This window comes from Oncorhynchus clarkii, chromosome 6, assembly GCF_045791955.1.
Source record: "Oncorhynchus clarkii lewisi isolate Uvic-CL-2024 chromosome 6, UVic_Ocla_1.0, whole genome shotgun sequence".
Taxonomy (NCBI): Eukaryota; Metazoa; Chordata; class Actinopteri; order Salmoniformes; family Salmonidae; genus Oncorhynchus; species Oncorhynchus clarkii.
The window spans coordinates 20,863,027-21,109,405 of record NC_092152.1 but is presented as its reverse complement, the minus strand read 5'-3'; the positions used below and the strand labels follow the sequence as shown (position 1 = coordinate 21,109,405).

At 42.1% G+C, this 246,379-nt stretch overlaps 13 protein-coding genes and 1 pseudogene across 22 annotated transcripts; 9 read left to right on the top strand and 5 right to left on the bottom strand.

Annotated features, from left to right (window-relative positions):
- The first annotated feature begins 9,219 nt into the window (after window positions 1-9,219).
- LOC139411955 (protein FAM163B-like) lies at window positions 9,220-9,866 on the top strand. Its single transcript, XM_071158721.1, has 2 exons — window positions 9,220-9,312; window positions 9,453-9,866. The coding sequence occupies exons 1-2, from the start codon at window positions 9,220-9,222 to the stop codon at window positions 9,864-9,866; spliced, it is 507 nt and encodes a 168-aa protein (XP_071014822.1).
- Window positions 9,867-16,284: 6,418 nt separating this feature from the next.
- On the bottom strand, window positions 16,285-37,625 carry LOC139411954 (ADAMTS-like 2). Its single transcript, XM_071158720.1, has 18 exons — window positions 37,524-37,625; window positions 36,917-37,059; window positions 36,748-36,823; window positions 35,575-35,677; window positions 35,313-35,458; window positions 35,004-35,127; window positions 34,620-34,700; window positions 33,994-34,169; window positions 33,366-33,684; window positions 26,155-26,473; window positions 19,506-19,609; window positions 19,296-19,422; window positions 18,762-18,975; window positions 18,271-18,426; window positions 17,958-18,128; window positions 17,569-17,745; window positions 16,859-17,003; window positions 16,285-16,406 (listed from the first exon to the last, which is right to left on the bottom strand). The coding sequence occupies exons 1-18, from the start codon at window positions 37,623-37,625 to the stop codon at window positions 16,285-16,287; spliced, it is 2,805 nt and encodes a 934-aa protein (XP_071014821.1).
- Window positions 37,626-41,797: 4,172 nt separating this feature from the next.
- On the top strand, window positions 41,798-48,090 carry LOC139412323 (protein myomaker-like; annotated as a pseudogene).
- A 5,102-nt stretch (window positions 48,091-53,192) lies between these two features.
- LOC139412322 (tetratricopeptide repeat protein 16-like) lies at window positions 53,193-59,220 on the bottom strand. Its single transcript, XM_071159159.1, has 11 exons — window positions 59,213-59,220; window positions 57,937-58,127; window positions 57,721-57,811; window positions 57,410-57,553; window positions 57,148-57,248; window positions 56,443-56,572; window positions 55,997-56,211; window positions 55,474-55,766; window positions 54,750-54,891; window positions 53,695-53,860; window positions 53,193-53,339 (listed from the first exon to the last, which is right to left on the bottom strand). The coding sequence occupies exons 2-11, from the start codon at window positions 58,125-58,127 to the stop codon at window positions 53,193-53,195; spliced, it is 1,620 nt and encodes a 539-aa protein (XP_071015260.1). The 5' UTR covers window positions 59,213-59,220.
- A 240-nt stretch (window positions 59,221-59,460) lies between these two features.
- Window positions 59,461-72,258, top strand: LOC139411953 (solute carrier family 2 member 8). 2 transcript variants are annotated; one of them, XM_071158718.1, is made up of 10 exons: window positions 59,461-59,821; window positions 60,017-60,179; window positions 60,397-60,603; window positions 60,836-60,935; window positions 61,698-61,909; window positions 62,320-62,469; window positions 66,216-66,324; window positions 66,814-66,981; window positions 70,825-70,970; window positions 71,294-72,258. In XM_071158718.1, the coding sequence occupies exons 1-10, from the start codon at window positions 59,730-59,732 to the stop codon at window positions 71,435-71,437; spliced, it is 1,491 nt and encodes a 496-aa protein (XP_071014819.1). In that variant the 5' UTR covers window positions 59,461-59,729; the 3' UTR covers window positions 71,438-72,258. The 2 variants fall into 2 exon arrangements, with proteins under 2 accessions (XP_071014819.1, XP_071014820.1); XM_071158719.1 differs by having other exon boundaries at window positions 59,471-59,821; window positions 60,532-60,603; window positions 71,294-72,256.
- Window positions 72,259-73,143: 885 nt separating this feature from the next.
- LOC139411952 (lipocalin 15) lies at window positions 73,144-75,854 on the top strand. Its single transcript, XM_071158717.1, has 7 exons — window positions 73,144-73,304; window positions 73,886-74,025; window positions 74,326-74,402; window positions 74,748-74,858; window positions 74,978-75,079; window positions 75,257-75,282; window positions 75,390-75,854. Exons 1-6 carry the CDS (start codon window positions 73,212-73,214, stop codon window positions 75,280-75,282), a joined length of 549 nt encoding a protein of 182 aa, XP_071014818.1. The 5' UTR covers window positions 73,144-73,211; the 3' UTR covers window positions 75,390-75,854.
- Window positions 75,855-76,868: 1,014 nt separating this feature from the next.
- Window positions 76,869-125,312, top strand: LOC139410764 (Janus kinase 2b). The gene is made up of 24 exons (XM_071156242.1): window positions 76,869-77,567; window positions 79,775-80,020; window positions 86,747-86,870; window positions 86,991-87,108; window positions 107,861-108,006; window positions 108,284-108,575; window positions 109,284-109,403; window positions 109,560-109,717; window positions 111,458-111,569; window positions 111,746-111,932; window positions 112,592-112,716; window positions 112,906-113,040; window positions 113,269-113,356; window positions 113,845-113,972; window positions 114,214-114,352; window positions 114,655-114,806; window positions 114,934-115,084; window positions 115,435-115,571; window positions 115,798-115,987; window positions 118,742-118,866; window positions 119,073-119,245; window positions 120,484-120,601; window positions 123,184-123,297; window positions 123,568-125,312. The coding sequence occupies exons 2-24, from the start codon at window positions 79,789-79,791 to the stop codon at window positions 123,673-123,675; spliced, it is 3,372 nt and encodes a 1,123-aa protein (XP_071012343.1). The 5' UTR covers window positions 76,869-77,567; window positions 79,775-79,788; the 3' UTR covers window positions 123,676-125,312.
- An 8,255-nt stretch (window positions 125,313-133,567) lies between these two features.
- Window positions 133,568-137,476, top strand: LOC139410763 (monocarboxylate transporter 13). Its single transcript, XM_071156241.1, has 5 exons — window positions 133,568-133,658; window positions 134,713-134,937; window positions 135,147-135,290; window positions 135,726-136,514; window positions 136,665-137,476. Exons 2-5 carry the CDS (start codon window positions 134,727-134,729, stop codon window positions 136,871-136,873), a joined length of 1,353 nt encoding a protein of 450 aa, XP_071012342.1. The 5' UTR covers window positions 133,568-133,658; window positions 134,713-134,726; the 3' UTR covers window positions 136,874-137,476.
- A 280-nt stretch (window positions 137,477-137,756) lies between these two features.
- On the bottom strand, window positions 137,757-154,387 carry LOC139410762 (glycine dehydrogenase (decarboxylating), mitochondrial-like). 3 transcript variants are annotated; one of them, XR_011634536.1, is made up of 26 exons: window positions 153,976-154,387; window positions 153,721-153,799; window positions 151,154-151,289; window positions 150,438-150,602; window positions 149,988-150,065; window positions 149,744-149,891; window positions 149,342-149,538; window positions 149,039-149,135; window positions 148,787-148,892; window positions 148,456-148,595; window positions 147,923-148,003; window positions 147,701-147,798; window positions 145,826-145,910; window positions 145,632-145,673; window positions 145,148-145,290; window positions 144,652-144,727; window positions 143,592-143,717; window positions 143,218-143,367; window positions 141,623-141,735; window positions 141,257-141,398; window positions 140,692-140,803; window positions 139,960-140,055; window positions 139,630-139,802; window positions 139,160-139,240; window positions 138,060-139,000; window positions 137,757-137,951 (listed from the first exon to the last, which is right to left on the bottom strand). XR_011634536.1 is itself a non-coding variant. In XM_071156239.1 (25 exons), exons 1-25 carry the CDS (start codon window positions 154,255-154,257, stop codon window positions 138,860-138,862), a joined length of 3,087 nt encoding a protein of 1,028 aa, XP_071012340.1. In that variant the 5' UTR covers window positions 154,258-154,387; the 3' UTR covers window positions 137,757-138,859. The 3 variants fall into 3 exon arrangements, 2 of the variants coding, with proteins under 2 accessions (XP_071012340.1, XP_071012341.1); XM_071156239.1 differs by having other exon boundaries at window positions 137,757-139,000; XM_071156240.1 differs by lacking the exons at window positions 153,721-153,799; window positions 153,976-154,387 and adding an exon at window positions 153,681-153,710 and having other exon boundaries at window positions 137,757-139,000.
- Window positions 154,388-164,100: 9,713 nt separating this feature from the next.
- On the bottom strand, window positions 164,101-169,466 carry LOC139412321 (4-hydroxybenzoate polyprenyltransferase, mitochondrial-like). Its single transcript, XM_071159158.1, has 6 exons — window positions 169,224-169,466; window positions 165,490-165,611; window positions 165,224-165,309; window positions 164,772-164,912; window positions 164,426-164,600; window positions 164,101-164,248 (listed from the first exon to the last, which is right to left on the bottom strand). Exons 1-6 carry the CDS (start codon window positions 169,464-169,466, stop codon window positions 164,101-164,103), a joined length of 915 nt encoding a protein of 304 aa, XP_071015259.1.
- A 7,580-nt stretch (window positions 169,467-177,046) lies between these two features.
- LOC139410761 (zinc finger protein 462-like) lies at window positions 177,047-193,913 on the top strand. 3 transcript variants are annotated; one of them, XM_071156238.1, is made up of 12 exons: window positions 177,072-177,382; window positions 183,571-183,619; window positions 183,873-188,424; window positions 188,563-189,901; window positions 190,001-190,281; window positions 190,700-190,818; window positions 191,050-191,202; window positions 191,481-191,730; window positions 191,994-192,130; window positions 192,294-192,517; window positions 192,729-193,332; window positions 193,439-193,913. In XM_071156238.1, exons 2-12 carry the CDS (start codon window positions 183,610-183,612, stop codon window positions 193,564-193,566), a joined length of 7,797 nt encoding a protein of 2,598 aa, XP_071012339.1. In that variant the 5' UTR covers window positions 177,072-177,382; window positions 183,571-183,609; the 3' UTR covers window positions 193,567-193,913. The 3 variants fall into 3 exon arrangements, with proteins under 3 accessions (XP_071012338.1, XP_071012339.1, XP_071012337.1); XM_071156237.1 differs by having other exon boundaries at window positions 177,047-177,382; window positions 183,873-189,901; window positions 190,004-190,281; XM_071156236.1 differs by having other exon boundaries at window positions 177,283-177,380; window positions 183,873-189,901.
- A 575-nt stretch (window positions 193,914-194,488) lies between these two features.
- LOC139411951 (major facilitator superfamily domain containing 10) lies at window positions 194,489-203,952 on the top strand. Of its 2 annotated transcripts, none has more exons than XM_071158714.1 (13): window positions 194,489-194,576; window positions 198,114-198,285; window positions 198,803-198,899; window positions 199,151-199,254; window positions 199,459-199,617; window positions 199,845-200,033; window positions 200,240-200,354; window positions 201,793-201,904; window positions 202,042-202,150; window positions 202,271-202,361; window positions 202,455-202,502; window positions 202,615-202,704; window positions 202,839-203,952. In XM_071158714.1, exons 1-13 carry the CDS (start codon window positions 194,560-194,562, stop codon window positions 202,940-202,942), a joined length of 1,407 nt encoding a protein of 468 aa, XP_071014815.1. In that variant the 5' UTR covers window positions 194,489-194,559; the 3' UTR covers window positions 202,943-203,952. The 2 variants fall into 2 exon arrangements, with proteins under 2 accessions (XP_071014815.1, XP_071014817.1); XM_071158716.1 differs by having other exon boundaries at window positions 194,525-194,576; window positions 198,118-198,285; window positions 202,839-203,181.
- Window positions 203,953-206,977: 3,025 nt separating this feature from the next.
- Window positions 206,978-216,502, top strand: LOC139410758 (SECIS binding protein 2). Of its 4 annotated transcripts, none has more exons than XM_071156230.1 (18): window positions 206,978-207,194; window positions 207,786-207,925; window positions 208,154-208,346; window positions 208,462-208,537; window positions 210,501-210,724; window positions 210,810-210,900; window positions 210,989-211,113; window positions 211,285-211,434; window positions 212,661-212,768; window positions 212,878-212,976; window positions 213,158-213,290; window positions 213,454-213,617; window positions 213,908-214,061; window positions 214,162-214,342; window positions 214,451-214,671; window positions 214,935-215,089; window positions 215,271-215,445; window positions 215,762-216,502. In XM_071156230.1, exons 1-18 carry the CDS (start codon window positions 207,186-207,188, stop codon window positions 215,881-215,883), a joined length of 2,520 nt encoding a protein of 839 aa, XP_071012331.1. In that variant the 5' UTR covers window positions 206,978-207,185; the 3' UTR covers window positions 215,884-216,502. The 4 variants fall into 4 exon arrangements, with proteins under 4 accessions (XP_071012331.1, XP_071012333.1, XP_071012334.1 ...); XM_071156232.1 differs by having other exon boundaries at window positions 206,982-207,194; window positions 208,495-208,537; XM_071156233.1 differs by having other exon boundaries at window positions 206,993-207,194; window positions 208,495-208,537; window positions 211,288-211,434.
- A 434-nt stretch (window positions 216,503-216,936) lies between these two features.
- Window positions 216,937-242,072, bottom strand: LOC139410760 (prolactin receptor b). The gene is made up of 8 exons (XM_071156234.1): window positions 241,980-242,072; window positions 237,027-237,159; window positions 236,409-236,578; window positions 234,897-235,069; window positions 234,496-234,637; window positions 218,270-218,366; window positions 218,095-218,164; window positions 216,937-217,923 (listed from the first exon to the last, which is right to left on the bottom strand). The coding sequence occupies exons 1-8, from the start codon at window positions 242,041-242,043 to the stop codon at window positions 217,078-217,080; spliced, it is 1,695 nt and encodes a 564-aa protein (XP_071012335.1). The 5' UTR covers window positions 242,044-242,072; the 3' UTR covers window positions 216,937-217,077.
- Between the last annotated feature and the right edge of the window lie 4,307 nt (window positions 242,073-246,379).

Here is a 246,379-nt window from a genome sequence, read left to right as displayed (position 1 = left end):
CAATTGGTCTGGTTGTCCATGCAATGTGACCTCTCTCTTCAAAGACATACAGTTCCTTCAGAAAGTATTCACACCCCTTTACTTTTTCAAAAAAATGTTGTGTTACAAAGTGGGATTCAAATGGATTTAATTGTCAAATTTTGTCAACGATCTACACAAAATACTCTGTAATGTCAAAGTGGAAGAAGAATTCTCACATTTGTAGCAAATGTAATATATCTTCATTAGATAAGTAATCAACCCTCTGAGTTAGGATCACCTTTGGCAGCGATTACAGCTTTGAGTGCTTCAGGGTAAATCTCTAAGAGCTTTGCACACCTAGATTGCACAATATTTGCAAATTATTATTTTAAAAATTCTTCAAGCTCTGTCAAGTTTTTCGTAGATCCTTGCTAGACAGACATTTTCAAATCTTGACATAGATGTTCAAGCCGACTTAACTCAAAACTGTAACTAGGCCACTCATCTTGGTAAGCAACTCCAGTGTATATTTGACCTTGTGTTTTAGGTTATTGTCCTGCTGAAAGGTGAATTTGTCTCCCAGTGTCTGGTGGAAAACAGACTGAACCAGGTTTGTATGTTCTACTTTCAAGTTTCTTTTCGAAATAAACACCTCATTTATTTTGACTATTTTTCATAATATAAGTGGAAGGTAGGCAATACCTCAATAGCAGCAGATACATTTTCAACAACTCAATGATTCAACTTTTACATGTAAAATGGTACTGTACTGCTACAATACCAGAAGTCAATAGAGTCTCAACATTATCAACGGAGTAGAGAAGGTTGTGAGGTGTGAGTGTGTATTTAAATTATTTATTTGGTTGATAAATGTATTTATATTTTATTGAAATATATTCCAATATGCCATTTTTCCATATGCCTCATGCATTGGTTATCTGGATGTTAATCTGTCACAAAGCTGCAGTTTGTAGAGGCTGCCTTGGGCTTCTTAGTCAACATCTACCAGTCCCAGGAGCTCCTCTCATTCAGTCATTCAGTATGAGTGATCAGGTGGGAGGGGCAGTCATTACCCAGAGGAAAGTTTTATGAGCCCCCGGTGTCCATAGACTCAGCACCGCAGCTCCGCAAATCAAAAGCTGCCACAGGGAGAGGGTTCAGTGTAGGGTTCTGTCAAGCCCATATTGAGCACCCACTATCTATTATGATAGATTATGCATAAGTGTTTATTGCTATAATTATGGAAAATAACCCTCAAGTGCAGCAGCACAGATGCACAGGGAGGCGATGGATTGAAGCATCCTGCTTTCAGCTGTGTTTGTAGGCTACTCTACTGTAGCAAGCCTGCTGTAGCTCTTGTCTCTTGTATGAGAATTCAGAGATGCTTTGGGTTTAAAATCCTGTTGTACATGTCACTCTTAATGAGCCCATGCTTGTACAACCACAGCAGTGCTGTGGAACAAGGAACTTGTCAGAATGAGAGATGCAGGAAGCACAATAACAGTTGGTGGGTATCATCATACCAAGCCACACTCAGCATTCACCAGCTTGTTCATGCCTTTCTATCTTTCTTCTCCATTTTAGTAAGTTAGGTAAGTCACGCATAAATATGAGCTTTGGAATGACACAAACCCAGATGGAGGGAGCTCTTTTGAACCTCACATTTTCATAGGCAGCGGAGAAAGGAAATCATAAGGAAACAATGTAGTTTGAGAAAGAGTAATGTAAAAAATAGTGACACTGATAGTTTGCATTGAACAATTTAACAGTTTTACAAACCTTCGAAAAAAGGCTTAAGTCAAAATGGTCAAACTGGCTCTCTATAGAAGTAACATTCCACAAGCAACTCCAGCCTCCTATTTCAGATTGAGTGAACAGCCATTGATACTGTGTATCTATTAAATTCAGAGGAGACGGTTAGATAGTGAACCACATAGTAGACAGGGTTGCTATCTGTCAACTGAACTTGTTAGGTAAACTTGACAACAAGTGTCCCAATGTACGACATTACCGATTGAATCAGTGCTAAGTAGATGACAACACTGGAGCCATGTTTGGGGTATTGAACTGTTAACAGCACAGCCAACAGTATCAGACATGCAATCAAATAAAAGGGAAGGGGAAGAGAGGGGGTGGGGGAGAGAGGGAGAGGTATGGGGTGGATAGATGCCCGAACATGGAGGGCTATTCGCAAGTACAGACAGATGAGGAGGAGAGGAAAAAAGGAGGGAAAGGAAGTCAAGTGAACAGTAAGAGACTAGTTTCTGCATTTAATGTTAGGGTTGAATTCATTAGGGCAGGAGTAGAAAAGCGTTCCTTGACTGGAAATGGCTGACAACTTCTGAACACAGACCCCTTGATTGGTTGCCTGCTTGCCCTGACCCCTGACCCTCAAAGCAGTGTATTTATTGTATTTGTTTATTTGACAGGGACCATGTTCATCAGATTTTAGTATCGGCAGTCTCTGCATGCCTACACTGTTCTAACATGTCAAATCATATTGCTGAAACCAAGGCCTAAGACACTATACAGTTATACATCTCCAACACACCTGAATGGAAGACAAATCAGAACAGAAAAAGAAGGAAAATAACCCAACCATCATCGCACCACATCTCCACTAATAAATATTACACAACCTTGTCTGTATAATACAGTGGAATCTCAGCCTCCTTCAACATCTGAATAATTAATGCAATAAAATCTGTTTTTTCGCTACCCTCATTTTCTTGGCTGTACTGGTAGCAGTGGGGAACAGGATTTCAGAGCCAGGCAAAGAGCTGGAAGATAGTGGAGGAGAAAGGGACTGAAGGATGTGTGTGTGTGTGTGTGTGTGTGTGGGGGGGGGGGGGGGGGGTCATTATAGAAACAGGTTAGATAATACTTGTGGAAAATAAGTCCATGACTCAGTGCTTGTCAAGGCTGACAATTTGATGAATTGCATAGTCAATATCAGACTCCATGATGGCAGTGTTTGCTGCTTTCTCTGCTACTGAGATCATTGCAAAGTTCAAATCAAGTTCAAATCATTACAGATATTGAAGGGTTTCTATGATTAATAATCATAAGGGATTTGGTATTTATATATTTTTTGTAAATGTTTCACTACTGTACTAAGGTGAACTTTCCTATTTTTGTAGCCCACAACTCTTCCAGTGGCTCTAATAACTGTTCAACTCATGGCAATTTTTTTCTGGGAAACCGACCAAGGATGCTTTAATCAATTACATGCTACTCCATATCGTTGTCTGGCAAGAACGATGACAGTAGATATACGGTTATTCTATCGTGAAAGTCAACTGTATGCCCTTCAGTAAAATCGCGACGACTCACCGCTGCTTTGCCACATGGCCACATTTCGTCAGATCAGCAGAGACAATTAATGCGTGGAGGTCCGCTGTCATGCTCAGGTGCAATACAGAGGGGACCGGACAGGACAACGGGCTCGGAAAATATAATAAAAACGTTGTATCCACTGTACCAATCACCAATCTTTTTTTATAATTTTGGGGAGACATTTTTCTTATTATTTTTTTGCCAGGATAAGGCCACACATTACATTAGGAATGTAACGAGGGTTTTTTTCTTTGCATATAGATATTTGGAGTAATGTGTTTTGCATCATTAGTGCCAGTCTTCAGCGTCCCCCTATCAAATGTTGACTACATGATAGAATTGAGCGAGAAGGAGAAAGGTAATTTGGGAGCGCGGGAAACAATTCAGCTGGCAATGCCATCGTATAAGCGTCCAAATAAACAGAGCAACTTGTAGGACTACTTCAGTAATCTTCAAATTGTGCTTGCAAGGACCCATCTTTTTTTAAACTCCTTTTAACGCCGTTTCGAAGTGAAGACAGATGGAGATAAACTTGGGAAATTGTGATGGGAATTTAATTGAAGTGTTTGGTTTCTTTTAGATTCGACACGTTTTTTCCAAGGAAATACGTGCTTTACCACAGAATAGCTACAGGGATAGTCACTTTTGTCGTTTTCGGTATTAAAGGTACAAAACAAATGTTTCCTTTTAAGAGTAGCGAACCTGATGATAATCCCATTAGTCTACAATGAAAGCCTATTAATCACCTTCAGGCGCGGCTGCCTTTGAGCGTCACGTGGCTGCAACACTGATGCCCAGAACCGGGGCTGCGCGAGCCGGAGGCACCCGGGACGCGACATGGGACGATTCAAATACTTATAGAGGTAAGATTATAACCTGCGTGCGAGTCGTTTATTGTTTAGTAGTTTTGTGTTTTTGCTTTCACACACATTTCACACAAGTCATTTAGAGTATTGCTCGTACTCCTGAATGTAGGCTAGGCTTGGTTAATGTAGGCCTATTATAAAACCCCATATGCTTAATTTAGTTTATTAGATATTGATAAAAGTTTTTATTTCATGTATCTCTCATATTTTGCTGACTATGAGCGTTTTTTAAATCGATAGACGTGGTCTAAGGGGAGCAAAGACTGAAGACAGAAATGTTCGATTATGAAACTGGATAGATAAAGAGATCCGATGAGACAGTTACAGGAAGTTAAATGTGTCATGAGATTGAAAGTGAGACAATCTGCATGAATACCTATGACATGTTTTTATAAATTCAGTACACTTGTCGCATGCTCTTGGCACTGAGCGGCTGTCCATGGTGCTGATATGCTCTCCATGCGGCGGGGTGGTTGAAACCTGAGACAATTGTAGCCTGTGTGATTTGTGCAAATGGGTAGATTGGCTAAAGTACATAGCCTATGTTTTTTGGTCGTTCGTGAGGGGGATAGGCATCTCTGTCTTGGACCCAGCGATTATATGATGTGATGTATGATGTGATGTGTAATGTGCTGTGGAGGTTTTTGCAATTTTGTTATCAATGGGTCAAAACAGCAATTATTTAGTATGGTTAGATGCCTTGTAAAAATGTGTTAAACGAAAAAATATTTGAACTCTCTCCAAACAAATAGCATTCTGTAAGTCTAGGGAAACTTTCATGGTTTGTTGATGATAGAATACCACGTCTAATGGCCTGTCCATTGACTTTGAGAGTTGGCCCAATGCCTTTAGAGCCTCAAGAGGTTATGTCAGACATTGTTCTCTGAGAGATAGATTTTAACCTGAGAGCCAGTACTCTAATGCTATAGTCTAACGATAGTCAATAGAATATCCTTTGCACTTCTTGTTTAGGATGCATCATGGTCTGTCTGTCTGTCTGTCTGTCTGTCTGTCTGTCTGTCTGTCTGTCTGTCTGTCTGTCTGTCTGTCTGTCTGTCTGTCTGCCTGTGCCTGTGTGTAATGTAACCAAAGTGATAATCAATTTATTTTTTAATAGATACAAAATAAACTAGTAAGGTGGAAGGTACACCAATGTGAGAATGCTATTCATTGACTACAGCTCAGCGTTCAACACCATAGTGTCCTCAAAGCTCATCAATAAGCTAAGGACCCTGGGACTAAACACCTCCCTCTGCAACTGGATCCTGGACTTCCTAACGGGCCACCCCCAGATGGTAAGGGTAGGTAACAACACATCTGCCATGCTGGGGTGCGTGCTCATCCCCCTCCAGTACTCCCTGTTCACTAATGACTGCACGGCCAGGCACGACTCCAACACCATCATTAAATTTGCCGATGACACAACAGCCTGATCACTGACAACAACAAGACACCCTATAGGGAGGAGGTCAGAGACCTGGCCATGTGGTGCCAAGACAACAACCTTTCCCTCAACATGATCAAGACAAAGGAAGTGATTGTGGACTACAGGAAAAGGAGGACTGAGCACACCCCCATTCTCATCGACGGGGCTGCAGTGGAGCAGATTGAGAGCTTGAAGTTCCTTGGTGTTCACATCACCAACAAACTAACATGGTCCAAGCACACCATGACAGTCGTGAAGCGGACACGAAAATACCTATTCTCCCTCAGGAGACTGAAAAGATTTGGCATGGGTCCTCAGATCCTTAAAAGGTTCTACAGCTACACCATCAAGAGCATACTGGTTGCATCACTGCCTGGTATGGCAACAAATCAGCCTCCGACTGCAAGGCACTACAGAGGGTAGTGTGAACGGCCCAGTACATCACTGGGGCCAAGCTTCCTGCCATCCAGGACCTCTATACAAGGTGGTGTCAGAGGAAGGCCCTGAAAATTGCCAAAGACTCCAGCCACTCTAGTCATAGACTGTTCTCTCTGCTACCACATGGCAAGCGGTACCGGAGTGCCAAGTCTAGGTCCAAGAGGCTTCTAAACAGCTTCTACCCCCAAGCCATAAGACTACTGAACATCTAGTCAAATGGCTACCCAGACTATTCACATCCCCCCCCCCCCCCCCCCCCCCCCCTCTCCACACCACTGCCACTCTCTGTTGTTATCTATGCATAGTCACTTTAATTAACTCTACCTACATGTACATACTACCTCAACTAACCGGTGCCCCTGCACATTGACTCTGTACCGGCACCCCCCTGTATATATTGTTATTTTCTACTGCTCCTCTTTAATTACTTGTTACTTTTATCTCTTATTCTTATCCATATTTTTATAAACTGCACTCTCGGTTAGGGGCTCGTAAGTAAGCATTTCACTGTAAGGTCTACACCTGTTGTATTCGGCGCATGTGACTAATAAAATGTGATTTGATTTGATCATTATGTAGATCTAGAGGACAGCCTGCCATGGAGAGTTGTAACCCCAGCTGAAAGTAGTTGTGTGTGTACTGCAATATGGATCATGATGAACTTTTAAATCCTGGCTGCATGTGGATGGCCAGTGATTTGTGTACTATGGTGAATCACAGCAGTCGGTGTAAATGACTCCCTTCCTGCAGGGACACTGATACCAGACCAGGTCGTCATGGGAACAGAATGCAATATGTTGAGCTGAAGCTATCTTGTGGCAGAAAAGGAAAATGGAGGCCACCACAAACACTCCGACCATTACTTCTCCTGTCCTCCCTGTGCGTGGCAGCTACAGGATAAGGATAAGAACAGGATAAGTAATGGTCTGAGTGTTTGTGGTGACCTCCATTTTCCCTTTCTGCCACAAGATAGCTTCAGCTCAGTTAGACATTTTGCTGTTACAGAATACCGTATCTGGGGGGTCATTGTGAGAAATTGCGCAGCTCTTCATGCAAGCTAGTCTTTCATAGCCATTCAGATGTGACTATCAAACCTATCACACATCACTTCTAACTGCTTTGGAATGGACAATTCCATTAGCCTTTGCGGGAGCATGGGACTTTTAATAGAACATTCCAGACACCTGGTTACTTCCTGCCTTATTTAGTGGACGTCTACAGCATCAATAATATGTATCTACTTTGGTCTGATGATATATTCTGCAATATTATTCACAGTGTGCTTCAACTAATAACACACACAATTATATTTTTTATATTGAATATATCATTTAAACATTCAGTGTAGGTTGGAAAAAGTATGTGAACCCCTAGGCTAATGACTTCTCCAAAAGCTAATTGGAGTCAGGAGTCAGCCAACGTGGAGTCCAATCAATGAGACGAGATTGGAGATGTCGGTTTTAGCTGCCCTGCCCTCTAAAAAACACTCACAAAATGTTTGTTTGCTATTTACTAGAAGCATTACCTGATGTGAACCATGCCTCGAACAAAAGAGATTTCAGAAGACCTAAGGTTATGTCACGTTCGTTAGAATGAGTGGACCAAGATGCAGCGTGGTATGGTTCCATCCTCTTTATTATGAAGTGAAACTCAAAGAAAGCAATAAATGCACAAACCGAAGCATGAAACCCTACAAAGTCAAGATACCACAAAACACACAGGGGAAATGGCTGCCTAAATATGATCCCCAATCAGAGACAACGACAAACAGCGGCCTCTGATAGGAACCATACCTGGCCAACATAGAAATATAATTACCTAGATGACCCACCCTAGTCATACCCGACCTAACCAACATAGAGAATAAAAAGCTCTCTATGGTCAGGACGTGACAGCATCACGGTTTGGGGCTGTTTTGCTGCCTCAGGGCCTGCACAGCTTGCTATCAGTGATGGAAAACTGAAATCCCAAGTTTATCAAGACTTTTGCTGGAGAATGTTAGGCTATCTATCTGCCAATTGAAGCTCAACAGAAGCTGTGTGATGCAACAGGACAACGACCCAAAACACAGAAGTAAATCAACAACACAATGGCTTCAACAGAAGAAAATACACCTTCTGGAGTGGCCCAGTCAGAGTCCTGACCTCAACCCGATTGAGAAGCTGTGGCATGACCTCAAGAGAGTTGTTCACACCAGACATCCCAACAATATTGCTGAACTGAAACAGTTTTGTAAAGAGGAATGGTCCAAAATTCCTCCAGACCGTTGTGTACTGTAGGCCTGATCCGCAACTACAGAAAACGTTTGTTTGAGGTTATTGCTGCCAGAGGGTCAACCAGTTATTAAATCCAAGGGTTCACATACTTTTTTCCACCCTGCACTGTGAATGTTTACATGGTGTGTTCAATAAAGACATGAAAATGAATGTTTTGTGTGTGTTATTATTTTAAGCAGACTGTTTGTCTATTGTTGTGACCTAGATGAAGTTCAGATCAAATTTTATGACCAATTTATGCAGAAATCCAGGTATTTCATAAGGGTTCACATACTTTTACTTTCCACTGTATCTACTTGAAATTCACTGGAAGTCTGTCTCTGCCTTAGTGTTGAGACTATTTCTGGGTTTGATGTCATGTCTGCTGTGTAACTCCCATGCATTATTCCAGTATGGTCCTACACTGAATGACACGTTCCTGGGACCTTTCCTACAGTACCAAACAGTCTCAACAAGAAGGAAAGCAAACTAAGATGGACTCAACCTATTAGGAAGCTTTTGATTTAAAAACCATACAATGTGTCCATGTCCTCTGCAGTTCATTTGTCTCTTTTACCATGTCACTGCATAGACCAGTAGATTCTTTTGAAATTCATTTTACTTGAGCTTGAATTTTCTCTCCAAAACAAGTAAATCGATGGCTTTTCAATTTCCCTCTAATGTACATATTTTCGTGAAATAACCTGATGATTTGAAGGAATTTGCAATTACTGCACTATGCCTTTGTTTCAAAGAGTGGAAGTGATCACTAAAAGCAGCAACATTAAATTCCCTATGAGGGCTGTTGTCAAGGATACAAATCTATATAACAGAGAGAGATTATCTAAGTTTAAGCACTACTCCCCCCTTCAATCTGTCCCCCTTTTTCTCCTTCTATTCTTTTCTCTCTGTAGAGTGTTGATGGAGAGGACTTCGAATGTCAGCCGGGACAGTGGTTATCTGTGGTGGAATTCTAGCTACAGTCATCTTACTGACTATCGTTGCAGTACTGTGCTACTGTAGGTTGCAGGTAGGCTAAAGTCTTGCCTTGAAGAATTCGATTTTGTGAAGTAGCCATGTTTTTTCTACCTTAGCTGTGATGAGTGCATAAGGTTTTACGGTGACCAGCTTGATCACTCTGTCACATGTTTCTCTCTGCTCCATTGGCAGTATTATTGCTGTAAGAGGGAGGAGCCAGAGATGGAGGAGGAGCAACCGGACCTCACCATCATGTCCTCTCTCCCCACACCAGTGCACACGGCTGATGACCAGGACATGATGACCACGCCCCCCTCTGAGCCCAACGGGCCCGCCTTTGTCTACACTCCTTCCCTGATCCGCAAACCAATGACACACTCCCATAGGTTTTGCCCATCCTGCACTCGCTACTCCTTGCCCTTCTACCTGCAGCACTCCTCTGAGAGACTGCATAACGGTGGCGGCCGCATCAGCTACAGGACTGTGCAGCAGCAGGAGCTGGACCTGCCAATGGACCTGGCCAGCTTCAACCACAAGCTCAACCTCCGCTCTGTCACCATGAGGGAGGTGGTCACTCACAGCCACGGTGTCAGCACTGATGTGTAGCCCCATGGTGGCTGGGAGGACTAATGTTAGGGACCTGACCTGGCTGAAGGGAATTTTATTGCACTCTTACTTACTGTAGATATTTTCCACCTCACCAAACCGATGGATACGTTCACTCGCTCACATGATGTAGAGAGGTTTTTTGGTGTCACATGCAGATATATGGACACCTACTCCTGAATTCACATGAATTTTTTTTTTTTAAATGGCTTAATATCATAGGCATATAGGATCTGTGATTATGAGGGAGACATTTTTTCTCAAGAGAAGCTTAAGCAGGCAGATTAATAACTTTGGTACTCTGTATGTTGTGTGATACCTGTACTGTACATTCTCTTTGGGTTTATGCAGGTGATGACACATAAGCTACTGTAAGCTGCTAAAATAAGTCCAGAACCCTAAGTAATATTTTAGAGTAGACAGAAAATGACCTGATTCACCAATATTCTGAAGTGTTTTGGTTAAAGTTCTGAGTGTCCTCATAACAGCTTCTTAGAGTGTGAAAACTGAACTATTTTAAGAGCTAATTTGGTGACAATTTAATGGGAAAATATGCTTAAATATGTATTTGAAGGGATTTTCATGTCGTTCATTGTCAAGTCATATACTTCAAGTTCCACAATACATTTGACATACGTCAATTGAGTTGGTTTCTCCAGTAATGTGTGTAATGTTCACTTGGCAAGTATGGGTGGCACACCCCTTTTTGTTTTGTGAAGAAACGTAACATGTCTTGTTGGCTTTAACAGGGTTTTGTCTTCTTAGTGTATAGGATATTTGTTTGTTATTTCAGCAGTAAATGTGAGAAGGAAAACGACACACAGAAACCAGCAGGTGGCATCAGGTCCTAATACATGCTTTTCCCATCATCGATACTACTACTTTGGATGAACCATATGTGAAATAGTGTCAACAATAAACTGTTGGAAAAATAAGTGTATGTTTTTTTGTGTGCCTGATATTCTGAACCCAACATAGCAATCAAAGAAACAGCTATAATTTAGACCTTTTAATGGAAATACAGGTAGATACATAAAGCATTTCAGTTCAACTTTTTTGGACAAAGAGGCATCAGTTAACAAAACCAGTAAACTAGATAACGATATTGCCAATATGAGACACACACTCTTGAATGTATTTCAACCTTCTCAAGTGTCAGAAATCTTTCAGTTCATAAATGGGATAACTGTATGGTCATACTGTATGTCTTCAGTCTTACCCTCTCAATTCACTCTCTCATTCACATTTAGCTAACTGGCATTTAGTAACTTCAAGAATTATATGCCATGACTGATAAAATCATGTGTGATGAGAAATAAATAAATTGTATGTCCTGCAAAAATAACTAATAACATAGAAATAGCAGTATGGGCATAATAACAATAGAATGAGCAGAATAAAATGGGACACTTACAAGAGATGAAGCAGAAATGAGTCTTGAGACATTTTTTAAAACCTTTCTTTGACATATTGTACTATTTCTTATAGCATAGCCAAGGATAACACCTTCCTTGTGCCAGACACTAATTACAAATATAGTTAAATAATATAATCAATATTAATAATCAATATTTACCTTAAATACAGTCTAGACATGCAGTATAGTCAACCAGGAAATAATTTGATGCATCTTTCCACATACAGTGCCTTGCGAAAGTATTCGGCCCCCTTGAACTTTGCGACCTTTTGCCACATTTCAGGCTTCAAACATAAAGATATAAAACTGTATTTTTTTGTGAAGAATCAACAACAAGTGGGACACAATCATGAAGTGGAACGACATTTATTGGATATTTCAAACTTTTTTAACAAATCAAAAACGGAAAAATTGGGCGTGCAAAATTATTCAGCCCCTTTACTTTCAGTGCAGCAAACTCTCTCCAGAAGTTCAGTGAGGATCTCTGAATGATCCAATGTTGACCTAAATGACTAATGATGATAAATACAATCCACCTGTGTGTAATCAAGTCTCCGTATAAATGCACCTGCACTGTGATAGTCTCAGAGGTCCGTTAAAAGCGCAGAGAGCATCATGAAGAACAAGGAACACACCAGGCAGGTCTGAGATACTGTTGTGAAGAAGTTTAAAGCCAGATTTGGATACAAAAAGATTTCCCAAGCTTTAAACATCCCAAGGAGCACTGTGCAAGCGATAATATTGAAATGGAAGGAGTATCAGACCACTGCAAATCTACCAAGACCTGGCCGTCCCTCTAAACTTTCAGCTCATACAAGGAGAAGACTGATCAGAGATGCAGCCAAGAGGCCCATGATCACTCTGGATGAACTGCAGAGATCTACAGCTGAGGTGGGAGACTCTGTCCATAGGACAACAATCAGTCGTATATTGCACAAATCTGGCCTTTATGGAAGAGTGGCAAGAAGAAAGCCATTTCTTAAAGATATCCATAAAAAGTGTCGTTTAAAGTTTGCCACAAGCCACCTGGTAGACACACCAAACATGTGGAAGAAGGTGCTCTGGTCAGATGAAACCAAAATTGAACTTTTTGGCAACAATGCAAAAGGTTATGTTTGGCGTAAAAGCAACACAGCTGAACACACCATCCCCACTGTCAAACATGGTGGTGGCAGCATCATGGTTTGGGCCTGCTTTTCTTCAGCAGGGACAGGGAAGATGGTTCAAATTGATGGGAAGATGGATGGAGCCAAATACAGGACCATTCTGGAAGAAAACCTGATGGAGTCTGCAAAAGACCTGAGACTGGGACGGAGATTTGTCTTCCAACAAGACAATGATCCAAAACATAAAGCAAAATCTACAATGGAATGGTTCAAAAATAAACATATCCAGGTGTTAGAATGGCCAAGTCAAAGTCCAGACCTGAATCCAATCGAGAATCTGTGGAAAGAACTAAAAACTGCTGTTCACAAATGCTCTCCATCCAACCTCACTGAGCTCGAGCTGTTTTGCAAGGAGGAATGGGAAAACATTTCAGTCTCTCGATGTGCAAAACTGATAGACATACCCCAAGCGACTTACAGCTGTAATCGCAGCAAAAGGTGGCGCTACAAAGTATTAACTTAAGGGGGCTGAATAATTTTGCACGCCCAATTTTTCAGTTTTTGATTTGTTAAAAAAGTTTGAAATATCCAATAAATGTCGTTCCACTTCATGATTGTGTCCCACTTGTTGTTGATTCTTCACAAAAAAATACAGTTTTATATCTTTATGTTTGAAGCCTGAAATGTGGCAAAAGGTCGCAAAGTTCAAGGGGGCCGAATACTTTCGCAAGGCACTGTAAGTATGGCCCTGTGTGGTTTAAGAGATTTCTGATGTAGGATTCTCTCTTCAAAATACAAAAATAGATGCACCAGTTCACTCTTTGCTCTCTCGTCTCCCCGCTTGACTCTTAATACTTCAGGGTTTCAGTCTTTGCATGTGCCCAATTGACAACCTCTGAAAGAAAGGTATGTGGTTGTGGTTCATACTGAAGCCTTTATCATATTCTACTGTTTTTTCCTTATTTAGATCATATCACTTTGGATATACCGTAGCCTAGTGTGGTGTAATAGAGTAGCCTAGTGTGGTGTAGTAGAGTAGCCTACTGTGGTGTAGTAGAGTAGCCTAGTGTGGTGTAGTAGAGTAGCCTAGTGTGGTGTAGTAGAGTAGCCTAGTGTGAGTAGCCTACTGTGGTGTAGTAGAGTAGCCTAGTGTGGTGTAATAGAGTAGCCTACTGTGGTGTAGTAGAGTAGCCTACTGTGGTGTAGTAGAGTAGCCTACTGTGGTGTAGTAGAGTAGCCTACTGTGGTGTAGTAGAGTAGCCTAGTGTGGTGTAGTAGAGTAGCCTAGTGTGGTGTAGTAGAGTAGCCTAGTGTGGTGTAGTAGAGTAGCCTAGTGTGGTGTAGTAGAGTAGCCTACTGTGGTGTAGTAGAGTAGCCTAGTGTGGTGTAATAGAGTAGCCTAGTGTGGTGTAATAGAGTAGCCTAGTGTGGTGTAATAGAGTAGCCTAGTGTGGTGTAATAGAGTAGCCTAGTGTGGTGTAATAGAGTAGCCTAGTGTGGTGTAATAGAGTAGCCTAGTGTGGTGTAGTAGAGTAGCCTAGTGTGGTGCAGTAGAGTAGCCTACTGTGGTGTAGTAGAGTAGCCTAGCGTGGTGTAATAGAGTAGCCTAGTGTGGTGCAGTAGAGTAGCCTACTGGGGTGTAGTAGAGTAGCCTAGTGTGATGTAATAGAGTAGCCTACTAGGGTTCAGTAGAGTAGCCTACTGTGGTGTAGTAGAGTAGCCTAGTGTGGTGTAGTAGAGTAGCCTAGTGTGGTGTAGTAGAGTAGCCTAGTGTGGTGTAGTAGAGTAGCCTAGTGTGGTGTAGTAGAGTAGCCTAGTGTGGTGTAGCAGAGTAGTCTAGTGTGGTAGAGTAGAGTAGCCTACTGGGGTGCAGTAGAGTAGCCTAGTGTGGTGTAGTAGAGTAACCTACTGTGGTGTAGTAGAGTAGCCTACTGTGGTGTAGTAGAGTAGCCCTACTGTGGTGTAGTAGAGTAGCCTAGTGTGGTGTAGTAGAGTAGCCTAGTGTGGTGTAGTAGAGTAGCCTAGTGTAGTGTAATAGAGTAGCCTACTGTGGTGTAGTAGAGTAGCCTAGTGTGGTGTAGTAGAGTAGCCTAGTGTGGTGTAGTAGAGTAGCCTAGTGTGGTGTAGTAGAGTAGCCTAGTGTGGTGTAGTAGCCTAGTAGCCTAGTGTGGTGTAGTAGAGTAGCCTAGTGTGGTGTAGTAGAGTAGCCTACTGTGGTAGTAGTAGAGTAGCCTACTGTGGTGTAGTAGAGTAGCCTAGTGTGGTGTAGTAGAGTAGTCTACTGTAGTGTAGTAGAGTAGCCTAGTGTAGTGTAATAGAGTAGCCTACTGTGGTGTAGTAGAGTAGCCTAGTGTGGTGTAGTAGAGTAGCCTAGTGTGGTGTAGTAGAGTAGCCTAGTGTGGTGTAGTAGAGTAGCCTAGTGTGGTGTAGTAGAGTAGCCTAGTGTGGTGTAGTAGAGTAGCCTAGTGTGGTGTAGTAGAGTAGCCTACTGTGGTGTAGTAGAGTAGCCTAGTGTGGTGTAATAGAGTAGCCTAGTGTGGTGTAATAGAGTAGCATAGTGTGGTGTAGTAGAGTAGCCTAGTGTGGTGCAGTAGAGTAGCCTACTGTGGTGTAGTAGAGTAGCCTAGCATGGTGTAATAGAGTAGCCTAGTGTGGTGTAGTAGAGTAGCCTAGTGTGGTGTAGCAGAGTAGTCTAGTGTGGTGTAGTAGAGTAGCCTACTGTGGTAGAGTAGAGTAGCCTACTGGGGTGCAGTAGAGTAGCCTAGTGTGGTGTAGTAGAGTAACCTACTGTGGTGTAGTAGAGTAGCCTACTGTGGTGTAGTAGAGTAGCCCTACTGTGGTGTAGTAAAATAGCCTAGTGTGGTGTAGTAGAGTAGCCTAGTGTGGTGTAGTAGAGTAGCCTAGTGTAGTGTAATAGAGTAGCCTACTGTGGTGTAGTAGAGTAGCCTAGTGTGGTGTAGTAGAGTAGCCTAGTGTGGTGTAGTAGAGTAGCCTAGTGTGGTGTAGTAGAGTAGCCTAGTGTGGTGTAGTAGAGTAGCCTAGTGTGGTGTAGTAGAGTAGCCTACTGTGGTGTAGTAGAGTAGCCTAGTGTGGTGTAATAGAGTAGCCTAGTGTGGTGTAATAGAGTAGCCTAGTGTGGTGTAATAGAGTAGCCTAGTGTGGTGTAATAGAGTAGCCTAGTGTGGTGTAGTAGAGTAGCCTAGTGTGGTGCAGTAGAGTAGCCTACTGTGGTGTAGTAGAGTAGCCTAGCATGGTGTAATAGAGTAGCCTAGTGTGGTGTAGTAGAGTAGCCTAGTGTGGTGTAGCAGAGTAGTCTAGTGTGGTGTAGTAGAGTAGCCTACTGTGGTGTAGTAGAGTAGCCTACTGGGGTGCAGTAGAGTAGCCTAGTGTGGTGTAGTAGAGTAACCTACTGTGGTGTAGTAGAGTAGCCTACTGTGGTGTAGTAGAGTAGCCCTACTGTGGTGTAGTAAAATAGCCTAGTGTGGTGTAGTAGAGTAGCCTACTGTGGTGTAGTAGAGTAACTTACTGTGGTAAAGTAGGGTAGCCTACTGTGGTGTAGTAGAGTAACTTACTGTGGGGTACGTACTGTGGTGAAGTAGAGTAACCTACTGTGGTGTAGTAGAGTAATTTACTGTAGAGTAGTCTACTGTAGTGTAGTAGAGTAGCCTAGTGTGGTGTAGTAGAGTAACTTACTGTATAGTAGTCTACTGTAGTGTAGTAGAGTAGCCTAGTGTGGTGTAGTAGAGTAGCCTAGTGTGGTGTAGTAGAGTAACTTACTGTAGAGTAGTCTACTGTAGTGTAGTAGAGTAGCCTAGTGTGGTGTAGTAGAGTAACTTACTGTGGTGAAGTAGAGTAGCCTACTATGGGGGAAAGGCTTTGGGGGTGTCAGGCAATACTAAGAGGTGTGCTGGGCCCTGCAGGAATGGCAGCAGGCCTTGCTGTAGTACCAGTGACTGCACAGGTTCACCTTCAGAGCTAGAGAGCAGTTGGTGGTGGGTCGGTCCTGACAGCTCTCATCTGCATGACAGAGACATTTATGATATGTTCAGTCATATGGAAAAAGTAGCCTCATCACAATCAGAAAATACTGTAATGACAAATCTATCAATTAATCAATCAATCTGCCTTGTTACCTCCATAATCTAAACGCTCAAGACTTTGGGCTGTTATGAAAGAAAGAGGTGCTTGCCCACACTAATAATTATCTCAGTTGTGAAAAGCAAAAAAGTACTGCAAATAATAGAATTAAAAACAAGTGCTTTGACGATGCCATGTTCTCCGGTCTACTTTTGCCTGTGACTAGACATAAGCTACTGTAACTCTCCTAAAGTTGCCAGAGGCTGGGGTTATGTGCTGCTTGTATAGCCTGATCTCAGATCTGTTTGTGCTGTCTTGCCAACTCCTATGGTCATTGGTGTTGGAAGACAGCACAAACATATCTATTTGGGACCATGCCATTGCTTACATACCTGGGGGTTCAGTGGGACAGGGTTGCAGGGCGCAGGTCTGCTTGGCCACAGGCTTGGTCAGGGAGTCACACCCTCTCACGATCTCCCTAGCCTGGTAGCACTTTACATCTCTCATCCTAACACCCACACCACACATCTTAGTGCACTGAGGAATGAACACACCACACATCTTAGTGCACTGAGGAATGAACACACCACACATCTAAGTGCACTGAGGAATGAACACACCACACATCTTAGTGCACTGAGGAATGAACACACCACACATCTTAGTGCACTGAGGAATGAACACACCACACATCTTAGTGCACTGAGGAATGAACACACCACACATCTTAGTGCACTGAGGAATGAACACACCACACATCTTAGTGCACTGAGGAATGAACACACCACACATCTTAGTGCACTGAGGAATGAACACACCACACATCTTAGTGCACTGAGGAATGAACACACCACACATCTTAGTGCACTGAGGAATGAACACACCACACATCTTAGTGCACTGAGGAATGAACACACCACACATCTTAGTGCACTGAGGAATGAACACACCACATATCGTAGTGCACTGAGGATTGAACACAGCAGCACTGCTCACGGTTGTGATTTGATAGGACACTGTATATGTGAGGTGTGTAAATACAATGTATTGCTCATGTCATTATGTTTTCAGATACAATGTCATGGTTGAAATGGTATCTCACCTCAGACCAGGGTGTGGTGTACCACTTGAAACAGGGCCTCTCAAAGCAGGTGTTCTCGTCCTCTGGCCTCTCACTGGCACCACAGTCCTCGTTGTCATGGGTCTGAAACTTCCCAGCGGTGATGCCGGCGCATTGCACGATCCTCCGCTTCACACCGCGGCCACATGTCGTGTTACACTGAGAGGAAAATAAGACTGCTTTCAGCTAAGGAATCTCTAACCAAGAGAACATAAACAAAACATCAAGAGAACATACATGAAACATCAAGAGAACATCAGGTAAACATTGTCAAAATGCTCATCATAATATCAACAGACCATCAATAAAACATAAATAGAACACCAACAGAGCATTAATAGAACATCAACAGAAGGACCCAGTTGCCTTACCCTCTCCCAGTCCTGAGTGAGCCAGTGTGGGGCACAGTCCTTCTCCCCACAGGGATGGATGGCCAGGGGCTTATTCTCCGGAGAGCACTGAGATTCAGGCACCACACGGCCCTCTGGTGTCTTACAGTACACGTGGCGTACCATCTTCCCCTGGCCGCACAACCCCGAGCACTGCAGAGGTCAAAGGTTAACAGGAATGACACAGCAAAAGCATTAGTGATCAAGAGCAACTTACAGTCAGTGCAATCACTATTCCTATCCGTAATCAATGTACCAACGAGATAGAGTAGTGTAGTGAAAGTAGTGTACTCACTGGCCCCCACTCTGACACAGTCCACTGGCGTTCGCAGGGCGAGCCTGTGCAGTTCTTAATGTTAGGGGGGCGGGTCGGGGGATCACATAACTTGGTTTCGTCTGAACACCTGACCTCCCGGGTCACCTGGGCCCTGTGGCCACACTTGGCTGGACACTGGACAGGAGAGAGGAGAGGGCACAGGACAGACTCACTTTTAATATCATCTACAGCTGCCCAAACAGTTGTAAGTAGGATGCAACAATGTACTTACTATAGTGTTCCCACGCAGTAATTCCTGTAATGTAAACCACACACACACACACACACACACACACACACACACACACACACACACACACACACACACACACACACACACACACACACACACACACACACACACACACACACACACACACACACACACACACACACACACACACACACACACACACACACACACACAACCCCTGTCCCACCGTTAACTTCCACAGTATAGCTCCACCCACCTCAGTCCACTCGGCCACCTCCCATTGGGGGCCACAGGTGGGGCTCTTACAGGCACGGCGCTCCAGGGGCCTCTCCAGTTCTGCCACGGTGCAGAGATCACTGTACACAGAGCTGTCCAGCCCGGGGGACAGCATCTTCCAGCAGCGCACCAGACGGAACTGGAAGCCCTCACCACAAGTACGAGAACATTCACTCCAACTGCTGGCCTCCCACCTGAGGGTGAGGGAATGCACACAGAGTAGAGTTCAGGTATAGTTAGTGATCTTCTGAAGTCAATTAAATCAAATATTATAACTGTAAATGGTATGGTAGTGGCCAACACCAGTTTATAGTTCCTGGTTAAGTGTGGAAAAGAGACAAACATTGTTCTCAATGAACTTTGATTGCCACATCGTCCAACTGGTAAACAGTCCTTATATACTGAGTATATAAAACATTAAGAACAGCTGCTCTTTCCATGACATAGACTGACCAAATGAATCAAGCTGAAAGTGTGTTATTTTCTGGTAAGTGTGTTATTTTCTGGTGCATACCTGGGCTGGCACTCCCTCCCAATGCAGAAGTCATGAACAGGCTCAGGTCGGGTCATATTGTCACACTGCATGTCATCTACCTCAGCTCCATCGTAGCGCACACACATGGCAAAGGACTTTGACACTCCTGCAGCGGAAATTATTACAGGCAAACTAAGGAATAACTGAAAATGTCATAAGTTATCCATATACGTGTGTGTGTGTGTCTACCTATAGAGCAGGTGGAGGTGCAGGGTTCCTGAGAAGACAGTTTCCAGCGGTACATGTCTGCAGGGCTCAGCTTGAAGTTCTTCTGCAGGAACCTCTGAATGGTCCTGTCAAACACAACATGACAACAAGGTCTCACACGAATGGTTATGTCAAACACAACATGACAACAAGGTCTCACATGAATGGTTATGTCAAACACAACATGACAACAAGGTCTCAGGTGATTGGTCCTGTCAAACACAGCATTACAGCAACGTCCCAGGCGATTAGTCCTGTCAAACACGACATTACAACAAGGTCTCAGACGATTAGTCCTGTCAAACACAACATTACAGCAACCTCTCAGGCGATTAGTCCTGTCAAACACGACATTACAACAAGGTCTCAGACGATTAGTCCTGTCAAACACAACATTACAGCAACCTCTCAGGCGATTAGTCCTGTCAAACACGACAAGACAACAAGGTCTCAGATGATTTGTCCTGTCAAACATGACATGACAACAAGGTCTCAAACAATTAGTCCTGTAAAACACGACATAACCATGCCTTCACAGTGAACCCACTGAACCCCAGCTCTCTCTTCCACACACACATTGCTGCATCAGTGCTACGGCTGATTAACCTCAACATCAAAATCATAACAACCAGCGACATTCTGTTTTTTATACATTCACATAAAAGTGACATTCTTGTCATACGTGTACTGGAACTGCTGTGTCCAATCCAGAGAGCTCGGTTTGTTGTTTTGAAAGTTTCTTAGTAGCTAGGTAACTTTTTAGTTGGATCCGCGACGCATTTGGCATCAGTTGCTGGAACTGCTTCTCTTTGTCCAGTGATCCTGCTCAACAAGGCCGGGTCTGAGGAGCTATTTGGCGTAGCAGTTAGCCTAGCTGCTAGTTAGCTGCCTATCAAGCTATGGGAGTTTCTTGAGGGCTTGAACGCAGCCTGCGACGCGGTTAGCCATTGTGGCTGGGACTGCGGGTTGTGCCGGGTTTGTGGCTGTCTAGATCCTTGCTGTTTGTTGTGTTCAATCTTCCCTGTGACCTGCCCTGTCTGGAACTGTGAAAAGTAACAGCGTAACCTACGTTGCTAGCTACTATGACAAAGACCAAAGCCGGAGGGAATACCATTGAGGACAGTGGTGTCTATCACAGGTGAAGGATCTTTTAAACAAACAAAAATAGTTTTACAAGCAGTTGTTAAAACAACTAGAAAATAGCTTTGTGTTTTGTCCAAATACTGGTCGATTCAACTAATAAAAGAATGGACGACCTGACCAGAGAGGTCAAGGACCTGAAGAACAGTTTGCAGTTCTCCCAGGATCAGCTCAATGAGTTGAAACAGGAGAAGAGCAGTGGTTAAGGGCGCTGTACTGCAGCGCCAGCTGTGTCATCAGAGTCCCTGGGTTCGCGCCCAGGCTCTGTCGTAACCGGCCGCGACCGGGAGGTCCGTGGGGCGACGCACAATTGGCCTAGCGTCGTCTGGGTTAGGGAGGGATTGGTCGGTAGGGATCTTCTTGTCTCATCGCGCACCAGCGACTCTTGTGGCGGGCCGGGCGCAGTGCGCGCTAGCCAAGGTTGCACGGTGTAGCCTCCGACACATTGGTGCGGCTGGCTTCCGGGTTGGATGCGTGCTGTGTTAAGAAGCAGTACGGCTGGTTGGGTTGTGTATCGGAGGACGCATGACATTCAGCCTTCGTCTCTCCCGAGCCCGTACGGGAGTTGTAGCAATGAGACAAGATAGTAGCTACTACAACAATTGGCTACCACGAAATTGGGGAGAAAAAAGGGGTACAATTTTTTTTTTAAAGCAAGGACAAGGTATCTGTTCTGGAAAGAGCCAAGAACTTGAGAGGAACGTATATCTTCCTCAACGAGGACTATCCTGAAGCTGTGCGCCAGAAGAGGAAAGAACTTATCCCAGCCATGAAAGCTGCCAGAGCACGTAGGGACATTGCTTACATCCGCTTTGACAGTCCACCCTCCTTCCCAGAAGCCTGGAAGGGATGAGAGCCAAGCCTATGGGTTCCTAGCTTCAACCCCGCAGCACACACACACACACACACACACACACACACACACACACACACACACACACACACACACACACACACACACACACACACACACACACACACACACACACACACACACACACACACACACACACACACACATGTCAATTGATTAATGGGCTGCTGAATGTATATATTTTTTGCTATTGCTTTATATGCTCTTTTCCATATTATGTCTATCTCTGATAAGCTACCCAGGAAAGTGCTGAAAAATAGCCCATATTAATTTATGTAGCCTTAGAAATAGTGTTAATGAAATCAATAACTTGTTAACATCAGATAACATTAAGACATATTTCTGAGACTCACTTAGATTAATCATTTGTTGATACAGCAGTAGCAATACAAGGATACAACATCTATAGAAGAGACAGAAAAGCTATTGAGGGGGCGTGTTGCTGTATATATTCAGAGCCATATCCCCTGTAAAGTTTTGGAGAAGATCTTATGTCAAGTGTTGTGGTTGCAGGTTCACTTGGCACATCTAAAGCCTTTTCTTTTGGGGTGTTGCTATAGGCGACCAAGTGGTAACAGTCAGTATCTTAATAATATGTGTGAAATGCTTGATAGTGTATGTGATGTAAACTACTTTCTTGGGGATCTGAATATTGACTGGTTTTCATCAAGCTGTCTGCTCAAGAGGAAGCTTCTCACCAGTGCCTGTAATCTGGTTCAGGTTATTAATCAACCTACCAGGGTGTTTACGTACACTACAGAGACAAGATTATCCACATGTATCCATCACATTTCTACTAATACTGTAGAACTTTGTTCTAAAGCTGTATCCTTACCCATTGGATGCAGTGAGCACAATATTGTGGCTATATCCAGGAAGGCCAAAGTTCCAAAGCTGGGCCTAAAATAGTGTATAAGAGATCATACAAAAGATTTTATGTGGATGATGTTAAGAATATTTGTTGGTCTGATGTGATTAATAAGGAGCATCCAGATGCGGCACTTGATGAATTTATGAAATTGCTTCTTCCAATTATTGATAAACATGCACCTGTTAAGAAACTGACTGTTTGAACTGTTAAGGCTCCATGGATTGATGAGGAATTGAAAAACTGAATGGTTGAAAGAGATGAGGCAAAAGGAGTGGCTAATAAGTCTGGCTGCACATCTGACTTGCTGCAAATTGATAAATGATGTGACTAAACTCAACAAAAGAAAAAAGAAACTGTATTATAAAGCCAAGATCAATGATACAAAGAATGATGGAAAACATCTGGTGTACTTTAAATGAAATGATGGGCAGAAAGACAAATTCAACTCCATCTTTTATCAAATCAGATGGCTTATTCATCACAAAACCATTTGATGTTGCCAATTATTTTAATGATTACTTCATTGGCAAAGTGGGAAAACTTAGGCAGGTAATGCCAACAGCGAACAGTGAGCCATCATATTCATTCATAAAAAAACAAATAATGAAAGAAAAGCATTGCAAGTTTGAATTTTGTAAAGTTAGTGTGGGAGAGGTGGGAAAATGATTGTTAACGATCAATAATGACAAACGTCCTGGCATTGACAACTTAGATGGAAAACTACAGAGGATGGTAGCTGACTCTATAGCCACTGCTATCAGTCATATCTTTAATCTGAGCCTCGAGGAATATATTTGTCCTCAGGCCTGGAGGGAATCCAAAGTAATTCCGCTACCCAAGAGTAGTAAAGCAGAATTTACTGGTTTAAACAGCAGACCTACCAGCTTGCTGACAGCTCTTAACAAATTGTTGGAAAGAATTGTGTATGACCAAATACAATGCTATTTCTTTGTAAACAAATCAACCACAGACTTATAGAGATGGGCACTCAACATGTACTGCACTGACACAAATGACTGATGATTGGTTGAAAGAAATTGATAATAAGAAAATTGTGGGAGCTGTACTGTTAGATTTCAGTGCAGCCTTTAATATTATTGACCATAACCTGTTGTTGAAAAAACGTATGTTTTATGGGTTTTCAACCTCTGCCATATCATGGATTCAGAGCTATCTATCTAATAGAACTCAACAGGTTTTCTTTAATGGAAGCTTCTCTATTGTCAAACATGTAAAGTGTGGTGTAACGCAGGGCAGCTCTCTAGGCACGCTACTCTTTTCTATTTTTACAAACGACCTGCCACTGGCATTAAACAAAGCATGTGTGTCCATGTATGCTGATGATTCAACCATATAAGCATCAGCAACCACAGCTAATGAAGTCTCTGAAACCCTTAACAAAGAGTTGCAGTCTGTTTTGTAATGGGTGGCCAGTAATGAAATGGTCCTAAACATCTCTAAAACTAAGAGCATTGTATTTGGTACAAATAATTCCCTATGTTCTAGACCTCAGCTGAATCTAGTAATGAATGGTGTGGCTGTTGAACAAGTACAAGAGACTAAATTACTTGACGTTACCTTAGAATGTAAACTGTCATGGTCAAAACATTTAGATTCAATGGTTGTAAAGATGGGGAGAGGTCTGTCCGTAATATAGAGATGATCTGCTTTTTTGACCCCGCATTCCAAAAAGCAAGTCCTGTAGGCTCTAGTTTAGTCATATCTTGATTATTGTCCAGTCGTGTGGTCAAGTGCTGCAAGGAAAGACCTAGTTAAGCTGCAGCTGGCCAAGAACAGAGCGGTACGTCTTGCTCTTCATTGTTGTCACGCCCTGACCTTAGAGAGCTTTTTATGTCTCTATTTTGGTTTGGTCAGGGTGTGATTTGGGTGGGCATTCTATGTTCATTTTTCTATGTTTTGTATTTCTTTGTTTTGGCTGGGTATGGTTCTCAATCAGGGACAGCTGTCTATCATTGTCTCTGATTGGGAACCATACTTAGGTAGCTGTTTCCCACATGGTTTTTGTGGGTAGTTATTTTCTGTTTAGTGTTCTGCAACACGTAACACGCTCTGATCCTTCCTCATGCAACGATGACCATTACAATTGTAATAAGAGGGCTGATATAAATACTATGCATGCCAGTCCCTCTTGGCTAAGAGTTGAGGAGAGACTGATTGCATCACTTCTTCTATTTATAAGAAATATTCATGTGTTGAAAATCCCAAATTGTTGCATAGTCAACTTACACAAAGGTCTGACACACACACTTACACCACCAGACATGTCACCAGGGGTCTTTTCACAGTCCCCAAATCCAGAACAAATTCAAGAAAGTGTACAGTATTTTATAGAGTTATTGCATGGAACTCCATTCCATCTCATTTCTCAAATGAACAGCAAATCTGGTTTCAACAAACAGATAAAGCAACACCTCAGGGCACAATGCCTCTTCCCTATTTGACCTCGATAGTTTGTGTGTATGTATTGGTATTGTAGGCTACCTGTGCGTTTTACAATTTTTTTACTGATGTAATTCTGTCCATGTCTACTAATGTTCTGTATTATCTCATGTTTCATGTTTTGTGTGGATCCCAGGAAGAGTAGCTGTTGCTTTTGCAACAGCTAATGGAGATCCTAATAAAATAAATTTAAAAAAATATCACTGGCTGTTTTTTATAACCAGAGCTGAGATGTTTAGAGGAAAAGTGGGACCAGGAGAGGGAGGTAGGAGGAGAATGAGAAGGTGTAGGTGGAGAGGAGGAAGAGCATGAAGAAGAGGATGAGGAAAAGGAGGAAGTGTTTGGTTGTGGAAAAGAAAGAGGAGGAGGCAGGGAAGAAGAGAAAAATGGATACAGTCTTTCATTTAAACAAATAATTCTAGGTATTTGCAGCGAAGTGAAAAATATGACTGGGAAGAAACATACTGTCAGACTGTATTCACCTCTGGGAGAAATGTGCAGAAATTAGTCACAGTTACACTGAGATATGCCGGTGAAGTATGATTCAAAGTTTCTGTGTATGTTCAAATAATCTGTCCCCCTCCTCTCCTACTTGTCCTTCACTTCCTCTACTCCCTTCCTCCTCCTCCTCCACCTCCTATCCTTGTCCTCGTCCAATCCGTTCTTCTCCCCAGTGCAGGGGAAGACAGGGCGGGTCATGTGATGTGTTTTATGGGGCACTGGCAGAAGAACTGGCAAAGCGGTGTTTGGACACAGCGCAGGGAAGCCAACATGAATTATAAATATGATGGAATGCAATCCCGGCCAGCTCTGAGCTTTAGCTGTCTCCTCTCCATGCGATTCTTGGGATGTCTCAGAAGGAAAAAAGAAGCTAGCATTGGATCGGTCCAGAAGCCAGCATGGAGCACATTCCATTCCACTAGCCAGCCCAGCCAGTAGCACAGTCCCTTGTCCCTGGCAAGACTATACATCACTTTTAAATGCCCCTCTGCTCAGGACCTTGAAATGACTCACTCTGGTCCTCACTTAGAGAGAGTAGTGTTCACTCTAACTCCTCAGGAGCAGCATCCCTTAGTGAAGAGAGGTAGTGTATGGTAGATGGAAGAGGAAGATCAGATGGGATTCTGAAGTGCTTTTTTTGGATGGGTTCCTATACCTGATAACAAGCTGATGTTGGGCCAACATTGGCTCAGCGTTGGGTTTTCCTTTTCAACTATATCTGCTATAACTATAACGATATGTGCCTATTTACTTCTGCTCATTGTGTGGATCTCTCCGTACTCTACCTGGTTCTGTTGGTACGGTTGTTGCTCCTCATCCCTGTCAGCAACGTCCTGTTGGGGAACAGCAGGTCTCCAGAATCATTCCTCCGCCGGGCCAGACTGAACTCCCCCAGTGAGCTTTTGAGGGGGAACTTCACACTGCTATGGTCTACCTCCAATGGCCCCACCTCTGACGAGAACAGTCCCTCTCCCACATCTGGACCAATCCGCTCGCCCAGCAAGACTCTCCAGATGAGGTTCTCTGGGTCTGGCACCTCCTCTAAAGGCCTGCTGGCTGCCGGGGCAGGGACTGCTACACTGCTTGTGTGACTGCTGTTGCCATCTGTTGGGGTGGCAGGAAAGGAGAGGAAAGTTAGAGAAATTATTAAAGTGGGAGAAAGCCTTATATACTCAGCAAAAAAAGAAACGTTCCTTTTTCAGGACACTGTCTTTCAAAGATAATTAGTAAAAATTGAAATAACTTCACAGATCTTCATTGTAAAGGGTTTAAACAGTGTTTCCCATGCTTGTTCAATGAACCATAAACAATTAATGAACATGCCACTGTGGAACGGTCGTTGAGACACTAACAGCTTACAGACGGTTGGCAATTAAGGTCACAGTTATGAAAACTTATGACACTAAAGAGTCCTTTCTACTGACTCTGAAAAACACCAAAAAAAGATGCCCAGGGTCCCTGCTCATCTGTGTGAATGTACCTTAGGCATGCTGCAAGGAGGCATGAGGACTGCAGATGTGGCCAGGGCAATAAATTACAATTTCTGTACTGTAAGACACCTAAGACAGTGCTACAGGGAGACAGGGCGGACTGCTGATCATTCACACAGTGGCAGACCACGTGTCTGCTTGCTCTGTGCGTTATTTCCTGCAAGTCAGGAATGTCAGTGTTCTGCCATGGCCAGCGAAGAGCCATGATCTCAATCCCATTGAGCACGTCTGGGACCTGTTGGATCGGCGAGAGCGCCTAAGACAGAGCTACAGGGAAACAGGACGGACAGCTGATCGTCCTCGCAGTGGCAGACCACGTGTAACAACACCTGCACAGGATCGGTACATCCGAACATCACACCTGCGGGACAGGTACAGGATGGCAACAACAAGTGCCTGAGTTACACCAGGAATGCACAATCCCTCCATCAGTGCTCAGACTGTCCGCAATAGGCTGAGAGAGGCTGGACTGAGAGCTTGTAGGCCTGTTGTAAGGGTGGTCCTCACCAGACATCACCGGCAACAACGTCACCTATGGGCACAAACCCACCATCGCTGGACCAGACAGGACTGGCAAAAAGTGCTCTTCACTGACGAGTTGCGGTTTTGTTTCACCAGGGGTCATGGTCGGATTCGCGTTTATCGTCGAAGGAATGAGCGTTACACCGAGGCCTGTACTCTGGAGTGGGATCGATTTTTGAGGTGGAGGCTCCGTCATGGTTTGGGGCAGTGTGTCACAGCATTATCGGACTGAGCTTGTTGTCATTTCATGCAATCTCAACGCTGTGCGTTACAGGGAAAACATCCTCCTCCCTCATGTGGTACACTTCCTGCAGGCTCATCCTGACATGACCCTCCAGCATGACAATGCCACCAGCCATACTCATTTTTCTGTGTGTGACAGGAATGTCAGTGTTCTGCCATGGCCAGCAAAGAGCCCGGATCTCAATCCCCATTGAGCACGTCTGGGACCTGTTGGATCGGAGGGATGAGGGCTAGGGCCATTCCCCCCAGAAATGACAGGGAACTTGCAGGTTTCTTGGTGGAAGAGTGGGGTAACATCTCACAGCAAGAACTGGCAAATCTGGTGCAGTCCATGAGGAGGAGATGCACTGCAGTACTTAATGCAGCTGGTGGCCACACCAGATACTGGCTGTTACTTTTGATTTTGCCCCCCTTGTTCAGGGACACATTATTCCATTTCTGTTAGTCACATGTCTGTGGAACTTGTTCAGTTTATGTCTCAGATATTGAATCTTGTTATGTTCATACAAATATTTCCACATGTTAAGTTTACTGAATATAAACGCAGTTGACAGTGAGAGGACGTTTCTTTTTATGCTGAGTTTACTAAGATGAACAAGAGGTGTTTCCTGGTCAGGTGGTCAAGAAGAACTCCTGGTGCTTTTTATAGAGTATGTAAAGAGACATTTTATGTGCAGTTTGTACACAACAACAAAACAACACACAAAGCCTTTCTGCACATTCCTAACGGTAGTAGAGAGGGCCTCATACCCTGACTACACCACTCGCGGTATTCAATTATTGCACCCACACTGCTCGCGCGCGTCAACGTGCGTCTGCGTTGCCAAGGGCTAAAATAGAAGTCTATTTCTGACGCAGATCGCGCTGCAAGTCCTGCCTCTCCCATCTCCTCATTGGTTTAAAGAAGCAGGTACCCACGTGTCATCTCCTCATTGGTTATACCCACGTGGGTGATTGAAAGATGAACTATTGCCGGTTGTCGTGGTAATACTATGAAAGTTTAGATGCCAATCACCATATAAGTTAAACGATGAAAAAGCCTGGAAGGAGGAGAGATGACTAGAAACGATGGATTGTATGTATGGATTAATTGTCGGAGTAGAGGACCTTGTGCATTTCAGGTAAAATAAAAACCTAATGTTTATATCCCAGGACAAATTAGCTAGCAACAGCAAGCCTGCGTGTCGTGATCGTGTTTGGTGTAGGGGGACAAAATAAATGTATGCATGACCACGCGCAGACGGTTTGGGTTCCGTGTCAGTCTCACCCAGTGGCCAAACTCCCTGCAGAACTGTCACACAGTCCGAGTAGAGGGGCTGTCTGAGACCTTGCTGCAGGCAGGTAGCAGGCAGGCCTGCACCTATTACCACTCATGTTTGTGATGCAGCCATTTTTAAAAAGGAGAAAATTCCAGGGCTCCCTGAAGTTTCCATCGATCCTAGCTCATCTTTGTATGTACGTCTGTGAATAATAATTTTGGGTCACTATAACTATATCTATTTGCCAATTGGATTGATCCCCTCTACCACACGAAACCCCACTAATCTCCCGACGGAAACGCATGAGGTGGCTAAAAACAGACCTCCATTCTATGCTAGCTTGCTACCGATGGCCCGGCTAGCTGTCTGAATCGCCGTTACCCCAACCAACCTCATTACTAACTGGAACCTTATGATCACTCTACTAAGCATGCCTCTCCTTAATGTAAATATGCCTTGTCCATTGCTGTTCTGGTTAGTGTTTATTGGTTTATTTCACTGTAGAGCCTCTAGCCCTGCTCATTATACCTTACCCAACCTTTCAGTTCCACCACCCACACATGCGATGACATCACCTGGTTTCAATTATGTTTCTAGAGACAATATCTCTCTCATCATCACTCAATACCTAGGTTTACCTCCACTGTATTCACATCCTACCATACCTTTGTCTGTGCATTATACCTTGAAGCTATTTTATCACCCCCAGAAACCTCCTTTTACTCTCTCTTCCAGACGTTCTAGACGACCAATTCTCATAGCTTTTAGCCGTACCCTTATCCTACTCCTCCTCTGTTCCTCTGGTGATGTAGAGGTGAATCCATGCCCTGCAGTGCCTATTCCCCAGGCGCTCTCTTTTGATGACATCTGTAACCGTAATAGCCTTGGTTTCATGCATGTTAACATTATAAGCCTCCTCCCTAAGTTTGTTTTATTCACTGCTTTAGCACACTCTGCCAACCCGGATGTTCTAGCCGTGTCAGAATCCTGGTTTAGGAAGACCACCAAAAATTCTGAAATCTTCCTCCCTAACTACAACATTTTCAAACAACATAGAACGGCCAAAGGAGGCGGTGTTGCAATCTACTGCAGAGATAGCCTGTAGAGTTCTGTCCTACTATCCAGGTCTGTACCCAAACAATTTTAACTTCTACTTTTAAAAATCCACCACTCTAAAAACAAGTCTCTCACCGTTGCCGCCTGCTATAGACCACCCTCTGCCCCCAGCTCTGGACACCATATGTGAACTGATTGCCTCCCATCTATCTTCAGAGCTCGTGCTGCTAGGTGACCTAAACTGGAACATGCTTAACACCCCAGCCATCCTACAATCTAAGCTTGATGCCCTCAATCTCACACAAATTATCAATGAACCTACCAGGTACCTACCACCCCAAAGCCATAAACACTGGCACCCTCATAGATATCATCCTAACCAACTTGCCCTCTAAATACACCTCTGCTGTTTTCAACCAAGATCTCAGCAATCCCTGCCTCATTGCCTGCATCCGTCATGGGTCAGCGGTCAAACGACCTCCACTCATCACTATCAAACGCTCCCTGAAGCACTTCAGCGAGCAGGCCTTTCTAATCGACCTGGCCCAGGTATCCTGGAAGGATATTGACCTCATCCCGTCAGTAGAGGATACCTGGTTATTTAAAAAAATGCCTTCCTCACCATCTTAAATAAGCATGCCCCATTCAAGAAATTTAGAACCAGGAACAGATATAGCCCTTGGTTCTCTCCAGACCTGATTGCCCTTAACCAACACAAAAACATCCTATGGCGTTCTGCATTAGCATCAAACAGCCCCCGTCATATGCAACTTTTCAGGGAAGCTAGAAACCAATATACACAGGCAGTTAGAAAAACCAAGGCTAGCCTTTTCAAGCAGAAATTTGCTTCCTGCAACACAAACTCAAAAAAGTTCTGGGACACTGTAAAGTCCATGGAGAATAAGAACACCTCCTCCCAGCTGCCCACTGCACTGAGGATAGGAAACACTGTCACCACCGATAAATCCACTATAATTGAGAATTTCAATAAGCATTTTTCTACGGCTGGCCATGCTTTCCACCTGGCTACCCCTACCTCAGTCAACAGCACTGCATCCCCCACAGCAACTCGCCCAAGCCTCCCCCATTTCTCCTTCTCCCAAATCCAGTCAGCTGATGTTCTGAAAGAGCTGCAAAATCTGGACCCCTACAAAGCATCCTTCACTCATGCTGCCAAACATACCCTTGTAAAACTGACCATCCTACCGATCCTCAACTTCGGCAATGTCATTTACAAAATAACCTCCAATACCCTACTCAATAAATTGGATGAAGTCTATCACAGTGCCATCCGTTTTGTCACCAAAGCCCCATGTACTACCCACCACTGCGACCTGTACACTCTCGTTGGCTGGCCCTCGCTTCATACTCGTCGCCAAACCCACTGGCCCCAGGTCATCTACAAGACCCTGCTAGGTAAAGTCCCCCCTTATCTCCGCTTGCTGGTCACCATAGCAGCACCCACCTGTAGCACGTGCTCCAGCAGGTATATCTCTCTGGTCACCCCCAAAACCAATTCTTCCTTTGGCCGTCTCTCCTTCCAGTTCTCTCTCTCCTTCCAGTTCTCTGCTGCCAATGGCTGGAACGAACTACAAAAATCTCTGAAACTGGAAACACTTATCTCCCTCACTAGCTTTAAGCACCAGCTGTCAGAGCAGTTCACATATTACTGCACCTGATTAAAGAATAAAGTTTCCCTAAGTTTCTTAGGGGCATAATTCCTTCAGCCGCCCATCTATAACTTAGCCCAAACAACTACCTCTCCCCCTACTGTATTTATTTATTTTGCTCCTTTGCACCCCATTATTTCTATCTCTACCTTGCACATTCTTCCATTGCAAATCTACCATTCCAGTGTTTTACTTGCTATATTGTATTTACTTCACCACCATGGCCTTTTTTTGCCTTTACCTCCCTTATCTCACCTCATTTGCTCACATTGTATATAGACTTATTTTTCTACTGTATTATTGACTGTATGTTTGTTTTACTCCATGTGTAACTCTGTGTTGTTGTATGTGTTGAACTGCTTTGCTTTATCTTGACCAGGTCGCAGTTGTAAATGAGAACTTGTTCTCAACTAGCCTACCTGGTTAAATAAAGGTGAAATAAAATAAAAATGTTTAAAAAATGTTGTAAAGGATTATTGTAGCTGGAAACGGCAGATTTTTTATGGAATATCTTTAAAAGGCTAATTGATCATTAGAAAACGCTTTTGCAATTATGTTAGCACAGCTGAAAATGGTTGTGCTGATTAAAGAATAAAGTTTCCCTAAGTTTCTTAGGGGCATAATTCCTTCAGCCTCCTGGGCTTGAGAGGCGCTGTTGCACCTGTTTGTGTGAATGGACCATTTCAGGTTGTCAGTGATGTGCATGCCAAGGAACTTGAAGCTTTTGACCCTCTCCGATGAGGCCCCGTCGATGTGAATGGGGTCGTGCTCTCTCTGCTGTCTCCTGTAGTTCACGATCAGCTCCTTTGTTTTGTTGGCGTTGAGGGAGTGGTTATTTTCCTGGTACCACTCCGACAGGGCTCTTACTTCCTCCCTGTGGACTGTCTCGTCGTTGTTGGTAATCAGACCTACCACTGTTGTGTCGTCAGGAAACTTGATGATTGAGTTGGAGATGTGCGAGGCCACGCGGTCATGGGTGAACAGGGAGTACAGGAGGGGGCTGAGCATGCACCCCTGCGGGGCCCACATGTTGAGGATCAGCGTGTCAGAGTTGTTGTTGCCTACCTTCACCACTTGGGGTCAGCTTGTCAGGAAGTCCAGGACCCAGTTGCACAGGGAGGCGTTCAGACCCATGGCCCTGAGCTTAGTGATGAGCTTGGAGGGCACTATGGTGTTGAAAACTGAGCTGTAATCGATGAACAGCATTCTTCCATAGGTATTTATCTTGTTCAGGTGGGATGGGGCAGTGTGTAGTGCAATGGCAATTGCGTAGTCCATGGATGAGTTGCTGCGATATGCAAATTGCAATGGGTCTAGGGTGTGGGGTAAGGTGGAAGTGATATGACTAGCCTCTCCTTAACTAGCCTCTCAAAGCATTTCATGATGAAAGAAGTGAGCACTACGGGGCGATAGTCATTCAGCTCAGTTACCATCACTTTCTTGTTACAGGAACAATGGTGGACATCTTGAAGCAAGTGGGGACAACAGGCTGGGTTATGGAGAGATTGAATATGTCCGTAAACAGTCAGCTGGTCTGCACTTGCTCTGAGGACACGGATTGGGATGCCGTATGGCCCGGCAGCCTTGCGAGGGTTAAAATGCTTAAATAACTTACTCACATCAGCTACAGATAGCGATAGCACATAGTCCTGAGCGTTGGGGGCCCGCATCAGCAGCACAGTGTTGTTTTCTCTCTTCTCTCTCTCTCTCTCTAAGTTATTGTATTGGTATATTGGTTTCTAGTTATTGCTGTTACCTGTGTATTGTGGAAGGGTTGGGCTGTCCTGGTCACAGTCAATGGCTGCTGTCTCCTCATACACCTCATTGGTCTCCTGGCCCTCGGCCCCTGCCATCTCGGCCCCCTTCTTCAACAAACGGTTCTGCTGAGGCTCAGGTATCGCCTTGTCATACATGCTCTCGTTGGGGGCCACCATACTGCCCATCTCCACGGAAACCCCAGGGGTGGTGCTGTTGGGGCCGGTGTAGACAGGGGGTTGAGGGATGGGGGACAGGGACTCCCGTAGGACGGTGTACTCGTACGTAATGTAAGGGATACGACCATTCTGGTTCCACACCTATGAGGAGACAAAATAGCACCAGAGAGCTAACCATTCCCTCCTGCTCTCTCCTACCAAACTCAGTCAATTGCACATATAAAGGAAGCAATTCCCTGACGTTGATGACTTTTTGCAAATCCAATCAGTCTTCCACGTTGATTAAACGTCATCACATATTATTTTTCCGTTGAAATTACGTGGGATTTTGTACCCTGCACCTACAAGTTACTGGATACGTGTTCACTATTTCTAAATTAGAGATTACCCAGAGGCACTGGCTGCTCGGCGAGGGGAGGGAGCAGAGCAGACCTCAGCAGGATACAATACCAGAACATTGATGGCCTGGTTGATGGGCCCTTTGGCTACGATGTACTCGATTCCCGTCTCATACACATCCATGGGCCGCCGGTACTTGAAGACGGTACCCGCTGCATGGAAGTTCTGGGGGCTGTCCACCTTGTAGTTTCCATTGAAAAAGAAGTTCCCCGCCTGATCAGTCACAGCTGTGTGGGAGATAGGATAGAACATAGTCTCATTGAGGGGATGGAGAACCATTGGAGGAGGACCGGTTGGTTGACTCTATGGAAAGGTCAAATCTTTGATGTTCACTGTAAACTGGAATTTCTACTCCCCATACATGACCATAAATTAATACAATAAAGTCATTTCAAGAGATCACAAAGGAAATTAAAGTATATAGATGATCTGATTAATTTCAGTTGATTAATGTACTTTAGTAACTTCCCACTGTCCCACTATCAATATTAATGGTTATCCCATTGCGGGAGAGAAAATATCCTTTGTATTTGCTGAAAATCTTGAATAAAATGTTTTACACCTTCTTCTTGTCATTAAATTATATGGATCCTAATGACATCACACCGTACCAACAGGAGACATTAGAAATGTTTGTATACATGGCATAGGGAGCAGGATAAAAAGGAAGTACCCACCCAAAACATCAGCTGACTTCTTCCTCTCAATGATCTGGATGTCCCAGGAACCCTCAGGGATTGTTGTGATAAAGGAGTAACCTTGGAGACAGGAAACAGGAAACATTATGATGACTACATTTTACCTGCAACTAAATAGCCTGGATATCAGAGGAGTCAGCTTAAGAATCACATAGACCTTGTTGTCAGATTCAGCTCTGAACTGTCTGTAGTTATCTTTCAGTGACATATTTGGGGGGCTTGTCCCTGATAGGTGTGTTCAAGATTTGGAATAGATGTAGAGCCATATCTCCTCCATCAGTACCCTCTATCCTTGCCCACACATCCACCCACCCACACACCCAATCTATCTGAGTCTGTGGTTGAGGTTGAACACACTCGTACCCAAACTGGTGGCCTCGCGGCGGAAGTTTCCATTGACCCTGCTGCAGCTGCTGCCATCCCCCTGACACACTCCACACGTATCCAGTGTATTGGGCGAGAAGAGCACTCCATCACACCCGATTGGCTGCAGAAATGATGTTAACACAAACAGGATCATTATCTTCTTGAATCATTTCAGCACATGCAAAGCCAGTTGAAGAAGTATTGATACACTTTTATCATGTGACCAGAAAAATAAGCCTTTCGGCCATTCTCACAGAATATGCAAAGCCATTTCCTCGGCAGATGAAGAAACAAGCGCTCCCTAACCTCACATCTGCCGTCCACACAGACCCCTCTGTAGTTGCTGTACTTGCAGGATGTTCCGTCTCGGGCAGGAACCATCAGCTGTCTCTGGCCGTCGGCTGTGGTGCAGTGCAGGTCACATGGGTTACTGGAGATATGGACATAGTCATCTGTGGATGGATGGATGGACACAAAGGTCAGCGTTAACAGTGTAATAACGAGCCTCGAGGACAGGTCACACAGGAGGGAATGACAGAGTTGAGTGGGTTTAATATGGTTGTTTTACCCGGATACAGGGGTTTCCAGTGGTAGTTCCTGCCATTGTAGACCTGTGAGTTGAACGACCAGCACTGCTCTTCCCTGAAGCTTCTCCCAGAGGAAGGGCAGTCCTGCACAAGACAGAAAATATAGACACACTTTTCTGTCTGTTCCATGTGTTTTCTATTTTATAATGGTTTTACAATATGTAATAAAAGGGTGTGACAGGGTGTGGCAACTCTGGAACAAAAGCCTGTTCACCCTTTTGCTCTTCAGGACCAGGGTTTATGGCCACAGCACTAAACCGTAAAGGGGCAATCTGCTGTTGAAACAATAACAAAGGGGGTTCCCCTCCACTGTTTCAGTAAAAGGCTGAGGGATGGGTCTGGAAAAATGTAACCACTCAAATTCATAGACTATATTCATAGATTATAGTTTTAATCATGTTTTGAGGCTATAGGCTGACAGTGTTTGTTTACATTTACTTTGTTTACAAACATTGGAGTTAAACAATGTTATATTTGGGGTTCTGATTGGTACTGCAGTTGAACAAAGCTCCTGAAGCATTTCTAAGTGTCACGCCCTGATCTGTTCCACCTGTCCCTGTGATTGTCTCCACCCCCTCCAGGTGTCGCTTATTTTCCCCAGTGTATTTATCCCTGTGTTTCCTGTCTCTCTGTGCCAGGTCGTCTTGTATGTTTAGTCAAGTTAACCAGTGTGTTTTTCCCCGTACTCCTTTTCTATTGTCTTTTGCTTGTCTTCCCGGTTTTGACCACTGCCTGACTCTGGACTACTTTCCCACCTTCCTGATCATCCTGCCTGCCCTGACCTTCAATCTACCTGCCCTTCAGTACCTATTGGACACTGAGCTGGTTTTGACCTTTTGCCTGTACACAACCATTCTCTTGCCTACCCCTTTTTGGATTAATAAACATTGTAAGACTCCAACCATCTGCCTCCTGTGTCTGTATCTAGGTCTCACCTTATTCTTCAAAAATCAGTGGGTACATATCATTACTTAATAAGTCCAGAAATGTATGTAATACCTGCAGATTCCCCCATTAAGCTATTTGTATCTCATTTGATAAGAAAAAGAGCTGTGCTAACTACTGCATCATATACTTTGGGTTGTGGGGTATTGTGTCAACATACATTTTGCTAATGACAGGAAAAGGGGTGGCAGTACTAGATGCATGCTAACCTTGGTGTTACAGAGGAGGTATTTTTTCGAAGTGCCAGTGCAGGTCATGTTGTCTCTACCAGCGACTGCTTTCTTTCTTTGGATAGAAAATACATACATTTAATACATGTGCTAAATGAATGTGCTAAAATAACAGGTTAGAATATAATATTTATTTCAGTGGACAGACCTCTGTTTGAGACAGTGCCTCTCCTGGGACATGACCCCACCTCCACAGGTACGCGTGCAGGCGGTCCACTTGGCCCACTCCCCCCACCAGTATGTGGTGGACTCCAGCTCATCCTCCAGACTGTTGGAGGCTGCCCCATCCTCCTAGACACAACACAGCACCCTTAGAGAACAACAGCAGAACAGGGCCCTGTACACACAGTGTAACTAATTATAAGCATGTTTAGCCACTCTGACAATCTGAGTGAAGTGGAGACAAATGATATCTACTGTGCTCTCCTTGGAAAAGGAGTGAGAGAAAACAGCTGTGGGTTTTTATAGGAGAACACAGCACCCAAGAGTGTGTGCGTGAGCAACTGGCAAATAGAGAAAAACAGAGTGAAAGAAAGACAAACAAACATTGTGACTGACGGACTGATATTAGGTCAGTGATAGAGGTGTGTGTGTGTGTGTGTGTGTGTGTGTGTGTGTGTGTGTGTGTGTGTGTGTGTGTGTGTGTGTGTGTGTGTGTGTGTGTGTGTGTGTGTGTGTGTGTGTGTGTGCGCGCGAGAGGCCAGAGATGGGTCCTCATATGCATAGACAAAGTAAGAGAGAGATGGAGAGCGTACCTGTCCCCTGGTTGAGAGGTCCCCTACAGACAATCCCAGGGTGAGGAACCCCAGTAGCACCAGGCTAGTCTCCCCACATTGTTCCCACGACCAGATCCGCATCCTGACAAGAGAAAATATACAGATGGGACAGAAGAGTAAGAGCTGAAGACTCACACCCATAAACATTAACTACAGATATAAGATCTTAATTTGATCACCCTGTTGCAGGAGAACATTTAACATGCATGTGAGTTTTAAAAAGGCTTCTAAAGTTATAAGACTGGCTCAAATTAAGATCCTACATCAGGTACTGACAAACAGAGTGGGAAAACACTTTGATTTCGAAAGACATCCTCAATAAACACTTGGTATATCTGATACAGTCGACTCTTAACAAGGGCACAATCAATTCAAATCGTTATTTGTCACATGCACCGAATACAATGGGTGTAGACCTTACCGTGAAATGCTTTCTTACAAGCCCTTAACCAACAATGCAGTTTTAAGAAAATAGAGTTAAGAAAATATTTACTAAATAAACTCAAGTAAAAAAATATATTTTAAAAGTGACACAATAAAATAACAATAACGAGGCTATATACAGGGGGTGTACCGATACAGAGTCAATGTGCGGGGACACAGGTTAGTCAGTGTAATTTGTACATGTAGGTAGGGGTAAAGTGACTTTGCATCGATAATAAACAGCGAGTAGCAGCAGTGTAAAAACAAAGGTGGGTGTCAATGTAAATGTAGTCTGGGTGGCCATTTGATGAATTGTTCAGCAGTTTTATGGCTTGGGGGTAGAAGCTGTTAAGGAGCCTTTTGGACCTAGACTTGGTGCTCCGGTACCACTTGCCGTGTGGTAGCAGAGAGAACAGTCTATGACTTGGGTGACTGGAGTCTTTGACACCTCCTAGTATATTGGTCCTGGATGGCAGGAAGCTTGCCACCGTGATGTACTGATGCACTATAAGATAAGAGCAAACTCTGTTCACAGAAGTTCACCAGTCCCAATTCAAACACAACATTTTTACTTACTCCAGATATCCGTATGCTGCGGTATAAAACACGCTTTTATAACAGTCTTTAGCTGTCACATATATCAGGGGTCGACTATCCATGCAAATGTGTTAAACAGACCAAATTAGAGCACTTACAGGTGTTTCAGAGGAAACATATTCATGTCAGACCCATGTGGGCTTCAACGTAAATGTCTTGAAACATTTTAGTGCACTGGCAATCACTGTATACTTGGATAAAACCTTGAGATAGTCAGGTGGTGACACAGGCAGGCTGTTGAGTGAGCACAGGTATTGGAGACAGGATTGGACCATGAAAGCAGCATGTAAAAATTAAACAAGTCTCAGTGCTGGATTGACTAAGGTAAGTTTCCTGACTCAAGGCCTAGGCTTCCACACAGGTAGGCCTTTGTTTCCTCCACCTCAGTGTAAATGCACCGGCTAGCCCAGGTGCTTACTGTAAGGTAACACAAACACACACACATTCAAACACACACTCACATACATTCATGCAAGCACACACACACCAGTGACATAAACATCCAGTCACGCTCCGATTCTAGGAAAGGCCCCCTTGCACATCCCCCTGTCCCGTCTCTCCTCCTCATCAGGCCCACAGCTCCACTTAGGTAGGCTTCTTAAAATAAGCAAACAGATCGTCTAGCCCTGTTTGCAGTCTGGCTTTTTCTGGCACTATGTATTGGTGACAGGTGTCTTAAACTACCCACTGGAACACCTGGAGTTCATTATCCTCCCAGACACAGCTGGAGTACATCCAGCTGCCAAACACACACTCACTCTCTCTCTCCCCACACAGACAACGCAGTCTCTCACAGACCCCTCAGTCTGTCGCCCGTGAAACAGGCCTTCCTCCTCACAAGGCGTCCCAGGGCCACAGAGAAGAGTAAACACAGCCCTGTGTGTCTCCCCATTGCCACACCCCCAGCATCCCCTGAGCAGTGGGCCTCAGGGGGACAGAGGGGAGGAGGGGTGTTTTTCCTTCATTGGCAGCAGACAGATAGCGGACAGTCCCTGGGGAGGCTGTGGGGAGCTGGGGCTACTCCGACCAGGGCTGTCTTGTCTGGATGGAAGGCCCAGGCAGACTCATCCTTTTTGATCCTTTCTTTAGCAAGCCTTCTCACGTTCATATGTGAAGTGGAAAAGGTATGTTGATCCAACTCAATTGTCCGCTGCTCTCCACGAGTCCTCAACCTCGCTCTGCTTACACCAAGTGCAGAGAGAGGAGCGCAGGCAGACAGACACATAGAGGCTGAGAGAAGTTAAGTAGAGGTCACTCATGTTTTGGAGTGGAGAGAGAGTGCATGTGGTCTGTCTTTGTGGAATGAGTGACACTTTAGACATTGTTTCTAATAACCACGTTGGGGACTCCGCCACCTTTGTGCCAGAGTGCCTTCAAGTAGTTTGTTCCATGCCTCATTCTGTGTGCATTGTTTTTCCTCAGTGACCATAACCATAATTGATGTGTTCTTTGTGAGTAATGGTCTAGCTACCAAATCCTTCTCCTTCACACTGAGGCACTTTCAAACAGCTGAGCCTACCATCCTCAGAGCAGCTGGTGGGGATTTCTCCTTTACCAGGTAAACTTTGTGTCACTAGCTAGCTTAAGATGAATGCACTAACTGTAAGTCGCTCTGGACAAGAGCGTCTGCTAAATGACTAACATTTTTAATGTAAGAAAGTGCAAAATTCTTAACTCCAAGCAATTTACTTAATTTCACTATTGTTTAAGAAATAATCATTACAGAATGTACACTGACTATCTTAGACTGGTGCTTTTCACAATATTGATCCACAATCATTGAGTAATAATTTGTGTAGTTTTCTACTAAAGATCCTAATTCTTCTGCAGTTGATGAGAACTAGATTTGATCATCTTCACACGCTTAACAGAATACCTAAGACATCATCAAAACTAATGCATTTAGTATGCAATAACACATTATATAGTTTATTGTTCAAATCACTTTTTCATTGGGCAGTTTCAGAACTTGAATTAGCATGAAAAAGAGCCTCCCCCTCATCAGTCTCTCCCACAGCAGTAGAGAGCTCTCCATCAATACACACACATTCACAACCACACATGCATTAACAACCACACATGCATTCACAACCATACACACACACACACACACACACATTTGTTTAGGCCAGGAACAGGAGACAAGTCTCATTGGCTCGACTACCACATCACAAAACATACTTCACGGTAGACACACACACATTAATATACACACACTTTTACACACAGACAGGCTGGAGGAGTGCAAATATTTACCCACTCACCTAGCTGCAGTCCAGGGGCCGCCGAGTTGTGTGATGCCGGGTCAGAGTGGGTGGTGTGGTGGTGGTGCTGCTGTGGAGATGTGTGCGCAGAGGGAGAGAGAGGGAGAGAGGTAAGGTGTGTGCTTTGCATCCCTCTTCCCCTCCCTCCCTCACCCCTTCCACCCCCTTCTCCTCCCAGCAGCAGGAAGAGAGTGGCAGTAGGGAGTGAGGAACGCCTACAAACAGGAGGCTCCCAAACGGTGCCAAGCACTGGGGTCTGCCTCTGCTGCTGCTGTATGTGATGGGGACTCTGTCCTATTGACAGGCCAGCGCAAGCCTGGCAGCTCAACTCTCTCTCTGCTCTCGCCCTCTACTCCACTTCGCTCCACTCCACTCGCAGGTCAGACAGAGGAGGATGTTGCTGTTTCCAACAGTGGGACACCCCCCCCCCCCTACCCCCTCCCCTACCCCCTCCCCTAAACCCCCAACCTACCCTACCATCACCCCTTCCCCTCATCTTCTCAGTTCCCTGAACATCCTTTCTCCCATTTCCTCTTCAGGCGCTGATATCTTGCCCTGTGTGCTTGTTTCAATGTCGAGAGAACACACCAGGAAGTAGTTCGTGATGAGTTTCAGAGCAGGACCCTACCTATCACTGAGGTGGATCCAGAATATCTAAGGCCCTATACATAAACAAACATTTCAATTAGAAAGCATTATACATATCAAAGTTACAGATACGAAGAGAGTGAACGAAAAAGAGAAAGACGATGGAGAAAGTAAGAGAGGTTGAGTCTAGAATGTCTTGAGCAGCACAGAGAGAGAGTGAGAGACTGGGACTGGGAGGACCACCATGCCTGCCCACATGTTCTCTTTGCTACGCTGCCTCTGTGTCTGCTATGTGCATTAGGATTCCTCTACTAAGCTACACTGCTAGGCTTCAATCACATGCTCCATACAATCACACAGATAATCTATATATACAAAAGTATGTGGACAACCCTTCATATTAGTGGATTTGGCTATTTCAGCCACACCCGTTGCTGACAGGTGTAAAAAAATCGAGCACACAGACATGCAATCTCCATAGACAATCATTGGCAGTAGAATGGCCTTACTAAAGAGCTCTGTGACTTTCAATGTGGCATCATTCCCAACAAGTCAGTTCGTCAAACTTCTGCACTGCTAGAGCTGCCCCGATCAACTGTAAGTGCTGTTATTGTGAAGTGGAAACGTCTAAGAGCAACAACGGCTCAGCCGCAAAGTGGTAGGCCACACAAGCTCACAGAAGGGGACCACCGAGTGCTGAAGCGCGTAGTGTGTAAAAATTGTCTGTCCTCATTTGCTACACTCACTACCGAGTTTCAAACTGCCTCTGGAAGCAACGTTAGCACAATAACTGTTCGTCGGGGGCTTCATGAAATGGGTTTCCTTGGCCGAGCAGCTGCACACAAGCCTAAGTTCACCATACGCAATGCCAAGCGTCGGCTGGAGTGCTTGCCACCATTGGACTCGAGAGCAGTGGAAACGCGTTCTGTGGAGGGATGAATCACGCATCACCATTTGGCAGTCTGACGGACAAATCTGGGTTTGGCGGATGCCAGGACAACACTACTTACCCCAATGCATAGTGCCAAATGTAAAGTTTGGTGGAGGAGGAATTATGGTCTGGGGCTTTTTTTCATGGTTCGGGCTAGGCCCTTTAGTTCCAGTGAAGGAAAATCTTAATGCTACAGCATGCAATGACATTCTAGATGATTCTGTGCTTCAACTTTGTGGCAACATTTTGGGGAAGGCCTTTTCCTGTTTCAGCATGACAATGCCCCCATGCACAAAGTAACGTCCATACAGAAATGGTTTGTTGAGATCGGTCAGGGCTCTGGCCTGCACAGAGCCCTGACCTCAACCCCATCGAACACCTTTGGGATGAAATGGAAAGTCGACTGCGAGCCAGGCCTAATTACCCAACATCAGTGCCTGACCTCACTAATGCTCTTGTGGCTGAATGGAAGCAAGTCCCTGCAGCAATGGTCGAACATCTAGTGGAAAGCCTTCCCAGAAGAGTGGAGGCTGTTGTGGCAGTGAAGGGAGACCAACTCCATATTAATGTCCATGATTTTGGAATGAGATGTTCAACAAGAAGGTGTCCATTTACTCATGGTCATGTAGTGTATATATGGTGATAGACATGGTGATAGAGAGAGAACTGCATATACTGCAAGTTGAGTGACATTCTCTCTCTCTCTCTTTCTCTCTCTCTCCTTCCTATAAAAGTGTAAAGTACCAGGCGTCAAACAGAGGAAATGTTGTAGAGGTCTAACAATACTCCTGAGGTTTGGTGTTGTGTGGAGAAACGGTCTGGAGACAGTATGGTTAGTACACACAGACAAGAGGAAACATTAGAGTTTTTTTTCCCTCCACAGATGTTGGAAAATAAATATATACTGTTTCAGTCAATGACGCTCTTTCAGTGAGAGAGAGATTCTAGAATAAAAATGTGTATTCCCAAACTGAGATATTAACAATACTGGCATTTTTTAGGTTTTATTTACATTCATTTTAGTCATAATTTATATGTCTGAAATCAAATCTGAATTATAACACATTTTATCTGAATTGTTAAGCTCTATTTATTTCTGAGGTGTCTTTAACAGTTTATTTTAAACTGCCTCACTTCTCTTAAAATTATGTAAGCTATTGAGGTACCTGATAAATTCATTTCAGTCCATTTCAATGGTTATAGTTTTATCTTTTTAAACTCTCACCTACTTCCTCTGAGCTCAGAAGCACAGTGACTGCTCCTCTTCAGCAGGAGAGGAGCTGTCATAACATTCTCTGATGTCCTCTTGGCTCACAGCCCAAGTTTATTCAAGATGGTACTGCTCTTTAGACAGACACGTTCATGCTCACAGACAGACAGCCAGACAGATTGGCAGACCTACACATCATCAAGCACATAGACAGACAAGCACATAGACAGACAGGCACACACACACACACTACATACCTACATACCAATACACACACACAAAGCATGCATGTGCCCTGGATATATTCTCTACATGGGAGTTTAACAGCTATTCTATACTCATACAGTATGTACACTGAGTGTACAAAATATTAGGAACACCTGCTCTTTCCATGAGATAGACTGACCAGGTGAATCCAGGTGAAAGCCATGATCCCTTATTGATGTAACCTGTTAAATCCACTTCAATCCGTGGGGAGGAGACAGGTTATAGACAGGTTATAGAAGGATTTTTAAGCTTTGAGACAATTTAGACAGAGGTTGAACGGTCAAGACAAAAGATTTAAGTGCCTTTGAACGGGGTATGGTAGTAAGTGCCAGGTCCACCGGTTTGAGTGTGTCAAGAACTGCAACGCTGCTGGGTTTTTCACACAGCAGTTTCCTGTGTGTATCAAGAATGGTCCACCACCCAAAGGACATCCAGCCAACTTGACAAAACTGTGGAAAGCATTGGAGTCAACATGGGCCATCATCCCTGTGGAACGCTTTCGACACCTTGTAGAGTCCATGCCCCAACACATTGAGGCTGTTCTGAGGGCAAAAGGGGGTTCAACTCAATGTTTTGTATACTCAATGTATCTCCAAGTCACTTTCCAAATATACTTTGGATATATTCCCACAGCTTTAAAACATTTTTTTAGTATTATGCGTTCACAGAGTTGACCAACTAAAACATCTTCTTTATTATTTGTAAAAGAACTGGAGGGCAGAAGGCAGAACTATTTATGAGCTAATCAAAAGGAAGCCCAGTGTTTTCTCAGATGCTTACAGGAAGTCCCTGGCAGACACATTCCCACACTACTGTCCATGACTATGTTTAGATAGGGACAGAGCAGGGGTATGGGCCTGTTGAGGTGAAAGTAAGCATGATACACTTTCATTTTGTTTGCTTTCCCCCTCCTCTCACATTGCCCTCTCAACAGGCTCAATCCATGACCTTTAACCTCAGAATTCTGGGGTCAGCCCCTTTCCAGGGGCCATTACAAATTCCAAAGGCTGTACAATGGGCTGGTATGGGGAGGCCAGAGACCAGATACCAGTGGCATTGAACACCCACTGGGGTCCCCAAGCTAAGCCTGAGTGGCGTTCTGGTCGTGTGCCGAGTGCTAATGTTACATCCCCTCCTGGAATCTGAGGCATGAGGGTGTGTTCCCAACTACACTACACCCCTTTGGATTCTCTCATCAGCCCCACAGGGCAAGTGCAACCATTGAGGAGAGATGAGGACCACCACCAGCTAGTTCTACGGGCGTAGCCCTTTTCTGCAATCAAATGACCAAATTGTCCTCGAGTGGCCTCATGGGGGAGAGTGTTTAATATTTTTCATCATTTCATAATTAATAAACATTACTTAAAAAAACAGACAAAAATCTGGTGTTTCTATGTCAAACGTTTTGGTTATATCTCAGTGTTCTGTGATATATTTAAAGTGTAATATTCGGATGTAAACTCAAAATTGAATACGTTTAAACTCTATATCTGACATGGTACAGGTGTCTTATTATTTTAAGCCCATAATCATGTGTGTGAGGGGTGTACTTTTGTTTGAAAGTAGATTTGTATAAGACTACCAAGAAACACTCTGTGACCCTGATTTAGCACCCTGCCGTAATTAAAGGGCTCACCCTCTCTACCACTCTCTCTATTAACTCAATTAGATTCATGCACTATTTATATTCACTACTTCACAACTGCCTCTGGAAAAACATTGATCCATACAATACATACTAAGAAAAAGTTATGATTATCATTTTAATACTGAAGAAAATGCATTGTACAGTCATATGTACAGTGATATGTGTCATTTATTAGGGGCACATATGTTTACAACTTGAAGTGTGGGTCTACCTTTATGTTGCATTTCTATCACTGCTAACCTACCAGAGACAGTATTTGTTGATGGCACTGTGTCCTGTCAGAATTGAAATGGACAGAAATTAAGTTACTATGTAATACAATGGTACTTAAAATGTATGGGAATTGTTTAATCCTAAACTTACCATGACCTACCTTGACCTACCTAGATTTACCATGACCTACCTAGATTTACCATGACCTACCTAGATTTACCATGACCTACCTAGATTTACCATGACCTACCTAGATTTACCATGACCTACCTAGATTTACCATGACTTACCTAGATTTACCTAGATTCACCATGACATACCTAGATTCACCATGCATGTGATGGGCCAGGCCTCTCCATCATATGCTTCATTAAGTGTCCTGGAGTACTTCATCATGTACGGAACAGCCATCTCTATCTGGGTCACACTGATAGGTGAATGTAAACAGCACTGTAATGGCCCATTATAGTTGTTAAGTGACATAAAACTATGTTCAGAGGGCAAGTGAGCTCTGCATGCAATCTCACTGAACAATTGTTTGGAAGAATGTGCTGTGTCTGTCTCTCATTCTCTGCTACACACATAAAACACACACACACACTATATATTTTTATATTAGCTTCCATGTTTGGGGTGTTGACCTGTGCTGTGGGATCTACCAGGACCATGGGATCTACTCTGGACCAATAGGATCAGCAGTATTCATAATCACTGTCAGGGTTGTTTGAAGACAACTTATAATATGACTATGACAAACACTGATAACAATATGCCCTAAAATTTGTCATATTTACAGTAATTTAATAGATAATCTTGTCAATGCGAAATGTATACCAAAGTTCATATCTGTTTTTTTAGATACTGCCTAGCAACATTGCATTGATTATGTCTTCAACTGAACCTGTTATTCTAAACTGATCCTGTGTACTGTATCATATTTCAGTTACAGAAAATGAAAGAGGTAAAGGACCTCTACCAGAGACATGTATATACCCAACTGGTGGGACCAGGATGCTGCTTCGGTGCCCTGACTCTGATGCTCCGGCTCTGATGCTCCGCTTCTACTTTCAGGTATCATCACAACGCAATCTCCCTCCTTCCCCTTTCCATTCACAATGAAGGCAAGAGTAAATGTCAAACCTAGTTGAGATGTGTTCGGCTTTGCACAAGTGTGAACACATTGACATCAAAAAGTTTTTTTTTTTAAATGATTGATTTGAATTAGTTTTACACGAGTGGGAATATGCCTATGTCCACAGTTTCTATCACCTGTCTATGGCTGTGTCCTTCGTGTTGCTGCTACCCAAGATGAACCGCTATGCAGGGACAGATCACCCTGCCAAGCTCAGCTGCTACATCCTTTTTACCTCAACAATGCACATGGTTTCAGTGCTGGAAACATATTGCAGGAAGCACAGAACAAGTTCATTTCAGCTTGTTCAATGAGTAGCTGAATTGTGCCTATACTTCACTTAGATCAGTTCTCTCCAACCCTGTTCCTGGAGAGCTACCGTCCAGTTGGTTTTCACTCCAACCCTAATCTAAATCAGATCAAATATTATTAGTCACATACACATGGTTAGCAGATGTAATTGTGAGTGTAGCGAAATGCTTGTGTTTCTAGATTCAACAGTGCAGCAATATCTAACATTTAATCTAACAATTCCACAACAACTACCTAATACACACAAATCTAATCTAGTGCACCTGATTCTAATAATTAGCTGGTTGATAAGCTGAATCAGGTGAGTTACAACTGGGGTTTAGCTCTCCAGGAACAGGGTTGGAGAGCCCTGACTTAGATAATAATTCAGTGACTTCAATGGTGCTTGTACCGGAGCTGCCATGTCTACAGTTGAACAAACATATTTGCTAAATTGCTAGTCAGATATAATGTGCTGTAAGCGCCAAGAGACACCTTTGTTTCTAAACTCAGCACTGAAAATATTACTTGTCTCTTATTCACTTCTCTCAGTGTTTCACAAACTTGGTCCCAGGGACCCCAAGAGGTGCACGTTTTGGTTTTTGCTCTAGCACTACACAGCAGATTCAAATAACACATCATTAAGCTTTGATTAATCTAATCAGCTGTGCAGTGCTAGGGCAAAAACAAAATGTTCACCCCTAGGGGTCACCAGGATCGAGTTTGGGAAACAATGCTCTAACTTTTCTCACTGTCATTTACTATCAGCCACCCTTTCCTGGGACAAGAAGACCCCGTCTCTAACCATTTGGACCATTCCCACTGAACGGCCTTGGACACGGGCCTGCAGCTCACCAACTCTCTCTCTCTGTACAACCCACCTAGTACACCCGTTAAGAAAGGACTGGACTTCAGCAGCACTAAACCTGTTCACAAAGGACTGAACATCAGCATGCTCAAAGAACAGAATGGCTGGAAGTGACCCCACAAGACAGATACACTTTTATAAGTCAATTGGTCTTGGTGATGTCCAGAGAGAGAGAGCAAATAGAGAAAGATGTCATACAATTAAGGGTTACAGGGAAAACAGATATCTGCAAAGGTCAAGCCCTGTACTGTGCCCTCAAGGACCTGAAGATAATGGCGGTGTCTTCCCCCTGTACAGAAAACAGGCGATCAGCCCTCTACTTCAAAACACGGGGAGACTGACAGGGAGAGTGTTCCTGAAGCAAGCCAGTAAAACTGACTGGAAAATTTGTGAGTAGCACAAACCGGCAGACATTTTATCTCTCCAAGATGAATAAATTGTCTTTCAAACGTTCCTAATGTCTGCTCCTTTCTCTGAGAAAGGAAATATGCAGTTAAATTTGGTTATGAAAATTACAAGATTGTGAAAGCACATTGTACTCGCTTCAATATATCGCCTAGGTGCCAAACATGTCATCTGGTGCATCAGACTTTTGAGTGTAGCGGAATCCGGTCCAGACGCTAGGCTGTAAACTAACTGCAAAACTTTAGAATGTTTTTGAGGCGGCAGGTATTTATTCCAGTAAAGTGAGTGACCAAGCAACTTTCACTTTATTTCCTTACTTTGCAGCCTCACTCTCTTTAACCATGATGAACTATACTTTATATAATGCTTATTTATTGTAATGGGAATTTGTAATTAACTGTTTCACTATCACGTACGTAAATATTTTTTGTAAGAAATATTTGAAAATAAAATGTTGATGCTTCATTTGATCTGATTCTGCATCCTTGAGCAAAGACCCCTCATGTGAATGGAAAATAACTACCTGTATCTGAGTCATTTTGTATCACCATTGATACACACCATGACTGGCAAATAAATGAAGTGGCACTAATCCACTTAAAGACCTACACATAATAAAACGGCAAGACTCCTACATTTCCCTTTCAGGACGACATAGTGGCGTGCGTTAGCTGCACGTCACCTGCTCCGAACACTACCCAAAGAGTTCAAACGTGTTCTGAATGTCTTAGACAAAACAGTTTCCAGCCAAACGTGAATGAAACTTCTCCGGTTCACCATTAATTATTTGACAGGGTGCCAAGCCACCAGCTCCGGTGCCCAGAGAAAGGTGTTTTTGTCTGGGGTAAAGACCTGACGGCCACTGGGATCTCCTGGACGCATTTCCCATTCCTGACAGGACAGTAACCTGAAACTTTTATTACGTGGGTGTGAAACACTTTTCAGCTCCTTTACGACCACTGTCTGTCCCAGACCACTTTGTTCAGGGGCTGCAGCCCACACACACACACACACACACACTGTCTGAGGGAGCTGAACCAGGCACCAAGCACCATCCCCACTGAGACACCACATTGTAAGGCGGCGGCCCGACCACGCTCTCCAAATGGAGCGGCTGAAAATCAACACCACATCTGAGGATTGACATCAGTCTGGGCATGGGCTCCGTGGTCGTCTGCACCAACATTGGACAGACACCATTGAGAAGATTTGGGTGGTATCTGGCGTACGGTGTATGAACATGTACTTTTATATTACTTTCTCCGCTGTTCCACTCCGCATGTGACTATGCCACTGCTTTCAAATTCTTATACCGGCAAGGGGAGCTTGAGGAGACTTTGTACTGTTCCTTCATTCTGGTCACAAATTAAGCCAAATGAAGTATTGTTTGTTCAGCAATTGAAATAGCTGGTATGGATGGATGGAGTGCATGTGATCAGCTACTGCTGGGGTGTTTTCTACAGGGTTGAGTGTCACAACTCCTTTCTCCTTCAATGTTACTACAGTGCAGAGAGGGGGCAGCTGCTTCGCTCTCAAAACAACAACTTCTCTCCAGTCTCCCATGTACAATATGCTACAATCCCCAACTATTACACACTGTAAACCACTTTATTGCCAAGTATAAAATATTTTAAACTCTAGATCTATTTACAGGACCAGTATGAATTCAATCTATACAATTGTCTATAATCTGGATAAATCTCTTTTAATTTGGCAAAACATACAGTGCCTTGCGAAAGTATTCGGCCCCCTTGAACTTTGCGACCTTTTGCCACATTTCAGGCTTCAAACATAAAGATATAAAACTGTATTTTTTTGTGAAGAATCAACAACAAGTGGGACACAATCATGAAGTGGAACGACATTTATTGGATATTTCAAACATTTTTAACAAATCAAAAACTGAAAAATTGGGCGTGCAAAATTATTCAGCCCCTTTACTTTCAGTGCAGCAAACTCTCTCCAGAAGTTCAGTGAGGATCTCTGAATGATCCAATGTTGACCTAAATGACTAATGATGATAAATACAATCCACCTGTGTGTAATCAAGTCTCCGTATAAATGCACCTGCACTGTGATAGTCTCAGAGGTCCGTTAAAAGCGCAGAGAGCATCATGAAGAACAAGGAACACACCAGGCAGGTCCGAGATACTGTTGTGAACAAGTTTAAAGCCGGATTTGGATACAAAAAGATTTCCCAAGCTTTAAACATCCCAAGGAGCACTGTGCAAGCGATAATATTGAAATGGAAGGAGTATCAGACCACTGCAAATCTACCAAGACCTGGCCGTCCCTCTAAACTTTCAGCTCATACAAGGAGAAGACTGATCAGAGATGTAGCCAAGAGGCCCATGATCACTCTGGATGAACTGCAGAGATCTACAGCTGAGGTGGGAGAATCTGTCCATAGGACAACAGTCGTATATTGCACAAATCTGGCCTTTATGGAAGAGTGGCAAGAAGAAAGCCATTTCTTAAAGATATCCATAAAAAGTGTTGTTTAAAGTTTGCCACAAGCCACCTGGGAGACACACCAAACATGTGGAAGAAGGTGCTCTGGTCAGATGAAACCAAAATTGAACTTTTTGGCAACAATGCAAAACGTTATGTTTGGCGTAAAAGCAACACAGCTGAACACACCATCCCCACTGTCAAACATGGTGGTGGCAGCATCATGGTTTGGGCCTGCTTTTCTTCAGCAGGGACAGGGAAGATGGTTAAAATTGATGGGAAGATGGATGGAGCCAAATACAGGACCATTTTGGAAGAAAACCTGATGGAGTCTGCAAAAGACCTGAGACTGGGACGGAGATTTGTCTTCCAACAAGACAATGATCCAAAACATAAAGCAAAATCTACAATGGAATGGTTCAAAAATAAACATATCCAGGTGTTAGAATGGCCAAGTCAAAGTCCAGACCTGAATCCAATCGAGAATCTGTGGAAAGAACTGAAAACTGCTGTTCACAAATGCTCTCCATCCAACCTCACTGAGCTCGAGCTGTTTTGCAAGGAGGAATGGGAAAAAATTTCAGTCTCTCGATGTGCAAAACTGATAGAGACATACCCCAAGCAACTTACAGCTGTAATCGCAGCAAAAGGTGGCGCTACAAAGTATTAACTTAAGGGGGCTGAATAATTTTGCACGCCCAATTTTTCAGTTTTTGATTTGTTAAAAAAGTTTGAAATATCCAATAAATGTTGTTCCACTTCATGATTGTGTCCCACTTGTTGTTGATTCTTCACAAAAAAATACAGTTTTATATCTTTATGTTTGAAGCCTGAAATGTGGCAAAAGGTCGCAAAGTTCAAGGGGGCCGAATACTTTCGCAAGGCACTGTACTTTTCAGACAAATTTCCAATGCAAAACAATCTGTTAAAAATAAAGATTTACTGTTAAAAAAAATTGCTAAACAGACAATGGTATTACCATTCAACTAAATTCTCAAGCTTATAGAACCGACACAATAGAGCTACAGTACAGTATCTCCATCCTTTATGTCTGTCATATCACTGAACTGCCCCACCTATTCCCTTTTGTCATACGCCCTTCACATGTCTCCATATGCCTGTTAATCTATGGACATAAACAATACAAAAACTTGAGGAAAATACCATAACAAAATCGTTGTGCCCTGACAATCTAGATTAATGGATCAATTAAATAAATCCAAACAGGTGAGGTGGAACTATGGAAAATTGTGCCTCTACTGACACCTATTGGATTAAGAACAATATGGTACCATCACAACCTCTACATTACTATGGCCACACTCAAGCTCAGAGGGCTGAAGAGCAACAGTGGACCAACAGTTCCACCATGTCAACCGAACAGTAGTAAATGCCATAGTGTTGCTGCTCATTTGGAATTCACTCCAAACCCCCCAAACTTCCTCCAGTGGTATGGCTTGTCCTTTGAGCCCAGTGCAGATTGCTCCTGTTCCACTGTGCAGCCGGGGGACAGACGGGGCCCGTCATAATGTAGAGGCTGCCGCCATTCGAGGGCCAATCGCACTGCTCGCTTCACCTGGCACAGCCAACACAGGAAGTGCACCTTTGGTCAGTATGAGAGATGCTCTCAACGGGTGGAAGATCCAACTAAAACAAATACTGATCAATGGTGAATGTGAGTGGAAAGCATGAGCGTTTTATGTGATTTGGTGAATAAGAGGTATGGAAAAGAGAGTTTGAATTGAAGGGCTTTATTGAGTGACCTCATTAGATGAGGTTAGATGAGTTTGTCTGTCCCAGTGTCTGGATGTCTTCCTGGTCTCGTACCTGCTGGTTGATCCTGACAATCTGCTGGTATACCTCCTGCGGGGCCACACAGGCTTTAAGAGGCTCCGCCCCCTGGTCGAACTGGTCCTCTGAGGATTGGCTGTCAGACTGGCTGTCTGCGTCATGCGACAGGGTTATCTTGTCAAGCTCACTGCACATTCTGGGGAAACAGATGAAGGAAATCTGTAATTAGCATCCACCACAGTTAGTTTGTACACTTTGGGACTGGTGAACACACCCATATTTAGCCTATGACTACAAATCACTTACAATTGAGACTCTCTGTTGAAAAAGCTTATTTGTAGTCCAGGATAAGGCTTCATCTGGACCTGTGCAACTTCCCTTTAAACAAAATATGTCAAAAACATTAAAGTACTTGAGGTGTGCTTAATTTAGCTTGGATTCTGCACTTTGGGAACTATTGCACTGGTTATATTGTACCTGGCAAACTAAACCAAGTGAAGATTAAGTATTGGACATATATCTTTCTGACCTGTTTAGCAGTAACAGGGAGGGGTTGCAGACAAACAGTGCTAGCCTAACCTTAGCACGGAGGATGCAGATTGTTTGCAGGCCTGGATGCTGTCCATCAGCTGGGCTTTGACCGTCCTGGCCGTTTCACTGGACAAAACATCTGACACGGAGCAGCCTGGGAATAGACTCAGCAGCAGAGGGACCACCTACACACAAACACACACACACACACACACAGATTTACTACAGCAGTCAGTTCTGCACCGTGGGAGTTCCGCACCCCTTTATAAAACATTTATTACATAAAATGAAACGTTGGTTAAAAGAAAGAATCAACCATTCATGTATTTAAAAAAAAGCATGTTTTGTTTCCCCCCAACTGCATAGGAAACAAGTAGTGAGAGCTTTGTACTTGCATAACTAGGGCCCTTCGTATTTCCTGACAAAGTCACGTTAAGCCCTTGCCATAAAAGCTCAGAATATCTGGTCCATAGTTTTTGTACAGGCCAAGGTTAGTTTATGGATAGAGTGGATGAGACATATAGGCGTTGAGGGTCTTGCCTGATCATTAGTGGGGTCCAGGATGAGGGTACTGATGGCATCCTGCTTGGCCCCCTCAACGTTGGGCAGTTTACTGTGGGCTTTGGCTCGGTTCTCATAGTACCGGCTAACTCCAGGGTTATAATTGATGGCCTCAGAGAACTTATCAGCTGCCTCCTGGTACTTCCTGCGGTGAAGACAAGAAACAGAGGTGTGGATGATAGACTCACCGGTCCTGGTAGCAGTGTGTTCCCAGGGTGTTGTGGATGAGACTCACCGGTCCTGGTAGCAGTGTGTTCCCAGGGTGTTGTTGATGAGACTCACCGGTCCTGGTAGCAGTGTGTTCCCAGGGTGTTGTGGATGAGATTCACCGGTCCTGGTAGTAGTGTGTTCCCAGGGTGTTGTGGACGAGACTCACCGGTCCTGGTAGCAGTGTGTTTCTAGGGTGTTGTGGATGAGACTCACCGGTCCTGGTCGCAGTGTGTTCCCAGGGTGTTGTGGATGAGACTCACCGGTCCTGGTAGCAGTGTGTTCCCAGGGTGTTGTTGATGAGACTCACCGGTCCTGGTAGCAGTGTGTTCCCAGGGTGTTGTGGATGAGATTCACCGGTCCTGGTAGTAGTGTGTTCCCAGGGTGTTGTGGACGAGACTCACCGGTCCTGGTAGCAGTGTGTTTCTAGGGTGTTGTGGATGAGACTCACCGGTCCTGGTCGCAGTGTATTCCCAGGGTGGTGTGGATGAGACTCACCGGTCCTGGTCGCAGTGTATTCCCAGGGTGTTGTGGATGAGACTCACCAGTCCTGGTCGCAGTGTATTCCCAGGGTGTTGTGGATGAGACTCACCGGTCCTGGTCGCAGTGTATTCCCAGGGTGTTGTGGATGAGACTCACCGGTCCTGGTAGCAGTGTGTTCCCAGGGTGTTGTGGACGAGACTCACCGGTCCTGGTAGCAGTGTGTTTCTAGGGTGTTGTGGATGAGACTCACCGGTCCTGGTCGCAGTGTATTCCCAGGGTGTTGTGGATGAGACTCACCGGTCCTGGTCGCAGTGTATTCCCAGGGTGTTGTGGATGAGACTCACCGGTCCTCGTAGCAGTGTGTTCCCAGGGTGTTGTGGATGACAGCGAGGCGGATCCTAATGACCTGGTCATCAGGAGAGATCTCCTTCGCCTGCTGGTAGTCAGCCAGGGCAAACTCCCACTCATCCTGCTTGAAGAAACAGTCTGCACAAACCACAACCACCTTTATAAATATCTGAAGTGATGTGTGCGGTCTACCCAGATGCACTCATTCCTGAAATTGGATGTTATGGATGTAGGCATAGCCACGGAAAGTAGGAGTGCTGAGGGTGCTGCAGCGCCCCCTGATAATCCGTTTAAAAAAAAAAAATAATAATTAAATACACAAAATTAGTGCCCTGGCCCTTTATTACTCCGGTATAAGCGAACAAAAATAGCCTTCAGCAGCGCAGGGAGAAAACAATTCTCAGCACCCCAACCTCTAAACATCTTCCCATGGCCATAGATATAGGTACTGACTTTATGCATTAACGTATTCAAATTGTATGAGGAGATATAAAATCACATCACCAGTCACTTCAAACACATTCTCTTTTGATCTCAGAGACTCCTGCCCACCATCTATAGTTACACAATATTGTTATTTCACTGGGCCAGACTTCAATTGCACCTTTTTCAAGAGGGAGCCCACAGCCTTCCTCACATAATTTCACCTCAGCCAAACCCCCCCCCCCCCCCCCCTGATCTTACCCTCCTCTATTATCCCCTCCGCTCATTTCTTCTCACCTCCTCTGTTGATATAGAGGCCACTCTCCTCCTTCTGCTCCTGGATGGCCTTGTTGAGCAGCAGAACTGCCTCTGTGTAGAAGCTACGGGAGAAGCACTGCACAGCAAAGTCGTTGTAGGTGAGCACCAGCTGGACCTGGGCCTCTCCCTGCACGGCCCTACAGTCTTCCTGGGTGTGTCCGCTCAGCTCCGACCCCTGGTCTCCCGCATCTCCAGCCTCACTCAGCTCCACAGCCAGGACCAAGTCCTCAATGGCAGCAGTAAACTCTTTCAGCCTGCGGTACAGAATACCCCTATGGTGCAAAATACTACATATTAGTGGATAATAGACAGTATGTATCCTCATTTACTATAGATTGGCAGAGAAGCTTCTCCTAACAGGTACATGTAGATGTATATCTCTTCAGTGGTAGCAGAGAACGGTATGGTAAAATGGGGTCAGGCATGTATCAGATAAACCACAGGCCTAATCAACCACCTTGCTTGGTGTATCAGAACCTGAAAAATACTCTGCCATCAACACCTGAAGAGGTAGTGCCGCCCAGTCTCAGGGCAATGCTCCAGGGCTGTGTTGATCTTGGACAGGGCCTCTGTGAGCTCCCCTGCCAGGGCCCTGCTGACGGCCTGCTGCCTGGCCCTTTCACTGGCCTCCTCTAGCTGGCCCAGCAGGGCACCTGCCTCTGGACACGACGGACTGAGAATCAAAGCGGACCTCAGATCATGGTAGCACATTTTTACCTGTATAGAGAATTGTGCTGTCATTACATTAGATTGCATGTAAATTAGACTTTTGATCATTTATATAGATAAAAGTGGCAATGACGTCACGTGTTGAGCTAGTACATAAGCTATTTATCCCTAGGGTTAAAACTAGAAATCGCCACACCTTTGTTCTTTCTAGCATGGTATTGTCAGATATTGCCCAGTGTTTAACACAGAGGTAATGGAGTGTGAGAGTGTACTACTGACCTGGTTGAGCTGTTTGTGGAGCCGTGCTCTGAGGGTGAACAGATCTGCGGTCTGAGAGTCTGCCTCCAGCCAGTTACTGACCAACCTCAGACAGTCAGTATAGCGGCCCAGGGCCGTCAGACATGCCAGGCTACAACAGCAACAAAGGGGGACACTTCAGTGGTTCACACTTTAAATCTTAGGTGAATAGCACCATCACATGGCTGTACAAGGTGTCTGTCTATCTGTAGAGACGGCTGAGGTCAAAGGATCTCGCATGACCTCCTAATGCCGCGTCCACACAGGTTATTGCCGTACGGTACATTTTACGTAGTCTTCACAATCCAAGTGCCGCATCACAGCAAAAAGATTCACACCACACATTAGCAACTTCTTCTGTGGTTTACTACTGACACCGCGCGGCAAAGCAACACACAAGTTTAAAAAAATCCAACGCATGCGACACACTGCACGCAGTGCCACAAACCGCAACCTAGTCCCGCAGATGAGTCGCAGCAGTGCAGATTGCCTCCCAATTATATGAATGGACGTCTGCCGGAATTTGACGGAATTTTACAGTTTGATGCAACCGGTATGCACGAGGCGTCAGGCAGATAACATATGGATAAAGCCAAAGAAAGTGTTAGTAAATAGAGGAAACAGTAATACATCTATTATTTGTATGCACATAGCTCTCCATGTGAATAACTCGTATTTCACACTGACCTCCTCATGTGATATGACCTGCAGCTAGGCTTGAGCTCGGCAGCCTTGGAAAACGACTCCAGAGCATCCAGGAACATGCCCTTATCATACAAACATTGGCCCTGTGGAGTGGACACGATTTTATATATTACAAACTGTTTTCAAGTGAAAGCAAGAAGTATTTCAATAGGGCTGGATGCTTGCTTGACTGTGTAGGAATGATCATCCTGTTTGCATCACACAGCAGGCCGCTTTGGGGGACATTCTCCCTCCTCACTCTCACCTGTAGGTAATAGATGAAGGCCAGACGTGTGTGTAAGGTCTTAGCCTGAGGCTTCAGGAGGCAGGCATGCCTGTAGCTGACGACTGCAGACTGGAAGTCACATAACTGTAAATAGGCCTCCGCCTGGCTCACATAGAGCTGGGTCTGGAAGTCAGGACACGTATGACAACTTCAGACAATTCTTTCAGACAAATCAAACTATATTTCAGTTAAACAATCAACCTCACTCCCATCTGTTCTCCTTCCAACAGCAGTTACTGTAGATATTCAGAATCATTTGGTACTTGATGTCAATTTATGTGGTTCTGTACCTGTTTCGGCTGAAGATGGATAGCTTTGGTGAAGAATGTCACAGCCTTTGAAAATTGGGACTCTGCCATTGCCTCTTCTCCATTCTCATAGCTGCAAATTGATAAATATAGGTGAGTGACCCTTGGCAAACTCATCTTCAGAGATCCTATTGACATGTGATCAAAGTAATACATTGTCAAAGAAGCTGCATCAACCTGTTGCCATGTCAAACTCACTGTTCAATGGCTTTGTTTGTTAAAATGTTAATGAGATCAGGCCGGTCCCCTATCCGGCTTTCAGATGATAGGAAAATGCTGCTGGACCCAAAGAGCCGGCAGATGGCATGTTTACGCCGCGCCTCCACGAGCACTTCCTCCGACACAGCAGTGGGGAACAAAACCCTGTCGTCGTCGACCTGTTGGTCCATCTTCAGAGCAGGAACAGACATGCCTTATATTATGCAGCTAACGTTAGCTAGCAATTTGTTGGCATTCATAGCTAATGTAGGGGATCGCAAAAGTGCCTACTTTATAATTCTAACGTACCAAAGTATTTGCATATAACAGGGTAGCTAGCTACTTAGCTATTAGTGCGAAAAGTTTCCGCAGTTGTTTTTCTCTCTTTGCTTTCAGTCACTGTTGAGAGCGCCATGTAACCAAGGGAACGAACAACATGTGCATGAGCGGCTAGTGGATTTACCACGCCCATTCTGTCTGATTGATCACAAGCTTTTATTACATAAATAATTACAATTGTAATGTTTTGAGAAGAATTTCGAACTTTAACCTGAAAGGCAAAGTAGAAGCAATTTATTTTACTCGGCCCAAAATCGGTCCATAAAAATAGGCACACGAAGTGAGGAATTTTTGTATGACAGTCAAGGAGAGAGTGGGCTGATTCGATTATGCTGAGCTCCGGGGACCCCTGTAATAGCGTGCAAAAGCGGGAGTCGCGCCCTTCTCAAATCGAACAGTAATCTGCTCCGCTCAGAAACACATAATATCTATTTTGTATTACATAAATGTTCGAATTAATTTTCAAACTAGTTTTCATTGAGAAGGCAGATGAAGTGTTTTTTCAAAGGCAATCAGGTGAAAATAGCATCCTTATCATTCCTCCTCGTGCTTTTTTACGTACATTTTGTTTTGAGGCAATTTTGCCGTGGTCATTGAACGGGGCTCCTGGCACACGCCCAGGTTCGAAGCGAATACAATCAACTTTCACCCGGGTCAGATTAATCGACATGAGGCGTATTTAATCGAATATACGTTTCGTAATAGTTAGGTTGTTACAAATACACTGGAGTGGACGCACGTGGCATTTAGGCAATAAAAAAACAATTACTTGAAATGAGAAGTGTGCCTGTTGTCAGAGCTAGATAGAGGATTTTTAAGCAATAAGGCACGAGTGTGGTATATTGGCCATATATCACAAACCCCTGAGGTTCCTTATCGCTATTATAAGCTGGTTACCAACGTAATTAGAGCAGTACAAATACATGTTTTGTCATACCCGTGGTATACGCCAAATAGTTCATCTGTGTCGTTTACAGTTTCAGAAAATTAAGCATGTGGGCAAAGCCATGTACGAGCTAGCGAGATCCTATTGGCGCGTTGTAGCAGATATTTGCATATTTCCGTTAGGGAACGCCTTCCCTGTGAAACGAACGAAACTACGTCCTGGGAACAGCTGCACTTTTATTTTGAAAAAAACAAACCGGAAATTGCAATTAATTGCTTGCGTGCGCGTCAACTGATTATATGAAAACACAAGACCAGATTTCACAATCCGCTGGTCGGTCGGTCGGTCAGTTGACAACATTGAAACGGATATATTGCTTTAAAAATTGTAATATAATTATGATTTTCGTTCTTTCCTGATCATTGTCGATTTGAATTAGGTGGTTATAGTCTCACGTGCGGTGGTAGTTTTCCCTTCGCTTATAATTTTTTGCACAGGTTTGCTAAATTATCTGTCGCTGGCTCTGCATGTCCAACATTCATGGTTGTCAATGTGAACAGGACAAACCATGATTGAAAGCCAAAATGAGTCAAGACGATTGCTTGATACAGAAGATGGAGAAGACACAAGAGTGAGGTCGGAACAGGACGCATATCTTGAGTAAGTTTGTTATTGATTGTTAGAAACTTTCCTTGCAGACATGTTTTCACCCAATATGGTTGGTGGCCCTATACCACAACATGTGGTTCTTTACTAAAAACATGGTCTCGTGTTGTTGCGATTAAGTCTTTATATGTAATGTTATTGTTACAATAGATACTGATTTGTAACCCCACCTGTTCTTTCTTTCAACAGCAAGGTTAAGAATGGAAAGCTGTTCCTGGCCACTCTCGCAGCTGTCCTTGGTCCCTTGAGTTTGGGGTTTGTATTGGGGTACAGTTCCCCTGCCATCCCTGAACTAAGCACAATCACTGACCCAAGATTACGACTAGACGATGACGAGGCTTCGTGGTTTGGGGTAAGATAAATTCTGGGCCCCACAACAAGAATGTTTTTTTCCCCCCTCTCATAACCCCACTAGGATATGCTTTGAATCCTTGTCATGCTATAGCAAGGACCCAGAGTTTTTCTTGGTCAGGCCATGCCACTCTTGGGGGGGGTGACTTAGGGCCCTAATCATTCCTGAGTGGATGAAAGTGGACATTAGCCACTATTTGACTGTTTTTCTTTTGTAGTCTATCGTGACGATAGGAGCTGCTATAGGAGGTCTACTCGGCGGTTGGATGGTGGACAAGATCGGGAGGAAGCTGAGTCTTATGTTCTGCTCTCTACCTTATATCTTTGGTTTTACTATCGTCATTGCTGCTCAGAATGTCTGGATGCTGTATCTTGGGAGGGTACTCACAGGACTGGCAAGTGGGGTGACGTCACTCGTGGTGCCAGTAAGTACTATGGAATGTCTACTCTTATGCTATCAGTTTAAGGTCAGGGGGAGTTACAATTGACCATGATAAGTGTACTATGTGAATGCCTGCATTCTAATGATCTTATTTCATCATACATTTCTATTTTACATAGCACCTCAAATGTTGACTTATTTATATTGATATGCCATGCTGCGTACTCTTCCTGTGTGAAAATTGTTTTTCACTTTTCTCTTCCTCTGTGCTCTAGCTGTACATCTCAGAGATTGCCCATGAGCGTGTCCGTGGGACAATGGGCTCCTGTGTTCAACTCATGGTGGTCACAGGAATCATGGGGGCATATATAGCAGGTATGCCACAGTAGGTGTCTGTCTGTCTGTCTGTCTGTTAGCAGTATTTGGATGTTATGACTTTATAGTTTTGAATCTCATGAGAAAGTCTTGAATTTTTTTTTTTATACCGTATCTGGTCAGCGGAGGGGATTTCTGACCATGTCACTAAGGATTTCTCTGTTTTGTACAACTTTGACAGAGGTTACAACAGTAGTCATATGGGTAGAGGTTAATGTTTTAATGATGTGGTGCAAGGTTTTCCAATCCCAATCAGTATTGGCAACCGAACCTTGATAAACACATGTCATGTGATCATCACCAGGAATGATCAAGATTCCACCCTGCTAACTGAGAGCTCTCATTTGTGCCAGCCTCCCAAGCCACCGCTATGCCTAATCAAGTTACTGACATGACATGCTTGTTTCTCAAGATACTTTCCTCAATAGACAGTACTATTGCAGGCGTGGTAGGCTGTTTTGTCTCGTTATTGTCTTATGTTTAGAAGGAATGGTCTTTGGCTGAGAAATGTTGTAAGGCAGAGGCTTTTCATTATCCCATTGTCTGTATATGCTCTTCTAATTATGCATATTTCAATTTAGTGGGGTGATGGATACTAATAATCGACACTATAGATTTTCATTGTTCATCTTCTGGAGTTACATAATATCAACACCACTATGTGGAATCCAGAATGTCAGTGGTTAATTTTCACTGGGAAGGATCCAACTAGGGTCATCCCACTACTGTCCTCTCACATTCCCTACTCTACTAACATCCCAGGGATGTTTCTGGACTGGCGCTGGCTGGCAATCTGCTGCTCCATCCCACCCACCATTATGATGGTGTTCATGTGTTTCATGCCCGAGACCCCCAGGTTCCTGTTGTCTCAGGGTAAACGGAGGGAAGCCGAGGAGGCGGTGCGCTTTCTCAGGGGGCCAGATGCCCCTGCAGAGTGGGAGTGTGCCCGCATTGAGGATGCTTCTGACGACCAGGTGAGTTTGTGTATTCCCTAATAATCATGAGGTATAAGACTTGCTTTGAAGAAGACATTGTGCAATGGCGTAATACAAGGGACAAAGGTATGGATTGTGAAATATTTAGTCACCTCTGTGTTGTACTTAACCAAATCAATAAGAACATGTGGGAAAAATCCAGAACTTTTAGCTGAAAGAACTCTGTCTTTACTTGCATGGTTTTGTCTCTGAGTGAGTATATTCTGGTCAGCCCCACTACTATAGGGAAGCAGAGCAGAGATAAACTTGGCAGAGCTGAGAAACGGTTGTTATCCATTCAGTGGATATAGTGTGAGGAGAATCAGGAACAAAGAAGCATGCTAACACATCTGACTCATGTTAATGGGAATAAGAGGGTGTGATGACTGTGTGCTTTGTGTTAAACCCAGGGAGGTAGTTTGGGGATGGCTGATCTTAAGGACCCTGGAGTATACAAGCCCCTTGGAGTGGGCATCATGTTGATGCTCTTCCAACAGCTCACCGGTATCAACGCCATCATGTTCTATGCTGAGACTATCTTTGAGGAAGCCCATTTTAAGGTAAGAATTGTTAAGTGTTATTTGAGGTATTTTGGCTGCTGGAATGAGCTATTTTATTTTTTAGGATTACAGTTTTAATACATTGATCAAAAATATAAATGCAACAATTTCAAAATTGACTGAGTTACAGTTCATATAAGGAAATCAGTCAATTTAAATGAATTAAAACTGACATTTTCAGCTTCCAGGAATTGTGTACATATTCTTGCGATGTGGGGCTGTGCATTATCATGCTGAAACTTGAGGTGATGGTGGCGGATGAATGGTACAACAATGGGCCTCAGGATCTCGTTATGTTATCTCTGCATTCAAATCTCCATTTGATAAAATGCAATTGTCTTCATTGTCCATAGCTTATGCCTGCCCATACCATAACCCCACCGCCACCATGGGGCATTCTGTTCACAATGTTGACTTCAGCAAACCCCTCACCCACATGATGCCATTTGCCCGGTACAATTGGAACCGGGATTCATCTGTGAAGAGCACACTTCTCCAGCTTGCCAGTGGCCATTGTGACTTTACTTTCATTAATTTGATGACTGATTTATTTAATACACTAACTATGTTTAATTGTTACCCGATTTTAAAATGATCATCTAACAATTAACTGAGAAGGAATTTGGGGCACCACGGAAGATATTAAGAGTTATCATCTCCTTAATTAGTCTATGGTATATCTATTACATCGATAAACAGTAATCTTATTAATTATTACCTCATCATTCTAAACAGTTGTAATCTCATGCATCAGCAAAAACCCCAGCCTATGGGCCTCCTGGGTAACGCAGTGGTTAAGGGCGCTGTACTGCAGTGCCAGCTGTGCTACGAGAGACTCTAGGTTCGCGCCCAGGCTCTGTCGTAACCGGCCGCGACCGGGAGGTCAGTTGGGCGACGCACAATTGGCATAGCGTCGTCTGGGTTAGGGAGGGTTTGGCCGGTAGGGATATCCTTGTCTCATCGCGCACCAGCGACTCCTGTGGCGGGCCGGGCGCAGTGCACGCTAACCAAGGTTGCCAGGTGCACGGTGTTTCCTCTGACACATTGGTGCGGCTGGCTTCCGGGTTGGATGTGCGCTGTGTTAAGAAGCAGTGCGGCTTGGTTGGGTTCACTCTGGAAGATGGCTAGCTAGCCAGCAGTGTCGATGGTTCCCACTGGGTGATGAGACAGTGATTGTCTGGAAGATGAGCTTCTCGCCAACACCTCGAGTCGATACTCAGGGTTCAGGATTCAGACCACTTTACACTCACAGCTGCAACCTGGCAATGTTCTGGTCTCGTCTGGGAGGTGAGGTATTTTAAAACATTTCAAACGTGTAACTCACAGCTCACATTTCCTGGTCTAATTTTAATTTCTGTTGGCATTCTGACCAAAGGGGAAGATTCCGTTAGTTTGATATGCTCTCTGGCTACTTACTTATGCAGTTTATAGGGATTCTCTTAGAAACTCAGCAAAAAAGGAAACGTCCTCGCTGTCAACTGCGTTTATTTTCAGCAAATTTAACATGTGTAAATAGTTGTATGAACATAACAAGATTCAACAACTGAGACATAAACTGAACAAGTTCCACAGACATGTGACTAACAGAAATGGAATTATGTGTCCCTGAACAAAGCGGGGGAGGGGGGGGTCAACCGTAACAGTCAGTTTCTGGTGTGGCCACCAGCGGCATTAAGCACTGCAGTGCCCCGTGTGGTTCTGGGATTTTTGCTCACCGTTCTTGTGATCATTTTGACCCCACGGGGTGAGATCTTGCGTGGAGCCCCAAATCGAGGGAGATTATCAGTGGTCTTGTATGTCTTCCATTTCCTAATAATTGCTCCCACAGTTGATTTCTTCAAACCAAGCTGCTTACCTATTGCAGATTCAGTCTTCCCAGCCTGGTGCAGGTCTACAATTTTGTTTCTGGTGTCCTTTGACAGCTCTTTGGTCTTGGCCATAGTGGAGTTTGGAGTGTGACTGTTTGAGGTTGTGGACAGGTGTCTTTTATACTGATAACAAGTTCAAACAGGTGCCATTTATACAGGTAGCGAGTGGAGGACAGAGGAGCCTCTTAAAGAAGGTCTGTGAGAGCCAGAAATCTTGCTTGTTTGTAGGTGACCAAATACTTATTTTCCACCATAATTTCCAAATAAATTCATAAAAAATCCTACAATGTGATTTTCTGGATTTTTTTTTCTCATTTTGTCTGTCATAGTTGAAGTGTACCTATGATAAATTACAGGCCTCATCTTTTTAAGTGGGAGAACTTGCACAATTGGTGGCTGACTAGATACTTTTTTGCCCCACTGTAGGTCTCTTTTAGTGTCCTATGTTTTCATAACTGTGACCTTAACACTAACAGTTTACAGACTGTAGGCAATTAACGACTGTTCCACAGGTGCATGTTCATTTATGGTTCACTGAACAAGCATGGGAAACGGTGTTTAACCTGTTGAGTGTAGGGGGCAGTATTTTGATGTTTGGATGAAAAACGTACCCAAATGAAACTGCCTATTTCTCAGGCCCAGAATCTAGAATATGCATATTATTGTCAGATTAGGATAGAAAACACTAAAGTTTCCAAAACTGTCAAAATATTGTCTGTGAGTATAACATAACTGATATTGCAGGTGAAAACATGAGGAAAATCCAACAAGGAAGTGCCTAAGAGAAACAAATCTCCCTGTTCCATTGTATGCCTTCGCTCCATTTAAAGGGATATAAACCAGATTCCTTTCCCTATGGTTTCCGCATGGTGTGAACTGTCTTTAGACGTAGTTTCAGGCTTCTATTCTGAGAAATTAGCGAGAAGGATCACATCGCGTCAGTGGATGGCTGGGTGCTAGCAGAGTTTTGCATGCGCAACAGCTTGGAGCAGACATTTTCTCTCTCTCCTATTGAAAAAGCTACGGTCTGGTTGAAATATTATCGATTATTGTAAAAACAACTTGAGGATTGAGTATAAAAAAAACTTGACATGTTTCTACCTACTTTACGGATACTATTTGGAATTTGTCTGCCCCGTCGTGACAGCTCGAGCCTGTGGATTTCTGAACAAAACGCACCAACCAAATGGAGGTATTTTGGATATAAAAATAATCTTTATGGAACAAAGAACATTTATTGTGTAACTGGGAGTCTCGTGAGTGCCAACATCAGAAGATCATCAAAGGTAAGTGATTAATTGTATTGCTTTTCTGACTTTCGTGACCAACTTTGCTGCTAGCTGTTTAATGTTTTGTCTGCTGAGAGAGATGTCCTAACATAAACGCTTGGATAGCTTTTGCTGTAAAGCTTTTTTTAAATCTGACACGCCAGGTGGATTAACATTCCTGCAGTCAGCATGCCAATGGCACGCTCCCTAAATTTGAGACATTTGTGGAATTGTGTTGTGAGAACTGCTAATTTAAGTGGCCTTTTATTGTCCCCACAAAGTGCACCTGTGTAATGGTCATGCAGTTTAATCAGCTTCTTGGTATGCCACACCTGTCAGGTGGATGGATTATTTTGGCAAATGTAGAAATGCTCACTAACAGGGATGTAAACAAATTTGTGCACAACTTGAGATCATCTTTTATTTCAGCTCATGGGACCAACATATGTTGCGTTTTTATATTTTTGTTCAGTGTCGATTTATTGGGTCAATTTGTTTGTTTTTACACATTACTATTCATAAGCTGTAATATGATCTAAATAATATCAATACTATGGATATTGACATGCCAGTTGGGTTAAATGTATTAAATGGTGATTTTGTTTTTCAGAACAGCAATGTTGCTACGGTGGTAGTAGCAGCAATCCAGGTAGTGTTCACTGCAGTAGCAGCATTGGTCATGGACCGCGCTGGAAGAAAACTTCTCCTCATCCTCTCAGGTGCATATGTCTCAAGCGTGTCTGTAATATCAGAACTTAACTTTCCTCCACCATTGACTATAATGCATCAATTGAGTCCTTTTGTGGCAATCCCGCTCAAAATGTAGGGGGCGGAAATAAGGCGCTGTCAAGCTTGACATCAGATTATCTCACCCAAACTGGGCCCCAACTCCCTAAAAATAATTGTTCAATGGCGGACATGCATAAATACGGAGGCCTCCATGCACTTACCACAAATGCCTCGTTTGCTGTATTGTAGATTGCTCTCCATTACACTTATTTTTTTGTATTTTTTTTTTGTATCGGCATTAGCACAGTATATGATCCAAATCTCCAAAGACACCAGCAATTCAAAAAGAAGAAAAAGATTGAGCCATGTCGCGTGCCATAGTTTTAGAACTATGACATCATGTCTGTACTCTGCCATCTTTGTGCTTGTTCACCAATGTGAAAAGAAATGTCAATTTCTCCCTCCCTTTATATATCAAGGAGTTTCTATGTGCCTAAGCACTGCTGCCTTTGGTGTCTACTTCAAGTTGTCCAGTGAAACCCATGGTAACTCCTCAGGACTTTGCCTAGTAGAGAGTCCCCTTGCAGAGAACCCTGCGGTTGGGCTGTCCTGGCTCGCACTGGCCAGCATGGGCTTCTTCATCACAGGTGAGCTCCACACTTAGATTGGGCTCTGTCTAGTCTAGAAAACAGTGACTATTGTTGCCCAGCAAACTATCCTGGCTAAATAAACACATATAAAACAAATTGTTGGCAATGTACAGTGCATTTGGAAAGAATTCGGACCCCTTCCCTTTATCCACATACAGCCTTATTCTAAAATGTATTACTTTTTTTTATACCTCATCAATGTACACAAACTATCCCATAATGACAAAGCGAAAACAGGTTTACATTTTTTTTTGTACATTTATGTAAAAAAAATATATATATTTACATAAGTATTCAGACCCTTTGCAGTGAGACTCGAAATTGAGCTCAGGTACATCCTGTTTCCATTGATTATCCTTCAGATGTTTCTACAACTTGATTTGGTGTCCACCTGTGGTGAATTCAATTGTTTGGATATGATTTGGAAAGGCATACAACTGTCTAAGGTCCCACCGTTGACATGCGTTGCATGTCGGAGCAAAATCCAAGCCATGAGGTTGAAGGAATTGCTGTAGGATTGTGTAGTGGCACAGATCTGGAGGAAGGGTACCAAAACATTTCTACAGAATTGAAGGTACCCAAGAAAACCGTGGCCTGAATCATTCTTAAATGGAAGAAGTTTGGAATCACCAAGACTCTTCTAGAGCGGTCCACCCGGCCAAAATGAGCAATCGGGGGAGAAGGGCCTTGGTCATGGAGGTGACCAAGAACCCGATGGTCAGTCTGACAGAGCTCCAGAGTTCCTCTGTGGAGATGGGAGAACCTTCCAGAAGGACAACCATTTCTGCAACACCTCACCAATCAGGCCTTTATGGTAGAGGTTTCACAGAAGCCGCTCGGGAAAAGGCACATGACGGCCTGCTTGGAGTTTGCCAAAAGGCACCTAAAGGACTCTGACCATGAGAAACAAGCTTCTCTGGTCTGATGAAACAAGCGAACACAGGAGTGGCTTTGGGACAGGTCTCAATGTTCTTGCGTGGCTCAGACTTGAACACGATCAAACATTTCTGGAGAGACCTGAAAATAGCTCTGCAGCTAATAAATAATTCGTTTTTGTATATTCTCATTTATACGTGATATAAATTAAAATCAAGCTCCTTGATTGGATAAAAATGAGCACTTTAACACTTCCCTGTGGTACTTTTATTTTATTTATCCCCATCCAACCTGACAGCGCTTGAGGATCTGCAGAGAAGAATGGGAGAAACTCACCAAATATAGGGGTGACACGCTTGTAGCGTCATACCCAAGAAGACTCGTTGACACTGACGTCTTGCTTCCGGACAAGCTAAACACCTTCTTCGGCCGCTTTGAGGATAACGCAGTGCCACCGACACGGCCTGCTACCAACGACAGTTGGCTCTCCTCTCCTCCTCAACCTCAGGAGGTTGAAATTTGGCTTGGCACCCTCAAACTTTTACAGATGCACAATTGAGAGCATCCTGTCGGGCTGTATCGCCGCCTGGTACGGGAACTGCACCGCCTGCAACCACAGGGCTCTCCAGAGGGTGGTGCGGTCTGCACAACGCATCACCAGGGGCAAACTACCTGCCCTCCAGGACACCTACAGCACCCGATGTCACAGGAGGGCCAAAAAGATCAACGACAACAACCTCCCAAGCCACTGCCTGTTCACCCCGCTATCATTCTGAAGGCGAGGTCACTACTGGTGCATCAATGCTGGGACCGACCAACAGAGAAGTTGTTTCAATCTCAAGGCCATCAGACTTTTAAATAGCCATCACTAGCACATTAGAGGCTAATGCCTTAGACTTAATCACTGGCCACTTTAGTAAACGGCACACCGGTCACTTTAATGTTTACATATTTTGCATTACTCTATGTATATACTGTACAGTCGTGGACCAAAAGTTGAGAGAATGACAAATATTAATTTTCACAAAGTTTGCTACTTCAGTGTCTTTAGATATTTTTGTCAATGTTACTATGGAATAAGTATAATTACAAGCATTTCATACGTGTCAAAGGCTTTTATTGATAATTACATGAAGTTGATGCAAAGTGTCAATATTTGCAGTGTTGACCCTTTTTCAAGACCTCTGCAATCCCTGGCATGCTGTCAATGAACTTCTGGGCTACATCCTGACTGATGGCAGCTCATTCTTGCATAATCAATGCTTGGAGTTTGTCTGAATTTGAGTTTTTGTATGTTCACCCGCCTCTTCAGGATTGACCACAAGTTCTCAATGGGATTAAGGTCTGGAGAGTTTCCTGGCCATGGACCCAAAATGTGGATGTTTTGTTCCCCGAGCCACTTAATTATCACTTTTGCCTCATGGCAAGGTGCTCCATCATGCTGGAAAAGGCATTGTTCATCACCAAGCTGTTCCTGGATGGTTGGGAGAAGTTGCTCTCGGAAGATGTGTTGGTACCATTCTTTATTCATGGCTGTATTCTTAGGCAAAATTGTGAGTGAGCCCACTCCCTTGGCTGAGAAGCAACCCCACACATGAATGGTCTCAGGATGTTTTACTGTTGGCATGACACAGGACTGATGGTAGTGCTCAACTTGTCGTCTTTTTTCCGGATTCCCCAAACAATCGGAAAGGGGATTTATCAGAGAAAATGACTTTACAGCAGTCCAATCCCTTTTGTAGAATATCAGTCTGTCTGTTTTTCCTCGAAGTGGCTTCTTTGCTGCCCTTCTTGACACCAGGCCAGCCTCAGTCTTTGCCTCGCTGTGCGTGCAGATGCACTCACACCTGCCTGCTGCCATTCCTGAGCAAGCTCTGTACTGGTGGTGCCCAGATCCTGCAGCTGAATCAACTTTAGGAGACGGTCCTGGCGCTTGCTGGACTTTCTTGGGCGCCCTGAAGCCTTCACAACAATTGAACCGCTCTCCTTGAAGTTCTTGATGATCCGATAAATGGTTGATTTAGGTGCAATCTTACTGGCAGCAATATCCTTGCCTGTAAAGCTTTTTTTTATGCAAAGCAATGATGACGGCACGTTTCCTTGCAGGTAACCATGATTGACAGAGGAAGAGCAATGATTCCAAGCACCACCCTCCTTTTGAAGCTTCCAGTCTGTTATTCGAACTCAATCAGCATGACAGAGTGATCTCTAGCCTTGTTCTCGTCAACACTCACTCCTGTGTTAATGAGAGAATCACAGACATGTCAGCTGGTCCTTTTGTGGCAGGGCTGAAATGCAGTGGAAATGTTTTTTTGGGATTCAGTTAATTTGCATGGCAAAGAGGGACTTTGCAATTCATCTGATCACTCCATAAAATTCAAGAGTATATGCAAATTGCCATCATACAAACTGAGGCAGCTGACTTTGAAAATTAATATTTGTGTCATTTTCAACTTTTGGCCACGATTCTATTCTACTGTATCTTAGTCTATGCTGCTCTGACATTGCTCGTCCATATATTTATATATTCTTAATTCCATTCCTTTACTTAGATTTGTGTGTATGTTGTGAAATTGTTAGATATTACTGCACTGTCGGCGCTAGAGAAACAAGCATTTCGCTCTGAATGCTTATGTAAATGTGTGATATTTCAGTTTTGCTAAAATGTATAACCTGTGTTTGCATTTATAATTATTGTGGGGTAAAACAATTTTAATACATTTTAGAAAGAGGCTGTAGAGTAACAATCTGGGAAAAGTTGAGGGTTTTGAATACTTTTCGAATGCACTGTAGGAGTGTTTAGTAATGTTTTTAGAGTATAGTGGGTTTAGTCACCTATAAGTTGTTCCATGTCTTTTGGCTATAATATTGAAATGACTATTAACCATAAAATATAAATTAGTATAAGTTCAGATCTGACATTTTGCCGTGATTTCTCATCGGCATAACCTGTTGTCCGTTCAGGTTTTTCTCTTGGTTGGGGTCCCATCCCCTGGCTGGTGATGTCTGAGATCTTTCCTTCACGAGTAAAGGGGTTTGCCAGCTCTGTTTGTGTCCTCACCAACTGGGGCTCTGCCTTCATCATTACCAAGACCTTCCAGGACCTGATGGTGAGCTGGTGCTGATTTGGGGCATCGTGTGTCAGACGGGGGGGATAAAGGGATGTTTTGCAGGCAGAGGGCTTGGCAGGAAGCCATTTTGCAGTTATGGTTTGCATGTTCTTAGCCTAATAGAGACAAATGTCTTACAGATACACACAAATTGCTATGTATATATTTAGATAGTAAACGTGTCGAGCAAGGTAGTTTAGAGCAGTGTCCAAGTCAAGACAAAACACAGTTTACAGGATCAGCTAAGATGTCCGAGGTAATACTGGTAACTGTAAGGATGAATTTGGGAATTGTAATAACAATCCATGATAAATTTATTTCAGGACCTTCTAACCAATGCTGGGACCTTCTGGCTGTTTTCTGGGTGTTGTGCGCTCAACATAGTCTTCACCATCCTCTTCGTCCCGGAGACCAAAGGCAAAACTCTGGAGCAGATCCAGACACAATTCAAAGGGACTCCAGAATAATCAAGCTACAATAGACAAACTTAATGCCAACCCCAAATATAACATCAACGACAGCGTCTCACGATACTTTGTGGTCAATAGTTTTCTGGGTAGTCCTATCCGGATGGTCCTTAGCGATAGATTATCTCATTCTGTGACTTGAAAAGGTATAAATGGTTGTGGCTGACTTGTGCCTATTTGATACGCTCAGACTTAGTGGGCCTTGCATTCTGAGCCATTGGCCTTTTGGGCATCCTGAATGAATGCTGGACCTCTTAAGCCCCCTTTTTAAGGGTACTTTTACCAACAACAAAAAATTGCTGGAGTAGTTTAGCTCATATATCACACTTGAAGATTTACAAAATATATGTGTGCTCCAGAAATATTTGTCAATTCAACTTACAATGCTTGCATTTCATTATGTTGTATGTATTTTTTGGGGTGAAAGTACAAGAACAGTTTACAACATTTTCAAATGTGAGAGAACAATTAAGGCTATGTGCATGTAAGTTAGAATTTGGCCCATATTGATAAGTTGAGACTTTACTGATTTAATGTTCTATTTGTACCATGGGGGTATACATTAAGTGTGCACAAATGTCCTGTTGGTATTATTTGTCATGTTTTTCTTCTGAAATAACTAAATGTTTTTACTGAAACATATTAGAAAGGTGGAGAAAAGTATGTCATTTTGGTAAGAATGGCTGTGACTACACATGAAGTATCAATGCACACTGTAATATAATGTGGGTTATTACCGGTGCCAAAACATTGAAATTAAATGTGCTACAGTAGTGAATGGTCATATCATGTTAATAAAAGACTTGTCTATTTCATCCATACTAGCACTGTACATTTTTTTTAACCATAGACATTCTATTTTCTTATTCTGAATAGTTCTAGGGGTTATGGGGTCTGTTCAGTGGGCACTCAACTGTATGGAAGCCTAGCGGTTAGAGGGTTTCCAGTTTGAAACCCAGGTCTGATGGGAAAATTCTGGCAGGAAGTGAGCTGGCAACCGGAGCTGGTATCAGATCCTTGAGCACAACAACTGCTCCATGGGCGCCCAGTGTGCATCCCCCTCCAACCTGTGTGTCTGTCGGAGGGGTTGGGATAAAAGCAGAAGTCGACTAAGTGTATAATTGAATAAAGTGATTTTAATAAGACTACATGAAATTGCTATTGCAATGACATGAGTGTGTGACTAACCCTTGAGAGACTTTTCTCAAACTTGTGGTGGGTCTTTTGATCACCTACACCTGCAATTATCTGCCTTATTTCCCATCTTACATTTGTATGAACTTGTAAGACCATTTGACTTCTACACTTTTAATGTCATTAACATTTTCTGAGATTATACAGTATGTCTCATGTTTTAAATCCTTTCAACTGAATGGAAATGTCAGCTTCTTTGTTTCCTGGCCTCACATTAGGAATGAGTCTCCATTATGTTAGGCATATTTTATCACCTCTGTTAAAAGACTGTAGATGCATCATTACAATGTGGAAGTTACATTCTGATAAACCTTATCTTTTTTTGTTGGACAATATGATATGTTTCAGTATTCCCATCACTACTTTATCCTTTGTTGAAAAGTGAATATGCATTACCCACAGGGTACAGGAATGTGCAATTACCTAATTGGTGGCAGGTGAATATGAAGGCGGCATTAGGAACATTTCCAAGTACTTAGAGGAAGATATAAAGGTCCACATCCAGGAGACCTCCCACTTATCTATTTGATTCTACCTGCTTGGTCTCACAACAGGGTCTGTATTTCTCTATTTGTTCATCATGTTTTTAGTGGTGACCGTCTTCAGCGTGATGCTATGGACTCAGTGTATCAATGCTGATATTCATCCACAACAGGACTTTGATCTACAAAGGGTGAGAACAATGGTATATTTGTCAATGTGCTGTGGTAGTCTGTTTTTTCTGATAAAAGCACTGTGGTTCTTTGATCTTTTTTTACAGGTTTTACTCTTTGTTAAATACCTGCTTTAGACCATTTTATTTATCCTCTGAAATCTGATTAACTAAATGTAATGTATCTATGGTAAATGTCTGTGTCTAACCATAGTATATGGAAATTCTTGTTTGAATCAGAAAAGTTACTGAATTGAAAAACAAACAGTAGTGAGGTCAAAGAACAGTGGAATTTCAACTTTGTTGTTGTTTGTTTAGACCATTACATAAGATTGGTCTTTTTGTGTGTTTTGAATCCTGTTTTGTGAACATTTATTGTAACGTGTACCCTGAAATATTATTTTAAAGCAATTATTAATTAGTGTTCTTCATTTTAAACAATGCTGTTCTCTCGTCACTATATATTTAAAAACACACAATTGTGTTATTGAATTGCGTTATTACTATACTTGATGGATTTTGATGGAAGGATTTTATTTCCCTATTTAATGTTGTAGGGAATAATGTATTGTCTTTATTAAAATTCTTAGTGATTTGCCCAGTTTTCAGGACAGTGGTATCGTGTTGGCCTGGCATATGACTCGCCAGAATTTGTGCCATGGAGAAGTTATGTGCAGGTCTCCAATGGGAATGTAACCTCTGATATGGATGGCAATGCCAACCTAACCATATGGGGGACAGGGTATTTACCCTATTTTGTCTTTTAAATGAGATCTACACTCCAACAAATAAAAACATTGTAGTTATTAGGAACATTACACATATTAGTCAATAAGTTAACACTGGGATAAACTTTATACTGACTTTATGACTTTCAGTAATAGGCCATTGTAAATGCTTATAGATGCTTATGTTTTATAAATGCTTAAATACTCAAGTAGTAAAAGTAAACACTATAATATGTGTATTCATACTTATTAATACATGTTATAAATACTTGCAGTACACAAACCCATAACCCAACTCAATTTCCTGTTGTCAGGTTAAAAGGTTGCATGTGTCGTGTGTACTACTACCAGAAGACTGACCTCCCAGGCCAGTTCAACTACTTTAGTGACCGTAAGTTGTGCTTCCTGTCTCAAGCTGGTTAGAGGAGATGGTATGAGGGAGGAGACACAGTACAGTATGGGGTAAATGTAGAAATAGACACGCCGATGTTGACACAGCAGTGGGAGGGGGAGTACAGACATCCGTTTCTTATGTATGTTAGATTCTAACCCTAACCCTTCCCATAATCCATTTGTGTTTCAATGTATGATGAAGTTTGCTGATCCACTATTATCTGTGCTATTTTTGTTGCTGTGCGGTTTCATTTGTTTCTTTATGGTATCATGTCCTGAGCCTGTAAAGATAAACCATTTCAAACCATAAAGTATTCTAACTAACAAATTACCTAATTGACAGGCCATCAGATATTGAAGGACATCACCGTGGTAGAGAGCAATTACACTGAATATGGTCTGGTGGTGAAATACAAGAAGATTGTGAAAGAATTCTCCCAGGTGTCTCTTTATGGTAAAGATTTTACATACAGAATTGCCTTTTTCATGTGGATCCCCTTACTCCTACAGTTATTCTAGTCATTATCAAAAAAGTATGTTTTAATCAATATTTCCCACTCTGTTTTTCTTAAGGTCGCTCTCCAACGCTGAGAAAAGAATTGGTGGAGAGATTTAGAAACTATTCTCTGTCTCTGGGCTTCTCTGCAGACTCCATTCTGACCCCATCGTTCGTAGGTAAATATGACTGATCAAACACAGCACAAACTGTGTTTGTAGTGTAGGACTTGGACTGGTGCCATTGAACTGTATATAATCATTGTCCCAGTTTTAAAAAATTACTAAATGTGTTATGTTATGCTTTAAAATTTCACCTTTTGTTATTTTCATTTTTTCATTTGACTACTTATACAGATCCCTGCTCTGATTGCGGGCATTAAGTGAGTAGAAATTACATTAAATGAGAATAACATTTCTATAGCAATGGGGTTTTCTGAGCGTTTCTGTGTGCTGCTTTTTATATAATACAATCTGCTCACTTTTTAAGGACCTAACAGCAAACATTGGTTAAAGAACTCCACACCATCATACTGGACCAAGATAGGAGCGCATCACCCTTACATATCCTGGGTCTTCTGTTTCGCTCTCTACTTTACCTACATGTATTGTACAATAACACTATTGAATACACAGAGAACTGTTGCCATACTCTATAAAAAGTCTGAGTCATATTACTCATATACGTCACTGCCTCACGTGTTGTACATTAAGAATCTGTTGTATTTAATATAGGATAGTGGGTTGAAATGTCTTGAAGGTTGACATTGGAAGCTATCAATATAACCCTATTACCTGAGGGAAAATAGAGGCTTGCTTAACATTATTGCTGAACCACTCAACATCGCTTTACATCATTAAACCTTTCTATTTAAATCTCAGGTTTTCTGTAAGCAATTTATACTGTATACACAGGTCCAGAAATCAACAATAAACAAGATTTTGAATAGAATAACTTTATTTTTCCCTTGCGGGAACTTCTTGCCTGGTGAAAACAAAAAAAGGAACTTGTGTATTTGTCTAATTGTACTTGAGCAGATCTGCCCCACATTTTACCAAACCATTTCAGCTCCCTCTAGTGGGTCTTAATAAAGCCATTTAAGAATTTTGTCAGTGTTCATTCAATTTCAGTATAGCCCATGATTTTAGTTTTTTAAGAAATGTCCTCCCATAATAGATCCATAGACACTGTGTGAAAAAGAGTGGACCTGTAGAAGGGAAACAACTTGGTTCTAGGGCTTGAACCAATAAATCCATAGGTATACCAAGTGCACTAATGGGCTAATACACTTATAATAACTATTTAACTTTTTAGGTGGTATGCTGAAAATGCAAACACAAAACGGCTTCCAACAAGGCCAGAGTGACTGTGATGACACTCCATGTTGCACTTTCCACCAAATTATGGGGAACAGCTGGGAATGGGATAAGGGTTTGAACAGTTCATTGGGGTTATAGAGCATGACTGAGTTTACACAATAAAGGTCTAGACTCCAGACACCTTGGTTGATGCTAGATGTCAGAGGCCAGTAACTGTACACTGTGAAACTCAATTAGGCCATTTAGCTATCCCTTTCTAACCTGAACTAAACAATTACAACGTTAGTCAGTGGATAACACATATAACACAGTAATATAGGGCACAGAACGCTAATGAAAACAAAACTGTTTTATAAAATATTTGTCCATTTACAAAAATTGTGGTTCCTTCCTATGGGTATCAGTTCCATTGAATGGACATTTTGGACTAAATGTGTTCCAACATTTGGCCAGCCTAAGAAAAAAACTACATTGAAATTGACATAGATATAGAAATTGAACGGCAAGGGTTTATCATCGAAACAAAGTAGAACTTACGAGATAGTCTTCAAAAGCAGGGCAAATAACTGACATAGATGGCCTTCACTCACAGCTCGTCAATTTCGTCCTCTCTGGCTAGTTTAGTTTAAAGCTACAATTGGCTGGTGTTACTGTTATGCAGATCTCCACAAGGGTGGTAGCTAGAACTGACATAATATTGCTAGCTGACTTGCTGGGATAGCTATTAACGTTACCTTATGCCGTATTCTTATTTTTCTGGTATTAACTAAATTGTAGTTTCGAAACTGTTTTCGACATAACGTTGTCTTTATAACGGGGTTGATAGCGCTGTGGGAGCTTGACAAGTTGTGCCTGCTTTTGAAAACTTAGCCTGTTAGCTAGTTTAGCTAGCCGGGGGTTGGCACTGGGGATCAGACTCGGAGAGCTGACCAGCTGGCTTGCTAGCCACTTACTACCAGTCAGCTAGCTAATGTTATTTGCCAAGCTAACTGTACTGAAACAATGCAAGTTAACTAGATAGCTATATTCGCTAGCTAACTGTTAAGGCTAGATAAATCGTTTCAGGTAAACTGTGGTGTAGCTACATGGATTCGATAGCTAGTTAGCCTGACGACAAGAACATAACATCTTAGCTTAACGTTAGTCCTCGCTACTGTACTTTTTTTGTTTCGTGAAGGGGAAGAATGGAGAGAGACACTATTTTGAGATACATTGATAAATGAATTTTCATCTGGCAAAGATTGATTTACAAGAATTGGATCGGACCTGGCGTTGACAAGCAAGCTGTAAACTCGCCCTGCTAGCTAGCTAAGTGGGCTAACGGTAGCTGACTGGCGTCAACAACCGAGTAAGTTCTATAACGCGTTACGCTAACGCAACACTTTTAACGCTAGTAGGTATACAAATGTCACGCACTGTACAGTAACTTTACATGGTATTGATTTGTATTTTCTGAAGTTGTAGGTGCAGCCCGTAAGATTGAGTTGACCCGAGCTAGAAAGCTACATTAAGCTAGCTGACTAACGTTGTTACGGTAAAGTCGAAGCGAATATTGTCACCATATTCAAGTTGAATTGCAAGACGACATTTGTTCCACTAAGAAAAGTAACTCATTTGTCATTACAATAGCATATACTTGCTAGTAGCTAGCAAACTGGGCCTTGATAACTAGCTGACGTCAACAGGTTACTTAGCTACTAGCTAACACTAGTTAACTAATTGTTTCGCTAACATTAGCCAACTAAAATAAGCTTAAAAGCAAGTTGTCAGGCACACATTTCTCATTTGTTTTTATGCATAATGTGTTTTCTGTTTGAATTGTATGGTGGTTAACAGTTTCTACACAAGTTTTCTGTGCTGATGTAGAGGTTATTGCTCCCATTTCTACCGGAAGTGGGGCGTAACTCTTGCGCGATAACTAGCTAGCTACGTATATACCCAGTAAAGTATGGACTGATTGTTTTTTTTTTTTTACATCTAGTAATGAATAGGTGTAACATTAGGTAATTAATATATATCTGGACACCTTGAGTCACTCACACATTATTTGCAGTGTCGGCCTGGGTGATGTCTCTTGGTCACCCTCACTGCCACAGCCTACAATTCACTCAAACATAATTTGCACTTCACTAAAACTGAATGCAATATTCATTCAATTCAGTTAAAAAAAATCGATGTATTGAATGAAGTGCAATATCTTATACACATTGAAAATATTTAATTCAAATACAGTTTCTGTTGGCACTGAAATCACTCAATACACCACCCTGTCACCATGAAGATCCAAGAGACCATGAGTCAATGACATGACCTATTCTGCATGTACTCATGCAACATAGGCACACAAGGATTTGGGTTTGCCCATGTTTTGAAACTCTAATTGACCGTTATTTCAAACCCCCGAGCTGACGAGGTTGAAATCTGTCGTTCTGCCCCTGAACAGGCAGTTATCCCACTGTTCCTAGGCCGTCATTGAAAATAAGAATTTGTTCTTAACTGACTTGCCTAGTTAAATAAAGGTACAAAAATAAAATAAAAATCAACCTCCCTTTAGCTCACATTACATGCACTCACTTTGCAGTGTGGTGAACATTTGCTCCTTGTGTCTGTGATGAGCTGTAGGCGGTAGCCAGTTCAGATTGCTTCCAAGCCAGCACAGATATACTGTGGAAAGTTGTAATATTATGTAAAGGAATGATAAGGCCTGCATCTTCACAACAGTTACTCCAAAGCTGCTAACAAAAGTTTTTCTTTGATGAGTTGATAAGTAATAGCCTTATACAAACTCTTGATGGTGTTATACACCAGTCTTCTGTGATTTTGATTCAGCCCCGTTATAAGGTCTTGTGCTCCTCTCTGTAATCATATTACAAGCTTTTGCCCAGAGGCAGCTTTTGTCATTTACTTCTTCCGATCAGAAGTTATTCATCTCAGCTCAAAACTTTGCCAAGGGCTTAACTCCTGCTTTGGTCGAAGTGTTTGTGTTAATTGAGTAGGGCAGTCTTATCATGAGCTGCTCATCTCCGGGCCCACAGGCAGTGTCAGGAGGTTGTGTGTGTACAGTGTGTGTGAACTCCGGTGGTACTGGTGGAGGATTTACAGTAGTCAATAGACCAAAACATCCAGTCATCAACAGAAGAAGGCGCTCCTCTGCTCTAAGGCATCTTTGTTTCAAGGTTATATGTTTGTTTGTTATGAAACCCCTCTATTGCCTGCCGGGCAGTTGAAAAGTTGTGTGCTAGCCTGTTGCGCTTCTATGCTCAATTTCTTTGACTGCCACTACTATCTGTCATTGAGATGAATTCGGAGATCTTGATTGCAGACAGTTGTAGCACGCGCTGACAATGGGCCCCTCTGTATTGTAGCTCTCTGCAGACATTTGTTTCACGGTTTCCCTGCTAAGCTAATCAAAACATGAGATGCTCCGCAGTATGGTGGAACAACACTGGCTGTACTGCTTTCAAAATGCTCTAACTAACCTGTCTTGTATTGTCTGACAAAATAACTCATCACCTTCCCTTTTCTTCTTCTTTCCCCGTCTGCTGTTCAATGCAGGCAGCTGATTGCGGATGGCCGGTGTCTCTGTATTGGACATGGAGACGCCTTCATGCCCTCCGGTCCCTGTGCACCAGAACGGGACTGCTCACCGGGAGCCTCGGGGGTCCAGGCCAGCCGCTGCTCCGGTGCTGCGGGTCCACCTCTACCACAGCAGCCTGGCTGGGCTAGACTCAACCCCCCTCAGCTACCCACCGGGGGACTACGTAGTCGAGCAACTGTGTGTCAATGCAGCGAAGGAGTGCAGTGAGTACCAGTCAAATTCTTTCAAAACAGCATGATAACGGTCATGAGTTTGTCCTCACTTAGTGACCTGGCCAAGAAGACCTCTGGACTCTAGTTGTAGACTTGTAACTTTAATAACTTAAAATCATAGTTTTTGGTTAGGTCCTGTGGGTTTGGCATGAGGTGTCCTTTCTGCACCAAAATGCATCGTTGCATTTGCACTGAAAAGGGATAGAGGGAATTGGGTTTGAATGGTATTTTGGTACAGTATTTTATTAGGATCCCCATGTAACTTACATGCTCATTGAGTTAATGCACTTTGTACTAGCTCAGACATAGAGGACTAGACACAGAGGTTATGGTCTTTGTTGATTGCAAAAATAAACTATATTATACACTTTGTTCCAGCCTGTCTACCTTTATGTGCTGTTGTCATGGACGCGTAAAATATAATAACTAAGGTTGAGTGAGTTCTGACATAAGCTGCACTCCCAATGGTCAATAAAAATGTGCGACAACAAAAAAATGTCAGCGAGGAGAAACTTAACCCGCATGTTTTTAAATGCCCACGAGATTTATTGAAAAGCAAAACATGAGGGACATTTTAAAGGACAATTCAACCACTTTTCAACCTCATTTTCATTATCTCCAGCACAATAACAGTTGCTGGAAATAAGTGTCTACATACAGTATGTGAAAACTGCACATTTCTACATTTAAAAAAAACTTTTAATCCTACCCTGAGATGTCACAGAGAAGCATATTTTTAAGACCTACCTATTCATATTTTTAATCACGGATCAGACAGACATGCTGTTTTAACATATGTAGACACTGGTTTGGTGCAGGAGATAATGAATATGTGGTTGAAACATTTCACAATTGCCCTTTAAGCAAACGGCAACAGGTACGTTTGTTGGAATATGTCCCAAGTTCCAACGGCTCAAATACAGGTCTTGTGTTTAATGACCTTTTGGTGACCCTGTAGGTAGAACATTTTATTATGGTAACATTCAAATCCTTTTCAAGCTTTTTAGTAAGACTCAAGGCACAGTGCATTATCTGGTCTCCTAAATGTTCTTGTGAAATGAATCATGTTTCCATCCACAGTTTTTATGCGAGTAAAGTCATACAGCTGTCGTGACTTTTTTTATATACTGTGATGTAAACCGGACGTTTCGGCACAATTTATATAAATGCTGAAAGATCATTTGTTCGTTCGACATGGTCGGATCTTTTTGTGTCGGTACATTTTTTTGTTGAGAAATGGTGGTGGAAACCATCGTATAATAACCATCAACTCATCACGTGACTCAAAGTTTACTTTGATATTTTATGAGGTTTAGAGGTCGACCGGCAATCAGCATTTTTGGACGCCGATTACATTGCACTCCACGAGGAGACTGCATGGCAGGCTGACCACCTGTTACGCGGGTGCAGCAAGTAGCCAAGGTAAGTAGCTAGCATTAAACTAACTTTATATTATAAAAAAACAATCAATCTTAACATAATCACTAGTTAACTACACATGGTTGATGATATTACTAGTTTAACTAGCTTGTCCTGTGTTGCAAATAATCAATGCGGTGCCTTATCATCGAATCTCAGCCTACTTCGCCAAACGGGTGATAATTTAACAAGCGCATTCTCGAAAAAAAGCACTGTCGTTGCACCAATGTACCTAACCATAAACATCAATGCCTTTCCTAAAATCAATACACAAGTATCTTTTTTTTTTAAACCTGCATATTTAGTTAAAAGAAATTCATGTTAACAGGCAATATTAACTAGGGAAATTGTGTCACTTCTCTTGCGTTCTGTGCAAGCAGATTCAGGGAATATGCAGCAGTTTGGGCCGCCTGGCTCGTTACAAACTGTGTGAAGACCATTTCTTTCCAACAAAGACCGTAATGAATTTGCCAGAATTTTACATAATTATGACATAACATTGAAGGTTGTGCAATGTAACAGCAATATTTAGACTTATGGATGCCACCCGTTCAATAAAATACGGAACGATTCTGTATTTCACTAAAATAATAAACGTTTTGTTTTCAAAATGATAGTTTCTGGATTTGACCATATTAATGACCAAGGCTCGTATTTCTGTGTGTTTTTTATAATTAAGTCTAGGATTTGACATTTGATAGAGCAGTCTGACTGAGCGGTGGTAGGCAGCAGCAGGCTCGTGAGCATTCATTCAAAAAACACTTTCTTGCATTTGCCTGCAGCTCTTCACAATGCTTGAAGCACAGCGCTGTTTATGACTTCAAGCCTATCAACTCCCGAGATTAGGCTGGCCTATAAGAACATCCAATAGTCAAAGGTATATGAAATACAAATGATATAGAGATAAATTGTCCTGTAATTCCTATAACTACAACTAAAACTTCTTACCTGGGAATATTGAAGACTCATGTTAAAAGGAACCACCAGCTTTCATATGTTCTGAGCAAGGAACCTAAACGTTAGCTTTTTTTACATGGCACATATTGCACTTTTACTTTCTTCTCCAACACTATGTTTTTGCATTATTTAAATCAAATTGAACATGTTTCATTATTTATTTGAGACTAAGTAGATTTTTAAAATAGATTTTTAAAATACTACGTCTCGAAATTGGAAACCATGCAGTTTATTAGGCACACATGCCAAGACCAGATTTGGCACATTTGCTATTTAACATAACTGTTTTTGTGACTAAACTATCAGTAGAGTTGAAAATGTAATGGAAACACTTAACTTTAGATTTTTAGCAAAAAAAATAACATTTTGTGTGCGCTACGTCATCACCAATGTTCCCTCTAAACTGCGCGCGTGCCCCGAGACTGCCCTTGCAGAAATATCAGCTCACAGAGAGAAGAAGCACTGAGATTGAATTTCTCTCAACTTTCTAGAGCAGTGGTCACCAACCGGTTGATTACGATCGCCTTGTTGATCCAATGCATTCCTAGTCAATCGCCAAACATTTCTGTAAAAAACCCAACGATAAAGACTTGTTTCTATTTTTTTGTATTAGTCTCGGGAAGTTGGCGGTATGTGCACCTGATTGAGCTGTGCTGCGTGCCGGTCAGGCAAACTGTTGCAATTTTAACCATTTCATGTATCTGAAGGTACAATCTCTTTTTTTCCCGGCGGGCCCAAAGAGCAAATCAAGTGCACTATAGGTTTACCGTTGGCCAATTGGATAGCTCAGATTACCGTGTCTACAGTAATGTTACAGGCTACAGCAAAATTGATACTGTGTAATTTCAAAACGTTTAAAACCATGACTAGAGAGAGACAGTCAACGAATACAGAAAAGTGTTGCTGTTTTTATGAATTAGTTCATGTTTAAGTTCTTACAACACTTTGTATTCAACATTTTTAGCGACTTGGGTATTTTTTAATATCGAGGAATATTTCACTTTCTCTGTTCATAGAAGTAACAACATGCAGTTGTGCATGAGGCAGAAATAATGCAGTAAAACTTGTGTTTCGCCATCAGCTGGAAGAAGTTGTTCCTTTTTAGTCCCTTTCAGTGGAGGAAAGGGGGAGTGGAGGGATGTTGAGAGGTGGACCCTCAGCCCAGTAAAATAAAAAGCAAATAATTTGAATGTATGCTCAATCAGCTGTGCCTCACAAGTAATACAACAACATGTCTAGTACCGGTGTGATCATATAGCCTACCTCAAATTTTGTAATATAATTTAAGAAAATGTCCCAAACAACAATGCATTGGCAGGGCAGTTCAAGCAAAGCTAATATGCAGTGTTAATGTGTTGGGCCTATAGCTTACTGCACAAACCTCATTGCTACAGTACTGTTTTTAATTGGTTAATGTTGCATAGGCTTATGTTTTTTAAGTCATGTTAAAAAAAAGATCTGAGAGGTACAGTGAGGGGGAAAAAGTATTTGATCCCCTGCTGATTTTGTACGTTTGCCCACTGACAAAGAATTTATCACTCTCTAATTTTAATGGTAGGTTTATTTGAACAGTGTGAGACAGAATAACAACAAAAAAATCCAGAAAAACACATGTCAAAAATGTTATAAATTGATTTGCATTTTAATGAGGGAAATAAATATTTGACCCCTCTGCAAAACATTACTTAATACTTGGTGGCAAAACCCGTGTTGGCAATCAGAGGTCAGACGTTTCTTGTAGTGGGCCACCAGCTCTGCACACATCTCAGGAGGGATTTTGTCCCACTCCTCTTTGCAGATCTTCTCCAAACAGTCAAGGTTTCGAGGCTGACGTTTGGCAACTCGAACCTTCAGCTCCTTCCACAGATTTTCTATGGGATTAAGGTCTGGAGACTGGCTAGGCCACTCCAGGACATTAATGTGCTTCTTCTTGAGCCACTCCTTTGTTGCCTTGTCCGTGTGTTTTGGGTCATTGTCATGCTGGAATACCCATCCACGACCCATTGTCAATGCCCTGGCTGAGGGAAGGAGGTTCTCACTCAAGATTTGACAGTACATGGCCCTGTCCATCGTCCCTTTGATGTGGTGAAGTTGTCCTGTCCCCTTAGCAGAAAAACACCCCCAAAGCATAATGTTTCCGCCTCCATGTTTGACGGTGGGGATGGTGTTCTTGGGGTCATAGGCAGCATTCCTCCTCCTCCAAACACGACGAGTTGAGTTGATGCCAAGAGCTCCATTTTGGTCTCATCTGACCACAACACTTTCACCCAATTGTCCTCTGAATCATTCACATGTTCATTGGCAAACTTCAGACGGGCATGTATATGTGCTTTCTTGAGCAGGGGGACCTTGCGGGCACTGCAGGACTTCAGTCCTTCACGGTGTAGTGTGTTACCAATTGTTTTCTTGGTGACTATGGTCCCAGCTGCCTTGAGATCAATGACAAGATCCTCCCGTGTAGTTCTGGGTTGATTCCTCACCGTTCTCACGGTCATTGCAAATCCACGAGGTGAGATCTTGCATGGAGCCCCAGGCCGAGGGAGATTGACAGTTCTTTTGTGTTTCTTCCATTTGAGAATAATCGTACCAGCTGTTGTCACGTTCTCACCAAGCTGCTTGGCGATGGTCTTGTAGCCCATTCCAGCCTTGTGTATGTCTACAATCTTGTCCCTGACATCCTTGGAGAGCTCTTTGGTCTTGGCCATGGTGGAGAGTTTGGAATCGGATTGATTGATTGCTTCTGTGGACAGGTGTCTTTTATACAGATAACAAACTGAGATTAGGAGCACTCCCTTTAAGAGTGTGCTCCTAATCTCAGCTCGTTACCTGTATAAAACACACTTGGGAGCCAGAAATATTTTTGATTGAGAGGGGGTCCAATACTTATTTCCCTCATTAAAATGCAAATCAATTTATAACATTTTTGACATGCGTTTTTCTGGATTTTTTTTGTTGTTATTCTGCCTCTCACTGTTCAAATAAACCTACCATTAAAATTATAGACTGATAATTTCTTTGTCAGTGGGCAAACATACAAAATCAGCAGGGGATCAAATACTTTTTCCCCTTACTGTAGATCTCGTCTTGCATTTTGACTCAGAAAGTGATCTTGAGTCAGAAAAGGTTGGTGACCACAGTTCTAGAGTTTGCCCTGTTAACACTGTCAATGTTTCCCTTTAATGTGGCAATTGTGATCGAATCAACGCAATATTAGCCACTTTCAATGCAACATACAGGCAGAACGCATTGGAGTAGGATTTTATTGTATTGACACACTCTACACAGACCGGTGCGGTATAAACAATCAGAGTTGCAGTAAGCTTTTATGCAAATAGACCATTGCCATACATAGATCTGTGCCATTTACTTGGAACTGGATTGTGTTTACAGCATGAGAGGTCGCATGAGCATGAGTAGATGCGCTTGTTTTGAGAGCAAAGCGAGAGCTGCATTAAGCCACGTGCAAATTTAGTTCATATCCTTTACTAGTTAGTGAGAGCTATTAGCCCAGTTATAGATCATTTGTAGTCAGCAAAAAGGGAGTGATTGCTTCCTACAAGAGCACAAAACGTGTACATTTCTAGACACCTTTGAAAAGGGAGAGAGGTAAAGAGCTTTTTTTTTTTGTCTTAAAGGGGCAGTGTAGTATTTTGAGATAGGCTAAGTAGCCAATAGGCAGAGGGTAACATACTTTTTCTGATTCTCTGTAATAATGGTATGACAATAATGCATTTTATTTTGTAAAGTGGTTTCTTGCATCAAACAACACAACAGTATTGTCTGTCACCTCCTTGTCTGAAAGACAAAAGTCTCATGAAATGTAGACCTAGATTGAACACCACACATTGGCTGCTACTGTAGGCTGAATGATAGAACAGCTATTTCCATGTTAAAATGTTATGGGGTGCATTTTCCATAGTTTTTTATGGAAGGCAACTCTGGTAGGCCTACATGATGATCAAATAGCCACTATTAAAATGGTAACTTAAAGCGGGTACAGAGTCAATGTTCGCAGTAAACGCTGGAAGTTGCACAGAATTTTCACAATGTAAGATTTTACTTAGAGCAGACCTGAAATTTGCTCAGTGATGGAAAAATATTTGAGGGAGCATTGGTCTTCACACGCTGATTTTTATCCGCAACAAGTATGTTTGTTGGAAACACCACTGGTGGGAAAATGTGCGTATTTTCTTAATGAGGATTTTAGAATATTCACATGAAATTCTGTCGCCAATTGGATGGAACCTAGTTATTGAAACTAAAAATGTGTACCATGGAAGTGCTTCATAAGCACAATGCATGCTATCTCATGATTAATCTCCTGTCTCCACTCTTCTTTAGGTGTGTCGCCTCTGTACTGCAGCCTGTTTGGGCTCTTCAGAGAGAGAGACGGCATGTGGTTCTCCCCGAACCATGTCTTCCAGCTAGATGAATATGCCAATGAAGACATGGTCTTCAGAATAAGGTATGTGTAGTGTTTTCTGTGCTCATGGTTTCTGCATTTTTGTTCGCTAGATCTCACGCTCTCTAATTATACATTATTCATTTCTCTCTCTGTCTGTCTCTCTCGCTCTCTGTCTCTCAGGTACTATTTCCCTGGCTGGTACAGCAGTGGAGCTACGAGGGCATATCGGTATGGAGTCACCAAGGGCTTTGAGAGTCCTGTCCTCGATGACTTTGTCATGGCATACCTCTTTGCCCAGGTAAGAGTCAGTCTGTAACATATGGAACCAAGCAATCTAGCAAATTGTCTCACTCTTCACTGTGATGATGTTTGTTAAGATTTGATCACCGAAGCACACGTTTGTCCATTGGTGCACATGTGGCCTTATTCCTTCAATAATGCTGTGGAAAAACAATGGTGGTTGATTGGCTGACATTTACTGTAGCCAAGTGGTATCTGCGATAAGAACATTGACTAGCTATATCCTTGAGGAAGTATCAGTATTGCTGTCAGACTGTTGTACTGTCTGTATGTATCGTGCTTTCGGAAAGTTTTCAGACCACTTCACTTTTTCTGCACCTGCCCGCCCGTCTAGCATCGCTACTCTGGACGGTTCTGACTTAGAATATGTGGACAACTACAAATACCTAGGTGTCTGGTTAGACTGTAAACTCTCCTTCCAGACTAACATTAAGCATCGCCGATCCACTGCGACCTGTATGCTCTCGTTGGCTGGCCCTCGCTTCATATTCGTTGCCAAACCCACTGGCTCCAGGTCATCTATAAGTCTTTGCTAGGTAAATCCCCGCTTTTTATCTCAGCTCACTGGTCACCATAGCAGCACCCACCCGTAGCACGCGCTCCAGCAGGTATATTTCACTGGTCACCCCCAAAGCCAACTCCTCCTTTGGCCACCTTTCCTTCCAGTTCTCTGCTGTCAATGGCTGGAACGAATTGCAAAAATCACTGAAGCTGGAGACTCATATCTCCCTCACTAACTTTAAGCATCAGCTGTCAGAGCAGCTTACCGATCATTGCACCTGTACATAGCCCACCTGTAAATAGCCCACCCAACTACCCCATTCCCATATTGTTGTTTATTTTTTGCTCCTTTGCACTCCAGTATCTCTACTTGCACATTTGTCTTCTGCTCATCTATCACTCCGGTGTTTAATTTCTGAGTTGTAATTGTTTCGCCACTATGGTATATTTATTGCTTTACCTCTCTAGTCTTACTTCATTTTCACACACTGTATATAGACTTTTCTATTGTGTTACTAACTGTATGTTTGTTTATTCCATGTGTGACTCTGTATTGTTTGTGTCGCTTTGCTTTATCTTGGCCAGATCACAGTTGTAAATGAGGAGTTGTTCTCAATTGGCCTACCTGGTTAAATAAAGATGAAATAAATATAAAATAATTGAACAGCCTTATTCTAAAATGTATTACATAATTATTCAGACGCTTTGATAAGAAACTTGAAATTGAGCTCAGGTGCATCCTGTTTCCATTGATCATCCTTGAGATGTTTCTACAACTTGATTGGAGTCCACCTGTGGTAAATTCAACTGGTTGGACATGATTTGGAAAGGCACACACCTGTCTATGTAAGGTCCCACAGTTGACAGTGCATGTCAGGAAACACGAAGCCATGAGGTCGAAGGAATTATCCATAGAGCTCTGAGACAGGATTGTGTTGAGGAACAGATCTGGGGAAGTGTACCAAAAAATGTTTGCAGCATTGAAGGTCTCCAAGAACACAGTGGCCTCCATCATTCTTAAATGGAAGATGTTTGAAACCACCAAGACTCTTCCTAGAGCTGGCCACTGGCCAAACAAAGCATTTGGGGGAGAAGGGCCTTGGTCAGGGAGGCGACCAAGAACCCAATGGTCACTCTGACAGAGTTCCTCTGTGGAGATGGTTGTCCTTCTGGAAGGTTCCTCCATCTCTGCAGCACTCCACCAATCAGGCCTTTATGGTGGAATGGCCAGACGGAAGCCACTCCTCAGTAAAAGGCACATACCAGCCAGCTTGTAGTTTGCCAAAATACATCTAAAGGATGCTCAGACCATGAGAAACAAGATTCTCTGGTCTGATGAAACCAATATTGAACTCTGGCCTGAATGTCAAGCATCAGATCTGGAGGAAACCTGGCACCATCCCTACAGTGAAGCATGGTGGTTGCAGCATCATGCTGTAAGGATGCTTTTCAGTGGCAGGGACTGGGAGACAAGTCAGGATCAAGGGAAAGATGAATGGAACAAAGTACAGAGAGATCCTTGATGAAAACCTGCTCCAGGTTCTTCTTCCAACAGGACAATGGCACTAAGCACACAGCCAAGACAACGCAGGAGTGGCTTCGGGACAAGTCTCTGAATGTCTTTGAGTGACCCAGCCAGAGCTCGGACTTGGACCGGGTCAAACATCTCTGGAGAGACCTAAAAATAGCTGTGCAGTGACGCTCCCCATCCAACCTGACAGAGCTTGAGAGGATCTGCTGAGAGGAATGGGAGTAACTCCCCAAATACAGGTGTGCCAAGCTTGTAGCGTTACACCCAAGATGACTCGAGGCTGTAATTGCTACCAAAGGTGCTAAAACAAAATACTGAGTGAAATGTCTGAATACATATGTAAATGTAATATTTCTGTTTTTTTTTGCGAAAAAAAAAAAGTGCAACCTGTGATTTCTTTGTCATTATACGGTATTGTGTGAAGATTGAGGGGGGAAACAACAGTTTCATCCATTTTAGAATAGGGCTGTACCGTAACAAAATGTGGAAAAAGTCAAGGGGTCTGAATACGCTGTATATATCGAGACATCAGCCGTGGAATGCGAGCGTGTTCCAACTGCGTTTGATAAGGGCCCCCTATTAGGGAAGTTGCATGATAAAATGAAGAATTTCTACACCCGCCTGACATTGCTGATGGGCGATGCCTGTTTGGCCATCAATATTTTTGTTTGGGATGTTTACTGTTGAGTGACGTCTACAGTGTATGGTTTAGTGCTGATTGGAACATGTCTTTATCACGGAAGTAGAGAGGGAGACTATTTTAATCGCTGAGGACACAGCTTTACTGTAATCTATAGATTTGTGTCTTTTCTTATTAGAGACCATTTCAAAATGATCACACATACACAAAGCTATTTTTAATTTATTTACCACCTCTTCATGTAGCCTGATCTGTTTGTTCTTTTCTTTAGGCCTTTGATATCATTTGTCCAGTCAGTGAATCCATTTAGAGGTGCCCATACTGTCCACCCATTCTGTAAAACATGAATTATCTATTACGCCACAATTTAATAGAACGTTTATTTTTAAGAGGATATAACATTGAGATAAACCAACTAACACCTTAAATTTGCCAAGCTAATTTTAGGTCTGGGGTCAAATTAGATTGGAGATTCTCCAATGCAACTTCCCATGTGCCTCGATGGAAAAGAGGAGAGGTGAACCCAGATATCTTGAGACCGCGATATGACTGGGGCTGAACTCTCAGGATTATATGGGTTTATACCCTGGAAATCTGCTTCAGTGACACGGTGCTCTGGGGCCTCATTTATAACCGTTGGGTAAATTTAACACTAAATATCTGCATGCTGCTTTTCTGGAAAGACTGCACACGCACAGAAATATTGAGATTCATACGTTTGGCGCACACCATACAGCATGTTTGCCGCTATAAATTAGACCTGTCATAAAACTACGCACATGAAGGAGCATTATAACTCCGCTTGAAAAACGCACATCATTCAACTTTTATGGTGACAATAACTCCCTTATTTGCTGTATACTTTGGAAGTATTGGAATTAGGGCAAGACGGTAAAGGAAGTAGCCTAGTAAGAGATGTCGTTTAGAGGTGTTGGCAGAATGTTTTTTTCTGCAGTGACATTTGCTGTATATGAAAGGCAAAAACAATTGCAAATTCTTGTGGACCTGTAAACAGATAGTTTGATTTCAATAATGTTTTGCATTCACTTTTTCCCGAACCTTAATATGCTGAACTGCTAGCCAATTCTGAAACATTGTAAACTACAGTAGGCTTACTTACAGTGGCAGCCTACACATTTCAATGCAAAATATCACCTGTATATCAACTGTTAATTGATACTGGATGTTCTAAGCCATGCTCCCTGTCAGATGCATAGAGCAAAAACTTGAAATTATAATGGCCTATCTAATAGGCTCAATTAAATGAGGTGTGCATGGTCATTTGTTGAATGTCTACTTCGGGAATATTAACTCATCGTGGACAGAAAAGGTGAGGAATTTATTATGCAATGTTCATGAGATACACTACCATTCAAAAGTTTGGGGTCACTTAGAAATGTCCTTGTTTTCCATGAAAACATACATGCAATTAGTTGCAAAATGAATAGGAAATATAGTCAAGATGTTTATAAGGTTGTAAATAATGAATTTTAATTGAAATAATAATTGGGTCCTTCAAACATTGCTTTTGTCAAAGAATCAACCATTTGCAGCAATTACAGCCTTGCAGACCTTTGGCATTCTAGTTGTCAATTTGTTGAGGTAATCTGAAGCGATTTCACTCCATGCTTCCTGAAGCACCTCCCACAAGTTGGATTGGCTTGATGGGCACTTCTTACTCACATAAGATCAAGCTGCTCCCACAACAGCTCAATAGGTTTGAGATCCAGTGACTGTGCTAGCCACTCCATTATAGACAGAATACCAGCTGACTGCTTCTTCCCTAAATCATTCTTGCATAGTTTGTAGCTGTGCTTTGGGTCATTGTCCTATTGTAGGAGGAAATTGGCTCCAATTAAGTGCAAAATGGAGTGATAGCCTTCTTCAAGATCCCTTTTACCCCATACCAAATAAACTCAGCATAAAAAGAAATGTCCCTTTTTCAGGACCCTGTCTTTCAAAGATAATTCGTAAAAATCCAAATAACTTCACATATCTTCATTGTAAAGGGTTTAACTTCTTATGGCTGCAGGGGCAGTATTGAGTAGCTTGGATGAAAGGTGCCCAGAGTAAACGGCCTGCTCCTCAGTCCCAGTTGCTAATACAGTGGGGCAAAAAAGTATTTAGTCAGCCACCAATTGTGCAAGTTCTCCACTTAAAAAGATGAGAGAGGCCTGTAATTTTTAGCATAGGTACACTTCAACTATGACAGACAAAATGAAGGAAAAAAATCCAGAAAATCACATTGTAGGATTTTTTATGAATTTATTTGCAAATTATGGTGGAAAATAAGTATTTGGTCACCTACAAACAAGCAAGATTTCTGGCTCTCACAGACCTGTAACTTCTTCTTTAAGAGGCTCCTCTGTCTTCCACTCGTTACCTGTATTAATGACACCTGTTTGAACTTGTTATCAGTATAAAAGACACCTGTCCACAACCTCAAACAGTCACACTCCAAACTCCACTATGGCCAAGACCAAAGAGCTGTCAAAGGACACCCGAAACAAAATTGTAGACCTGCACCAGGCTGGGAAGACTGAATCTGCAATAGGTAAGCAGCTTGGTTTGAAGAAATCAACTGTGGGAGCAATTATTAGGAAATGGAAGACATACAAGACCACTGATAATCTCCCTCGATCTGGGGCTCCATGCAAGATCTCACCCCGTGGGGTCAAAATGATCACAAGAACGGTGAGCAAAAATCCCAGAACCACACGGGGGGACCTAGTGAATGACCTGCAGAGAGCTGGGACCAAAGTAACAAAGCCTACCATCAGTAACACACTACGCCGCCAGGGACTCAAATCCTGCAGTGCCAGACGTGTCCCCCTGTTTAAGCCAGTACATGTCCAGGCCCATCTGAAGTTTGCAAGAGAGCATTTGGATGATTCAGAAGAAGATTGGGAGAATGTCATATGGTCAGATGGAACCAAAATATAACTTTTTGGTAAAAACTCAACTCGTCGTGTTTGGAGGACAAAGAATGCTGAGTTGCATCCAAAGAACACCATACCTACTGTGAAGCATGGGGGTGGAAACATCATGCTTTGGGGCTGTTTTTCTGCAAAGGAACCAGGACGACTGATCCGTGTAGGAAAGAATGAATGGGGCCATGTGTCGTGAGATTTTGAGTGAAAACCTCCTTCCATCAGCAAGGGCATTGGAGATGAAACATGGCTGGGTCTTTCAGCATGACAATGATCCCAAACACACCGCCCGGGCAACGAAGGAGTGGCTTCGTAAGAAGCATTTCAAGGTACTGGAGTGGCCTAGCCAGTCTCCAGATCTCAACCCCATAGAAAATCTTTGGAGGGAGTTGAAAGTCCGTGTTTCCCAGCAACAGCCCCAAAACATCACTGCTCTAGAGGAGATCTGCATGGAGGAATGGGCCAAAATACCAGCAACCGTGTGTGAAAACCTTGTGAAGACTTACAGAAAACGTTTGACCTCTGTCATTGCCAACAAAGGGTATATAATAAAGTATTGAGAAACTTTTGTTATTGACCAAATACTTATTTTCCACCATAATTTGCAAATAAATTCATAAAAAATCCTACAATGTTGCTTTCTTTTTTTCTTCTCATTTTGTCTGTCATAGTTGAAGTGTACCTATGATGAGAATTACAGGCCTCTCATCTTTTTAAGTGGGAGAACTTGCACACTTGGTAGCTGACTAAGTACTTTTTTGCCCCACTGTATATACTGACTCTGAAAACCACCAAAAGAAAGATGCCCGGGGTCCCTGCTCATCTGCGTGAATGTGCCTTAGACATGTTGCAAGGAGGCATTAGGACTGCAGATGTGACCAGGGCAATAAATTGCAATGTCCGTACTGAGAGACGCCTAAGACAGCGCTACAGGGAGACAGGATGGACTGCTGATCATCCTCGCAGTGGCAGACCACGTGTAACAACACCTGCACAGGATCGGTACATCTGAACATCACACCTGTGGGACAGGTGCAGGATGGCAGCAACAACTGCCCGAGTTACACCAGGAACGCACAATCCCTCCATCCATGCTCAGACTGCACGCAATAGGCTGAGAGAGGCTGGACTGAGGGCTTGTAGGCCTGTTGTAAGGCAGGTCCTCACCAGACATCACCGGCAACAACATCGCCTATGAGCACAAACCCACCATCGCTGGACCAGACAGGACTGCCAAAAAGTGTTCTTCACTGACGAGTCGCGGTTTTGTCTCACCAGGGGTGTTGGTTGGATTCGCGTTTATCGTCGAAAGGAATGAGTGTTACACCGAGGCCTGTACTCTGGAGCGGGATCGATTTGGAGGTGAAGGGTCCGTCATGTCCTGGGGCGGTGTGTCATAGCATCGTTGGACTGAGCTTGTTGTCATTGCATGCAACCTCAACGCTGTGTGTTACAGGGAAGACATCCTCCTCCCTTCCTGTAGACTCATCCTGACATGACCCTCCAGCATGACAATGCCATACTACTCGTTCTGTGCGTGATTTCCTGCTAGACAGGAATGTCAGTGTTTTGCCATGGCCAGCGACGAGCCCGGATCTCAATCCCATTGAGCACGTCTGGGACCTGTTGGATCCCAGAATTGTCCGGGAACTTGCAGGTGCCTTGGTGGAAGAGTGGGGTAACATCTCACAGCATGAACTGGCAAATCTGGTGCAGTCCATGAGGAATAGATGCACTGCAGTACTTAATGCAGCTGGTGGCCACACCAGATACTGACTGTTACTTTTGATTTTGAGCCTCCCTTTGTTCAGGGACACATTATTCCATTTCTGTTAGTCACGTCTGTGGAAACTTGTTCAGTTTATGTCTCAGTTGTTGAATCTTGTTATGTTCATACAACTATTTACACATGTTAAGTTTGTTAAATAAACACAGTTGACAGTGAGAGAACTTTTTTTTGTTGCTGAAGTGTCTCCAATTAAATGATTAGATGAGATGAATGGTAGCCTATCCTACCTGGTTGTAGGCCTTTAGGCTATTTTGCAAGTAGCCTATGAAACCATCCCAGTCAGAAAGGGTGAGGATATTATTCTGCAATGATAATGGAAATTAAATAAATAATCTGAAATATATGCCTATTTCTAATTATTTTAGAATGCACAGAAAAAATAGGCCTAAATCGAATTTCGCTCTTTTCACTAACGGCAAATGATTGCATCTTGTTATTATATTAAGCTACCTTAATTTTTTAATATGAATAAATCATCATATATTCCCAATTTTCAAAAGGCTAATACTAAGCAACTGTGCGTTGGCATGGTCTAAAGTTTGCTGGAGGATAAGGGAAAGGGGGATACTTAGACATTTGTACGAATGAATGCCTTCAACTGAAATATCTTCCGCATTTAAACCAACCCCTCTGAATCAGAGAGGTGCGGGGGGCTGCCTTAATCGACATCCACGTCTTCGGCGCCAGGGGAACAGTGGGTTGACAGCCTTGCTCATTTGCAGAGTGACATATTTTTACCTAGCATATTCTTACGTCTCCAACTTTTCAGTGAAAACTGGTGCACGCAAGTTTTGTGGCATATTTTGTGCTTACTCAGCGTTTATAAATGAGGCCTCTGGGCCTGTATAAATATACACTACTGGTCAAAAGTTTTAGAACACCTACTCATTCAAGGGTTTTTCTTTATTTTTACTATTTTCTACATTGTAGAACAATAGTGATATACATCAAAACTATGAAATAACACATGGAATCTTGAAGTAACCAAAAAAGTGTTCTAATTATTAGAGTAAGAACTCGACCGACACTGAAAGCTTACACCAAGTTTATTCTTCCCAAAGGATTGAACAGCTGAATCGACCAAGACATATTCACACAAACACTGATATTTAACTCTTTCTTCTATGCTGAGTCTCCTCCTACACATCTGAACAAACATTGTATCTTTACTGCTTGGCAGAAAACTAAGTGATACGGGCCGGGCCATAAACTCTTTCTCCCTTAACGTGACCTGACCTTGACCCCCTTCATCACTAATCCATGGCTCTCTCCCCTTATCAATGCCTGCTAAGTGATCGCTTTCCCTACACTCAGTATATTCCAAGCATAATTGCACCCACCATATACCTTCCCCCTACAGATAACCATTAACCTCTGGTGTAGCCCCTCGGCTATGGCACCCCTCAGGTCTCTATTATAACTTAAGATTAATACCATTTAAAGTTCAGAAATCCAAACCCTTCAGTTTTGAACATTTGACGACATACTGTTCAACGTTACATAAACTTGGAAATTAGTTATAAATGGACAAACAATGATAATAAAACATGAACAATAAACAAAATCTATATATGATGAACATTCACTGTGAGGTTTACAAACTCAGACTTATGGCCTCTGTTCTATGATCACACCATACACAATCTTATTTCCATTTCTCATAGAACACTGATAATAACATGAAAGGAGTCAACGGCTCCAGCTGACATTTCTCCTTCTGGTTCCTAAAAGATTGATAGCACAAGACTTAAAAAACAAAAAGAAACACAAAACAACATTAATAATGTGTTAAGATATGCACAATTATATATGCATGACAACCCAAAGTTTGATAACATGTCAATTCCCACTCTCTTCGCCTTACTATGCCTTCAGGATCCTTTTCTGCTGAGTTTGGCAAAAATGAAAGCCCTAAAAAGCCTCATGCTTTCGCCCAGTCTTCCGTGTCAGACTACAGGATCCAAGAGGTGTTCCCAAGCCATGTCATTCTCACTTTACTCCCCATCTTCTTCCTCCATAGCCACGTGCGGTAGCCTTAATCAGTTTGACCTCATCTTGAGGTAACTCAACGCTGTATCGTCGTTTCAACATCAATGCCCTCAGCAGGTGATATCCCTACAGTATCACCAAAGTAACCCCTGCTATTACTAACACTGCTCCTGATGCATATCTCACTATTCCCCTCATTTGCGCCATAGTCCAGTTCCATGATGTTAATATAGCTTCCTTCGCTACTAGTACTGCCCCTTCATTGACTGTCCCTACAGCGACTGCCGTGAGAATAGCTATTGCACAGAATCTGTCTCCTGCTCTCCTATTGTCTCTGTGGTTTACTGATAAGTCAAGGACTGAACCTTTCCGATATTCCCTTCCTGTCTCCCAGTTCATACTCTGGTCCCTAGCCACCAACATCTCCAATGACCACCTGTGTTCTGCTACAGTTGGCACCTGTGGATAATACTTTCCTGTGCTCAAGTTAGGTACACATTGCTCATCCCAAGGTACAATCTACACCCCACCCGTTTGTGAACACCCTTGTTACGGTGTAGACTTTGGGTCCCAATGGTTGATAAGCAGCCACTTTCTGACACTTTATTAGGGAGGTAAGGCAATAAATAGGCCACAGTGGTGAAATAATTACAATTTAGCAATTCAACACTGGAGTGATAGATGTGCAGAAGATGAATGTGCATGTAAAGATGCTGGAGTGCAAAGGAGCAAAACAAAAATATGGGGATGAGGTAGTTGGGTGGGCTATTTACAGATGGGCTGGTATGTAGAGGTGCAATGATCTGTAAGCTGCTCTGACAGGTGATGCTTAAAGTTAGTGGGGGAGATATGAAGAGATTAGTGGCGTTGGAAGAGTATCCAACCTAACAAAACTCTGAGTCACATGTTTCTTAATCACACTCTGCAGGAGATGTGCTGCTATTATTATAGCAAACTTTCCTTCTGGTGATGTGGCCTCCTGTATCCAGGGATCTATTCAAGTGTTGTGCCTTCTGTGATAAACTTGTTACTGAAAGTTGAAAAGTGTCTGAAATGACAACTCTATCTCTGCTACTTTCACCATAATCTGGATATGTGTGACGTTCAATTCATCTTCATAATAGTCTCTTTATTGTACACTTAGCTGTCCTCCCTTTCCGACGAGATATTCCTACGAGATATTTCCTGTAACAATATCAATAGAGGAGTTGTGTTGTTCCCCTGAGACTCTAGTACCCACTTCCTTAATTTACTAGCCACACAAACTTCCACCCCGTCATATTAAATTCTGCTTTCCCACTTCCCTGTATCGTTAATGCCTTGGTTTTTGGGACTACATAGAATGCACGTCCTCCCTGTCAGAATCTGCAACTAACACTCCGTAGGACTTTCCCCAGGTTTGTGGTCTACTGGTGTCTAAAACTTTCCCTGACCACTTCACTCCCCTAGTTGCTGTACTAAGGACATTACTGGTGAATTAAACCTCCTTTTACAAGATAGCACTTCCCCCACACTATCCTTTGCTGCTCCATCATCAGCAAGGATTGTGTCCACGCTATCAACCTCCTGAAATGTTTGGAGTTCTGGTAGCATTAATCTGAAAGTTATCGACTGAGCATGAAGTCCATCTGTGGCAAAAGAGAAAATCTAGTTTCAGTCTTAAGACTCAGTATTATTACGTTCCTTCCACACTCCTGTCAGTCATTGTTCAGCAAAACCTACGTCCAATGTGCTAGTTCTGTTATCAAGTGGCTCCTCCCATATCACCATACCTTTGTGATTAGTGATCTGTCTAGTATGTGTAGCTTTAGTACCGACTCTACCCTAATGCATTCTCGTGTCTTCATATTTAGCAACCCATTCTATGCTAATAGTCAATATATCTTCTTTACATGATTCAGTAACCATTAAAGCAACCGACACCAAAACTATGGCGGTTAAAGTAACTCACAGACCCAACCGCTTGTCTACAGTGGAATCTACTCTTCCTCTCTCTCTTTAGCTCCGCTTCCGCTATCATGGCGACTTCTAGCTCACCCATTATGCCTAGGCAAATCGTTTCACGTGAGAAGTGTGAACCCACCGAGGAGAGGCTGTGGTCTTTAACGCTGCGGGTGCTGTGAGGAGTACTGTGTGTGTGGTCCTGACCAACGCTGTCCCACACCCCCGCCTGCTGGATCTTGATGTACACTCGGATCTCCAGGAGTCAGCCCGTGTTCTCGGTTATCTCCTGGCGCCTGCTCCTCGTGTGCTGCTTTTACCTGGGAATATACATACTGCAACGCATGGGTCATTTTCTGACAATAGGACAACATAGATTTTCCCATTATTGCCAAATCACAAATTTGTGAAATGTGAATAACATTTCAACTAGACTCATCGGTCTGGCAGTCACCACTTCATGTGGCCGGTAGTGGCGTTAGTTGACGCCCTCATTGACATCAGTACCACGGGTAAATTCACAACCCAGTGTTTATCCTTCGGGGCTTAAAGTCTTGGCCAATTTCTCTTTATTAGAACGATTCTGACGCTCCATAATCCCCGCCGCTTGCGGCCTATGCAACAATGAAAAGCATGGGAGATTCCCAAAGCCTTAAATACCACCTGTAGCACTTTTAGAAGTGAAATGCGTTCCTTGATCGGAATCTAATTTCCGAAATAAGGCCCATCTCGGTATCACTTCCCTTAACAAAGTTTGTGCCACAAAGTTCGCTGAAGCTGAGGAAATTGCAAATACTTCTGTCCATCTGGAAAATCTCTCCACCTCCACCAATGCATGGGTCTTCCCCCTGCTTCGAGGGAGTGGCCCTATAAAGTCTATCTGCAATGATGTGAATGGTCCATTCGGCAGGGTTTGCTATCGGGCAGGAGGAGGCATTGTAGGTGCAATTTAACCCAGTCCCGAAATGTTCCTAACACACCCTTTCCCCACCACGTTGTCTTGAACTGAGTGTACATATTCACAGCTGATTGATGTGTTGGTCTGTGATACATTTCAGAAGGAGTAACATGTATCCCGAATGGTGCCACGGGCCTTCCAGTGGCAGTGTTATACCACAACCCTTCAGCGTCTACTTGGCACCCATGTTCTAACCACTCCCACATGTTCTTTCTTGTTAGTTTGCTGCTGTAAATCTATTAGACTTTGAATCCCAGCCCTCGTTTTCACAATATTTACATGTGGTTCCTTATCACTTTCTCTCACCAAGGCTGCTGCCTTAGCCATTTTGTCTGCTCTGCGATTACCTATGGCGATTTTATCTGTACGACTATTATGAGCTTCACATTTCACCACTGCTAATTTACTGGGTAACTTCTAATAATGCCTCTACCGCCAGTCCATGTTTTTGTTAGTATTCCTGTCGCTGTTAACATGCCCCGTTGTGACCACAATGTACCTAAATCATGAACTACCCCAAATGCATATCAAGAATCTGTGTGTATTGTTACCTTCTCCCCTTCCGACAGCCTTAAAGCCTCGGACAATGCATGTAACTCCACCCCTTGGGCTGACACTGAGGCTGGCAGTGGGCCAGCCTTTACTATTCCCCTGTCATCACACACAGCGTACCCCGTTACTCTTTTCCCTTCTATGGTCATGTAACTAGAGCCATCTGAACACAATACTTGTCCCAATTCCAATGCTGTCTCTTGCAAATCAGGCCTAGGCTTTGGATGAATTTGATCTGGGTTACATGTATGCAATTCACCCTCCCCAGACAACAGCATTAACGATGCAGGATTCAAGCATCAATCTTATGGAATTGTAGATTCTCCCCATTTAACGCTAACTCCCATTTTGTCCATCTTGCACCAGTAACATGTTGTGTTTTTGTGCTGTTAACTATGGTTGCTACTGTGTGTGGAACATACATATCCACTTTTTGACCCATTGTAATCGAAGCCATGTTATGCAACACCATTTCTGTCGCCGGTACCGCCCTAAGGCACGATGGCACTCCTCTTGCCACCAAGTCTAGCGATTTACTCCAGTACTTTACTGGTCTTTCTCTACCCCCATGATGTCCTTCCTGTTCATTGGGTTTGCCAAACCTAAGGTAATTTTAGGTTTGGCAATGCTGGCGCTTGACACAATTACTTCTTTAGCTCGACAAACACTTCCTCGCACTCTTGACTCCACTTTATCCTTTCATGGGGACCCATCCCCCCTTTCGTCAAGTCTAAGTGACTCAGCAATTTCAGAGAATTACGAAATAAAATGTCTCACAAAATTGAAAACTCCTAAGGTTTTCCTGAGTATGCGAGGAGTGTTTGGCCGTGCCAAAGAACTCATTGTTTCTACCCGATCCTGTGTAATGTGTTTAGTGCCTTTAGAAATCAACACCCCCAAATATGTTACCTCAAATATGTTTCCTCTATTTGTCCCGGGTAATACGTAACAGGTGTCGCGTGTGTTCGTACTGGTCGCACCTCTCTGATTACCTGGATCATGCTGATCAACTACCCAGTCCGGTACAACTATGTCCGGACTCGTACTGTGCTTGCACCCTGCCTCTCGCAACCCATATCGCTCTTTTTCCACTTTTAAGAGATGTGTTTAATGGTGGACCATCAGTTGTGACCTGTTTCACCTTATAGCATGGGGCGAACGGCGGAGGAGTTGCAATTGGATATACTCCTCCACACGTATTCTGATACTGTTGAAGCGTAACCCTGAGTTGTTTAATTTGGTTTTGCCTATCCTCAAGGTCTTTCTCTAACTCTTGATTGATGTTTTGACTCTTTTCTAGCTCATTAGCCAATTCCTGTTTCTGTTCATCTAATCTATGCGCATGCCCTTCGGATATTCCTAGGTTTTTTTATTTGCCGCCTCTATCTTGTCTACTGCCTGTTCCATTTTACTTTGCAGATCTCTATTTTTCTTTTTGTAGTTTTATCCGCTGCTGATAAAATGCTGTGGTTAGGATGCCTGCGTATTGTGGTTTGGACCGTTCTTTGATCTCAGTGCACCTATACACTCTTGGCTGGTTTTAAACTTTCCATCTACCAGAAAATTTGTACCAACTTTGTCCAATTTGTCTTGTTTTCCCCACCATTTATTTGGTACTTGGTGCTGATCATATGCTCTTTTTGGTGCCTTTAAGGCTATGGTAACAGTTTCACTTTCTACTCCTCCCTCCCCGGGAGTATCCTGGCCTCTAGAAGCCATCTCAGTTATTATTGTTTCGGCGTTATCTCTAGGTTTAGTAATAACAGTTTAGCCTATTAATAATTTGGTCACTACTTGTACACTTTTGGTGCTGGTTTACACTATTGTGTTTATCAATTCACCTAATCTGTCCCAACAGGGCTTAAACCAGCTCCTCTCTTTCTTACTACTGTTACTACAGACTAACATTGTCCAAACATTCATACACAGACACACACCTCCAGCTTCACGGCCACTGTGGCTGGGCTCTAACCCCGTTATAGGTTATGCAGGGAACCAACGCCGCCCGGGATTTACCTCCTAGGTCTTACCCTTTTGAAGATTCAAACCTGCTCAGGCTTAACTTCCGGGACTCACCCTATACTTTATACTAGTCACAGGAACTAACCCACTCTGGATTTACCCCCTAGGAGGTACAAACCCTCTACAGGTACAAACCTGTCCAGTCTTACCTTCCGGGACTTACCCTATACCATAAATCTACGACTAGTCATAACACAATGGGACTACTGAATAAGCTCAGGCTTTTTAGGTCCGAATTCTATTATTGTTCAACCTACGATTCTCATCTCCCCAAGATGCCAAAATGAGTGGTAACAGGTGTAGGAACTGTGCCTACGTTTTTTGTTGTGCCGATCCTATTCCACTGATCTGGACTCTTTGGTTAGATTCAACATCGTTGGGAATCCTGTCGACGACGTCAACTGTTAGGTTTTAATTATTAGAGTAAGAACTCGACGGACACTATGAAATCTTAAACCAAGTTTATTCTTCCCAAAGGATCGAACAGCTGAATCGACTAAGACATATTCACACAAGCACTAATATTTAACTCTTTCTCCTATGCTGAGTCTCCTCCTGCACATCTGAACAAATATTGTATCTTTATTGCTAGGCAGGAAACTAAGTGACACGGGCCATAAACTGTTCTTTCTCCCTTAACGTGACCTGACCTGACCTTGACCCCCTTCATCACTTATCCATGGCTCTCTCCCCGTATCAATGCCTGCCACGTGATCGCTTTCCCTACACTCAGTATATTCCAAGCTTAATTGCACCCACCATATACCTTCCCCCTACAGATAACCATTAATCTCTGGTGTAGCCCCTCAATTAACAGGTGTGCCTTCTTAAAAGTACATTTGTGGAATTGCTTTCCTTCTAAATGCATTTGAGCCAATCATTTATGTTGTGACAAGGTAGGGGTGGTATACAGAAGAAAGCCCTATTTGTTAAAACCAAGTCCACATAATGGCAAGAACAGCTCAAAATGTGTTGCTAAGCTTGTGTCAAGTAAACACATGATACTGAACAATCTTACAGATTACCATACAAGTAGTTAGTAGATACAGTGGTTGATACAAGTGCTCTCTCTAAGATGGTATCCCTCCTAATTCTACATACCTTTGAAATAAAACATGTCTTGTCAAGCCTAACAAAGACTTGTACTTTTACAAGAGGAGGAAATGCATTTTTTACCAATACAATTATTTATCACTTGAATTGTACCTTCATGCTTGTTGACAAGATTATACAGGGTTATTTAAATGTTTTATGTTTATTCTTCTCTACCATTTGTGTGTCTTTGTGGCCTTGTACCGACTTGCTGCCTTCCCTATCAGTCAATTTGTTTTGTAGAGGGATGACTACAAGATGTATTCTTTTTCCAAAAGGTTGGCTGGACCTCTGAAATCACGTAGATGACATCATTACGCTCATTTTGTTTACAAAGCCCTGCTCCACAAACTTCTGACTTACCTTACATCACTGTTAAGATTTAAAATGACAAGTTATCAAACCCGTTCACTCCTTTGGTGTATTGAGAAATATGTCAATCAGCCTTTAATATCCTTGCACCTTATGTGTGGAATGATCTACAATACACTTTAAAATGGGAGGAATTGGTGCCTCTAGGGCATTTCAGATGGTTGTTAGGGGAACTTTTCTACTGAAGAATGTGTCTGTTTTTATGATTGTGTTTTGCTTTTCGTGTATTGTTGTGCATTTTATTGTGTGTATGAATGTGTAGTTTCAATGTGTTTTTTGTATTTTGATGTGAATTTTGGTGCTTAGTGGTGCAACGGGTCACAAACCTCACGGTTCGAATCGGATCACGGTTTTGAGTCACGGATTTGATCATTTTTTAGATCAGCAAAAAAAAGGGGGAGACAACTTTGCTTTCCATTTATTACTTCACCTCTTTAAAGTGTAATATGAGGCATGATACCTTCTTCCTTTGAACAGTAGTGAATGAAACAATGGCCTGTGTCTACATCATTAAAAAAAGTAAAGAAAGAAAGCAAAGCAGACCTGAGCTTATAACTTCAAATTATTTTTCAAAAATATGAGGATGTCTACATTGTCTGGGGAGAGGGTAGACCTCTTTGCAGTCTTCATGTCCCCCGCCGTGGAGAACACCCTCTCGCTAGGAACTGAAGTGCCAGGTAGCATCTTGCCATCATGTCAATGTGAGGGTATTTACACTCATTGCTTTTCCACCATGCCAGTGGATCACCATCCAGTGGAATGCCACTTGCTGCCTTGTAGGATGCCACCTCCTCTTTGATGGTGTTGGCAAATGTCTTGCCTGTGTTCTTACTCGCAAAGGCCTCCCCGAAAAGCTCCTTCATGGCCAAACTATTTTATTTTGGGGAGGAGATGCCTCTGAGTCTGCTCCTGTCGGCTCTGTGGCTTGACCCTGCAGAAAAAATGACTTGATCTATTAAACTAACTATTTTTTTCAATTTTTCATAGAACTAGAATTGTGGCAATAACATTTAATAAAAGCCATTATTATTCCAAATCAAAAGTGGATGATTCTAATAGCAATAGCATAGACTAAGATTAGACTGCACAATATTTATTATTTAAGTAATTCACACTTTTTTTTATTATTATTATTTTTTTAACCTCTTCAGTGGCCACAAATCTCAGTGGTGAGATCACTGTATGTCCTCCGGAATAGGGCAGGGTCTAGGTGAGACAGGGACTTTAACCTTGGATCCAGTGCAGTAGATCTATGAAGGTAGTCCTGTGCATTAGGGGGTATCTGGGGTTCAGGTCCTCTCTAATGGCAGCCTTGACATCTCTAGTGATGGTTCCTCACTTGGGGCCATGGATTGTAGAATCCTTGTTTTCAGAGGTAGGATCATGGACACAGACAGTGCAGTTTCAGCGCTCAATAGGGTTGTATCCTTTTTGAGGGGTTTGAGCACCTGTAGGAACTCCTCTGCCACTTTCACGTCATCATCAGACAAGGTGACGATGTCTTTATTTTTTTTCAGGGACTTGTCTGTCAGTGCAGAGTATACAGCTGCCTGCTGCTCAAGATGGTGCTCCAACATGTCATAAGTGGAGTTCCATCTTGTTGTGACATCTTGTATGAGATGTGGGTCGGTAGCTGTAGCATTTCTTGGTTGGTCTTAAGCACATGAGCGGCTATTGTGCTTCCTGATCCTCCCAAGGAGGCGGTCCATCTGGTTCACTGAGATTCCCCTTTGGGATGCTAAATTGATCACGTGCAATACCATTTGTATTTCATATACCTTTGACTATTGGATGTTCTTATAGGCACTATAGTATTGCCAGTGTAACAGTATAGCTTCCGTCCCCCTCCTCGCCCCTACCTGGGCTCGAACCAGGAACACATGGACAACAGCCACACTCAAAGCATCGCTCCACAAAAGCCGCGGCCCTTGCAGCGCAAGGGAAATAACTACTCCAAATCTAAAAGCGAGTGACGTTTGAAACGGTATTAGCGTACACCCAGCTAACTAGCTAGCCATTTCACATTAGTTACACCAGCCATTAGGCTGATAGGCTTGAAGTCATCAACAGCGCTGTGCTTGCGAAGAGCTGCTGGTAAAACGCACGAAAGTGCTGTTTGAATGAATGATTACGGGCCTGCTGCTGCTCAGTCAGACTGCTCTATCAAATCATAGACGTAATTATAACACAGAAATACGAGCCTTTGGTCATTAATATGATCGAATCCGGAAACTATCATTTCGAAAAAACGTTTATTTCAAGTGAAATATGGAACCGTTCGGTATTTTATCTAACGGGTGGCATCCCTAAGTCTCTAAATATTCTTGTTACATTGCACAACCTTCAATGTATGTCATAATTATGTAAAATTCTGGCAAATTAGTTCGCAATGAGCCAGGCAGCCCAAACTGTTGCATATACCCTGACTCTGCGTGCAATGAACGCAAGAGAAATGACACAATTTCACCTTGTTAATATTGCCTGCTAAACTGGATTAGTAGTTATAACTAGTGATTATGATTTATTGTTTTTTATAAGATTAGTGTAATGCTGCAGTGATAAACATCCCAATAGATTTGGTGATGGCTTTAGCCCGGTATGATTCTGCAGCAAAGGGCTGCTTAAATTCCACGGTGAGAAGTTGTTGCCTCTTGGCTGAGTTGGCTCCCGTCACTGACACACCAGAGTGATGACGCTTTAAATGTGTGGCCATGCTCGATGTATTTCCATGATCATACGGCTTTCTTGTAGCACAATGGCTCCTCACTGTAATGGTGTTGTCCACCACCCTTCTTCTGTCATCATATTTGACAGGGAAGCCAAAATGCTCCCATACATGAGACTTAAATGAAGCGGGAGGCTTTTCCAGTACTTCAGCTCCTCCGCCAGCCATGGCTGTCACTGCTCTTTAGTCTTCTTTGCTTTTTGCAACGCGACCATCCAGGATTTATTCATTGGGATTCAACATTCCCCGTTCACGTGAACAGCACACACAACTGATTAAAAAAAATAATAAAATCATCCTTTAGGCTTCAAAGTAAAACATTGCACACATCTGTCTTGTCTATCTTTTCACTGCATTGAGATTTAGGGACCCGAGTCTTACTGATCATTCCGTACCATGCAAATTGATGTAATTATTTATTTAATAACTAAATGATAACACAGGATACACACACACACAGTATAGGTTATTGATTAGAAACTTAATACGATGAAAACAGGTCCCTAGTAGACTAACGACAACATGACTGCTTGTTTATCAGAAGAGAGAGAAGTAGAGGGGTCAAAGAGAGGCAACACTTATACACTTCTAACTACGCTCAAAGTAATACTAATACTTTGCTCCGAACCGCCGCCCATTTGGGAAAGAAATAATGAATGCATTTACATGTTTCAAGGTCTGTCTTCGTTGTTTCTCTCTGTTGGCTCAGGCCTTCATGGAAAGGGCTCTGATGGGCATCCTCCCAAGCTCCCAAGTGTAAGGTTCTGATTGTCCACAAGAGGTCACAATGTCCTTGTCCTGTAGTCTGAAGCAGGCTAACAGGGTGGTGTTTACTTTCACTTCCCAGGAAGGGGGGGTCCTCTGAAGACAGCTAATCAGCCGTGTCGATGAGAGCAGTGTAGTTGACGATGATTCGAAGAGAGTAACAGGATGATCCTACTTAAATTCACTTTCTTAGATACGTAGACAGCTACTCAGCCGTAACATCGATTGTTAGGGAGGCTACTTTGTCATCTTCACCTCGTGTTGATTTTTAGGGTTGTGACCAATGTAGACCTAAGCTGCAGCTTGAGTCCTTCTAGTCTGATATGTTAATTCTCAACTCACCCTTTATACACTCAGGTAAAAAGGGGGTGTTTTCGTCATGCTGACACGCTCTCTGAGCTCCCTCTGGTGTGGCTAATTACTTGGCAAAGTATCATCCAAGCTATGATCTTGTTAGAAAACTAAAATCACATTCCTATCTTAACAAAAATATTATCTTCATCCTTGATATTTCCTACACGCCGTAAAGGATTTAACCTGACATACACAATGTGAAAACTCTTCAAGTTACAATATTTTTAGACCATATTTAATGACAACACAAAATAGACATTCATTTCCCGTCTCATAATTCCCCACATCCGGATGCTAGAAATATTGTCCCAGTGTTCACTTTTGGACATTAGCGTTTCTGAGCGGAAAAATCTTCTGGAGACACAGGGACATTCCAATCCCAATACTAGAGACCAAAAGGAGTTGTCTGCTGCATATAATTTACGATTGGCGTGAGGTGTCATAAAACCCCCACACCAATCCCTCTTCCCCTCTGCGGGTGAGAGGGATCTGTAGTCGTTGATCTGTTGTAACCTGATCTTTGCATCCTCACAGGAGAGTCATGACAACTACAATATATTAACCAGCCCACCTCTGTCTCTGTGTTTAGTGGAGGAGTGACTTTGTGAATGGCTGGGTGAAGATCGCCAACACACATGAGACTCAGGAGGAGTGCCTTGGCATGGCTGTATTGGACATGATGAGGACAGCCAAGGAAAGACAAATGTCTCCGCTGGATATCTACAATTCCATAAGGTGCAGAGGAAAGATAAATACATGTCCAACCACTTAAGTGGTTTAACCTGGTAGTACTGGGGGTCAGTTGTAGCTAGAGACAAATGTCTCTGCTGCATATTTACAACAAAGCCATACCTAAAACAATACTGTAAGTAGTATGGCCAACAGAATGATTTGAATTGGCAATGTAAATTATTTATGGTCTATTGTGTATCTTGGTATTCTACAGGTACCTATTATACTAACCTATTCCATATGGCTTGACTTATCCTATTCTTCCCCGCTGTCACCGCAGCTACAAGTCCTTCTTGCCCAAGGAAATGAGGGCTCACATCCAGGACTGCAACTTTGTGACCAGGAAGAGGATCCGCTACCGCTTCAAGAAGTTCATCCAGCAGTTTAGCCAGTGCCGGGCTACGGCACGCGACCTGAAGCTCAAATACCTCATCAACATGGAGTCTCTCGAGCAGGCCTTCTATACAGAACGCTTCCAGGTCAGGGAATCCTCGGCAGGGCAGGTCACCATCATCGTGACGGCTGATCATGGCATCCAGTGGTGCAGAGACGGGCACAAAGACTCTGAGCAGGTACTCACAGCAGGGTTGTCCAGGTTGTTCATGTTCACTTGTCTAAGGGGAATTTGCTGAAATGTTATAATTATCAGACTTATCACTGACTATATTTCCCTGAAAGTGGAAGGATCAATACAGCAAATTAATACACTATGATTTGAGTGGAATCTCTTACTTAGTGGAAACATGACTGAACTCCCGGTTCCCTAGTATAGCCTATGAAATAATTTCATACAGTAATCCCAGTGATTTAGCTAGCTATGATGGTTTCATGCTGTTGTCAGGAGGGTTTTACTGTGAAGTTGAATTTATGGTGGCGATGTCATGTTATTTTGTAGCTTTGGCCTGGCCGTTTTATTCTTTCCTAATCCACGGTTAGAGGTGTTAATGTATAATTGAGTAATTAATGGGTTTAAGAGCTGTTACAGTAGGTCAACAGTGGCTTACATTGCTAATGGAATCTAATGCCGATGGATTGCATCAGATCAGTCTGTGGTGTTTAACAATTTAAAATGTTCAAGGACTTAATTTTCTACAGTGAAGATGGGCAAAAGCAAATACTGTACTTGGCTCATTGCTGGCTTAGAACTAATTGCGTCATGCAATTTTCTGCTTCTTGGCACTAAAGGTTATTCAATCAACACATTTGACTTTGTTTCAGAAGAATGACATCCTCTAGATTGAGTCAAATGACGTCTTGTTTTCCCACCTTTTTCCGGGCAGGACCTGCAGACCTACTGTGATTTTCCAGACGTTACTGACATCAGTATTAAACACGCCAATAAGGAGGGCTCGATGGAGAGTCGAGTGGTTACCATCAATAAACAAGACGGCAAGACTCTGGTAAGACTGACGTCAGCCTCTCACCTCCACTAGCCTTTCTTAATATTCACATTGAAACAGCCACAGTATTGAAACCTCATTCTATCAAATTTAGTTTTTATTGGATTGTATAAATATTTTGACAATTCTATTCTCATCCTTTTTGCACTGTCTCAGGAGCTGGAGTTCAATTGCCTCTCTGAAGCTCTGTCCTTTATATCGCTGATTGATGGCTACTATCGTTTGACGACAGATGCACACCACTACCTCTGTAAAGAAGTGGCACCCCCTGCACTGGTGGAGGCCATTACCAGCCACTGTCATGGTCCCATTTCGTAAGTGAAGTTTGGAATCCTACCCTTATAGAGCACTGTGCATCATCTGATTGTGTATCAATAACTTACAGAGATGCATACAGTGCCTTGCGAAAGTATTCTGCCCCCTTGAACTTTGCAACCTTTTGCCACATTTCAGGCTTCAAACATAAAGATATAAAACTGTATTTTTTTGTGAAGAATCAACAACAAGTGGGACACAATCATGAAGTGGAACGACATTTATTGGATATTTCAAACATTTTTAAACAAATCAAAAACTGAAAAATTGGGCGTGCAAAATTATTCAGCCCCCTTAAGTTAATACTTTGTAGCGCCACCTTTTGCTGCGATTACAGCTGTAAGTCGCTTGGGGTATGTCTCTATCAGTTTTGCACATCGAGAGACTGAAATTTTTTCCCATTCCTCCTTGCAAAACAGCTCGAGCTCAGTGAGGTTGGATGGAGAGCATTTGTGAACAGCAGTTTTCAGTTCTTTCCACAGATTCTCGATTGGATTCAGGTCTGGACTTTGACTTGGCCATTCTAACACCTGGATATGTTTATTTTTGAACCATTCCATTGTAGATTTTGCTTTATGTTTTGGATCATTGTCTTTTTGGAAGACAAATCTCCGTCCCAGTCTCTGGTCTTTTGCAGACTCCATCAGGTTTTCTTCCAGAATGGTCCTGTATTTGGCTCCATCCATCTTCCCATCAATTTTAACCATCTTCCCTGTCCCTGCTGAAGAAAAGCAGGCCCAAACCATGATGCTGCCACCACCATGTTTGACAGTGGGGATGGTGTGTTCAGGGTGATGAGCTGTGTTGCTTTTACGCCAAACACAACGTTTTGCATTGTTGCCAAAAAGTTCAATTTTGGTTTCATCTGACCAGAGCACCTTCTTCCACATGTTTGGTGTGTCTCCCAGGTGGCTTGTGGCAAACTTTAAACGACACTTTTTATGTATATCTTTAAGAAATGGCTTTCTTCTTGCCACTCTTCCATAAAGGCCAGATTTGTGCAATATACGACTGATTGTTGTCCTATGGACAGAGTCTCCCACCTCAGCTGTAGATCTCTGCAGTTCATCCAGAGTGATCATGGGCCTCTTGGCTGCATCTCTGATCAGTCTTCTCCTTGTATGAGCTGAAAGTTTAGAGGGACGGCCAGGTCTTGGTAGATTTGCAGTGGTCTGATACTCCTTCCATTTCAATATTATCGCTTGCACAGTGCTCCTTGGGATGTTTAAAGCTTGGGAAATCTTTTTGTATCCAAATCCGGCTTTAAACTTCTTCACAACAGTATCTCGGACCTGCCTGGTGTGTTCCTTGTTCTTCATGATGCTCTCTGCGCTTTTAACGGACCTCTGAGACTATCACAGTGCAGGTGCATTTATACGGAGACTTGATTACACACAGGTGGATTGTATTTATCATCATTAGTCATTTAGGTCAACATTGGATCATTCAGAGATCCTCACTGAACTTCTGGAGAGAGTTTGCTGCACTGAAAGTAAAGGGGCTGAATAATTTTGCACGCCCAATTTTTCAGTTTTTGATTTGTTAAAAAAGTTTGAAATATCCAATAAATGTCGTTCCACTTCATGATTGTGTCCCACTTGTTGTTGATTCTTCAAAAAAAATACAGTTTTATATCTTTATGTTTGAAGCCTGAAATGTGGCAAATGGTCGCAAAGTTCAAGGGGGCCGAATACTTTCGCAAGGCACTGTACATATATACACTCTGTGCTTCTCCACAGAATGGATTTTGCAATTAATAGACTGCAAAAATCTGGGAACAAGCGGGGTCTGTACATCCTGCGATGCAGCCCTAAGGACTTTAACAAATACTTTTTGACCTTCACTGTGGGGGTATGTAATGTATTTAAGTTATAATTTTAGTACATAACAGATTTTTTTTAAATTAATGAATTTTGCCATTTTGGAAAACCTTTGTGTAGAATTTAAGCAGTTTGGAACATATTTAACTATCATGTCACAGGAACACTGATTTGATTATAATTTCTTGCTCCTGTGCTTTCCTTTAGGTATACGATGGCATTGAGTACAAGCACTGCCAGATCACTAAGGCTGCTAATGGAGAGTTCAATCTGAGTGGAACCAAAAGGAACTTCAGCAACCTCCAAGAATTGCTGAGCTGCTACCAGAAGGAGACTGTGCGCTCTGATGGCATCATTTTCCAGTTCAGCAAGTGTTGCCCACCCAAATCCAAAGGTAACTGAGTTTAAAGACTCACTCCAGCTATGTTGGAATTTTTCCTGTTGAAAAACAAAAACTATATCCCAAGCATAAATACAGTAATGTACACACACTTAATGGTAAAAATATATGTTTTGAGCAAAATATAATTTTTCTAGACACAACTGGGGCGGCAAATAGCCTAGTGGTTAGAGCGTTGGGCCAGTCACCGAAAGGTCACCGAAAGGTTGCTAGATCGAATCCTCGAGCTGATGTGGTAAAAATGGTTCTGCCCTTGAACAAGGCAGTTAACCCATTGTTCCTAGGCCGTCATTTTAAATAAGAATTTGTTCTTAACTGACTTGCCTGGTTAAATAAAAAAATAAAAACTGGAAACTTCAAGCTGTAGGCCATTCAAGGGGTTTGTCTGATGTGATGTCACCGGCCTCCCCCTTGCTTGCCTACTTGTGCCATGTCATACCAAGACTAGCTATTGAATGTGCCTTCTGTTAAGTAAATCGGGTGATAAGTGAGGTGAAAAGGAGACTGGAGTGCCACCTTAAATCTAGATTATTTTTTTTGCCTCTAAATCGGCAGAGAAGTTCTTTGACATGTTGAGGCATTGCTCCACTTAAACTCAATATACTGTCAATGGTTAAGGCTGATTTATATGGTCCTCTTGTTTTTCTTGACAGACAAGTCCAGTTTACTGGTATCCAGGAGTAACAAGGGCTCAGACGTGCCGCTCTCTCCCTCCCTACAGAGACGCAACATCAACCAAATGGTGTTCCACAAGATCAGGAAAGAGGACCTGGAATATGTAAGCATTTCACGTTCAACACAGACACACAGTCTTATTTTCATTCATACAGCAAAATTGTAGATTGTCATCATCTCACTGTTTAGTACAGTTTTGGATAACCAGCATGCAGTGTCTGTTTCTTATCAATGAAAGATTCAGGAATGCATCCTTTTATTGTAGACATTATCTTGTTTGTGTGTTTTTTAGACTGAGAGTCAAGGCCAAGGGACATTCACAAAGATCTTCAAAGGGGTCCGCAAGGAGCTGGGAGACTACGGGGAGATGCACCAAACAGACGTCATCATGAAAGTCCTGGACAAGGCCCACAGGAACTACTCGGAGGTAAGAAACTAAGATTATATACACATAGAAGACATTAAACAGTTTCCTGAGTTGATTGGAAACAAATTAAGTACTTAATCTTTCTACAAAGAAAGTAAGAGCAGGTGACTAATTGCCTGTGGTCATGTCTATTGGCATTATTGTCTTAAATCAGCCATTGTCTATGGTGGGCTGTAATGAATGATGACGGTGTTTATTAATGATGGTTATCTCTCTCCTTCTCTACAGTCTTTCTTTGAGGCAGCCAGCATGATGAGCCAGCTATCTCACAAGCACCTGGTGCTGAACTACGGCGTGTGTGTGTGCGGGGAGGAGAGTGAGTCAATCAATCTGTCCCAGTTGGGAAATGTATATAACAGATAAAGCAAGTGAATGAGTGTGTCCCTCCATCCATAATACCTGCCTGCGTTTTAAGCTTAGGTTATTATCCTTTAATGTCCACTACCCTACTGTGACTGATGATCCTCTGACACGTTGTAATAATCTGTGTAACCTGAAGAAGAGACCACAGCAGAGTCAAGGTGGGCTATTCTTAGGGGGATTACAATACCGAGCTGTTTCATCAAAACCTTACCTGACCATTCTTAATCTGCCAGCCTCTGTGCCCTATGAGTGTTCCTCTGCTGCTTTTAGATTGACCCATGTTGTCTCTGGTATGTAATGTAGTGCTGCATATGACTGGAGGGCTGATATAGCGATATTAATGCTTTATTGCAAAAAGGTTCGTTAATAGTGGCATTTGATAAATCCTTTGGGACAATGTCTTGTGTTTTAACCCCTGTAAAATGTTGTTAACTCTTACAGATATCATGGTGCAGGAGTATGTGAAGTTTGGCTCCCTGGACACATACCTGAAGAAGAACAAAAACTCAGTCAACATCTTGTGGAAGCTTCAAGTGGCCAAGCAGCTTGCCTGGGCCATGCACTTCCTGGTAAGGCTGAACCCAACCTGTACTACAGACATGGCTGCTCATTGATAAAGGGACTCTATGGATAATTATACATTCTCAGCGTAAAAACAAGCTACAGACTGCACCAGTCCATCAGTGCCTGCAGGAAGTTTGTGAATGTTTAGTTAGTTGGTGTGATGCACCTCTGCTCCTGACTGTCCCATCCCCTCTTGACTGTCCCGTCTCCTCCCCTCCTGACTGTCCCCTCCCCTCAATCCCGCAGGAGGAAAAGAACCTTGTTCATGGGAATGTCTGTGCCAAGAACGTCCTGCTGATCCGGGAAGAGGATCGGAAAACTGGGAATCCCCCCTTCATCAAGCTGAGTGACCCTGGTGTCAGCATCACTGTCCTGCCCAAAGATAGTGAGTTCTCCTCTCTCTTCCTCTGATACACCGGTGTTACCATTAGGCTGCCAGAAGGGGGCAACGTTTATCCATCAAAACTCAGTTGTGTGCACGAAGTTACCCCAGCTTTGACCTGAGCCACACCTCTAAAAATCCTTGAATACCTCCGTTTTTACGACCTTTCACATCTTAAAATATTACAACCTAGATATTATATTCAAATCATATTGTACTATTTCAGAGTTATGATTATTGAACACTAAATGCTGTGTGAATTGATTGTCAATGAATTATTAATTACATATTATGGTCTGGCCCAGTTTTGGTTGAGCGAATCCCCTGGGTGCCTCCTGAATGTATTGAGGATTCTACCAACCTGAGCCTTGCAGCAGACAAGTGGAGCTTTGGCACAACGCTGTGGGAGATCTGCAGTGGAGGGGAGAAACCACTGGCGACACTGGACAACTCTAAGGTGAGGATCACATCAGCTATACCAGTAGGTTATGTTTTAGAAATATGTAGCAGTATGTTTACACTAATGCAACTTGATATGCAGTCCTACTACAAACATACATACCTCTAATGATTCTTTGGTTCAGAAAAACCTATTTTACGAGGACCGCCACCAGCTGCCTGCTCCTAAGTGGACTGAGCTTGCTAACCTGATCACCAGCTGCATGGACTACGAGCCCACGTTCAGACCCTCTTTCAGGGTCATCATCAGGGACCTCAACAGCCTGTTCACGCCTGGTCAGTGCATTGCTACAGTCATTGCAGATTTAAACTGGGTCATACTGATGGGTCCTAAGGTCTCTACATTGAGTTGATTGTCTCAAGGAGGTCATGATTATTATAATTGTCACACATCATGTTGTTATAGGAAGAGGAAATTGTGGGTGTAATGGTGGCCATATTACCAGCCTATATTATATCTAGGCTGTTACCGGTGTTTGTGTTTTAGGTGGACCAAGTGCTGCTAGGGGCTTAAAAGAGCTGGGGAGAATCCAAGCAGACATGGAAAAAATACAAGTCTCTGCAAAAAACACTGTCATTCTTGAACATGTCTGTGTGATTTGACATTGTGCTGTTTTTGCCCACAGAATATGAGCTGATTGTGGAGAGTGACCTCCTGCCAAACAGAACAGCAGCGTCACCATGGGTCACTGGGGCTTTTGAGAACCAGGAGCCAGTCCAGTTTGAGGAGAGACACCTCATCTTCCTACAGCAGTTAGGCAAGGTAAGGAACCACAGTATCACAGCCAATGATGGCCACAAGCTAAGGAATCACACTCATTGTCATGAACAATGATGACCACAGATGATCATTCATGGTCTTTGAACACCACACAGTGTTCTCGTTTGTGGATGTGTCTGATTCCGTCTCAAAGCGCTTCATTAAGTAATCAGCTGAATTTAATGTAATCTCTTCCGTCCTACTTAATCATGTTGGTTTCTTCCATCAGGGTAACTTTGGCAGTGTGGAGATGTGCCGATACGACCCACTCCAGGACAACACTGGGGAGGTTGTGGCTGTGAAGAAGCTTCAGCACAGCACGGCAGAGCACATGCGGGACTTTGAGCGGGAGATCGAGATCCTCAAGTCTCTTCAGCATGAGAATATCGTCAAATATAAAGGAGTGTCTTACAGCGCAGGTACCGTGTGACGTGTGGGATTGGCTTGATTCCTCGCATCCTCTCCTCCTTTCGAAAAAGGTCCAATTGAAATTACTCTCCACTACTGCACCATCAGGCAAATTACGTTTACATCCCAAAATACGTATGTAAAGTGGTAAGGTACATCCATGTATAGATCTATACATGGATAAGTAGCATACCATTTTATATGTGCATGATTTTCTCCTCCGAGAAAACAACAGGTGATTCAATGGGGGTGTGGCGGATTTCAAAACAATTCTGCAATAGGATACACCTGAGTATCTTTGGCCGGAGGAGGCAATCGAGGAGAGGAGCAAACTCCTCAGTTCACTTTACAAGTCACTGTCCTACATATGGCAACAACTTATGTCTCTGTGTCCAGTATGAAGGAAGTTAGAGGTACAGTAGTTGTGCGAGCCAATGCTAACTAGCACTAACGCAATGACTGGAGGTCTATGGGTATTTATACTGAACAAAACTATTAACCCAACATGCAACAATTTCAATGATATTACTGAGTAAATCAATCAGTTGAAATAAATAAATTAGGCCCTAATCTATGGAATTCACATGACTGGGCAGGGGCGCAGCCATAGGTAGGCCTGGGAGGGCATATGCCCACCCACTGGGGAGCCAGCCCCAGTCAATCAGAATCATTTTTTCCCCACAAAAGGGCTTTATTACAGACAGAAATACTCAGTTTAATCAGCTGTCCTGGTGGCTGTTCTCAGACGATCCCGCAGGTGGAGAGGCCGGGTGTGGAGGTCCTGGGCTGGCGTGGTTAACGTGGTCTGCGGTTGTGAGGCCGGTTGGACGTAATGCCACATTCTCTAATACGAAGTTGGAGGTAGCTTATGGTAGAGAAATGAACATTCAATTATCTGGCAATAGCTCTGGTGGACATTCCTGCAATCAGCATGCTAATTTCACACTCCCTCAAAACTTGAGACATCTGTGTCATTAGGTTGTGTGACAAAACTGCACATTTTAGAGTGGCCTTTTATTGTCCCCAGCACAAGGTGCACCGGTGTAATGATCATACTGTTTAATCAGCTTCTTGATATGCCACACCTGTCAGGTGGATGGATTTTCTTGTCATAGGAGAAATTCCCACTAACAGGGATGTAAACAAATTTGTGCACAACATTTGAGCGAAAGAAGCTTATTGTGCGTATGGAACATTTCGGGTCATGAAACACGGGACCAACACTTTACATGTTGCTTTAATATTTTTGTTCAATGTACTAGCATGCTAGCAGATACCCATAAACTTCCAGCCATTGCGCTAACGCTTCATGCCAAAACCCTGAAGTATCCCTTTTAAGGCTCAAGTTTAAAGTTTTAATGTCACATGCACAAGTACAGTGAAATGTCTTTCTTGCAAACTCAAAACCCAACGATGCAATAATCAATAACAATGTAATACTATAAAAAAAACACATGAGAAATACGATGAAATATGAAGAACACAATAAGTAAGTAAACATACTATGTACATGGTCAGTTCCAATACCATATTTACAATGTGCAGGGATACTGGAGTGATGGAGGTAGATATGTGTAGGGGTAAGGGGACTAGGCAACAGGATAAAATAAACAGAGTAGCAGCAGCTTGCATGTGAGTGGGTGTGTAGAGTGTATAAATGTATGTTCATATTTTGTGTGAGTGAGCAAATGATGACGTGAGTGTGTAGGGCCCTGTAAGTGTGCGTCGAGACACTGAAATATAAGGTCAATAAGATGCAAGGTAAACTCGGTCCGTGTAGCTATTTATCAGTCGTATTGCTTGGGGCTATAAGATGTTCAAGAGACTGTTGGTGTCAGACTTGATGCACCAGTACCTCTTGCGATGCGGCAGCAGAGAAAATTGTCTATGGCTTGGGTGGTTGGGGTCTTTGACGATTTTCCAGGCCGCCTTTTCACACCGCCTAATATAGAGACCCTGGATGGCAGGGAGCTCGGCCCCAGTGATGTACTGGGCTGTCCGCATAACCCTCTGTAGCAATACCCTCTATAGCAATACCCTCTATAGCATAACCCTCTGTAGCATAACCCTCTGTAGCATAACCCTCTGTGGCATAACCCTCTGGCACCACGCTGCCAGTCACTGACCTCCTCCCTGTAGGCTGACTCATTGTTGCCTGTGATCAGGCCTACCACCGTTGTGTCGTCAGCAAACATGATAATGGTGTTAGTCGTGCATGGCCACACAGTCGTGGGCGAAGTCGAAGATCCAGTAACCTGTTAGTCCAGGATCCGATCATTAGTAACCCGTTTGCTTCTGAAAAGATAAGTCTAGAATACACTTTTTTGGTGTTTTTTTTGTGTGTTTAAAAAAAATGTACCCCCTTTTTCTCCCCAATTTCGTGGTATCCAATTGTTAGTAGCTACTATCTTGTCTCATCACTACAACTCCCGTACGGGCTCGGGAGAGACGAAGGTTGAAAGTCATGCGTCCTCCGATACACAACCCAACCAAGCCGCACTGCTTCTTAACACAGCGCGCATCCAACCCGGAAGCCAGCCACACCAATGTGTCGGAGGAAACACGGTGCACCTGGCAACCTTGGTTAGCGCGCACTGCGCCCGGCCCGCCACAGGAGTCGCTGTTGCACAGAAGGTGAATAGTAGTTGCCTTGTAACTCCAACAGATCCTTTTAATTCAGTCAGAAGACAAGACAAGTTCAGCAAGTTATTCGTAGAATCCTAAGTCAGTGCAGAGGTGAATGTTTCTATATTTGTTGTCTGCAGGTCGGAGAAACCTGCGACTGATCATGGAATACCTGCCCTATGGGAGTCTGAGAGATTACCTCATCAAGAACAAGCAGAGAATAGACCACATGAAACTGGTGCATTATACCGCTCAGATATGCAAGGTACTGATAGTGACCAGATATGAAAGTAACTTTAACCTTTAATCCATATCCAGATATCTACCCTCAACTGATGCCTGATGTTTACCATATGGTGATAGTTCATAACATTCTAATACATTCTAATACAGACTGCAACCTAGTGGGAAGTAAAGGTAAAGCGTGTATGAGGTCTGAACGTTTTTGTCTTTGTTCTTTTGTGTGCGCAGGGTATGGAGTACCTGGCAACCAAGCGCTACATCCACAGAGATCTGGCAACCCGGAACATCCTGGTAGAGAGTGAGCTGAGGGTGAAGATAGGGGACTTTGGCCTGAGCAAGGTCCTGCCCCAGGACAAGGAGTACTATATGGTCAAGGAGCCTGGAGAGAGCCCCATCTTCTGGTTAGACACATTTAGCAGCCCCTCCAGGATTCTGCTATCTTTTTTAGCTAAATGAACAATTCCTTGCTTATTATCATCATTGAAATCATTGCATATTGTGAAAATCATTTTTAAAAACGCTGCAAATTCTGGAGGGACAGTTTTATTCGGTCACTGGCAGAAAAGTTTTTTTATTTTTGTAGTGACCAATGATATTTGGTCACTACAATGATATTTCTTGTCAACCAACATAATCGTCAACCAACATAATCGTTTAAAGTAGGACTAGGCGGTTTACATATAATTACTACATACCGGTATTGAGGCATTTCCACCGCCATTTCTCGCACGTTTTTACAGACACAAAAGGATCGCAACATGTCGAATGAAGAAATGAATCTGCCAGAATTTATCAAATTGTACTGAAACTTCCTGTTTCTAACAAAGCTGTCGTGATGATTATTTATACAGTTTGCCTTTACTCGCATAAAAACTGTGGATGGAAACATGGTTACAGAGAAAAATAAGGGAAAAGTTACTTTTTGATGATAAAGACAAAACAAACAAGCCACAGTGTGGAAATGATAGCAAAAATTGGTAAATGCAAAAATTGGTAAATGCTGAAAATTATTTTGGGTTGAAGTTGATTAAACAGTTTAAAACACGTGTCAAAACTCATTGCATGGAGGGCCGAGTGTCTGCAGGTTTTCACTCCTCCCGTGTACGCGATTAGATTAATTGGGGTCACTGATTAGTTAGGAACTCCCCTCACCTGGTTGTCTAGATCTTAATTGGATACAAATTGAAAGGTGAAACCAAATACCAGCAGACACTTGGCCATGGAATGAGTTTGACACCCCTGTTTTAAAACAGTCAGAATAGAGAAAGCCCCGTTAAATCCACTTAGAATTTGTGTTGCCATCCTAGGGTCATGCACTACTCAAAGCTTATTTAGAACTTTCATTATTCAAAAACATAAACAACTGTCAAATGCCATCATTCTGTAAAAAAAATTGGATAATATTGTGATATGATACTGTATTTTGAACATATCGTCCAGCCCTAGTTTAGAGTTCTATGAACTGTGCAATCTTGTTCCTGACTTTATTGTTAGTTCCTGTGTTAGATTTGTGCTTTAGCTGTTCGTTTTCACCCATTTCCTTGGCTTCCTATGTGGTGTAACTGTAATTCCTAGTCATCCTTTTTTTGAGAGAAGAATAAGAGAGAGATTTGGGACACTTTTTTGTGTTGTTGTGCAGGTATGCCCCAGAGTCTCTGACGGAAAGCAAGTTCTCTGTGGCTTCTGACATCTGGAGCTTTGGCGTAGTGCTCTATGAACTGTTCACCCACAGCGACAAGAACTGCAGCCCTCCTGCAGTGAGTTCATCCCTCTCTCTCCCTTCTCTGATTTTTTTTTCTTCAAATACAGCTAATATGTTGTCTCATTAAATACTTGATACTTGTACAGTGGGGCAAAAAGTATTTAGTCAGCCACCAATTGTGCAAGTTCTCCCACTTAAAAAGATGAGAGGCCTGTAATTTTCATCATAGGTACACTTCAACTATGACAGACAAAATGAGAAAAAAAAATCCAGAAAATCACATTGTAGGATTTTTAATGAATTTATTTGCAAATTATGGTGGAAAATAAGTATTTTGTCACCTACAAACAAGCAAGATTTCTGGCTCTCACAGACCTGTAACTTCTTCTTTAAGAGGCTCCTCTGTCCTCCACTCGTTACCTGTATTAATGGCACCTGTTTGAACTTGTTATCAGTATAAAAGACACCTGTCCACAACCTCAAACAGTCACACTCCAAACTCCACTATGGCCAAGACCAAAGAGCTGTCAAAGGACACCAGAAACAAAATTGTAGACCTGCACCAGGCTGGGATGACTGAATCTGCAATAGGTAAGCAGCTTGGTTTGAAGAAATAAACTGTGGGAGCAATTATTAGGAAATGGAAGACATACAAGACCACTGACAATCTCCCTCAAACTGGGGCTCCACGCAAGATCTCACCCCGTGGGGTCAAAATGATCACAAGAACGGTGAGCAAAAATCCCAGAACCACACGGGGGGACCTATTGAATGACCTGCAGAGAGCTGGGACCAAAGTAACAAAGTCTACCATCAGTAACACACTACGCCGCCAGGGACTCAAATCTTGCAGTGCCAGACGTGTCCCCCTGCATAAGCCAGTACATGTCCAGGCCCGTCTGAAGTTTGCTAGAGAGCATTTGGATGATCCAGAAGAAGATTGGGAGAATGTCATATGGTCAGATGAAACCAAAACAATACCTACTGTGAAGCATGGGGGTGGAAACATCATGCTTTGGGGCTGTTTTTCTGCAAAAGGACCAGGACGACTGATCCGTGTAAAGGAAAGAATGAATGGGGCCATGTATCGTGAGATTTTGAGTGAAAACCTTCTTCCATCAGCAAGGGCATTGAAGATGAAACGTGGCTGGGTCATTCAGCATGGCAATGATCCCAAACACACCGCCCGGGCAACGAAGGAGTGGCTTCGTAAGAAGCATTTCAAGGTCCTGGAGTGGCCTAGCCAGTCTCCAGATTTCAACCCCATAGAAAATCTTTGGAGGGAGTTGAAAGTCTGTGTTGCCCAGCAACAGCCCCAAAACATCACTGCTTTAGAGGAGATCTGCATGGAGGAATGGGCCAAAATACCAGCAACAGTGTGTGAAAACCTTGTGAAGACTTACAGAAAACGTTTGACCTCTGTCATTGCCAACAAAGGGTATATAACAAAGTATTGAGATAAACTTTTGTTATTGACCAAATACGTGATTTTCTGGATTTTTTCTCATTTTGTCTGTCAGAGTTGAAGTGTACCTATGATGAAAATTACAGGCCTCTCTCATCTTTTTAAGTGGGAGAACTTGCACAATTGGTGGCTGACTAAAGGCCCCATGGTGTCAAGGGGAACATCAGGGTAATTTTAATAGGCTACGTTAAGATCACATAGCCTGTTAAAACAAACTATGGGGGCCTCCCGGGTGGCGCAGGGGTACTGCAGTGGTACTAGGGCACTGCATCGCAGCGCTAGCTGTGCCACCAGAGACTCTGGGTTCGCTGCTCTGTCGCAGCTGCCCGCGACCGGGAGGTCCATGGGGCGACGCTCAATTGGCCTTGCGTCGTCCGGGTTAGGGACGAATACAGCTAAGCACGGGCAAAATCCTAGAGGAAAACCTGGTAGTCTAATTAATTCCAACACATTTGGAGAAAATTGCACCTTTCAGCAGGACAATAACCTAAAGCACAAGTCCAAATCTACACTGGTTGCTTGCCGAGACGACATTGAATGTTCCTGAGTGGCCTAGCTACAGTTTTGACTGAAATCGGCTTGAAAATCTATAGCAATACTTGAAAATGGCTGTCAAGCAATGATTAACAACCAACTTGACAGAGCTTAAAGAATGTTAATATTGTACAATCCAGGTGTGCAAAGCTCTTGGAGATTTACCCCAAAATTACTGCCAAAGTTGTAATTACTGCCAAAGGGGGTTCTAACATGTATTGTCTCAGGGGGGTGTATACTTATCTAATCAAGATATATATATGTAAGTGTTTTATTTTTCATATGTTTCATAAATATTTGCTTTTTTTTGGCATTAGAGTATTTTGTGTAGATCACTGACCAACAAATATAATGAAATCCATCTTAATCCTAATTTGTAACACCACCAAATAAGAAAAAATTGAAGGAGTGTGAGTACTTTCTGAAGGCACTGTATGTTAAGACACATTGTCACAGACTCTACTTGAGTCTATTTGTATACACATGAGCCTGCACATAAAGGAAAGTATACTGTATGTGTGCAATAGAGCCAAAAAAAAACTGCTAACATCCCTGCGTTACACTGACCTAGTTTACATATACTTGTTTGATCATTTGTAGTTCACACCTGACCAACCATCCTTTCTCCACATCCTCAGATGTTCATGGGCATGATGGGTAATGACAAGAAGGGCCAGCTGATTGTTTATCATCTCATTGAGCTCCTCAAGTCGGGCAGCAGGCTGCCTCAACCTGTGGGCTGTCCCATGGAGGTAAGGGCTGGGTTGTAGTCATTATGTCCGTTTTGTCTTGCATTGTTCAGTCTATATAGTGCGTTTGCCTTCCTTAATGAGGCAGTGTCATATGTGTAAAAGAGGGGTTGCGGTTTCCACAGTTAACTTAGTACCTTAACTGAGCAATGTGAGTGAATGGTAACATGTTTATGTTACAATCAGATTTCAATGAATATATACCATAGGAAGGCTACCAGTTGTGACCATCCCAAATAAACATGTCTTTGGTTCTCTCTCTCGTTCTCTCAGATGCATGAGATAATGCAGGAATGCTGGGATAAAGACCCATGTTTGCGGCCCTCCTTCAAGGAGCTGGCCCTGCGTGTCGACCTGTTCCGTGACAGCAAGGATACGTAGACAAACACCCTAAGTGCCCCTCTTCTAAGAGACTGTTTTTCTGCATTCACTTGGTTGCCGCGTGTGTGTTTGTGTTTGTGTGTGTGTGTGTGTGTGTGTGTGTGTGTGTGTGTGTGTGTGTGTGTGTGTGTGTGTGTGTGTGTGTGTGTGTGTGTGTGTGTGTGTGTGTGTGTGTGTGTGTGTGTGTGTGTGTGTGTGTGACCGCCCCCCCTGTCCTTTTGCAATGTGGCAATAGATTGGACTGAGAACAAGATCTTCTACCAGGACACTATAGAGACACTTGTATCAAACAAGGTCTCATTTCTCTTGAGTGTGTTTTTTCTTTTCTTCTCCAGCCCTTTGTTTTCTAAGCTAGCAGGGCTAGCCTTCACCTTTCTGTCCCCCCATGTGAAAAATGAAAGTATGCTGGACTGATGGAACGGAATGTTTCTTCTTTTTATTTGTGTCGTTTTATGTATGTATATACATATATTTGTGTACATATGTCAAGAGGATTTTGTAATTTTATAAAATGAAAAGAATACACTGCAGTCTGTATTTGAAATGTTAGACAAGAAGTCAGTGTAAATGAAGTACATTTAGAGATTTAAAAATCCATTGATTTCAAATTCCATTGTGAAGCAGGTGTTGTAAGATTAAAATATATATCCATGCTATATGAAAAAGGGTTGTAGAATGTTTTTCAAAAACCCGTTAGTGGGGTCAGTAATTTCTTCTGCTGGCCTTACAGTCAATAATACTATGTTCAAGGTCAGTACAGATTATAGGACTCTTCTGATACTTTGTACACAGTCAGAACTCTGCTTGAGGATAGTTCAACAGTAGTTGAGAGTGTGTGACACTCATTCCTTCCATATCCCATGTCCATTCTAAAAATATCCCTTCAACCGAACAGGCTACTCATCATATCACTCCTCAAATCACAAGATCTCTTTCATTTGTATAGGGTCACACTATCAGTATAATCTTAGTGTGACATGAGCTCTTCAATTTCACTAGTTGGGTTTGTCAGCTAACATTGAACTCTATCAAGACATTATGGTACATAGTCCTACACAATCCCTTTCAAATACTTGACACCACTTGCCTTTAAGTTCCTAGAGATACTTTATTTTTCCTAGAGCTACTTTATTATTGCAACATCTCATGCATTTTCTCCCCACGTCATTACAAAATGGGAGTGTTACAAACTAGTGTATCAAATCCAGGGGTCACAACTGGTCAGTGAATAAACCCAGGTACAAGTTTACTGACGTTTTTCAAAGATTATGACAGATTCTTCTATTTGTTAAAATGTGTCTACATGCATTCCCCTCCATATGTATTTGGACATTGAATATTTTTTGGGGGGGGGGCTTTATATTCCATACTCCATACTTTATACTTTGGATTTGAGATCAAATGTTTCATATGAAGCGACAGTACAGAATGCCAGATCTTATTTGAGGGTATTTTCATACATACAGTGCCTTCAGAAAGTATTCACACCCCTTGACTTTTTCAACATTTTGTTACAGCCTGAATTTAAAATGGATTAAATTGAGATTGTGTGTCACTGATCTACACACAATACCCCATAATGTCAAAGTGGAATTATGTTTTTAGACATTTTTACAAATTAATTAAAAATGAAAAGCTGGAATGTCTTGAGTCAATTAGTAATCAACCTTTTTGTTATGGCAAGCCTAAATAAGTTTAGGAATAAAAATGTTCATAGCAAGTCACATAAGTTGCATGGACTCACGCTGTTTGCAATAATAGTGTTTAACATGATTTTTGAATGACTACCCCATCTCTCTACCCCACACATAAAAGTATCTGTTGGTCCCAAGCACACATTCAACCAGGGAGGTTTTCCAATGCCTTACAAAGAAGGTCACCTATTGGTAGATTGGTAAAAATAAAATAAAAAGCAGACATTGAATCCCCATTTGAGCATGGGGAAGTTATTAATTACACTTTGCATGGTGTATCAATACACCCAGTCACTACAAAGATACAAGCGTCCTTCCTAACTCAGTTGCCGGAGAGGAAGGAAACCACTCAGGGATTTCACCATGAGGCCAATTGTGATTTTAAAACCATTAAAGACTTCATTGGCTGTGATATAAAACTGAAGTTGGATCAACAACATTGTAGTTACTCCGCAATACTAATTTAAATGACAGGGTGAAAAGAAGAAAGCATGTACAGAATTTTTTAAAATAAAAAAATGCATTCTGTTTTCAATAAGGCACTAAAGAAATACTGCAAAAACTGTGGTAAAGAAATACACTTTTGTTCTTGAATAAAAAGCATTAATTTGGGGCAAATACAACACATCAAATGTATTTATATAGCCCTTTGTACCTCAGCTGATATCTCAAAGTGCTGTACAGAAACCAAGCTTAAAATCCCAAACAGCAAGCAATGCAGGTGTTGAAGCACGTTGGCTAGGAAAAACTCCCTAGAAAGGCCAAAACCTAGGGAGAAACCTAGAGAGGAACCAGGCTATGAGGGGTGGCCAGTCCTCTTCTGGCTGTGCCGGGTGGAGATTATGACAGAACATGGCCAAGATGTTCAAATGTTCATAAATGACCAGCATGGTCAAATAATAGGTCTGGGACAGGTAGCACGTCCGGTGAACAGGTCAGGATTCCATAGCCGCAGGCAGAACAGTTGAAACTGGAGCAGCAGCACGGCCAGGTGGTCATCATGCCAGGTAGTCCTGAGGCATGGTCCTAGGGCTCAAGTCCTCCGAGAGAGAGAAAGAAAGAGAGAATTAGAGAGAGCATACTTAAATTCACACAGGACACCGGATAAGACAGGAGAAGTACTCCAGATATACAAACTGACCCTAGCCCCCCGACACAAACTACTGCAGCATAAATACTGGAGGCTGAGACAGGAGGGGTCAGGAGACACTGTGGCCCCATCCGATGATACCCCCAGACAGGGCCAAACAGGAAGGATATGACCCCACCCACTTTGCCAAAGCACAGCCCCCACACCACTAGAGGGATATCTTCAACCACCAACTTACCATCCTGAGACAAGGCCGAGTATAGCCCACAAAGATCTCCGCCACGGCACAACCCAAGGGGGGGGGGCGCCAACCCAGACAGGAATATCACATCAGTGACTCAACCAACTCAATCCACCGCGTTTGTGTCTCTCACATGGGTAGGCAGACCATTCCATAAAAATTGAGCTCTATAGGAGAAAGCCCTGCCTCCAGCTGTTTGCTTAGAAATTCTAGGGAAAATTAGGAGGCCTGTGTCTTGTGACTGTAGCGTACGTGTAGGTATGTACGGCAGGACCAAATCGGAGAGATAGGTAGGAGCAAGCCCATGTAATGCTTTGTAGGTTAGCAGTAAAACTTTGAAATCAACCCTTGCCTTGACAGGGAGCCAGTATAGGGAGGCTAGCACTGGAGTAATATGATCAAATTGTTTGGTTCTAGTCAGGATTCTAGCAGCCGTATTTAGCACTATCTGAAGTTTATTTAGTGCTTTATCCGGGTAGCCGGAAAGTAAAGCATTGCAGTAGTCTAACCTAGAAGTAACAAAAGCATGGATTAATTTTTCTGCATCATTTTTGGACAGAAAGTTTCTGATTTTTGCAATGTTACGTAGATGGAAAAAAGCTGCCCTTGAAACAGTTTTGATATGTTGTTCAAAAGAGAGATCAGGGTCCAGAGTAACGCCGAGGTCCTTCACAGTTTTATTTGAGACGACTGTACAACCATTAACATTAATTGTCAGATTCAACAGAAGATCTCTTTGTTTCTTGGGACCTAGAACAAGCATCTCTGTTTTGTCCGAGTTTAAAAGTAGAAAGTTTGCAGCCATCCACTTCCTTATGTCTGAAACACAGGCTTCTAGCAAGGGCAATTTTGGGGCTTCACCATGTTTCATTGAAATGTACAGCTGTGTGTCATCCGCATAACAGTGAAAGTTAACATTATGTTTTCGAATGGCATCCCCAAGAGGTCAAATATATAGTGAAAACAATAGTGGTCCTAAAATGGAACCTTGAAGAACACCGAAATTTACAGTTGATTTGTCAGAGGACAAGCCATTCACAGAGGCAAACTGATATCTTTCCGACAGATAAGATCTAAACCAGGCCAGAACTTGTCCGTGTAGACCAATTTGGGTTTCCAATCTCTTCAAAAGAATGTGGTGATCGATGGTATCAAAAGCAGCACTAAGGTCTAGGAGCACGAGGACAGATGCAGAGCCTCGGTCTGATGCCATTAAAAGGTAATTTACCACATCACTGAGTACCGCTCAGTATTTCCAAATTTCCAAGCCACTGTCATAGTGGCTGTATCATGTTATGGGTATGCTTGTCATTTGAAAGGACTAGGTAGGTTGTTTAGGATAAAACAATTAATGGAATTGGGCTAAGCACAGGCAAACCCCTAGAGGAAAACTGGTTCAGTCTGCTTTCCAACAGACACTGGGAGACATTCAACTTTCAACAGGAAAATAACCTAAAACACAAGGCCAAATATACACTGGAGTTGCTTACCAAGACAATGTTGAATGTTCCTGTGTGGCCTAGTTACAGTTTTGACTTAAATTGTCTTGAAAATCTATGGTAAGACTTGAAAATGGCTGTCTAGCAATGATCAACAACCAACTTAACAGAGATGGACGTATTTAAAAAACAATAATGGGCAAAATATTGTACAATCCAGATGTGCAAAGCTCTTGGAGACTTAGACTCACAGCTGTAATCTCTTCCAAAGGTGCATCAAACATGTATTGATTCAGGGGGTTGAATGCTTATCTAATCAAGCAGTTTGTTTTGATTGTGTTTTGGATTATGTTTTGCCCAATAGTAACTGAATGATGACTAGAATCATTTTATTTCTAATTAAGTAGGTAAGATTATTTTGAACACTTCAAATGAATCCTGATAAGAAAAATCATGAATAATGATGCCGTTCAGAGGCTGCAACAAAATGCTACCCTCTCACAATTACCAATAACAGGGAAGATAAGCATTTTTGGGGGAGTATGATCTTTGTGCCTCTGTAACCTCACTCATACATTAATGATTAATTTATGATTATCCATAATCATGGTAACATCCACTTAATGTTTCTTCAATGATATGACTAAATGATTCATTCATGATTTTCCTTATTAGGATGAATGTAGACTCCAAAATGGCACAAGACATTATTCACCATTCAGTTCCTGTTGGGAAAACATAATTCAAAACAAACTGCAAATTCATCCAAAAAGTTTGTAGAGTCACAAGCTTGATGTAGTCCTTGCGTGCAATAAATACTACACTTTTGACTACTTTAATACACTAAGTGAATTTGTCCAAATTGGGGGACTAGATACATAGTGTTTTCATTTCTTAACAGTAAAACAGATACAATGGGTATAGAAAGTCACCACCCCCGTTCAAAATGTTCACCTTTTGATGTTGCCTGACAGCCTAAAATGAAAACACATCCAATTATTTACAGACAGTAGCCCACAATATCTAAGTAAATGTTTCTTTCTAAAAAATATGAAAATTAATTAAAAGTAAAACAGTAAAATACCCTATTTGGATAGGTGACGCCCCCCCCCCCCCCCCCCCCCCCCACCCCCCACCCCCCACCACCACCCTTAGAATTGTAATTGCAAATATGCTGAGGTATAACCAACCACCTTCCAGATCACGAATCAAGATAATTGGCTTCCATCTGTGACCATTTGTAGTGACTTTGATTTGTTCAGAATAAAAGCAGAGTGTTCATAGAGGACTCTATTGCTGAGTAGTGCAATTCAAAGCAAAGAATCCACTATGGGCGGAAAGGTACTTTCAAAAGATCTACGAGATAAAGTTGTGGAAAGGCACGAGTCAGGATGGATATGAAAAGATTTTGAAGGCTTTGTCTGTCCCTCGGAGCACAGTTCAGACCATTATTAAGAAGTGGAAGGTGTATGGCACCACCCAGACCCTGCATAGATCAGGCTTCCCTCCAAACTGGATGACTGGGAAAGAAGGAAACTGATCAGAGAGGCTACCAAGAAGCCAATGTCGACTTTGAAGGAGCTCCAGGCCTTTTTGGCAAACACTAGTCAATGTGTGCATGTGACCACAATATCACAAGCTCCACAAATCTGGCTTCTATGGGAAGGTGGCAAGAAAAAGAAACACTCAAAAAGCCACATCAAGTCTCATTTGAGCTTTGCCAAAAAACACATTGTAGATTCCGAGGCCGTGGCAAAGGGTTCTGTGGTCAGATGAGACCAAAATGGAACTGTCTGGGAAATCCCAATACATCTTTACACCCAAAGCACCATGCCTACAGTAAAGCCAGGCGGTGGCAGCATCCTGTTATGGGGGTGTTTCTCTTAGTAGGAACTGGAGCACTTGTCATGATAGAAGGGAAAATGGACAGTGCCAAATACTGACAGATTCTTGAGGAGAACCTGCAGCCCTCTGTCAGGAAGTTGAAGATGGTTCATGTTTCAACATGACAATGACCTAAAGCAACTGTACAGTGGCTGAAGGACAAGAAGGTGAATGTCCTTGAGTGGCCTAGTCAGAGCCCCGACCTAAATCCTGTTGAATCTGTGGAATGACTTGAGTGCAGCCCCTGAGCGGTCACCTTGCAATTTGACTGAGCGTGAACAATTTTACAAGGAAGAATGGGCAAATATTGCACAGTCTAGCTGTGCAAAGTTAGTGGAGAAGTGTTCAAAGAGACTCATGACTGTAATTCAAGCAAAAGGTGGTTCCACCAAGTATTAACTCAGTGGGGTGTTCACTTATCCAAATAGGTTATTTTACTGTGTTAAATAAAATAAAAACCTCAAACTGTATTAAATTTTCTCACTTGGATATTGTGGGTTACTTACTGTGTGAAAATAAAGCTGGAAAAAATCTGATTTGATGTGTTTTCATTTCAGGCTGTAAGGCAACTAAAGGTTAACATTCTGACTTTCTATACCCACTGTATGTCTCAAAGTACTCTCAAAAAGAACCTGACATTCTATACTGTCGCCTATATGAAACATTCTGTCTTAAATACAAAATGCTGGAGTATAGAGCCACATTTTTTAGAAGTGCTCACTGTCCAAAAACGTATGGATTGTATTTGCTTCTGCTGCATTTTATTACTTTACAACTCTGGAAAATGTGTTACATTGACTTGAATTCTCACACTCAACCATGCTCTCTGTTTTTAAAGGTTCAGCTCAGGGGAAAACCAATCCCTTTCAGAGGACATGCACCCTAGTGAGAGGGAGAAGTGGGAGTTGGCATACGTCGTGAAAACAGTGAATCAAGCATTGCTATGTAGTAGGACTGTCTACAATCTTCAATGGTTCCTTCTCCTGTGCAGAGAGCAGGAAACCTGTTGAGATACCAAACAGATGGGGCATGGACAGTTGAAAAGGGCTGTCAGATGTTGTAAATGGGCTAGTTTGCCCTAATATTCATCATTAATTTCCTTCAGACAATTATGTAATGATGAACATGCTTGATTCTCAAGGCAAGGGCAAATTACACCATTAGTGATGGGGTTCTCTCCATGTTGGCACACACCATGGACTCTAACCATACACACATGATTTAATCAATTATTAGGTTGTGGGTCTTTGTCCATTCCATTCCAGTAATGACAGTAATGCTTAAATTTTGACTGCACATTTTAGTGGTCTATGATGGTTATGTTGTAGGATACAACCAACCTAATACAACCATAGAATAGATACAACCACAACTCCCTTTGCTGTATGAGCTCCAGAGTGGCGCAGCAGTCTACGACAGTGCATCTCTGTGCTAGAGGCGTCACTACAGACCCTGGTTCGATCCCAGCTGTGATTGGGAGACCCATAAGGCAACGTACAATTGTCCCAGCGTCATCCAGGTTAGGGGAGGGTTTGGCCAGGGTAGGCTGTAAAATAAGAATTTGTTTTTAACTGACTTGCCTAGTTAAATACATGTTAAATAAAAATAAATTAGTTGTGACCAAAGCCTCTCATTGGCCAATACATAGCATCTGCGATCCAGGGTTTATATGCATGATTGGTCGTTGTAGTAGGATGTCCCTTGGGGGTATCAGTACCTATGTAGGACATGCGAGGGTTAGGTTAATAAACAGGCTGGAGCTAGAACCTTGTTGTCGCGCGTCCCCAGGGAAGGCACTGATCACAGCAGATGCACTCTCCAGGGCCCCAATTAAACGTCCATTATCAGAGGAGGAGCAATGTCTAGAGGGTGAGGTACAGGTGTCCATTAATGCAATAAGGGACAGTCTACCTGCATCTCAGACCAAACTACAGCAGATTGCAGAGAAGCAACAACGAGACCACATCTGCCAACAGATAGTGCAGCAGTGCAAAAAGGGATGGCCCAGGCAGGAGGAACTGCCTCAACTGCTGAAGCCCTATTGGGTGCACCAAAGTGACTTCCACTGTAATGGAGACCTTCTCATGAAAGGACTACGGATAGTTATCCCAGAGACTCTACAACCAGAAATGCTAGACAGAGTGCATGATGGACACATGGGGATAACCAAATGCAGACTGAGGGCTCAACAGTCAGTGTGGTGGCTTGGTCTGAGTACTCAGATTGCCAAGCTAGTGGCCCAGTGTGAGGTCTGTACAAAATGTCAACCTTGTCATCCGGAGCCAATGATGGCAACGGAGCTGCCAAAACGGCCATGGCAAAAGGTAGGGGCGGATATGTTCTATTGGAAAAATGACACTTATCTGCTAGTGGTAGATTACTACTCAATATACATTGAAATAGCAAAGACACCCATAACCACATCAGCTGGTGTTATCAATGGATTAAAGTCTATTATTTCCAGGCAAGGGGTCGCTGAGGTCCTGGTTACAGATAACGCTCCCCAGATCTCTGCAAGCTCCTTTTCTGCTTTTGCAGCAGAATATGACTTCATACATGTGACCAGTAGCCCCTACCATGCACAGAGTAATGGTGAGGCAGAGAGAGCTGAAAAAGAACAAGGATCCATACAGAGCTCTGTTAGCTTACAGAGTTACACCACTGCATCATGGGCCGTCGCCTGCCGAGCTCCTGATGGGCAGGAGGCTGCGTTCCCCATTGCCTGTCTCGCCGGCTCAGCTTAAACCCCGATGGCCTAACAGGAAGGCATTCGCTGAGAGGGACAAACGTCTGAAACAAACGCAAACTGGAGACTTTAATCGGAGACACCGTGCTAAGGAGAGGCCAGAGCTGACCAAAGGTCAACGTGTGTGGATTACAAACTCAAAAACACCAGCAATAGTGCTGAGGAAAGAGGATGCCCCACGCTCCTATGTGGTGGACACAGGCTCAGAAGAGGTACGAAGGAACAAAACACACCTCAGAGCTCTTCCAGATCTACCAGCCACACAGACTGAGGCCACAGAAAATGCACAAAAAGAGGGTGAAGGACAGAGAATGCTCACAGAGCCACAAGCGCGCCCAAAAAGAGATGTGAAGCCACCAGAGTGGCTGAAAGACTATGTTACGTGAAGAGAAAACATACTGTTGGGGACCATATCCAGCAAAAATTGACTGTACCTAAGTTAATGCTCATACTGTGTGATTTAATGCTTTCATACTGTTTCAGGATGGGAGGTAGCATGTTAAAGAATAATATTGGTTTCCAAATTGCATTTCAGTTATGCTTCAGTGGTTATGCATGTTGAGTTCTTGTTCATGGGAGAGGGGAAGATGTAGTAGGATGTCCCTTGGGGGATCCGTACCTATGTAGGACATGCGAGGTTTAGGTTAATAAACAGGCTGGAGCTAGAACCTCGTTGTCGCGCGTCCTTATTTTAGATCATACTACATACAGTACGTCACGTACATAATGAGCATGAGCTCGAAGGGGAGTGTCCAACTCCGACATGTATATATAGAAGACCATCCCGCGCTGAAATAGAAATTACGATATGGCCGGTAGAAGAGAACAGCAATATCTCCCAATAAACCAGGAGGAGAAGAGCAGGAAGTGAGGAGGCTACGATCCAGTCGTGAGTGATACTCAATTTCTTTATTCCATGCTTGCGTTGAGTTTTCAGAACGGTTATCAGGATAAATACTGTCAATTTAGACATAAAAAAGGCAGAATGACTAGACATGATGCAAGTGCCGTAACTGCTGTTATCTCATTGCGAGGAAGAATAGATATTGTGGATCGATGCATTGTATCACAAGTGGTGCGGATCGTCATTGCTTGGTTTGCAGTGCAAGTCCACTACGTTCGGTCATTCGCGTGAACGACCGAGAAGCTGTAAGTTTAGAGCGCCGATGGACACGACTTAATAGTCAGAAATTCAGAAACGGTCATCATGCTCAGAAATACATTCAGGCAGACAAGCTGGAGCTCTAAGAAAGCGTTTCATACTCGCTGTCAACCTTGTCTCGGAGCATTTCGTATTATTCTGTACGTAAATCCGAGACAGTTAACATGTTAGGAATTGGCTAAACATATGCTACTAATTCTAGCTAGCGAGTAACGTTAGCTAGCTCCCTAATGTTAGCTAGGCTAGACTTTAGGGTTAAGTTTAAGAATTCGGTGACGAGTTAGTTAGCATGTTAGCTAACCCTTCCCCTAAGTAGTTGCATGTGATGCACTTCGAACTCGCAGCCTTTGGGTTGCTAGACTTTTCGTATATGTCCAACCCTCCTTTTGTTTTTGCCTTAAGTAACCATCTGTCTAATGTAACATATCATACTAAATGGAGCGTGTTGTATTTACATACAGAATAATACTAATGCTCTGAGACCAGGTTGCAACTAAGTGTATTTGTGTCCACGAAATGAGTGCCTTTTGCCTGCCTTTGACATTAAGTAGAAATTGTGCACAAATATTTCATTTTGAAAGCCTGTTATATTAAATTAAGTGCCTTTTTTAATATCTACAGTTTTTCTTTGGGGGGGAAGGCAAGATTAGTTTTTTTTATTCAATTGAACATGTGCTCTTTATGACGATGTCAATTAAATGAAATAAAGTGGTGGATCCACCCATTTACTGACCACATTGCAGCAGTGAACATATGCCTACTGTACATATGTTCTTCGAAGACTGTAGAGCTGTGATGCAGAGCCCTGGTATGAAGGCCGGTGGCCCCCCTGATGGGGGCTATGGATGGGTGGTGGTCACCTCAGCCTTCTTTATCATGGGCCTCACTACAGGCGTCCTTAAGAACTTCGGCCTATTCTTCCTAGAGATCCAGAACCACTTTGGAGTCCTCACCAGCACCACCTCATGGGTCACCTCCACTATGATAGTCATGTTTCACTTGGGAGGTAAGTGAGGGGAAACTTGTCTTGTTTACATTGCAGTTTAACTTCTATTTCATTATTCAACTGAAATGTGTTGCATGGTTATAGAGCGTTATAAGTTGGCCAAATAAACAAACCTGCTCAAGCAACTAGAGACCAGGTTGACATTTTGTTGTAGAAACCACTAGAACAATCCACTCTGGTTCCTGTAATAATTTGTCTCCTCCCCTCAGCCCCAGTTGCCAGTGTCCTGAGCATGCACTGTACCCAGAGGGCAGTCATCATGACGGGAGGGCTCCTCAGTGCTTCAGGGATGATCCTGGCGTCTCTCGACCTCAGTCTTCCATGGATGTATCTCAGCATAGGCGTACTGCAAGGTAGGGTTGAGGGCTCCCCAAGTGGGGGAAAAAAACGTAACATTTAAGAACAGTTTACATTTGTGTTCCCAGGGTGATAAAGTTACTTCTTTTTTTTGTCGATGACCAATCACAGGAGACGACGATCACCACACCAACCCATAAAACCTACTGTACCAGTACAGTTAAATTAATCAGTTAGAGGAAAACAAAAGGCATTACCTCAAGTGATTTATGATTTCAGGAGTTTGAGAAAATAGAACTGAAATGGTCATCCCTGAGGGTAAACAATCCTGATGAGTTTTGCCTTGTGACCCCAACCAGAACACATTGTAACTGAACTTGGTGTAGTTATTGATTAGCTATGTTGGCTCATTAAATTTGAGCACATACACATGTATTACATTTAGTAACAGACCAACACAGAGCCTAGATTTATCTTTGCTTTATTTTTAGGTTTGGGAATTTCATTTTCCTGGTTACCAGCCAACAGCATAGTGAGCCACTACTTCCTGAAGTGGCGTCCCATAGCGTACGCCATAGCCAGCTCCGGGGAGTGTGTTTTCGCCATGGTGTTCAGTCCTTTTTTCCAGTGGCTCATCGAGGTCTATACCTGGCAGGGAGCTCTGCTCGTCATAGGGAGCCTTCAGCTCAACCTCTGTGTCTGTGGTGCCCTCATGAGACCTCTTGAATCCAAACCCCATAATCACACAAAGCCAAATAAGGACAACCACCCGGACTCCAAAGCTGATGATGACCCGACACCAAAAAAGCTAAGCTTCCAGTGGAAGTTGCTAAGGAAACCAGAATTGCTGCTCTACATCCTGTTTGCCATTTTCGCTGCTGCAGGATTTTTCATCCCACCTCTATTCGTGGTTCCCTATGCCACCAGCCTGGGATTGAACAACTACTGGGCGGCGTCCATCCTGTCTGTGCTGGCATTGGCTGACCTGCTTGGTCGTCTAGCCTGTGGTTGGCTGGCCAACCTGAGGCTGGTGAGGAACCTACAACTGCTGACAATGGTTGTCACCATGTTGGGGGTAGTGCTTCTGCTGCTGCCCATTGGCAAGGACTACTCAGTCCTTCTGGTCTTCTCCTCGCTCTACGGTTTTCTGTTTGGCTGCGTTGTAGCCATCCATGTGACGTCTCTTGTGGACATAGTGGGCCTGGAGGGGTTCGACAGCGGCCTGGGACTCTTCATGCTTTTTAGAAGTATCGGGGGCTTCATTGGTCCACCTGCTGCAGGTGAGATGGGGTGAAATTACAATGTTGACATGCACTAACTGAATTGCACCCATTTTCACTTTGCATGAACTAAGCTTTTAATCATTGAAGCTACTGGTTTATTCATCCAGGGCAGCAGTTTGTGAGCTCAAATTTCTTCTCTTTGCACAGGTTGGCTGGTTGACCTGGACAAAGACTTTGGTGCATGCTTCTACCTGTCTGGATTGGTTCTCATCCTATCTGGTGTGTTTGTGGTGCTGGTGGACCGACTTGTCGAGCGGAAGAAGGCCTCTCCCAGTGAAACCGAGCTAGAGGCCACTCAGGCCTTTGCCTACAAGATGGGAGGGAAGCTGGTTGTTAGTGAGAGCAACTGTAAATAATGTTACTCTGTTTCAGGGGATATGGCAGTTAATTGTTTGCAGTTCATGAGTGCTTGGGATGGCTTCATTCTGAGCTTGTATCACCTAGTCAGGGTTTTATCTATATTAAGCTGCATCACAGGAGTAAGTAATGGAGGGTGTTGACATTATACCTGGTCATTCACCATTTGTGAAGTTCCCCGTTTACATATGTTTGACCAGGTTGTACAGTAGTTTTTATCACTTTTAATGCCTACCATGATGTATTTGAATGTTCACTGATTTGTCTTGAAATTGTCTGTTATATACTTGTATGAACATCTAAAATTATTTTTGTTTTAATATGCATATATATATTAAATGTTTTTTGGTTAGACCTGCTGCTAACACCTATGCTTAGGCACATAATGTGAGTAAAGTACTTTCGATGTGCCGTTTTACCCATACATTAACTGGAATGTCATGTGCTATAGGGTTAATGATCAATGTTATTTATCCCCTTTACACAGTAGAAAATTGCACATGGCAATCTAGTACTGGTGCTGTGGCTCAGCACTTCACATGTCACCAGTGCCTTATCTGTATTACCACTGATTTATTTTCAATAGACTCTATTCAAGTATATCAAGCTTCATGGTTGTGCAAATTCCTTCCATCCACATCAAAGGTTGTCAACTGTTGCCACACCATTTAGTCCTCCCCTGATACCAATGTTTCTGAAATAATGATCAGTCTGTTTCAAAAGCTGAATGTCTTCTGTGGCTTTTAAATCTTCCTTCACTGCCATTGGATGCAATGAAACGACCCAACAAATCCCATGCAGCTGTTGCAAGTTAAAACACTTGAATGTGTGATATTGCCTAGACTAAATCCCCCCCCCCCCCCAGATATAACAAGACATAAATACAAGGGTACTTTTGCACCCATCAAGTGTTTATTTTTGCACTTGACTAAAAAATGGTGGCTGTACAATGGCACAAATCTGCACCTTTTATCCCAATGGGTTTGAGTCAATTGTCTAGGGAACAATCGCTCTCCCCTGATCCTTAAGTTGATTTGCTACCATTTCACTTACACACTAACCAGACCAAGGCATATGCTAGTCATTTGTGAGAACAATAGTGTGTGTGACTGGAACTGATGCTCAATTTTGCAAGCTCTTCAAATTCAGTCTCATACATGGTGTTGAATGAGTTGCAAAAATGACCTCAATCACAAGTCGATGTGCAATTTAATCAAGCATACAGGCTGTAGCTCTTACAAGTTCTGTGTCTAACAATCTTTACACTGCTATTCACCACAGCACTTGAGTCGTGCACCCATGATTGTTCCCAGTTGTACAGTAAGTCAATGTATTTGAGGCTAAGGAAAGATGATCACCCAATAGGATTAAAAGGAATGAACCTTCCTGGGGTTGTCATGCCATGTCCATAGACAGAACTGAACAGTCATTCTTTGAACTAATACTTAAAGCCCAATTAGTTCGATAAATTCATATTCTTCAGTGTCACCTTAGTCTCTGTTTTGGAAATATTTTAATGTCCAAATGTATTAGTGTCTCAGAACAAATCATGTGAGAACGTTATTGGTGTTTAACATTCACATCTAGACGGCAGTATTTCCTTATGTGGAAAAGAAATGACTGAAGTCTACTTCAAACTGAACAAAAGATTGACAATGTTCAATACAACTATTTTCCTTAAAGATCATTAAAACGAAAACTATCAAGACTAGTATAAGTGGTTAGGCAAACGTCAAAATACACATTTTAAACATTTTCATGCACAGAACACAGCAAATATTAACAAAACCCTACAACTTGATCTACGTGTCAGTCCGGCCCGCTACTTTAGAGCATAAAAACGCCATGAAGGGAGAGTCAAGGCAACTATTTGTACAACAGAAAAGAGTCGAGGCACATTGAAATACAGAAACTACAGTGGACGATACAACTCAATGGATTTTCAGAATTTGGAAGTGTGATGACTGGTATAGCAGAGGCGTTTGTCATGAGGAAGCTCTTTTCTCCTCGTATGGTGACTCATACACGTCCATGGGGGGGCAGGTGCAGACCAGGTGCTGGTCACCGTAGATATCGTCAATCCTGGAGATGGATGGCCAGAATTTGGTCTCGGGCCTCACAAATGGCTGGAAATGGGGAAAGTGAGTTTACCTTGTTAACAGTTTGTTATTAGAAAGAGATTTTGCTAACGCTGATGTAAACATGGTGACATTCACATGAATCATGAAAACAAACATTTTTAGTGGAGTTGGTAGTGTGTGATGTTTTCCAGAGGGAAGACTCACCAGGGGGAAAGCAGCATACTCCCTGGAGTAGGGCCTGTCCCAGGTAGAGGAGGTGATGCATGCCAGGGAGTGAGGTGCCATCTGTGGACACAGACCCCAATCAACACCTATTTTGGCTGGTCTGGTGACGTAAAGCAACTCATGCTACATTTTAGGTGCCACCACTAAAAGCACAGATTTATGCTCAATAACACTATAATAAAAGGTCCATATCACAGTGGTATTTCTTAAACCGTCTAGTGAAAATCTTGCTTTTTAAGTTCATACTCAATTCCAACCCCAAATAATGTTGACTCGTCCTATTCTCGTATGTGCCCAAACCATACATAAATAAAAAATAATTACACTTCAGAAACCCCATCTCAAAACAGACAGTTTCAAAAATGCTTGCCATTTCCTCAGAGGATGTCAACAACACAAAACAGTTAAGTTGAAACTAACACCGATTTTACTTAGTAAAATTGACGTACCTTCAATGGGTTAATGCGGGCATCCATCCTGCCTTCCTCGATATCTGCTATTTCCTGTCTGATTCCCATCAGCGAGTCACAGAAGCGGTCCATCTCTGCCTTGTCTTCCGACTCAGTGGGCTCGATCATCAGGGTTCCTGCCACGGGCCACGACATGGTGGGGGCATGGAAACCTGACCAAGGTCAGACACACAGGGGGATGAGGCTCACAGGTAAATTCAATAAAACTATTCCTATTTTTTTTTTTTTACTTAGAGTAAGAGACAAGTGGACCATGTTGACTTTTCAGCAGTGCCCAACTATCCGTTAATGCAGTGTGTTCCAGCTCACCGTAATCCTGCAGCCTTTTCGCCACATCCACCGCTTCAATGTTTGCAGATTTCTTGAATGGCCTCACATCCAAAATAAATTCATGAGCACAAAAGCCTGTGGACCAAAACAATCGGTGTTAGAGCAACATTTTGCTAGTGTTGGCTAATTACTGAAGGACTTTATAAAGTGATGTAATCAAAAGCTAAATGTTTACTTTTATTTGGGAGTGTGACCATCCATTACAAATGGAATATGGTTCCAAGTGACAGATGCAAAGGTATTAAAGTTTAGGAACAAAATCTAAGAAGATCATCTGGCAATAATTGTATGATCTTCTGTGTAGAAAAAATCATTGCTTTCAGTGATGGTGTTCTTTTTCCCTCCAGTCAGATTTGGTGACTGGTCCTGTCCACTCTGTTTTAAGTCCTGTGCAGCTTGTGCGCATCGTAGAGGGAAAAAGACACGTACGTGTTCCTGCGAGTCTTAGCTTTCAGGAATGGGGTCATAATAGCTTATAGCTCCAACTGTTCAAAAATGTGAGCCACATTTGTAGGAAGTAAAACAGACCGCTCTGTTTGTCCTGACCGCTTGTAGCGGATAGCAAAAGATTACTCATGTACCCGTGGTTCTATGAACGAAATGGCACATTAGTTTCTCGCGACCCCATTTTCAAATCAAGAAATCCGACAAGGTCATGACCCCTAGTTTGGAAAACGCTGCCATATGGGGTGAATAGGAACTACCACTCACCTTTCCTGCCTTTGAAGAGGATTTTGTAGTGGCTCTCCAGTCTCTTGGCCATATAGTTGGCATTCAGGATAGCCACCTCTGTGGCGTGAACCAGCCCCTTGGCTCCCATCATCTACACAGTAGGATACAAGGTCATGGTCTATATCAACATGTACTCAACTGTTGTCGCTGCTTTAGTTGCATGTTTTCTCTCTGCATTTGCCTAGAAAGACAATTTGAGTATCCTGAATAACACTATTCTAACAAATCTATCATTATTGAAATTCCATGGCACTGAACCATAAGATTGATGTTGGCATGTAATGTCATGACTTGTGTACAGGAGGCAGCTCTGCAGTGGTCACAAGCTGGCATAGCCACAAAGTCAATCTGACCACACTGCTAATCCTGATGCCTAACCTTAAATTAAAGACCAAAAACCACATGTTGGTTTCCATTACATTTTCACAATATAGCCAATATTGACTTTGCATCTGGCCAATCTAGCAGATATCACTCAGTTCTTCCTCCAAGCCAATATTCATGACAAACGTCAACCTGCTCTTAGGATAGATGTAGTACTGACCTTGATGTAAGCCCAGGAGATGGGCAGGATTGCACTGGAGCCCCAGGGGGCAGCACTGATGGTGCCCAGGGAGCTGGACATGTTGCCTGCTGACATTAAGACCACTGGGTGGCTAGGCAGGAACGGGGCGAGGTGCTCCTTCCTGTTTAACATACACAACTTGATTTAAAGTCAAAAGTAATTACTTATCCACTTTTTAAATTGTTTTTTTTGCACTAATACTTAGTGAGAGTAGTGTTTCCTGACCAGGAAAAAAACTCCACATTTATAATGGATTTGGCCAGACATAGATCTGCTTTGGGCAGGTTGAGATCTGCTTTGGGCAGGTTGAGTTTGTGCTTAGCCCATCAATGTGCATTCACTTACACTCCAATAGGTCCCATCCCTGGTCCTCCGCCTCCGTGGGGGATACAGAAGGTCTTGTGGAGGTTCAAGTGAGAGACGTCAGATCCATAGTCACCAGGACGACACAGGCCAACCTGTAGAGTAGAGAGCAGACCAGGTAGGAGAGAGCGGTGATGACAATATGGTAGAAAGGCAATTCTCCAAAGTTACACTGATTTGCAGAAGAGGGCGCTATTGTACTCTGGGGGTAAAATGCATTAGGCCTGGGTTCAAAAATATTCCAATTGAATAGCTCAAATACACTACATGACCAAAAGTGGACACCTGCTCAGGGAACATCTCATTCCAAAATCATGGGCATTAATATGGAGTTGGTCCCACCTTTGCTGCTACAACATCCTCCACTCTTCTGGGAAGGCTTTCCACAAGATGCTAGCACATGCAGGGACTTGCTTCCATTCAGCCACAAGAGCATTCGAGGTTGGGCACTGATGTTGGGCGATTAAGGCTAGCTCGCAGTCGGTACTCCAATTCATCCCAAAGATGTTCGATGGGGTTGAGGTCAAGGCTCTGTGCAGGTCAGTCAAGTCCTTCCATACCGATTGACAAAGCATTTCTGTATGGACCTCAACGTATGGACTGTCATGCTGAAATGTCCTACCCCAAACTGTTGCCACAAAGTTGGAAGCACAGAATTCACTAGAATGTCATTGTATAATGTAGCGTTAAGATTTCCCTTCACTGGAACTAACCTCTTCAGCAGACTTCTGGCATTGCGCAAGGGGATCTTAGGCTTGTGTGGCTGCTCGGCCATGGAAACCCATTCCATGAAGCACCCGACGAACAGTTCTTCTGTTCACATTGCTTCCAGAGGCAGTTAGTAACTAAGTACCGAATGTTGTAACCAGGGACAGACATTTTTTTACACTCTACGCGCACTCTGTGGTCCCGTTCTGTGAGCTTGTGGGGCATACCACTTTGCGGCTGAGCCGTTGTTGCTCCTATACACATTTCCACTTCACAATAACAGCACTTACAGTTGACCGGGGCAGCTCTAGCAGGGCAGAAATTTGACAAACTGACTTGTTGGAAAGGAGGCATTCTATGACAGCGCCACGTTGAAAGTCACTAAGCTCTTCAGTATAGGCCATTCTACTGCCAATGTTTGTTTATGGAGATTACATGGATGTGTGCTCAATTATATACACCGGTCAGCAACAGATGTGACTGAAATAGCCAAATCCACTAATTTGAAGGGATGTCCACATACTTTTGGCCATGTAGTGTATTTATGCTTTAGAATGGCACTTCCTGTTTTGGCGGGAAATACTGGCTTACCCGGAGAGAAAAGTGATTTATTCTCAGGACGGAACATTTGTAAAATACTGAAAATATTCAACCATACGCTGTAGAATAGTGCAATCCCTGAGACACTTGTAAAAAATATATACATACTTTCATAAGGTTCTTACAAATACACTGCTGTAATATGACTCAATATTAAAATAATGGGTCTATGATTCAATTAACATCTGGATAAGTAACCCAATTATTATTTTTTTTACCAAAAAAGATCTTTCAACAGTTTTAGTACACAGCTTATACTCTTCTCTCACCTGTGCGTTCATATTAGCACCATCCAGGTAGACCTGTCCTCCGTTCTGGTGGATGAGATTGCAGACATCATCAATGCTCTCCTCAAACACACCAAAAGTGGAGGGGTACGTGATCATCATGGCTGCCAGGTTAGCCTTGTGTTTGTCCACCTGAGAGGGGAATGATGTGTTAGTCTGTGACTCTGCAACATGACACTCCACTTTTATGGGGGGGGGGGGGGGGGGGTAATTGACTGCCAATTACACTACCAGTACATAGTGAGTGACCTGACTGTCGGGCCATGTTCCGCAATGATTTTTTTAGTGCGGCTGGTTAGATTGAAAGGCTACTCTAATAGAATCAGATTAGCAGAATCACTCCAACCAGCTCTTACCAGTGCCTTGAGATTTGCCATGTCAATGTTGCCATCCTTGTCCACCTCCACCACCTGCACCTTCATGCCAGCCATCTGGGCACTGGCTGGGTTGGTACCATGGGCTGACTTGGGAATCAGACAAACCTGAGCAAAAGGAAAATATCAGCAACAGTTGCACTCAGACCATCAAAGTAAAAGAGAGAATTAAGACTAAACAAATCAACCATTAGATATGCAATCACACAGTCTTAAGATTTCGAAGCACAAATCTACAATTGACAAACATTATTTAAAATAGGTCTTCAAATTATTTTATCCCTTTTATAAGGAGACTTATTTTGACATTTTGCAATATTGTCACACAAGGTCACCAAGGCCTGTGTGTTTGTTGGGTAACGTTTACATTTCCTACCCTAACAGGAAAAACAAACTGAGCTCAATCTATTTTGCCCATGACTTGCAGTTCACAAAAAACACCAAATATGGGATCTTGGAATCAAGTAACTTCCAGACAGTGTGGTATTTTCTGTCCCTTATTTGCACAACTGTGGACCTTGACTGATTCAAGAGCTCACGCCACTATCAAAGAAGTGCTTATAATAGTTAAAAAATAAAGGCCAAATTATAAAACTGGAAAGCTACTTGAACGAGCATCCTTATCTTCACCAGATGTACTCAAGTCACTTCAACCCAGCACATTGTGACACTTGGGGCCTTTCAAAGTTCCTGTAGAAGTATCCAAAACAACCCTCTTCTTCAGATAGAGCTTTTCCAATACAATGTCTGTTGACAAACAAGTGATTGTACTTAAAATGAGTCCCTTTATGGCTTTACATGTGATAAATGATTGTAGGTGAGTCTAAGTATCACGTATTACATACAGGTTGTTTACAGGGAAATGGGTGACGGCAGCAAACATTCAGACTGAAAATGAATGAAAGTCATTTGTAGTACGCAAACCCCAACATGTACTTTGATCTAATGTTATAACAATTAACCAAGGGTGGGTTATTTTGATTCTACAGGGCCTAGCATGTGTGCTAGCAAAGATGTTTAGTTTCATCAGAACCATACTTACTGTTCTATGGGCCTCTCCTTTAGAGTTCAGGTAGGCTTTGATGGCCGCGAGGCCAGCGTATTCTCCCTGAGCACCACTGAAAGACGAGGTTATACAGTCTTAATGTACCAGACATGCTCAGACACATGCTCCCAGTGAAGTCTCAGAATAATCAAAACGTGCCGAGTTCAAAGGTTAGTCTATATGAGCGTCATAGTAACTGTAAAGGAAAAGCATGGAATAAGAGTTGAACAACCAGGCCGCTATCTTTCCAGGCCAATGTAGCACGATGTGCTTTTCATCAGCCCCATTTATACTGATAAGTGGGGGACTTGGAACCATAGTTATCAGCCACAAACTGAGTTATATGATCAAATAAAATTTATCAATTGGACAACGTGGTATGTGTAACAGAGGGCGACAGGGAAATCACGCTCGGATGAGGAGTCTGGGAAACTGAAATCCCAGTTGGTCATGAATACCCCAGACTGAATATTGCTGTCAGTGAGGGGCTTACCTGTTGGGTTGGAAGGAGATCTTGTCATAGCCAGTCACCTCACAGAGATCCTTCTCCAGCTGCCTGAAGAGCTGCTGATAACCCTCAGCCTGGTCCAGTGGACAGAAGGGGTGAAGGTTGGCAAACTCCTTCCAGGTGATGGGCTAAAAACAGTGGAAAAGAGAGAACAAAGGGAGAAATATGGGAAATGACAGTCAGCGATGTCCTTATGACTTGTACAATGTTTTGTCATAAGGTAAGCTAGTGTTTTTCACAACACCACCACCATAAGGAGGAGGAAGAAAATATTAATTAAATCAGGGTTGGGGTCAATTCAGGAACTGATTTGAATTTAAAAATGGAAACTTAGAATAAATAGCTTTTACTTTTACGTTTATTGGGAAACCATTGCAAGCTAAAGCCCTTTAATTATTGGTGCAATCTCAGTACTTCCTGAATTGACTGCCTTCTAATCGAATTGACCCCAACCCTGATATTAACTCACCATGAGCTCTGAAGAACTGTTCAGTTTCATTGTGCAGGAACCCTGACATGGAAAACAAAATGGATATTACAAATGGCGTTGGCCGAGAAATCTTTTCAGTAGTTCGTAAGTTTTTAGTATTCAGACCATGTAAAAAATGCTAAAGTTAAAAAAAACTAAGTAAAACATTTCTTCTTTGCTTTCCCATAACTCACCAGTGGGATCATGCTGTGAACCAGAGAGATGTCCTTGTTCTCCAAGCGTTTCATGTAGCGCACAATGTTGGTCTCCGAATGGTAACTGCATGGGGTGAAGAATAGGAGTGAATCAAGATTATAAAGATAAGTTTTAGGCCTAATGTGTTATTTTACTTTAAAACCTTAGTGCTTAAACCCTGTATTATCCCTTATACAGTACCAGTCAAAAGTTGACACCTACTCAATCCAGGGTTTCTGTATTTTTACTGTTTTCTACATTGTAGAATAATAGTGAAGACATCAAAACTATGAAATAACACATATGGAATCATGTAGTAACCAAAAAAAAGTGTGATGAAATTAAATGAAAATATTTTATATTAGCATTCTCTCAACCAGCTTCATGAGGTAGTCACCTGGAATGCATTTCAATTAACAGGTGTGCCTTGTTAATTTGTGGAATTTCTTTCCTTCTTAATTCGTTTGAGCCAATCAGTTGTGTTGTGACAAGGTAAGGGTGGTATACAGAAGATAGCCCTATTTGGTAAAAGACCAAGTCCATATTATGGCAAGAACAGCTCAAATAAGCAAAGAGAAATGACAGTAAATCCTTACTTTAAGACAGTCAGTCAATCTGGAAAATATCAAGAACTTTGAAAGTTTCTTCAAGTGCAGTCGCAAAAACCATCAAGTGCTATGATGAAGCTGGCTCTCATAAGGACCGCCACAGGAAAGGAAGACCCAGAGTTACCTCTGCTGCAGAGGATAAGTTCATTAGAGTTACCGGCCTCAGAAATTGCAGCCTATTTGGGCTTCAGAGTTCAAGTAACAGACACATTTCAACATCAACTGCTCAGAAGAAACTGTGTGAAATCAGGCCTTCATGGCCAAACTGCTGCAAAGAAACCACTACTAAAGGACACCAATAATTGCTTGGGCCAAGAAACATGAGCAATGAACATCAGACTGGTGGAAATGTGTCCAAATTGCGATTTTTGGTTTCAATCGCCGTGTCTTTGTGAGACGCAGAGTAAGAGAACGGATGATCTCTGCATGTGTGGTTCCCACCGTGAAGTATGGAGGAGGTGTGATGGTGCTTTGCTGGTGACCCAGTCTGATTTATTTAGAATTCAAGGCACACATAACCAGCATGGCTCCCACAGCATTCTGCAGCGATACGCCATCCCATCTGGTTTGCGCTTAGTGGGACTATCATTTGTTTTTCAACAGGACAATGATCCAACACAACTCCAGGCTGTATAAGGGCAACTTTTTGACCAAGGAGGATAGTGAGTGCTGCATCAGATGACCTGGCCTCCACAATCACCCGACCTCAACCCAATTGAGATGGTTTGGGATGAGTTGGACCGCAGACTGAAGGAAAAGTAGCCAATAAGTACTCAGCATGTAGGAACTGTTGGAAAAGCATTCCAGGTGAAGCTGGTTGAGAGAATGTCAAGAGTGCAAAGCAAAGGGTGGCTACTTTGAATAATCTAAAATATATTTTTGTTTAACACTTTTTTGTTTACTACATGAACCCATGTGTGTTATTTCATAGTTTTGAGCTCTTCACTATTTTTCTACAATGTAGGAAATAGTAAAATAAAGAAAAACCCTTGAATGAGTAGGTGTGTCCAAACTTTCTACTGGTACTGTATGTGTAACAACCTTATGCTATCAGTGCAAGGAATTATTCTACCAAGCATCAATTGGAGTTTGGGACAACAAAGACAATAATCACGGAACGTCACCTAATGTCTCTCACCAGTCTGGTGTCATTATACTGATAATACTATCATCACGGAGAACACAAGTCATCAACAGTTATGGCATAACAAGCTCATCCTTATTACGGCAAATATTGTAATATTTAGCAGCTACAAACAGACCAACCTGTTGAAGACTGTGTGAACGAGGTACTTGCTGGTCCTCTTGAAAGGACTACCCATAATGCCTTTCACCCTTTCACCCATCTTCTCAGCAATCAGCTCCTGTAAATTGAGATTTAAATTAAATTTGATATTTGTCCTATGCCTTCAAGACGGACCTTTGCACGCTCTTAAGAAAGCAATGCTGAATATATGCATTATCTTATTCCATTGAAAGCAAACATACCGCTGAGGATTCACATCCAAAGACCCAGAGCAGATCGTCCAAGTCTCTCTCCGTCACGGTCTCATCCAGAGACACACCTAACTAGGTAAACAAATAAATAATTTCAACCAAAAGTCAACTTGTCCGAGAGATTTACATGGTTAACAAAACATCACGCCAGGGTAAGCCTAAATGAAACACCGCCCTTATTTTAAGTGCTTCTAAAATCCCCTATGCGAAAAATGAATGTTTCAAAAACAATTGGAACCATTTCCCTGTTTGACTGCTAGGTTATGACACCGCCACTGTGGAGCTCTATGGAGGGGGTCTTAATATGAGTGCATCTATGCTTCTGTGTGCTTTAATGACAATGTATTCTAACACAGAACCCAAACCGGCTGCGCGCGCCCATCGTGCATACATTTATTTTGTCCCCCATCACCAAACGCGATCACGACACGCTGGTTAAAATATCAAAACAAACTCTGACGACATGGGAACACTGGGTGGATGTGTATGTAACTTGTTCCCAAACTGTATCTGTTACTACTCACCACTCCCTCACTGTAGACACGCAGATTGATCTCCCTTTGGACAGCCCTCTCCAGGATGTCCTTGGCTGCCACACTGCAGCCAACCTTCAGCGTGTCGAAGAACATCTCACTGTGCAGCCTGTGTCCGGCCCGCTTTAGACCTGATACAAAAGGAGGGAGAGAGTCATTTCTAAAAACTCAAAGAATACATTTGTAAATCATCTGAAAATAAGCTATGTTACCATTGTCTTTCTCAATGCACCCTTATAGTTGAAATTAGCTAACTATTGATTGATCGTAAAAGTTGTGACATAAAAATGGATCAGTGCAGTCAGGGTGTCAGCGGACATACCTTCAGCCAGTATCAGTGCAGCATTGTGTGTCCTCTCAGCAATGTGCTTTAAGCCTTGGGGTCCATGATACACCCCAAACATGGCTGCCATGTTGGCCAGCAGAGCCTGAAAGACAGATACATTTGAAGGTGAGAAACTTTCTTTTCAAAAAATAAATATTAATAATTCATAAATGAAGACAACTACTGGGGGGGGGGGGGGGGGGTTTGACAGCACAGCGTGTCGGTATTGGGGGTGGGGGTGTACAGTACCTGTGCAGTACAGATGTTACTGGTGGCCTTGTCTCTACGTATGTGCTGCTCTCTGGTCTGCAGAGCCAGACGGTACACCTCCTTACCAGCTGCATCCCTGCAGACAAACAAGGGACATTTCAAACCAATGTGCATCGAGATAGTCTTTATGTATATGTGCATTCTGTATATTTCAGTCTTTTCCACTGTGAGCAAGAATTCTATGAAGTCAATCAACATGTTTATAAAGCCCAACATTGAACAATCTCAAGAGATCTGACTTCCATTCTGAACAGGGCCCATGTGAATCTTAAGGGCTCTCACCTGGTCACTCCCACCATCCTGCCAGGCATCATCCTGACCAGGTTTTCTTTGACAGAGAAGAAGGCAGCGTGGGGACCACCGTAGCAGAGTGGTACTCCGAACCTCTGGGAGCTGCCCAGGGCAATGTCCACCCCAAACTCTCCAGGGGGGCGCAGCACACACAGGGCCAGCAGGTCAGTGGCACAGCAAGCCAGAGCCTGCAGGGATGAGAGATGGGGAGTCTTCAAACAAGTCACTTCGGCACCAAACTGGAATCACCACATAATGAGGGGTCCTTTCCTACCAAATGAGGAGCAACAATTCCAAAATAATACTACCAAACCCAAACCCACATTTACTTTAAGATAGCATCCTAGGTTAATAAACCATTACTACCAATGTCAGACGTGGCAGCTCTCTTACCCCTCCCTTGTGAGCGCGGTCCACCAGCGCAGTGAAATCCTCCACTCTGCCGTCGGTGTCTGGGTACTGGAACAGCACACCGCTCACATCCTTCCCACTGAAGTCCATCTCATGAGGCAGCTTCAGCACAGTCTTGACCCCGATGTAGCTGTTGGTCAACAATCAGAGCACCCATAATGAGGATGCTGCTTTTAGTACACAGTTCTAACCTTGGTCTGAGTGAAGCTTTGAAGGATGTCCGTACTTGGCTCTGGTCTGCACCACAGCAATCGTCTGAGGGTGGCATCGTGAGTCGATGTAGAACGTCCTTCTCTTGTTCTGTCTGTAGGGAACATAACAAACAATTAACGATGTAATATGTCACTTTTTAGGCAGCCTGACCACATAGAAATTCAGTTATAGATCTGTCATTCTCATTTAAAGCAAGTCTAAGAAGCACAATGATACAATGATTCTCTACACTATACTTGCTTGTTTCGTCACAAATTCTGCACATTTTAGGAACCAGGAAATGGAGAAGTGATTTCTGCATAGTGCACCTTTAACATGTGTAGGGCCAGGAGTTTTTCATGAAAAAGTAACCTCACCAGGAGAAACTCTGGGCCTTATTTATAGACCCTATACATGAACGATACTAAATTAACTACCCTTTAATGGTCAGCCACTATTTCTCTTATGTTTATTCTCCACTCACCTATGACAGAGCTGCATGGCCTCAGCGGCGGCTGTCGCCTCATCCAGCAGAGAGGCGTTGGCCACAGCCATGCCCGTGATGTCACAGATCATGGTCTGATAGTTGAGCAGACTCTCCAGGCGACCCTGAGCCACCTCAGGCTGATAGGGGGTGTACTGTGTCACCCTGAGGTAAACAGGAGACACAGAGAAATGATTACACATTACATGTACTTTGCTACGACTGTGATATGTGGTTGTCTCACTTAGCTATCTTAAGATGAATGCACTAATCACTCTGGGTAAATTACTAAAATATTTTTTTAAATGTAAGAATGTATTACAATACACAGAAAAAACAAAACTATTTTTCAAGGAATCGAGATACTAGGGTTAAGTGGGTGGAAGTTAATGAAAATAAAGAAAAAGTCAGTGCTGTCTTGTTTTAAGTCGGACAAAAAACAGATCCCAAGATCCCACATGTGAGGATGTAATTTAATGCAGTGCAAACCTAAACTGGAAACTTGAGCCTCAAGTCAAAAGATGTATTTGATTAGGGGCACATTTTTCTGCAATGTAGCAATTAGTGATTTAATGACAAGCAGAAGCCCATACATATATGCACCTTGAGTGCACAATCAAACAGTATCTTGCCCTACTGATGGAGACAACTTGGCTAGATGCAGAACACATCACAACTCTTTTGTTTTTGTGGGTTTGTACCAAAGTGACCGTTACCATCCTGAATTCTCCAGAAGGTTTCTCTGTATAACTGGAGGCACTGAGCAGTTGTAGTAGCCCATTCCGATATAAGACCTCCACACCTTGTTCTTTGATGCAATCTTTTGGAGATGCTCCAAGACTTGATTCTCGCCTGCAGAAATAGAAATCACAATTGGCATCACATATATTTGAGGAAAAGGTGCATTAAACAATTATACCCATACATTTTCTGAACAAACCACTCAAACAAATGGGCAGTAACATCATATAGCATCAGATTTACTGTCAAAATGGAGTGGAAAGGAAATGACACTAAACAGCTTTGTGTACTCCACGTCACTGTGCCGTGTTCTGTGTGAACTGTATCCAACATTTCTGTGAGTGTAGAATGCACTTCCATTTGTGCATCATATTTCTATCTATTGTAGGCAACAATTATGTGCAACATATGGGCCCTTTCCCAAAGGTTAGTAGTCTAGCCTAATTCTCCAGTGCTGTGGGGGAGATCAACCAATATACACCTAGACACTGGAATTCCTCAGGCATGCTGTTGCTGCTTAGCAACGCCCTCAGCAAGGAATGGACAATACTACCCCTCTGAATCGAGTGCCCAAAGTACTCTCATATTCAGGATGAGCATTTCTATGGTTATTTCTAATGGTGTATACCACCATACGATCAGAAAAAGGTGAACATTTGCAGTTTGAGTTTAGGTGGCAAAGAATTTAACTGTAAATCCATAAAAAAAATTCCTGCTTTATGACTCAGCAGCACAAGAGAAGGGTGTTTGTAAATCTAACATTTGACAACTAATAACAAAATAAGTGAAAGCATTATCAGTAGTGGAGGCCAGTGGTTTAGTGTGTGTGTGTGGGGGGGGGCTACTGTGGAGCTGCACATTTCATTAGAGAGGACAGTTTTCCCATGGTCCCAAAGTTCCTCAAAGCATCAGAAAAGCCTGATTCAGAACCATCCAGCACATCTATTGTTGTGAAGAGAATCCCTTGCTGGCTTTGCAAACAAAGCCCCCCCCCCCCAAAAAAAAGCTGAACAGGCAAAAAGCAGTATAGCCTCCAGTTTGTTCCTTCAGCATGGTTAGCTACATAATGGAAGACAGAAAGGAGTGACCCGAGGGTGGTCTTAGAACCCCCCCCCCCTCAACCTTCTTATTACTTATTAAGCATTGTGAATATTAAGTCAATCATTTTGCATAACAATAATGTTGGAAACTCCCCAAATAGCAGATAAGTGTTATTTTAGATCATCTGATCAGTAAGTAGTACAGTAGTATTTAAGTACACTAGTCCAAGCCTTCATTACCTATTCCTCTCACCATGTTGAGCACTGCTGGAATATCAGGATAGTGAAAACAATGACTAATGTAGCTGATGCAAAACAGAAAATTATGCAGCAATAATACTAGGCATTTTGACAGCTGAGAGTTTCTATACATGACACTGACACTCCAAAACAAGTAGTTTGTATTACATTGATTACTGTTAAGAGTGCATCATCAATGTGGCCTGGTGAGAATATTGGCAAAATAAGAATACTCTTTGATGTGCCTTCGATGAAAATTGTCATCAGCAATACTTTTGTCTGTTTTCAAATTACTTTGCTTAATTAAATATTGTATATTATGGCCATATTGTCAGTTGCTTAAGAACAATGATTTTAATAAATGCAACCCATTACATAGAACAAGGTAAATTAGTAATACAATGTACTGTACTTGTCCAGAATAGTATTTTATAGACTTGTACATCTCAAGTGATAACAGTATGAGACTTCAGTCTCTGGAGGAATAATGCAGGGGTTTGCCAGGGATATATGCCTAGTGAGTGTTTTATAGACAATAAACTATTATTGATAGTAAGACATTTAAAAGGTCTCCTAGTTCTCTTAATCGATTGAAAATCCGTCTGGCTCTTATTAAATGCAACAAAAAAAATGTATTAAAGTAAGAATACCAAAACCCATCAAATTAACCATATTAGGAATTCCATGAAGCTCGTTTGCACATGTCATTCGTCTGTGATGTAATGTTAACGCTATAACCAGATTGAACTGGACTTGGGACAGGAGCTCAAGGCTGAACTTTACACTCCAATTGCCATCCTATTAGCATCGGCTTCCCAACAGGAGATTGGTGCTGCTCGTTGAGTTCCGCAAAAACAACTCCAAATATGTTCAAAGGAAGACTTAACGGTGAAGAGGGCTTCACAATAGGAGTGCAACCTACATTTCAGCCAGTCGCTTGCTTGGCTTGATTTACAATGTTAAAAGAAAACTCAGACCAGCAAAATAGGCAGACAAAACATAAATGCAAATAAATAAAACAAATCAAGATTACATTTGACGGGGAAATCAACAGCAATAATGAAACGCAATGGAAAAACAAAATCATACCAGAGGCGGAATTTTATAACACGATGAGGCAATATTGCCTCACCGTGTTATAAAATCCCGCTTCTATATAGAGAACACACACACATCAACAATAACACGTGCTGTTAAAGATGATGAAAGAAGATTAACTTACAGAGAGGATCATCCATTTTCATACTTCTTTGAATACTTACAGAGAGGATCATCCATTTTCATACTTCTTTGAATACGGATGGATTCTGGAACTGTATCTTCTATCAACTGGGCGATTGACTGTAAAACAATGTATAGATCACAAAAAAAACGCCCTAAAACTATATACATTGTTGAAAGTTCAGCTGTTTATGACAAGAAACATGCAAGAGCGCCTGCAAGGCATTAGATCCGACACATTAGCCTACTTTCTGTCTTATCAATTCTCTATTTATCAAAATGTTTGTAAATCTTACCTCAAGTCCAAGAACATCCAGCATCTCCCTTTTCTCCCGTTCGCCTGGACCAATATGTCTCTCTGCAAAATCATCGTGTCTCGGCAGTATTCTGTCTATCTGTCTGGAAGCATAGACTGCAGACATCCGAAGACCGCGGACAGTTACAAAAGCATTGCGGTTTTGGATTCTAGTCTGTAGTTTCCCAAAGAATCGGCTTTGACCAGATATATGTCTGCAAGGTGCATGTGAATTCACCGATTTGGCGAATAGGATCCCCCAAGACTTTGCACAGCTTTGCATTTTTAACTCACTAAAACAAAAAGCTATTCAAAGAAATCCTTCACACTGCCGACCTCAACTGAATCCCTCAGACATGTGATTTCTCCCAAAGTCTCTGCCATCTACTTCAAACTGCTTAGTTTTTACGCCTGCCCCTTAAAAAAGAACTAACCAATCGATAAGAGAAAGGTCGCTGACGCGCTGACGAGCCCCAGTCAAACAGCTGCAGTGAACTTTCTCACGTGCCCGCCCACTGTAAATAAAACGAATCCGCTGCTTTGTATCGGGCGACCATCATCTCCCGCCAGTTAGCTGTCAGTTGGAGCGAAGATGCTGTGTTTTGTATTAATTAAAATGTATTACATGTTTACGACCATAGCAAGAGCGCTCGAAACGACATGCCAATGCAGTATGCTTGTGCATGTGTAGGGGAATCGTCTAAGTCGTAAGTAAATCGTAAGTAAACCGTGCAATCCCATGAGGTACAAAATTTGTTTAAAATCTTTATCTCAATTATTTTATTTTCATTATTTTGTCTTGTGCCCTCCTTGGGTAATATTCACAGGGCCACCAGGAGGCATGTTTTATTATGCTGGTTGATGTAGGGTACCTTAATTATCCAGTTATTTTTAATATTTGTTGAAAGCAATATAATGATGGAACTATCTTGCCTGATGGATAGTGCCTGCCGTGCCATGACATAAATTGTGAAGGGGTAAGAAAGGTAACATAGAATGTTGTTTTAGAATGGAGGTCACATTGAAGCCAAGCCTCTTACTACCTTTTTGGCAATCTGGACCATATTCAGTATTGTTGACATCTTTGCAATAATGTTTCTGAATTAAACAATTATAAAATACTTTGAGCAAAGATTAACTGAGAATGGAGGCTGTTTGCAACATATTATACAATTATTATATTAAATTACTAGAGGGGTTATATCATCAACCCTCAAAGTTCCCGAATGGGGTGAAAATCTCAGGGAGAAATCCAAAACCAGTCTAATTGGAATCAATGGCATTAGAGCCATAGAGGATGCATTTCCTGCTTGTACATATGCAGGGAAATAAAAGCATGGCATGTGATGTATCAGAAATTATGTAAGGGAATTATAGTCAGCCTAAAATATTATCATATAATTATGCATACAGTTTATACCAATTTTCAATATAAATAGCCTAGAAATATACAGTACCATTAAAACGTTTGGGGTCACTTAGAAATGTCCTTGTTTTTGAAAGAAAAGCTTTTTTTCTGTCCATTAAAATAACATCAAATTGATCAGAAATACAGTGTAGACATTGTTAATGTTGTGAATGACTATTGTAGCTGGAAACGGCTGATTTTTTTATGGAATGTCTACATAGGCGTACAGAGGCCCGTTATCAGCAACCATCACTCCTGTATTCCAATGGCACGTTGTGTTAGCTAATCCAAGTTTATAATTTTAAAAGGCTAATTGATCATTAGAAAACCCTTTTGCAATTATGTTAGCACAGCTGAAAACTGTTGGTCTGATTTAAAGAAGCAATAAAACAGGGCTTCTCTAGACTAATTGAGTATCTGGAGCATCAGCATTTGTGGATTCGATTACAGGTTCAAAATGGCCAAAAACAAATAACTTTCTCCTGAAACTTGTCAGTCTATTCTTGTTCTGAGAAATTAAGGCTATTCCATGCAAGAAATTGCCAAGAAAACTGAAGATCTCGAACAAAGGTGTGTACTACTCCCTTCACAGAACAGCGCAAACTGTCTTTAACCAGAATAGAAAGAGGAGTGGGAGGCCCCGGTGCACAACTGAGCAAGAGGTACAAGTACATTAGAATGTCAAGCTAGAGAAACAGATTCCTCTCAAGTCCTCAACTAGCAGCTTCATTAAATAGTACCCGCAAAACATGAGTCTCAATGTCAACAGTGAAGAGGCGACTCCGGGATGCTGGCCTGATACAGCCTGGATTTTAACCAAGGACTGTAGTGACACGTCTTGCACTGAGATGCAGTGCCTTAGACCGCTCTGCCACTCAGGTGCCCTTGGCTCAAGTATACTGCTTGCTTATCAGTAAACAATGATAATTATTTTCATGCCAGACACAGGTAGAATGTCCATCAAGAGACAGTCAACCCAAGAAACCATATATATGGTCCCTCAAAAGTATTCACCCCCTTTGGCATTTTTCCTATTTTGTTGCCTTACAACCTGGAATTAAAATTGATTTTGGGGGGGTTTCTGTCATTTGATTTACACAACATGCCTACCACTTTGAAGATGCAAAATATGTTTTGTTGTTTTGAACAAACACGAAATAAGACAAAAAAACAGAATAGTTATGCACGCTCAAGTTTCCCCCCCCCCCCCCCCCAAGTCAATACTTTGTAGAGCCACCTTTTGTAGCAATTACAGCTGCAAGTCTCTTGAGGTATGTCTCTATAAGCTTGGCACATCTAGCCACTGGGATTTTTGCCCATTCTTCAAGGCAAAACTGCTCCAGCTCCTTCAAGTTGAATGGGTTCCGCTGGTGTACAGCCATCTTTAAGTCATACCACAGATTCTCAATTGGATTGAGGTCTGGGTTTTGACTAGGCCATTCCAAGACATTTAAATGTTTCCCCTTAAACCACTCGAGTGTTGCTTTAGCAGTATGCTTAGGGTCATTGTCCTGCTGGAAGGTGAACCTCCGTCCCAGTCTCAAATCTCTGGAAGACTGAAACAGGTTTCCCTCAAGAATTTCCCTGTATTTAGCGACGTCCATCATTCCTTCAATTCTGACCAGTTTCCCAGTCCCTGCCGATGAAAAACATGATGTTCTGGGGGTGATGAGAGGTGTTGGGTTTGCGCCAGACAGCGTTTTCCTTGATGGCCAAAAAGCTAAATTTTTGTCTCATCTGACCAGAGTACCTTCTTCCATATGTTTTGGTAGTCTCCCACATGACTCTTGGCGAACACCAAACGTGTTTGCTAATTTTTTTCTTGAAGCAATGGCTTTTTTTCTGGCCTCTCTTCCGTAAAGCCCAGCTCTGTGGAGCGTACGGATTAAAGTGGTCCTATGGACAGATACTCCCATCTCCACTGTGGAGCTTTGCAGCTCCTTCAATGTTATCTTTGGTCTCTTTGTTGCCTCTGATTAATGTCCTCTTTGTCTGGTCTGTGAGTTTTGGTGGGTGGCTCTCTCGTGGCAGGTTTGGTTTGTGGTGCCATATTCTTAAACATTTTTAATAATGGATTTAATGGTACTCTGTGGGATGTTCAAAGTTTCAGATATTTTTTTATAACCCAACCCTGATCTGTAATTCTCCACAACTTTGTCCCTGACCTGTTTGAGAGCTCCTTGGTCTACATGGTGCAGCTTGCTTGATGGTGCCCCTTGCTTAGTGATGTTGCAGACTCTGGGGCCGTTCAGAACAGGTGTATATACAGTGGGGAGAACAAGTATTTGATACACTGCCGATTTTGCAGGTTTTCCGACTTACACAGCATGTAATTTTTATCATAGGTACACTTCAACTGTGAGAAACTGAATCTAAAACAAAAATCCAGAAAATCACATTGTATGATCTTTAAGTAATTAATTTGCATTTTATTGCATGACATAACTATTTGATCACCTACCAACCAGTAAGAATTCCAGCTCTCGCAGACCTGTTAGTTTTTCTTTAAGAAGCCCTCCTGTTCTCCACTCATTACCTGTATTAACTGCACCTGTTTGAACTCGTTACCTGTATAAAAGACACCTGTCCACACACTCAATCAAACAGACTCCAACCTCTCCACAATGGCCAAGACCAGAGAGCTGTGTAAGGACATCAGGGATAAAATTGTAGACCTGCACAAAGCTGGGATGGGCTACAGGACAATAGGCAAGCAGCGTGGTGAGAAGGCAACAACTGTTGGCGCAATTATTAGAAAATGGAAGAAGTTCAAGATGACGGTCAATCTCCCTCGGTCTGGGGCTCCATGCAAGATCTCACCTCGTGGGGCATCAATGATCACGAGGAAGGTGGGGGATCAGCCCAGAACTACACGGCAGGACCTGGTCAATGACCTGAAGAGAGCTGGGACCACAGTCTCAAAGAAAACCATTAGTAACACACTACGCTGTCATGGATTAAAATCCTGCAGCGCACGCAAGGTCCCCCTGCTCAAGCCAGCGCATGTCCAGGCCCGTCTGAAGTTTGCCAATGACCATCTGGATGATCCAAAGGAGGAATGGGAGAAGGTCATGTGGTCTGATGAGACAAAAATAGAGCTTTTTGGTCAAAACTCCACTTGCCGTGTTTGGAGGAAGAGCAAGGATGGGAAGCACAGCCTCAAGCTGCCCAGTGATACGAGCCAGTGACATATATGCCCAGTGACATATATCTACAGTACTAAATCCATGTGTATGTATAGTGTGTATGTTATCGTGTGTGTGTGTGTTTGTTACTTGATGTGGAATAGTGTTCCATGTAGTCATGGCTCTATGTAGTACTGCGTGCCTCCCGTAGTCTCTTCTGGACTTGGGGACTGTGAAGAGATCTCTTGTGGCATGTCTTGTGGGGTATGCATAGGTGTCTGAGCTGTGTGCCAGCAGTTTAGACAGACAGCTCAGTGCATTCAACATGTCAATACCTCTCATAAATAAAAGTAGTGATGAAGTCAATCTCTCCTCCACTTTCAGCCAGGAGAGATTGACATGCATATTATTAATATTTGCTCTTTCTGTACACCCAAGGACCAGCTGTGCTGCTCTGTTCTGAGCCAATTGCAATTTTTCCAAATCTTTTTTTGTGGCACCTGACCACACGACTGAACAGTAGTCAAGGTGCGACAAAACTAGGGCCTGTAGGACCTGCCTTGTTGATAGTGTAGTTAAGAAGGCAGAGCATCGCTTTATTATAGACAGACTTCTCCCCATCTTAGCTACTACTGCATCAATATGTTTTGACCATGACAGTTTACAATCTAGGGTTACTCCAAGCAGTTTAGTAATCTCAACTTTCTCAATTTCCACATTATTTATTACAAGATTTAATTGAGATTTAGGGTGTAGTGAGTGTTTTGTTCCAAATACAATGCTTTTAGTTTTTGAAATATTTAGGGCTAACTTATTCCTTGCCACCCACTCTGAAACTGCAGCTCTTTGTTGAGTGTTACAGTCATTTCAGTCTCTGTAGTAGCTGATGTGTATAGTGTTGAGTCATTCACATACATAGACACTCTGGCTTTACTCAAAGTCAGTTAGTAAAAATTGAAAAAAGCAAGGGGCCTAAACAGCTACCCTGGGGAATTCCTGATTCCTGATTATATTTGAGAGGCTTCCATTAAAGAACACCCTCTGAATTCTGTTAGACAAGTAACTCTTTATCCACATTATAGCAGGGGGTGTAAAGCCTTAACACATATGTTTTTCCAGCAGCAAACTATGATCGATAATGTCAAAAGCTGCACTGAAGTCTAACAAGACATCCCCCCACAATCATTTTATCATCAACTTCTCTCAGCCAATCATCAGTCATTTTTGTAAGTGCTGTGCTTGTTGAGTGTCCTTCCCTATAAGCATGCTGAAATTCTGTTGTCAATTTGTTTACTGTGAAATAGTATTGTATCTGGTAAAACACCATTTTTTTCCAGAAGTTTACTAAGGGTTGATAACAGGCTGATTGGTCAGCTATTTGAGCCAGTAAAGGGGGCTTTACTATTCTTAGGTAGCGGAATGACTTTAGCTTCCCTCCAAGCCTGAGGGCACACACTTTCTAGTAGGCTTAAATTGAAGATGTGGCTAATAGGAGTGGAAATATCGTCTGCTATTATCCTCAGTCATTTTCCATCCAGATTGTCAGACCCCGGTGGCTTGTCATTGTTGATAGACAATAATAATTGTTTCACCTCCTCCACACTGACTTTACGGAATTCAAAAGTACAATTCTTGTCTTTCATAATTTGGTCCAATATACTTGGATGTGTAGTGTCAGCGTTTGTTGCTGGCATGTCATCCATAAGTTTGCTTATCTTGCCAATGAAAAAGTAATTCAAGTAGTTTGCATTATCAGTGGGCTTTTTGATGAATGAGCCATCTGATTCAATGAATGAAGGTGCCAAGTTGGCTTTTTTCCTCAAGATTTAATTTAAGGTGTTGTGGTGTTGAGGGTCAGATATTACTCCCACTGGAGGATCAGTCTGAATAATGCTGCTGGGCTTGGGTTCAGGAGGATGGTGTCACGTCCTGACCTTAGTTCCTTTTTTTATGTCTCTATTTTAGGTTGGTCAGGGTGTGAGTTGGGGTGGGCATTCTATGTTTTGTTCTGTGTTTATATTTCTATGTGTTTGGCCTGGTATGGTTCCCAATCAGAGGCAGCTGTCAATCGTTGTCTCTGATTGAGAACCATACTTAGGTAGCCTGTTTTCCCACTTTTGTTTGTAGGTGGTTATTTTCCGTTTCAGTGTTTTCACCATACGGGACTTTTTCGGTTTTCCTTTATTCTCTTGTTCGTTTGTTTTCTGTGTTCAGTGTAATAAATATGACAAACACTTACCATGCTGCGTATTGGTCCGATATTTCATACTCCTCCTCAGATGAAGAGGAGAACCGTTACAGATGGCCAGGAAGGACGGCACAAACTGGAGGGGCCTGTCTGACGGAGATCTCTGGACCACAGAGATGTCCTTCTAGGTGTCTGAATTTGCCTGTCGGTGGAATGGTACAACAGCTACATCGCTACGTAGGCTGGTTTTGCAAAGAAGAAAAACTGCTCTGCTGGTAATGACATTTGGGTTTTCAACCTGGTGGCATGGCTTACATATCGGTCAGTTTGTGGGGATTCTTGTCTGGACTGCAGCTGTGAGAGCAGACTACCAGTTATACAGTGCCTCTGGAAAGTATTCAGACCACTTGACTTTTTCTATTTTGTGTACGTTACAGCCTTATTCTAACATGGGTTTTAAAAATAGAAAATCCTTAGCAATCTACACACAATACCCCATACTAACAAAGCAAAAACAGGTTGTTAGAAATGTTTTCACATTAATTAAAAATAAATACTTATTTACATAAGTGTTCAGACCCTTTGCTATGAGACTCAAAATTGAGCTCAGGTGCATCCTGTTTCCATTGATCATCCTTGAGATGTTTCTACAACTTAATTGGAGTCCACCTGTGATAAATTTAATTGATTGGACATGATTTGGAAAGTCACACGCCTGTCTAAATAATGTCCCACAGTTGACAGTGCATGTCAAAAACCAAGTCATGGGGTCAAAGGAATTGACCGTAGATTGCAGAGACAGGATTGTGTTAAGGCACAGATCTGGGGAAGGCTACCAATACATTTCTGCAGCATTGAAGGTCTCCAAGAACACAGTGGCCTCCATCATTCTTAAATGGAAGACGTTTAGAACCACCAAGACATTTCCTAGAGCTGGTCGCCCCGGCCAAACTGAGCAATCGGGGGAGAAGGGTCTTGGTCAGGGAGGAGACCAAGAACCCGATGGTCACTAGTTCTAGTTCCTCTATGGAGATAGGAGAACCTTCCAGAAGGACAACCATCTCTGCAGCACTCCACCAATCAGGCCTTTATGGTAGAGTGACCAGACGGAAGCCACTCCTCAGTAAAAGGCACATGATAGTTTGCCAAAAGGCACCTAAAGAATCTCAGACCATGAGAAACAAGATTCTCTGGTCTGATGAAACCTAGATTGAACTCTTTGGCCTGAATGCCAAGCGTCATGTCTGGAGGAAACCTGGCACCATCCTTACGGTGAAGCATGGTAGTGGCAGCATCATGCTGTGGTGATGTTTTTCAGTGGCAGGGACTGGGAGACTAGTCAGGATCAAGGAAAAGATGAACAGAGCAAAGTACAGAGAGATCCTAGATGAAAACCTGCTCCAGAGCACTCAGGACCTCAGACTGGGGCGAAGGTTCAGTTTCCAACAGGACAACGACCGTAAGCATACAGCCAAGACAACGTAGGAGTGACTTCGGGACAAGTCTCTGAATGTCCTTGAGTGGCCCAGCCAGAGCCCGGACTTGAACACGATCGAACATCTCTGGAGAGATCTGAAAATAGCTATACAGCAATGCTCCCCATCCAACCTGACAGAGCTTGAGAGGCTCTGCAGAGAGGAATGGGAGAAACTCCCCAAATACAGTTGTGCCAAGCTTGTAGCGTCATACCCCAAAAGACTCAATGCTGTAATCGCTGCCAAAGGTGCTTCAACAAAGTACTAAGTAAAGTGTCTGAGAACTTATGTAAATGTGATATTTCAGTTTATTTTCTATAAATTAGCTAAAAAAATAGAATCTGATTTTGCTTTGTCATTATGGGGTATTGTGTGTAGATTGATGAGGGGGAAAACGATTTAATCAATTTTTGAATAAGGCTGTAACCCAACAAAATGTGGAAAGTCAAGGGGTCTGAATACTTTCCGAAGGCACTGTACAAGTGGCTAAAGCCCACATATATTAGGAGGATATTGGTGTGCACCTATCTGGGTTGGGTAAATACTCACGTTGTCAGAAGGTGTTGAGGTGTTGTGCTCTGGCAGAGTGCAAACATGGATTATTTTGGAGCAGTTGTTATCATACTTCAGATCATACTTTAATAATGTCACTTTAATAATGTTTACATATCTTGCATTACTCATCTCATATGTATATACTGTATTCTATACTATCTATTGCATCTTAGCCTATGCCGATCTAGACACAGAACCTGTGGTTAGCTCTATTATGTGTATTTTTAATCCTAAATAACTTCGTAGTCCTTGCCGATGGCAAGCATACCCATAGCATTATACAGCCAACAACATGCTTGAAAATATGAAGAGTTGTACTCAGTGATATGTTTTGTGATTTGCCACAAACATAACGCTTTGTATTCTGGACAAAAAGTTAAATAATTTCTTTGCCACATTTTTTGCAGTGTTGCTTTAATGCCTTTTTACAAACATGATGCATGTTTTGAAATATTTGTATTATGTACAGGCTTCCTTCTTTTCACTTCGTCATTTAGGTTAGTATTGTGGCGTAACTACAATGTATTTGATCCATCCTCAGTTATCTCCTATCGCATCCATTAAACTGTTTTGAAATCATCATTGGCCTCATGGTGAAATCCCTGAGCGGTTTCCTTCCCCTCTGAAAACTGAGTTAGGAAAGACACCTGTATCTTTGCAGATACACCATCCAAAGCGTAAATGATAATTTCACCATGCTCAAATGGATATTCAGTGTCTGCTTTTTATTTTCACCCATCTACCAGTACATGCCCTTATTTGAAAGGCATTGGAAAACTTCCTCGGTCTTTGTGGTTGAATCTGTGCTTGAAATTAGCTTATTAACTGAGGGATCTTACAGATAATTGTATATGTGAGGTACAGAGATTTGGCAGTCATTCAAAAATCATGTTAACCACTATTGTTGCACACAGAGCGAGTCCATGCAACATATTATGTAACTTGTTAAGCAAATGTTTCCTCCTGTACTTATTTAGGCTTGCCATAATAAATGGGTTGAATACTTACTGACTCAATACTTCCCAGCTTTTCATTTTTAATAAATATGTAAAAAAATTCTCACAACAAAATGTTATTTTGACATTATGGGGTATTGTGTGTAGATCTGTGACACAAAATCCCATTTTAAGTTCAGGCTGTAGCACAACAAATGTGTGAAAAAATTATTATAGGGTTGATTGGTTGTTCTTGACCTTGATTTTCCTAGAAGCCAGGGATCTTAAAGCCACAAAAAGTATTGCCCAATATGAGCTTTGAGAGACAACGCCTAATACAATAAAGACTTACAAAATAATGGGTGGTGTATTACTCACAGGAAACTGGTTAGGGGAGGACGGCTCATAATAATGGCTGGAATGGAGTGAATGGAGTGGTATCAAACTCTTGGAAATAAGGTGTATCTTCTTTCTTTCCACACATTTCCACAGACTATTCCCAAGAACAAGAATAGTCCAAGGGTTCTGATTGAAATACATTTCTTCCAGCAGTCCTCTGGTTTGTTGATGTCCAATGTGTAAACATACCTAATTAAAAAGAAAAGCATCACAATTAGTCACATAAAATGAAAATAATTGTTTGGGATGTATTGTCACTAACGGGTATTGTGGATTGATTTCAGTTGAGGGTTCTTTGTAAAATGTCAACATAACCATGGCCAAAAACTGAAATGTTTGCACATAACATATCAAATATACCCCCACCTGAAATGTGAGGTGAATAGCCACAATGTTGCATAGTAAGGCAGGGTCTGTTCTGCGTTGAACCCAGCCACAACCAGCCTTAACATCATGGCCATCATGAACCCACTGAGCCAATTGTTGGTGTGCTCCTGGAACCTCAATGCTATAGACTTGACACCTACTCTGATATCGTCATCTTTGTCCCAGCGACAATAGGAAGGAATGCAATGCACACATTATAAAAAGTTGTCATTCATAGAACAATCTAGAATATTCTTCAACGAACAGCATGAACTGAGGAAGTACAAACATTTGTAATAGCAATGTTAAATAGGCACAACATGACAGTCATAGCACAGGTATACACCTAATACCTGATGGGCATAGATGGTGTCATAAATGGATGTCCACACCACTCCTGCGAAATACAGTGGTAGGCACACCGACCAGTCACAGGAGCCAAAGACAGCTGACCAACCAAGCAGTTCTCCCCAATTGAAGGTCAGTCCTCAGTGGCCTTGTGGTTAGTGTCCACCCTGAGATTGGAAGGTTGTGAGTTCGATCCCTGACTGAGTCATACCAAAGACTCTTAAAATTGGAGTTCTATCACTCAGCATTAAGAGAATAGATTGGGGGTGAGGCCCTGCGATAGACGAGCGTCCTGTCCAGAGGGTGTACTTATAAATGGGCCCCTGCTCCTGTGAGCAGTTCTGGCTCGCACAAGGCAAGGATACTCATTTATTTTACTCTCTATAGCAAAGGGGATGTTAGTATTTGTGACAATTGAAGCAATGCAGATTAATGTTTTCAAAGACAGACCCAATACAAGTTGTGGCCAGTAGGTGATGCTCTTCATTAGTGGATGTGTGACTACCTGAGATAGGGAAGCAGCTCCAAGGGCTTTGCTGTGAACAGGAAAATGAAATGTCATCACATAACTGGTTTTAATTTGCTGTGTTCTGCTCTTAGACAAGACAACACTCCGGTCACGATTACAATGTGCACTTTCACAATCTAGCCTAAATGTATATCTAGAGTCTTTCACAGCTTTCTAATGTGTTCTTCAGTTTCAACGGGGAATGTACATGTAATAATTGAGGCAAAGTAGGGCCCCCAGTACCAGAGAACGCTGACCTCCCAAGAAGAATAGGGCCTGCATCTGAGATATTTTCACTGCAGCAAGGGGCCGAGTAGCTGTCCTGGCAACCTGCATTTTTATACAGTCAAAGTCTTTCAATTAAGTCCTTTGATTTTGATTCTGACATTTCCATGTCAGTTTATTCTTTAAACATTTAGACAGTTTACCAGGACACATACTCAGAGCATGCGCTAACCAGCTGGTAAGTGTCTTCACTGACATTTTAAACCTCTCCCTGACCCAGTCTGTAATACCTACAGTGTCTTCAGAAAGCATTTACACCAGTGGAGGCTCATCAGTGGAGGAATGGGAGGACCATCCTCCTCAGTGAATAAAAGTAATAATAATAATAATAATGAAACAATAAAAAAGTTATTATTTTTGATAAAACTATACTAAATATATTCACGCCAACAAATAATTTATTAAAACACACTATTTTGCAATGAAGGTCTACAGTAGCCTCAAAGCACTCTCATGGGTAGCATAATGGTGTACCCGGAGGACGACTAGTTTCCGTCTTCCTCTGGGTACATTGACTTCCATACAAAACCTAGGAGACTCATGGTTCTCACTCCCTTCCATAGACATACACAGTAATTATGACAGCTTCCAGAGGACATCCTCCCAACCTAACAGAGCTCTTGCAGCATGAACAGACATGTCCACCCAATCTAACAACCTGGTCTCATAGACTAGATGTAACATAGTAAATGTATCACGCATATCACGTGAACGTCTAGCAACCCAAATGTTGCAAGTTCGAATCTCATTGAGGATAACTTTAGCAATTAGCAATTTTCAACTACTTACGACTTTTTAGTTAATTAGCAACTACTTAGCATGTTAGCTAACCCTTCCCTTAACCCTAACCTTAACCCTTTTAGTTAACCCTTCCCCTAACCTTAACCCTTTTAGATAAACCTTCCCCTAAAGCTAACCCTAAACTTAACCCTTTAACCTAACTCCTAAACTTAACACCAACCTTAAACTTAACCCTAACCCCTAGCCTAGCTAACATTAGCCACATAGCTAGAATTCCTAACATATGATACGTTTTGCAAATTCGTACCATATTGTACAATTTGCAATTTTGTAATACATTGTACGTTTTGCAAATGCATAACACATAATACGAATTCTAATTCATAACATATTATACAAAGTCGGTGATGGCTATCCACAAATTAATACATAACATACAAAACATAATATACCCGACGTGGATGTCGATTAAGGCAGCCCCCCTGGACCTTTCTGATTCAGAGGGGTTGGGTTAAATGCAGAAGACACATTTAAGTTGAAGGCATTCAGTTTGTACAACTGGCTAGGTATCCCCCTTTCCCTTTCCATACCAATTGGAGTGTCTTGGATTTACGGTGCATTCAGAAAGTATTCCGACCCCTTGGCTTTTCCACATTTTGTTACTTTACAGCCTTATTCTAAAATGTATTAAATTGTTATTTTTCCTCATCAATCTACACACAGTGAAATGCTTACTTACAAGCCCTTAAAATCAACAATGCATTTTTTATAAAATCCCTAAAAAAGTAAGAGAAAATAATAACAAATAATGAAAGAGCAGCAGTAAATAACAATAGCTGGGCTATATACAGGGGTTACCGGTACAATGTGAGTCAATGTATCAATGTGTAGGGGGCACCGGTGTCGAGGTAATTGAGGTAGTTATGTACATGTAGGTAGAGTTATTAAAGTGGCTATGCATAGATAATAACAGAGAGTAGCAGTAGCATGGGGGGGGGGGGGGGGGGGGGGCAATGAAAATAGTCTGGGTAGCCATTTTGGGAGCTGTTCAGGAGTCTTATGGCTTGGACTTAGACTTGGCGCTCTGGTACCGCTTGCCGTGCGGTAGCAGAGAGAACAGTCTATGACTAGGGTGGCTGGAGTCTTTGAGATTTTTTGGACTTCCTAGATGTCAGGAAGCTTGGCCATGGTGATGTAATGGGCCGTACGCACTACCCTCTGGAGTGCCTTGCGGTCGGAGGCCGAGCAGTTGCCATGCCAGGCGGAGATGCAACCAGTCAGGATGCTTTCGATGGTGCAGCTGTAAAACCTTTTGAGGATCTGAGGACCCATGACAAATCTTTTCAGTCTCCTGAGAGGGAATAGGTTTTGTAGTGCACTCTTCACAACTGTCATGGTGTGCTTGGACCATGTTAGTTTTTTGGTGATGTGGACGCTAAGGAACTTGAAGCTCTCAACCTGCTCCTCTACAGCCCCTTTGATGAGAATGGGGGCGTGCTCGGTCCTCCTTTTCCTGTAGTCCACAATCATCTCCTTTGTCTTGATCACGTTGAGGGAGAGGTTGTTGTCCTTGTACCACATGGTCAGGTCTCTGACCTCCTCCCTATAGGCTTCTCTCATTGTTGTCGGTGATCAGACCTACCACTGCTGTGTCGTCGGCAAACTTAATGCCTGGCCGTGCTGTCATCAAATCAAATCCAATTTATCTATATAGCCCTTCATAAATCAGCTGATATCTCAAAGTGCTGTACAGAAACCCAGTCTAAAAGCCCAAACAGCAAGCAATGCAGGTGTGGAAGCACGGTGGCTAGGAAAAACTCCCTAGAAAGGCCAAAACCTAGGAATAAACCTAGAGAGGAACCAGACTATGAGGGGTGGCCATGCCGGGTGGAGATTATAACAAAACATGGCCAAGATGTTCAAATGTTCATAAATGACCAGCATGGTCAAATAATAATAATCACAGTAGTTGTCGAGGGTGCAACATGTCAGCACATCAGAAGTAAATGTCAGTTGGCTTTTCATAGCCGATCATTATGAGTGAACAGGGAGTACAGGAGGGGACTGCGCCCACACCCCTGAGGGGCCCCCATGTTGAGGATCAGCATGGCGGATGTGTTGTTACCTACCCTTACCACCTGGAGGCGGCCTGTCAGGAAGTCCAGGATCCAGTTGCAGAGGGAGGTGTTTAGTCCCAGGGTCCTTAACTTAGTGATGAGCTTCCAGGGCACTATTGTGTTGAACGCTGAGCAAGGGTCAGTGAATAGCATTCTCACTTAGGTGTTCCTTATGTCCAGGTGGGAAGGGGCAGTATGGAATTCAATACAGATTGCATCATCTGTGGCTCTGTTGGTGCGGTATGCAAATTGGAGTGGGTCTAGGGTTTCTGGGATAATGGTGTTGATGTGAACCATGACCAGCCTTTCAAAGCATTTCATAGCTACGGACGTGAGCGCTACGGGTCGGTAGTCATTTAGGCAGGTTGCCTTAGTGTTCTTGGGCACAGGGACTATGGTGGTCTGCTTGAAACATGTTGGTATTACAGACTCCGACAGGGAGAGGTTGAAAATGTCAGTGAAGACACTTGCCAGTTGGTCAGCACATGTTCGGAGTACACGTCCTGGTAATACATCTGGACAAGCGGCCTTGTGAATGTTGACCTGTTTAAAGGTCTTACTCACATCGGCTGCAGAACAGGTCGTCCGGAACAGCTGATGCTCTCATGCATGTTTCAGTGTTACTTGCCTCGAAGCGAGCATTGAAGTTATTTAGCTCGTCTGGTAGGCTCGTGTCACTGGGCAGCTCTCGGCTGTGCTTCCCTTTGTAGTCTGTAATAGTTTGCAAGCTCTGCCACGTCTGACGAGCGTCGGAGCCGGTGTAGTATGATTCAATATTAGTCCTGTATTGATGCTTTGCCTGTTTGATAGATCGTGAGAGGGCACAGCGGGATTTCTTATAAGCTTCCGGGTTAGAGTCCCGCTCCTTGAAAGCGGCAGCTCTACCTTTTAGCTCAATGGGAATGTTGCCTGTAATCCATGGCTTCTGGCTGGGGTATGTACGTACAGTCACTGTGGGGGCGACATCCTTGGTGCACTTATTGATAAAGCCAGTGACTGATGTGGTGTACTCCTCAACGCCATCGGAAGAATCCCGGAACATGTTCCAGTATGTGCTAGCAAAACAGTCTTGTAGTTTATCATCTGCTTCATCTGACCACTTTTTTATAGACTGAGTCACTGGTGCTTCCTGATTTAATTTTTGCTTGTAAGCAGGAATCAGGAGGAAAGAGTTAGGGTGAGATTTCCCAATGGAGTGTGAGGGAGAGCATTGTATGGATTAAAGGTGTGTGGAGTAAAGGTGGTCTAGAACTGTTTTCCCTCTGGTTGCACATTTAACATGCTGATGTATAATAATAATACAAAATGGAAGTATCACATTTACATAAGTATTCAGACCCTTTGCGCAGTACTTTGTTGAAGCACATTTGGCAGCGATTACAGCCTCGAGTCTTCTTGGGTGTGACGCTACAAGCTTTGCACATCTGTATTTGGGAAGATTCACCCATTGTTCTCTGCAGATCCTCTCAAGCTCTGTCAGGTTGGATGGGGAGCATTGCTGCGCAGCTATTTTCAGGTCTCTCCAGAGATGTTCAATCGTGTTCAAGTCCGGGCTCTGGCTGGGCCACTCAAGGACATTCAGAGACTTGTCCCGAAGGGCTGTCATGTGTCTTTTACTGAGGAGTAGCTTCCGTCTGGCCACTCTACCATTAAGGCCTGATTGGTGGAGTGCTGCAGAGATGGTTGTTCTTCTGGAAGGTTCTCCCATCTCCACAGTGAAACTCTGGAACTCTGTCAGAGTGACCATCAGGTTCTTGGTCCTCTCCCTGACCAAGGCCCTTCTCCCCCGATTGCTCACTTTGGCCCAGCGTCCAGCTCTAGGAAGAGTCTATGTGGTTCTAAACTTCTTCCATTTAAGAATGATGGAGGCCACTGTGTTCTTGGAGACCTTTATGCTGCAGAAATGTTTTGGTACCCTTTCACAGATATGTGCCTCTACACAATCCTGTCTCGTAGTTCTACGGACAATTCCTTCGACCTCGTGGCTTGGTTTTTGCCCTGACATGCACTGTCAACTGTGGGACCTTAATTAGACAATTATTAATTAGCCTATTAATTAGCCTTTCCAAATCATGTCCAATCAATTGAATTTACCACAGGTGGAATCCAATTAAGTTGTAGAAATATCTTAAGGATGATCAATGGAAACAGGATGGACCTGAGCTAAATTTAGAGTCTCATAGTAAAGGGTCTGAATACTTATGTAAATAAGGTATCTGTTTTTTATTTGTAATAAATTAGCAAAATGTTCTTTAAACCTGTTTTCGCTTTGTCATTATGGGATATTGTGTGTAGATTAATGAGGAAAACATTTTACAAAATGTGGAAAAATGGAAGGGGTCTGAATACTTTCTGAATGCACTGTACATAAATGCTCTGAGACAAGGTTGCTTTCCTACCTACCCTACTGGCTACTGATGTTGTTCTGTGAGCTGCTCCATGTGACAACCAGTTGAGAGCTGCCTGCTTTTGCTGCCTGCAGATGCTATTCTGTTGAAACTAGGCTTTGCGTGCGGCTCACGTGAATATATTTCACAGATAGTGTAGGCTACTTTGTGCATGATATCTCTTTTTGTACTACATAATTGATACAGGGTATGCCCCCACCACACCACTGCCAACCATGCACACAAGGCATGTGCCCAGGGGCCCTGACCTACATGGGGCTCCCATTGATTTTATTAGTCACTCTCACACAGATATCATATAAACAATGCAAAATGTATAGAATTGCAGGAAATTTGCTTTAAAATTTAAAAAGTTTCTCTCCACCTTATGGCAAATTAGTAACGGGACTACCAAATTTTGCTTAGGGCCCCCAAAAGGGCCATTGATTCAGGAAAGGACATTCATTGTGGATTGCAAATGTCAAAAAACACTTAGCAAGTGTGGCATTGTCTGCTTGCTTGCTCCTTCTTACCAAAAATATTGGATTATCTTTGTCCTTTGTCGTGACGTGATATCATTAATGTGATGACTGCTTTTCATCAAATAGTTACCTCCTACGTTTAATTATTACCCAATTAAATTAATAATGTAACAATTAACACATTAGGAAAGTTTGTTTAATGAGTTGCCATTTCCCAAAATAACTCAAGAATACATCAGAATATATTGATATCATACCAGTCATCGATGAATAATTTCCTCATATCAGTCTCATTCTGAACGTCGTTGACCTTGTAAATCTGCACAAACCCTAACCTAAGTGATGAATCAGCGGTACACAAATTGGTTTAATTATTTATTTACTAACTAACTAAATAATCACACAGGATTACCTACACACACACACGGTATAGGTTATATTGATTACTAACATAATGCAACGAAAGGTCCCTAGTGGACTAACCCGATATGACGGCGTGTTACACAATGGAAAGGGGGTGAGAGAAGAAAGAGAGGGAGAGACAAAGAGAGTGGACTTATTGTACATACATGTGGAAGCTATGCTCATAGGAATACCTGTACATACACATACACACATGCATATACACACATACATACATACCACACACACCCATACATACGTACACCATTTTCATCTTCCTGCTCGGTGCTTCTCTCACCCCATCCCCATCATTGTGTCTCTCAATACATACATTTAAAAAAACTTACAAACAGAAATTAAACAAAAAAGCTCAGTTTAAACCAAGAAGTTAGGTTCCACACATGGAACGTACAGTGTAGTTCTGAAATACATAGATTCTAAGAGAATCCTTGCAGCATAATAGCTGATACCTCAGGTTCTAGGTAATTTAGATAAGGTTCCCATACTTTGTAGAACTGGTCTGTTTTAGAATGCAATGTACATTTCAGATATTCCAGAGGCACCCATTCAAATAGTATCTTATGCCAATCTTTAATAGAAGGAACCTTATCACTAATCCACTGTAAAAGGATGTTTTTCCTCGCTGCGAAGGTAAGGATGTTGTAAAGCCTCCTTTTACCCACAGAGGTAACATGCCTACTAGGGAGACCTAACAGTAAAGAAACTGGGTCCAATTCTAGATCAACCCCTAGGATCTTTTCAATTTCTTGCAGAACATCAGACCAGTATCTTTGTATTTTGGTACATGACCATAAACAATGTGTTAGGGTGCCTGTATCAGTTTTGCATTTAAGACACTGAGGGGAAGAGGAAGTGGGGCTAAAAGCATGTCTGCGATTTGGGGATATATGCAATCTGTGTATTATTCTTAATTGGATTGCTCTAGTACGATTACATATAGATATTGTTTTTGCATATCTCCAAATGTCCTCACCCATCTCTTCGTCAATAGTGACAGACAATTCTTTCTCCCACACTTGTTTCACCCTCTGTGTGTTGACAGCAGAAAAGGACCTTAAAGTATCATAAAACAGACTTACAGACATTTTCCTTTGTGGGAAAAAAAGCATTCTTTCAATGACAGACACATCAGGGTTACCAATTAAGGTGGTGCTCTTCAGAATAGAATGTCTTACTTGTAGGAATTGGAAAAAGTCCTGCTTTGGGAGTCGATATTTCTCAACCATCTGCTCAAATGACAATCAAATCTTATCAGCAAATAAGTCATTTAGCCTGTGTATGCCCTTATTAAGCCAAAAGTTAAAGCCAGCATCCAGCAATCCTGGACTGAAATCTGGGTTGTTAAGAATTGGGGCAAGAGCAGAGGTTAGTTTGGACCTTCCCAGGAAGCGTTGAACTGACCTCCATACTTTGAGCGTGTTAAGTGAAACGGGATTATTGCATTGATCTTCTACAGACTTGAAACTTCTGAAAAATAAAGGATCCTGTAAGGGGTATTTTGAAAGAGAAGTCTCAATGTCTAACCAAATAGAGGAGTCATCATTTGTGATCCAGTCAGAAATATAACAAAGGTGGGCACACCATTGATAGAACCTGATATTGGGCAGGTCCAAGCCGCCCATAGAACTTAAGTCTTGGCTTGCGTTTACTCCATATAAAGGAACTTAGCCATCCATTTACATCCTTTATTACCTTATTGGAGAGTAATACTGGGATCATTTGGATTGGGTAAAGTAGTCTAGGTAAAATGTTCATTTTCAGACCATTTAAAAGGGAAGGGGGGGAGAAGTATTAGGTACAGAGTGTAGGCTACCAAGTGGCATAGCCTCTGACTTAGTTAGGTTAATCTTGTAGCCTGAGAATTCGCTGAATAATTCAATAATATTAATAAGAGATGTAATTGAAGTATCGGGACTAGAGATGAATATCAGGACATCATCAGCATACAAGCTTATTTTATGGTGAACATCACCAATGAGCAGCCCCTGTATAGTAGGCGTTATACCCTGATGGCCTCGGCCAGTGGTTCCATAACGAGTGCAAAGAGGAGAGGGGACAAAGGACAGCCCTGTCTGGTATCTTTGTGTACAGAGAAGCTATTTGACCTTGGCCCGTTAGTAAGGACAGCAGCCTGAGGATCATCATATAACATTTTCACCCATTTTATAAAGTTGTCCCCTAGACCAAATTTATTTAGAGCAAATAATAGGTAAGACCACTCCACACGATCAAATGCTTTCTCAGCATCTAGGGAGAGCACAAGACCATCCATAGCACTTTGTTGGTAGGCTTGAATTACATTAAGAAGCCGCCTGACATTGTTGCATGACTTACGGCCCTTAAGGAAGCCAGTTTGATCTCCTTTCACAATTAGTGGCAGTGAGTCCTTTAATCTTGTGGCTAGAATTTTAGAAAGCCATTTTCTATCCACATTCAGAAGGGAAATTGGTCTGTACGAGGAACAAGACTCTTGACATTTTCCCTTTTTGAGAATAAGGGAAATGTTGGCTTCTCTCAGCGTTTGAGGGAGCTGGTCATTTGAAAATGAGTGGTTAAACATATCACGCAATGGGCTCAAGGATCAGGCCATGGAACTCTTTATAGAACTCACTACAAAACCCGTCTGGTCCTGGGGCCTTACCATTTTGCAGATTCTTAATTGCGAACATTATCTCTTCCTCGGTAATAGGGGCATTAAGGAGAGACCTATGTTCTTCGGAGATAGTAGGGAGCTCAATCTTACAAAATAAGTTCTCCATTAATTTGGGTGCATCCTTTGGCAGTTCTGAGGCATAAAGGTTTGTATAAAATTTCTTAAATGAGTCATTTATCAATTTATTTTCACATAAATGATTGCCATCAGAATCAGTAATAGTAGCAATTGACTGAGAGTCAGCTCTCTTTTTAGCTAGGTATGCCAAGTACTTTCCTGGCTTATCGCCATGTTCATATAGCTTTTGCCTGACAAATCTCATTTTCTTTTCAGCGTCCTGTGTTAGGAGAGAGTCTAACGTTGATCTAATGACTGATATTTCCTTTAATAGGGCAGGAGTGGGAGTTTTAATGTAGTCCTTCTCTTTAGTTCTTAATTCACCCTCTAACATTTTTTGCTTTTCACGCTTTTTCCGTCTCTTAGTGGCTGTGTATGACATAATCAGACCCCTGGCATACACTTTACAGGTTTCCCAAAGAAGTGAGGGGTTATCTGTTGATTGAGAGTTAATAGAGAAAAATGCTTTAAACTCTGTAATAAAATATGATGTGAATGTATGGTCTTTAAGAATGGTTGTATTCAACCTCCAATGTCTTGACCAATTGAATGCCCCGTTGAGTTTTATGTCCAGGATCACCTCAGCATGATCAGATATGACTATGCTTCCTATCCTAGCGGCTAAAACAGACTGCAAAGACGTCCTGGGCATAAAAAAGTAATCTATTCTAGTCTGACATCCATGAGGTGCAGAGAAAAAAGTGAACTCTCTGTTGGAGGGATGAAAAGCTCTCCAGACATCCGCATACCCCAGATCATCACAAATAGCTTTAAGTGACTTAGCTTGAGGAGAGAGTGAAGCTATACCGCTGGGAAACTTATCAATAAGGGGTTTCAACAAGCAGTTAAAATCTCCTCCAACCACTGCAGTGTCCCTCAAGACCTATGTTAAGGGGACCTGTAGTAGTTTTACTACACGTCAATGTGTCTTACGCTATTGTAGTGGCGATAGGTATGAAGGAGTCTATTTCATAGCTATGTTATCCACGGAGAAGCTAACCTCACGACGGAGGTACTCTGTAAGCACTGAACCAGTCGTACACGGTGTGATCATGGTTCATGACTATTTAGGGGATTCTATTTATTAGAGGCATGTGTGTTAACCATCAGAAGAGTGTTTTGAAGATTTGGAGATTCCCTACCACGTGTTGCAATCTGAGTGACTACTAACTCCTCTGTTGATGTCATCAATAGCAATTTGACTTGTGAGGTCTCTTACCTTCTTACTGATTGTGGCTGGACTGACTGTGCTGGCATTGACACTAGTACTCAAGGGGACCAGTTATCCTACTTATTTATTCTGAAATGTCATCCTAATGGAACACATGATTAGAGCATTTTACTAGTTGCATTGTAGTTGAAACTACACATGGCAAGCAATGTTTATTGTTGTCATTTGTTTTGAAGGTGGAAAGTCCGCTGGACTTCTTTTACGACCAGTGTGGTACACCTCAGTGATATCTTAGATGTGTTCTAAGGTTATCCCCATCGAGGGGCCTGTCTGCTCCTCTCTGTTCTCGTGGGGAAGTTTACAACTAGATTTTTCCTGCTCTGGCAGCCTCAGTACAGTGTTGCACCTAGTCTCGACCCCCCCCCCCACCGGCCTCGATGAGGCTCGTCCTGGGTCTGGGCTAGTAGTAACCCCCCCACCAGCGGTTGGTGTTTGTATCAGAGACACAAACGAAAAGGTCAGACCCTTTGTATGAGTTGTCAGCAGCCGCATTGTAGATTGGCTGTAACCTTTCAACCAAATCTCCTGGTGTTTGTGCTTCAAAACACTCAGTGGCTGTCGAGGCCTGTCAGTCACCACAGCATCCTTGTGTGGCAACCTCTCCAGTACCTGCGAACTGAGACAAGGATATCTGCCTGCGATATCGCACAGCGTTTCACCAGTGGGAGTCATCAGGTAAGTTGCGGGACTGATACCGTTAGTGTCATTGTAAGGGGTTTCAGTCCCCCACAAAGCGGGAAATGTATCATCGGAAGCAGAGCATACTCTGTATGTCAATGCTTTTATTGCTGAGACGGCCACAGTGCTTGCGAGAGTGTCCGAAGGACAAGAGAAGTTAATCTCAACTACAGCATTGCACGACTCCAAGAAGGAGGGAAGTTTCTCATTCACAAAGACTGCTGGCTTGAAATCAAGAAACTGCAGCTACGTGAAGGTGACTTCATCAAAAACTGCATGACCTTTGATCAAATGATTTCAGTAAAGTTCATGTGGTTGACATGTTGGAAATGTTTTATAATCATAATGCAACACACTTTGAAAGGCTGTGTATAATGATGGTCAACAACTTGACAAAAGTGATCCACTCCAATGCGCCCAATGAGAGAAGTTTCCTTAATTGTTAATTTTCTCAAAATCTAAAGACACAACCTAGATTTGAGCCAATGTTTTAAGTAGTTGAACATATTAGTACTCCAAACAAGTGAAAGCGGCAAACTGACACGTTTTTATTTTCGTCAAAAAAACTTTCTTTCGAAGGTGTCTTTGATTTTGACGGCATGCACATGCGCAGTTCGGCGTGAGAGACCGCTTTAACGCATGCGCTTAGCTAGGCAACGTCGCCATGACATCGCCTACAAGCGTTATCGGGGATTTCTATTGGAGAAGCAGTTTCTGCCTATCTTCATGATTGTACTGTCTTTGGCTGTATCGTTATCGTTGATTGACAGATTTATTTGCACTGCACGCCACCCCCTGGCACTATCGTGACTGCTAAGTTGTTTTGCGTGTAGCCCCTCGACCCCGGCGTTGCTGGTTCTCAGACGGAAGAGGACACATGAGGTTGTCGTAGGAGCGGGAAAAAATGGCGACGAACATCGACTACAGAGCTAACACATTGAGGAATCGAAAAATTGCCTGAGTCTCACCGATTCTCTGTGGAAACGTGTGAGTAGGCTATTCAATCTATTCCATTAACGTCTTTGTAAATGTTCATTGCGGGCCACGTTTTGTAGTTTTTGCTTCGTAACATTTTTCATATTTCTGAACTGGATCAGTAGAAAGGCAAAGGGGGTTCCGATTCCACTCCCCTTGCAATTTTAGTTCCTCTTCGACAAGTGACAGAGCTGGGACCGAAATGGTGTAAACTTGATTGTTCACAAGTTTTGATTCTAATAAATGCAGCAAGTGTTATTTGGTAAATCTGTGCAGTTATCAGAGTTTGCTATATGTTATCAGGGGTTGCATTTAAGAGACAATCTAGATATATTATGTCAATGCAGCCAGAGCTCAGCTCAAGCTTTGGCTACCTTGCTAATACTGTTTAAGCAAATTACCCATTCTAGTATAAGGCTGCAAATGTCCAAATATTCTAGTTCACAATTTCAGAGGTGTTGTCTCGCATGTAACGGATTGTGTGCTGAAGTGTCCTATCCTTTGATCTATTGCTGGGTTGAGGATTTCAAATGAAAGATCAACTGACATTTTGTGGTTAATCATTTTGTGGTCCTCTTCGATCTGAGGACGAGGCTTATAAACATGCAATGTCTGAAGACACACAGTGTGGCCACTTAGATGTGATTGCAAAGCAATACACAACTCTAGATTTCTTACATACTCATATTATTATTTGATTTATTCTGCTCGCTCTAGCCCTTAACGACTTTAGCTATTAACGCAAAACCAACTTCCAAATGTGCAGACTGCCAAAAATATTTTTGATAGCATGAATACTTTTTTAACTACAACAAAATGTAAATGAGTTCCCAATATATTTCAATGGCAATAAATGTGCCATAGATTTACATCTGAACATTTAGGACATTTAGGTGTATCTCCTCCTACACTATTTAAACTATCAACTTTGAGATGTTCAGACTGACCCAATATAGATTGTTTGCATGCAAGAATGTTGATAACATTTATACTTTTTGAACTACAAACATTACACATATTAATAAACGCTCCATAGGCTTGAATGGGAAGTATTTGGATTTGCCAAATACACCATTTCAGCTATCAATGCCAAACTAACATTGAGATGTTCAGACTGACCCAAATAAATCCTAAACTTTGATAAACTATAACTTTACAAATGTGCATAAATTAGCATAAAATAACCCACCAACAGTAACTTTTGAACTATACATCTGTAGATAAACCAGCTTTCAAATGTTAATTAGCATATTAGAACAAATACCAACTCTAACCCTATCAGCTAAAAACACGAAACCAACTTTCAAATGTGCAGACAGCCCCAATTTAAATTGTTTAAGAAATTATTTTTGATAGCATCCATACTTTTTGTACTAGAACAATATTTAAATGCACTCCCAATGCATTTCAATGGCAATAAAAGGGCCATACACTTACACGGGGAACATTTTGGCACGCATCTCCACTTACACGTTTAAGCTATCAACACCAAACCAACATTGAGATGTTCAGACTGACCCAAATTAGATTGCTTGCATTCAGATTCTTTATACTATTTATACTTTTTAACTATAACTGTTTTAAATTTGCTAAAATTAACATTAACATTGCGTGCGCTGCAAAATACATTTAGAAATTTGTTATTCAATTATTGCGTCAACAAGCGTCTGCGTTGCCAGGGGCTAAAATAGAAGTCCTTTCTATATCTGACGCAGATCGCGCTGCAAGTCCTGCCTCTCCCATCTCCTCATTGGTTTATAGAAGAAGGTACCCATGTGCCATCTACTCATTGGTTATACCCACGTGGGTGATTGAAAGACGAACTGTGTTGCCGGTCGTCGTGGTAATACTATGGTAATACTATGAAAGTTTAGATGCCAATCACCATATAAATTCAAAGATTAAATATGCCTGGAAGGAGGAGAGATGACTTGAAACGATTCGGTTGACCATTTTATGTGTGAATTAATTGTCTGAGTAGAGGACCTTGTGCATTTCAGGTAAAATAACAACTCAATGTTTATATCCCAGGACAAATTAGCTAGCAACAGCAAGCTAGCTAAATAGGACAAATTAGCTAGCAAGTGCAAGCTAACTAGCTAAATTTTCATAAATGTTTAATGCTTCTCGACCTGTCCCCAAATTAATGTCGATATTTGGACCTGCGTTTCGTGATCGCGCTTGGTGTAGGGGGACAAAATTAATTTATGCGCGATGGCGCATGCGTGCAACCGGTTTGGGTTCCGTGTTAGAATCACAGTAATACAGTGGTAGCTATTTAAAATGGTCCTGCTCCAACTAAGCTACAAGACCAACTTTTTAAAACATTCAGGCTATCCTAACTTCAAATTCTTTAAGGTTTTTATCAACTATATACATTTTGCATAAAATAACTCACCAACAGTAACTCTTGAACTGTTCAAGCTAGAGACACCAAACCAACTTTATCATGTTCGTGCTATCCTATCAATCAATCGACCCTTCACAAACTAGCATGCACACCATATTTTCTTCCGGAAATTTACTGTTCTGGTTAGTTATTATTCCTCCTGCTCTGGAGCTTAAACGATTTAAGCTATATATGCAAAACCAGCTTTCAAATGTGCAGACATTCCTAACTTAGATTGCTTGAGAATCTTTTTGATACTATTTATTATTTTTATACTACAACCATATTTGCATAAAACTAAATGCTAGTCAATAGCCATAGACTTAAATGGTTTTAAAAAATTGAGACGCACCACCTCTTTCACTGTTTAAGCTATCAACACTAAACCAATGTTGAGATGTTCAGACTACTTAGATTGCTTGCATTTAGATTTTTGATACTATTTATAGTTTTTGAACTATAACCATTTCAAATGTGCATAAATTAACATGGATTTGAATGAGAACCATAGGAATACAGAGGTAGCTATTCAGAAAGGTTCCTGCTCCTTGGCCAATTAAGCTACAATACTAACTTTAACACATTCAAATCCTTTAAAACCTTTATCAACTACAACTATATAAATTAACAAAATAACTCACCAACAGTAACTCTTGAACCGTTCGAGCTATAGGTACCAAACCTTTTTTTCACATGTTCAGGCTATCCTATCTGACCACAACTACTGACCACAACCACACAACTACTGACCACAACTACTGACCACAACCACACAACTACTGACCACAACCACACAACTACTGACAACAGCTACAGACACTACCCCAATGTTGACATGTGCAGACTGGCTCAACGTAGATGGCTTCTACACAGATTTTTGCTGTCATTCCTACTTCATAAGCTGGAAAGCTTGTTGTATCGTCATTCATTTAAATGGAGGAATGCAGGCCTCAACATTAACTGAAATCACTGACAACTTTCAGAATGTTCCAACTGAAACATTTTAAGAGCTTAAAACACATTATATGGCTTATTGATTAAATTGTACTCACTCTAGCCTACTATACTAGCCCACTGTAACCCACTATAATAACTCCACACCTACAAACCTCCTCAAAATAGGTCATAACTAACACACAGCCTTTGAAAACATACTACATCTTGGCCATGTTCTGTTATAATCTCCACCCGGCACAGCCAGAAGAGGACTGGCCACCCCTCATAGCCTGCTTCCTCTTTAGGTTTCTTCCTAGGTTTTGGCCTTTCTAGGGAGTTTTTCCTAGCCACTGTGCTTCTACACCTGCATTGCTTGCTGTTTGGGGTAGAGGTCGACCGATTATGATTTTTCAACGCCGATACCGAATATTGGAGGACCAATAATATTTTTATTTTTTTATTTTATATATATATATATTTTTTTTGTATTATTATATGTATTTTTTATTATATTTTTTTTAGAGATTTTTATTTATTTGTAATAATTACAATTACAACAACACTGAATTAACACTTATTTTAACTTAACATAAAACATCAATAAAATCAATTTAGCCTCAAATAAATAATGAAACATGTTCAATTTGGTTTAAATAATGCAAAAACAAAGTGTTGGAGAAGAAAGAAATATGTGCCATGTCAAAATGTGTGCTATGTAAAATATGTGTCAAAAAACTAACGTTTAAGTTCCTTGCTCAGAACATGAAAACATATGAAAGTTAATGGTTCCTTTTAACATGAGACTTCAATATTCCAAGGTAAGAGGTTTTTAGGTTGTAGTTAATATAGTATTTATAGGACTATTTATCTCTATACCATTTGTATTTCATATACCTTTGACTATTGGATGTTCTTATAGGCACTATAGTATTGCCAGTGTAACAGTATAGCTTCCGTCCCTCTCCTCGCCCCTACCTGGGCTCGAACCAGGAACACATCGACAACAGCCAAACTCGAAGCATCGTTACCCATCGCTCCACAAAAGCCGGGGCCGTTGCAACGCAGGGGGAATAACTCCTCCAAATCTAAAAGCGAGTAACATTTGAAACAATATTAGCGCACACCCAGCTAACTAGCTAGCTAGTTCACATTGGTTACACCAGCCATTAGGCTGATAGGCTTGATGTCATAAACAGCGATGTGCTTTCAAAGAGCTGCTGGCAAAACGCACGACAGTGCTGTTTGAATGAATGATTACGGGCCTGCTGCTGCTCAGTCAGACTGCTCTATCAAATCAGACTTAATTATAACATAATAACACACAGAAATACAAGCCTTTGGTCATTAATATGATCAAATCTGGAAACTATCATTTAGAAAACAAAACGTTTATTATTTCAGTGAAACACGGAACCGTTCGGTATTTTATCTAACGGGTGGCATCCCTAAGTCTAAATATTCTTGTTACATTGCACAACCTTCAATGTATGTCATAATTACGTAAAATTCAGGCAAATTAGTTCGCAGTGAGCCAGGCAGCCCAAACTGTTGCATATACCCTGACTCTGCGTGAAATGACAATTTCACCTGGTTAATATTGCCTGCTAAACTGGATTAGTAGTTATTATGATTGATTGTTTTTTATAAGATAAGTTTAATGCTAACTAGCAATTTACCTTGGCTTCTACTGCATTCGCGTAACAGGCAGGCTACTCGTGGAGTGCAATGATTAGAGCGTTGGACTAGTTAACTGCGGTTGACAAGGTGCTGACAAGGTGAAAATCTATTGTTCTGCCCCTGAACAAGGCAGTTAACCCACAGTTCCTAGGCCTTAATTGAAAATAAGAATGTGTTCTTAACTGTCTTGCCTAGTTAAATAAAGGTATACTTTTTTTTTTTTAATAATCGGAAATCGGCGCCCAAAAATACCGATTTCCGATTGCTATGAAAACTTGAAATCGGCCCTAATTAATCGGCCATTCTGATTAATCGGTCAACCTCTAGTTTGGGGTTTTGGGCTGGGTTTCTGTACAGCACTTTGAGATATCAGCTGATGTACGAAGGGCTATATAAATACATTTGATTTGATTACTGCTGTCACTCACAACTATTTCACAACCATAAATACTTCAAGACTAGCAAGCACACCACATTTACTTCAGTAAATGTCCTTTTCTAATTTTGTGTTCGTTTATGAATGCATGGAGTCAATTATAGCTGTTTGGATTAATGTATGCCTATGGTAAAATATGGCCTAGGCTATGTAGTGTGTTTTGCCTACATTACACTTGCCTTTCTGGAGTCACCTTATGTCTTGGTTGTTCAGGACTTAAAGTTGGGCTATTAAAATAATTATGTGCTTTTCCAAGAGGACATTCAGAGCTTGTCATCTTAAGATGCAGTTGATTATGGTTATAATGACACCATTCTTGTGTGTTGATAAGCTAAAAGTCACTACTTTTTTAGTAATGAGAATGTGATATTGTGCACAGAGACAGAACTATAAAAATATCAAACCATACGTTTTAAGTCTCGACCTGTGACTGTACTTGTTTAGCAACACTTTTCAGTGTGACTAACTGTACTTACAATTTATTAAATGTATACATGACAGTGAACTTGTGGAACTTCCTGCAAAAATGTTATATTCAGATCAGCTATTGGCCTAAATCCTATTCAGATAAATTACACCTATTGTCTTATTAAGTCATTTAGATCGGTTATGGAGTCGCTCAGTTGTGGAGAAGTTGGTAAATGTCTCTCCTTTTATCAGTTTGTTTGCATTTTGCATGTTTAGTCTGGTTTTGCTAGTGTTATGTGAGACAATGTCATCAAATTATTATGCTCCCCCATATGTTTCTCTCCCATTTGTCAGTAAAGTTCTGGGATCAAGAAACTCGCAGAGCCAGGGGAGATGGAGGAAGGTATGACTTGTTGTTCTTCAAATTTTTGACTTGTATACTCTGTAAAAAAAAAAAATTGCCAACAGCCTACCCCATAATACAAGTTGTTAACTGGAGAATGGTGAACTCTGTATCACCTGCCTTTTTAGGCGCTTGGTTGGTCTGATAATAGTTAGATACATATGGCACATATATAGCACATGTAATAATTAATATCTGATACACGTATTATTCTGCAGTTGTATAGATTAAAAGCTATTTTATACACCTACAGATTCCGGGCACCTCGACAAGTCTGATCAAATGACCCACGGTCAACCAGCCTCTCAACAATCCATGTCTCCAAGTCAGTCATTCCAGTGTAACCATTGTGTCCTCCTATTCAAATCAAAATATTTCCTCCTGGAACACATGAAGAAGGTGCATGGCATTGATGTGGATCCTTCACAAAATGATGGGAGTTCTAATCCCTCAGAGAGTTCCACACAACCTCACAGTAGCACTCTCTACAACAATTCAGAGGAGAGTTTCTCTTGCCGGCATTGTATGTTTACATCTTCCAGTTGGCCTGTTATTATCAAACATGAAAGAACAAATCACAAGGTTTTGGTAAAGGGTCCTGGTAAGGGCAGGACCCTGAAAACACAGAAACTGTATTTAAGGGGCAAGCTGCTTAATGTCAAAGTGCCACTGCCAGGGAATAAGAACCAACACAATGTGTCAAGACTCCAATGCAAACAAGGGGAAGTGGGGAGATTGAATTTCCCCAAATCCAAGTCTACCTCAAAAACCATAAACATTCCTAGCTCTAGTCTATTGCTGGAGAACCTGCAAACTCAAGTGGGATCCTCTAAAAATATTTCCAAATTCAAAATTGCGCATGGGTCATCTTTAAATTCCTCACAACTGAAGTTGCCCAACCTCTCAAGGCCATCACGTGCGCATGATGTGACCCTCGTGTCACATGTGCCTTTCCTTAGCTATGACCAAGACGGTGGTAAAGGTGTCTCTAAAGTAACAGAAGAGAGATCTCATACAGAAAGTGAACAGAAGGGCTCTCACTGCTGCTCACTCTGCAACTTTTCTGCAACTTGGCTAGAAGATCTTCACACTCACCAGCGAAGTGAGCACAGTTACCTTTTTTACAGCATGGGGCTAAGTCTGCTGGACGGAACAGCGTCAGAACAGCGGGATCCAAAACCTGAAACGTATAATGAAATGCCACTAACAGAGCCATTGGATAATGCCACCAAGAAGAGGATGCATGATGACACCGCTTTGAGTCCTGCTAAGAAAAAGATCAAAACGAGCCCTGAAAGTACAGTCATCCAAAGCAAGCTGTCAGGGGGCACTGCTTTCACATTTGAGGTTAGCGAGGATGAAGAGGAGGGGGATGCCTGGAGAACTGAACTAGATGCCTCAGGAACTGAAAAAGATGAGCACGATCAATTGGAAAATAGAGAAAGCAGGGACAAACACAAAATACTTTATCGTTGCAAACATTGTGACTACAATCACAGGTCATCTCGCAGTTTGAGCACCCATTACCAGAGAATGCACCCATACATCAGGTATGACTTTCAGTACATCATTAATCCAGATGATTGGACTGCCACCTTCCGTTGCTTGGAGTGTCCTGTTGAGTTTGCCACCCCCGATGACCTCAAGAAGCACTATAGGGATCATCACCCAGAAGCTCCAGATGTGTTCATGATGCGATCAAATCAGCTTGATTTGGTGTACAAGTGCTTTGCCTGCCCATTCACCATTTCTAATGGCAAATACTTGAAACCCCATTACAAAAACAAACATCCAAAACTGAAAATGAGCAGTCCTTTAATGTACTGCAGTTTTACTGCCAAGCCTTCTAAAAACGAACCCTCTAAATCACATTTAGGGCAAACCTCCAGCCTAAAGAATGCAGAGGTTGTCTCTCCTGAGAGGTCTCTGACCCCATGTAAAGAAACTGTTCATATCAACTCTACACCCCCAAAAGAATGTTCTGCTTCCATGGAAGTGGATGAGGAACTGTACCACTGCAAACATTGTGCCTTCAGCAATAAGTCAGTGGTTGTTGTGCTTGCCCACTTCCAAAAAAGCCATCCGAAGGCAGGATTGACAATTGATGACATAAAACAAGAATCTCTTGCCACTTCCAGGGAAGCTAAGGACGAAACACAGTCGTCTCCTCAAAATATGGTTTTGGAACCATTCAAACTCCCAGAAGTAAAGTCCCCCAACACGTCCCTCTTTAAACCCGATGTTGCACAGGATGATGTAGAGAACATGTTTTTCTGCCAGCATTGCAACTATGGCAACCTCACAGTGAGGGGGGTGTTGAATCACCAAAGGTCAAGACACAGTGATCTCAATGCTACTGTTGAACAGATCCATTTCCATACTGCGGAGGTTCATAGTCAAAGCAAGGTGTCACATAGCACTCCCCTCCAAAAAGATTTAGCACAGGAACATGTTATAAAGCCATTCAAACTCCCAGAAGTTAAGTCTCCTAACACATCCCCTCCCATATCCAATGTTTCGCTGGCAGATGAGAGTTTGTATTTCTGCCAGTTTTGTGGCTATTGCAACCCCACAGTGAGAGGCGTTATGAATCATCAGAAGTTGAGACACAGTACTCGTAAGTCAACTGCTGAACGGATCATTAAACATACTGCTGCGATTCGTAGCAACCCCAAAGTGAGAGGGGTTTTGAATCATCAGAAGTTAAGACACAGTACTCGTAAGTCAACTGCTAAACGGATCATTAAACATACTGCTGCGATTCGTAGCAACCTCAAATTGAGAGGGGTTTTGAATCATCAGAAGTTAAGACAGAGTCATCTCAAGGTGACTGCTAATAAGGTCATCAAGCACACTGCTGAGGCTCATGTTCAAAGTGAAAAGCTTCAGTCTACTGGATTTGACTCATCAAACTCTTCTCTCAAATCCACTGTTGAGAACGAGATAGCTGACTTGTTTTTTTGCCAGTACTGCAACTATGGCAACCCCAGAGCTATAGGGGTTTTGAATCATCAGAAATTAAGACATCGTTGTCTTCAGACATCAACTAGTCAGATCCTTCAATATACATCTGAGCTTCGTAGTCAGAAAGATAAACCTCAGTCTGCTGAATTTGACTCCTCTCTCCTCACATCTGATATTGGAAATGAGACAGGTAACTTGTTTTTCTGCCAATTTTGCAACTATGGGCATCCCTCAATGAGAGGAATGTTGAATCATCAAAAGAGAAGACACAGTGAACTCCAAACAACACCTGGCGACATCTTCAGGCATACTGCTGAGGTTGGAGGGCAAACCGAAGAATCCAAAAAGTCTAAGGGAGTCAACCTGACAAAGTCTTCTCACATCTTACCTCTTCCTCTTGTGACAGAAGAGGCTGTGTTATTCTGTCAGCTTTGCAACTATAGCAATCGAACCATGAGGGTGGTTGTGGAACATCAAAGGAAAAGACACCCAGATCTTAAAGCAACTGCTAAACAAATCCTTGAATATACCGCTATGATTTTGTCCCAAACTAGCAAATCGCCTAACTCCTCTTTCTTAACATCTGATGTTGTCCAAGAAGAGTTAGAGAAGTTCTTCTGCCAATATTGTGACTATAACAATCCCACAGTGAGGGGGATTTTTAATCATCAAAGTAAAATGCATTGTGATCTCGAAACAAATGCTGCGCAGATCTTAAGGCATACTGTTGTCGTCCGAGAGCAAACTAAAAAATCTCAGCCAAAAGCAGTGAACTCACCTAACTCTCCTCACCTCTTGTCTCATCCTCTTTTGAAGGACGAGGTTGAACACGTGTTTTTCTGTCAGCTTTGCAACTATAGCAGTTCAACGGTGATGGGGGTTTTGAATCATAAAAGGAAAAGACACCTTGATATGAAGCCAACTGCTAAGCAAATCCTTGAATATACTGCTACTGTTTTGGGGCAAATGAGCAACTCCCACCCAGTACGAAGAAACTCGCTAAACTCATCCCAAGAAGAAGAGAGAAAGTTGTTTTACTGCCAGCATTGTGACTATGACAATCCGACAGTAAGGGGGGTTTTGAATCATCAAAAATTAAGACATAGTGATCTGAAGGGAACTGCGGATCAGGTTGTCAGGTATACTGCAATTGTTCCCGGCCCAAATAAAAAATCAACAATGCAACAGCCTAACAGGTCCTCCATGAAAGCCTCACAATCTCGCAAGCAGAAAGCTGCACTGCTCAGGTCCTTGAAGTGCCGCAAATGCTCTTACACAACTCCCCATATATATCTTTTGAAAAGACATCTGAGGAATAACCACCAAGAGAAAGCCCCGATCACTACGATTATACATTGGGCTTACCAAGATGGCCATTTACAGGAAGGTTATCACTGTGAGTGGTGTGCTTGTTCACATACTGATGCGAAGGGACTCCTCCGGCACTACCGGCAACGTCATCCAGAAAAAAAAACTGGACTTGAATCCATCATCCTGAGGTTACATGCCGGCCCTAAGACTTCTCGATCTAAAAAAACGAAGCCTAACCCAGAACACAATGAAAAACATGATCAGATTATCCTCAGGTTTGGGGATGTTCCAAAGACCACTTCATCTTTTCAGACCGGAGGAGGTGACACACAAGTCTATCCATGCAGAGCGTGTCCCTTTAAGGCTACTTCCATGGGGGGTATAAGCAGCCACTACCATGCAGTTCATCCATGGTCTGTCAAGGAAGATGGGTCTGTGTTAGATGTCATTAGTAGTAGGCAGACCCAAGAACCGGAGGTCCATGAACAGCTTGATGTTCATGAAACCTTGAGTTCAAGCGAGACATATAGGTGCCCTGTCTGTTCCGGAGAGTTCAACACCCTCCATGGTATGTCTACTCATTGTGGAAAGAAACATCCGGAATATGATTTGAAAGTCCATGAACAGCTTGGTGTTCATGAAACTCCAAAGCCAAACCAGCGATATAGGTGCCCTGTCTGTTCCGGAGAGTTCAACAACCTCCATGGTATGTTAACTCATTGTGGTAAGAAACATCCGGAATATGATACATCAACTTATGAAAGGGAACCTGAAGCGGAACCTAGTACAAGTGAGGGGACTCTGGTATTCAAGTGTTCAATCTGTCCGTATGTGAACTCTCACGCTCATGGTGTTCTAACTCACTGCCAGATGAGGCATCCAGCCGTCAAAGCCAGAACTGAGAGACTTGAACAAGAAATTGTGCACTTCACTGACCCAAATGAATGCCTGAAAGTCCGATCGGGTAAGCGGATGGGATTGGCAGGCTTCCGGTGCAATATGTGTCCAGTCATCCATGCAAAATTCAAGAAGTTGAAGGCTCACTATGAGATGGATCACAAACGATCTGCCGCAAATATATTCAAACCGGCTTTGAAACAATCCGCTGCCATTAAAAAACAATTGCTCTCCAAATACAGAGGCTCCCAGACCTCAATTGCCCAGGCTGCCATTTTAAAAAATGGGAAATCCATAGTCAAGTGCCACCTTTGCAAGTACCTTTGCGCCACTAAAAAGGGCCTTGCCTGTCATCTTCGCATTAACCACAGTACAGTGGCTCCAATTGAGGGCAAAGAGTTTTCCTACAAGTGTGCACTATGCTCGTATACAACTTTGATTTGTAAATACCTTGCAGCCCACTATAGGAGGCAACATGGCAATGCTGCTTTCACCAACCACTTTGTTCCAGCATTCAGACCTCACCGAGTTCTTCTAAACTCACCGGACCATAAGGCTTCTTTGAGTCAGGAAACCAAATCACCTGGTGAGAAGATAAGCTGTTCTCGCTGTTTTTTCCAATGTCTTAGTGAAAAAGGGCTGGTCTCCCATTATGCGATTTGCCACCCAGGAGTCTCTCCCAGCAAGCACAAATCTAGCAAACTTAGCCCGAATAACACAGTGCAGTCTCCCCCCAAGCCTAGAAATCATCCCCAGCAACATAAACCTGTATGCAAATTATTTGATCCACAATGTGAGAAAGGCAAAGCATTGCTTCCAGTTAAATGCAAGAAATGCGTTAAGTTATCTTTCAACTCAAATCTGCTGCTAAGTATCCACTACACCAATTTCCACAATGAAGATTTCACACAGGACTTCACTATACTTTCAAAGACTTCAGAGGATGGCACAGAGTTCTACAGATGTGGATACTGTAACCTCCAAATCCAGGGCAGTGCGGATCTCTGCTCCCATCTCGACCATCATAATGAGGAGTTTCAGAAGCTGACAAATGGACAGAAGAGGAAACAACGCCTCAGTGACCCACCGCCAAAGACCAAGCCTGTTAAGGTAAGTGGCACATAATGCAATAAAGTGCAACCCTATGCATTTTTCCCTTTATGTAGCCTATGTGATCCTCAGCCTTAATAATTTATTTTTGTCTTTCAGCAGGAAAGACAAGAACTGCCCGAGGTTCTGACAGCAGAAGAATCGGACAGTCATTGGATTGTGACACAGGTGGAATCTGTTACAACAGGGATGGGTCCACTGGTGTCCCCTTCCCCTGTCCCATCGACAACAGAACCAGAGGGGGGGTCAGTAGGAGAGGAGTGCAGCCACTGCGGGCGAACTTTCATGTCTTTGAAAGGTTTACGCTCACATGAGCGGAGCCATGCAGCTACAGCAGCACTCAAACGGCTGGACAATGTACCTCATCAACAGAAGCAGATGTGAGAGGAAGAGATTTCTATTGTATATTTAAGCAATATGGTCCAAGGGGGGGGTGATTTGATTTGATATATGGCCAATATATCACAGCTAAGGGCTGTTCTTAAACACGACCCAACGCGGAGTGCATGGATACGGCCCTTAGCTGCCATATACCACAAACCCCTGAGGTGCCTTATTGCTATTGTAAACTATTTACCAATGTAATTAGAGCAGTAAATATGTTTTGTTATTCTCGTGGTATACAGTCTGATATATCAGCATTCAGAGCTTGAACCACTCAGAGGGGAGTATTTATAGTATGTGATAGAATCAATCTTGTAATGTTACCTTAGGTACCACCATACAACATTCTTTCTTGTTTGTATATAAACCATCTGGATAAATCAATTTGTGAAATGTCTGCTAATGTCTCTTCAGGTTTGACCGCCATATTAGACATCGACCCGGGACCACCAGACCCTTCCACTGTGGGCTCTGTCGTTACAGAACTACCATATTGAGCCTCTTGAAGAATCATCTGCTCAAAGTACATGGCGGTGAGACAACCTTACTGCTACAGCACAGAGACAGCCTTACTGCTACCGCACAGAGACAGCCTTACTGCTACCGCACACTGTCATTGTCACAACTTTTCAAAGGCTTAAGAAAAAATGTATCTCTGTCAATTTGACAGAATCTGATACTGTATGAAATGTTAATTGAAATGACAAAAGCTGTGGAAAACATCTTAAACCTGTTTGCTTTTTTAATCTGTCTTGCTGGAGTAGCTCAGGACCCATCCAAGAACCTCCCTTCCTCCGTGACCGGTAGCGAGAACAAGGAACACACCCTGAGGGCCGCTGAAGAGACCCAGAACCTGCTAGAACCTCAAGAAGGCAACCAAATGTCTGATGATTCTGAGGAATCAGACCTCACTGAAAGCAAGTGCTCCCTTTTACATTCATTGTTTAGGATTTGAATTATTAAACTTCATGATTAGAACACTTCCTCTAAAATATGCAAATTTGTTATGCAGCATACAGACAATCAGTATAGCTATACAAACCCAGATTTTTGAAAAATGCATTATGTCTTGTATATATACTCCTCAAGAGTATTTTGCCATTAGCACCTCCCCTACCTTTCTGTAAATCAGAGAAGTCATCTGCTGAGTGTCAATGTAATGTGGTACTAATATCCAGTGTATTTTCCGTTACAGAACCAGTATACTCGGAGCCCCCAGATGTCCAGAGGCAGCTCATCCACTACAGGCAGGTGGCTCAGGCCAAGGCCTCCAGCAGCCCTCCAAGCCCACAGACCACCAGCACCACTCAAGATGGCTTACTCGTCTGTGAGTTTTGTATCTACACCTCAACACACATCAAGAGTATGCGTCGACACTACATAAATCGCCACAATGGGAAAAGGCTTGTGAGGTGCAAGGACTGCTCATTTTTCACAGGCTTCAGGTAATATATTATTTCCAGAAGAATTTGCTCAAATGCCCATGCTTGTCTTTGCTGTGTCATATTTGTTGCTTAGTATACATATTATTGCTATGTCTAAAGAATAGTGATTGAACAAGAAGCACCTGTGACACCTAGTATTGCTACATTAACTGACTCTTTAAATGATGTACAAATGCTTCTTGGTCTCAATTGTTGCCAGCTATTAAGTATGATATATTGCCAAATTTGTGATACCATTTTTTCTCTCTGAATGCTTACATTAGGAAGAAGTTGGATATGCACATAGAGACGGCACATGCCGGTAGCCCAACAGAAGCTCCTAAGGAGCTACACTGCCCTCTCTGTCTTTACCACACCAAAAACAAAAACCGCATGATCGACCACATTGTCCTCCATCGTGGTAGGTGTTCTTGTGGTATTGTTCAAATAAATCCATGCTTTATTCATCATGACACTCATTAGACACCTTTTATGGCTGTCTACCATTTATTCTGTCTTATACTTGTCAGTACCACACCTAGACTTTACACTGCTGATCCTGGTTTGTTATTTTTTTTAAACAGAGCAGCCAGTGGCCCCTATAGAGGTGCGTCGTCCGACGCTGTCACGTTATCTCGAGGGCATCGTGTTCCGCTGCCACAAGTGCACCTTCACCAGTTCCAGTGACAAGAAACTGCTACTGCACATGCTCAAGCACGACGATATCAAGCCCTACAAATGCAGACTGTGCTACTTCGACTGCACACAGCTGAGCGAGTTGGAGGCACACCTGTGCGATAAACACCAGGTTAGTGTTCTAGCTACACTCTCCTTACACCCCCTCAATCATGACTCCTATGCTAACTAGACTGTGGCTCTAATCAGAAACAGCTCCTAAGGCACAGGGGACTGTGCCTTAGGATTTAAGACTTGATGTATCAAGTCTTCTCTGTTGAGTCATTTGTCCTTCTGTATCTGATGTAAATATGTAATCTTCCTTGTGGTGTTCTCTCCGGGAGGTTGTGAGGAACCATGAGCTGGTGGGACAGGTCCATCTGGAGGAACTGGAAACAAGACTGAGCAGAGTCAACGGGGAGGGAGAACAATTCATGAACTGTGAGGAGACCCAAGGGCAACAAGATGAGGTGAACAAAGATGGCAATAAGGAGGTGGCAGAGAACACAGCCCAAAACAGTGAATTCCAGGATTTTAGTAATGACGAGAACCAAGAGGGACAATATAAGCAATCCCATGAGAAGGTAGAGGAACATTTAATGGACTGTGAGGAGGAGAACCAAGAACCTGGAGAGATGGACATAGAAGAACAAAACATCCAATATCATGAGATGCCAGTGCTTAAAGATGAAGCCTGCAACTATCACAAGATGCCAGTGCTTGAAAATGAAGAGGGCAAAGAGGAAATGCACAGTAATCATGGTGCGACACAGGAAAATGAGGAGGAGGCAGTGAAGACTGACCATCTAAAACCTGAGTGCGATAATAAACCGGAGCAAGGGTCTGAACAGGATGAAAAATATGAAGAAAGCCCCAAGAGTGGCGAGAAGCAAGATCACGAAGTGGAGGAAAACAACAAGGAAAATGGCAACATATCTTCACCAAAAGGTAAGTCAATTTTGACATGCAACTATTGACATCCAATTAATCAAACTGTTTATGGTTCCCTGTCAGGTGTTTAACTCTGCTTCTTATTCTGTTATCATTCCTGTAGATGCCGCCACTACCCTAAAGATGATTCCAGTGACCAGAAATGAGAAAGCACTTTCCTGTGAGCTCTGTGGCCGGACTCTCATGAACAGCACTGACCTGGAACGGCATGTGATGCGCCATGGCTTGTAACTCTGTGTCGGTGCAACTGATGAGGATGTATTGATACTGAGGGTGTTGCTGCTTAGAAATGGGAGACATGTCATAAGAGGGCTGCTTTTAACAGCAAGCTGATTATGTAAAGTTCAATTGAATAATGTTTTATTGTCACTTGTTGCATACTGTTTCCACCTGTAACTATTCTTGACTGGAGACACTGCAGCTATTGTTGTAAAGGACAGTCTTTTATTATTGTATATTATGTCATGCCAGAATGACTGTTCACATTTCCAACATATTGGCTGTTTTGATGCTTTGTAAATATGTTGATCTTGTTGTCTTTTAACATTTCTGTAATAAATGACTTTATCCTAGAGCTATTCTATTTCATAGATATTTCATTTGTGAAAACGCTTTTCCTCGTTTTAAGGATATGAACTATTCCTGAACCAATCAAGACAAAACATTTTAGAGGACAAAGCAATGATAAAATCATTGACTAGGGAAAGAAGTGCAATAGTTTTTGTAAATATGTACAATGAATGGTGGATAGTGGCAACAGCTCCTGTGAATCTGCATTGACTTCACAAATTCTTACGTATTATTTTTCTCATACAAGTAGACACAGTTTGTTCATAGCTGGGCCCAGTATCCCAAAAGCATCTAGAGGCTAAGTGAATCTTTAGAACCATTGAGATCGATGGTGCTAACGAAATGTATGCCTTTGGGAAACTGGACGCAGGGCGTTTAAACATGCGCGGTTGTAAGCGGCTCATTGGGACGTCCCTATCCGATTAAAGTTGAAATGTAAAATGGTAAAGATTAGGGTAAGGTATGACGTCGCAAAGATTCCGCATAGAACTGACATGCATGGGTCAGTGGAGGCCTTGCTTCTGTGCGCATACGTCACATTCTTGTCATCGTAAACGATAAATGAAACAAGACACCGCTTCCTGGTCCAGTCAGTTTGAGACTTCGAGAATCAGATGAGTTCACAACCCTAAAGCAAGCTGCTCGCAAATTGATATGCCACTGGATTTAGGGTAAGTAAAATGCATATGAAAAATGTATGGGGAATCTCCATGCACGGCTAATCACATTGTAACAACTAAACTCAACTCCATGCTGAAGGAAGTTTCTGATGAACCGTTGGAGTTCATCAGAAACTATTGCACTTCTTTCCCTAGTCAATGATTTTATCATTGAGTTTATTCAGCTATAACAAACTTTGATTACAATAACTTAATGAATTTGCTCACTACTTTAGGATACAATGTATACCCCTGTTTCCATTTGCGATACATTGTAACCTTTTGAGTACTTTATTAAAACGCATTTTATCCATAGACTAAGCCTACAAAGTTGGTTAACACCCCACATGTCTAATGTCATGTGCTTGTCACACGTAATAATATCCATATAATTCCAATCTTCAAATGTAGTCGGGTTTTGAGTGTATTCGGTCATGAATGGAATTATATTATTTCCTACTTCCTCGAACATTGTCTTGCCTCACCACCTTGTTTTGTCGTTAACTCATTCTCTGTGAAGAGACTTGCACATCCACCGTCCAGCGAGGACAACTGAATAAGGATGTAAACAAGCATTTCCCTAACCGATTAAAATCAACCACGATTTACCGTGGAGCTGAGTGGCGACTAGCGACTGGAGCTCCGACGTCATTATCAAAACTACAATTTCAGCACCCGCAGAATAGCCAGCAATTACACACGACATTGTTGATAACTTCATCTCTGAATAATGTTTATTTGATATGATAGTGTTTTGCTTTTGTTGTTTTGTTTGCTTTTCATGTATTGTGTGTGTGTATATATATATATATATATACTGAACAAAAAAATCAACGCAACGATTTTACGGAGTTGCAATTCATATAACGAAATCAGTCAATTGAAATAAATAATGCCCTAATCTATGGATTTCACATTCCTGGGCAGGGGTTCAGCCATGGGTGGGCCTTGGATGGCATAGGCTCCACCCACTGGGGAGCCAAGCCCAGCCAATCAGAATGAGTTTCCCCCCCAAAAGGGCTTTATTACAGACAGAAATACTCCTCAGCACCCCCCTCAGGTGTAGAATCCGGATGTGGAGGTCCTTGGGTTGGCGTGGTTACACGTGAGGCCAGTTGGACACACTGCCAAATTCTCTGCAGTCAGCATGCCAATTGCATGCTCCCTCAACTTGAGACATCAGTGACGTTCTGTTGTGACAAAACTGCACATTTTAGAGTGGCTTTTTATTGTCCCCCAGCACAAGGTGCACCTGTGTAATGATCATGCTGTTTATTTAGCTTCTTCATGTGCCACACCTCTGGTGGATGGATTAACTTGGCAAAGAAGAAATGCTCACTAACAAGGATGTAAACAAATTTGTGCGTATGGAACATTTCTGGATTTCTTAAAAAATTTCAGCTAATGAAATATGGGACCAACACTTTACATGTTATGTTTACATTTTTGTTCAGTGTAATTGTTTATTGATGTGGTCATGCAGGGCTCATCAGTGAAAGAGACTGGGTCTTAGCATGACTCCCTGCTTAAATAAAAGTTAAATAAATCTAGCCTTAATCGTAGTATACCCTTCAGGGCAGCAGACTGGGAGATTTAGGATGACATTGACATTGGAGAGCTGCAATTCTTATGACATGTGAAGGCCCACTAAGTTGCTGGCATTTCTTGTCAAGTTGTGTTGGTTCATTGTAGTGAACACCTACCTACCTGCCTTATGCGCTGCCTTATGCGCGTGTGTGGTTGCATCCTCCCCATACACCATAATGTCAACATATACAGCAACTCCAGGGCAGACAGTCAGGATGGTGGACTTGATTTTCTGGAAAAAGCAATGTGCCAGCGTAACCTGAACAGCATAAGAGTGCATCAGATCATCCCCCAAAGCCAATTCTTCCTTTGGCCGCCTTTCCTTCTAGTTCTCTGCTGCCAATGACTGGAACGAACTGCAAAAATCACTGAAGCTGAAGACTCGTATCTCCCTCACTAGCTTTAAGCACCAGCTGTCAGAGCTGCTCACAGATCACTGCACCTGTACATAGCCCATCTGTAAATAGCCCATCCAACTACCTCATCCCCATACTGTATTTATTTATTTATTTATCTTGCTCCTTTGCACTCCAGTATCTCTAGTTGCACATTTATCTTCTGCACATCTACCATTCCAGTGTTTAATTGCTATTTTGTAATAACCCTAACCCTAACCCTTTGCCACCATGGCCTATTTATTGCCTTTACCTCCCTTATCCTACTTCATTTGCACATACTGAATATATACTTTTTCTACTGTATTATTGACTGTATGTTTGTTTATTCCATGTGTAACTCTGATGTTGTATGTGTCGAACTGCTTTGCTTTATCTTGGCCAGGTCGCAGTTGCAAATGAGAACTTGTTCTCAACTAGCCTACCTGGTTAAATAAATAACAAATGTGCATCATGAATGCAGTGAGCCAGCAGAAGGTCATGTTAGATTCAGGCACCCATATCGGACTAGCCATGAATCAACGCTCACTTGTAAATGATAAGGAGGTGTTTTTAGAGCCCTATCCTGGAGGTACACCGTGGGGTGTAGAGCTCAGGAGAGGGTGTCAGAGTCGTGGGTTGGATTATCTTCCCTTTCATTGGAGCCCCCGAGTTGCTTCCTTGATCTTCAGAGGCTTGTGACTTGGAGTACTTGGTGTTGCCATGCCAAGCTGTCTGTTGTCTTTTCTATATCCAGACAAAGGAGATGGTGTAATTATGGTAGGTATATTGGATTCCCAACATAGTTGAATTGCACAAAAATAGTCTAGAGTACAGGTCATAACAGTACATAAATCTGAAAGATGTCTCATTTAAAGCATATATACAGGTGTTTAAACAACCATTTAATGGTATTGAGGCAGCCATATTCGATTTTGGACGCTATATTGGATTTGGAGTGAAATCTAGGGGGGGTCCCTAATGTAATTGCAAGAGAATGGGCTGAACAAAAAACAAAAAAGACAGTTTTCAGTGTCTTAGAGCTGATTTAGATTACAATAGCCACAACATCAAGAGATGTGTAACTGTATGTATTTTGAATATTAATCAGATACCAAAAAGTAAAGCTTACATTGATCATAAATATTCATACTTGATATTTCCACCTATTGTATTTCTGTGTTTACGGGTCTATCTTTTCAAGATGAACTACTTAAATTTCAAATATTTGCAATATCAGAGCTTGTAATATTGGCTTACATGCGGCCCATCCTCCCTCCAGCCAGGCATTATTCTGCACTTTTTTGGTGTCACGATCTATCAATTTAACCACTTTTGCAGTAAACAATTTTTGCACAACCATCCATTTCATAAATGGTAGACATAAGAGACATGGTTGTGTTTTGTTCTACTGCGGTTGGGGGATCTCAAACTATATCCCGTTTTGAGGACTGGCCGCTAGCCGGGTAGTAGTTCAGTGCCATTTCGTCTTCAAAAAGTTTTGTATTAACATCTCCATTAGGCGCTGACACCCATGTATGCATCCCATACAATTATCATTTTATAAAATCCTGTGTTTTTGTTTAAGGAAGGAGTTTAATCAGAAAGGAGCAATGTCAAGTGAAACAGGATCTGAAGAGGCCGTTGGCTCCTCAAGAGTCATTAAGAGTGTTTTCTTTGCCCTCCTCTTGGACTTACTGGGATTCACCCTGATCCTACCTCTCCTCCCATCTATACTGGACCACTATGGCCAAACAGAGGTAAGTGCTCATGTTTGTCTGAGCTCAGTGAGCTGTCCTTTTTATTACAGTTTAACATTTCAGCCAACTTTAAAGTTACCCATGATGCATCACGGTCATCACGGTTTTTAATTATCTGGAACATGGCCAATGTCTGTTAATAGTAAATGTGTGCTCCCCTCTTAAAATCTAAATAGTTTTCCTCCCCATCATTATCATCATTAATTAAATACTTTAATTTCATTGTACTATATTGTGAAAGACGAGCATTATATTTGCAATATTGTTGGGTTATCAATGCAATTTTCCATTTTGGTAATATACCCAACTCCAGAAACTGACATTTGATGCGTTTCTTTGTACACAGAATTTGGGGCCTCACTCTAGGGAGGACAAGGCATGCTTTGTGTGATTAAACCTTTCCATGAGACAGCGTAACAAAATGACACACTTGTCAGCTGATCGAGTGTGTGAAATTTATCAGATTCAGATCTTGCGCTCATTTGTAAAAAATATTTTCACGTTTTCCCCCTAACAGGACGGTGTCTATCAGTCACTACAGAGCATTGTGGACTGGTTCAGGGAAGCTGTCGGAGTTCCAATGGAAACAAAATACAACAGTGTCCTCTTTGGAGGTACAGTAACACAACACACTTTATTTAACTACATGTGGTTGTTACAGTTGAGCAAAATATTTTGATGTCTATATTTAGACAAATGGCATTGTTCAAAATAGTAGCTTGTCTTGTGAATGCCAGAAATAGTGTGGTGTCTGTGTATTAAAATGTGTGACTTAAAATTGACCAGATGTTGTGTTATGTCTTAAAATTTGCCAACCAGAAAGGACCATAATCACAGATTATGCTCTCTACATTCTATTGTTCAGGTCTGATTGGATCACTCTTCTCTCTGCTGCAGTTCGTGTCGTCCCCTTTAACTGGGGCTGCCTCGGATCATTACGGCAGAAAACCGCTACTCATTCTTACCACAGTTTGTGCAATGTTATAGAAATGCAGTTGATTTAAATAAGTGACTTGCCATTTAAGAATACTTTTATTGCTTTTTCATGGCTATGAAACTGGTTAACATATCAGTACATATCTTGGGCAACTCTCTGTCCATTTCGGTGAGTTATTTGCCCAGTTTGCCAGCCTGATTTGATATGTTTTTAATTTGTATTTTTTTGTGTTCCAGTTGGGATTGATGTCTTCCTATGCAGTCTGGGCAGTTTCCCGTAGTTTCAGCATGTTCCTTTTGTCTCGGGTGATTGGGGGTATTTGCAAGGGTAATGTGAGCCTCTGCACTGCCATGATTGCTGACCTTCCTTGCCCGAAGGCACGGAACAAGGGAATGGTAAGCACTGTGCATAAAGCTCATGCTATGATTTTTTTTTAAAGACATACTGTACAGTATATGCCATTCAGGATTGAAAGATCTTGATTGAAAGGAGATTGATAATTTAGGAGTATGATTAACCACGGACCATGCGCTCTGTATTGCACTAATACACTAGTTGATCTTTCTTTAGGCCTCGTGTATGCATTCTTTTAATTTGGCAATGCATATTTTGTTGTTGTTAGATGATGGTTGGAATTGCCTTCTCGTTGGGATTCACGGTAGGCCCACTGATGGGCGCCTACTTTGCCATTAACTCCAGTAAGGAGGAGGTATTCTACCATGGCCCAGCTGTACTGGCCCTGGTCTTCAGTGCTGCTGACCTACTCTTCATCATTGTTATGCTGCCAGAGACCCTGCCAAAGCAGAACAAGGTGCGATTTCATTGGTATACCTCTTAGGAGAAAATGAAAACGGCACACTCGAAACTCATCACGGGTTGGGCAGTGTGCTTCATTGCACAGAAAGTAAAAGCCTTGGTCACTCACTTATCTTCTCCCAGTAATGTTTTAATGCAATGATACTTTACACAGTGTTTAATCCATATTAGTAAGCGTTTCTGTTTATTATTTCTGCTCAGACCCAGGTTTCCTCAGTGACCTCTGGGATCCAGGAATCAGGAGATCTTCTTAACCCAGTGGCTCTGTTCCATTTCTCTGCCCTCACAAGGACAGAGGACCCACCCTCTAAAGAGAGTGAGTACATATTGATTTATGTGATATTTGTACAGTATGAAATAATTGTCAAACTATACACGGAACAAAAATAAACGCAACATAGATTTTAGTGAGTTGCAGTTCATATAAGGAATCAGTCAATTGAAATACATTCATTAGGCCCTAATCTATGGATTTCACCTGACGAAATACAGATATCCATCTGTTGTTTACATAAAAAAAAAAAAAGCTAGGGCCGTGGATCAGAAAACCAGTCAGTATCTAGTGTGACTACCATTTGCCTAATGCAACGCAGCACATCTCCTTCACATAGATCAGGCTATTGATTGTGGCCTGTGGAATGTTGTCCCACTCTTCAATGGCTGTGCGAAGCTGCTGGATATTGGCGGGAACTGGAAAACACTGTCGTACATGTCGATCCAGAGCATCCCAAACATGTTCAATGGGTGACATGTCTGGTGAGTATGCAGGCTGGAAGAACTAGAACATTTTCAGCTTTGAGTAATTGTGTACAGATTCTTGCGACATGGGGTCGTGAATTATCATGCTGAAACATGAGGTGATAGTGGCGGATGAATGGCACGACAATGAGCCTCCAGGATCTCGTCATGGTATCTCTGTGGATTCAAATCATCATTAATAAAATGCAATTGTGTTCGTTGTCCGTAGCTTATGCCTGTCCCCACCATAACCCTACAGCCACCATGAGGCACTCTGTTCACAATGCTGACGTCGGGCAAACTGTTCAGTTACGACGCCAAACTGCAGTGGTTACAAGTGGTCTGCAGTTATTGAAGCCGGTTGGATGTACTGCCAAATTCTCTAAAACAATGTTGGAGGCGACTTATAGAAGAGAAATTAACATTCAAAACTCTGGCAACAGCTCTGGTGGACATTCCTGCAGTCAGCGTGCCAATTGAATGCTCCCTCAACTTGAGACATCTGTGGCATTGTGTTGTGTGACAACTGCACATTTTTAGAATGGCCTTTTATTGTCCCCAGCACAATGTGCACCTGTGTAATGATCATGCTGTTTAATCATCTGCTTGATATGCCACACCTGTCAGGTGGATGGATTATCTTGGCAAAGGAGCAACTCTCACTAACAGGGATGTAAACAAATTTGTGCTCAACATTTGAGAGAAATAAGATTTTTGTTCATATGTAACATTTCTGGGATCTTTTATTTCAGCTCATGAAACATGGGATCAACACTTTACATGTTGTGTTTATTTTTGTTCAGTATAAAATATCTATGAATATACAGTTATATATATATATATATATATATATAAATATACCTGCTAGTCTGTATAATGTATATCTTGTCAAGATCTATGCTTAGTAAGATGGTCAAGAATCTATTGAAAGTACTTCATAATAACCAAAATATTGTGTTGAAATGTACCACAAAGCCTTTTTTATTTGTCCCTGTCTTTTTTCTCTTGAACAACAGAAATGCAGAACCTGAAAGTGTTGGGCCTCATTTACTTCACATATCTCTTCCTCTTTTCTGGTCTTGAGTTTACATTGAGTTTCCTCACCCATCAACGGTTCCAGTTTACAAGGTATGGGTTTAGGGACAAAGAAGGTCAATCCTCAGTCTATTTAGCTCCCTACACTCCAATTTATTTGAATCTGTTCAACCAAAAAGAGGCTACCTTAACTCCTTCAAATGTGCTACGATACTCTTCAATTTTTGCAGCATGCAGCAGGGTAAGATGTTCTTCTTCATGGGTATCACCATGGCACTGATCCAAGGAGGATATGCCCGTAGGATCAAACCAGGGCATCACATCAGGACTGTTCGTCTGGTAAATATCGTACTCATTACTACATGGCTAAGAAATCAGCATCAAGAAATCTTTTAAATAGTCAAGATTAGCTCTGGTATAAAAAATGTTGCCAAAGTCGGTATTCTTAATGTATTTTAGGCAATCATATTACTGATTCCAGCATTTGCTCTCATTGGACTGGCATGGAATTTGAAGATGGTTTACATAGGTTTGATTTTATACTCATTTGGTAAGTTTTCATATCTTCAAAGTTCATTTAAAAAATAAACTAAGTATATCCCTGAGGTGATTTTCCTTTACTCAAACATCTTCTTTGTCACAGCTGCTGCCATTGTTGTCCCTTGTTTGACAACGCTGGTTTCAGATCATGGTAAGATTTCTAACTACTATCATATAACCACTATGCACTCGCTCTCTCTTAGATACACACACACACAAATCAAATCATTGTGTCATTGTGTAACATGAAACTCCTCTTCTAGGTTCAGCCAATCAGAAGGGCACAGTGATGGGAATCCTACGTAGTTTAGGAGCCCTGGCTCGAGCACTGGGCCCCATAGTGGCATCCTCAGGTGACTTTCTGCATTGAATGTCACATTTTGTAACCGGGCAGAAAAATATTATGTCAGTTGTCAAAGGCTGTGATTTGTGAATAATTTGAATTTCATAACATTTCTGCTGAATGTCTATTTTATTTTTTTTGCAGTTTACTGGATTGCTGGAGCAGAGACCTGCTTCATTATCAGCTCAACTTCTTTCATCATACCTCTGGTTTTACTGAGAAGACTGGGAGGGCTCAAACAAGAGTGAAGAGGGTGCTAAACAAGCCTTAACACAGGAGCGTTAAAGGGTTCTACCACGACAGACTGTTTCAGAGATACTCCAGACAGCTTTGATATTGTTTTGTTCATTGTCATTTCATTTGTTTACATTTGCTTGGAATGCAAGCTATGAGAAAATAAGTACATATATCATTGACAAATTGTGGTAATATTTTTACATTTTTTTATTATAAGTAGTCCATGTATTTTCTTCTCTCTAACCACAAAGCCTTGGCAAAAGATACTGTTATGCTTGTCTACACTGAGCTGCACTGAGGTAGAATTGCAATCACCCTTTTCCTCCTCATACTAGCTAGCAGTAGCCACCGCAGCCATTATCGTAAAACTAGCAGTATTTCAATCTTCTCGATGGAGCAGTGTTGATAAAGGTAGGATTTGGAGTACAGTCACATATCCCATCCCTGCATTGAGGTACGTTTTCCGACCACATCTCGCGCTGGCTCAACTGTGTCTTAATGTAACCATGATTGTGTTCCGACCTCAGTGCAGCTCAGTGTAAACAAGCCTTGCCATGTAAAATTGGCTTTGTGTTTTGGTTTCTGATGTTATACCGTTGAAGTATGTCATATCCAGGTTTTTTAAAAGAAAGAATATTCACTCAACGTGACAAAGTATCTTGTAGAAATTAAATGACAGCATCCAAAATACATTAAATTACGACATTTAGGACTAGCTCATACATTAAAAGGTAGAGCCTGATTGTATCTGTTGACTTTTGCATATGCTAATGTTTCTGTCAGAGTTCTGTAATAGAACTCTATAATCAGACATTATTTGTTATAATACTATGCTTGTTATTGTTGAGTAACACTATGGGAGTATATTTGAGGTACTATTTGTTTATTACTTAAGAAAAGTAAATCAATGAGCTGTTACAATTAAAACATAACATTATTTTATTTTTAAATCAATTGAATGTAGTATCAGTATTGAGATTATTCAAAATATCTTTATCTATATTAAAAAAAGCTCTGAGTTTGTGTGATAGTGTTGCCTTGTCCTTTATGCAATATACTCTTATTTACCACACAATGATCATGCAACATCCTCATTCCCACTGTAAAAATTAATGAAAACAAAAAAATGTTTGCTCTTAATTGGTGGTTAGATTTAAAATCACATTTTAGGAAGACCAATTGTGGGAATAGGCAGGGTTTATGACTGGCTGTAGTAACTAATGATAAACGTACAGGTGAGGGCGCTGCTGTACCTGTTGGTCGGTCAAATAATGTAAACTTTACATATAAACTAGCTTCTGAGGCAGAGAGTACCATAGTATGAGTCTCAATACCCATAAAACCTAGCGGTCAAACAAGGAAATGCAGTAGTTACAATTGTTTTCCCACCATTTATTTTTTCCATAGGGGATTTTAGAAACACACCTGTAGGCTTACCATGGTGTGGCATTTTGAGAACTGTGTAAATCTCTCTAGGACAAGGTGACATGTCAATATATTTGCCTGTATTTACCCCACAAAAATGAAATGCTAATTAGCTGCTGATGTGACTATCATAAAGAACTACAAATGCCATGATGAACTGGACGAGGCTGCCGAATCGAGACAAAGGTATGAATCTCTGGATTAACTATCTAAAGTTAGCTAAATGTAGGAATTATTAAATAGGCTACATTTATTTTAAATTGACAATTCTGAGAACTGTCTTGTGCATGTTTTAAATTGACACGATACCAATTAGCCAAGTTGTCAGCTAGAGATAAAGTGCAGGAGCTTGCAGGGATTTGTAGTTTTGCATGAGTTATTTGGGTGTGCGAGACTTGACATCAGAAGAGTTACAGGGTGTGTTAAGTGGTGGTGTCCCATCCTTTCAGGTTGTTGCCCTGAGGAAGGACTAAATACATTTAAATAGTGGAGTAGAGTGGTATTTTTTTATGATTTTATTTATTTATTTGTATTTTTGAGAGTGTTGTATTACATGGTAGGGTATTTATTTCATTTTTTTCAAGTAAAGTATATAAGGGAGTTGTACTCCAGTCTAGTAGGTGGCGGTAATGCAACATTTATTGGATGCCAACCACTGTTAAATCTCATTGAAGAATAATGTGTCTCAGTAAGGTTGGTTTCTTAGCGTTCATAGCAATGGTTATGAACTGTACCACAGAAATGGAATGTAAATCACCGAAAATAGATGTTGTGGTGGCAGCTGCAGAGTATTTAGGTGTACGAGATTTTACTGACAAGCGTTACAAGGTGCGTTGAACAATAGTGTCCCGGCCTGGTGTATAGTAAGAGAGTAGTGGAATAGTGGTGAGGTTTTAATTCATGGGTGTTCATGGGGTTCATGGGTTGGTACAATTTTTCTTCCCATTTCTTGTCACAAAGTGTAATGAATCCACACCAGAACAGTAGGTGGAAACACAGGGCTAGATAAAATAAATAGGTAAATAGGGAGGCCGGGCTGACACTCCAGTACAGTAGGCGGCGGTGTATTCACCTTTCAGTTGGTTGCGATTCGCCAATACAACGAAGAAGAAGCTTGGGAGAAGCGTGCAATTGCGGCCTGCAATTCGGGGCGTTCAAACTCCTCTTTATACTTCCATTTTTAAGCAAGGATAGGTGGGAGGAGAGGGCGCTCCAATACAGCAGGTGGCGTTAATGCACAATAACGTTGGTGGCCAGCAGCCGATAAACCTTACAGAATAATAATGCGTGGGCGATACCGGTCGATAGGAGCTGTGTTCGAATAGTCATACTAACCGTACAATTTGTGACGTAATTGAGTATATAGGATCATAGTATGTGTATAGTTAGTATAAAAAATAAAAAGTGTATAGTTAGTATGCCAAAAGTTCCCGGATGTCGTACTAAATTCCACAAAATACGAAGTATACAAGCAGTGGACACCAAGACATCAGTAGATTTATAATTGAACACATTTATGAAGATTTTACACTATTGTGGATACATGTACTGCTTGGATTCTTTACCTACGATAGAAATAAGCTGAAACAATTTTATGTACTTAATTTCATTATTCTTTTGGCCAAATTTCATATTCACAAATGTAAATTTACAAACAAAACACCACATTTTCTTAACTTACAAACATTTATTGAACTATATTTTAAGACAATTAAATACTCTGCTAACAAAAAAAGCTGTTAGAATTATATGTGTATGTACGTCCCTTAAGGTCCTTTTGTACCCCCTAGCCCAATTGTCCTTTGTATATTATTTATATATACTTGTGTTCCCACATGTACTTCCTGTATTGATTTGTTGTTAATAAAATAAAAATATATAAGCAGTGGACACTTTCCGTGCTTTTATGGACTATAATGCCGTTCACAAAATAGGCGTGGCTTTTCAGATTTTGAAGTAAATGACGGAAAATATGCAGCGGAAGTTCTACGAGGGCGGATACAAGTTCATTGCTTTAACTAATTATGACAAATGTTAAAATGTTGAGCAATGTAATAAAGTCATCACTTTTCAAATAAGTTACACGTTATGTTGGCTGGCAATTTCTTAGCTACGCTATGCTTTGAACCGCATAGAATTACAGCAGTATTTTATTTATATTTTTGTATTATTATTAATTGTTTTTGTTTGCATTACAGCAGTATGTAAGGGTATGTTAGCTACTGTTACAAGGTTAGTTGGCTACTAATACATCGAATTTACCAGGCAGTATATTAACTATATGCAATCTAACTACCCAACGTTTATTGATTTGATTATTCACGTCATTCTTAGATAAGTAGTATAGTCGCAGTGCGTTATCAATGGACATTGTTAATTCTGTCTGTCTACTCCGATATCAGAGCACTATTGTCTGAGTTTACCAGAGCGCAGAATAACTGATTAATTTACGAACGTTCAATATGGCCGGTGTCAGTAAACGTCGGCAAAGAAGCGTGATTAAATTGTTGTCAGCAGCAGATTTCAGTCACCATCGCTCTAGATAACATGAAAACAGCTTACTAGCTCTGCTAGGGCATGTAGAATGGTCAGAGTGAGGAACGCCCAGAATTGCGGGCTGCAGTTGCACACTATTGAAGCTTGGTGCTACATCATGTGCACTCTGGGTGCTCAAATTTTCCACAGCTGACTTGCCTGAGAGTTGTGTTCAACCGATGTCATGCTATGTTTGTACAGTAACTGTGTAGTCAGCTAACTGTGTGCATATATATATATATACACGACAGAAACATGACCATCTGACTTCAACTGGCAATCACGAAACAGGAGATGGACAAGGTAAGATTAAGGATGCAGTTTGTTATTGAGAAATGCCTATAGCTAGCCAAGCGAAGTAGCTAACTAGCTACATTCGCATGCTGAAAACAGGATGCTAGATAGCAACTGTTGTGTAATACTAAACTGCCATATGCCAGCCAGTTGTCGGTTGTTTGATTGGACATGACTATCATGAAATTCGACTTCGACGATTTTATTTCACGCCGAATGATTAACGTTATGTAGCTAGCTAGCTAAGATTGATAGTCGCTAGTACCGTTACATGTGCACGAGCTAGGCTAACCATAACAAACCAATTGAGCTTGAGTGGATGGGCTAGGTAGGCACTGACGCATTACTGTATCCCTGACTAGCGCCACTAGCAATTGGAAGCCGAGATAGTTTTAACTGACTTGTTAAACTAACGTGTGTATTCGTGACGTTGCAGACCCAATGTCCTTGGCCATTGCACTTGTGTTGGCTTTGAAATTACTTCCCTTACCTGCTAGTGTTCACGTACACTTGTCGCTAACTTAGACATATCTTTCCTTGTTAGTTAAATTTCAATGTAATATTATTGGTTAATTTCTTATTTGCTTTGGTATATTGCAGCAGAGCAAATTGTCACCTGCAGTCCAGCCCTTTGTTCCAAAAGTCCAGCAGGAAGGGAGATTGGAGGCCCCTAAACAACTCACAACTTCACTGCCCCTGACACTACCAACCCCTTATCTGTTAGATCAAGGTTCTAGAAGGTAGGACTAATTCATTTATTGTGCCTTTTATTGTTTCCATACATTTCTCTAAAGCAAGTACTTGCCGGAGTTGGTGTAGGGTAGTGTGTTTTTAAATGGTAAACTATTTGGTATATTCTGTCATAGAGCAGAAACATAGCTATTTTGCTATTTGTCTTCAGTTTATTGCAGATTGCGTAGCTAACATGATTGTGGAGTGAACTCGTTAATTTCTAAATCTCCATCCAGGCATCAGGCTGGTAAGTCTACTTCAGGTGACGACTCGAGAAAGAGCCCCAGGCAGAGGCCATCAACCACTGATGGTATGCGAGGAGACGCACAGAGCAAGCATGGCTACATCAGCAGCCGTCGTACCAAAGGGACAACTGAAACCAGTGCATACACAGCTGGAGAACGACTTATACGTGATCAGCAGACAAAGGTCTGTTTAATTATACTGACCACTTTGAAACCAAACTAGAATATAGCTTAATACAAACAAATTTACTTTAATGTGTATTCATATATCTCAACTGATCCCCCCCCCAACTTCACAGGCATCAAAATCTAGTTCTGATTTTTGTTCTCAGGACAATAACATGATCAGGACATCATTGGATGCACCAAGAAGAGGTAATCACACATGTTGCATATAACGCACACATATTCATAATGTTTTGTTAATGGTAGGTATCAATGTTCCCTCAAATTGTGCAACTTCCAGCGTGTGTTTACTGTGAACACTGAGGCTGTACCCGCTATAAGGTACAGTTTCAGACAGTGGCAGTCAAGTAGGCTACTGTGCCTTTTGATCATAATTTAGGCCTTCCAGGGTGGCCTACCATCAAAAAGAATGGAGAAAATGTATCCCATAACATTTTAACATGGAAATAGCTGTTCTATCATCCAGCCTACAGTAGCAACCAATGTGTGGTGTTTAATGTAGTCCTACATTCCATGAGACTTTTGAAAAACATGTAGGGCTTGACAAGGAGGTGACTGAAAATGTTGTTTGATGCAATAAACCACTTTACAAAATAAAATGCATTATTATTCCTATACTACTATTACAGAGAATAAGACAAATTATGATACCCTCTGCCTATTGACTACTTCGTTTATTCAAGACCGTCGCAAAATACTGCCCCTTTAAGACAAAAAAAGCTCTTTACCTGACTCGCTTTTCAAAGATGTCTAGAAATTTACTTGTGTTGTGCTCTTGTAGGAAGTAATCACTCCCCCATTGCTGACTACAAATGATCTATAGCTGGGCTAATAACTCTCACTAACTAGCAAAGGATGTGAACAAATGTACTTACGTGGCTACATGCAGCTCTCGCTTTGATCTCAAAACAAGCGCATCTACACATGACCTCAACACAGGCCAGATCAAAGTGAAAGTGTAGTTAAACAGTGTAATTATTCCCTCCAAGGCAATCAATCAAGTGAAATTCAACGGCCCAGACACGAGACGTATGTGGCAGGGTCTACAGGACTACAAAAAGAAAAGCTAGCATGTCATGGACGCCCACGTCACGCTTCCAGACAAACTAAACACCTTCTTTGCCCGCTTTGAGGATAATACAGTGCCACCGTCGTTGCCCGCTAACAACGACTAACCAGCTCTGCAGCACTCCACTAATCAGACCTTTATGATAGAGTGGCCAGACAGAAGCTACTCCTCAGTAAAAGGCACATGATAGTCTACTTGGAGTTTTCCAAAGGGCAACTAAAGACTCAGTCTATGTGAGACAAGATTTTCTGGTCTGATGAAACAAAGATGTAACTTTTTGGCCTAAATGCCAAGCATCACGTCTGGAGAACCTGGCACCATCCCTACGGTGAAGTACGGTGGTCGCAGCATCATGCTGTGGGATTTTTTTTTTTTTGCGACAGGGACTGGAAGACTAGTCAGGATCGAGGGAAAGATGAGTGAAGCAAAGTACAGAGATCCTTGATGAAAACCTGCTCCAGAGCAGTCAGGATCTCAGACTAGGGTGAAGGTTCACCTTCCAACAGGACAACAACCCTAAGCACACAGCCAAGACAACACAGGAGTGGCTTCGGGGACAAGTCTCGGAATGTCCTTGAGTGGCCCAGCCAGAGCCCGGACTTGAACCCGATCGAACATCTCTGGAGAGACCTGAAAATAGCTGTGTAGCAACACTCCCCATACAACCTAACAGAGCTACAGAGAAGGGGAGAAACTCCCCAAATACAGGTGTGCCAAGCTTGTAGCATCATACCCAAGAAGACTCTATGCTCTAATTACAGCCAAAGTTCATTCAACAAAGTACTGAGTAGAGTCTGAGTACTTATATAAATGTTATATTTCCGTTTTTGTTTTTATTACATTTGCAAACATTTCTAAAAACCTGTTTTTGCTTTGTTATGGGGTATTATGCATTATGGGGTGTATTGTCTGTAGATTGAGGGGGAAAAAATATTGAAATCATTTTAGAATAAGGCTGTAACGTAACAAATTGTGGAAGAAGTGAAAGGGTCTGAATGCTTTCTGAATGCACTTTATATACTCTTCCATTTGCAAGAAACTTTTTTTTTCTTTAGTGTGGTGTGTTATTTGCTTTGTCTGCAGGGGTTTTTAGAGGGACCAGATCTGCCCCAAAGTCATCAGAGAGATCTGAACCTGCCCAGTTGGATCTTGTCACGTTTGAGGTGAAAATGGCTGAATTCCCAGAGCTGGGTGGTTTGGCACCCGGCAGTCCTGCACTTCCTGCCCCACAGAAACCTGGAACCTGCTGGGGATCAGCCTCACCATCCCTCACCCCCCATCATCAGAGCTCAGTATCCACTAGTAAGGTAGGTCTACTGAGCTATAGCATGCTGTCATAAATGTTATTTCTAATTTATCTTAAGAAATGCCATTTGATTTTTGGATCTGTAGACTACACCAGTAAGAAAAGTACAAAGACAGGACCCCAGTCGATGCACCGCTTCCAGTGAAAATAGTGATGCATCCATGACTATCGCACAAGGTACTGGACCTTTTTTAAATTTAGCATTCAAAAGTAATGTAATGGTTTTTGCTGTATGCCATTTAAGAAAATAATCAATGTACTTCAGGTCAGACTGTGGAGGCAGTTTCACAGAGCAGTGGCCTAGCAGTGACCTCCTGGGCCAATGTGGCCTCCCAGCCTCCAAAGAAAGTAATCCCCAAGAAAACGGTCAATAATGGCACTCCCTCCCAGGTACTGTGTGTGCTTGATGCAAATCCTACTGTACATCTCGATCTAGCTAAAGTGCCCCCTTGCTCTCAAACTGATATGTTTAAGCTTTGATGATTTACTGAGGTAGAAATTAAGTTGACCAACATTTTCACTTTTGAAGAGAATTTGACCTTTTGTCTTGTCCTTAATTAGAAGGAAACATCTGTGCAGCAAGAAGAACAAGCCTCTGAGAAGAAGAAGAAAGGGAAGAAGAAGAAGAAGAAATCCAAAATGCCGGGTGAAGTTGGAGCGTTAGAGGAGTCTGAGGACCTGGTCATTTATCAGGAGCCACCCAAGTTTGAGGTGCAATAAGTAACAGTGCACATGTACAAATACTAAGTTTATTAGGTACACCCATCTAGTACCACGTCGGTCCCTCCTTTGCCTCCGGAACGGCCTAAATTCTTCAGAGGCATGGATTCTACAAGGTGTGGCGTTCAAGCGTAGCTCAATTGGTATCAAGGGTCCCAACCTGTGCCAGGAAAAAAAAATCCCCACACCATTACACCACCGTCATCAGCCTGTACCATTGACACCAGGCAGGATGGGCCCATAAAATTCATGCTGCTTAATGCCAAATCATGACTCTGCCATTAGCATGACGCAACAGGAACCAGGATTTGTCGGACCAGGCAGTGTTTTTCCACTCCTCCAGTGTTGGTGATCGTGTGCCCACTGGAGCCGCTTTTTTATTTTAGCTGATAAGAGTGGAACCTGTGTGGTCGTCTGCTGCAATAGCCCATCCGTGACAAAGACCGACAAGTTGTGTGTTTTGAGATGCTGTTCTGCACACCGCTGTTGTACTGTGCCGTTATTTGCCTGTGTTTGGCCTGCCTGTTAGCTTGCATGATTCTTGCCATTCTCTTCTTGCCATTCTCTTACCTCTCTCATCAACGAGATGTGCCGCTGACTGAATTTTGTTTTGTTTGTCACACCATTCTCGGTACACTCTAGAAATTGTTGTTCTGAGATACTGGAACCGGTGCGCCTGGCACCGATGATCATACCACGCTCAAAGTCGCTTAGGTCAATTGTTTTGCCCATTCTAACATTCAATCGAACAGTAACTGAATGCCTCTGTCTGCTTGCTTTATATAGCTGGCCACGTAACTCACTGTTGGTGCAAACTATTTTTGTGAACGGGGTGGTGTACCTGTTAAACTGGCCACTGAGCTCTATAGTTATGTTTTAATAATATGCTCAAAAGTGCTTTCCATTGTGAAGAGGGATATTTTAAAACACTTCAAGAGACCTCCCATTTATTTAACCTACCTAGGGAAGTCAGTTGAGAACAAATTATTATTTACAATGATGGCCTACCCCTGCCAAACCCTCCCTTAACCCGGATGATGCTGTGCCAATTGTGTGCTGCCTATTTTTAAGAAATCAAATGTATTTATTAATAGAGCCCCTTTTACAACAGTAGTTGCTACAGTGTTTATACAGAAACTGAGCCTAAAACCCCACACTGATGATATTTAGTATCAAATCAATTTAATTTATTTGTTGACTGTTTATTTTCCTCCTAGGATGAAGAAGAGTTTCCAGACTTGTCTCTGGCCTTCGCTGGTTTAGCCAGAGTGCAAGGCCACAACTCAATAGTGTTGAGAAACATGGCAAAACTAGTCAACACGGAGGTAGGGAATTAACATTACTCTTGAAAATACAAACCAGAAGCATTATAAATGAAATTACAACTTAATTGAATCAATAATCAATACACATACATTTTTATTTCTGGTAAAGGAGGGTCACAGAGAAGGAACAGGACTCCAGCCAGGTGACCAAAACAAGGACAAAGCCACAGCAGGAAAAGCTCTCCCTTCAGAGACAAAGAAGGGACAGGTCAGCATTGAACTTTACTCATGATTTTATAGGAAAATATTGAAATCTGATTCAGGCTGGCTTATTCTGTACAGACACTGTTCATGATGTTAGAAGAGCAGATAGCCTGAAAGTCAACCTCCGTTGTTGTGTAACTTTGTCCAAATGGTTATTCTTGTAAATGATGAAACCTTCTCATCAGAAAGCTGAGAAGACCAGTGGGAAGAAGAGCAAAGTCCCTGTGCAGCTGGATATTGGGAATATGTTGGCGGTTCTGGAGAAGAAACAGCAAACTCAGAAAGACAAGCAGGACACCAAAGGGGTCATCCTCTCAGGTTATATTACAGCAGAAAAAAACTTCAGTCATTTTTTAAAATTTTTTACTCATGGAACTTTTACATGAAAAATAGCACTGATGATGATACAATGCGTACACATTGCTACCCACGTTTTGCATCATGCTATTCTAACATATCTTCGACACTTGTTACTATGTAGTTGGTGGGTCGCTACCTGTAGGCCATAAGAACGCACTAATCCAGAAGAAACCATGGACACAGGATAAGATAGCCCACAACCCCTTGGACTCGACCAGCCCTCTGGTAAAGAAGGGCAAGCAGAGAGAGGTTCCCAAAGCTAAGAAACCCACACCACTGAAAAGGGTGAGTCTCTCAGACCCCAGCTATCTGGAAATATGTATGGACTGTGTTATCATTCCCTAGCTTGGATTAACTCTGCCTTTCTTTACTCCCACAAACATTTTCTGTGATGGTTAAATGTTTTTACCCTATTGAATGCTTTGCTGAATGGTGCACGGCTATTGGACGAGATCATGCTTGATAAGCCTTACTTTAGCATGCATTTTAGACCAATCTGTCTTTAAATACGTTTTTATAGTCCCGTACTCTACTGCCACCCTTTACCAGTATTGTTTTGTCTGTTCAATCTGCAGGTGATTCTCAAGGAGAGGGAAGACAGGAAACAGAACCGTTTGCTGGAGGAGCGGGCACTGCCCCCTTCAAGTGAAGAATCCAAGATGGCCGGCGACATAACAGAGGAGCTGTGTGAGGCCATCGGCATAGACCAGGACCAGCGTGACTCTACGGGTCAGACAGAACTTCACTTCATCATTTTTAGAGTAGAAAATGTACTGTAAGTATTTCTGACTAAGTGTAAGAGGTAATGTGTGTGTGTGTGATACTTCAGATGTAAGCAGCAGCCCTACTAGCCCCTCTGTGCTTGAGGAGCAGTCAGAAGTACAGGGGGAGACTGAGGGGGACACTGAGGAGGAGACTGAGAAGGAGACGGAGGAGACGGAAGAGCCAACCAACCAGCCACAGCCCTGCCCTCCCTTTCGACCCAAAATCCACAGCAGGAAATTCAGAGAGTAAGCCATCATGGTTTCCATTTCTTACACTGACAAGATAAGATTCTAAACATATACTCTTAACCATACTGGATGACACACACACACCATTTAAATATTGTCTCCCAGTTACTGCAGCCAGGTGCTGAGTAAAGATGTGGACGAGTGTGTGACCAACCTGCTGAAAGAGCTGGTGCGCTTCCAGGACCGGCTGTACCAGAAAGACCCTATGAAGGCCCGCATGAAGAGACGTCTGGTCATGGGCCTCCGGGAGGTCCTCAAACACCTCAAACTCAGGAAGGTCAAGTGTGTTGTCATCTCCCCCAACTGTGAACGGATCCAATCTAAAGGTACAGCATACTCATTAGACTTAACTTCTACAACCTGGGTTTCCTGTGTTGACTGAGATTCCAGGGGCATTATCTCACCATTGTCTCTTTAGAATTGTTGCTTTTCATTGTTTATATTGTACACGCAAGAGAAAAATGACAATACCCAGTCCTTGTAATGTAAGTAGATTTTAAGCAGGTGAAATGAACTTTTCTCATGTTTTGCCCTTTTTTCAGTGTTTACAGTGCACAATGCTAAGGATCATGTATTCCCTCTTCCACAGGCGGTCTGGATGAAGCTCTCCACACCATCATTGACACCTGTCGGGAGCAGGGCGTTCCCTTTGTGTTTGCCCTCTCCAGGAAGGCCCTGGGCCGGTGTGTCAACAAAGCTGTGCCTGTCAGCCTTGTGGGCATCTTCAACTACGATGGAGCACAGGTATGGGCATTCAATAAAACTGGAGGCTTAGTAAGTGCTGCTGGACATTTTTGTTTAGTCTTAATGATACAATGTTGGAGACTTGAGTCACGTATTGCATGATACAAACCAGAGACTAAGAAGATCATTGTTCTCTTGAAACTGTTAAGGATGTGGTTACGGATTGTCTTTGAATCTACAGGACCATTACCACAAAATGATTGAACTGTCGTCCGAGGCGAGGAGAGCTTATGAGGTGATGATAGAAAACTTGGAGTTGACATCACAAGGAGAACAAGAGAACCAAGCAGATCAGCTGAGCACTGGGCCACTGCCATCTCCACCAGCCTGCTCAGAAACAGAGGAGCCAGAGTACAGTAAGCGAACAAGTTCCATTCACTGACTGTCAAAAGCAATTTACATTACACTAAATACTTGTGTGGAATCTGCCATGACTGGAATCTCCTTCAAACATTTCCCTAGGTTAATTTCCATTTAGCTACATTCCTTGGCGATGCATGGGTGGCCTGATCTGGGCTTAGAACAGTTAGTGTAAATTGTGTCTTAGTTGATAAGAAAAACAGGTATTTACCAAGCCTGTTTCTCTGCTTAGTTTATGTAAGGTGGGATACTAACTGAATGAAGGACTGCTCGATGATTTTGTTTATTTTCTCTAAATCCCTCTTTCCTCAGTAAAACTGTGGAAGAAAATGCTGGAGAAGGAATGCAATCACAAGTTTTTAAACTTCGAGGAGCAGTTTAGCTCCATCCCCAGGGCCAGTGACTGTAAAGAACAGATGGATGAGAAGAGTTGATGATGGAGACTGTGCCTAAAAACCCACTTGATGCCAGCGCTGACTGTCAGTCCTGAAGGAAATACTTGATGGCACACTATAACACGATTAACCCCCTGATGTTGCATCCCAAATGGAACCCTATTCCTTATATAGTGCTATATTTTCTTTGACCGAGCCCTATGAGTGCTAGGTTAGGGAATATTGTGCCATTTCAGATGCTGACAGATCAAAATTGATCTATTTCCTGGGACCAAACCAATCACTAGAAGTAACCCTTCAGCATGTATTTACACTGCTCCATGATGACAGGTTTATTTACCTAATGTGCCTAATATAAAATAGAATCAAAGTATACTTTTATCTGTGAATGTTAGATGAGCGACATGACCTCAAGATGTCCACAGTAGTTTTTTTTTCTGAAACAATGGAAATGCCACCAACGGTTTTGTTTTCTTGTGTTCAAATTAGGCATATTATTTCCTTTGTCAATCATGTGTGTACTTATAGTATAAGGTTGAGATTCAGTGATTGTTTCTTTGAGGCTACACCAGTCAACAAATGTCTGCTGTCATATACACTGATATGAACTTTGGTCTTTGACATTAGCCGAACAATAAAATTATAATTTTATTCTTAAGAGACAATGTCTTGTCTTTAAATAATTGTCAATACCTAATGAAGGTTATATAATTTTGTCAATTTACTTTGTTACATTAATGTGCAATACTTTAATAGCATTTTTTAAATTGTTAAATGTCTTTTATAACAGATATTAAAATAATTATGGTTCAGTGATCAATAATGATTTGAAGTGATGTATATTGTATTTACATTCTATTCCTTCAGATGCATCATTTTGAATGTGACTGTAGTGTCAATGCAGTAAAACTGCCCCAAATCAAAATGATCAAAGCTGTACAACGAATCAGTTATTCTTGTTTTAAGCAATTACAATGAAAAATCTTATTCAACATTCATCTAATGTCTTAACTCTTGAATATGGATAGTTAAGTGAGTTGGCTTGTTATGCTTTGTGTGTAACCTGTGGTGAGTGTTTTAATCTCAAATATATTAATCAGAAATTACCATATTTATTGGCTCACTGTATACAGTACATACAAAAACAATATCCTGAGCAACATGATAGTCGATTCTCTTGTCAGTGAAAATGTCACAATCCTGAGTATTTAATTTTTTTGCTACATTGGAATGTCATTTCAGACAATTACATTTTATAAAGTGTGTGACAGTGACATGCTCCACATAACCATTAGATCCTATATGCACTCCCTCTTTTGCAGGCACTGTCATATTAGGTTCACATGGCTTCTGTTGGAGACATTTCTCTGATTGATTGCCTCCTACCTTACAGGAAGTGCATTTGAGGGGGGCCGTTTCTCTCTTGAGCAGCACTAAATTATCATTCTCCACCACACTCACTTTGCTATAGTCCTCCTGCCTCTTATCCATCTTAGGTACAAGCACCTGTAGGCCTATGCTCTTTGTCCACCTATGAACCTCCACACAACCAATGTCCTTCGAGGGAGTCACAATATTCTGTGATGACAAATTATGTTTGTCATCACAGTTTGATTGGCTCTTGACCACTGTTTCCCTGTAGTCTAGATGTCTGGCTAAGTTGTCCCAGAGATCTTTATGATGGCTTAAGGATCGATACTTGCTGGAAACAGTCGCTTGCTTTGGCGTTTCAGTAACATTGTTGAATGGCTTCTTCTGAGGATATGGGTGAGATGTAACGTCAGTGGACAGGCTCTTGGTCTTCCTAAAAGTAGATTCAAGCCCCTCAGAATAACCCTGTTCCACCGTCTCTCTGCCTCCAACTTTTACTTCTTTATTATTAGCCTCCATCAAAAGGCTGTGGTCATAGCAACCATGATCTATGGAGTTATTTGTCCTTGTTTGTCCATTCTGAAGATCTGGTGTCACCTGTTCACTATCAAACACCAGCAGATAGTCCACCTGCTGGTCCTTAGTGGCTATGGTGGGAGGAAAGCCCTGGTTGATCAGAGAGCTTAAAATGTCCTCGGACCGCCCACTCTGGAAGAGAGTTGCATAAGATGAACAACACTGGAAGAGGGAAATATTAACATGTAGACCTGCATGTCTAAATTCTCTAATTTGTGTGTGTGTGTTTCTGTGATGTCTGGTGGTTGGGAGAAGAGCAAAAGAAGAATTTAGTATAAGTTGGATAAGTATATTGCACTTTACCTTCAGGAGTTGTGTATCTAGTCCTGATATCTTTGGACCAGGAACAGGAGGCAGAAGACAATGCTTTACACTGGGACAAAAAAAAAAGAGTTTTTATTGTACTCACAATTTGAATATATTATGGATCGTTTGAAAATAAAACTTTTAAAATATTCTGTTTAAGGAAAATATATACTATTTTCTCTTCATGGCCAGGGTGAAGGTAACAAGCAGGATTATAAAAGCAGAAAAGACGGTGACCACAATCCAGATCGATCGCTCCTTCAGAAAGTCTACAAACACACACATGGGAGAGAACCGCTTCAGAATGAATTTCAAATGCATACTGTATATCAGGGTTGCGTTCAATTCAGATGGAATCGAGAATGCCTCATGAATTCCAAATCAATTATTGAGTTTTAATTGAAGTAGTAAACAGGATACAGAATTGCAATTCAAATTTGAATGAAAGGAAATATAATTTAATTCAGTGAAATTCAAATGCCTATTCTATTCTATATAAGGTGCAATCTACACAAATATACATCTTGTACATAAAACATCAAACATGTCATTATATACAATACCAGTCAAAAGTTTGGACACACCTATTCATTCAAGGGTTTTTCTTTATTTTGACAAATTTCTACATTGTAGAATAATAGTGAAGACATCAAAACTATTAAATAATACATATGGAATCATGTAGTAACCAACAAAGTGTTACACAAACATAGCCTGTTTACTTTGTTTAGATATTGAAATCAAGTAGCCGACCTCTTGGCATTCTCTCAACCAGCTTCATGAGGTAGTCACCTGGAATGCATTTCAATTAACAGGTGTGCCTTGATAAAAGTTAATTTGTGGAATTTCTTTCCTTCTTAATGCGCTGATGAAACTGGCTCTCATGAGGACCACCACAGGAAAGGAAGACTCAGAGTTACCTCTGCTGCAGAGAATAAGTTCATTAGACTAACCAGCCTCAGAAATGGCAGCCATAATAACTGCTTCACAGAGTTCAAGTAATAGACATATCTCAACATCAACTGTTCAGAGGAGACTGCATGAATCAGGCCTTCATGGTCGAATTGCTGCAAAGAAACCACTACTAAAGGACACCAATAATAAGAAGAGACTTGCTTGGGTCAAGAAACACGAACAATGGTCATTAGGCCGCTGAAAATCTGTCCTTTGGTCTGATGAGTCCAAATGTGAGATTTTTGGTTCCAACCGCCGTGTCTTTGTGAGCCGCAGAATAGGTGAACAGATGATCTCTGCATGTATGGTTTCCACCGTGAAGCATAGAGGAGGAGGTGTGATGGTGCTTTTCTGGTGACACTGTCAGTGATTTATTTAGAATTTAAGGCACACTTAACCAGCATGGCTACCACAGCATTCGGCAGCAATACTCCATCCCATCTGGTTTGTGCTTAATGGGACTATAATTTGTTTTCAACAGGACAATGACCCAACATACCTCCAGGCTGTGTAAGGGCTATTTGATCAAGAAGGAGAGTGATGGAGTGCTGCATCAGATGACCTGGTCTCCACAATCACCTGACCTCAACCCAATTGAGATGGTTTGGGATAAGTTGGACCGCAGAGTGAATGAAAACCAGCCAACAAGTGCTCAGTATATGTGGGAACTCCTTCAAGACGGTTGGAAAAGGATTCCAGGTGAAGCTGGTTGAGAGAATGCCAAGAGTGTGCAAAGCTGTCATCAAGGCAAAGGGTGGCTACTTTGAAGAATATAAAATATATTCTGATTTGTTTAACACTTTTTTGATTACTACATGACATGATATGTGTCATTTCATAGTTTTAATGTCTTCACTATTATTCTAAAATGTAGAAAATATTAAAAATAAAAACCCTTGAATGAGTAGGTGTGTCCAACGTTTGACTGGTACTGTATATGCATATAAAATATTGTTGAAACATTTGATTTTCAGGACAAACCATTACATTTAATGATTAAGAATAACAAAACCTGTATACAAATATTATATTTAATTAAATACCTAAATCTTGCCAGAATGCATTAGTTTAACCCTCAAGTTGACCATAAAGCCTTCAAAAAGAAGCCAAACAAAAAAAAAGGTTGCTGGAAATATAATTGGCTACTCTAAGCACTAAGGTTAAAAGAGTATATAAACATTTTTTCCAGAGAAAAATTATATGGATCTGGAAGTGTGACCTGTCAGATTCAATGAAACTCATGTTAAATGACTTTGTGGAGTTTCTTTGAATTGCACTGAATTACATTTTACATCCTGTCATTCAAACTAAAATAAAAAAATTGACATCATGTGGGGTGTGGCCAATTAAATTATAATTGAATGGGAGAGGCTTTACGTACACACACCTGGTGCTCTAATTGATGAAGTATGTCGCGGAACAAGAGTCGACGAACAGATTTAGTTCGGCCAGTCGTCCTGATGAGCCCTTCCCAGACTCTAGTTTAAAGATTTGGCTCGAAACTTCAGGGATAATTAAAAACTTGTCTGCCGAAGTTGGGACTTGCGAGCTTGTTCAGAAGTAATTGTAATTTTTTATTTACAAAAATTTAGAGGTTAATGCCATAGTTCTACATTTACTGTGAATATCGCTACAATACATATGCTTTAGCTGTCACCCTGGCCTGAGACTGGCTACACTATCCAGCTACTTCCCTCCTCACTGTGAAAGCGAAGGACGCTGTTGTGTTACCGGCTTGCAGTGCATACTCTGCCCATTGAGCAGTAAACTAAATAACGGTGACATCCAGATTGTTACTAGTACCCAATACCAATACTACAAGTTATTTCTTGTGAAGGCTGTTATCCTTCTCGAAATGAAATCAAATGGGATGGAAAAAAATTGGCCACTTTAACTAACACCGCCGACATGTGATACAGCTTCCCAGTGGGAAGCAACTTCTGCCCAGTGGGAAGCTACTCAGGTCGGCAAGTACTAGCCTCTTCGGTCACCCGAAGCAAACAGGCTAGCAACACCCTTGCACTGGTCATTCGCAACGGCTTGTCCTTATGTTAACTAATTGGCATGTCAAGGGGACATCCAGATGGTGACCAATACTACAATTTATTTCTCCCTCACCCATCCAAATTAACGACTTTCTTTTACAGGTTTTAACTAGCGCAATGCTGCTGCCGTTGTTGCCAGCTAGCCAGAATAAACTATACTGAATAAAAATATGAATGCAACATGTAAAGTGTTGGTCCCATGTTTCATAAGCAGAAATAAAGGATCCCAGAAATGTACCATATGCACAAAACGCTTATTTCTCTTGTACCATACCAAGAAGCTGATTATACAACATGATCATTACATAGGTGCACCTTGTGCTGGGGACAATAAAAGGCCACTCTAAAATGTGCCGTTTTGTCACAACACAATGCCACAGATGTCTCAAGTTTTGAGGGAGTGTGCAATTGGCATGCTGACTGCAGGAATATCCACCGGAGCTGTTCTGGTGGATATGTCGTTTAGAGAATTTGGCAGTACGTCCAACCGGACAAAAAAATACGCAGCCCACTTGTAAACACGCCAGCCCAGGACCTCCGCATCTGGCTTCTTCACATGCGGGATTGTCTGAGACCAGCCACCGGGACAGCTGATGAAACTGAAGAGTATTTCTGTCTGTAATAAAGCCCTTAAGTTGGGAAAAACAAATTCTGATTGGCTGGGCCTGCCTCCCCAGTGGGTGGACCTATGCCATCCCAGGCCCACCCATGTCCGCAACCCTGCCAAGTCATAAGAAATTCATAGAGCGTCATTTATTTATTTAAATTTACTGATTTCGTAATATGAACTGTAACTCAGTAAAATCTTGAAATTGTTGCATGTTGCGTTTAGATTTCTGTTCAGTATATCTTGCTGGGAGGGGCTCATCAGGACGACTGTGTCGTGTCTTTGGCTTCATTCAATTGCAGACTTATTTTATCAAATCAATTCTCTGTAATTATTATTACGTGATTAAACTAATCATGTAAATGTAATTAACTAGGAAGTCGGGGGAACCAAGAAAAATCTTCAGATTACAAAGTTATAATTTTCCTAATATAACTCTTCAGATATTTTAATATCTGATCAATTAGTCTTCTAATTAATTAATTATTCTTTACCTCACATTAGTCTCATTCCAAACGTCGTAAATTGTTGGTTATCTGCACGAACCCAGCCTTTACTATGAATCATCCATACACCAATTGTCTTAATCATTTATTTACTAACTAAATAATCACAGAAATGCATAAACAAACAGTAGATATGGTTACAAGGAAATTATAGGGGAGGTTCCCTAGTGGGCTAAGCCGATATGGTGGCTTGGTGGACAACGGGAAGTGGGTGTGGACTGAGAAGGGCGGGAATTACAAGAGTCACTACACAGTTGATAATTATATTGATTGAAATGCTAATCCTTTGCACATGAACGCTCACTCAGTCGGGAATAATTGCAATCAATACATATTGACACTCAGTGTGTCGTAGTGATCTCTGTTGGAAAGTTCATCCGCCCGTCTCTCTCTGCTCCCATGAAGTCTCTCGTGGTTAGAACGGATACTTCAGAGTCCCATTCAGAAATGTTCTTATAGAATAGATGTTTTGGCGGTTGTTGGTCTTTGCATTCCAGGTCGACATAATTCCTAGCTGCAGACTAGTAATTAGTATTAAAGATTTGCTCTTATTCTGTCGGTATCGATAGTCTCAGAGATGAACCATTTCCACCCGTGTAGCCAATGCCCCACGTGGTTTGGTTAGGAATTCAACAACCATTACACCCTTAGCTTATACTGAGGTTTTTGTGGTCTCTACTCAAACCTTCGCCCCCTCTGTGATCGAGGTACGCATGGCCTAAAGAGGATTTCTCCAGGTGGGGTTTTTATTCGGAACAGTAGAAAAGGGCTGTCCTATGAGCCAGATCATGTCTGTGCTCACAGGGGCGGGCCAATGACTTTGTTAAACTTTGAAGGGTATACAACTCTCTCACATTAATGGTTCAAAATCACATTACATAATTTCACAAATAGTTTCATCTTTACTCATTCATTTTATACAATAATTAGATGCAAACCTCATAACGGAGGCTCCTGTATAAACAGAGTTATGATAATGTGGCTGTATTGTCTTTCAATGAGGTCACAACATGAAACAAAACGGACCGGTCGTAGCTGGCTTCTCCACCGACCGCTTACACATTCTCCCAAACATGGATATCGTTCAGTTCTCAAGTTCTGTGATGTAGAATAAGTTCCTTTGTTCTACTGTGAAACTCTCTCTCTCTCGCTCTCTCTCTCTATACTGCCTGGCCATGAGGAGAGTCTCCTCTAGGAATTTGCGACCTGAGATAACAGAACCTGGGTGTAGTGGGAAGAGAGAGGGGGATGGTACTCGCTATACCCAAAGAGGGCCACGTCATGACAACTGACTGAACCAAATCCATTCGTCTCCACTTGACTCTCAGCTGCGCAACATACAATTTGGGCACCAGGTGTGCAGGCCAGCTGTAACAGATTACATTTACGTTACTTTCTAAACGAGATCCAGTAAGGAAACACCGTACACCTGGGGACCGTGTCAGCGTGCACTGCTCCCGGCCCGCCACAGGAGTCGCTAGTGCGCAATGGGAAAAGGACATCCCTGCCGGCCAAACCCTGCCCGAACCTGGACGACGCTGGGCCATTTGTGCGCTGCCCCATGGGTCTCCCAGTCGCAGCTGGCTGCGACTTGAACACAGAATCTCTAGTGGTACAGCTAGCACTGTAATGCAGTGCTTTAGACCACTGCACCACTCGGGAGGCCCACGCATACTCAGGATGACTGGATCTCGTTCAGGCAAATTACAAATAAGTGCACTCAGGCTACCCGGAAGGCCAAAGTTTGTTACTTTAAGGAGCAATTCTCTCTGTGGGTCTAACCCCAAGAAATTCTGGAAAACAGTTAAAGACCTGGAGAATAAACCCTCCTCCTCACAGCTGCCCATGTCCCTTAATGTTGATGATGTGGTTGTTACTGACAAGGAGCACATGGCTGAGGTCTTTAAATCACCACTTCATTAAGTCAGGAGTCCTATTTGACTCAGCCATGCCTCATTGCCCGTCCAACATTTCCTCATCTCCCACCCCTTCTAATGCAACTAGCTCTGATGCTCCTCCCTCCCCTTCCCCACTACAAAGTTTATCCCTGCAGGCAGTCACTGAGTCGGAAGTGATAAAGGACCTCCTTAAACTTGACCCCAAAAAACAATATCTGGGTCAGATGGTTTGGATAGTTTCTTCTTTAAGGTTGCAGGCCGTAACATCGCCAAGACTGTATCTCACCTTTTTAACCTTTCTCTCCTCTCTGGGGAAGATCCCATTGCTTGGAAGGCAGCCATGGTGCGTGCTCTATTTAAAAAAGGGAAAGATCATGCTGATCCTAACTGTTATAGGCCTATTTCTATTTTGCCATGTTAATCAAAAGTGTTGGAAAAACTTGTCAATTATCAACTGACTGTCTATAGTATTCTCTCTGGTATGCAATCTAGTTTCTGCTCAGGTTATGGATGTGTCACTGCAACCTTAAAGGCCCTAAATGATGTCACCATTACCCTTGATTCTAAGCAATCTTGTGCTGATATTTTTATTGACTTGGCCAAAGTTTTTGCTACAGTAAACCTTTCCATTCTTTTGGGCCGGCTAAGGAGTATTGCTGTCTCTGAGGGGTCTTTGGCCTGGTTTGCTAACTACCTCTATCAAAGTCTCAAAGGGAGTACCCCAAGTCTCGGTCCTAGGCCCCCTACGCACTTCTCAATTTGCATCAACAACATAGTACAGGCAGTAGGAAGCACTCTCATCCATTTATATGCAGATGATAAAGTCTTACTCAGCTGGCCTTCCCTGAATTTTGTGTTAAACACTCTACAACAAAGCTTTCTTAGTGACCAACAAGCTCTCTGCCCTTAACCGTGTTCTGAACACCTCCATAACAAAGGTCATGTGGTTTGGTAAGAAGAATGCCCCTCTCCCCACCAGTGTGATTACTGCCTCTGAGGGTTTAGAGCTTGAGGTAGTCACCTCATACAAGTACTTGGGAGTATAGCTAGATGGTACACTGTCCTTCTCTCAGCACATAGCAAAGCTGCAGGCTATGGGCCTCCCGTATAGTGCAGCGGTCTAAAGCACTGCATCGCAGTGCTGAAGCATCACTACAGACCCAGGTTCGATCCCAGGCTGCGTCGCAGCCGGCCACGAACATAAGAGACCTATGAGGCGGCGCACAATTGGCCCAGCGTCGTCCGGTTTAGGGGAGGGTTTGGCCGGCTGGGATGTCCTTGTCCCATCGTGCTCTTGTGGTGGGCTGGGTGCATGCACGCTGACTTCGGTCGCCAGTTGTGTTTTCTTCCAACACATTGGTGCGGCTGGCTTCCGGGTTAAGCGAGCAGTGTGTCAAGAAGCAGTGCGGCTTTGCAGGGTCGTGTTTCGGAGGACGCATGGCTCCTGACCTTCACCTCTCCAGAGTCCGTACGAGAGTTGCAGCGATGGGAAAAGACTAACTACCAATTGGAATTAACAAAATTGGGGAGAAAAAGGGGTAAAAAGTACAACATAAAATATACATAAACATAAAAGCTGCAGGCTAAGGTTAAATCTAGACTTGGTTTCCTCTATCGTAATCGCTCCTCTTTCACCCCAGCTGCCAAACTAACCCTGATTCAGATGACCATCCTACCCATGCTAGATTATGGAGATGTAATTTATAGAATCGGCAGGTAAGGGTGCTCTCGAGCGGCTAGATGTTCTTTACTATTCGTCCATCAGATTTGCCACCAACACTCCTTATAGGACACATCTCTGCACTCTATACTCCTCTGTAAACTGGTCATCTCTGTATACCCGTCGCAAGACCGACTGGTTGATGCTTATTTATAAAACCATCTCAGGCCTCACTCCCCCCTATCTGAAATACAAACTGCAGCCCTCATCCTCCACATACAACACCCGTTCTGTTAAAGTTCCCCAAAGCACACACATCACTGGGTCACTCCTCATTTCAGTTCACTGCAGCTAGCGACAAACAAGCTTTAAAAAAAAAAAAAAAAAAAAAAAACACTTAAACTGGACAGTTTTATCTCCATCTCTTCAACCATGCTGCTGCCATGTTGTGTTTCTGCCATATTGGTTGTCATGTGGTGTTACTACCATGCTGGGTTGTCATGTGGTGCTGCCATGTTATGTTGTTGTCTTAGGTCTCTCTTTATGTAGTGTTGTGGTGTCTCTCGTCATGATGTGTGTTTTGTCCTATATTTTTAATCCCAGCCTCCGTCCCACAGGAGGCCTTTTTTGGTAGGCCGTCATTGTAAATAAGAATTTGTTCTTAACTGACTTGCCTAGTTAAATAAACACCTTTTATTTTATTAAGTTATGTCTGAAGATGCACTCTGCGACGATGTCGTCATGTTTATGGTTACGCTAACTAGTAGTTTCTACTGCGAGCTAGCTACTGTGAGCTGTCTAACTCTGTTGTGGTTGTCATATAATTTCAGACATTTAACCCTGTATTTGTATTGGATAATTTCCCCCAGTGCAAGCCCTGCAATTGTATAGGTGTATGCTACATCATTATATTGTATTTCACTGTTTAAAGGTATTCAAGTTCATTGTGCAGTTGTAGCCCTGTACTGAAAATGATGGTGCTATGCTTTGTAGTACAGTTGAAGTCGGAAGTTTACATATACAGTGCCTTGCGAAAGTACTCGGCCCCCTTGAACTTTGCGACCTTTTGCCACATTTCAGGCTTCAAACATAAAGATATAAAACTGATTTTTTTTGTGAAGAATCAACAACAAGTGGGACACAATCATGAAGTGGAACGACATTTATTGGATATTTCGAACTTTTTTAACAAATCAAAAACTGAAAAATTGGGCGTGCAAAATTATTCAGCCCCTTTACTTTCAGTGCAGCAAACTCTCTCCAGAAGTTCAGTGAGAATCTCTGAATGATCCAATGTTGACCTAAATGACTAATGATGATAAATACAATCCACCTGTGTGTAATCAAGTCTCCGTATAAATGCACCTGCACTGTGATAGTCTCAGAGGTCCGTTAAAAGCGCAGAGAGCATCATGAAGAACAAGGAACACACCAGGCAGGTCCGAGATACTGTTGTGAAGAAGTTTAAAGCCGGATTTGGATACAAAAAGATTTCCCAAGCTTTAAACATCCCAAGGAGCACTGTGCAAGCGATAATATTGAAATGGAAGGAGTATCAGACCACTGCAAATCTACCAAGACCTGGCCGTCCCTCTAAACTTTCAGCTCATACAAGGAGAAGACTGATCAGAGATGCAGCCAAGAGGCCCATGATCACTCTGGATGAACTGCAGAGATCTACAGCTGAGGTGGGAGACTCTGTCCATCGGACAACAATCAGTCGTATATTGCACAAATCTGGCCTTTATGGAAGAGTGGCAAGAAGAAAGCCATTTCTTAAAGATATCCATAAAAAGTGTCGTTTAAAGTTTGCCACAAGCCACCTGGGGGACACACCAAACATGTGGAAGAAGGTGCTCTGGTCAGATGAAACCAAAATTGAACTTTTTGGCAACAATGCAAAACGTTATGTTTGGCGTAAAAGCAACACAGCTGAACACACCATCCCCACTGTCAAACATGGTGGTGGCAGCATCATGGTTTGGGCCTACTTTTCTTCAGCAGGGACAGGGAAGATGGTTAAAATTGATGGGAAGATGGATGGAGCCAAATACAGGACCATTCTGGAAGAAAACCTGATGGAGTCTGCAAAAGACATGAGACTGGGACGGAGATTTGTCTTCCAACAAGACAATGATCCAAAACATAAAGCAAAATCTACAATGGATTGGTTCAAAAATAAACATATCCAGGTGTTAGAATGGCCAAGTCAAAGTCCAGACCTGAATCCAATCGAGAATCTGCAGAAAGAACTGAAAACTGCTGTTCACAAATGCTCTCCATCCAACCTCACTGAGCTCGAGCTGTTTTGCAAGGAGGAATGGGAAATAATTTCAGTCTCTCGATGTGCAAAACTGATAGAGACATACCCCAAGCGACTTACAGCTGTAATCGCAGCAAAAGGTGGCGCTACAAAGTATTAACTTAAGGGGGCTGAATAATTTTGCACGCCCAATTTTTCAGTTTTTGATTTGTTAAAAAAGTTTGAAATATCCAATAAATGTCGTTCCACTTCATGATTGTGTCCCACTTGTTGTTGATTCTTCACAAAAAAATACAGTTTTATATCTTTATGTTTGAAGCTTGAAATGTGGCAAAAGGTCGCAAAGTTCAAGGGGGCCGAATACTTTCGCAAGGCACTGTACCTTAGCCAAATACATTTAAACTCAGTTTTTCACAATTTCTGACATTTAATCATAGTAAAAATTCCCTGTATTAAGTCAGTTAGGATCACCACTTTATTTTAAGAATGTAAAATGTCAGAATAATAGTAGAGATAATGATATATTTCAGCTATTATTTCTTTAATCACATTCCCAGTGGCCAGAAGTTTACATATACTCAATTAGTAGTTGGTAGCATGGCCTTTAAATTGTTTAACTTGGGTAAAATGTTTTGGGTAGCCTTCCACAAGCTTCCCACAATAAGTTGGGTGAATTTTGGCCCATTCGTCCTGACAGAGCTGGTGTAACGGAGTCATGTTTGTAGGCCTCCTTGCTCGCACACACTTTTTCACTTCTGCCTACAAATTTTCTATGGGATTTGAGGTCAGGGCTTTGTGATGTCCACTCCAATACCTTGACTTTGTTGTCCTTAAGCCATTTTGACACAACTTTGGAAGTATGCTTGGGGTCATTGTCCATTTGGAAGACCAATTTTCGACCATGCTTTAACTTCTAATCTCTTGAGATGTTGCTTCAATATATTCACATACTTTTCCTCCCTCATGATGCCATCTACTTTTGTGAAGTGCACCAGTCCCTCCTGCAGCAAAGCACCCCCACAACATGATGCTGCCACCCCCGTGCTTCACGGTTGGGATGGTGTTCTTTGGCTTGCAAGCCTCCCCCTTTTTCCTCCAAACATAATGATGGTCATTATGGCCAAACAGTTATATTTTTGTTAATCAGACCAGAGGACATTTCCCCAAAAAGTACGATCTTTGTCCCCATGTGCAGTTGCAAACCGTAGTCTGTCTTTTTTATGGTGGTTTTGGCCAGTGGCTTCTTCCTTGCTGAGCGGCCATTCAGGTTATGTTGATATAGGACTTGTTTTACTGTGGATATAGATACATCCGTACCTGTTTCCTCCAGCATCTTCACGAGGTCCTTTGCTGTTGTTTTGGGATTGATTTGCACTTTTCACAACAAAGTTCAGTGGAGCAAAAAAGTATTTAGTCAGCCACTAATTGTGCAAATTCTCCCACTTAAAAAGATGAGAGGCCTGTAATTTGTGTCATAGGTACACTTCAACTATGACAGACAAAATGAGAAAAAAAATCCAGAAAATCACATTGTAGGATTTTTAATGAATTTATTTGCAAATTATGGTGGAAAATAAGTATTTGGTCACCTACAAACAAGCATGATTTCTGGCTCTCACAGACCTGTAACTTCTTCTTTAAGAGGCTCCTCTGTCCTCCACTCGTTACCTGTATTAATGGCACCTGTTTGAACTTGTTATCAGTATAAAAGACACCGGTCCACAACCTCAAACAGTCACACTCCAAACTCCACTATGGCCAAGACCAAAGAGCTGTCAAAGGACACCAGAAACAAAATTGTAGACCTGCACCAGGCTGGGAAGACTGAATCTGCAATAGGTAAGCAGCTTGGTTTGAAGAAATCAACTGTGGGAGCAATTATTAGGAAATGGAAGACATACAAGACCACTGATAATCTCCCTCGATCTGGGGCTCCACGCAAGATCTCACCCCGTGCGGTCAAAATGATCACAAGAACAGTGAACTAAAATCCCAGAACCACATGGGGACCTAGTGAATGACCTGCAGAGAGCTGGGACCAAAGTAACAAAGCCTACCATCAGTAACACACTACGCCGCCAGGGACTCAAATCCTGCAGTGCCAGACGTGTCCCCCTGCTTAAGACAGTACATGTCCAGGCCCATCTGAAGTTTGCTAGAGAGCATTTGGATAATCCAGAAGAAGATTGGGAGAATGTCATATGGTCAGATGAAACCAAAATTGAACTTTTTTGGTAAAAACTCAACTCGTCGTGTTTGGAGGACAAAGAATGCTGAGTTGCATCCAAAGGACACCATACCTACTGTGAAGCATGGAGGTGGAAACATCATGCTTTGGGGCTGATTTTCTGCAAAGGGACCAGGACGACTGATTCTTATAAAGGAAAGAATGAATGGGGCCATGTATCGTGAGATTTTGAGTGAAAACCTCCTTCCATCGGCAAGGGCATTGAAGATGAAACGTGGCTGGGTCATTCAGCATGACAATGATCCCAAACACACCGCCCGGGCAACGAAGGAGTGGCTTCGAAAGAAGCATTTCAAGGTCCTGGAATGGCCTAGCCAGTCTCCAGATTTCAACCCCATAGAAAATCTTTGGTGGGAGTTGAAAGTCCGTGTTGCCCAGCAACAGCCCCAAAACATCACTGCTCTAGAGGAGATCTGCAACAGTGTGTGAAAACCTTGTGAAGACTTACAGAAAACGTTTGACCTCTGTCATTGCCAACAAAGGGTATATAACAAAGTATTGAGATAAACTGTACGTTCATCTCTAGGAGACAGAACGCGTCTCCTTCCTGTGCGGTATGATGGCTGCATGGTCCCATGTTGTTTATACTTGCATACTATTGTTTGTACATACCTTGGCTGATTTCTTTTCATTTTCCCACGATGTCAAGCAAAGAGGCACTGAGTTTGAAGGTAGGCCTTGAAATACATCCACAGGTACACCTCCAATTGACTCAAATTATGTAATTTTACCTATCTAAAGCTTCTAAAGCCATGACATCATTTTCTGGAATTTTCCAAGCCGTTTAAAGGCACAGTCAATTTAGTGTATGTAAACTTCTGACCCACTGGAACTGTGATACAGTGAATTATAAGTGAAATAATCTGTCTGTAAAGAATTGTTGGATAAATTACTTGTGTCATGCACAAAGTAGATGTCCTAACCGACTTGCCAAAACTATAGTTTGTTAACAAGAAATTTGTGGAGTGGTTGAAAACGAGTTTTAATGACTCCAACCGAACTGTATGTAAACTTCCGACTTCAACTGTACATGTGCTGCAGCACCCCTTTCATCTCAAATGAGCACAGTCACAGCCACGTTGTATTGCGCTGTATGCTCCTGTATAGTATTAAGTCATCCTAGTTATGTTATAGCCATGTTTATAAGAGATGTGAATTGGAGATTGCATTCTGTCATTCACTATTGTATCTTATTTCTCACTTTACTTACAGGCCAAACAAACACATACACTTTGGTGGAAGCAAGTTGTCAGACCACTAAGTGCTATATCTATACTACATACATTGTGCGGTGCTGTTCCGTGCCTGTTCATCGTCAGTGTTATTAAACAGCCTCAACTGGAATCCTACCTGTCTGCCATCTGTGCCCTTACCAGCACATGGGAGCGAACACAAAGTAAAACCTAACCTAAAGAATATACAGTCCTCACTTACAGTTAGTTACCAGCCCCAAATTGTGAGCAGTAATGTAACTTTTGGATTACAAACTCAGTAACGTAATCTGATTACTTTTAGATGACTTTCCCTTTATGCAGCACTTGTCACGTGTGCTCCCTCTCCGGCCTCTAGGTCACCAGGCTGCTCGTTAGGGCGCACACCTGTCACCAGCGTTACACGCATAATGACACACCTGGACTCCATCACCTCCTTTATTACCTGCCCTTTATATGTCACTCCCTTTGATTTCTTCCCCAGTCGTCATTGTTCCTGTTTCATGTCGGATCCGCTGTTTTGTGTTTCTTGTTTTCTTCATTTATTTATTAAATGTATTCACTCCCTGAACTTGTTCCCAACTTTCAGTGTACATCGTTACAGCACTGAACGAGTGTACTTGCATAATCCCTTAAAAGACCGGCAATAGTACTGTTTGTCCATTTTGAAACGCCGTAGCCAATCTCCTCAAAGTTGTCAGAATTAATCTAAGATAATTAAAGAAATCCGTTATTAATTCTGATGTTTTTGCCAAGGAAAACATAGTTGAATAATTTTACATCTTAGTAAAATGTTTGGTGCAGTATTTCTCAATGAAATAATTTGCATGAAAACGAGTCGTCTAGCGTTGAACGACAACAAATACTTTATTGAAGAATCCCTACTGTTGACCAATCACCGACGAAGGAGCGTAGACTTCGGCTTCGAACTTTGGCTTGCCTCCAGAAAAAATGTAATGTGGCCAAAACGAAAAAAGGAAAAAAAAAAGAAATGTTGTCATAATATATGGAAGAACAGTTCCAAAATGTTTTACCTGGGAAGCCTGTAAAAGGCACAGGTTATTATCTGGCACAGCCACAGTCATAAAATCTGATTTTAAACCTAACCACACTGCTAACCTTAATGCCTAACCATAACTTTAAATTGAGACCACAAAGCAAATTTCATTATTATTATTTTTTGTACAATATAGCCAATATTTTGACTTTGCAGCTGGCCCATCTAGTGGAAATTGCTCAGTTCTACCTCAAAGACAAGACTCATCCTAATAACATCAACCTACCTGCTAAAGAGGCCTTAGAAGAAGACAAAAAATGTATATTAGCAATTGAACGACATCTATTGTAGGATAAATTAATGTTGAAGTTTACATAGATGGCCATAAATTGATGTTGTATTTTTCTTTATGGGTTGGTTATGTAGGCTTCTTCTAACCCATTGCTTTCTACTACAGATAATGATATGATTAAATTATATCTTTACATTAAAAACCAAAGTCTGTCAGATTTCCAGTCATTCCAATTAATTTAATACCCCTTTATCTTCAAGAATAGGACATGGAAATATGGAAATACAGATAAACCAAATTCTTTTACCTGAGCATAACCCCAAAACTAAGGACTAATTAGCCTACTCTGTTGTTTATGATTTTGTTGTCATCGAGGACTGATTTGGCTCATTGATTCGAGTTGAAAAAGGAATGCTGTTCTAAAAATGGCATGCTTTGAACACTACCGAAAAATGCCATTTGCATGTGAAAAATGTATGCCATATGCTGCATTTGCTATAGGCCTATTGTTTACCTTTTTGTTGGTGACACTTTGATATCTCAATAATTTGCAGCTGTTTAAGTCTATCAAAAGTGTACCAGGTTGAGCATATGTCTGTTAGGCCTATGGACATTTTATTTTTGAATCAGCACAAATTAGATTGAGCAATAAAAGCACCACTTGTGGTGTTCTTAAATTAAACTTGTTTATGACAGTATGGAGCACAATACCACGGGGAAGTTTAGAAGGGAGGAACTCAAACTTTTATTTGATAGGCTGGGTGGGATCCGCACTATCACTGCAGCTGTTGCAAACAAACATAACGAAACGGAGAGGGACCTACCTGAATTTGTCCAATAGAAAGTCTTGTTTTGCTTAAACGGTAAACTGTTTTCGTAATGAATAAACCCCTGGTCACAAAAACAATGATTGATAGACAGTTTAAACTTCTTCAATTCAACCATTATTGGTTTAAAATACACAGCAATCAGTCTCCGTAAAGAACAAATTGACAAATGAGAGCAGCAGTGTGATTCACACCAATGCCCTATGTAGCCTAGATATTAATAAATGCTATCCATGTCTCCTATATGCTACACGACTGCTACACCATTGGAAGACATAGCTTGGACGTTAGCCTATTCCTGCTCTTTTCTGCTCTTTTCTCGCAATCCATCAAACAAATTTGGTGTGTCATCATATTAGTCTCTGACTTGTGGTCAGACTCGTTCAGACAGAACAAACTTAAACTTGCGCCTTTTTTCAATGATGATTTGAATGTCATTGGGAAAATAGAAAGGGGTCACATTATTTTTGCAAACATCCTTTCTGAAATGTAAAGTAATCCTAGAAGTAATCATGTCGTTTTTCAAAAGTATCTGCAATCTAAATACAATATTTTTGCTGGTAACGTAATGGGTTACAGTTCAAAGGTGATCCGTTACTCCCCTACCCTGCAGACGTGTCCGTATAGCCTCTCCCAAGAGTCAGTTCCAAAATTCTGAATTGAGCACAACCCTGTTGTATATCAACAGTAAGTATTGTATGTCCAAGTATGTTCACTATGCACTTTCTGCTTATCTGAAATTATCTTACTGGTGGACACTTAACCTTGATCCCATCTGTACATCAACCACCTTGGATGCCACAAAGTGGTACAGTAAAGACCAAGAGCGCATAGAACCATTGAGCTCTGCAACTTATTGAGGGAAATAAAATAATCATAAAAGATCTTACAATCAGGGACCTCTGTGTGTGTAGTGGTGCTCCACTCGCTCCAGAGGCTATGGTCTAGTTTACAGCGAAGCTGGACCATGTAGACCTCTCCTGGATGCAGACTGTAGATGATCAACTGGGTCTGCTTCCCTGAGGCATACTCCTATAAAGACAAATACAAGGAAACTAAGAAGAGCCTGGACCTGACCAACTGTTTATATATAACATCAACTAAATGGAAACTAAACAGTTAATAAATAAGGCAACGTTTACATTTCTTAAACTCTAACTTTATACACATTCCTACATATTGACCCTCACTGAGTAAACTGCAATGAGAGTCAAATAAATAACAGGGAATTTATCAAATCTCTTTTTGCCTTGACTGTCTACTCTATAGAGTAACCCATCCACACACACACCTCCCACTCGCTCTCCTTCTTATTCTGTCGTTTCACCCGTAGTTGGTAGGTGAGAGTGATCCAGCCAGAGCGTGTGTCGGCCTCGTGAGGGGGCTCCCATTTCACCAGGAGGTGTGGACTCTCCTCAGTCTCCACCACAGACACTGTCACATTCTCTGGGGCATTGGGCTGGACTGCATGAAGCACAGATAGAACACAATTAATTTCTGTAGGGCTCCAATAGGCTTGATCCATATTCATTAAGTTCTATATCAGGGATGGGCAACTGAAGGCCCACCCCGCCTTTTGTAGACTCTCGGATTGTGGAGACCTCAGTCGAGGTCTCAACTTACTGTTGACAATTGGAATAGTAGAATACACAAGGTGCAATTTCAAAATGTGGTTGTGCATCAGCAGCTTTTCTCTTGTTATGTCAGTCACTGACAGTCACTCAATTAACCCATGTCAGCTAAAATGTTTTAGATTGGTAAATTAGTCTAGCTAGGTATCTAAAATGTAGTAACCATGGCCGAATTACCAACCGTGGGGCCCCCCATTGATTTCATTCACCACTATCACTCAGATATCATGTAAAACACTGCAAACATTTCTATTCACCAAATGGCAAAATATGTAGAATTGCAGGAAATTAGCTGTAAAACTGCACATTTTCCACTCTGCCCCATGGCAATATGAGTAGAATTGCCGAGAACTTCCTTCAAAACCGCAAAATGTTCTCTACGCCCCATGGCAAAATGTGTAGAATTACAGGAAATTAACTCTAAAACGTTCCCTCCGCTGTCAAGAGGGGTGCCGCTAAAATGTTTTGCTCGCAAGGTGAGGGCAATTTCCAAAAGGCTAGGGCCGGCTCTGACTGCATACAGCATGTGGGTATGGATGTGGGTACACAAACCCACAAGTCCCTGCAGCCCCTCATGATGAGTTCAGATGTTTTGCCCATCCCTGCTCTATATAGACATAAGAATGGATGTTCGCTCAAACATATGCAAATCAAATCAGGTTTTATATATGTAAAATCTAAACATAGTAATATTTTGTTTTCCTGTTTTTCAATGATTTGTTTGTTTTTTGGTCATAATGAAGTAGATCCAGCCACATGTCAATAAAGTATCACATCAATAACCCAATTTGTTTTCTTTACATTTATCCAATGCCAAAACAAACAAGTAAGCCAGAGCCTACACAGTCGAGTCGAGAGCATGTAATCACATACTACAAGATATGAAACATGATCCAAGTTATGCACAGGACCCAAACCAGTTCATCCTCATTCTAGTCCAGTAAGTTCAGGTGGTTCCTGTGTCCAAACCAGTCAGTGAGTATTTTTCTATTCTCCCAAGTTGATCTCAGGGATACTGCTTTACAGTAAATTGACATATGGTGACTGATGAATATTCTACTGTAGGTTTGTGCGCTGCAAGCTCTGCTACCTAAAGTGTAAACTAATTAAAAAACAAATGTTAATGCATGAATGGTGGGTTGATTATTTCTAACATCAGCAGAGCAGCTTACCAATATACATAACATCGACCTCCAGCGGGTCAGAGACAGTGCTGCCCAGAGAGTTGATGGCCACCACTGTGATGTTGTAGTTGACCCATATAGAGGTGTGGCTCTTGTTGAAGAAGCACGAGTTGCTTCCTGCAGCTTGGTAATCTGGACACTCGTACATTCCATCGGAGCTGCACAAAGACAAACAATAACTTTTCTGACATTCATAGGGGCGAATGCTGGTGATGTGTGCTGGTGCGGGCATCACAGGAAACTTGCATTACATCAATGTAGATAAATACAACACGTGAACACTCAAGGCTGTTTTGCAATGCAGGGCTGATTGGCTGCTCTGGTGATATTGATAAGTCAGAGGTAACTCACCAACAAAGTTGTGTACTCAGTTGATTGATCTTGCACATGATAAGTATGGAAACTGAGCTAGTACTTTTCTACAGTCAGTGGATTTCAATGGTGTTCAGTGCTGACACAGGACAACTTCAGTACACATATCAATAATGTTGAAGCTAGGTAACTAGAACTACCACCATATAATCATAATAAGAGTGGTCTTGACTCTAGACCTACAAATCAACAGTGGACACAAAAATATAAATTATTAAAATGAGTGCTACGAACTCTTCTTTCTGGTAATAGAGGTGGTGGGTTGTGGGTAGTCCTCCATCAAAACCAGGGTCCCACCGGCATGTAAAGGTCTCCTTCTCAGGGGATCTACAGTTGATGAGCACAGGTTTCCCTGGGGGAGAGATACCTGGGTGCACACACATGCCACAGCTGGACATTAGCTCATGACAATCTACCTGCACATAACATGTTGTGGAACATCTATATTTATATTCCCGAAAAATGTACAAAGACTCCAGCCACCCGAGACATGGACTGTTCTCCGTGCTCCTGTCCGGCAGGCGGTATATCAAGGATCAGACCAACAGACTTCTAAAGAGCTTCTATCCCCCTGGCCATAAGACTGTTAAATGGTTAACAACTACCACTAAAATTATTTTTGATTAGATGTATTACTACCACTACAATACTGTTAATTGATTATTGATTGTGATTACCATTAGTTTCAATCTATTTATCCTGCTACTAGTGACTATTACTCCTGTTCACATTTAATATTGCCATTAGTATATTACCATAAGTATTTATATATTCCTGCTACGAGTCACTTTTTAGCCCTGTTAAAATGTACACTGAGTGTACAAAACATTAAGAACACTGGCTCTTTCCATGACATAAGACTGATCAGTTGAAGGCAATGAGTCCTTATTGATGTCACTGGTTAAATCCACTTCAATCAGTGTAGACGTAGGGGAGGAGATAGGTTAAAGAATGATTTTTAAGCCTTGAGACATGGATTGTGTATGTGTGCCATTCAGAGGATGAATGGGCAAGATAAAAGATTTGTGCCTTTGAACGGGGTATGGTAGTAGGTGCAAGAACTGCAACACTGCTGGGTTTTTCACGCTCAACAGTTTCCCATGTGTATCAAGAATGGTCCACCACCCAAAGGACATCCAGACAACTGTGGGAAGCATTGGAAACATGGACCAGCATCCCTGTGGAATGCTTTCGACACCTTGTAGAGTCCATGCCCTGACAAACTGATGCTGTTCTGAGGGCAAAAGAGGTGAAACTCAATATTAGGAAGGTGTTCCTAATGTTTGGTATACTCAGAGTATATCTGCCTATCATGCCTACACTGACACTCTTGGACACACACACCAAACCCACTACTTATGCTTTTTAATGTTTTCTTAAATTTAACCTTTATTTAACTAGGCAAGTCAGCTAATTAAGAACAAATTCTTATTTACAATGACAGCCTACCCCGGCCAAACCCAGACAATGCTGGACCAATTGTGCGCCGCCCTATGGGACTCCCAACCACGGCCGGATGTGATGGAACCTGTATTCGAACCAGGGACTGCAGTGACGCACTGCGATGCAGTGCTCTTAGCCCACTGCACCACTCGGGCACAATACTGTTTACAATTATTACTTGGAGTGAAAACCTACAGGAGGGTAGCTCTCCAGGAATAAGGTTGGAGAGCCCTGCTCTAAAGATGGTGAATCTTCTTTAGAGCAGTGGGAAGAAAGCCTCAATCTGCTCCACGCTGATTTTTTCAGTGGGTAAAAAAAGGACATCTAATCATTTGGCCAGGTAAAAATGTATTTGAACACGCAAGATCTGACATAATGGCAGCCTTTTGGGCTTTACACATTTTGAACAAAGAGCGATTTGGGAGCCAAATGAGCCGGCTCAAAGACTCGGAATGCCCATCACTACAGAGCAGGCCCAACTGTCGAGAGGAAGGGTAACGGGGAAATCATTCAAAAAATGACATGCCCTCCTAAATCTGGTTCTGTTTGTGATATTAAGATTCTAACAATGACAGTGTGTTTATATAGACTTATTTACTGTATTAATCTTTAAAAATGGCAGAGTAATTAAACATTTACATTGGTCTTGAGTCATTAGGATGCTCCCTATCTTTCTAGTGTTAATATACACAATCACAAAGAAAGACAATCATTTTAATTTAGAAAGGTAATAAAAAACATGATAGGCCTACAAGACAATTTATTTCAAAATAACAGAATAGCATATTTTGAGTTTTATTTCCCCTTGCTTAGTAACCAAGGCCATATCAATAATGAAATCAAAGTGTTAGTTTAGCAGACATCACAGGCCCTGCCCTATCACAGTCAACACACATATTCCATTGTACACTTACTGTAAAAGATAACAGAAGAATAGAATATTAAAGGATATTTTTCCAAAATTACTATTGCTGATTGTCGACAGTAGCCTACATACATGAGGAACATGCATAGAGACAGTCATTCTAGGAAAAAGTAATATATTGAAACCGAGACCATGTGCGCAATTTGTAGAGTTGTTTGGCAAAAATGGTTCATTAGAAACCTTGGAATCTGCTCTTTCTGATAGGGTATAGCAATTAAAACATCTGGCCTCTGTAGTAGGATGATATGGAACAAGTGCTATTTGGTATTCTCTATTCCCTTCTTTGTCAATGCATGCTGGGCATCAGTCTCTTCATTCTCTATTTGACAATTAATGTCACCCATCAGACTATTGTCAATTTAATCTTGTCTTTAGGCCACATCTATTATTATTATTATTATATATGTGTGAAATAAGTTTCAATATAGTTTAGGTGTATTTTGGATGGGCCAACTGGGCAGGCAACTGTCTTACAGTCAGAAAATACACTCAACTTATTTTAGTATTTCCAGTCTTTTTTCTGTCCGATTCCGATTTACATTTGGTGTCCTGAGGTTTCTTATGACCATTTTTAACATAATGCATGCATTATTTATGATGGAATATTTACACAATTGAAATATCAACGTCAGAATGACTCATGGCCATTCAAGTAGTTATGGAATTTCAATGCTCTGAGCTCTAGCTAGCTAGCTGGCTAATTGGTTTGTTCGAATGATACAGCTGGACACCAAACATACAGTAAATTGAAGAGTTGCCTGAAGCTCGAGAGGAATGGGAGATGCAGTAGAGCAAGGATGGGCAAACACCAGTCTCAACGTCAACAGTGAAGAGGCGACTCCGGGATGCTGGCCTTCTAGGCAGAGTTGCAAAGAAAAAGCCATATCTCAGACTGGCCAATAAAAATAAAAGATTGAGATGGGCAAAAGAACACAGACACTGGACAGAGGAACGCTGCCTAGAAGCCCAGCATCATGGAGTCGCCTCTTTAATGTTGACGTTGAGATTGGTGTTTTGCGGGTACCATTTAATGAAGCTGCCAGTTGAGGACTTGTGAGGTGTCTGTTTCTAAAAATAAACACTAGTGTACTTGTCCTCTTGCTCAGTTGTGCTTCAAGTTGTGCTTCGAGTTTCAGAAGAAAGACTCTTTGTTTCTGGCCATTTTGAGCCTGTAATCGAACCCACAAATGCTGATGCTCCAGATACAATACTAGTCTAAAAAAGGCCAGTTTTATTGCTTCTTTAATCAGAACAACAGTTTTTAGCTGTGCTAACATAATTGCAAAAGGGATTTCTAATGATCAATTAGCCTTTTAAAATGATAAACTTGGATTAGCTAACAACTTGCCATTGGAACACAGGAGTGATGGTTGCTGATAATGGGCCTCTGTATGCATATGTAGATATTCCATAAAAAAAACAGCTGTTTCCAGCTACAAAAGTCATTTACAACATTAACAATGTCTACACTGTATTTCTGATCAATTTGATGTTATTTTAATGGATAAAAGAAATTGCTTTTCTTTCAAAAACAAGGACATTTCTAAGTGACCCCAAACATTTGAATGGTAGTATATACCATATACACTGAGTGTACAAAACATTAGGAACACCTGCTCTTTCCATGATATAGACTGACCAGGTAAATCCAGGTGAAGCTATGGTCCCTTATTGATGTAAAAAAAATCCACTTCAAATCAGTGTTGATGAAGGGGAGGAGACAGGTTAAATAATGATTTTTAAGACAATGTTTTGACAATTGAGACATGGATTGTGTATATGTGCCATTCAGAAGGTGAATGAGCAAGACAAAATATTTAAGTACCTTTGAATGGGTTTTGGTATTAGGAGCCAGGCGCACCGGTTTGAGTGTGTCAAGAACTGCAATGCTGCTGGGTTTTTCATGCTCAACGGTTTCCCTAGTGTATCAAAAAATGGTCCACCACCCAAAGAACATCTAGCTAAAGGCAGGCCAGTAGTCGAAAACGGGTCATTGATGAAACAGGACAAAGGAGACTGACACAAATTGTGAAGAGCAACAGACAGGCTACAGTTAGTCAATTGACAGTCCAGTATAACATTGGTGCCGAAAGACCCATAAAAGAATGCACAACTCATCGTAGCTTGACACAAATGGGGTACGGCTGCCAATAACCTTACAGAGTACCACATCTTTCAGCAAAAAACAAGAAACTGTGGTTGCAGTAGGCAAAGGAACGAAAACATGGGGCACTGGAGAATTGGAAACACATTGCCTGGTTTCTGCAATTTCACTCTGATGGGAGGACTAGGGTATGGAGAAAACCACATGCATCCTCATGGCAGCAGTGTATCCATCTGTATATTCATTTCAGCACGATAATGGCCCATGCCACAAGGCTATGATTGTCCAGTAATGGTTCCACGAACATGACAGTGAATTCAGCTTCCTGCAGTGACCTGCCCAGTCACCAGATCTCAATCCAATTGAGCATCTGTGGGATGAGATGGAGCAAGCAATTCGGAGTAGAGATCCACTACCAGCCAACTTGACACAACCGTGGGGAAGCATTGGAGTCAACATGGGCCAGCATCCCTGTGGAATGCTTTTGACACCTTGTAGAGTCCATGTCCCAACAAATTGAGGCTGTTCTGAGTTCAAAAGGGGGTGCAACTCAACAGTAGGAAGAAGTTCCTATTGTTTTGTACACTCAGTGTACAATGCCAACTTAGATTAATACAATATGATCCCAATAAAAAAAAAACTGAATTCCCAAGACTAATATGTTGTTTGTTTGCGATGCAGCAACAGTTACATCCATGCCTTTATTAGAACTTACCAATGCAGTCCAAGACTTCCGAAAGCAGCAACAACACCAACGCCCCTCCAACTTCTCCCCACATCTTGCCCCTAACCTCACAGGCAGTGATGGTGGGCCCTGGAAAGGGATGTGACATCACATGGCTTAAGTTAAAGCTACAAAGGTCTTGTTTTTACTTGATTAAAAAAAACATATAAAAGGGTAAACAATGGCAAATGTGCATAAAGATGGCAGAATTCAGATATGACGTCATTGTTTTAGCACTATCCACTGAGTTTTTAAACTATGCCCCACGATATGGTTCAATGTACGTTTGCCAATAAATCAGCACAGTCTACTTTTTCGGTTTTTCATATTACCAGCATCTTGAAGCTAAAATTGGGATCATGTATCATGCTAATGACCATACAAAAAACTGAGTAAAGGAGAGCAATGTACAATACGGCGAACTTAGCAAATCCATAAATAAATCATAAATATCTCCTTTTAAATACATTTAATTTGGGGGCCAATGGTGTAACAGAGGAGAAAATACATCATGATTAGACATCAAATGAATTAGACATCTAACTGATTCACAGCAACATCAATGAAATGCCATTAACCACAAAGTTAAGAAATCCCCCAGTCTTGACATTTTACAAGTAAACACAAGAGAGTGGATCAAAGATGAGACATCTGGTAATGGACTTTGAGACGGTTTTCAGTTTAAAGCACTGTGAGCGGTAGGGTCCTGTCACTAGGGCCCTTGACTAAGTGATTGTTTTCAGAAGGAAGATAACAGACACACTGCAATGACCCAGAAAGGGGTGTTGAAAGTAGCATAGCTGGTTTAGCTTTCCAAATCCTACATTTATTTAGTAAACTCTCTCACAATGCATACACACACACACTATGTTTCTCTGCAAGAAATATTAGAGACGCACTTGAGTAAAATTTGTGGTAGTATGTGAAAAGTTGAACACAAACTTTGCAACCATATTCTTCAGGGCTATATTTCTCCTTTATGTGATCTCAGGAATTTCGCTACTAGAGCAAGAGAGTGCAAAGTCAAATGAAAGAGGAGTTTAAAGATATCACTAATCACGATCAAGGAGGGATAAGATGAGCATTTAGAATGAGGGAAGTTATTCTTGCACAATTTGGGATCATTTGGCCTAATTTCAAAACACACTTCTAACAGTTATGATTAATAACAGCTTAATTTACTTACTGAAACATATTTAGTGTTTAGTACTTTTACCCTGTGTTACCCTGTTGGTAAGTCCATTTTTCCGAGTCTCTGCCCTGATATAAACAACTGAAAGACGAAAGACTAACAACCCAAAACAGTCGATAGAAAAGAGATGTGCCTAAGAATGTTATTGCTGCACCCGTGACCCGTCACCACAAACATTGGCTATGACACTGTGGGCCATTCAAAATCAAAATAAATACAGGTAATACGGGTCAATACAGGTATGACTAACCCAGATAATTTACAAGGTTATGTGATGGTAGTTTCTCAGGGCAACGCTTAGGTGGGTTGTGGAGAGCTGGTGTTTGATTATACCTCATAGAAAGTTACTGAATTTGCTTTTGGTGTTGTTCAATATAAAATATGTTTGTGAGAAAACATTTGATTTTAATAATAAACATTTAGACATTGTTTTTTAATTTATGTTATCTTAACAAAAATAAAATGACGTATCCAAGTGTAAATGTTTATTAATAATATCGTGAGTTTGGCATACTAGTTATTTATATGGCTATTTCAGGCCAAATTCCCATTGTTCACCAGCCCAAAGACTGTTCCTGGACTAACTACTGTAGCCAACACAACCCAAATCGTCATATCGCATTACTTTAGTCTATAAAGGTAAGTCAATACAATGTGATTTACATGAAGTATGTAATACACGCAATATGTTTTAACTTACATAATGTTGTATTTGAAAAAACATGCACATTTGAGTAAAAAAGTCAAATGAGTTACAATGAAAAAAGTACAGTACTCACTCACCTAGGTAAAGCACGAATCCACTGGACTCGTGGTTAAAGTGCTGACACAAGAGGTGGGTTCTTGAATTGCATGAATTTTTCTTATCTCAACAAATATCACATCTTATTTTGTTGCCTACAATGGTCGAAGCCTCTGCTGCGTTGGAACATTCACATCGTTACCTGTATAGTCAGTCAGTCAAGTCAGAGAGGAAGAGGTTTTGCTCCACCCCAAATCTGCCCACGAAAATCAACCCACAAAATAAATATGGAGGTCAATGAGTGTAGAATTTGGTCAACATAAAATGTTATTGCAAATTTGATACATGGAGCTTACTTGATTGAATAGAAGTTTCGTAATGGTGAGGTTGTTATGAATGCACGGATATAAGTGGACGCACGTGGCATTTTGCCAACTGAAAAAAAACGACTTTATATCTGGATATCTACTTACATATTTTAGCATGGACATTGCCATTGAGGGCTTCCACCATTTTGAAGTAGTCAACTAGTTTGTGATTCCTATTAGTTGGGAGCAATCAGCCAATGAAGAAGAATAAAAATAAACTACTTTAAAATGGAGATATCCTCAATGACGCTACCCATGCTCTAGCAGACGCTATAATGGCAGATTCAAATATGAATCCTCTATCTATCTCTATGGCCCGTTTATCTCACGCGTATCTGCCCTCATTAGCTAGAATGGTCGCACCTGATCTCGCCTCTTCCCGCCTGCCTTGCATATTTGAGGACATGTATTTCTATTGTTAGAGCGGTCACTCTATTATCTTGTCAATATAATAGAGAATCTTTAACGGAGGTCAAATAAAATCCAATGTTATTTGTCAAATGCGCCGAATACAACAACTTACAGTGAAACGCTTACTCACAACCCTTAACCAACAATGCAGTTCAAGACAAATAATTAGGAAAATATTTACTAAATAAATGTCAAATGAAATAAAATAAAAAGTAACACAATTAAATAACAATAACGATGCTATATACAGGGGGTACCAAGTCAACGTGTTGGGGTACAGGTTCGTCGAGGTAATTTGTACATGTAGGTAGGGGTAAAGTGACTATGCATAGATAATAAACAGTGAGTAGCAGCAGTGTAAAAACAAGGGTGGGGGGGTGGGGGGTCAATGTAAGTAGTCCAGGTGGCCATTTGATTAATTGTTCAGCAGTCTTATGGCTTAGGGGTAGAAGCTGTTAAGCAGCCTTCCGGACCTAGACTTGGTGCTCCGGTACCGATTGACGTGCGGTAGCAGAGAGAACAGTCTATGACTTGGGTGAATGGAGTCTTTGACCATTTTTGGGGGCCTGGATGGCAGGAAGCTTGGCCCCAGTGATGTACTGGGCTGTACGCACTACCATCTGTGCATCAAAGCTGGGACCGAGAGACTGAAAAACAGCTTCTATCCCAAGGCCATCAGACTGTTAAACAGCCACCACTAACATTGAGTGGCTGCTGCCAACACACTGACTCAACTCCAGCCACTTTAATAATGGGAATTGATGAGAAATGATGTAAAATATATCACTAGCCACTTTAAACAATGCTACCTAATATAATGTTTACATACCCTACATTATTCATCTCATATGTATACGTATATACTGTACTCTATATCATCTACTGCATCCTTATGTAATACATGTATCACTAGCCACTTTAACTATGCCACTTTGTTTACATACTCATCTCATATGTATATACTGTACTCGATACCATCTACTGTATCTTGCCTATGCTGCTCTGTACCATCACTCATCCATATATCTTTATGTACATATTCTTTATCCCCTTACACTGTGTATAAGACAGTAGTTTTGGAATTGTTAGTTAGATTACTTGTTGGTTATTACTGCATTGTCGGAACTAGAAGCACAAGCATTTCGCTACACTCGCATTAACATCTGCTAACCATGTGTATGTGACAAATAAAATTTGATTTGATTTGATTTGACCTTGCGGTTGATGCCGAGCAGTTGCCATATCAGGTGGTGATGCAACCGGTCAGGATGCTCTCGATGGTGCTTTTGAGGATTTCGGGATCCATACCAAATCTTTTCAAGGGGAAAAATGTGTTGTCATGCCCTCTTCACGACTGTCTTGGTGTGTTTGGACCATATTCGACAATGAGCATGTTTAATTTGGTCAACAAAAAATGTAATTGCTAATTTGCTACCTGAGGCTTATTAGATGGAATAGACGTTTTGTAATGGTTCGGTTTTTATTCATACAAAATTGTTCGGTTTTTATAAATGCACTGATATAAGTGGACCACGTGGATTTTTGGCAACTCTGAAAAATATGACTTTTTATCGGAGTTGTGCCTGTTGTTCACAGGCGTATCTGCCCTCATTGGCTAGAATGATCCCACCTGATCTCGCCCCCACCCTCCTGCTCTCCATCTTTGAGGACATGTATT

What these genes read in the sequence shown, in the direction of transcription:
- LOC139411955 (XM_071158721.1), top strand. Translation starts at nt 9,220, where the DNA reads ATGTCAGCCGGGACAGTGGTTATCTGTGGTGGAATTCTAGCTACAGTC. An exon ending in TGTGCTACTGTAGGTTGCAG is followed by an intron (nt 9,313 to 9,452) that starts GTAGGCTAAAGT and finishes CTCCATTGGCAG; the next exon opens with TATTATTGCTGTAAGAGGGA.
- LOC139411954 (XM_071158720.1), bottom strand. Translation starts at nt 37,625, where the DNA reads ATGCGGATCTGGTCGTGGGAACAATGTGGGGAGACTAGCCTGGTGCTA. An exon ending in AGGCACTGTCTCAAACAGAG is followed by an intron (nt 36,824 to 36,916) that starts GTCTGTCCACTG and finishes TTCTATCCAAAG; the next exon opens with AAAGAAAGCAGTCGCTGGTA. An exon ending in AACCCTTCCACAATACACAG is followed by an intron (nt 26,474 to 33,365) that starts GTAACAGCAATA and finishes CCACCCCAACAG; the next exon opens with ATGGCAACAGCAGTCACACA.
- LOC139412322 (XM_071159159.1), bottom strand. Translation starts at nt 58,127, where the DNA reads ATGGACCAACAGGTCGACGACGACAGGGTTTTGTTCCCCACTGCTGTG. An exon ending in GGGCGGCACTACCTCTTCAG is followed by an intron (nt 55,767 to 55,996) that starts GTGTTGATGGCA and finishes TTTGCACCATAG; the next exon opens with GGGTATTCTGTACCGCAGGC. An exon ending in ACACACTGCTACGAGGACCG is followed by an intron (nt 53,861 to 54,749) that starts GTGAGTCTCATC and finishes TCTTCACCGCAG; the next exon opens with GAAGTACCAGGAGGCAGCTG.
- LOC139411953 (XM_071158718.1), top strand. Translation starts at nt 59,730, where the DNA reads ATGATTGAAAGCCAAAATGAGTCAAGACGATTGCTTGATACAGAAGAT. An exon ending in TGACGTCACTCGTGGTGCCA is followed by an intron (nt 60,604 to 60,835) that starts GTAAGTACTATG and finishes TCTGTGCTCTAG; the next exon opens with CTGTACATCTCAGAGATTGC. An exon ending in AGACCTTCCAGGACCTGATG is followed by an intron (nt 70,971 to 71,293) that starts GTGAGCTGGTGC and finishes AATTTATTTCAG; the next exon opens with GACCTTCTAACCAATGCTGG.
- LOC139411952 (XM_071158717.1), top strand. Translation starts at nt 73,212, where the DNA reads ATGTTTTTAGTGGTGACCGTCTTCAGCGTGATGCTATGGACTCAGTGT. An exon ending in AGGACTTTGATCTACAAAGG is followed by an intron (nt 73,305 to 73,885) that starts GTGAGAACAATG and finishes TGATTTGCCCAG; the next exon opens with TTTTCAGGACAGTGGTATCG. An exon ending in TCTGACCCCATCGTTCGTAG is followed by an intron (nt 75,080 to 75,256) that starts GTAAATATGACT and finishes CTACTTATACAG; the next exon opens with ATCCCTGCTCTGATTGCGGG.
- LOC139410764 (XM_071156242.1), top strand. Translation starts at nt 79,789, where the DNA reads ATGGCCGGTGTCTCTGTATTGGACATGGAGACGCCTTCATGCCCTCCG. An exon ending in GATATCTACAATTCCATAAG is followed by an intron (nt 108,007 to 108,283) that starts GTGCAGAGGAAA and finishes CTGTCACCGCAG; the next exon opens with CTACAAGTCCTTCTTGCCCA. An exon ending in GGCACAAAGACTCTGAGCAG is followed by an intron (nt 108,576 to 109,283) that starts GTACTCACAGCA and finishes TTTTCCGGGCAG; the next exon opens with GACCTGCAGACCTACTGTGA.
- LOC139410763 (XM_071156241.1), top strand. Translation starts at nt 134,727, where the DNA reads ATGCAGAGCCCTGGTATGAAGGCCGGTGGCCCCCCTGATGGGGGCTAT. An exon ending in CAGCATAGGCGTACTGCAAG is followed by an intron (nt 135,291 to 135,725) that starts GTAGGGTTGAGG and finishes CTTTATTTTTAG; the next exon opens with GTTTGGGAATTTCATTTTCC. An exon ending in CATTGGTCCACCTGCTGCAG is followed by an intron (nt 136,515 to 136,664) that starts GTGAGATGGGGT and finishes CTCTTTGCACAG; the next exon opens with GTTGGCTGGTTGACCTGGAC.
- LOC139410762 (XM_071156239.1), bottom strand. Translation starts at nt 154,257, where the DNA reads ATGCAAAGCTGTGCAAAGTCTTGGGGGATCCTATTCGCCAAATCGGTG. An exon ending in CTTCTGGAGAATTCAGGATG is followed by an intron (nt 150,603 to 151,153) that starts GTAACGGTCACT and finishes TGTTTACCTCAG; the next exon opens with GGTGACACAGTACACCCCCT. An exon ending in AGGATGGTGGGAGTGACCAG is followed by an intron (nt 149,136 to 149,341) that starts GTGAGAGCCCTT and finishes GTTTGTCTGCAG; the next exon opens with GGATGCAGCTGGTAAGGAGG.
- LOC139412321 (XM_071159158.1), bottom strand. Translation starts at nt 169,466, where the DNA reads ATGTTCCGGGATTCTTCCGATGGCGTTGAGGAGTACACCACATCAGTC. An exon ending in CTATGCCCATCAGGTATTAG is followed by an intron (nt 164,601 to 164,771) that starts GTGTATACCTGT and finishes GCTGGGACAAAG; the next exon opens with ATGACGATATCAGAGTAGGT. An exon ending in CTATTCACCTCACATTTCAG is followed by an intron (nt 164,249 to 164,425) that starts GTGGGGGTATAT and finishes CTTTTTAATTAG; the next exon opens with GTATGTTTACACATTGGACA.
- LOC139410761 (XM_071156236.1), top strand. An exon ending in CAAAGACCAAGCCTGTTAAG is followed by an intron (nt 189,902 to 190,000) that starts GTAAGTGGCACA and finishes TTTGTCTTTCAG; the next exon opens with CAGGAAAGACAAGAACTGCC. An exon ending in GGAATCAGACCTCACTGAAA is followed by an intron (nt 191,203 to 191,480) that starts GCAAGTGCTCCC and finishes TTTCCGTTACAG; the next exon opens with AACCAGTATACTCGGAGCCC.
- LOC139411951 (XM_071158714.1), top strand. An exon ending in ACATCAGGACTGTTCGTCTG is followed by an intron (nt 202,151 to 202,270) that starts GTAAATATCGTA and finishes AATGTATTTTAG; the next exon opens with GCAATCATATTACTGATTCC. An exon ending in AACGCTGGTTTCAGATCATG is followed by an intron (nt 202,503 to 202,614) that starts GTAAGATTTCTA and finishes CTCCTCTTCTAG; the next exon opens with GTTCAGCCAATCAGAAGGGC.
- LOC139410758 (XM_071156230.1), top strand. An exon ending in ATAATGGCACTCCCTCCCAG is followed by an intron (nt 211,114 to 211,284) that starts GTACTGTGTGTG and finishes GTCCTTAATTAG; the next exon opens with AAGGAAACATCTGTGCAGCA. An exon ending in TCAACTACGATGGAGCACAG is followed by an intron (nt 215,090 to 215,270) that starts GTATGGGCATTC and finishes TTGAATCTACAG; the next exon opens with GACCATTACCACAAAATGAT.
- LOC139410760 (XM_071156234.1), bottom strand. Translation starts at nt 242,043, where the DNA reads ATGTGGGGAGAAGTTGGAGGGGCGTTGGTGTTGTTGCTGCTTTCGGAA. An exon ending in CTCTATTACCAGAAAGAAGA is followed by an intron (nt 236,579 to 237,026) that starts GTTCGTAGCACT and finishes GTCTTTGTGCAG; the next exon opens with CTCCGATGGAATGTACGAGT. An exon ending in CTGGCCATGAAGAGAAAATA is followed by an intron (nt 218,165 to 218,269) that starts GTATATATTTTC and finishes TTTTTGTCCCAG; the next exon opens with TGTAAAGCATTGTCTTCTGC.